The sequence below is a fragment of the Schistocerca nitens genome, chromosome 9, assembly GCF_023898315.1.
Source record: "Schistocerca nitens isolate TAMUIC-IGC-003100 chromosome 9, iqSchNite1.1, whole genome shotgun sequence".
Taxonomy (NCBI): Eukaryota; Metazoa; Arthropoda; class Insecta; order Orthoptera; family Acrididae; genus Schistocerca; species Schistocerca nitens.
This window is the reverse complement of record NC_064622.1, coordinates 323,927,030-324,173,969: the sequence shown is the minus strand read 5'-3', so window position 1 is coordinate 324,173,969 and position 246,940 is coordinate 323,927,030. Positions and strand designations below refer to the sequence as shown.

At 41.3% G+C, this 246,940-nt stretch overlaps 1 protein-coding gene across 1 annotated transcript; it reads right to left on the bottom strand.

The window, feature by feature from the left end:
- Nucleotides 1-42,129: 42,129 nt before the first annotated feature.
- Nucleotides 42,130-217,820, bottom strand: LOC126203111 (uncharacterized). Its single transcript, XM_049937355.1, has 13 exons — nt 217,644-217,820; nt 185,893-186,162; nt 177,884-178,126; nt 155,581-155,783; nt 151,368-151,647; nt 136,741-136,872; nt 124,196-124,461; nt 115,378-115,585; nt 110,364-110,501; nt 81,006-81,152; nt 74,802-75,012; nt 73,303-73,418; nt 42,130-42,762 (listed from the first exon to the last, which is right to left on the bottom strand). Exons 1-13 carry the CDS (start codon nt 217,743-217,745, stop codon nt 42,604-42,606), a joined length of 2,475 nt encoding a protein of 824 aa, XP_049793312.1. The 5' UTR covers nt 217,746-217,820; the 3' UTR covers nt 42,130-42,603.
- Nucleotides 217,821-246,940: the final 29,120 nt, after the last annotated feature.

The following is a 246,940-nucleotide window of genomic DNA, read 5'->3' as shown; positions in this document are numbered from 1 at the left end:
AACTTTTAGAGGAAAACAGTTTTCAAATATGGTACTGACATTGTTCATGAATGTGTTATATTTTTCTTTCATGTCATGAGCACTATAAACATCTTTCCAGTTCATATCTTTGAGCAGTTTTCTAAAACACTCAATTTTTGGTTGATTGACTACTCTCTTGTACTCAGTTTTAGCAGTCTTGATAATCTGCATAGAATTTACATCTAAAACAAGGAGCTGCATGTCATGATCTGATAGTCCATTTATAACAGGTTTTATGATATGATTTTGTTCCTTTGATTTGTCTATAAAAATGTTATCAGTGGCTGTCCTTGAGGATTTAGTGATCCTAGTTGGAAAGTTTACAGTGTGAGTTAGATTGAAAGACAACATTACTAACTGCAGTGAATGTTTACTGGAAGATTGCATTAGAAAATCTGTATTAAAGTCACCAGCAATCAAAATTTCTTTGTTTCTTCCTGTTAAATAACCCAAAAGAGCTTCTAGATGATCTAAGAATAGATTATAATTTCCTGCAGGTGCTCGGTAAATAGTTATTATTATATAGGATCTGTTATGGAACTCTACTTCTGTTCCACATGCTTCTAGATGCTGCTCTAAACAGAATTTATTAATGTCAATGTTCTTGAATTTATGGCAGTTTTTGATAAATGTGGCAACTCCTCCTCCATCCATATCTCCTCTGCAGAAGTAGGAAGCTAGCTTAAATCCTGAAATGTCTTACATATCTATATCAGTGGTCACTTGATGTTCAGAGAGGCAGATTATGTCAATTTGGTTAGATGAATTCATTTCATCGATACAAATGAGTAGTTCACAGTCTACAGACAACTGAACAGACATGGTTTATTCGTCTGGAGACCGGCAAAGTGCATTCCACTGACCCCTGATCACATTCCACTGACCCCTGGTCACAGGAGAGCCCGTAAAGCCTGGTGTCAAGAACACAGTACATGGTCATTGGAACAGTGGTCCCAGGTTATCTTCATGGACGAGTTCAGGTATAGTCTGAACAGTGATTCTCGCTGAGTTTCCATCTGGCATGAACCAGGAACCAGATACCAACCCTTTAATGTCCTTGAATGGGCCTGTGTGGAGGTTGTGGTTTGATGATGTGGGGTGGGATTATGATTGGTGCACGTACACCCCTGCATGTTTTTGACAGAGGAACTGTGAAAGGGCAGGTGTATTGGGACATCATTTTGCACCAGTATGTCCGCCTTTTCAGTGGTGCAGTGAGTCCCACCTTCCTCCTGATTGATGATAACACATGGCCCCACCGAGCTGCTATCGTGGTGGAGTACCTTGAAACAGAAGATATCAGGCGAATGGAGTGGCCTGCCTGTTTTCCAGACCTAAACCGCATCAAGCACATCTGGGATGCTCTCGGTCGACATATCGCTGCACATCTTCAAACCCCTACGACACTTCAGGAGCTCTGACAGGCACTGGTGCAAGAATGGGAGGGTATACCCCAGCAGCTGCTCGACCACCTGATCCAGAGTATGCCAACCCGTTGTGCGGTCTGTGTATGTGTGCATGGTGATCATATCCCATATTGATGTTGGGGTACGTGCGCAGGAAACAGTGGCGTTTTGTAGCACGTGTTTTGGGACAGTTTTCTCAACTTATCACCAATACTGTGGACTTACAGATCTGTGTCGTGTGTTCCCTATGTGTCTATGCTGTTAGCACCAGTTTTGTGTAGTGCCACGTTGTGTGGGACCACATTCTGTAATTATCCTTAATTTATGAGCATGAGTGTAGTAAGGAGTACAACCGGTAGATGAATGAGGTGATTGATTATACACTTCCTCGAATTTCTGCAGAAACTCTATCCAGCGATAGTGCTGACTGGACACGTACATTCTCATGAATCGATTTAATTCTCTGAAAATGCACACAATTGGACTACTTTTTGGGTTGAAATGAGAAATCTGGGTGTGACAAATGCCTCTTTCGCGCAGACACTTTTTCCAGGATCTACACGAAAAGTACGAAGCATTGTCTGTCAACAAGGCTCTCGTTTTCCCACTTGAACTACGTATTTCTCTGTAAGAATCTTCAACATTGGCTTTACCTTACTGATTTTAATGGATACACTTTTACTTATTTGCTAAACAGATCGTAAAATGCAAGCACATATTTAAAATTACCCTTTAATGCTGGTGAAGGATCCATTATGTCATACGAAACTCGATCAAGAACTTTGTCGACTACAATAGGTCGCAATTCTGTTTTCGTCGAGTAATTGATCGGTTTAGCTTTTTGGCAAATTACACAAGTTTTTAAAATCCTTTGTGCAATATGTTTTAAATTTGGATAATGTGCGAATGCCGTTATGAGTTTAACGCATGTATGCACACAATTGGACTACTTTTTGGGTTGAAATGAGAAATCTGGGTGTGACAAATGCCTCTTTCGCGCAGACACTTTTTCCAGGATCTACACGAAAAGTACGAAGCATGTCCCCAAGAGATATAAGTATGCCACAGAAATTTACAAATAATCTAAGGGAATGCAAAACTTCCAATGTCGGAAAAAGTCACTGTTTTTGTAGAGCAAAATATTGTCGCGCAGGCAATATTTCCTGTTATGACAGCTACTGTTGTTTCCTATTAGTGATTGTCTGATAATTTTCCGTTTAGAATCTTTTTCCTGAAGTTTAGTAATGTTTTTGCACATGAATTCGATGTCATTTTCAAACAAACAGTTCTGTATCAACATTACTCGAAAATTGTCACTTTTATTTACTACGGCATTTGTTCCAACGATACCACATGGTAACCTAGAGAGTGCATCAGCAATAACATTATCCTTGCCATGAATAAGTCGTATTTCCAACGAATATTCCTGCAACAGTAATGCCTATCTGGTTAGCTGTGCATGCAACAATCTAAACGTCATCAAAAAAGTGACAGCTTGGTGGTCGCAATACACTGTTATTTGTTTTCCATATACAAAATACCTAAATTTCTTTAATGACCAAACCAAAGCCAATACTTCTGATTCCATAGCGGTATAAACTCACAGTTTTTGAGGGTGTGACTGGCAAAACTTATAATTTTGATAGTACTCATGTCATCTGGAATATCCAATAGAAAAAGTGTTGCTCGCAGACCAGTGTCTGAATCATCTGTGGCTACGTAAAATTGCTTATTTCTGGGTGGTGTTATATCTGTGCATTCAGCAAAGCGTTTCGTATTCTGTCAAAAGCGACATTCAGCTGTCCAATCCCATGAAATGTTCTTTCTCAACAGGTTAAGTTAACAATCCTGGTTTAGCATCTGATCAGGCAGGAATTTCCTGAAGAAAGACACTAAACTGCGAAAGACTCCAGTTGTTTATGAGTACACGGGCACGTACAATCACTTATACCTTCCATCTTTTTAGGGTTAGGTGTAATACCCAAGGGAGAGATAATATGCCTGAGAAATTTAATTCTTTCTTTTCCAGATTTGGACTTAGAAAGGTTGATGGTTACTCCGCAATCTTGAAAACGACGGAACACTCGACGAACAGTTCTATATGACGCTCCCAGGTGTCGGTTGCCACGAGGTTGTCATCGGCGTTCAAGGTTACCTCGTTTTACAAGTCCTGGCCTAAAACCATGTCTAATGCAGAAATAAAAACTCCACCACTAATACTGAGACTGAACAGCATGACTGAAGTGAAAACTTCTTCCCATGAAAGTGAAAGCCGTATATTTCCGAGACACTTCATCCAACTTAACCTACCAATAGGAGGACAGAGGTCAATGGAGGTCAAATATTTTATGCCAAAGAACCACTGCAGTAGTTCGTCTAAGTTCTCTAGCCTCGTCCGAACAGGTATTGAAATTTTATTGATGTTTCTGCCGTCAAGCACAAGTCTTATATCACCGTTAGCTTTTGCAACTGCTAGGAGTGGGCTGCTATACTCAGAGTTCAACGGTTCTATTATGTCCCTTTCCAACATTCTCTGTATTTTTAGTCTTAACGATTCTTGTTTAGACCAGGGTATCGAGTAAGTTGTTTTGCAATAGGTTTCATGAGGCCGCACATGCATCTTATACTTAAACCCTTTGATGACACCAGGATTGTTGCCAAAAACTGGTACATATTCAGTTAGTAAATTTGACAGTTCCTGTCTCTGTACACTTGACAAATATTCAGACTCGGTTATTTTGTCTTTGATAACTTGCAAGAGATCTGAATTGGAATTGACTACAGGCAAACTAATTGTGTCGGTTGACATTACATTATTATAATTACATAACAACGGCAGATACCGACAGTATTTGTCAAGAATACTTGTTTCCCTTAACAAAGACTATCCAACAATCCCATTGATTGTATTTAAAACACATACCCCTTTCTATAAGTCAATGACTGCCCGGTTTTCGACTAAATAGTCCCATCCCCAAATGCACGGTATGGATAAATTCTTGACTACCAGGTACGTTCCCTGAAGTTTGTCCTCCTGTATGATTAATTCCACCAGCACTTGAGCTTTAATGGGTTGAATACCTGTGCCGAAAGCTCCGGAAACAGTACACCCTATTACAGGCAAAGTAAGTACTTTTTCTATTTTACTAATACATTCAAACAGGTCAAACGACATCACATTAGTGGTAGCTCCTGTGTCTATAAGGACATGTACAGGTATACCATTTATATCTCCAGCTATTACAGCTTGCACATATTCTTTGGATTCAGATTGGTGTGAAGTTGCCTCATTCAGTAATTCATCTATAATTTCCACAACAGAATTGTACCTTAGTAAACACAGATTGATTATGTTGACCTCCCTTAAGCCCACCAGCCGCTCCCAGAAGTCTAGGACTGGCTGGTCCTAGTTTGTTGCATTATTTGGTTCATGACGTGGTTCCTCTCCTATATCCATGACATGGACATTGTGACTCTGTGGGTCGTACATTGTATTCCGAACATCAGCTGCACCGTTTCCTAACAGAATCACAGCAGAAGTGTTTTGACGCGGAAAGTTCGTTATATTGGTTTGGTTCATCTTGTTGTTCCAATGAGAATTTGTTGGAACCCACTGATATGACTGATTTCGATTCTCTGGATTGTTTTGTTCCGGGTTAGAATATTGACTTGTGTCATTGAATTATTCTTTCGATTTTGAGCATTAGCCTTGCCAAAATGTGTCTTATTTACATCCAGTGAAGCCATTCCTGGTTGTATGCATTTCTGTTGTTTTGATTGTTGTAATTTAGGTTATGAAAATTTTGATTATTGAAGTTCTGTCTACTTTGTGAATCTCTGTTATTCGATTGCCGATGATTGCTGCCATTAGACTGAGAGTGGTTATTACTATTATTATGTCTGTTGCCATTGTTGTAACGCACATTTCTGCCATTTAACTGACGGAAATCCTCTTGAATGATATCTATCGAATCAATCGTGGGCCGAAATTGCTCAAAATCATTGTTGGGAACATGAACAAGCATTTCACAAAGGTTAATCGGAAGACTGGTTTTTAGGATCTGAATAACTTCGCGGTGGGATATAGGTACGGTCTAATATCGAGTTTTATTAATGTACTTTTCAAAGTAAGACCATAAGGTTCTTTTCTTCGTTTTATAAAACTTGGGATTGTACAGCTACTTTCTTAAACGCTCTTGTTTGCTCGTGGACCAGTACTTAGCAAAAAATAATTTCTAAAACTCATGACATGTCCTGCATGTTTCACTAACTTCACTCACCCAGAGCAATGCCTCGCTAACAGTCTTTGAAACTATAAATTGAATTTTATCATACTCGGTCCATACCTTTGGAAATATTCGTTTGAAACTGTTAATGAAAATTTTGGGGTGGGTTGTGTTCTTTTCGGATGAGAATACTGGAAACTGTATACTTTTAAATATGCTGTTTTCACTTTCAATGGATGACAAAAAAGTTTTCTGAGTGAATGGTTCAGACTCGGATAAAGAGCATTCATCACTATTGATTCCAACAGTTCTGTACTCATGATGTCTTTTCTTCTCTAGACTAGTGTCACGATGTTGATTTCTGACAGAAAATTCCCCTACATCTTGGTTACGATCCTTGATGCAATCATTCAGAATGCAGCAAAAACGACTCGAATTCTCCGTATCCTTAGGTATTTTGCTGTTTACTTTGTTTTTAATCATTCAAAATTCCTCTTTCAGTTGTTAATATCTTCTGTATTGGCTAAGTTTAATTTTGTCTCACTAGTTGAGTTTAATTTAAGTTCAACAGTGTCATTTACTTGCTTCTTTATCTCCTTTGATTTTAAGCTATCCATACAGACATTTCCTTTTCCCATTGATTAGATTTATCAAGTAGAAACAAATCGAATTTTGTTTAGTGTTTAACTCCAGTTGATTCATTTTGTCAGACAATTCCGAAACCTGCTGAACTACAGCATTTTGAGTTGATTTTACTACAGCGAGATTTTCTTCTAGTGTTTGTACAGCGCCAGATATGTCATTGATCTCAGTCTGTACTTTTCAATTTTCTGACTATATCTAAGATCACAAGCCTTCTGTAATTCTAACATTTCCTGTTTAAATTTCCTATTTTCCTCTTCCCTCTTTCTAAAATATTCCTCTCTTTCTAACTCTTTCTGTGCCAGACATTCTTCTCCTTCTTTATCACATTTCACCATTTCAAGTCTAAATCCCTTATCTTATTCTGCTTGACGTGAATTACGTTCTTCCATATGGGACATAAAATTGAACAACACGCTCATATCAAAGTGTGGCATGGAAGAAACATTCGTCAACCTAGAGGTTTCTCTTTGGTCATTAATTACTGTCACTTGAGCCTCCACGACATCCGAAATTTTTTCTATCTCATCTTCGGAAGTTGCGAACACTTTCGGGTCATCCATTCTTTCTCCTGTCTCATTATGTGTGTCAAGAGAATGAATGTTCTCTACAGTTTATTATTTCCTCTACCGATTCTTCTCTGATTTCAGATTCATCTTTTTCGTATTCTAATTTACCCTTTCTTGTCCTCTTTGACATTTTTAAGTGTTATACCAATTAACAATTTAATAAATCTCTCTGCACACACAGTATGAAGTTGTCTTTCTGGTTGCATACACAATGTTCTACATATACACAAATAAAGCTAAAAGGATTTTGGTGTTCGACCACGATGAAGAAAATGTAACTAGAACTCACTAACCTGAGTTGTTCAGTTTATTACTTACTAGTGTTTTGTTGAGTTGAGTTGGTGGATGCGCAGTCAACTTTGGCAGCAACAGTGCCCCCCAGTCTTCATAGCATCAGAAGTCGTCACTCTCAGCAGCAGATGGCCTCCGTGTTGTCGAAGTCGGTGCGCCATCGTAGCTCTGTCAGCACTGCGTCCCCAGGCATCGACTTGAATCTCTGGGTAGTCGTGTGTGTGTGTGTGTGTGTGTGTGTGTGTGTGTGTGTGTGTGTGTGTGGCGGCGGCGGCGGCGGCGGCGGCGCCTACTTGAAGTCCTAGTGGAAGCTGGCCCCGCTTTAAGAGCACTAGTTTTGTGACTTTGTGTCCTAAGCATGGTATCCTAGGTTTTCAATAGAATCGGCCCCCATGTTGGGCTGCTTTTCTTTGTAACTGCTCCTTCTATTGAGAATGATCGTTGATGAAGTTTGTGCTCCGACCAGCTAGCGGTAGAATGTCTGTATACTGTCTGATGAGGAACGTTACAAAAGAAGTCTGCCCTGCTGCACTATATTCACACCGAGTGCATATTAATTCTACCAGCCAGCTCAAATAACCATATGCTCCCAGACGTGTACGAGCACAGCTACACGTAGATGCATACAAACTGCTATTATTGCTCTAATCATGGTTACAGTCAATATACAACAATAGTTTCTCCACTAAAATTTTCAGTTTACATAAGCTAAATAGTCTGCATCAGTACGATAACTTTTTTAAAGCGACAAAGAATATATGTCTGCTTGTGAGATGTCTGCTTGTGTCTGTATATGTGTGGATGGATATGTGTGTGTGTGCGCGAGTGTATACCCGTCCTTTTTTCCCCTATGGTAAGTCTTTCCGCTCCCGGGATTGGAATGACTCCTTACCTTCTCCCTTAAAACCCACATCCTTTCGTCTTTCCCTCTCCTTCCCTCTTTCCTGATGAGGCAACAGTTTGTTGCGAAAGCTTGAATTTTGTGTGTAGTTTTGTGTTCGTTTGTGTGTCTGTCGACCTGCCAGCACTTTCATTTGGTAAGTCACATCATCTTTGTTTTATATATATATATATATATATATATATATATATATATATATATATGTCTGTATGTGTGGATGGATATGTGTGTGTGTGCGAGTGTATACCTGTCCTTTTTTCCCCCTAAGGTAAGTCTTTCCGCTCCCGGGATTGGAATGACTCCTTACCCTCTCCCTTAAAACCCACATCCTTTCGTCTTTCCCTCTCCTTCCCTCTTTCCTGATGAGGCAACAGTTTGTTGCGAAAGCTTGAATTTTGTGTGTATATTTGTGTTTGTTTGTGTGTCTATCGACCTGCCAGCGCTTTTGTTTGGTAAGTCTCATCATCTTCCTTTTTATATATATATATATATATATATATATATATATATATATATATATATAATTTGGTTTGAAATAAATGTCAAGCACGGTAAATTCACGTTATGCTGGTTTATTATAGTCTAAGCACATCCTATCATTGTCGTAAAGCAGTAACCCTTCCCTAAGCTGGGTGAAATTAGTTACGTAAATTTCAGTCAAAGGGTTTTTGCAATAAGATCCAATTTTCACCAGTTTCTTTAAAGAAATCTAAGTATTTTCCCACGATTCAATACTAATATTCAGTTCCTTTTTCGCTAAATTACTAACAGTCTATCACTTTGGGACAATGTTCAGTCTTCCATTGATAATAATCAATTTAAGACAAATTTCGGTTCTTTTCCTATCTTGACTTTACGTAATGATATACTCAAAGTTGCTGATCTACCTATTTCTAGCTTAATGCTTTTTAACAGATTGCAAATCTCCAAAATGTAAAAACAATCTTGTAGAGCCTACGTATGAGAGCACACGTTAAGTTACGACAAAATCAACCAAGTGTTAGAAGCACATTAACAATTTATAACTAACTTTATTTCCATATTTCGCAGTGTCCTCAGAGAGTACTCACAAGGAGTATGTGGGTATTCTTTGAGGTCACTTGTTCTACTCCGTGATCTATAAGTACACTACTTTGAGATCTACTTTTACTTTAATTTGATACAAAAGGGATTCTGTTTTACTTTCTTTTGCAAAAATACTAATTTTCTTTATACTGGATTTCTTTTTACATTGTTTCTCTTCAGTATACTTGCTACTATTCAAGTGATGCTATCACAGTGGGACTTTGTTTTCTTTTTTTTAATGAAATTTGGATCTTGGGTTTGGGGATTGTATTGGGTTTTGGGTACTATTTTTTTATTTTCATTTTTGTGGAAGTGGCGTTACACTAGGTACGTGTCTTAACACCCAGTAGGCACTAGTAAAATAGTATGAAATAACCAAACGTTTGTTGTTCAACAATACGTAGATGATGCAGTTGCACACAGCAGCAAAGCAGGAGCAATGTGTGCCCTACCAGGAAAATGCTGATACCAGTGTGTGACTTGTCTGGATGCAGTTGTGATGGCAGGGTCAGCATAAGGCTGCTGAGGTAACGAGACTGATATGGATGTCAGCTATGCAACCACTGGGAGCTGTGCATGCAATGCTTGGAGTGCTGAGTCACACTGCAGCCTCTCAACAGCAGAGTGGCCAGTTGTAGTGGAATACACCCATAGGAGCAGGAGGTGGGCAGCCGAGACTTCGTGGCCCATGATGGGAATCAGAGACTCCCAGGGTGGACGGCGGCAGCATTTGTAATGGGTACCCCAAGTGGACTGCTGTTCACAGCTGCCTATATCCTTCCCATCAGACTCAGCATGGATGGAGGCACTGCAGCAAACAGCATCTGAGTCCCCAGATTTGGCCATAGTGGTGTGCAGGTAGCTAGAGAAACAGATTGTGGACCGACATAGGTCCCTCTTTCAGGCTGGTCTTCTACAGACCTCCAAAAAATGAGCAGTATTTTTGAGACTCGCCCGTTCTTGTTATTCTACCATATTGGTTTCTTCACCCCAACTCATAACAATGGTGCAACTGGGAGATGGTGAAATCGGGCCATTGAAGTTGCAGCTACCCAGCTCGGTTGTGGCATGAGGTAATCGTCTTGTGGTGAGCCTGTAATACTGTGATATCAGCAATCTCCCCTTGTTGAAATTCCACTCCGCTGTTATGGCTTGACCCACTTCCCTATCCTTCTTGCATTGCCAAGGAAGGTGCCTGAAGTTTTATTTGGCAGCACCAAATACATTATTTCATAGTTCAGCACCTCCCTCTCCTTCAAAAAATCTGCTTCAGATTTTGTTGGATGCGTCTCTGGAAAAGTCTTGAGGCACACACACACACACACACACACACACACACACACAAATCAACAATTATACACAGAGCTCATAACTTCTTCCTATCTCTACTGCCGCCTGACCCACATGGCTCATCAGTGATGCTCTTAATCCAAAAACATTATTTTCTCCATTCAGACAACTGAATTCGCATTCTCAAGGAACATACAAGTATTTTCTCTAAGCAGGAAACATACCCCATTCAGGAAGACATTGCTGAGAAAATATGTGATAAACAACCAGAAATACATCACTACAGGCTCTTTACTAAATAAACTTAATAAAAGAAATGCAACAATACAGACTATCTACTAAGCTTGTGTCTGTATGTGTGCGGATGGATATGTGTGTGTGTGTGTGTGTGCGAGTGTATACCTGTCCTTTTTTCCCCCTAAGGTAAGTCTTTCCGCTCCCGGTATTGGAATGACTCCTTACCCTCTCACTTAAAACCCACATCCTTTCGTCTTTCCCTCTCCTTCCCTCTTTCCTGATGAAGCAACCATGGGTTGTGAAAGCTTAAATTTTGTGTGTGTGTTTGAGTTTGTTTGTTTGTCTATCAACATACCAACGCTTTCGTTTGGTAAGTTACATCATCTTTGTTTTTAGATAAACATAATAAAACAAATGACAAGATGTAAAACATTCCATTTGTACATGTAGCGATATTAAAACATAGTATGTGCTCTCTCTCTCTCTCTCTCTCTCTCTCTCTCTCTCTCACACACACACACACACACACACACACACACACACAGGCAGAGAGAGAGAGAATGTGTGTTCAAGTCCTAGCACTGTTAAGTGTGGAAACAAAATTTCAAATGGCAGTTATCAGAAGGAGAGTACTATAACAAAGGAACTAGAACACAACATGTAGGTCAACATCCACCAAAACTGTAAGTAGAACTTTAAATTATTGCTACATCATAGAAAAGCCAAAAGTGCCAGAACTTTTTATACCCTGTACATGTACATAACATTTTAAATATAAACTAAATAGTATAAAAAGTGTGTAGATTTTCCAGGCCCCTGAAGATGCCTTGCAAAGAATAAAGGTGAAACTCATATGGTACAAAAATTGTGTTTTATTCAGTTGTGATTGTTCAGTCACTAAGTGATAATTATCAACATACCGTAACAATGTGTGTTGTGTCAGATTTATGATACTTGTTCCTCTGACAGTAGCTGGGAGATGGAATGTTGTGCCTACTGTGCCACTGATCGTATCACTGATTAACATTCTGCTATCCCACAATTCCAACCTCACTATGTCCTTCGGCTTTCTTCTTCTTCTTCTTCTTCTTCTTCTTATTATTATTATTATTTCTTATAGGCCAACTAAGGACCACGACATTCAACTATTGCATTTGGAGTGGTCTTTGATGTTTGCCCAGTAGTTATGCATCTTCTGGCTGTATTGTTCCTTCCTCTCCTGTGTCCATGGGGCACCAGTCTTCTTTCTTGGTAGTCTGTCCTGGAACCTCTTTTGTGTAAGCTTCTTCCTGAGCATTGTCCGACCCGTCAAGTTTCCTGCTGCTATTCCCAGTTCCTGAAGATTTTTCTCCACTTTCATCAACCATGGTGACTTGGTCTTCCTCTTTTGCCAGTAACAGAGAAGCTGGTTCGTCAATCTGTCACGATGCATTCTGTAAACATGTCCATAAAATGCTAGACGTCATTTCTTAGCTACATCTGTGATTCTTTCAAAGTACTTGTAGAGCTTCGGTTGGGTCGCCTTTTATAATTGTCACCCTTACTTGACTGGCCGTAGTATCTTCCTCATTATCTTTCTCTTCTCGATTTCGAGCTTTTCAGTAAGTCCTTTCCTAATAAGTATTAAACATTCTGAAGCATATAAGGCTTCAGGATGGATGACTGTCTGGTAGTGTTTCAGTTTAGTGTTACGGGGGAGAAATTTTTTTTGCAAGTATTCTTGGTCAGCTGGTTTGCCAGCTCTAGCTTGTTGACTCGAGTTGATAGTGCTGTTCCTTCAGATGGATTAGGTTCCAGCCAATCTCCAAAGTACTTAAACCTGTTGGTTTTCTTGATCTCTCCCTGATCTAGATGCATTGTACTAGGAGATTCACCTGTTTGTGATGTACTGCATTTTCGCAAGTGATACATGAAGCTCAACTTTCCCCCCTAGGGGGTCCACAATTCTTTTGTGGTTACGTGTGTGACGAGCACGGGACCCCGAACTATTGCGGCCCTCTTTCCTTTCCGGGCTGCATACCTTCCTTTTCCACATCCTTCCCCATCCCCCCCCCCCCCCCTCACCACCACCGCTTCCCTTCCCCTTCTCTCCCTCTGGGAGTATGTTTTGTGCCTACGTCCAGAGACTGACGCTTGTAACTGTAAGACAGTCTCTCTTCTTCGCTTTCTATGCTGGAAAGTCCTTCCCTTGTCCTTCTCTTTTCCTTGCATCTTCTCTTTACCCTCTTCTATTTAGCCTCTTCTCCACTGCGGCGTTTGAGACCTCTCTTCCTTCTTTTCCTTTTCTTTGTTTCTCCCTATCTGTTTTTTCCTCCCTGTGGGTGTCTGAAGGCCAACCCACGCATTCCCATGCGAAGCCGGTGACGGGGTAATGCGTAATTCCCCACCCCGGGTAGACCGGCAGGACACGTATGTACCCCCTGGTAACGGCCAGGTCCAGGGAGGGGTGATTACCCGAGCTGGTACCTTCCGAAAGTGCCGATTGGTCCCTCCATCCATTTCTCGGGAGGTGTGAACAATCACCTAAGGTGGGAGTGCCCTCAGAGAGGGCCCCCACAAGGAAGGAGCGCGCCATCGGAGACGCCGGTAATCATGGGGGTTACTTCCGCAATCGCACTTTAAATTCATCACGCGGGGTAGTTTATACACTCTCCCTCGACAGATTGTCTGATGAGGAAATTCAAAACTACCTGTCTGACTAGGGTGTAATGGCTGTTCATCGAGTCATGAAAAGGGTTGATAAGGACTTGGTTCCAACCCGTACTATCTTCTTGACATTTGACAGAGTTCAACTTCCATCAAACATAAAAGTGGGCTATGAGAGAATTTCAGTTCGCCCTTACATCCCCAACCCTACGCGTTGCTATCGGTGTCAGCGGTTCAATCGTACCGGCCAGTTGTGTTCCAATCCGGCCAAATGCGTTACGTGTGGCAAGTATGCTCATGAGGGTTCTTGTCCACCTCCATCCCCTCGTTGCATCAACTGTATGGGTGACCACGCTGCTTCCTCTAGAGATTGCCCCATTTTCAAAGATGAACGGCTTATTCACGAAATCAGAGTGAAGGAAAAGGTGTCGACATTTGCTGCTTGTGAGTTATTCGCCAATTGAAAGCCCTCTGTGCCTCCCGCAGGTAAATATACCACTGTCCTTGCATCTCCTTGGCCTACTAAGGAGGTAGCCACGCAGACTTGTGTTCTCACCTTTAGTGCCATGGTCGTCAGATCGGCTAGCGCAAAGATCGCCTGTTCAGCCTCCCCACTATCACCTGCTCTCTCTATGGCTCACCCTCCATCGGCTTCTGCTAAATCACGAGCCCCAAAATCAGACACCTGGACTTCCAAAAAAGAGCCTACTCACGAAGATTTTTTACATACCCCGACTTCACAACCATCGATTCCTCCCTCATCTCAACGTCCTGTTTCCTAGAAGGCTCATAAGAAAACCAGTTCCTCTCATTCTCCGCCACGGCGTGTCTCATCTACAGCGCCACCTGGCGGTAACCGCCCTCGGCCGTCTTCCGTGTCGCCAAGGCTCACTGCTGGCGGCTGATCAACCAGCCAATCACTGGTGGCAGGAGCTGCTCCCGAACAACCTATGGATCAGGATCTTCTGCCTTCGGCTGAATATCATTCCACGCTTTCCGCCACTGGCTCTCAGCAGTCGTTGAGTTGAGAGCAACCGTGGTAAGATTCTTCCCTTTTCTGTCCACCCTATGTCCATTATCTGTTGGAATATCTGCAGCATTAGAGCCAATCGGGATCAATTGTAGATCCTCTTACGATCCTACTAACGGGTCATATTCTGTCTTCAGGAAACAAAGCTGCATCCCCACGATCGATTTGTTTCCCTCATTTTCAGTCAGTCTGGTTTGATCTCCCCTCTGTTGATGGCACTGCAGCACATGGAGGACTCATGATTCTTCTCCATGATACTGTCCATTATCACTCAATCCCTTTAAACAGTTCCTTCCAAGCTGTTGCTGTCCGTCTTTCCCTTTCCGGATATACTTTCTCTCTTTGTACTACACTCCTGGAAATTGAAATAAGAACACCGTGAATTCATTGTCCCAGGAAGGGGAAACTTTATTGACACATTCCTGGGGTCAGATACATCACATGATCACACTGACAGAACCACAGGCACATAGACACAGGCAACAGAGCATGCACAATGTCGGCACTAGTACAGTGTATATCCACCTTTCGCAGCAATGCAGGCTGCTATTCTCCCATGGAGACGATCGTAGAGATGCTGGATGTAGTCCTGTGGAACGGCTTGCCATGCCATTTCCACCTGGCGCCTCAGTTGGACCAGCGTTCGTGCTGGACGTGCAGACCGCGTGAGACGACGCTTCATCCAGTCCCAAACATGCTCAATGGGGGACAGATCCGGAGATCTTGCTGGCCAGGGTAGTTGACTTACACCTTCTAGAGCACGTTGGGTGGCACGGGATACATGCGGACGTGCATTGTCCTGTTGGAACAGCAAGTTCCCTTGCCGGTCTAGGAATGGTAGAACGATGGGTTCGATGACGGTTTGGATGTACCGTGCACTATTCAGTGTCCCCTCGACGATCACCAGTGGTGTACGGCCAGTGTAGGAGATCGCTCCCCACACCATGATGCCGGGTGTTGGCCCTGTGTGCCTCGGTCGTATGCAGTCCTGATTGTGGCGCTCACCTGCACGGCGCCAAACACGCATACGACCATCATTGGCACCAAGGCAGAAGCAACTCTCATCGCTGAAGACGACACGTCTCCATTCGTCCCTCCATTCACGCCTGTCGCGACACCACTGGAGGCGGGCTGAACGATGTTGGGGCGTGAGTGGAAGACGGCCTAACGGTGTGCGGGACCGTAGCCCAGCTTCATGGAGACGGTTGTGAATGGTCCTCGCCGATACCCCAGGAGCAACAGTGTCCCTAATTTGCTGGGAAGTGGCGGTGCGGTCCCCTACGGCACTGCGTAGGATCCTACGGTCTTGGCGTGCATCCGTGCGTCGCTGCGGTCCGGTCCCAGGTCGACGGGCACGTGCGCCTTCCGCCGACCACTGGCGACAACATCGATGTACTGTGGAGACCTCACGCCCCACGTGTTGAGCAATTCGGCGGTACGTCCACCCGGCCTCCCGCATGCCCACTATACGCCCTCGCTCAAAGTCCGTCAACTGCACATACGGTTCACGTCCACGCTGTCGCGGCATGCTACCAGTGTTAAAGACTGCGATGGAGCTCCGTATACCACGGCAAACTGGCTGACACTGACGGCGGCGGTGCACAAATGCTGCGCAGCTAGCGCCATTCGACGGCCAACACCGCGGTTCCTGGTGTGCCCGCTGTGCCGTGCGTGTGATCATTGCTTGTACAGCCCTCTCGCAGTGTCCAGAGCAAGTATGGTGGGTCTGACACACCGGTGTCAATGTGTTCTTTTTTCCATTTCCAGGAGTGTATATACAGTCAGCCGTCCACACCAATTGCAAGAGTTTATCTCCTTAATCTCCTTGGTCAGCTCCTGCCCCCCTATTTGCTAGTTGGGGACTTCAGTGCCCACCACCTGCTTTGGGGATCTCTGTATCCTTGTCCGCAAGGCTCCCTATTGATTGATGTCTTCCACCAAGCGGATCTTGTTTGCCTCAACACTGGGGACCCTACATTTTTGTCTGCCTCCACGACAAATTTCTCTCATTTGGACCTTTCGGTCGGTACTATTCAGCTAGCTCGGCGCTTTGAATGGTTCACTCTTGCTGATACACACTCGAGTGACCATTTTCCATGTGTCCTCAGATTGCAGCAAAACTGCCATCTATGTGCCCGAGATGCTGGAAGTTTGCCCAAGCCAATTGGACACTTTTTTCGTCTCTAGCAACATTCAATGACTGTCACTTTCCTATTGTTGATGATCAGGCCACTCATATTACAGAATTTATTCTTACAGCTGCAGAACGTTCAATACCTCGCACCTCCAATTTGCCCCAGCGCCCCCCAGTGCCTTGGTGGAACGAGGTGTGCCGTGACGCAATACATGAGTGGCGATGTGCTCTTCGCATTTTCCGCCACCATCCTACTTTGCCCAACTGTATCTGCTATAAGCAGTTACGTGTGCGATGCTGTCGCGTCATCCGCGATAGCAAGAAGGCAAGCTGGGACTTCTTTAGTAGCTCTATTAACACCTTCACTCCCTCCTCCGAAGTTTGGAGCCGAATTCGATGGTTAGCTGTCGCGCCTAGTTTCTCCCCGATCTCTGGGCTCACTGTCGTGCATGATATCTTAGTGGATCCCGTCACAATTTCTAACTCATTGGGTCAACACTTTGCTGAGATTTCGAGTTCTTCAAATTACCCGCCAGCCTTTCTCCTGAAGAAACGTGCAGCGGAAGTGCGACCTCTTGTTTTCTCCTCTCAAAATAGCGAAAGCTGTAATACTGTTTTCTCCATGCAGGAACTCCAACACGCACTATCTTCTTCCCACTCTTCCACCCCAGGACCAGATGGTATCCACATCCAAATGTCGCTGCATTTATCATACCATAGTCTGCGCTACCTCCTTCGCCTTTATAATCAAATTTGTCCGACAGTACTCTTCCCAGAAGATGGCGGAAAGCTATCTTCATTCCTGTTCCGAAACCTGGAAAGGACAAACATCTCCCATCTAGCTATCGCCCATTTCTCTCACGAGTAGTGTATGTAAGGTTTTGGAGTGTAAGGTGAATTGCCGTTTAGCCTGGTGGCTGAACCCTTTTAACACCTGCCCAATGTGGTTTCCGAAAGCATCATTCTGCAGTTGACCATCTTGTTACTCTCTGCACTTATATCATGAACAATTTTCTCAGGAAACACCAAATAGTAGCAATATTTTTTGATCTGGAGAGAGCATATGATACCCGTTGAAGGACAGGCATCCTTCGCACACTGTTCTTTTGGTTTTTCGAGGTCGGCAGCCCCTTTATATTTGTGAATTTATAGCAGAGTACGCATTTTAAGTGTGGGTGAACACTACTCTCTCCTGTACTTTCTCCCAAGAAAACGGGGTACCCCAGGGCTCCATGCTAAGTGTTGTACTGTTTGCCATTCCCCCCTGCGGGTTTGGGAGTAAGAATAGGTCTGTCATAAGAGGCGACTAAAAGGAGTCTCAAACGTTTCGGCCTTCATGTGATGGTCCCCTGTTGAGTTTGACCTCCATATCTCAAAATTCTTCCGAAGAGCGAACCGATTGGGGAAGGGCGCCTTAATTGGTGCATTGTGTCCATCTTGCATTGAGACCTTTCACCAACTTATTCGTCGTTGCATTGCAGTCCTGCCCGCTCTTCATCTCTTGGGCATAGATATGTTCCTGTGTGCATTTTCCGCCATGCAGTGTGCAATGCTGCTTTCTGCACTGACGACGAACATGGACTACCTGATACCTAATATCCAGCACGGTAGCCAGTCCGTTGTGGTGGGGCCGCCATGTACCCTGTTGGTTGTAACCCCCTGACAACACAGGGATCGCTCTGCTGATGCCTTCGCCGTTAACTCCCCGTGTATGCCAACGAGTACATGCCTATCTCCTTGGGGCATCGGGACTTCCGGCAATGGCCATCCTGCCACGTGGCCCTTGCTGAGGTTGGGTGGCACCCGCATGGAGGGCCCTTGATCGGAGTGGGTGGCATCAGGGAGGATGACCCGCAATGAAGCATGGTACATCATCTCTCGCTGGTGGCCAGCCGCCAGCGGTCTCTAAGCATTCTCGGGCTCAATTTAACACTCAGAAATACGATCCCAAAATGTTCTCCTCCCTGGCCACACCGTGGGAGGAGCGCAAGTCTCAGGATGGCAGTGATAGTTATTCGCCCCGGTTCCTAGTTTGTACAAGAGCTGATGGGGAGTCATTCGTGTCCACAAAGCCTCAGTTCTTTGTAGAGCATTTAGAGGACAAGGTTGGGGAGGTGGAGGGCTTGTCTAAAATGCGCTCTGGGTCAGTCTTGATAAAAATGGCATCCTCTGCCCAGTCCTGACGGTTACTTGCTTGTGACAAGTTGGGGGATGTTCTCCTTACCATCACACCCCATAAGAGTTTAAATATGGTCCAGGGTGTTATTTTCTATAGGAACCTACTTTTGCAGTCTGATGACGAGCTGCGAGCCAATTTAGTGTGTCGAGATGTTCATTTCGTCCGGCGCATTCATTGGGGTCCGAAGGATAACCAGGTTGCTACCTGTGCCTTCATCTTGGCCTTTGAGGGTGATACATTACCGGAGAAGAAGGTCAAGGTGATGGTCTACTGATGTGATGTCAAGCCCTATATCCCTCCCCCGATGCAGTGCTTTAAGTGCTGGAAGTTCGATCATATGTCTTCCCGCTGTACTTCCAGCCTCATATGTGGAGATTGTGAACGCCCATCACATCCCAATACTCCATGTGCCCCGCCTCCCATCTGTGTCAACTGTGGAGAGCATCATTCACCTTGCTCACCAGACTGCAGGATCTTACAGAAAGAGCGAAAAATCATGGAATATAAGACCCTGGACCAAGTGACCTATACTGAGGCTAAGAGGAAATGTGACCGACTGCATGCTGTGAGAATGACATCTTCATACGCCGCTCCTACAACAGCCGTGCTAGCCCCATCAGTTCAGCGAATTCCAGCCAGATCGCCGAGCTGTACAACTTCACATGCCCCCTTGCCCGTAGGGGGCACTACCCACCCTGTTGCTCCTGCACCACCGACCTCAGGAGCAACGCCCCCCACCCATCGGGGACGTCCATCCCCACTTCTAAGCCAGAAAAGCATCCAACTTCTTCAGCTACTCTCGCTTGCAAGGGTTCCCTTGGGTCCCTCCCTTCCCAGGTTTCCACAAGCGGGAAGGATGACGCCCGATAGTGGCATAAGTGCCCACAGGCAGCTGGTCGTAGGGCTTCGTGATCCTCCTCCATCCCGGGACTGAATCGGTGAAGCCCTCCCAGCTGGTGAAACCCAAGGAGCAGCGAGAGAAGTCCAAGAGGAAGACCTCTAAGGCCATGGAACTTGTGGTGGCACCCACCCCACCGCAACCTTCGAGCTCTGCGCCTGAGGATGAGGTGGAGATCCTGGCGTCCCCAGAGGACCTCAATCTCGCCGGTCCCTCAGACACAATGGATAGCACTTGCACAGGTGCTCAATCGGTGGCAGCAGGTGACCCAGCGGCGTAATCTGCCTCCCCAGTCCCTTCACGCCTTTCTCAGCCATGGACAATATCATCCTCCAGTGGAACTTCAGCGGTTTCTTCCACCATCTTGCTGAGCTCCGACAACTTCTCAGCCTTCACACTTTCTTCTGCATTGCTCTTCAAGAAACTTGGTTTCCGGCAATGCGAACCCCCGCCCTCTGTGGCTATCGGGGTTGTTATAGGAACCGGGCAGCTTATGGAAGGGTATCTGGAGGTGTATGCATCTACATCCTTCACTCTCCTCACAGCAAGTCTGTCCATCTACAAACACCTTTAGAGGCTGTCGCTGTTCGGGTGCAGGACGCCACAGGCTGTTACTGTCTGCAGTCTGTATCTTCCACCAGATGGTGATGTCCCACAGCATGTCCTGGCTGCGCTGATAGCCCAATTGCCGCCCCCTTTTCCTGTTACTGAGCGACTTCAATGCCTATAACCCTCTGTGGGGTGGATCAGTGGCAACAGGCCGAGGCGCCACCATTGAGCATGAATTGGCACGGCTCGACCTTTCCCTTTTAAATGATGGTGCCTTCACACATTTCAGTGTGGCGTATGGCACGTACTCAGCAATCGACCTTTCGATCTGCAGCCCTAGCCTCTTACCATCTATCCAATGGAGTGTGCACGATGACTTGAGTGGTAGTGACCACTTTCCGATCTTTCTGTCACTGCCACAGCGTCACTCTTCTAGGTGCCTCTGCAGATGGGCTATGAATAAGGCTGACTGGAACTTGTTCTCCTCCGTTGCCACTATTGAGCCATTGATGCAGTGGTTCACTCAGTCACCACCGGCATCGTTAGTGCCACAGAATCTGCGATTCCCTGTCCTTCTGGGTCCCCTCGGTGGAGGACTGTGCCTTGGTGGTCACCTGCGATCACTGAGGCGATTAAAGATCGCAGGCGGGCGCTCCAGCGTCACAAATGGCATCCCTCATTAGAACACCTCATCGCCTTTAAATGGCTCAGTGCGTGGGCATTCACCAACACAAGCGGGCGTGCTGGGAACGGTATGTCTCCAGCATTGGCCTCCGTACCTCTCCATCGCAGGTTTGGGCCAAGATTAGGTGCCTCTATGGCTATCTGACTCCTGTCGGTGTCCCTGCACTTTCACTGAATGGAGCAGTTTGTACTGACCCCGACACAATTGCCAACCGCTTACCAGAGCATTTTGCTCAGAGTTCTGCTTCTGCGAATTACCCACTGGCCTTCCACTCCATAGAATGGTTGGAATGTTGGAGCCTTTAATTTCACACGCACCACCCTGAATCCTACAATGTTCCATTCAGTGAGTGGAAATTCCAAAGTGCCCTAGCAGCTTGCCCTGATATGGCTCCTGGGCCAGATCACATCCACTGTCAGATGCTCAAACAGCTCTCGGCAGACTGCAGAAGACGCCTCCTAGACCTTTACAACCGTATCTGGGTTGGGGGTGAGTTCCCGTTGCAATGGCGGGAAAGCACTGTAATCCCCATTTTGAAACGAACGCATGGTGAGCTGGCGGTTGAGTTGGGTACTTGAGTCTCGGGGCCTTCTGGCTCCGTCTCAGGGTAAGTTCTGTAAGGGCCGCTCTGCCACCGATAATCTGGTGAGCCTGGAGTCTGCCATCTGTACGGCCTTTGCCTGCCGTCAGCACCTCGTTGCTGTCTTTTTTGACATGCGGAAGGCATACGATATGACATGGTGGCATCACATCCTCTCTATGCTTCATGGTTGGGGTCTTCGGGGTCCACTGCCGATTTTCATACGAAATATTCTATTGTATCGTATCTTCTGCGTGCAAGTTGTGGCGTCCCATAGTTCCCCCGATTTCAGGAGAACGGGGTACCGCAGGGATCTGTCTTAAGTGTCTGCCTGTTTTTAATTGCAATTAATGGGCTCGCTGCGGCGGTGGAAACATCTGTCTCAGCGTCCTTGTATGCTGATGACTTCTGCCTCTACTATATCTTGATTGGCATTGCAGCTGCTGAACGTCAGTGGCAGGGTGCTATCCGCAAGGCGCAGTCTTGGGCTGTAGCGCATGGCTTCCAGTTTTCGGCTGCCAAGACCTGCGTTATGCATTTCTGCCAGCGACGCACTGTTCACCCTGAGCCACGGCTTTATCTTGACGGCGAACCTCTCGCTGTGCAGGAGACACATCAGTTTTTGGGTGGGTCTTTTGATGCCCAGTTGACTTGGGTCCCTCATATTCAGCAGCTTAAACAGATGTGTTGGCGGCATCTTAATGCTCTGCGATGCTTGAGCCACACCAGATGGGGAGCCAACCAATCTACCCTCTTACAGCTCTACCAGGCATTAATTCAGTCCCGTCTGGATTATGGGAGCTTGGCTTACTGTTCAGCATTCCCATCTGCGTTGCGAGTGCTGGACCCCATCCTTCACAGAGGGATCCGACTTGCCACTGGAGCTTTCCGGACCAGCCCTGTGAACAGCATACTTGTGGAAGCAGGTGTCCCTCCACTGCGGTTACGGCACCAACATTTACTGGCCGCTTATGCCACACAAGTTTGTAGCTTGCTCAGGCATCCTAATTATCATCTCCTGTTCCCTCAGTCGGTCGTCCATCTCCCAGATTGTCGGCCCCGGTCGGGCTTGGGGTTTTCCCTCTTCCACCTCCTTTCCGGGCCCCTCTGCCTGCACCCCCATGGTGTGTGTGCCCCACCCTTGCCTTCGGCTCTAATTGGCACAGGGCCCAAAGGACTCAGTCCCTCCTGAGGCCTTCCACCGCCACTTTCTTTCCATCCTTGCCACGTATCAGGGCTCTGGCGTTGTCTACACTGACAGTTCGATGATTTCTGGTCGTGTCGGTTATGTTCTTACTCTAGGGGACCATTACGAACAACACTCATTGCCGGCTGGCTGCAGCGTTTTCACTGCTGAGCTGGTCGCCACCTTTTGTGCCCTAGAGTCTATCCGCTTCTGCTCAGGTGAGTCCTTCATTATCTGTAGCGACTTCCTGAGTGGTTTACAAGCTATTGACCAGTGTTTCCCTCGCTCTCGTCTGGTGATGGCTATCAAGGAGTCCCTCCATACTCTTCCCCTTTGCGGCCATTCTGTGGTCTTTGTGTGGACACCGTGTCATGTTGACATCCCAGGAAATGAACGTGTTGACATGCTGGCCAAGCAGGCTGTCGGTGCATCAGCCTTATCGATGGGCCTTTTGGAGAATGACCTCAGATCCGTTTTGTGGCAGAAGTTACTTCGCACCTGGGGTGAAGAATGGCGCTCCCTGCCTTCACCCAACAAACTTCAGGCCATCAAGGAGGCTACCGGTGCGTGGCACTCCTCCTTGCGGGTCTCTCGCAAGGAGTCTGTTGTCCTCTGCAGGCTGCGCATTTGGCACACCCGGATGACACATGGCCACTTATTGCGCCGTGAGGCTATGTCGCTGCGGATCCCCTTTGATGGTGGTCCACATTTTGTTGGCCTGTCCATTTTTAACTGCACTCAGGCAGACGTTTGTGCTGTCTGAGACACTCCCTGCACTTTTAACAGGTGACACTGCCATGGCAGGCTTAGTTTTGCGTTTTATTCGTGCAGGGGGCTTTTATCACTTGATTTAAGTGTTTGTCTTTATTTTGTGTTGAGTCTGGCCTTTGGCCTACGATTTTAGACCGAGTTTTTTAGTGTGTTTCTTGGTGGTTGGCTTTTCCTTTTTTGTCTCTATGGTCAGCCAACCACTGTCACACTCTGTGTGATAATAATTCCTTTTGTCTGGTCTCTGTTTGAGTCTTTCTTGTCCTGTGTCGTCTCCATTGTTTGTTTTTATTCTTTGTGGGTGTTTGAAGATTTTGGAAAAAGGGACTGATGGCCCTAGCGGTCTGGTCCCTTCAACCCCACAAACCAACCAACCGTTTGCCATTGCCATAAATCCAATTATGGATTGTCTCCTTCCCGATGTCTTGGACTCCCTCCCTGTGGACGATGTAGCTCTCAATGGAATAGCCTTCTTGAACAACGTCTTCAAGAATGTCTCGATCACCTCCACTCTTGGAGCATCGAAACTGGCTTCCGCTTTTCTCCCAGTAAGACCGTTTGTGTCAATTTTTGGCTTCGTACAGAGTTTCTTCCGCCTTCCCTACATCTAGGCCCTGTCAACCTTCCGTTCGCAGACGTCGCTAAATTCTTGGGTCTTATGTTTGACAGAAAACTGTGCTGGTCCTCCCAAATTTCCTATCTTTCGGCTCGCTGTCTGTGATCCCTCAACACCCTCTGTGTCCTGAATGGTACCTGCTGGGGAGCGGACCGAGTGGTCCTTCTCCGCCTCTATCGCACCTTAGTGCGCTCGAAATTGGACTATGGAAGCATAGTTTACTCCTCTGCTCGGCCATCTATTCTTCAGCGTCTCAACTCTGTCTACCACCATGGATTGTGTTTAGCATCTGGAGCTTTTTACACTAGCCCTGTGGAAAGCTTTTATGCTGAGACTGCTGAACCTCCACTGTCCAATCAGCGGGCTGTCTTTCTGAGTCGCTGTACTAGTCATCTGTCTTCCATGCCTGCTAATCTGACCCATGACCTTTTTTTCGACGCCTCCTTGGATTTAGGGTATGCAGGCTGCCCTTCCTCTCTACCTACTACCACCGGGAGTCTGCTTCCATCAACTGCTATGTTCTCTTTCCTTCCACTTTCCTAAAACTTTCCTGACAGCTTGGGGTACAGCACCGCCATGGCTCTGCCCCCGGACCTGACTGCTCCATAACCTTTGTCACTTTCCTGAGGATGGTACCCCCTCTCTCGTTTATCGTCGGGCATTTGCTGCTCTATGCGCACAAATGAAGGATGCCACATTTATTTACACTGATGGCGCAAAAACATCATTTGGTGTTGGGAGTGCCTATATTGTTGGCAACACCCCTAATCGATTTCGGCTTCCCAACCAGTGTTTGGTTTTTACTGCGGAGCTTTACGCTGCTCTCCAGGCTGTCCAATACATCCGTCGCCATCACCAGGTACAGTATATTATATCTCGAATTCATTCAGCTCTCTTCTCAGTCTCCTAGCTCTCTACCCCGTCCACCCTCTGGTCCACCGAATTCAGGACTGCCTCCACTTGGGGGGCGTCTCTGTGGGGATCCCAGGACACGTTGGTATCCGTGGAAACGAGGCGGCCGATATAGCAGCCAAGACTGCAGTCTCTCTTCTTCAGCCTGCTGTTCGCATGGTTCCCTTTGCTGATCTACAGAGCGTTTTATGTCGTCGTGTTGCTCTTTTATGGCATGCACATTGGTCTACACTTCCCAATAATAAATTGTGGGATGTGAAAGGTCTTCCCTGTGCTTGGACCTCTTCCTCCCAAACTCGTTGTCGGGTGGAGGTAATTTTAACTAGACTCCGGATAGGGCACTGTCTTTTTAGTCATCGACATCTTTTAAGTGGCTATCCTGCTCCACTTTGACCCCATTGCTCTCAGCTGTGGATGGTGAGACACCTTTTACTTGAGTGCCCCTATTTTACTCTGTTACGCGCCCGTCTACAGCTGTTGCCTGATATATCTTCCATTTTGGCAGATGACATGTGCTCAGCTGATTGTGATCTCAAGTTTATTATTGTCAGTGAGATGACGTCAGTCATCTGAAGCTCTTTTTGGTGACAAACAACCCCTCGCCCCCCCTTCTATAGCGGTTTTTTAAGTTTTCCTTCTGTTTTTGAGTTTTGCTCCCATTGCTGCTGATTTCCAATTTGGTTTTTCTTACCTTTTCCTAAGCCACAGACCGGGCGCTAATGTCTGTAGCAGTTTTGCGCTCTAATAAAAAATAAATAAATAAAAATAAAACAAAACCCAACCTTTGCCACTTGCTGTCTGAGAACATTGAGCTGTTTCACTGAAGTTTCTATTGAATCTGATAGAAGTGCTAGGTCATCGGCAAATGTCAGGCAATCAACAATGAGCCCACTGCACTTATGTCCCAGAGAGATACCATTTGGAACCCCCTCTTGAGCTAATTCCTTCTGCCACTCTCTTATTACTTTTTCCAGGGCACAGTTGAAGAAGAGAGGGGACAGACCGTATCTCTGTCTTACTCCCGATTTGATTTCAAAAGTTTCTGAGAGGGTTCCTCTGAATTTTACTCGTGACCTGGTGTTGTTTAAAGTCTGTTGGATAAGGCTGTGGGTCTTCTCATCTAACCCTAGTTCTTGCAGGATCTTCATGAGAGTAGGTCTACCAACTGAGTCATATGCCTTGTTGAAATCAACAAAGATGATGACATACTTCTTAACAGCCATTTTTACTTGTCATAGCACTGACTTCAGGTTCAGTATCTGTTCAGTACAAGTGCGTCCTTTTCTAAATCCTGCCTGGTATTCCCTAGCTGTGGGTCCAGTTGAGGTTTTCATTGTAACAATTTACTGTCACTGCTTTTGAAGAAAATACTGAGTAGACCCAGTGCATGCTCACTTTCTGGAAATAAGGGTATGGGGGCAGCATGTTCCTTTGATATTCAGCTTCTTCCATATTATGCGGAAACAGTTGTACTACACATGCTGCGCACAAGCTAAACCATCTCTTTTTCTTCCACAGCAGCATTTGTGGTGTCAAGTCCACTACTTGAGATACTTTTTGTTACGAAATCGCAAACCTTTAAATTCACCTTGCAGTTCTATTATCACATATCACAGGTCAACCTTAACATCACCAAGTGAGGTGGTGCTGTGGTTAGCACACTGGACTGGCATTTGGGAGGACAACAGTTCAAACTTGCATCTGGCCATCACGATTTAGGTTTTCTGTGATTTCCCTATATTGCTTCAGGCAAATGCTAGGATGGTTCCTTCAGAAGGGCAAGGCCAACTTCCTTCCCTCATCCAATGGGACAGATGACCTTGCTGTTTGATCCCGTGTCCCAAACCAACCAACTAATCAACCCTAACATCATCTGGTAACTACAGCATGTGTTTGTCTTGAAAACAACAGTCCTGCTTCAAATGGCTGATTTCAGAGTGTGTCCACTACTTCTCACCTGAAGAAGATTAGGAGCAGCAGAATTACAGTAGTTATTCTGGGTTCTGGGTGCTTATGGAGATATGCCACCTGGGAGAAAGGAATTTACATCACTTTCCCTCCACCTTTCAGAAAGTACATATACATAAGTTATTAATGCAGTCATATTTTTTGACAGTATCCGATATAATAGAAAAAATCCCAAAAAGCAACAATATTTAATAGCAAAAGCAAACTCTTTAACATACCCTGAATATACAAAAATAGTGAAAAACTACCAACACATCCTAAGATAATTGGTAAACCGTTTTATAAAACTGTTTACCAATGCGATCTAAGCACATAAGGCACTTCATGTATACCTCAGTCACCATCTTCTGCTCTCTTCCTTTTTCTGCTGCTTTCAACATCTCATACTGGTGATGACACTGGTACCTGCAGCAAAGTGTCTCTAGCCCCTCAAAATAACTTAACGCATCCCACAAATGCGATGGAAGTTTCATTGGTAATTGCAACTTGATGTTGGCAGGTGACATCATCTATATGATTTGATTCAGTTCTTGGTATCAAGTCACAAATGTCTATGTTTTACCCTTAGGTGTATAGGGATTCATCATCAAAACCCTTTGCCCAACGCTTTACTGATGTCACCAATAAGCCATTCCGTTTGTTCCTGTCCCTTGAGCACTTTTGTGTTTGCATTTTTCAGTTGCTGCTACACGCCCATTAGTATTTTTACAAATTTCTTTAGTGTTTCCCTGTTTTTCCCAAGTTTTGGGCTAACTACCACAAAAGGTGAAGGCACCTTTCTACCATATACTGCCTTGTATTGTGAGAACCTAACACTACTGTGTACTTTAGACATACAGAAAGTACATGTCCCAATCATTGTGATGTCTTTTTACTTAATAACTCAAAATTTTGGCAATCATGCAGTGAATGCATTCTGTTCTTCCATTCAGTGGAGGATAAAAAGGACTAATCCTAAGCTTCTGAAAGTGTAGCAAATGGCATAACTGTTTTACCAGATCAAACATAAAATTAGTGCCTTGGTTTGTGATTACCATGTTGGGGATGCCAAACTTCAGCAGCCAGTTGCCTACCATGGCCTGAGGCACTGTAAGTCGCTTGTTGATCCGGGATTACTGCTAGTGTGACAAAATGTGAAAAATGATTTAGCATGTTCATGGTTAACTGCTGGTGTTTGGTTTAACGGCCCTAGAATATCTATTCTCACCATTTCAAATGGTTTGGATGCTTCTGGCTGTAATAGTACCCATAGATGGATGAGGCTGCCCATAGATCAGTTGTTCTCCGACTCCATGACCAGCTGAAACATTATCATGTGCTTGCTGTAACACCTCATCCTTAAATGCTGCAGGTACCAACACACATGGTCTGCACTTCGTCATTCTACAAAACAAGCCCTCATGTGTTGTAAACTGTGGCTGGCCCTAAACACTTGGCAGTTGGTGTCAGCAGTCTGTGCTTCTTATCATTCAGCAGTGCACTACCCAGTGCTTGCAAGATTCCAACCATCCTACTCAAGCTATTGGCATCACCACACTTCTTGCCTGGTTTGTGCATCAGTTCATAATCAAATTCACTTAATTTCAGAGCCCATTTTGTCAACCTTCTAAAGGTATTGTGATGGAACTGCCATGTAATTCATAGACTCTTCTCTGTAGAGCACTTGCTCCAGCTCATCATGAAGCTGAAAATACATGTAAGTATGGAATGGTGGCATTCAAAAATGTACACAACACCAACAATTTAGCTGGCATTAACATGCACTTTATTCCCTGTGAAGTTCACTTCTTAATTATAGTGACAAATTTTTTACAGTGAAAATTAATTAGCACAAGTCTGTAGGCCAGTATGAGCAATTACTGTGGGAAGCAACTTGTTCTGTTTTGGCACAAGATTAACTGTTGACATTTATCCAAAAAACGACCAGTTCAAATTTATCACGGTCCATTATTAATTTGTAAAAAATGAATACACTTTGGTGTTTCATTTAAGACAGTTCCATACACAAATCATTGAATCCAATAATATCTCAGTCTGATAACAATGACAGTCCTCAGTACTTGTTGATCACATCACAGTTCAGTTAGGACGTTCATTAATTAGGTCACAAGGATCACTTGTAAGTAATTAAACATCAAAGTTATTGAGTTTTGCAGTGAAAGGAGTGTGTACTCTTGTGTGCAAAGTATACAGATTTGTGATTTGGGTCAAACAACGAGAGGGTTTCAAATGGGGATGTTAACTGTTCATTTTCAAACTGCGAACTGACTATTTTGGGTGACAGTTATAGACCAGCATAAGAACAAATTGTTGTTTTGAAAACTATGTAATGCTTTGAAATATGGCTAAGTTTGAATTTACAGTTTTTGATGAAGTATCAATAAAATTTCGGATTACAGAAAATGTTACCATTTACGAACTCATAAAAATATATGGACACAATTTTTCTTCTGCATTGTGATTCCCTTCATTTACATGAATAGATGTCATATCGTAAATCAAAGTGAATTATATGAAATTAGTAAGTTAATCAATGATTATTGTATGTCAAACTATACAGAACAATTAAGACGACAAAAGTATGTAGCCAGAATCCAACACTGAGTGTGAAAAAAATCTGTGATGAAAAAGGTAGTGGTACAGAACCTCCAAGTTTTAATTATTGTGGAAGATAATTAGTTTTAGGTAGTTTAAAATACTTCACAGGGAAGTCAGGGTGCTTAACTTTCAAGTGGTGTACGTCACTTTCTCCAGTTATAAGTGTTAGCTCATGGGTTTCTATATGTAGTGAACTTTTGTGTTAATTCAGTTATCTGTAACTTTTAATTAACAGTGTCCTAATGACAGTTAATTACACAAAAACAATCTTGTTATTTGGTACTACCCCCATGATTGGTGAACCTTGCGGTGATGTAACTCTTGCAGTGGTAGTTGTGAGCTGAAACAATGTCCCACTGAATTCAATAGTACGTTGTGATAGGCCAGTTTTTGTGTGATGTTTATCCCGAAAGTCAAGCCCAGGATTGCACAGTACTCCTTACAGACATGTGGCAGCACTTCGGTATGCTCCTGAAAATTTCTTGCTCCAACACTGAAACTGATGAGTGTTGACCCCAATGACACATCATCATTGTTTCCTACTTCGTGTAACCTACATCATGGAGACTTCAGGCTCTTCCTACTTAAGAGGTCCAGACTAACTACCAACATGAGTCCCTGTGTCCACCAGAAATCTATATTCTGTTCCATTTATTATGCCTGACAACCAGCATCCCACGTCTGCATATGTATTTGCAGTACTCAGTTTTACTAGGAACACTGCAGTTGAGGAATTCCTTTTAGTCTTTAATAGACACTTGTTCCAATGTTGTCCATTCTGCATCTTACCTCAACAGTCTCACGTCTGCTGCTTCACTACCCCACGTTCATACCAATGAGGTTGTTGGCACTGCTTCCTAATGTGGCTCATACACCCACACCTATAGCATTTCAGCTTGCAGGAAAATGCACTTCATTTATGTTGTTCTCGGGTCAAAATGTAAACTTTCTGTAGCAACCATAATAGCAGCGACTAAGTACCAGTTTTTTCATTCTTACCCATTTCGACATATATGTTCTTAAGTTCACTTAAAATTACATCCAGAAATCTGTTCTCTGACTCCTACAGACTTCCTTCCAGTCCACATTTTGCATTAACACAGGAAAATGCAAACGCAATTTAAATGCTAATTTTTGGAAGAAAGGCAGTGTTGTTCTTACAAAACCATAATGGATAAATTTAGAGAACTGTTATTTGAAGAAGACTGTAACAGTTCAGTTACCTTAATTTCATTTCAGTGAAGTGGCCTTGCGAAAAAGGTAAGAGATCTTTTGGCATCAGTAAATTCTTCAATTTTTTTCTTACTGTCCATGCTGTTAACAGCTGAGTCATTTTTAACTTCTAAAGATGACTGTTTGTTGTAACAAGTGAATGCAGTGCACATTTTATATAAACAGAGCGAGGATAACTGCTTTTGAACTCCATCAAATGAATTACGAAGATGACTGGAAATTGTATAATAAGTATTCAAATAATTTTTTTCAAAGACTGTTTTCCTTTAAAAGTTACCAGTTTAAAAGGGTGCACCAATGTCAGAAAATTTCATTGGTGGTAAGGCAATGTTAGCTGTGAGACAATTGCTCATGCAGCGTACAGCTTGATTAAATATACCTTTATTATTAAAATTTTTGTGTAACTACAAATAAATTACTTTGTTATGAAACATGCAGTAGGGACTTTGATACAAGCTGTGTTTACACATGGTCTTCCAGCATATACAAGTTGCATTTCAGAATGACCAAGGTAATGTGGAGATTAGAGCAGACACACAAAGAAATCCAATAGATACATTCTTTAGTTCCACACAGTAATGGATCAAACTGAGTCGAGAAGTATTCTTTCAGAGTCTAGTGCCCACTGTTTTTAAACTTTAGATGTTGTGCTGGATGGACCAAGACTCAAACCTGGAAACCTGCCTTTCATTGGCACTCCTCTTACTAACATGCGGTGCTTTCTTTAAGGGGTACTAGTCCAGCAAGGTATACAGGAGACCTTTAGGGAAGTAGGAAAGAAATACCGGCAGAATTAAAACACTCAGTGAATTGATCATAATTCATGCCTGGATACTTCAGTGGCTAAGCACAATGCCCGTGAATGGCAAAGTTCTGCATCACTAAAAACTGGCAAGAATTATTCGCAAACGTGACTAGGTCACAAAGACAGACAACAAATGCTGAGGATCCCTAAATGGGAAATCAAAATACGTAGCAGAAAAATACAGCTATAAATTACTTGTGTAATAAATCATGCATAGCCTCTGCTCTTTTAACACTGTTGCTCTTAACAAGTGGTGCGATGCACATCAGACAGAGCTTCCAGGATGTGTATTATGCTGGCTGGTCAAGGAATGCTATGGTGGTTGTTGTGATGTAAAAGAAGAAAGAGGCTCTGAACAGAGTTTACATATTCTTGGACTATGCAGAAACTATGCCTTTATTCACAGATATGATGGAGAAAGTGCCCCCAGTGGTAGGTTGCAAGTTGCTAGAATTGTTACAGGTGTGAAAGAGTGACAACTCGATTTTCAGTCTCAAGAAACAGAAAACATTCTCATAAATTAATGAGAGTTTCTAACAAAATTCTCAATACAGAAAAAGAAATTACGAGCCATTCATAACATGACCCATTCATAGATTAATGAGTTCTCCTCTCTCATGACATGAAATAACACACCGTATATCCACAGGCAGTGACTTTGTCAGCTATACAGTTATACTAAGCAATGACTTGACTGGAGCAGCTTTTGGTTCCAATAACAATAATTTTCAGATTTTTAAAAATTTCTTGCATAGCCTTTTTTTTTCACTAAGATTCTTACAGACTAATATCACTTCATGGCATTCTAGTTGTAGTAGATGGATTCATAGGTGTGTTCTAGTGCTATTTGACATTATTTATGAAGAAGCAATTACAGGCCTTAAAATAAACAAGGTGATTTTATGAAAGTTTTATTTATTAGTTACAAATATATTACCACAGATCACAACTATATCACAATTCGTAGTTAAGTTTTAGCACCAACAAGTGGATGAGCCTGGCCTGATGTTTACTGGCCAGAAGGAAGCAATGATAACAAGACATGAGATAAAACTTTAATTAAATGCCACTGAAGTCAAGCTGTCTTCATGCAGAATAGGACTCCAGAGCTCCCAACAATGTGGAACTCTAGAACATTTTTTGTGCCACTGATGAAGTCATATTCAGCAGAAAAGGAGCACTGCTTTACCTAACAGTGTGTGATTACTATAACATCTCAATAATTCCAGTAATAATATTCACACCTTCCAGAATATCAAGAAGAAATTAGGAACAAACTATAGAACAGTATTTACAAACTCTCTACTCTTAGTTCAGTTTAATAAAACTCCTGCTCCAACCATTTTGGTTATTTTTATGTTACATGAATTGCAAATTGAGTAGCTCCCTCACCAGATGATTTTCACTTTTAATGGAAATGTATAATCACTGTCATTCCGTAAACATAACTAAATAACCCTTTTTTTTATTAATATAGGGTTTATAAAAGACAAATAAATAATGGTTTTGATTATTGCAAGGTCAGTTATAATAATCAGTCACCGCTCTTCCTTGAATACTACGTCTCAAATTATAGATTTAAGAATAAACAATGAAAAGTCCAGATTGGAATATCAACAATTATGAAAATGATTGCTATTCACCATGATGACACGTTGTGTTCCAGATAGGCATAACAAAAAAAACTGTTACACACTAGCTTTTGACTGAAGCCTTCTTCAGGAAGGAAAGGAAAACACACAAACATTAACACACACACACACGACTACTATTGCCGCCTGCTCTGGCTTGTGCCTGCTCATATGAATGTGTGTGTGTGTGTGTGTTTTTCTTTCTTTCCTGAAGAAGGATTTGGCCAAAAGCTCAGTGTGTAACAGTCTTTTTGTTATGCCTGTCTGCAACTCAATGTGTCATGTTTACAGTGAGTTGCAATTTATCCTTTTTCACAACTGTTTATGTAAGAACATTGTTGTTTAAAAATGCTGTAATTGACACTACCTTTGGAACACAATAAAAGATATGAAAGAACAATAGCCCTTGTACTGAATAGTAAATATGAATCTCTACATAGAAATGCCAAAGGATACGTACATATAATATAAAGTTTCAAATCAAGAAAATAAATTATGCAACAAAATCACATACAATAACAAAAAAGTGAGTTTTATGAAGTTATTATGAAATGAAACCAGGAAATGAGTGCAGCGCAAGTTCAGTTCTAATTTTTGCTGACAATGAAAGGAGAAGTAATTTAACTGTGCTCCTGAACATTATTCCTTGCAGTGTTTTAGCCCCTGACCCTAATTATATAAAAGGGGAAATAAACTACTTTGTGATTTTGGAGAGGTAAGTTTCGCCATCTACGAAAATGTGAAACATGGTCATTATGAAAACATGAAACATGCAATCTCATTCCAAAACATTATTTTCTCGCATTGCAGTGTTCCATGCACACAAATAAAAATTACACATATAGTTTTCTCTTCTGGCAACTACATACTTTGACTTCCCCATTGATAGCTGTAATACACTTCCTTGTCAGTTGTATGCTTCACATGTTAGTATTTACGTAAGTCCCAATGCTTCTTTCAGGTAAAAGTTTTACATGTTGTATATGTCATACAATTAATATTACAAGTTGAGTGTAATGGTGAACACAAGAAATATCTACAAAATGACTACTCTCAAGGACACTTTCATTAAGTGAAGTCACAAGCAGGTGTTTTTAGTCATACAACTACTTCTTCAATCTGAGAAACTTCTTTCTCAGCACTTTCCAAGAGTTTTGTTTTCTTACTTTGTAGCGCTATTAGCTTTTTGCTACCCTTTTTCCTCTTTTCTTTTGAGGACTTCTCAACTGCCCTTTTCTCTGCTACTACTTCACTATACCTACTACGCACATTTTGAAAGTTGTGTGTTCCCTGCTTCATGATGAGTACAGACTAAACACTCCCAGCAACCTGACCACATCATGAACGGTATGAAGGGCTATGAGAGAGACTTCCATCAAATTTTCAACCAGAATAGAAGAGTGGTTAGTGACAACTCTTTCAAGGCTGGCACCGTGTGGAAGTAAATGTAAGCAAACTTGATAAATCTCTCCAAATTTTCATGTCCACTCAAAACACCATGACCATCATCCAGGAATGGTCACTGCAATCATGATCCCCATCAAGTTCTTCAAGGATTTCTTTTACTGACTTGATTTCTAAAATATTTTGCAACTCAGACAATTACCACCAAAGGGATTTATGAGAGTGAGATGTGTCAATGCTATGTCCAAGTGTCTTTTTACAAGGCCAGTGTAACTTATTGTGAATTGTAAATGCAAGGCATTCAGTCCAGAATGCCAAGATATCTTGGATACATCACACTGGCTCAGAAATTTTTAGGTTCTGTACCTGCAGTTCAATTTCTGAGTTCAAAAAAGTTCCAATAGAGATCTTATGTTTTGCTTGTACCTCCTTTTGCACCTTTTTTTTTTTTACCCTCTCTACTGTCATCAAGTGCTTTTCAGCAGCTGTTAATATTTGCTGAGCACTGACTGCCACAATTTTTATTTTGCACCAACTGAATAGCACAAAACGTATGCAGAAAAGCAGGTGTCAGTAATGCTAAACTACACACAGTTCTCAGAGACTGAACAAGATTCACTACAGTGCTAAAAAAACTGTCTGAAAGGCACCATGTACTGTATATAGGCGACATGTCCTTACGTCCAAAAGCATAAGATCCTCTGGATAACCCTCAACTTTGTTTGCTTTTCAGTTCTCTTAGGAATGCCTTACTGACATTGAGGCAGTTCATAAGACTGTACAACTTCCCTTTTCTGATTTAGCTTAGATTAGGGCACACCTGCCTCAAATCCTTCAACTAAATCTTTCGCAGCACTATTTCCCAAAAATGATAAAGTAAGGTACCTGCTCAAAAACTGGACTGATGTGTTAACCCGGAAACATACAAACAGTTTGGTCTGCTGTAGAACACAAATTCACAATCATCTGCCGAGTTGCAGTTTCTAACCCACCCCTTGCTCTGTCGATTACAATAATCATAATCATAGTAATAAAGAAATTAGCAAACTTTGCAAACCACTGAAATTACATGTGATTGCATAATAAATATATATTACTCTGAGCAAATGCAGACAGAATTATCAAAGTTTATTATGTATCTTTAAGTCTGCGCTAAATCAGGCATGGTCAGTCTGGATTCCAATGCCCACTAGGGGGCGTTCCAGCTGTCACAGTGAGTATTGGACAAAATTTTGACAAAGTATTTAATGAGAAAGTGTTATTATATTGTCATGAATATAATAGGGAAACATTCCACGTGGGAAAAATATATTTAAAAACAAAGATGATGTGACTTACCATACGAAAGCGCTGGCAGGTCGATAGAAACACAAACAGACACATACATACACACAAAATTCTAGCTTTCGCAACCAACGGTTGCTTCGTCAGAAAAGAGGGAAGGAGAGGGAAAGAAGAAAGGATGTGGGTTTTAAGGGAGAGGGTAAGGAGTCATTCCAATCCCGGGAGCGGTCTGCTTGTGTCTGTGTATGTGCGGATGGATATGTGTGTGTGTGTGTGTGTGTGTGTGTGTGCGTGTGTGTGCGTGTGTGTGTGTGTGTGTGTGTGTGTGCGCGCGCGCGAGTGTATACCTGTCCTTTTTCCCCCCCTAAGGTAAGTCTTTCCGCTCCCGGGATTGGAATGACTCCTTACCCTCTCCCTTAAAACCCACATCCTTTCTTCTTTCCCTCTCCTTCCCTCTTTTCTGACGAAGCAACCGTTGGTTGCGAAAGCTAGAATTTTGTGTGTATGTATGTGTCTGTGTGTGTTTCTATCGACCTGCCAGCTCTTTCGTATGGTAAGTCACATCATCTTTGTTTTTAAATGTATTATTATATTTTCATATATCTAAAAATAAAGATGATGTGACTTACCAAATGAAAGTGCTGGCAGGTCGACAGACACACAAACAAACACAAACATACACACAAAATTCAAGCTTTCGCAACAAACTGTTGCCTCACAGGAAAGAGGAAAGGAGAGGGAAAGACGAAAGGATGTGGGTTTTAAGGGAGAGGGTAAGGAGTCATTCCAATCCCGGGAGCGGAAAGACTTACCTTAGGGGGAAAAAAGGACGGGTATACACTCGCACACACACACATATCCATCCACACATATACAGACACAAGCAGACATATTTAAAGACAAAGAGTTTGGGCAGAGATGTCAGTCGAGGCAGAAGTGCAGAGGCAAAGATGTTGTTGAATGACAGGTGAGGTATGAGTGGCGGCAACTTGAAATTAGCGCAGATTGAGGCCAGGTGGATAACGGGAAGAGAGGATACATTGAAGAGCAAGTTCCCATCTCCGGAGTTCGGATAGGTTGGTGTTAGTGGGAAGTATCCAGATAACCCGGACGGTGTAACACTGTGCCAAGATGTGCTGGCCCTGCACCAAGGCATGTTTAGCCACAGGGTGATCCTCATTATCAACAAACACTGTCTGCCTGTGTCCATTCATGCGAATGGACAGTTTGTTGCTGGTCATTCCCACATAGAATGCGTCACAGTGTAGGCAGGTCAGTTGGTAGATCACGTGGGTGCTTTCACACGTGGCTCTGCCTTTGATCATGTACACCTTCCGGGTTACAGGACTGGAGTAGGTGGTGGTGGGAGGGTGCATGGGACAGGTTTTACACCGGGGGCGGTTACAAGGGTAGGAGCCAGAGGGTAGGGAAGGTGGTTTGGGGATTTCATAGGGATGAACTAACAGGTTACGAAGGTTAGGTGGACGGCGGAAAGACACTCTTGGTGGAGTGGGGAGGATTTCATGAAGGATGGATCTCATTTCAGGGCAGGATTTGAGGAAGTCGTATCCCTGCTGGAGAGCCACATTCAGAATCTGATCCAGTCCCGGAAAGTATCCTGTCACAAGTGGGGCACTTTTGTGGTTCGTCTGTGGGAGGTTCTGGGTTTGAGAGGATGAGGAAGTGGCTCTGGTAATTTGCTTCTGTACCAGGTCGGGAGGGTAGTTGCAGGATGCGAAAGCTGTTGTCAGGTTGTTGGTGTAATGCTTCAGGGATTCCGGACTGGAGCAGATTCGTTTGCCACGAAGACGTAGGCTGTTGCGAAAGCTTGAATTTTGTATGTATGTTTGTGTGTCTGTCGACCTGCCATCACTTTCATTTGGTAAGTCACATCATCTTTATTTTTAGATATATTTTTCCTACATGGAATGTTTCCCTCTATTATAACCATATTATTATATTTTCACATAGAAGAAGGTGTGATTAGATGAATGATGAACACTAACTTCACTTAACGAAGGTTAATTCAGCACTTGCACATACACTATAAAAACAAATATGTAAGTAACTCCACTTTCTTTCTGCAGTTGTGGACTGAGTAAATGTACCGCAAATAAGACCCACAATCCTTTCGGTGTTATAAGATTACAATTTGTACTTAGCATGTGGGGTAAAATCTTTTATCCTTTGGCACATCTAACATAACTAACTGTGATCTCACTGTTCTAGCATATTTTTTAAAATGAAGTTTCATCAGGTGTTTAAGGCATTTTTGTACTAAAAAAATCGCTGTACCATTCAAGCATACATCCAAACAGTTTTGTGGTTACCGAATTCAGTACGTAAATTTTCCAAAATCTTTCTCAACTAGAGTTTTTCCAATAAAGCACATCTTCATATATTATCCATTGTTCTAGTTGAGTGTTGAAGACCTTCCCACCCTTCAGTGTCTGGCTCACTTTAGCTGATTGGAGGTTGCTAACCTTCTTACTAAGTGCACCAACATTTAACAAATAAAATTGATATTTAGCACCTGGTCCCATAGTTGTTTCCAAATCATTCATTCCCACTTGTAGCATTACAATGCATTGGAAGTAAAGCTTTGTGAACCTTTTATGTATTGTATTTCAAATTCAAACTCTTGAAGAAAGAGCATGAGTCTATGGTGTAATTACCTGCTGTTCATAAAAAAGGCTAAAGCTTGATGATGTCTGTTAATAAACATCAAAACTGTTGGAAACCCCGCACTATCATAAGGGCTTCCTTCTCTGTCACATAATAATGCTTCTCATACCTATTTAAAACACAGCTTGGGCGAAGCAATAGCATGGTGTAACTGTTCCGTATTACGCAGCTCACCTTGGAAGTTTTACAAGCAATGCCATGATCTGGAGCAAGTGATATTATGATGAAATAAAATAGATGCATTTAATTAATCCCTTTTTACATTAATAAAAATATTTCTTCCTCCTGTCCCCAGCACCACGCAGATTTTAGTTTTCATAAATGAAGTAGTTTGGAATTGGTCAAATTAGTTCTTGATGAGTATCTTTGGGAGAACCCCACCACTCTGAGGAATGACTAATTGCTTTTAGACTAGGACACACAGAAATTGTTTCAATGTTGGAGGATCAGGCCTAGCTCTCTCATTATGTATAATGTGTTCTAGAAATTTTATTTCCTACTTTCCAAAAGAAGATTATTGTGATTACTTTTTCTTTTAGCTTCTGTAAGATCTCCCTTAACATCAAAATGCATTCTGTCCAAATTCAATTTATTATGGGAACATCATTTACATAAAGGATTTGTTTTTGTAGAAGTTGGTCCCCAAGAGCTAAATTTAACACACCGATAAAAATGGCAACTGAAATGTTCAGTGCAAAGAATAGCACTCTGAACTGGTAAGACCTTCCTTCAAAGAGGAAGAGTCTGGGTGTAAATGTACTTGCCAGTATCTTTCTATTTGACCCATACAGCTTATGTTCTTTGCCTCTTCAAATATGATTATCCATCAGAATGGGACAATCTCTTTCCATTTCTGTAACCTGGTTTAGTGCTCTAGCAATGAGAACTAAGTGAACCCCACCCCCAGATTTCCACACTACCAAAACAGTGTGTTAGACACACTTTGTGACTGTTCAATGATACCTTGATTGATGATCTTTGCAATTACTATTACAGCTGATTCCCTAAGAGTGATCAGTAGAGGAATGGTAGTTTAGAAAATGGGCCTGGATTCATTATTTTTAATTTACATTCACATTGCTGGGTAACTCCACATTTGTCATGAAACACCGTAATAAATTCACATGACAACCCTCTATGTTCTCAGTTTTAACTCATTGTTAATGAATTACTCTTGTAACACTTAGCCTCTACTTCCTATTCTAAACTTTGTATCAGATGGCCTTTGCCATGCATGTGAGCTACTAATGATCCACATTTAAATCAAGTTAGCTGAATGTCAATTTGAACTTCAGTCTTCATATAAGTCTCTCCTTCTGAATCAAAAAAGGAAATGAACATATACTAATTATCCAGCTGTAGACTTAAGGAAAGGTTCCTAAAATCTAATTGAGCCATGCTGGCTTGAGTGAAATCTTTGGCTTGCTTATTTGTCTGATTTGCTGGCATCTTTATAGGTGGTGTGATTGTAGTTAGTCTTTCTGGACTTATTGTTGCCCTCACAGTGTGGAAAAGAAGTCCTCCGTGCCTGCCGGGAGTTAGTAAGAGCTTACTCCTGGAGTACAATGCTACCTTACTGCGGCCAGCTGTTTGAAAAACAAGCCCTGTGTGCCAAGAGAGAGAGAGTGTGTGTGACTTGGAGGAATTGTCACCATTATTGGTCTTGGGCGTAACCTCCAATAGTATTGGATTACCGTAATTGTGGATTGGGCCATATATTCACTGACTGAGAATTTGTGTGTTTGGACTGGACAGCACTTCACGTGAAAAGGTCAGTATTATTTGTGTGTCTGTTCACTTGGTTCCTGCCTTGCATGGTTCTCTGAAATTTGCTGCAATTTAATTTGGTAGAACAATTACTTCTTCTGTGGTGCTGCAGTCCAGGATGAACCTTTGCCTTCCCAACGAGCTTCTGCCATCCATCACGGTCACATGCTATCCTCTTCAGTTTCTAAATCCGAGTTTCTGTAGGTCTTCTTCGACTCCATCCAGCCATCTTACGTGAGGTTGACATCATCCTCGTTGTCCTTCTGGATTACCAAAGAGAATCTTCTTTATTACCTCAGACTCCTATATTCTTGCCACATGAACTGCCCATCTTATCCTTCCTGTTGTTTCTTGTTAACAATAACAGCTTTTTCCCAAAAATAAGCAGCTGTCACTCAGTTAATACTCAGCAGAAATACAACCTGCATTTGGATCGGACTTCTTTAACTCTTGTGCAGAAAGGTGTGCAGTATACAGGTACATCCATATTCAATAAGCTACCACAAGAATTCAAAAATCTTACCAGTAATCGACGAGCTTTCGAATAAAAACTGAAGGGTTTCCTCAAAGGGTCATTACTTCTATTCTGTTAAGGATTTCCTTGAAAAATTAAGCTGATTCTTATGTTATATTGTCGATTGCGTTTACTTAAGCTTATGGCTTGACTTTTTTTTGGGTTCATACACATTTTATTTTTATGTGTTATTACTTTTATATTGTAATTTCATGTACTGACATGTTCCATGACATTGGAGATTTGCTCCTCAATTCGGTCCTACAGAACATGACGTATAAATGAAAATAAATAAATAAATAAAAAACCAACCAACAACAGACACTGATAGCTGTAGATGTCGGGGTCAACAATCTATTCATCCATTAATACAATGTTTCTTTTTCAGAATACACAGATCTTATCGTTAATTAGTACAATAGCATTTAGATTTTCTAATTTTAATAATGCAACTTAATAATCCTTTCTAGCTTCTAAAATTATAGCAATTAACATAAATTATGTGAAAGGTGATGCAATAATGTCTGCTGACAATCAATATTTTCCAAGAAGTAACGTAATGCTTGTGCCAGCAGCGTACTTCTTAGTAAAAAGGCGTTACTTACAACTAAAGAAGTAAATAAAAATTGAGCTTTCCAACATTTACTAAAAGAGTAGTCACTACAGAAGTAATTTACTGAAGTAGAATAAGAGTTACTACAGGAGTAATTTGTGCAAGTTTGGTGCTTGCCACCCTAACTGGTGCAGCAACCAGCCACTTTTATACGGATTCATAATTTATGTTTCAGACTTTCATCATCTTCAGTTGGTGTAGTAAATTTATATCTCTACAACTACAATGGTTTTGTTGACTGCATTTTGAATCCAGCAGCTGACTTTTATTTTGTAACTTGAAGTGACATTTTTTGTATTTTTATGCACAGCACACACATTTTTAACATCACTGACGTCAAGAAGCTGTTAAATTTAGTAGGCAATAGGAATGCACACAAGCATGTTATGATGCAATTCGATATGGTGTACTGGTTAATGCACAACAGTAAAATCTGTTCTTGACTGCAGTGTATTTAAAACACTACTGTCTTTCTACAGGTAAAGTTCACGGATGGGATTGAGTGATGGGACTATCTTCCTGAAATTTTTAAGAACAATATCTCTAGAAAGTGACTGACTGCATATTTCTGAAACCTGAAGATATGTCAACGTTTCTCTTTGGTTTGTGTGACCATGAGCACTACTTTGATCTTTACCATTTGAGTGTTTCACAAATAGGCACTCCTCTTCCTTGCTATATAATGCTATTATTCTCAGACGTTTTGATATGTAACTATTATACTACAGACCTGTATTTTGATTGTCAAGGTATTAACTGAAACACTGAAATCATGTGGAGACACAAAAAATAGAACTATACAAAATAAATAACACTTTAATACTGTTATTACCAACTGTACAAAATATTCAGGATTCAACATCATGCAAACACAATGGATAGAAGGAATTGGAAAATTGTTGACAGTGATGTTGGATGTCAAAGACACCCCAATAAAAACCCGTGGAGATATTTTTTTCTCCTAAGGTGCAAAGAGTGGCAAGAAGTATCATTCATAGTCTCACAGGCATATTTTAACACCTACTGTGCTCACACACATATAAGGCAAGTAAGAGAAACAACATTATGTTTCATATTAAGCAATAAACACTTATCTTGTCTCTTTAAAATAACTACAAAAGTAGCACTGGCAAAATGAAGTAAAAATAATTGTTGCTCTTATACAATATTTTAAAAACAGAACAACAAAGTATTTCCCATTAGCATGATATTTCTCATCATATTTCTCTTTCAATTCTGCCCAGAAGCAACTGTGAATTTTTCGTGGAAATCAAACTTCTGGTCTCATATTGCCTGCAGAAATATTATATATCATATCCCTTATCCTCTGCAGTTCAGTTAACTGTCTCTGCAGAACTTCCATTTCTGCATCCTTCTGTTGGAGTGTCTTCTCTTGTGCCCTGCATACCTCCTCCAAGTTTTGAGATTCCTGCAACAGATAATGAAAATGCAATCATTTCTAAAATCTTGTGATTGAGTTTTTCTGTTGAATAAAGAAGTATTTTGTTTATGGTATAGTAAGTACTTATTAGCACCCATACAGCAACAGTTTGTGCAATATCATCACACATTCTGTTTACTTCATTTCACAATTTGGGACAAAATCCGCAAAACTTTATTTACCAAACAAATAAATAAAGTTGTAAAAACAACTTACCACAACATTTAATGCCATTATTGTGCTTATTCATCAAGGAGTATGGTAAGAAGTGGGGTGACAAGATGGTGGTGGTGGTGGTTAGTGTTTAACGTCCCGTCGACAACGAGGTCATTAGAGACGGAGCGCAAGCTCAGGTTAGGGAAGGATTGGGAAGGAAATCGGCCGTGCCCTTTCACAGGAACCATCCCGGCATTTGCCTGAAACGATTTAGGGAAATCACGGAAAACCTAAATCAGGATGGCCGGAGACGGGATTGAACCGTCGTCCTCCCGAATGCGAGTCCAGTGTGCTAACCACTGCGCCACCTCGCTCGGGGTGACAAGAGTAACTTATTTTGCGTAATGTGCATTCTTAGATTTGAAATGGAGCCAACATCAAATATCATTGTACAGGATTATAACGTAATTGGATAGGTAAAAAATCTACTCACCAAGCAGTGACAGCAGAACACACATAAAAAAAAAGATTTTACGCATGCAAGCTTTCGGGGACAGTGGCTCCTTCTGGCTGAAGGGGAAGGAAGAGGGGTGAATGAAAAAGTTTAGGGAAAGGGGTAGAACAAACTGTTATCTGCTTTCTACCTTATGTGCTACCCATTTGTTTGCTTATCTTACCATGCAGATTAATCAACACGTTGGTCCTGCGTCTTTTCTAGTGCTGATTTCCATGCACGTGGTGGACCCTTTGTTATTTACAAATTTGCCTATAATAGTTTGTTTACAGTTCATTACACTGCAGGGTCCTCTCTCAACTGTCTTACACCGATCTATTTGCAAATTTGACATCTAATTTCTTTCCCAGTCTCCACTTACCTCGTTTATATGCAGTAGTTTCATGCTTTTTTGCATTTGTTTTTCGCCAAACCTCTTTGATCGACTTTTACTGCTGCCTCATACACTATCTTATTTGCCAAGAAAAATAGTTTACACTTTCACTGATGACTTTCTCTTTCTGCTTGTCCAGTTTTTAAAAGTTTGTCTTTTTCATGACTAACTATCGATTTTTTTTTCAATCTTTTTTTGTATGACGTAGGCCACCATTTTAGTGAGAAATTCTCGCCCACTCATTACCTCTTGTTAATAATTCTCTGTTCTCATGATTTTCGTAAGAATTTTTCTGATTTTTTCCAAATTTTTCCTAGCTTTTCTTCCGTTTTCTGTCTTTTTCCGCCCCTACTACTTCTAACACTCCCAACCATTCTCTCTTACCACAATGTATCCCATCACATATTACAGTCGCTCTTTTTGAAAACATGCTATGGCACTATCAAAACTAAGGCCCCATATTCTGTCTTTTGAAACCTGCTTGTCCCTTAGAGTTACTCCCAAAGGCCTAACATTGAACAACCCGGTTTCTGGATGCAACCGTACTCTACACAAGGTTCATTTCAAAAACAGCAATCTCTTGCTCGTACCAGGCTAATCTGTTACCTATATGCTTCATCAGCCAATTTCCATTCCACCAGACTTTTCTTCTACAAAATCCTGCCGTTATCTGCCCCTTATGTTTCCTGGGATGGTGTTATCCAGCAAGCCAACTGCTAACTGCAACAACATGCCAGACTTCACCTTGAAAAGCTACCCCACCTTCTCCTAAACTACCTCAACAGTGGTTGTTTCCCTTTCTGTCCCTCTGCAGCTCCCTAAACAGCCACACCATCAACCATCATTCCTCTCCTACAAATTGAGCTTGGCCAACCTCCTCAACATCCCCTTCACCACTGCCTCACAGACCAATAACAACTCAATCACATGAACCAATCAGAAAAATACAGTGTTCTCAGCCACTTGTTTCAATCCCTCCTCCCACCTGAACCAGTTGCACCAGTTGCATTATCTAAGTGTCTCACTTTCAGCCCTAAAGCTGCATTTAATCATGCTGCTTTGGTGAAGAACATACTTTCCTTCACATGTAATGTAACTGGAAATATCACTTTGCAACCCAATTCTAAAACCTTTCTAACAGCAAACCTGACATTGAACCCTGCTTTGAACAGTTCTGGCCACTATTTCAACATGATCCACCACCACTACCTCAAAATCCTTCCAAGAATCCCTCACATCTAGCACAGCTTCACAATCCATCCTCTGGTTTCTAAAATATGATCCTAACCTGTCCGCTGTAGGTCTCCAGGCTCAGTGTTCTCTAAAAGCTGAAGACTCCATTATCATCCTTCCAGCAGATGAAGTATCTACTACTGTGATACTTGACCAACATGGGTATGTTAGTAAAGGCCTGTGCCAACTGCCTGATACCTCTACCTACAGCTTCATTGGTCTTTCTTTCTCATCCTGTCTGGTAAGTTTCCCCTGACCTGGGGCTCTGGGCGACTTTCTGAACTCTACCCTTTTTCCTAAACCTCTCTAATCCTTTTCCTTCACCACTCTTCCTTCCCCTTCAAATCACCTGCCAGAAGAAGGAGCCACTGACTCTGAAAGCTTCCATACATGAAACTTTTTTTAAATGTGTGTGCTCCTGCCACCTTTTGGCAAGTAGATTTTTTATCCCTCCAATAACATTATACTGTCAAAAATTGATTATTTTAAAGATAATCAAAAATAATTAAACCTTAAACCCAAATAAGAAATAACCTTTATAACACAAATGGTATAGGAGATGACAGTGGCCATGTGCACATGAATGTGTGTGTGTTTTCAACTTCTGATGAAGGGCGTAGTCCGAGAGCTGAACATTTCTAGTATTCTTTTTCACTGTGCTTAGCTGTGACTTGGCATCTCCTGTACGCCATGAGTAGTAATCTGTCCTTTTCGTCAGCAACAATACACTGAAGAGTGAAAGCACATTTTTTCCATGTTAACTGTTGTAAAGCTTATCAATCGTTTAAATGGTAAAGGTTTTATACATCAGCGTAGAACTTCTTGGCACTTTAGGAAACAAAACCCAGCAAAGAACAATGTGCTCTGGAAAGGTCTTTGATGTGCAGCAACATGTACACTGAATATTTTCGTATTACAAATGTATACATATGAATTACACAAAACACCCCAAGTAGCTTCCTAAGCATATGATGCAGTCCTGTCAGCCAATCATGGCTCATGTCAAGTGATTCCACTAGGCTATGACAGCAGATATTCAAAGCATAGGTCATGATATGTAGTCAGCCAATAGCAACATCACTTAAGTAGCACAAACACACAAATAGGAAAAGTTAATGGTTGAAATTAATATACACATACTGTAACTACAATAAAGGTAAAGCTTTTACAGGGTGTTTCAAAAATGACCGGTATATTTGAAACGGCAATAAAAACTAAACGAGCAGCGATAGAAATACACCGTTTGTTGCAATATGCTTGGGACAACAGTACATTTTCAGGGGGACAAACTTTCGAAATTACAGTAATTACAATTTTCAACAACAGATGGCGCTGCAAGTGATGTGAAAGATATAGAAGACAACGCAGTCTGTGGGTGCGCCATTCTGTACGTCGTCTTTCTGCTGTGAGCGTGTGCTGTTCACAACGTGCAAGTGTGCTGTAGACAACATGGTTTATTCCTGAGAACAGAGGATTTTTCTGGTGTTGGAATTCCACCGCCTAGACCACAGTGTTGTTGCAACAAGACGAAGTTTTCAACGGAGGTTTAATGTAACCAAAGGACCGAAAAGCGATACAATAAAGGATCTGTTTGAAAAATTTCAACGGACTGGGAACGTGACGGATGAACGTGCTGGAAAGGTAGGGCGACCGCGTACGGCAACCACAGAGGGCAACGCGCAGCTAGTGCAGCAGGTGATCCAACAGCGGCCTCGGGTTTCCGTTCGCCGTGTTGCAGCTGCGGTCCAAATGATGCCAACGTCCACGTATCGTCTCATGCGCCAGAGTTTACACCTCTATCCATACAAAATTCAAACGCGGCAACCCCTCAGCGCCGCTACCATTGCTGCACGAGAGACATTCGCTAACGATATAGTGCACAGGATTGATGACGGCGATATGCATGTGGGCAGCATTTGGTTTACTGACGAAGCTTATTTTTACCTGGACGGCTTCGTCAATAAACAGAACTGGCGCATATGGGGAACCGAAAAGCCCCATGTTGCAGTCCCATCGTCCCTGCATCCTCAAAAAGTACTGGTCTGGGCCGCCATTTCTTCCAAAGGAATCATTGGGCCCATTTTTCAGATCCGAAACGATTACTGCATCACGCTATCTGGACATTCTTCGTGAATTTGTGGCGGTACAAACTGCCTTAGACGACACTGCGAACACCTCGTGGTTTATGCAAGATGGTGCCCGGCCACATCGCACGGCCGACGTCTTTAATTTCCTGAATGAATATTTCGATGATCGTGTGATTGCTTTGGGCTATCCGAAACATACAGGAGGCGGCGTGGATTGGCCTCCCTATTCGCCAGACATAAACCCCTGTGACTTCTTTCTGTGGGGACACTTGAAAGACCAGGTGTACCGCCAGAATCCAGAAACAATTGAACAGCTGAAGCAGTACATCTCATCTGCATGTGAAGCCATTCCGCCAGAAACGTTGTCAAAGGTTTCGGGTAATTTCATTCAGAGACTACGCCATATTATTGCTACGCATGGTGGATATGTGGAAAATATCGTACTATATACTTTCCCAGACCGCAGCGCCATCTGTTGTTGAAACTTGTAACTACTGTAATTTCGAAAGTTTGTCTGCCTGAAAATGTACTGTTGTCCCAAGCATATTGCAACAAACGGTGTATTTCTATCGCTGCTCGTTTAGTTTTTATTGTCGTTTCAAATATACCGGTCATTTTTGAAACACCCTGTAGATATACCGTATTTACTCGAATCTAAGACGCACTTTTTTCCGGTTTTTGTAATCCAAAAATCTGCCTGCGGCTTAGAATGTAGTGCAAAGTAAGCGGAAGTTCTGAAAAATGTTGGTAGGTGCCGCCACAACTAATTTCTGCCGTCGAATATACATAGCGCTGCACAGGCATGCTTTGCAGACGCAAAGATAAATACTGGCGCCAAAACCTCTGTGTCAGTAAATAAAAAAAAAAAAAAAAGTGGAAGACGAGCTTTTTTCACTGCCCCGAGTTTCGACCACTGTATTTTCATACATCATCCAACGAAGTAAATACAAATTCCGTATTGTTCATCTTCGAATGTAGCTGCATTTCATTGTACTACGAAAATCCGACTGGCATGACTGTTTGGGATGTTTGTCAATATGGCCAACTCTACGTTCTGAATTTTTTCCTACCTGTGAGGAGAGATGGTTGCTAATAGGAACTTTTATGAACAGTAAACGCGGAAGAATATGTTTATATTCGTATTACTCTTATGCCTAATAGTGACACAGTCAGAAATGAAGCACGGCAATTGACTAGATTTTTAAATCTAAGATGACTAATTTCTGTGCAGAATGTAATGTACTAAAGAGGCGTCTGCAAAGATTTTCAAACGGAGAAAAATGTTCGCTAAACTCTCGTTCAGAACATCATCTATCATACGCAGTCTATTATTTGGTTCTTGTTGATCATTATCAAAGAAAGCAGCAGTGTAAGTAACAACAAATAGCAGCCTCTTGCCATTGTTTCGATAATGAGACAATTCCTCTCTTTTTTTTTTTTTTTTTTTTTTTTTTAATTGTAAGCGGCGGTAGCGTGCACAAAAGCAAACCATGCCGCGAGCGGCGACAGGACGTAAACACTCATTATCGGAATGCGACAAACAATGCATGACACAGTACAGTGCTGCATTTTCAGCTTAGAGCGACGTAAACACACATAACAAAGAGAACGGCACTTATCAGGTCAAAGAAAAATAAGCAATTGATTCAAACCAGACGAAGCACGCGAAACAGGAAGGGTATCCGTATAAATACGGACGGAGCGCCTGACGCATAGCAATGGCTACCTGGTAAAGCTTAACTGCGAAGCTTACGACTCGAACCAAACTACTGTAGCTGTATCGTCATTCATTCGACCTAAATTGTGTCTCATATTACAATGAGACCAACTTTGTTTCGATTTGGAGATGCGGCCTAAAACTTTTCTCTCCCTTTGAATTTCGAGTCCCAGATTTCAGGTGCGGCTTAGATTCGAGTGCGGCTTAGATTCGAGTAAATACGGTAATATCGTTTGTCAAAAATTTTTTACCTTTTTCTTGAGGGTGCGGTTAAGCAGGATCCTAAGAGCACAGCTTAAATCACAGCAGCTGAATATTTCTGACAAGCAAGATTATAAATTTCGCTGCTGTGCATTGAACATTTTGTGGCTTACCTGGCTGAATACATGTCATTTCAAGCACTTTGACTTTTTCCCAAACTGCTCAAGAACTCATCTCTCACTTTTTTTGGAAGATAATTATACGTTTTGATGTCATTACTGCGTAATTTGTAATATATGAAAGAACTAAAATAAATACGAAAAACTAACTTTGAAGTTTGGCATGTTACTCTTTAAGATATATTACACAAAAATGCACCAGTATAATTTTCAATAATGACATAAATGTCCCATCTTCTGGGCCTGAAATGCTTCTAAGTGGCTGGTTCTCAAAATGTTAAGTTTGAATGAGAGTCAAATGATCTGATTTAAGAAATTCATTGCAGTCTCACAAGAAACATAATTCATCTTGTGTAAAAGGAAATTTACGTGGAAAGTAATGCTTCTCACAGCATCATAAACACTATTTTCCTGAGACCTTTTAGAAATGAAAACAGTCATAATGTGATGCTCACTGAAAGCAATTTGTTGTTATAAAGTACAGCATATTCTTTGGCACGTTTTGCTGTCAGCAGACGCTTCCGTGTGCAATGTGTTTTGCTGTTTTAAAGAGTGCATCATCTTTGGAACTTAAAGTTCTATTTCGGTATTGTTCTCTTATTTATGTATATTGCTGCAGATTTATTCTGCAGCAGTGGGCTAAAGTAAAATTCTTTGTTCGAGTAGCATCAGTTCTTGCCAGTCAAAATTACAAAAAATTTGATTGAAAACTAAAACAATGAAAAATTCTCAGAATTATAAAACATTCTAAGTTTTTTCCCAGATTTCTCCCAAATGAAAGAATTCCCGCATTTTCCCAGATATCCTGGGGCATATACATCCTGGAATACTATTATCCATAATCACAAGAGATTGATAGTGTAGATGGACAAAATCGGTCATGAGACATGGGAAGATATCAGCAGGATTGTATAACATTTAGATGCTTAGGTACAAATACTGCAATGTAAAACATAATCAGGTGTAGATATAGATTCAGATCATAGTAGTAGGTTAAAAATAAAGTTTCTACAGAAAATAATATACTGATAAGTAAAGAAATAATGAGACAGTTTAAAATTTTCTGGTGGTAGTGACCAATATGCTAACATAAGTGGAAGTGGTGGAGGGTAGATCAGCAGAAGAGTAGGAGATAATAAAGAAGAAAATAACAAAGAATATGGAGGTCATCAAAGTTCGAGGTAAAAAGCTCAGCGATAATTCCCGATATTTATCACATAATTACACAGTCTTGTAAAATTAGAAAAAAAATTTTAAAATGAAAATGCAATGCGATGCGATGTTCAAAACCCAGAAAAAATTGCAACAAATAACAGAGACAGGCAATGAACCAACAATATCCAGGTAAACCAAGTGGAAACAATAAAAATGCAAAATCAAGAATGACAAGACTGGCTTCAGAGTAACTGTCCACTGTTGTTGGACAAAGAAAGTAATTAATATTTTCAGAATGTCAGTGCTAATTTTAGGATAAATGTGAAGAAACACTACAAGAAATATTAAGATGACAGCCGACTTTGCACAGCACTAGGGTTTAGGATGGTGACCACCAAAATCAGTAAGAGTAATAGAAAGAATAATAAAGGCTTACGATACCAGCATTGCAGAATACAGTCAAGATAGTGAATGAATGTTACTGTCTAGAATAAAAGAGTAAACATGATGGACAAAACAAGGCAGACATCAGAAGCTGATTGAAAAAGATAAATAAAACTTTCTGTGGGGGGGAATTAAGCTTCTACTGGCATGGAGATGAGGAAGAAGTGTCTGAAACTATGCTTGCACAACTCATGCCATGAGAAAACTAGAGAAGAAACTGAAAATATTTGGAATTTAATGCTACAACAGAGGCTATACAGACTGCAAGAAAGTATTCCATATTTGGAGAGGTGCCAGTATAGACCAAAACAAGAAGAAAAAAGTCTAGTAAACATGGACTCTAAAATGCATGCCTTAAAGAGTTATAAGCACCTGTTCATTTATGCTACAATGAAACACATCTCTTCTACTGCAAACTCGGTGCTATTATAAACTACTACAGAATGCACTAAACAAATGAAGACACATTCCTTTGTCATTGTCCACGGATACAGCAAATATTTCTTAGTGTCGCCAGGCCATAACAGAAGATCACGTCTGTCATTTCCCATGTGGAATAGTAGGCTTCTATTATGCTGATAAGTGCAAACATAAAACTACAGTGTAAAAGCATTTCACAAACATGACGACACAAGATGGGCTCCATTAGAACTAACGTATGTGCTGCACTTACCCAGAACTGTGAATAAGGTTTACAGTAATAACACTAGCAGATATTTGCTGCATACTGTATCGGGGGACAATAACAAAGGAATGTATCCTCATTTGTTTATTTCAGTAGAAAAATGAACTCTTAAGGTGTTTTAGTGCTCATGTTTACTGCAAGATTCTTTGTTTTGTCTACACTACCAACCCTCAAAATATGGGCTGTAGCTACAAAGGGAAGGTAAGGAAAGAAGCCAATGAAAATCCCATACTTCATTTGTTGAAGTATTCAATTTGGATTTGCAGATACATAAGACAGATTGCGGAGGGGAGAGAGATGGTTTGGAGGGAGGAGATTGTAGGCGCAGAAAAATAGCAGAATATACAAAACAGATTATCGAGAAAGTTGGCATCACATTTATGATTTGGAACAAATTTTTATGGATTTCCTATATTACAAGGAAGTAACAGAAATAGTAGCTTGCGCTACTGATAAAGGTTTTGTCATCATAATGTAAACTCAGAAGTTACACAGATATTAAGCAAGAGTAAAAAGAGGCAAGTTGGGGGAACAGACGGAATTGTCAATACAGTGTACTTAAGAATTACATATAAGACTAGTTCAACTTTTTAATGAAGTTTCGAGCACGGAACAATACTGGAGAACTACAAGGATACCTACACATACAACACAGGAGAAAAGTATCTGCAAAGAAATTTACAACAGTGCTGTGTCATCTGAACAAGACAGAGCCAGGGCAAAAGCACCACAGGCACAAAAATGCAAGCTGGTGTCTGTGCCATAGAGACCTGCCACTTATGCAAGATCCACCAGTGCCAAAGGTGGTGCTGAGGATGAAGATATTGACTTTGCCTTGGCCAATTGCTGGAAGAATACAATCTGCCTATGACTGGACGACAATGGACAGAAGCCTACTCAGAAGATAGAAGAGCAGCTCTCACTCAGCTCTCGTTCACTTGGTTATATATCTATATTTGAAGGCAGTAACTGTTCTCGAAAGAACAGAATACTGTTGATGACCGTGCAGCTTTTTCCTTGGAATAAATGATGAATAAATGAAACCCTCGGCTGCTGACAGGTGTTGTTGATATACCTCGATGTGGACAGCTGAAAATGTGAGCTGTCCACATCGAGGTACATCAACAACACCTGTTGGCAGCTGAGGGTTTCAGTTAGTCATCATGGTTATATATCATCGTCCAGGGCTGACTTAGACAGGGAATATCATTTAATGAACTCTTATAAGTGAACAGCCAATTGTTGGAAATTGCGTTTGCTATGTGCTGTGAAGTTTACCTACAATTATTTGCACTTAGGGCCTTTGTTGGCGTTATATTACATGCAGTGTTGCACACTTCATTATTCAAAAAGTCAAAAAGATAAGTAAACCCTTTCAATTCATTTGTGTGACTTTGTAAGTAATTTGTTGGAATGTCGTAGAACCTTCATTCTCCTATCCTGTTAACTGACTCTGGGGCATAGCTGTGTAATAGTGACAGGAAGAAATCATCTTGGCAGTGTACTCACAAACTCGGCCTACCATAACAACAGCGGCAACTTGACCTCCACAAAACTGGCAATGAGGGTTTACAAAAAATAGTAAGTAAAATAAAAAACAGTCACGAGGGGGGAAAAACTGCAAAACATAATAGAATAATGTAGATTTAGGAAAGGATCTTTGTGTATTTATCCCGTACTTATAGGTACATAGTAGAAAAAACAAGGTAATTTAACTGTTCTCTATAATGTTTTTTTTTTTTTTTTAGGTTTCAAAGAGGCCTTTGACAGTCAATGGACAAACGTGGCAAATATTTATTACAAATGATATTTTATGTTTGGCACCGATAACCAAAAATATTATGACCACTGCGCAACACAAGATTGAATGCTGCCTGTGATGTTGCAGACAAATGATACAGTAAGGAAAGTACATAAGCAGAGTAGAGATGAATAGAGAACCATTATACAAAGATGTCAGACCCATGGTCTAGGGGTAGCGTCTTTGATTCATAATCAAAACGTCTTCGGTCCCGGGTTCGATCCCCGCCACTGCCTAAATTTTGATAAATAATCAGCATTGGCGGCCGAAGACTTCCGGCATAAGAAGTCAGCCTCATTCTGCCAACGGCCTTGTCAAAGAGGGCGGAGGAGCGGATAGAGGTTCAGGGCACTCTTGTCCTAGGGGTGGGAAATTGCCCCTAAAGGCGGAAGGATCAGCAATGATCAACGACATGAGGATGCAGAAGGCAATGGAAACCACTGCATTAAAGACACGTAACGTGTATCCACAGGACATGTGGCCTGTAATTGAAGAAGTGTCATGATGATCTCTCCATTGGCAAAAGATTCCGGAATAGTCCCCCATTCGGATCTCCGGGAGGGGACTGCCAAGGGGGTGGTTACCATGAGAAAAAGATTGAATAATCAACGAAAGGATAACGTTCTACGAGTCAGGGCATGGAATGTCAGAAGCTTGAACATGGTAGGGAAACTAGAAAATCTGAAAAGGGAAATGCAAAGGCTCAATCTAGATATAGTAGCGGTCAGTGAAGTGAAGTGGAAGGAAGACATGGATTTCTGGTCAGATGAGTAACGGGTAATATCAACAGCAGCAGAAAATGGTATAACAGGTGTAGGATTCGTTATGAATAGGAAGGTAGGGCAGAGGGTGTGTTACTGTGAACAGTTCAGTGACCGGGTGGTTCTAATCAGAATCGACAGCAGACCAACACCGACAACAATAGTTCAGGTGTACATGCCGACGTCGCAAGCTGAAGATGAACAGGTAGAGAAAGTGTATGAGGATATTGAAAGAGTAATGCAGTATGTAAAGGGGGACAAAAATCTAATAGTCATGGGTGACTGGAATGCAGTTGTAGGGGAAGGAGTACTTCAGTTGATTGATGAAAGGAGGAAGTACAAACATGTTCCGCGAAAATCAGGAATACAGAAATACAAGTCGCTGAGGAATGAAATAAATAGGAAGTGCAGGGAAGCTAAGACGAAATGGCTGCAGGAAAAATGTGAAGACATCAAAAAAGATATGACTGTCGGAAGGACAGACTCAGCATACAGGAAAGTCTAAACAACCTTTGGTGACATTAAAAGCAACGGTGGTAACATTAAGAGTGCAACGGGAATTCCACTGTTAAATGAAGAGGAGAGAGCAGATAGGTGGAAAGAATACATTGAAAGCCTCTATGAGGGTGAAGATTTGTCTGATGTTATAGAAGAAGAAACAGGAGCCGATTTAGAAGAGATAGGTGATCCAGTATTAGAATCGGAATTTAAAAGAGCTTTGGAGGACTTACGGTCAAATAAGGCAGAAGGGATAGATAACATTCCATCAGAAATTCTAAAATCATTGGGGGCAGTGGCAACAAAACGACTTTTCACGTTGGTGTGTAGAATATATGAGTGGCGACGTACCATCTGACTTTCGGAAAAGCATCATCCACATAATTCCGAAGACGGCAAGAGCTGACAAGTGCGAGAATTATCACACAATCAGCTTAACAGCTCATGCATCGAAGCTGCTTACAAGAATAATATACAGAAGAATGGAAAAGAAAATTGAGAATGCGCTAGGTGACGATCAGTTTGGCTTTAGGAAAAGTAAAGGGACGAGAGAGGCAATTCTGGCGTTACGGCTAATAATGGAAGCAAGGCTAAAGAAAAATCAAGACACTTTCATAGGATTTGTCGACCTGGAAAAAGCGTTCGACAATATAAAATGGTGCAAGCTGTTCGAGATTCTGAAAAAAAGGCAGGGGTAAGCTATAGGGAGAGACGGGTCATATACAATATGTACAACAACCAAGAGGGAATAATAAGAGTGGACAATCAAGAACGAAGTGCTCGTATTAAGAAGGGTGTAAGACAAGGCTGTAGCCTTTCGCCCCTACTCTTCAATCTGTACATCGAGGAAGCAATGATGGAAATAAAACAAAGATTCAGGAGTGGAATTAAAATACAAGGTGAAAGGATATCAATGATACGATTCGCTGATGACATTGCTATCCTGAGTGAAAGTGAAGAAGAATTAAATGATCTGCTGAACGGAATGAACAGTTTAATGAGTACACAGTATGGTTTGAGAGTAAATCTGAGAAAGACGAAGGTAATGAGAAGTAGTAGAAATAAGAACAGTGAGAAACTTAACATCAGGGTTGATGGTCACGACGTCAATGAAGTTAAGGAATTCTGCTATCTAGGTAGTAAAATAACCAATGACGGACGGAGCAAGGAGGACATCAAAAGCAGACTCGCTATGGCAAAAAAGGCATTTCTGGCCAAGAGAAGTCTACTAATATCAAATACCAGCCTTAATTTGAGGAAGAAATTTCTGAGGATGTACGTCTGGAGTACAGCATTGTATGGTAGTGAAACATGGACTGTGGGAAAACTGGAACAGAAGAGACTCGAAGCATTTGAGATGTGGTGCTATAGACGAATGTTGAAAATTAGGTGGACTGATAAGGTAAGGAATGAGGAGGTTCTATGCAGAATCGGAGAGGAAAGGAATATGTGGAAAACACTGATAAGGAGAAGGGACAGGATGATAGGACATCTGCTAAGACATGAGGGAATGACTTCCATGGTACTAGAGGGAGCTGTAGAGGGCAAAAACTGTAGAGGAAGACAGAGATTGGAATACGTCAAGCAAATAATTGAGGACGTAGGTTGCAAGTGCTACTCTGAGATGAAGAGGTTAGCACAGGAAAGGAATTCGTGGCGGGCCGCATCAAACCAGTCAGTAGACTGATGAAAAAAAAAAAGGGGGGGGGGTTACAGAACAAAATCAGGGAAAGCCACCAGCATTAGTGACTTTAACATAGGGCATATTTTTCTGGCTTGGTGCCTGGAATGACCACCTCAGAAATGGCAAAGCTGGTCAGATGTTTGCTGCTGCCTTGAACTCTTATGGAAAGTGCTTGAAGGATGGTGAAACAAGTATGTGACAAAGTGTCGGACATTTACATCTCATCATGGAACATGGTGGTCTGAGATTTGCCTGCTCTGTAAATTAGGATAAGTCATGTTCTGTGGCAAATCGAATGACAGAATACAATGCTGGTGCAAACACATAAGTGTGTCGAGGCACATCATTTGGCACAGCAGATGACCTCTGCATGTTTCCAAGTTGATCCTATGACATTGTCAAATGGACAGTGGATCAGGTGGAATTGCGTTGCCTGGTTGGATCAATCAAGTTTCTTGCGAGGTAAATGGGCATATCTGGATATGCTGTCATCCATGAAAACGACTGCTCAAAACATGAACACCGCCTCTGGATTTCCATGTGACCTTTGGTCATAATTGAAGGCATTGACAGAGTTGAATTATGTGAACTACGTGAACATTATTGTGGACCACTTGGATACCTTCATGCTTAATGCCTTCTCCAATGGCACTGGCATTTTCCAGCAGGATAACTGTCTGTATCATAAGGTCAGAATTGTGTTACAGTGGTTTGAGGACATGGCAGTGAACTGAAATTGATGTCTTGACCTCCAAATTCACGTGATCTGAATCCAATGGAACATATCTGGGGCATTATTGGGAACCAGCACTGCATCCACAAACCATCAGTACATAATTTACATAAATTTTATGACACATGCATAGACATTTGGTGCCACATGCCTCCGGATTACTATCAAGGACTTGTTCAATTAATGTCAAGCAGAGTTGCTGTTGTACTCTGCGTCCCACAGTGGATCAATGTGCTATCAAGCAGGTGATCATAATGTTTCGGCTGATCAGTGTGTATTTTATAGAGAACACAGTCAGAATTTCACACTGCCATAATCGTTCTTGACGAGCCAGTGATCATCTTCTTCAGATTGAAGCACATGCTGCACACAATTTTATAACATCCCCACTGTGTTATCTTCAATTGTGTACTGTTAACAATGCAACAGGAATGCTACTTCACTGCTTGCAGCATGTGCATTTAGTCTGAAGATGACCACAGGCAGGTAAAGATAGATTATTCATTTATCATTTTCAAAATTTAAGCAAATTTTTAAGTTATAACTAATTTAGTGAGTGCAATAAAAAACTTATACCAACAAAAAATTGCCCTTGGAAAATACACAGATACCATATAAATTTATTATGTTCTCAGACAAGAGTGCAGTTAATCACAACTTATTTGTCACATACATGTACCAAACAATCCAGCAACAGAAACAAACAAACCCAGCTGGTGACAAATACATTTTCGCAAACATTATTATTTATACACAGCCAGATATAAATGACTGAAAACTAAGATGATTTACAACAATCTGCATACTAACTACAAAATAGCCTCACAAAGTACAAAATGAAAGTTTTGAAAATTGCTGTAACTGAAGACAGAATCTATCAAGAGCAATAATTTAAATTGATTACAACACAATATAACACAGAGTAGACTTGATGCTTTTGGTTAGCCACATATCACAATTTACAAACCAAACAAACACAGGTAAGAATTTACCAAAGTATAATGAATTAAATTAGTCATGGGTAACCTTTGGTGACTTGTGGGCCTGATTCACATACTTAAGCTCGTGGACCACCACATCATGAGGTGACAGCAGCGGTCATAGCACATGAATCAAAACTATAGCATTTGGGACATTTCTGTTTGAGAGGTAAGGCACCAATATGAATGGCACCCATTTTACAGCACCCCATGCCAACAAATCATGCTTCAGAGCACACTGTCTTGAGAGTATGTTCATTTTATGTTCACCTTCTATTCAGAAGTAAACTTCGTTAAACAAATGGGTAAAGGAATACAAATCAGATCTGTAGTGTGATATCAGAACCAGCTATTTGCCAAAATGAATGGCGCAAAGATGGTTGGTTTAAAAGGAGGTGGGGGGGTTACCAAACTGCAAGGTCATCGATCCCTTGTTCCCGGTAAAATAATTAACCACAGGAAAGAAGAAAAAAAGGAGACAGAGCGCAATAACAGGTAGAACCAGAAGAACAGAAGGACAACAAATACTACGATGGACATAACAGGGAAAAACAACCACAGAGATAAGTAAGAAACAGATAGAAGGGGTAAAAACAAGAAAGCAGATGACCGTGACTGGCTGGCCATGAGAATAAAAAGGAAAAGCCAGCCACTCAGCGACAAATTAAAACATACACCCTATTAGCATTAGAGTGGAGAACACAAAGGGACAAAGAACGTGTGCTAAAACTTATACTGAATGATAAAACCCACTGTCACGTTGTTGTTGTTGTTGTTGTTGTTGTGGTCTTCAGTCCTGAGACTGGTTTGATGCAGCTCTCCATGCTACTCTATCCTGTGCAAGCTTCTTCATCTCCCAGTACCTACTGCAACCTACATCCTTCTGAATCTGCTTAGTGTATTCATCTCTTGGTCTCCCTCTACGATTTTTACCCTCCACGCTGCCCTCCAATGCTAAATTTGTGATCCCTCGATGCCTCAGAACATGTCCTACCAACCGATCCCTTCTTCTAGTCAAGTTGTGCCACAAACTTCTCTTCTCCCCAATCCTATTCAACACCTCCTCATTAGTTACGTGATCTACCCACCTTATCTTCAGCATTCTTCTGTAGCACCACATTTCGAAAGCTTCTATTCTCTTCTTGTCCAAACTAGTTATCGTCCATGTCTCACTTCCATACATGGCTACACTCCATACAAATACTTTCAGAAACGACTTCCTGACACACAAATCTATATTCGATGTTAACAAATTTCTCTTCTTGAGAAACGCTTTCCTTGCCATTGCCACTCTACATTTTATATCCTCTCTACTTCGACCATCATCGGTTATTTTACTCCCTAAATAGCAAAACTCCTTTACTACTTTAAGTGTCTCATTTCCTAATCTAATTCCCTCAGCATCACCCGACTTAATTTGACTTCATTCCATTATCCTCGTTTTGCTTTTGTTGATGTTCATCTTATATCCTCCTTTCAAGACACTGTCCATTCCGTTCAACTGCTTTTCCAAGTCCTTTGCTGTCTCTGACAGAATTACAATGTTATCGGCGAACCTCAAAGTTTTTACTTCTTCTCCATGAATTTTAATACCTACTCCGAATTTTTCTTTTGTTTCCTTTACTGCTTGCTCAATATACAGATTGAATAACATCGGGGAGAGGCTACAACCCTGTCTCACTCCTTTCCCAACCACTCCTTCCCTTACATGCCCCTCAACTCTTGTAACTGCCATCTGGTTTCTGTACAAATTGTAAATAGCCTTTCGCTCCCTGTATTTTACTCCTGCCACCTTCAGAATTTGAAAGAGAGTATTCCAGTCAACATTGTCAAAAGCTTTCTCTAAGCCTACAAATGCTAGAAACGTACGTTTGCCTTTCCTTAATCTTTCTTCTAAGATAAGTCGTAAGGTCAGTATTGCCTCACGTGTTCCAACATTTCTACGGAATCCAAACTGATCTTCCCCGAGGTCGGCTTCTACCAGTTTTTCCATTCGTCTGTAAAGAATTCGCGTTAGTATTTTGCAGCTGTGACTTATTAAACTGATAGTTCGGTAATTTTCACATCTGTCAACACCTGCTTTCTTTGGGATTGGAATTATTATATTCTTCTTGAAGTCTGAGGGTATTTCGCCTGTCTCATACATCGTGCTCACCAGATGGTAGAGTTTTGTCATGACTGGCTCTCCCGAGGCCATCAGTAGTTCTAATGGAATGTTGTCTACTCCCGGGGCCTTGTTTCGACTCAGGTCTTTCAGTGCTCTGTCAAACTCTCCACGCAGTATATTATCTCCCATTTCGTCTTCATCTACATCCTCTTCCATTTCCATAATATTGTCCTCAAGTACATCGCCCTTGTATAAACCCTCTATATACTCCTTCCACCTTTCTGCTTTCCCTTCTTTGCTTAGAACTGGGTTGCCATCTGAGCTCTTGATATTCATACAAGTGGTTCTCTTCTCTCCAAAGGTCTCTTTAATTTTCCTGTAGGCAATATCTATCTTACCCCTAGTGAGACAAGCCTCTACATCCTTACATTTGTCCTCTAGCCATCCCTGCTTAGCCATTTTGCACTTCCTGTCGATTTCATTTTTGAGACGTTTGTATTCCTTTTTGCCTGCTTCATTTAGTGCATTTTTATATTTTCTCCTTTCATCAATTAAATTCAATATTTCTTCCGATACCCAAGGATTTCTATTAGCCCTCGTCTTTTTACCTACTTGATCGTCTGCTGCCTTCACCACTTCATCCCTCAGAGCTACCCATTCTTCTTCTACTGTATTTCTTTCCCCCATTCCTGTCAATTGTTCCCTTATGCTCTCCCTCAAACTCTCTACAACCTCTGGTTCTTTCAGTTTATCCAAGTCCCATCTCCTTAAATTCCCACCTTTTTGCAGTTTCTTCAGTTTCAATCTGCAGTTCATAACCAATAGATTGTGGTCAGAATCCACATCTGCCCCAGGAAATTTCTTACAATTTAAAACCTGGTTCCTAAATCTCTGTCTTACCATTATATAATCTATCTGAAACCTGTCAGTATCTCCAGGCTTCTTCCATGTATACAGCCTCCTTTCATGATTCTTGAACCAAGTGTTAGCAATGATTAAGTTATGCTCTGTGCAAAATTCTACAAGGCGGCTTCCTCTTTCATTCCTTCCCCCCAATCCATATTCACCTACTATGTTTCCTTCTCTCCCTTTTCCTACTGACGAATTCCAGTCTCCCATGACTATTAAATTTTCGTCTCCCTTCACTACCTGAATAATTTCTTTTATCTCGTCATACATTTCATCTATTTCTTCATAATCTGCAGAGCTAGTTGGCATATAAACTTGTACTACTGTAGTAGGCATGGGCTTTGTGTCTATCTTGGCCACAATAATGCGTTCACTATGCTGTTTGTAGTAGTTAACCCGCACTCCTATTTTTTTATTCATTATTAAACCTACTCCTGCATTACCTCTATTTGATTTTGTATTTATAACCCTGTAATCACCTGACCAAAAGTCTTGTTCCTCCTGCCACCGAACTTCACTAATTCCCACTATATCTAACTTTAACCTATCCATCTCCCTTTTTAAATTTTCTAACCTACCTGCCCGATTAAGTGATCTGACATTCCACGCTCCGATCCGTAGAACGCCAGTTTTCTTTCTCCTGATAACGGCGTCCTCTTGAGTAGTCCCCGCCCGGAGATCCGAATGGGGGACTATTTTACCTCCGGAATATTTTACCCAAGAGGACGCCATCATCATTTAATCATACAGTAGAGCTGCATGTCCTCGGGAAAAATTACGGCTGTAGTTTCCCCTTGCTTTCAGCCGTTCGCAGTACCAGCACAGCAAGGCCGTTTTGGTTAATGTTACAAGGCCAGATCAGTCAATCATCCAGACTGGTGCCCCTGCAACTACTGAAAAGGCTGCTGCCCCTCTTCAGGAACCACATGTTTGTCTGGCCTCTCAACAGATACCCCTCCGTTGTGGTTGCACCTACGGTACGGCCATCTGTATCGCTGAGGCACGCAAGCCTCCCCACCAACGGCAAGGTCCATGGTTCATGGGGGGCACTGTCACGTATAAAATGTAAAACTAATTTAGCAGCTAATATTAATGGCAACGAGTCCGGTAACTGAAGTGTCCACTACAAAGGCAGGCAGAGAAGGACAGCTCACCGAGATATGGGCCACTGTCAGCCGGGCGCCACACCGACACTGAGGTGGGTCATCACAGCGCAGGAGGTAGCCGTTTGTCATCCAAGTGTGGACAATGCGGATCCGGCAGAGAACCACAGAGTCCCTGTGAGAGGCCCACATGGAGTACTGCCACACATTCGAAGTCTCCTTAATGGCACGCAGTTTGTTGTGCATGCTGAGGTTATGCCATTTCATCTTCCAAAGCCACAAAACCTTGTGACATAGCACTGAACACAGGTCAGTTGCAAGCCGATCTCCATAAGTGGTTTCTGCGTAGCCTGTTTGGCCAGCCCGTCAGCAAGTTTGTTGCCTGGGATTCCGACGTGATCTGGGGTCCAGACAAACATCACTGACCGATTGGACTGTTCCAGGGCATATATGGACTCCTGGATGGTCACTACCAAAGGATGATGAGGGTAGCGCTGGTCGATAGCTTGTAGGCTGCCGAAGGAGTCAGTACACAGGAGAAATGACTTGCCTGGACATGAGCGGGCATGCTCAAGAGCACGAGATATGGCCGCCAGCTCTGCAGTGAAAACACTGCAGCCATCTGGTAACGATTGTTGTTTTATATGTCCTCCATGAACATAAGCAAAGCCAATGTGACTATCAGTCATCGAGCCATCGGTGTAAACCACTTCGTGGCTTGGTACATATCAATAATCGAGAGGAAGTGGCAGTGGAGAGCCGCGGGGTTAACTGAGTGTGGTGTGCGTACTGTAAGACCTTCAGTACACACACCATCAGATTATTTGACTTGTCACTGTAACGAAGTAGGCGAATGTCAGCAATATGTCTCGTGGTCTTATCGTGGCGTGTTTATCTTCTGCCATTAGGTCAGACGATAGAAATGCCACTTGCACGTTTAGAGTAGCAGATTGATGGTGACCAACTTTAAACAGAACTTGATTAATTTTCACACACATTTATTAAAATAATAACAAGCATAAAAATTACTTAACTTGGTTCTGGATGCTATTTACAATTGACAATCTGAAGTTCCTTTGGTATTGGTACGTTAATCTTATTCTCACATATATCTCTGATACTTGACAAAAGTGTCTATACATTTATCTTCATGGCTATGTACAGGAATGAGGTAATCTTATTAGGCGCAGACTGAAACTTGACTATAGACTGGTACAGACAAATGTAGACTGGTGCAGACAAATGCAGACTGACTAATCGGGGGTCTGTACACTCGTTATAATACCTCGCGCATTCATGTATCACTGCGCGAGTTTGATCCGCGAGGAGAAAAGGTTCTACGTTAGCAGCAATCCTCATTGGCTGTGTTACATATAAATATGCGGATCGGTGGAAGCAGAATTTGGTCCGTCCCTATGGCAGCGCAATCTCATAGTGTGGAGACGGACGAGTGCTGCGCCTGCGCTGTTGTGCTTAGCGGGGCGTGCTCCAGTGGGAAAGTTATGAACGCGCTGACTACACGGAACTAAGTACACAACACTGAGTCCTTAGGGCTATGTGAAAGGTGCAGCCTAGGTGTACGTGAATGGACCTAAAGTATAGTTGGTAAAGGCAAGGACTCCAGTTCGGAAAGAAGGGATCAGATGCGAACTGCAACTGGAAGCCCTGGTGTGGGCTGCCGATGCGGGAGATGAACTGCCATGGGTGGGAAAAGGAGACGGTGATTTGGATGCGCAAGAGAACTACAAATGTGTGCAATGTAACTGGCAAGCAGTTGTGCATGCCTAACCTGCAATAGAGGGACTCCAACCTCCACTAGGACGTTGGTTACCAGACTCATCCTAAAGCTCCTGCCGCTAGGCGAACATCACAGTGGTGCACTGGGTCGAGTAAATGCAATGCTGAGGGCATCGCCGAACCATAAACCAGACTCCCATAGTCAAGGCAGGATTGAACAAGGGCTCTGTAGAGCTGCAGCAGAGTAGAGCAATCGGCACCCCAGTTGGTGTTGCTAAGGTTGCAGAGGGCATTATGGTGCTGCCAACACTTCCACTTAAGCTGATGAAGGTGAGGAAACCAAGTCAATCGGGCATTGAAAACCAGTCCTAAAAATCGATATGTCTCCGCTACAGTGAGTGGATCGTCATTAAGGCAAAGTTCTGGTTCCGGATGAACAGTATGATGCCGACAGAAGTGCATAACACATGACTTAAGACCAAAAACTGGAAACTTTGGGCTAGAGCTCATGACTGCACCTTGTGGATGGCTCTCTGCAGGCGCCGCTCAGCAGCACCGGTACAAGTGGAGCAGTACGAAATGCAGAATTCGTCTGCATACAGAGAAGGTGAGACGGATGGCCCTACAGCTGCTGCTACACCATTAATGGCCACTAAAAATACAGAGACCCTCAATACAGAGCCCTACAGGACCCCATTCTTCTGGATATGGGGGGGAACTATGAGAGGCACCAACTTGGACACGGAGAGTACGAAGGGACAGGAAATTTTGGATAAAAATTGGGTGTGGGCCTCGGAGACCTCACTTGTATAATGTGGCAAGGATATGATATCACCAGGTCATGTCATACACTTTTTGTAAATAAAAAAAAGATGGCAACCAGGTGTTGGCATCTGGAAAAGGCTGTTCGGATGGCAGAGTCGAGGGATACAAGATTATCAGTGGTAGAGGGCCCTGGCGGAAGCCGCCCTGACATGAAGCCAGTAAGCCACGTGACTCCAGGACCCAACCCAACCACCGACACACCATACGTTCCAGCAGCTTACAAGGAACGTTGGTGACGCTGACGGACCGATAGCTATCCACATTTAGCAGGTTTTTACCGGGTTTGAGTACCAGAATGATGGTGCTCTCCTGCCATTGCGATGGAAAGACGCCACCTCACCAGATCCGGTTGAAGATGGCGAGGAGATTTCGCCTGTAGTCAGATGAGAGATGTTTAATCATCTGACTGTGGATCCAATCTGGCCCAGGAGCAGGGTTGGGTAATGTGCAAGGGTACTGAGGAGTTTCATCTCTGTAAATGGGGCTTTATATGGTTCACTGTGGCATGTGGTGAACGAGAGGACTTTCCCTTCCAGCCACAGTTTGAGGGTGCGAAAGGTTGTGGGGTAATTCTCCAACACAGAGGCTTGAGCATACTGCTCAGCAAAGTGCTTGGCAGTCGCATTTGCATTGGTAGATAACATGCCATTCATTTTAACACCGGGAACACCAGCTGGGGTCTGGTACCTGAAAACACATTTGATCCTTGTCCAGACTTCGGAAGGTGACGTATGGCACCCAATGGTCGAGACATATCTCTCCCAACACTCCTGCTTGCATTGTTTGATAAGTTGGCAAACGCGGGTATGGAGCAGTTTAAAGGCTATGAGGTGCTCCAAGAAAGGGTGCCGCTGTAGAGCTCGCCGACGCTCCTTAATTGCTTCAGCAACTTTTGGCGACCACCAAGGGACTGCCTTTCGCCAGGGGCATCCTAAACAGTGCGGGATCATGTTTTGTGACACAGAAACGATTATTGTTGTCACCTGCTCAACCATAACATCGATGTTACCATGTGGGGGAGATTCAATGGTGACAGCTGAGGTGAAAGTTTCCCAATCCACCTTGTTCAAAGCCCATCTGGGCAGGCATCTGTGGGCCTGATGCCGGCACAGCGACAGGAAGATGGGGAAGTGATCACTACCACATAGGTAGTCATGTGCTCTCCAGTGGATAGATGGGAGAAGTCCTGGGTTTGAAATTGATAAATCAATGGCCTAGTAACTACCATGAGCCACACTGAAATGTGTGGCGGCCCCAGTATTTAAGAGGCAGATGTCGAACTGAGACAGTAAAGTTTCGACATGTTTGCCTTGGCCAGTAAGCATGGTCCACCGCACAAGGTGTTAAGGGCGTTTGAATCTCCCAAAAGTAGAAAAGTTTTAGGGAGTTGATCAATCAGTGCAGCCAATACGTTCAGGGGTACTGGAGGAAGATATAAATTGCAGACAGTTATTTCCTGCGTCATCCTTATTCTGACAGCCACAGCTTCAAGAGGGGTTTTGCAGGGGCACAGGTTCACTACAGACTGAGTTTAGGACATAAACACAAACTCTACCTGACACTCGATTATAGTCACTACGGTTCCTGTAGTATCCCTTATTGCCGTGGAGGGCAGAGGTCCGCACTGCCAGGAACCATGTTGCCTGGAGGGCAATGCAGAAAGCAGGTGTAAAGCATAACAGTTGCCGTAGCTCAGCCAGGTGGTAGGAAAAACTGCTGCAATTCCGCTGGTGGATTACGTCATCGTGAGACTGGGAAGGCATGGAACATTCATTCAATGAGGCAGTTTACGCCTCAGGGTCACCTGCTGCCACCAACGTTTTGCCTGAGCAGTCTATATCCATTGTGTGTGAGGGTCTGGCAACATCTAGGTCCTCAGTGGACACCTGAATCTCCACCTCATCAGCAGAGCTTGTAGGTAGCGGTGGTGTGGGTGCCACCACAATCCCCTTGGTCTTGGGAACCTTCTTTTTGGATTTCTCTTGCTGCTCCTTAGGTTTTTCTGGCTGGGAGGATTTCACTGATTCAGTCTCCAGGACTGAGGATGAGCGTGAAGCCCTACGACCAGCTACTTTTGGGCTCTTCAGCCACTGGCAGGTGTCATCTTTCCCACTAGCAGAAACCTAGGAAGGGAGTGACCTAAGGGACCACTTTGTAGCGAGAGGAGCTGAAGAAGACTTATGCTTCTCTGGCTCAGAAGTGGAGAATGATATCCCTGATGGTTGGGAGGGTGTTGCTCACTAAGTAGGTGGTGCGGGAGCAACAGAGAGGGAAGTGTCCCCCACCGTCAAGGGGGCAGGTGTAGTCTTCTGGTTCTGAGAGGCAACAGGAATGCGAGGAACTGATGGGGGCAACAATTGTTCTCGTTGCAATGGCTTAAGAGGAGGTCATAGCCACAGGATGTATGTGGTCAAATTTCCTCTTAGCCTTGGTGTAGGTCAGTCTGTCCATAGTCTTATATTACATGATTTTCCTCTCTTCCTGTAAAATTCTGGAGTCTGGCAAGCAAGGTGAATGATACTCTCCACAGTTGACACAGATGGGAGGTGGAACACATGGAGTACTGGGATGTGATGCCCTCCACAATCTCAACATGTGACGCTGGGAGTACAGCGGGAAGACGTGGCCGAACTTCCAGAACTTAAAGCACAGCATCGGGGGAGGGATATATGGCTTGACATCACATCGGTAGATCACCACCTTGACCTTCTCGAGCAACGTGTCACCATCAAAGGCCAAGATGAAGGCATTGCTGGAAACCTGATTATCCCTCGGATTCTGATGGACGAAACGAACACCTCGCCACTCTAAATTGGTGCGCAGCTCGTCGTCAGACTGCAAAAGAAGGTCCCTGTGGAATATAATACCCTGGACCACATTTAGGCTCTTATGGGGTGTGATGGTAACAGAAACATCCCCCAACTTGCCACAAGTGAGTAATGCCCATGACTGGGCAGAGGATGCTGTTTTTATCAAGACTGATCCACCTCCCCAAACTTGTCCTCCAAATGCTCCACAAATAACTGAGGTTTCATGGACATGAAAGATTCCCCATCAACTCTCATACATACAAAGTACTGGGGCAAATAAGCTTCACTGCCATCCTTAGCCTGGTGTTCCTCCCATGGTGTGACCAGGGAGGGGAACGATTTGGGGTCATATCTCTCAGCATTGAAGTTAGACTTTGCCCACTTAGGGAATGCTGGCAGCAGACCACCAGCAAGGGATGATGTACTATGCTTCATGGCACGTTGTATGCCCTGATGCCACCCACTCCGGAGCCCTGACACCGGCTTTGAGCGCTTTTTCGCTTGCTGTGTTACAAGACAAGTAATTTAGCTAGTACTTAATCATTTTTGTTGTCTATTCTATAGTATTTATGTGCATTAGTGTCAGATACACATGATAAATTAAAGGTTTCAGTTTTATTTGCATCTGAATAAGATAAGTGAAGTTTCTATTTAGGACAGTTCCGGGTGTACGCAAACGTTTGTTTACATTCTTAACTGACATTGAATATGCGGGATTATCAATTAATTCAGTGCACAATACTTAGTATTTGCAATTATTAATGTCATTTAGGCTTGATACATTGAAGGTAGCAGTTTTTATACGTTTTATTAGATTATTTTTCGCGTGAACGTAAATGTTTGTTTACATTATCAATACGAGGGTTAATCAGTTTAAGTTAGTGTACAATACTCAGTATTCACGTTTATTAGTGTCATTTAACCTCGATATATTGACGGTAGCAGTTTTTATACGTTTTATTAGGAATAGTGATACTGACAGTGATTTCTAACCTCACTTGTATACTAGCTCAACCTGCGATCGTTAACAGTTAAATGTATAATACGTGGTAAATTACACTACAATATCTGAGTAAATCAGTGTGACAATACAACTTCTGAGCCCTTATTACATACGGTTTAGTTAGCAGAAAGCTAAAACTCACCTCACCGTCTGCTTAAATTCCTTAGTTTGTTGTGGGCTTTAGTGATCATGTACTGTAAGCCCATCGGTTCCTATAAAGTAGAATTTGTATTTGTGCTTTACATTCTGAACTCTTGTTGTTAGCTAAAGGTTTTGTTTTGTACCTGCATCTGTCAGTGTACAATACCCAGTGTTTACGTTTATTAGTGTCATTTAGACTCCGTACATTTAAGGTAGCAGTTTTTATAGTTTTACTAGGTCACTGTCGCGTGTACGTAAACGCTTGTTTAAATTACAACTACAAGGGATAATCAGTAGGTGCAGCTTACCGTAGGTCACTGTTTAATTCGTTTATAATATTCACTAGATAGCCCCTAGCAGTTTACTGTATTATTTTTTAGTATTCACTAAATATCCCCTAGCAGGAAAATAAGCACCAGATCTTGCTTCTACCATAAATTTTTATTTTCATCATTGAGTGTCCTTTCTGCCAACTAGAGTGTAGCTGTTAACCTCGTGTGACAATAGGTTTCCTTAAGTTTTTTATAGTAAATCATTTATTAGCTAGATGGATAGGGACTGTGTATGTTGTGTGCGGATGCAGGAGGAGTTGGCCAAAGTCCAAACACAGCTGGAAGCTTTGTTGGCCACAGTCAACAAGCTCCAGAGTGCCACCTTGAGGTGCGGTGCGGATGCGGTGCCTGGGGGCAGCCTCTGCTGTACTAGATGTGCAGGGGGGGATGTCACAGCTCTCTGTCACTGAGCTGACCTCAGGTGCAACTGAGCCGGCTGGCCCACTCTCACCTCAGTGTGGGTGGTAGACTGTGTTGAGGTCTCAAGCCTCAAGGCGAAGGCTGCATGGGGGAAGCAGACTCCTGCCAAAACCCACGCACTTTGCTAATAGATTCAGTGTGCTATCTGGTGCTGGGGGTGGGGGGTGGGGGAGGCTGAGCTGGATCAGACTGCACCTTCTGCCAGGAAGGATAGTGGCTACTCCTTCAGTAAGGTCCGGACAGGCACGTGGGGGCAGGGGTTTGTTAGTTAATGGGAGCTCCAATGTTAGGCGGGTCACGGAGCCCCTCAGGAACATAACGGCTAGGGCGGGGAAGAAGTCCAACGTTCACTTGATGTGCTTGCCGGGGGGGCCTTGTCCAGGATGTGGAAGAGGCTCTTCCGGCGGCTATTGAGCGCGTGGTGTGCAGCCAGCTGCAGATTGTTGCGCATGTCGGCACCAACGATGCCTGTCGTCAGGGTTCTGAGGAAATCCTTGGGTCCTTCCGACGGCTGACCAAATTGGTGAAGGCGGCCTCCATCTCTCGAGTAGTGGAAGCCAAGCTGACGATCTGCTGCATCGTACCCAGGGTGGACCATGGTCCTCTGGTTTGCAGTCGAGTGGAGAATCTAAACCAGAGGCTAAGTCGACTCTGTGATGAAAATGGTTGCAGATTCCTCGACCTACGGCTACGGGATGGAAGGTTGTAGGACGCCCCTCGATAGATCAGGGGTGCACTACACACAGGAAGCAGCTACATGGGTAGCACAGTACTTGTGGCATGCACATGGGGGTTTTTTAGATTAGGTTCCTCCCCATGGGAAACGAACCGCTGGCCCGAAAAATTACCAGTTCATGATACTGATGTGGGTGTGCCAACTGTACAAATTGTTAGTTCGCCTAATCAGGTCATTCCAAAGGATTTAAATATGCTTAATCTCATGTTAGTAAATTGTTTAAGTGTCTGTAGCGAGATCCCCGAGTTAATCTCCGAAATAAACAGTAGCTATGCCAATATTGTATTAGGTACCAAAAGCTGGTTGAAACCAGACAAAAAGCAGTGAAATTTTGAACTCTGATTGGACAATGTTTAGGAAGGATAGGACTCATGCTATGGAAGGTGGTGTGTTAATTGCAGTTAAAAGCTGTTTAAATGCAGTTGAGATCGATACTGTGTCGGACTGTGAAATAGTCTGGATAAAGCTGTCAATCAGACAAGCATTGACCATTGTATTAGGATGCTTTTATAGACCACCAGCATCCACAACAAATGCTGCAGAACGTTTCAGGGAAAGTCTTGAGTCCATAGGAAGTAAATATACAAATTATCCATTAGTTATAGGTGGAGACTTCAATCTAGCATCCACTGACTGGGAAAATTACACGTTTATCACAGGGGGCAGAAGCAAAGATTCATGCGAAGTTATTCTAGGAGTGCTCTCTAAAAATAACCCTAAAAAATTTTGGCTGTATGTAAAATCTATGAACGCTACAAATAATTCAATACCTTCTCTTGCTGACAGTACGGGTAATGTAACTGATGATGATAAACAGAAGGCCGAAATTCTAAACCTAGCTTTCAAAAACTCATTTACGATAGAGGACTGCAGCACCATTCCCCCTTTCAATTATCGAACAAATGAAAGGATGGCTGACATAGTGTTTAGTGTGTCTGGGATTGTAAAACAGTTAAGATCCTAAGACGCCAGAAAGGCATCTGGCGCAGACGGTATCCCTGTAAGATTTTATGTTGACTATGCTACAAATATAGCACCATTCTTACCCGTCATCTATCAGAGGTCATTGGAACGGCGGAAAGTTCCACAGGACTGGAAGAAGGCCCAGGTCATAGCAATCTATAAAAAGGGTAGAAAATCGGATGCACATAATTACCGGCCAATTTCACTGACATCGATTTTTTGTAGAATCATGGAACATATTTTGTGTTCAGACATAATGACCTTTCTAGACTCTGAGAAGCTCATCTGCAGAAACCAGCACAGTTTTAGGAAGCAGCGGTCGTGTGAGACACAGCTGGCCCTCTTTGTGCATGATATACAACAGGCTCTAGATACCGGCTCCCAGGTTGATGCCATATTTCTCGACTTTCGAAAGGCATTCGACTCAGTTCCGCACTGTCGCTTGCTACAGAAAGTGCATGCTTACGGTCTATCCAATGACATATGCGGTTGGATAGAAAGTTTTCTAACATGCAGGGAGCAGTATGTCATCCTGAACGGGGTAACTTCAACAGAAACAAGAGTAACTTCAGGAGTGCCCAGGGCACCATAATACGTCCTCTGCTTTTTACGATTTACATAAACGATCTGGTTGATTGTATTGACAGCGGCCTTAGACTGTTTGCTGATGATGCCGTAGTCTACAGGAAAGTAGTATCACATGAAAATTGTGAACAAACTAATGAGGATTTGCAGAAAATAAATGCGTGATGTAATGACTGGCAGTTATCTCTCAATATTAGTAAGTGTAACCTACTGTGTATAACAAGGTGAAAATCCCCATTAATGTATGAGTAAAAAATAAATGATCAGTCTTTGGAAGCGGTAACATCAGTCAAGTATCTGGGTGTGACTACTCGAAATGATCTCAAATGGAATGATCAGATTACACATGTAACGAGTAAGGCGAACTCTAGATTGCGGTTTGTTGGTAGAATCCTGAAGCAATGCAGTCCTTCAACAAAGGAAATAGCTTACAATACGTTAGTTCGTCCAGTCTTAGAGTATTGTTCGTCTGTATGAGACCATTACCAGTTGGGTCTGATTCAAGAGATTGAGAAGGTCCAAAGAAGAGCGGCAAGATTCGTGACTGGTACATTTAGCCATCGCGGGAGTGTTACAAATCTCATAGAAAGTTTGAAGTGGGACACACTTGCAGATAGACGACGCGCTAAACAGAAGGGGCTGCTCACTAAATTCCGAAATCCAATCTTCGCTGAAGATGTAGAACATTTGTTATTACCATCAACTTTCAAATCACGTAATGATCATCATTCAAAGATAAGGGAAATAAGAGCTCCTACTGAGGTGTTCAGACAGTCGTTTTTCCCTCACGGGATCCGCGAGTGGAACAGAGGGGGCGAAATATGACTTTGGCGTGAATTGTGCCCTCCGCCACACACCACTTGGTGGCTAGCGGTGTATATATGTAGATGTAGACCAAGGGTACTCCCCACAGGTGCCACCCAGCCTCAGCAAGGGCCACCTGGCAGAACGGCCATTGCCAGGAATCCCGATGCCCCAGGGAGATGGGCATCTACTCCATAGCATGCATGGTGAGTTAACGGTGCAGGCATCAGCAGAGCGATGTCTGTGTTGTCAGGGGGCTACAACCAACAGGGTACATGGCGGCCCCACCACAACAGACTCGCTACTGTGCTGGATATGAGGTGCTAAGAAGTCCATGGTCATTGTCGCTGGAGAAAGTGACACTGCATAGTGCATAGTAGAAAACGCATCCAGGAAGGTTTCCTCGCCCAAGAGATGGAGAATGATCGGAACTGCAATGCGACGATGAGAAAGTGGGCTGAAGGTCTCAATGCAAGATGGACACCCAGAAAAATTTAGAAAGATGGAGATCAAACCTGACAGGGGACCATCACATAAAGGCTGAAACGTGTGAGACTCCTTTTAGTCGCCTCTTACAACAGGCAGGAACACCTCAGGCCTATTCTAACCACCAGACCCGCAGGGGGCAGGGGCGAAAGATGACATTATGTTTTGTATTTGGCACAGCTGTAAGGAGTTCTGACAATAGAAACATATAATAATAATAGCATATAGAAGAAGTCATACACGATTTACAATAGGAGGATATCTCCCACACTGCTAATGGATGACACACACACACACACACACACACACACACACACACACACACACACACACACACACACACACACACCACTCTACTCTACTCACCAACTGTAAAGCTTCAATCTTCTTGTTCTTCTTTTCATTTTCTCCCTGAAGTTCATGAATTACTCTGTCTCTCTTCTCTATCCGATTTTCCATTTTGGTGAGTGTTTGTGCATAGTCTAAAAATAATAATGTTTCTCTCTTCAATCTCCATTCTAATTATAATGTTCTACATTAAAAGATCATAATGACAACAAACATAAACTTAATTTAAATTATTTGAAGACATATTTCATAATTATATTCCGGCAAAGTATGAACATATTGTTTTATATACTCAATATTCACAACCATATGGCGTCAACAAAAAAATAAAAACAGATAATTGTTTCTTAACTACAAATATTTTGTGTGAGATATGTACCGTTTTCTAGCAATGAAACACAAAATCATAATGTGCAGTTGATTGAAAACTTATATTGTGGTTCATCTTGTGCTTATACAAGAGCAAATGGACATACATAAAGCATAGGACACACAAATTTAAGTGCAAAATCACAGTCCTGCACTTGTAAATAGCATAAATATAAAAGTAACCTAAATGTGCTGTCACAATGCACTATGTATCCTGTAAAATATGATTACTATTCATTCTTATCTGAAAGATAAACACCATACTGTTATTAATTTGTGGATACTGTTTCACTGCAAACAAACTCACTCTACTGAAAAGCAAGCCAGTAGCTTCACAACACTTTCCCAGTGCATACAGTTGATTGAAAACTCTTGGGTTTCCAGCTGGATTGCAGTATTCTAAAATTGCGATGTTTTGATGAGTGACATACTCATCACCTTCTGGAGAAGTGTCGAGATATTGCAGAAGCCATCCTACTTACAAGTGCAGCGTCAAGGAAGACCACATTTTTGACTTCGGAAACGCCAAGGCGCTCTGCCAAGCCCCCGACTATCACGACAGCATGATAAAAGAGTCCACTGAGATTCATATTTGCATGAATCTTGCAAACAGAGACAAAGGATTCCAACTGAGTACAGCATAGAATCCAGTTTTAGTGGCAATTCATCAAGGGCGCACCCACCACTGTTCTCCTTACAAGATGGCCGGAATGCTCCGACACAGATTCGAATTGTGTGCCACCTACCCCCACCTCCACGGCTTCACCTCCAGCACATTTGCCAGCCTTTCTGTACCCTGCCTGCCGGAGCCAGGAGGAGGTGGGCACAACACAGATATAAGCAGGACAGCCTCCGCAAAATGTCAACACTTCGCCAGAAGATAATAACTATGTCATCTGTTAAAATGTCGCAGTTTTTTTATAATACTGACACCCGGCTGGAAATCAGAGAGCTTTTCATTAGCTTCACAAATAACTTCTTGCTGTTACTGTCTTTTCAAAAATTGCTACCTTTGTTAATGCACTTTCTTAATCAGCAGGAACAGCTAGCTATTCATGCACACAGAATAGCATTAAAGTGGTATAGCAATAATTTTAATTGCACAACAGAGGTAGAAACGGCTAACATACTAGCTTGTTCAAACCTACCTGCATTTTTAGCTGTTGCCTCCTTTTCCAAATTTTTCATCTCTGCTATCTTGTCTGTTATTTCCTTATTAAGATTATTTATTTTCTTAAGTTGTTCATCGATCTTCTGCTTGCTTGCTTCAAGATCTTTTTCCTTCATTGACAATTTTGCTTTAAGTTCTTCCACATTGTTTGTCAAACCTAAGATTACTCTCTGCTTCTCTTTAAAGTCCTAAAACAATAGATATCAAAGTTGTCTGACACATTGTCTGACTCAACATCTCTAAGGAGAAGCATCCTCAAATATAAATAAAAATAGATACTATTGCTACTGACAGAAGCGTGAACGTTAGGTCTCAGTACCAGATGTCCTGCTTAACTGGCAGGAAGGAAAAGTTGTAGAGGGGGGGGGGGGGGGACACCTCAGGCTAAGGAAGATACAACATGACAGGACAGGACAAGAGGAAAATAATGACTGTTGGTTTTTGCCAAAGTGGAAAGTAATCAACTCAATAAATGGGACATACCTACCAGCTATTTAACGTCACTAGGTATATTATTAGATCACATGATGGAGTCATCTGATAATACATAATTAACTCATTTATTTTGTCTGTTTATCAATTACTCACTCTAAAAACATCACAGCTCGGTGGAATATTATGTAATCCCATCAAAAGCTAATCTCAGTATAATCTTGTTAATAGCTTCTCACACACTCATAAATGGAGTTTTATGAAACTATAATTTGACCCACATCCTCATTGGACCACATCCATAACTCACTCCTAAAATTTCATGGCCTGTCCTGACTTCTCTTGATTGCTTTGCCATAAAATATACCCAATATAGTAAAAATCCACTGTTAACCCGTTCTTCTTCTGCATAACTTCTCTTTGGGACCATATATTATGGAGTGATTCATTCTCTTATTGGTCAAACAGAATCTTAATAATTAATTTAATATAATCAAGTTTTAAGAGCAAGCTGGCCGAAGAATACGGTATTCTAATGTCAACAGGAATTTGAAGGAACACTAGAATTTTAACCAGGTATAATTAAGCATGCTATACTTGTGACTCATCTGCACTTCATGCAGCATTGCCAGATCATATATCGGTCATACACCAACTACACTGCACTTCCAGCACAACATCCTCTTCCTCTAGGTTTTCCTATCCTTGGACTGTTTGCATTCCTCCTTTGGAGATTATTTACAAACATCACAAGCGCACTGTGTGTTGTGGACATTGTAGCAATTCTAAACAATCTGTTGATACACCGATCAGTGTAAGTGCCATCAGGGGTGCCAGCCAAACTCACAATCTGCGGGCACATTAGCAACAGCGGTGCTGCTATTGAGGGATCATCTGCAGGTCACATGCCTGTCAAACACAACAGATATCCTTCTGCCTGCTGGCCATTCAAGTTGTCACTCGACCATCTGCACCTCGCAGCCCATCAGTCAGAGCTTCGCAGATACCAGCCCAGAGGCTCGCATCTACACCGCTGTGCCATCTCTGTGCTGTGATGTCATAACACCATGTAATTCACTGCATTTGCTTCACAACACAACACAACACACTGCACTGCACTACAAGCATTGCTTCCACAGCCACCTAGCATGGAATTTCAGAACAGGATTGGTGTTACTACAGTGGCCTTTGTTTCTGTTACTCTTATGTGAAGAAGGATGATCTTTCAGTTGTTACCCAGAACCGAACTTCACTGTGAACTCTGTGCTATAAATAAAAGTGTATTTAACTGCAACCTGGTAATCATCATTTGCTAATCAGCTATTACATGCTGCATTACCATTCAAGTCACTATATATTACTTAAATTTTTGCAAAATACTCTCTGCTATGGCTTTTACTTATTGTAAAACAACATAATTTTCAAAAATAAATACTGAACCAAGGTTTAACGCATTTGTGCCATCATATTTTATAACACAAAAATTAATTTTTAATCATGAAGTCTGACACGATACAACCATAAATTTGGAGTATATCACTGGGATTACTTGGCTACATTTGAAGAATCCATTTTTCTTTACATACTGTGTATATAAAGTACTTAACTGATCATCAATACAGCTTAAACACTAGTACACAATTTAGACTGTATCAAATGATCTTATGGTTGACGTTTCATGTTTTCAAATTACCTTTCCATCTTCCTCATTTATTTTCTGTTTTTAAGTTGTGACTTAATTTATGTAACAGCAGCAGTTGTCTGAAGCTACATATCCGTGATACTGATAATAAAAAATATGAATTTATGTTGTTTAGAAACTTTATGGAGACAATTAAAGGTTACTGTTCGAGGCTTTTCCTGTGCTACTCTCTTTATTTTGGTTTCTTGAGGTTGGATCACTGATCTTCATAGCTTTAACTCAGGATGTAAAGTTTTGGAAATATTTACTGCCTAAGTTGCTTCCAAGCTAATAAATGCACTGTCTTTTTCTTGTCTGATGTTCTATGACATTGTTTTGTAAGATTCACACATTTTTTTATGTTCTTATTTCTTTCCATAACATAACATAAAAAACAGCTAAATTAATTGCTGAAGATGAAAACATAAGGTTCCAAGACAAATCTACACGAAAGTCCAAACCCTTTATCTCGGAAGAAGAGAGGAAAAGATCAGAAAGAATGAAGAAATACTGGGCCCTAAGAAAAGAACAACGCACAAAGAAATGATTGATCCAGCGTACCCCAAAGAGGGTGAAACGAAAGAAGAAGAAGAAGAAGAAGAAGAAGAAGAAGAAGAAGAAGAACTAGAAGAAGAACTAGAAGAAGATTCACTGTCAAATAGATCTTTCATACCTGAAATAAGTGAGATGTAAAACAAGGTGGAAAGACTTTTGTAGGTGGTTAATAAACAATGAATACTGTTAACTCAGAAATGACTGTAGATAATGTGGTGAGCCAGCCATTCTGACATACGAAAAGTGTGTGGCTTAATAAAACCTGAAGCTCTTTAAAGTTCCAGCTGAGGAAGTTATTGTCTCTCGTATGATGACCTTTGTGATAGAGCTGTTGCTAAAGTTTATAAGTATAATAAAATGCTTTTGTCCTGCCTTTGTAATTGCTGGTAATGTAAAGTCTTTGGCAGTGGCTCGTCAGCTGCTACATGGTAAGTCAAAAGAAACAACTGATGACCAGTGGATTTCACAGTTGACATGTAGAACTGGCAAGTTTATGTGAACACCTCAGCTTATTTAGCTTCACCAGAAGGAGGTTACAAGTAAGTTGAAAAAAGCTAACCAAAATCTAACATCCTACTACAACAGGCAATGAAGCAGAAACCCTCTCCAGTTGCCACATATGCTTACATCGCTAACACTTGCTTTAAGAATCATGAAAGCTGGTTGTATAAGTGGAAGAAACCTGGGAACACTGGGAGATTTCAGATTCATTATGTAATGGTAAGACATACATTTTTGAACCAAATTCTGAAATGTTAAGACATTACCAGGGGCAGTTGTGTACTCTGACCACAATTTATTGGCTTTGAACTGTAAATTAAAACTGAAGAAATGGCGAAAAAGTACGCAGTTACGGAGATGGGACCCAGGTAAGTTGAAAGCATGAGAGTTGAGGAAAAAAGACCACATCTAGTAAAAATCTTTAGCTATCAAAATAGACGTGGAATTTAACTGATGAAAGGAGAACATTTAAAAATGCAGCAATTGAAGCAGGTGAAAGGGAATACAAACATCTAAAAAATGAGATTGGCAGGAAAATGCAGAATAGCTAAGCAGGAATGGCTAGAGGACAAATGTAAGGATTCAGAAGCATATTTTATGAAGGGAAAGGTAGACAAACAGTCCACATGATAATTAAAGAAGCCTTTGGAGGAAAGAGAAGCAGCTGTATATCAAGAGCTCTGGTGGAAAACCAGTCCTAAGCAAAGAAGTGAAAGCAGAAAGGTGGAAGGACTATATAGAGGGTCTATACAAGGGAGACATACTTGAGGGTAGTATTATGGAAATGGAAGAGCTTGCAGATGGAGATGAGATGGGTGATATGATACTGCGAGAAGAGTTTGACAGAACACTGAAAGACCTAAGTTAAAACAAGATGACAAGACAACTAGACAACACTCCATCACTTACTTTAGTTCAAAAAGGGGTCCACTACTCAGGAATACTCATCTTCAATAATTTTCCAGCAAACATAAAAAAGTTAGTTACAAATAAAGATCAGTTTAAAAGAAGCCCGAAAGTCTTACTAGTGGCCAACTCCTCCTACTCCATTGACGAATTTTTTAATAGAAACAAATGATGTATTGTATATATTCATACTATTAGTATTGTTATTTCAGCTTAAAAAAAAAAGACATGTTCCACATCCACAAGGATCTCCTCAGCACAGATCTATGGAACAAAAAACTAATCTAATCCAATCTAGAACTAATAATAGCCTCGGGAGAGCCAGCCATGAGAATACTACTGTGTCTTGTGTGCAAGATGTATGACACAGGCAAAATACCCTCAGACTTCAAGAAGAATATAATAATTTCAGTTCCAAAGACTGCATGTGTTGACAGGTGTGAATGTTACTAAAATATCTGTTTAATAAGTCATAGGTGGCAAATACTAATCTGAATTCCTTACAGAAGAAAAGAAAAACTGGTAGATGCCAATGTCGAGGAAGATCAGTTTGGATACTGAAGAAATGTAGAAACTTGTGAAGTAATACTACCCAATGACTTCTCTTAAAAGATAGGTTAAGGAAAAGCAAACTTACGTATGTAACATTTGAAAACTTTGAGAAAGTTTTTGACTGGAATGCACTCTTTGAAATTCTGAAGATAGCAGGGGAAAATACCAGGAGCAAAAGGCTTTTACAACTTGTACAAAAACCAGATGGCAGTTCTAAGAGTCAAGGGACAATGAAGGGAAGCAGTGTTGAGAAGGAAGTGAGATAGGGTTGTAGTCTATTGCCGATGTTATTCAGTCTGAATATTGAGGAAGCAGTAAAGGAAACCAAAGAATAATTTAGTGTAGGAATTAAAGTTCAGAGAGAAGATATAAAAACTTTGAGGTTTACCAGTGACATTGTAATTCTGTCAGAGATAGCAAAGGAGCTGGAAGAGCAGTTGAACAGAATAGACAGTATCTTGAAAGGAGGATATAAGATGAATTTCAGCAAAAGCAAAGCAAGGGTAATGAAATGTAGTCAAATTAAATTAGATAATGCTAAGGGAATTACATTAGGAAATGACACACATAAAGTAGTAGATGAGTTTTGCTATTTGAACAGCCAAATAACTGATAATGGCTCAAGTAGAAAAAAAAAATGTAGACTGGCAGTGGCAAGAAATGCACTTCCGAACAAGAGAAATTTGGTAACATTGAATTTAAATTTAAGTGTTAGGAAGTCTTTTTTTATGGTGTTTGTATGGAGTGTAGCCATGTATAAAAGTGAAACATGGACAATAAACAGTTTAGACAAGAAGAGAATAGAAGCTTTTGAGATGTGGGGCTTCAGAAGAATGCTGAAGATTAGATGGGTAGATCGTGTAATTAATGAGTAGTACTGAATAGATTTGAGGAGACAAGAAATTTTTGGCACAACTTGACTAAAAGAAGGGCTCAATGAATAGGGCACATTCTGAAAAGTCAAGGGATCACCAATTTAGTATTGGAGGGAAATGTGTGGGTTGAGAGGGGGAGGGTTAAAACTCATAGAGGGAGACCAAGTGATTAATACAGTACGCAGATTCAGAAGGATGTAGGTTGCAGTAGATGGAGAGGCTTGCAAAGGATAGAGTAGCTGGAGAGATGCATCTAAACAGTTTTGGACTGTAGACAACAACAACAGTCTTACTTGAATGATTCGTTAATTGAATTGACAGAAAGTTATCTACACACAGTAAATACTTACTTGAAAATAAATAAGAACATAAAAAAAACAGCTAAATTAATTGTTGAAGATGAAAACATAAGGTTCCAAGACAAATCTACACAATGCCACATTAACAGCTTACAAGTAACTTTGATTTCTTATTTAATCGAGCAACTTCTTATTTGGCCCCACAAAGCTGAGTGAGTTCCATAGCAGACCTATCCACATATGAAGATGGTTACCAGTAATCTACCCATGGCTTCCTTGCCTGTAGCCACCTATGAGGCTAACCACTAGACCACTGAGCTAGCCAAGTAACTAGACCACTGAGCTAGCCCAGTAACATCACTAAGACTATATCTACTAACCTGTACATGCTGAGCATGTGCAGATGCAGCAGTAGACTTTTCTTCCTCAAGCTTTTGTGCTAATAACCTCTTTTCTTGTTCAAGCCCTTCACAGCACTGCTGGCTACTGTAAAGAAGTTGGTGCAAGCAAGATGCCTCTGCCCGAGCCTATATAAAGCAAAACAAAAATTCTTGATATATGCAACATACAATGAAAAAATTACAACATAACATTATTTAGATTATTTAAGTAAAATGCATGATGCTTGCTTACTCACATCAGTTCCAATAGCATTTTTAAGACAAACTAAAGAATTTGATCATGGTTTTTGAAGGCCTACAAAAATAGGTAAATTTACTCATATGTATCACTTCTACTTGGTGTCTGGAATGATACATAGAAAGATGCTATGTGGATTATGAAAGCAAAGTCTATCACAACATCTAGCTACAAACTCTGCGGCCCTAAAGAAAATCTATAGCAAGTGAATTCTATTTCTTTCTTTATACCTAAGACATATTTATGATAACAGGAGAACACTAATGGTTCTACTGACACCATACAATCTGTCCAAACCTAATTTTAGTATTATTGTAAGAAATCATCCTTCAAATGGTAAATCAGTTTAATTCATCTATTTTGAATGAGGATCAACAACTCAAGGGCACAAGGATAAATAGGTTTCATAGGGGACCAACTCATTTGGCTAATTCCAAAATTGTATTACGTATTAACAAAGGAAGCCATTGTGCAACATTAACATTCAATTAAACAACAGTCAGGTCTGTGGAAAGGATAGTGGCTTAAGTATGGTAGGTACCATGTTAATGTACATTCAAAAGGATTTAATATGCAACACAAAAACTTCATTGAGTTAATCTATCTATATACATTTAAAAAATGGATGTATGCGCATATGTACCACATCTCCTCTTAAACAACTGGATTGGTATCAGTCAAATGTACTACGCATATACGAGGGTTGGGCAACTATTTATTTACAGTTTAGTATTGCCCGATGAATTCGTAGCAGTTCTGAAGTGAATGCTGTGAAGTGTTTCCTTCAATTTAGAAATCGAGTTGAACTCACGAGGGCTTAAGTCAGGGGAGTGCAGTAGGTGGTATAGCACTTAGCAGCCCCATCAGTCAAACAAATCAGTAACAGCTTGCACTGTACGTGCTTGAGCATTGTCCTGCAAAATGATGGTCAGATCCTGCAGGAAGTGTCATCACTTCTGTCTTTAAGCTGATTGTAGGTTCTGTTCCAAAAATGAACAGCATAGAGACAGGACTTGACCATCATTTTGCAGGCGAACGCTCAAGCATGTACAGTGCGAGCTGTTACTGATTTGTTTGACTGATGGGGCCGCTAAATGACACACCACCTACTGCACTCCCGCAATATACCACCTACTGCACTCCCCTGACTTAAGTCGTCGTAAGTTCAACTCTGTTTCTAAACTGAAGGAAACACTTCATGGCATTCGCCTCAGAACTGCTACAAATTCATTGGGCAATAGACCACACTGCTCGAACTGTCAACACAACTGGCACTGCTAAGAGTATCCTACGACTTCCAGATCACTGGCAACGGGTTATACACAATGCTGGTGACTACTTTGAAGGTCAGTAAAACTTTGAAACATGTACCTATTTTGTACGAGCTGTAAATAAACAGTTGCCACTATTAAAGTTTCAACCTTTGCAATTTAAAATATGGAAACAAGCACTGTAAGAGTAAACAATACATACCTTCCATAGGGATGGGGATGTAGTGGGGGAAAATGGGGAGAGAGAAGTTTAACACAGGGATATCTGGAGTAATTTTTACCACTCATTATTTGTATAAAAATACTGTGAGGGTAATATGCTCCTGTGACATTGATAACCACTAATATTAGTATCAAATCTATAGTCTCTGGGGTTGCTAGGCTTGAGGTGGGGAAAGAGGCAGGGGGAGGCAAAGACACTGACACCAGCATATCAGCCCCTTTCTGTAACACCCAAAGCAATTTCCATCAAACTTTACACATGGATCACTTGGAAAAACCCTGTGACAGTAGGACTAGTACCGCGATGACTGAGGGTTGACATAAAAGCATTACTGAAGGATGCCTGCACCAATTTCAACCCAAATTTAGTACGTACATGACTCATTATTTGCATAAGTGTACTGCTACGCCAAGCAATGGGGATGTTAAGGGCTTGATTCATAAAAATGCCCCACCATGAACCACGGATCTTGCCGTTGGTGGGGAGGTTTGTGTGCCTCAGCGATACAGATGGCCGTACCATAGGTGCAACCACAACGGAGGAGTATCTGTTGAGAGGCCAGACAAACATGTGGTTCCTGAATAGGGGCAGCAGCCTTTTCAGCAGTTGCACGGCAACAGTCTGGATGATTGACTGAGCTGGCCTTGTAACACTAACCAAAACGGCTTTGCTGTGCTGGTACTGCGACCGGCTGAAAGCAAGGGGAAACTGCAGCCGTGATTTTTCCCGAGGGCATGCAGCTTTACTGTATGGTTAAATGATGATGGCGTCCTCTTGGGTAAAATATTCCGGAGGTAAAGTAGTCCCCCATTCGGATCTCCGGGAGGGGACTACTCAAGAGGACGTTGTTATTAGGAGAAAGAAAACAGGTGTTCTACGCATCAGAGCGTGGAATGTCAGATCCCTTAATCGGGCAGGTAGGTTAGAAAATTTAAAAATGGAAATGGATAGGTTAAAGTTAGATATAATGGGAATTAGTGAAGTTCGGTGGCAGGAGGAACAAGACTTTTGGTCAGGTGAATACAGGGTTATAAATACAAAATCAAATAGGCGTAATGCAGGAGTAGGTTTAATAACAAATAAAAAAAACAGGAGTGCAGGTAAGCTACTACAAACAGCATAGTGAACGCATTAGTGTGGCCAAGATACACACGAAGCCCACACCTATTACAGTAGTACAAGTTTATATGCCAACTAGCTCTGCAGATGATGAAGAAATAGATGAAATGTATGATGAGATAAAAGAAATTATTCAGGCAGTGAAGGGAGACAAAAATTTAATAGTCATGGGCAACTGGGATTCGAGAGTAGGAAAAGGGAGAGAAGGAAACATAGTAGGTGAATACAGATTGGGGGTAAGAAATGAAAGAGGAAGTCGTCTGGTAGAATTTTGCACAGAGCACAACTTAATCATAGCTAACACTTGGTTCAAGAATCATAAAAGAAGGTTGTACACATGGAAGAATCTTGGAGATACTAGAAGGTATCAGATACATTATATAATAGTAAGACAGAGATTTAGGAACCAAGTTTTAAATTGTACGACATTTCCAGGGGCAGATGTGGACTCTGACCACTATCTATTGGTTATGACCTGTAGATTAAAACTGAAGAAACTGCAAAAAAGGTGGGAATTTAAGGAGATGGGACCTGAATAAACTGACTAAACCAGAGGTTTACAGAATTTCAGGGAGAGCATAAGGGAACAATTGTCACGAATGGGAGAAAGAAATAAAGCAGAAGAAGAATGGGTAGCTCTGAGGAATGAAGTAGTGAAGGCAGCAGAGGATCAAGTAGGTAAAAAGATGAGGGCTAGTAGAAATCCTTGGGTAACAAGAAATATTGAATTTAATTGATGAAAGGAGAAAATACAAAAATGCAGTAAATGAAGCAGGCAAAAAGGCATAGAAACGTCTCAAAAATTAGATCAAACAGGAAGTGCAAAATGGCTAAGCAGAGATGGCTAGAGGACAAATTTAAGGATGTAGAGGCTTATCTCACTAGGGGTAAGATAGATACTGCCTACAGGGAAATTAAAGAGACCTTTGGAGGAAAGAGAACCACTTGTATGAATATCAAGAGCTCAGTTGGAAAGCCAGTTCTAAGCAAAGAAGGGAAAGCAGAAAGGTGGAAAGAGTATATAGAGGGTCTATACAAGGGCAATGTACTTGAGGGCAATATTATGGAAATGGAAGAGGACGTAGATGAAGATGAAATGGGAGATACGATACTGCGCAAAGTGTTTGGCAGAGCACTGAAAAACCTACGCTGAAACAAGGCCCCGGGAGTAGACAACATTCCATTAGAACTACTGACGGCCTTAGGAGAGCCAGTCCTGACAAAAGTCTACCATCTGGTGAGCAAGATGTATGAGACAGGCGAAATACCCTCAAACTTCAAGAAGAATATAATAATTCCAATCCCAAAGAAAGCAGGTGTTGACAGATGTGAAAATTACCAAACCATCAGTTTAATGAGTCACAGCTGCAAAACACTAACGCGAATTCTTTACAGACGAATGGAAAAACTGGTAGAAGCCGACCTCGGGGAAGATCAGTTTGGATTCCGTAGAAATGTTGGAACACGTGAGGCAATACTGACCCTTTGACTTATCTTAGAAGCTAGATTAAGGAAAGGCAAACCCACGTTTCTAGCATTTGTAGACTTAGAGAAAGCTTTTGATAATGTTGACTGGAATACTCTCTTTCAAATTCTAAATGTGGCAGGGGTAAAATATAGGGAGCGAAAGGCTATTTACAATTTGTACAGAAACCAGATGGCAGTTATAAGAGTCGAGGGGCATGTAAGGGAAGGAGTGGTTGGGAAGGGAGGGAGTAGGTATTAAAATCCAGGGAGAAGAAATTAAAACTTTGAGGTTCGCCGATGACATTGTAATTCTATCAGAGACAGCAAAGGACTTGGAAGAGCAGTTGAACGGAATGGACAGTGTCTTGAAAGGAGGATATAAAATGAACATCAACAAAAGCAAAACGAGGATAATGGAATGTAGTCAAATTAAGTCGGGTATGCTGAGGGAATTAGATTAGGAAATGAGACACTTCAAGTAGTAAAGGAGCTATTTGCTATTTGGGGAGCAAAATAACTGATGATGGTCGTAGTAGAGAGGATATAAAATGTAGACTGGCAATGGCAAGGAAAGCGATTCAGAAGAAGAAGAATTTGTTAACATTGAGTATAGATTTAAGTGTCAGGAAGTCGTTTCTGGATATATTTGTATGGAGTGTAGCCATGTATGGAAGTGAAACATGGATGATACATTGTTTGGATAAGAAGAGAATAGAAGTTTTTGAAATGTGGTGCTACAGAAGAATGCTGAGTATTAGATGGGTAGATCACATAACTAATGAGGAGGTATTGAATAGAATTGGGGAGAAGATAAGTTTGTGGCACAACTTGACAAGAAGAAGGGACTGGTTGGTAGGACATGTTCTGACGTATCAAGGGATACCAAATTTGGCATTGGAGGGCAGCGAGAAGGGTAAAAATCGTAGAGGGAGACGAAGAGATGAATACACTAAGCAGATTCAGAAGGATGTAGGTTACAGTAAGTACTGGGAGATGAAAAAGCTTGCACACGATAGAGTAGCATGGAGAGCTGCATCAAACCAGTCTCAGGACTGAAGACCACAACAACAACATAAAAATGTTCTACAATCACCTGCTGGTATTTTGTTAATATAGATTACTTTAAAACAGGAATTGGCAAGCAATTTTAGAAGGGATCTGATACTTTTAAGAATGTGTATCGATGTCCTGAAGAAAAACCTCATATTCCTTACTAATTTTTTATTTTAATTTTCACTCTCAGACTAATATCAAATACAATATATAGGCATATTCGTATTAAAACTCCAGAAAAAATTATATGTTTCACTATTTTTTATTTTATTTTCACTCACAAAAAATATGAAATACAACAGATACGCCTGTTTGTACTGAAAAATCAAGAAAATATCTATATTCAATGCTATTTTTATTTTAATTTTCACTCAAAAATATAAAATCGAGGGATAATAATGCACGGAAAGTTCTGGTTGAGAATAAAGAATTATTTAGGAAATGCAAAACACACACACACACACACACACACACACACACACACACACACACGTCTCCTTACATTGTGCTCATTGAACTGCCAGTTCTTTCCTGGCCCACGGTGAGTGTACTGGGGTGAGGTGGGGGAGGGGGGGGGAGGGTGCAGGGTGGCGTGGGTTGGGGTGGGGTGGGGTATGAAGAGAGGTAGGAGGCAGGGACAGGGTTGGGGGAGGTGTCTAGCGGCTCATGGCAGGGTAGGGAAACATCCGTGGGCAAGCTAAGGGTGCAAATACAGAAGGCAGGTGGCAGACAGCTGAGTGCACTATTTCACAGATTAGGGCGTTGGATGGCATGACAGAAGTATCTGACACCTATTTGTGTGGGGGTGATGGGAAACGGGTGGTGTGCACACACGCAAGCAACAGCCCCTCCCCCCCACCCTTACACATACTAGTGGATGGGGGCTAGGGGGAAAGCGAGTTGCCTCAGGTTTAGGCCAGGAAGGTTACAGAAGTGAAGGATGTGCTGTACAGATAGCTCCCATCTGTGCAGCTCAGAAAAGCTGGTGGTGGTGGTGGGGAGGATTCAAATGGCGCAGGTTATGAAGAAGCCACTGAAATCTCTCCTGTCGCGCTATGTTGAATGTTGTGGCACTGGGTGGTCGGCCTTGTTTTTGGCGACAGTTTGATGGTGGCCATTGATTCTGGTTGACAGCTGGATGGTTGTCATATCTATGTAAAAAACTGTGCAGTGGTTGCAGCAGAGCTGGTGCATAATATGGCTGCTTTCACAGGTGGCCCAGTGTCTGATGAGGCAGGATAAGCCTGTGATGGGATGGGAGTAAGAGGTGCTGGGTGGGTGGATATGACAGGTCTTGCATCTGGATCTTCCACAAGAATATCATCCCCCTGGCACGAGACTGGGCGTGGGACTGACATAAAGATTGAATAACACGTTGTGAAGGTTGGGTGGGTGGTGGAACACTGCTTTGCGAGGGGATGGAAGTATCTTGAGTAGGATGTCCCTCATTTCAGAGCATGATGACAGATAATCAAAGCATTCCAGTCACAGGTGGTTTTGGGTGACAGAGGGGGCACTTCTTTGTGGTTCATTCATGGGATGGACATGAGAGTCAGATGTGTGGGGGACATGGCATGGGAGAGTTGTTTGTGAATAAGGTATGGAAGATATTGTTTGTCTGCGAAGGCCTATGTGAAGTCTCCAGCATACTGAGTCAGGGAGTTCTCATCACTGCAGATGTGTCTGTCATTGGTAGCCAGGCTGTATGGTAGGGAATTTTTTGTGTGGAAGGGGTGGCAGCTGTCAAAGTGCAGGTACTGTTGGTGATTGATGGGTTTGATGTGGACTGAGATGTGGATGGAGCCATCTGTGAGAAGGAGATTGACATCTAGGAAGGTGGCACGGCACAATAGGTGGAGTACCAGGTGAAGTGGATGGGGGAGAATGTGTTGACATTGTGGAGGAAGGATAATAGAGTATCCTGGCCTTGGGTCCAGATTATAAAGATATCATCAATAAACCTGGGAAGCTAGGAACATTTCCATTAGGTGGCACGTGAAGAGATTGACATAGGAGGGTGCCACGCAGATGCCCACGGTTGTGCCACTAATTTATTTGTATACCTTCCTTACAAAGGTGAAGTAGTTAAGGGTTAGGATGTGGTTGGTTAGGTGTATGAGGAATGAAGTAGTGGGTTTGGAATCTGCAGGGTAGTGTTCAGTTATGGCAAGACCACGGGCATGAGGTATGTTGGTGTATAACAAGGTTGCATCTACAGTGACGAGTAGGGGCCCAGAAGGTAAAAGTGTGGGAATGGTGCAGAGTTGATGCAGGAAGTGGTTGGTATCTTTGATGTGGGAGGCTAGGTTGAGGACAATTGGTTGCATGTGTTGGTCAACAAGGGCTGAGATTCTTTCGGTGGGAGCACTGTAACCAGTGATAATTAAGGGGCCCAGGATTTGTTAGGTTTGTGGATTTCAGGCAGCACAGGCTGCCATTGGGGTGAGCAAGGATATGGATTCACTCCATTTTGTCACAACAATGGTGGAACCTATGTCTGCCAGGAGGTTGATCAGGTCAGGATCCATTTTTAGGTTGTGTAGGGGAGACCTTTCTTCTACTGAAAGGTTGTTGTTCTTAGGGAAGGACATAGGGAAGGATAGCGTGCCCAGGTTGGAAGTTAGGAAATCCTGGTAGGTGGTTAGGGGAAGGTTAAGCAGAAGTATGGGAGGGTCACAATTGAATGGTACAAAGTGGGACATGCAATGTTCATTGTTAGGATTGGACTGGATTTGGTTGGAGGGTTTGGTGGCAATGAAGTGTTTCCACTGTAGGGAGCGAGATAAGGAGAGTAGTTATTTCACAAGTCCAACGTAGTTAAACCTGGGAGTAGGTCTGAATGTGAGGCCTTTGGATAGGACTGAAACTTCTGTGGGGCTGAGGATTTTGGTGGAGAGATTAGCAACAGTGCTCTGGTATTATTTCGGTTCTGGATTTAGTGGAGTGTTGGTAGGGGGTTTTGGAGGATGTAGTAAGTTGAAAATGTCAGCTATGCAGGTTCAGGTGCTGTGAGGGGTTGATGAGGAGGAATACTGGGAGTAGGGTGGGGTTGGATAGTAGTGCCCAAGGTGGGAATAGGATTTCAGTGGGCTGGCTAACTTGCGGAGGTGGTGTTTGTAATGTTCTTCTGGGTGTTGGATGGTCATGATATCAATTTAGGAAGAACATTTCAAACACCATCTCCACAAGTTATCCAGCCTGCTGAAATCCTACTCCCGTCTTGGGGCACTGCTATCCAACCCCCACCCTTCTCCCAGTGTAAACTCCCAAAACCCCCTACCAGCACTGCATGCAATCCAGAACTGAGACAATACCAAAACAATGTTGTTAACCTCTCCACCAAAATCCTCTGACCTACAGAAGTTTCAGTCCCATCCAAAGGCCTCACATTCAGCCCTATTCCTAGGTTTAACCATGTTGGACTTTTGAAAGTCCTACTCTTCTTCTCCTGCTCCCTTCCTGCTCCCTACAGTGGAAACACTTCTTTGCCACCAACTCCCCCAACCAAAACCAATGCAATCCTAACATCGAACACTGCCTGCCCCAATTTGTACCACCATCCAACTGTAACCCTCCCACACTTCCACCTAACCATCCCTATGTCACCTTCCAGGAATACCTAACTTCCAACTTGGACTCACTATCCTTCCCCAGGTCCCTCCCTAAAAACAGCAACCATTCAGCAGAAGAAAGGACTGACTGACACAACCTAAAAATGGATCCTGGCCTGATCATGCTCCAGGCAGACAAAAGTTCCTCCACTGTTGTGACAAACTGGAGTGACTAATTGACAGAGGACCTCCACCTGATGTCCTACACCTCTACCTACAAGTTCTTCCAAAGTGACCCCAACCCAGAAGTCCAATATAACTTCCAATTCCTGCTGAAGTCCTTAGGCCATTTCCAGAACCTCTCCCCTGAATCAGTTTCCCTGCTCACTCTAACAACAGCCCGCAATGCAACCGTCTATGTGCTGCCTGAAATCCACAAACCTAACAAATCCTGAGCACTCCATTGTTGCTGGTTGCAGGGCTCCCACCGTAAGAATCTCAGCCCTTGTTGACCAACACATGCAACCAATTGTCCTCAACCTAGCCTCCCACGTCAAAGATACCCACCACTTCCTGCACCAGCTCTGCACCATTCCCACACTGTTACCTCCTGGGTCCCTGCTCGTCACTGTAGATGCAACATTGTTATACACCAACATACCTCATGCCTATGGCCTTGCCATAACTGAACACTACCTCTTCCCCTACACCCTGCAGATTCCAAACCCACCACTTCATTCCTCATACACATAACCAACCACATCCTAACCCTTAACTACTGCACCTATGGAAGGAAGGTATACAAATAAATTAGTGGCACAACCATGGGCATCTGTGTGGCACCCTCCTATGTCAATCTCTTCACGTGCCACCTAAAGGAAATGTTCCTAGCTTCCCAGGTTTATTGATGATATCTTTATAATCTGGACCCAAGGCCAGGATACTCTATTATCCTTCCTCCACAATCTCAACACATTCTCCCCCATCCACTTCACCTGGTACTCCACCTATTGTGCCGTGCCACTTTCCTAGATGTCTATCTCCTTCTCACAGATGGCTCCATCCACATCTCAGTCCACATCAAACCCATCAATCACCAACAGTACCTGCATTTTGACAGCTGCCACCCCTTCCACACAAAAAATTCCCTACCATACAGCCTGACTACCAATGACAGACACACCTACAGTGATGAGAACGCCCTGACTCAGTATGCTGGAGGCTTCACATAGGCCTTCGCAGACGAACAATATCTTCCATACCTAATACACAAACAACTCTCCCGTGCCATGTCCTCCACACATCTGACCCTCACGTCCATCCCATGAATGAACCATAAAGAAGTGTCCCCTTTGTCATCCAAAACCACCTGTGACGAACGAGTGAACCACATCCTTCATCAGTGCTTTGATTATCTGTCATCATGCTCTGAAATGAGGGATATCCTACCCAAGATACTTCCATCCCCTCCCAAAGCAGTGTTCTGCTGTCCACCCAACCTTCACATCAACTTAGTCGATCTCGCTATCACTCCCGTCCCCAGTCCCCCGCCACAAGGACGATACCCTTGTGGAAGACTCAGATGCAAGACCTGCCATATCCACCCACCCAGCACCTCTTACTCCCATCCCATCACAGGCTTATCCTCCCCCATCAGACACTGGGCCACCTGTGAAAGCAGCCATGTTATGCACCATTTCTGCTGCAACCACTGTACATTTTTCCATAGATATGATAACCAAGTAGCTGTCAACCAGAATGAATGACCACCATCAAACTATTGCCAAAAACAAGACAGACGGCCCAGTGGCACAACATTCAGCAGAGCACAACATGCAAAATTTCAGTGGCTGCTTCATAATCTGTGCCATCTGGATTCTCCCCACCACCACCACCACCACCACCACCACCACCACCACCACCACCACCAGCTTTTCTGAGCTGCACAGATGGGAGCTATCCTTACAGCACATCCTTCACTCCTGTATCCTCCCTGGCTTAAACCTGAGGTAGCTTCATTCCGAAAGATAGCAAAGCTCTGTACCTTTCGTTTGTGTATCTGTCGACAGCGCGGCACTTCTGCCTTTTGGTGAGTCATCTCTTAGTTCTTAAATAATTCGCTAAGTACAAGAGTAGGCATATTTGTATTAAAAAGTCAATGAGAGAAATTACATTTGCTGTCTTGAGCCAGTTTCTTAAAGTTAGGTTCACATGGGGAGCAGCTTATGCAAACAGTGTCTTCAAGGTGGGCGGGTGTTAATCTTAAGTGAAATTTGTTCTCCAAAAATTCATTTTTGAAAATGAAATTTCACAAATTAGTGCAGAAGCAAATGTAATAGCATGGTATATGGCTCATTTTTTGCAATTTTCGTCTTTTTCTGGGACATATTTACTCCAAAATTCTTCAATGGATGCCGTTTTATAAGTTTGCAAGGAAATGTCTTCCTGCAAGTCATTTATCTTCATTTGGGGTGAAGGCTTTGAAAGGGAGCACAATTTCACAGCTACATCCATCCATTCTGCTGCTGGAGGAATTTCAATAGGAAGTTTTAAGAATCGTGACAGTTTTTCTATCTCTGAAAAGCCTTGGAATCTTGCTGCGAATTCCTTCTTAAGATCTGACATAAAACTTGAGAATACTGAAATGTCTATTTCAGAATTATCTTTATATTCAAAACTCATTGGAAAATGAAAAAATTCTTGAGTTGCAATGGATTTTTCAAAGACATCCAGCTTACAATGGAAAGAAGACACGTTTTGTATCAGATCACATATTAATTTCCCATTTCCTTGTAACTTGGTATTGCACACATTTCAATGTTTCAGAATGTCTTTCAAGAAAGCCACAGCTAGCATACTGCATTCGTTTGCTAGAAACTCCAAATGGTTTCTTGCTTCTTGTGAATTCAGGTTTTCTAGGAAGGATGTTACTACTTCTTTTATTTGCCCAAAACATTCAATCACTTGACCTTTAGTTAGCCAATGAACACTGTTGTAATGCAGTACATCAGGATGTGCCGAATCGCACTCTGAAGGCAAATCTTTGAACTGTCTGTGCTGAAGAGCACAACAAGGCCTCATAAAATTAATCAACGTTATCAACCTGTTCATTACTTCTTTCAGAGCCACAGTAAGTTTTCCACAAAGAGCTGAAAGATGGTAGCCCAGAATTCTTATCTTTGATTCTCTTTACTGGTCCTCCTCTTTTCACCGACCACCAGTACTCCTTCAGTTGAAAGAGAGCCAATTTTAACATAACTAATGTTTGATTTTGTAATGAAGCCATCAAAAGTCTTGAATAAATTGTTCTCCTCAAGTCTTGCCCTTCAACTACAATATTGTTAGCAATTCTTCCCTAAATTCTTTACTTTGAATATACAAAAATAGACATTTGTTGTTCATCAACATCACACGATTCATCTACTTCTATGGTGCACGAAGGTACCTTCTGCAGAAGCTCGATCAAACTACTTTTATCGTCAGCAGCCAAAGTTTTGGTTATCCTTGTATTACTACTTGTCAACAATGGAATACCTTGAATGGTGACAACAACATCCTTTCTCTCTTAAAAAAGTGCCAAAGTCACTTCCAACATTTTTTTTTAACTATCTCAGGTTCTGAAAATGGCTTCCGGTGTTTACTGTGTGACCAACATACACGCCTTGCTGCTTCTGTAGATTTTTCTTTCTCGCTCACAGAACTAACTAGGAAGGCCGTGATTCTTTTTTAAGAAGCTAGATAAGCCCAGAGTTTTTCCTTGACGAGTTTCACTACGCAGAGAAAATTTTTTATGGAATTGCTGATGAGTTGTTTCATAGTGTCACTTTACATTGGCACTTTTGAGAAGAGTGACAGTTCTGCTACATATGAGGCAAATGAAGAGCTCCAGGCCTATCAGACAGTGTAAAACAGTATTTTTCAGCCTACTAAGTCAAAAACTTCCTATTTTCACTATCAACTTTACACTTTTTAGGGTCCATGTCGATGCCAAAGAAATGTTATAAGCCACGACAATAACAAAATCCTCCATACGAGATCGCAACAACTACTGATGAGGTGGCGATAAAATTTTTGTATTTTATTTAGATTCGTTCTTTATAAAAATACGTTCTTGGCACACAGCAAGTGCCGATGCACTGCAAAAGGAGCTACTTCTGTGTCAAAGTGATTGCTGCTGTACACCAAAGGAGCTGCACCGCAAAGGAGTTGCTTCATTGTCAATCATCACTGGCGAATGAACTCGGCTGAAGTTTCATAAAATAGATATAAGATACTGTTTGAGTTACGAGCACAAAAAGATATTGTTTAAATGTATATGCTTTCTCCGATTTAATTGAGGTTTCAGAGGTTGCCAGAGTCTGAAATCAATTTATAAAATTTCCTTGTTCATTAAATACAATTTTTGGGTTGGATTCATGTGTCCAGAGCTTTTATGTGGATCGACGTAACATGGTGTGCCAGCTTGTTCCCTTCCACCCTCACTCTTCACCGCACTCTCCTGCGCTGCACAGCAAAACAATTATGTATTTAATACATCTACAACTAACCGTTAAGAATTCTAATTACTTAGCAGTTAATCACACACAACTAGAAAAAGTTATATGGGTGGAAATCAAATGAATTGTTATCAACAGAAAAATATTTTTTTAAAAATAATGTGAGTATGTAATTTATCATTTCAAAAAATTTTTGGCAGGTCAGTTTTTGACCTCCCACCATCCAGATCTGGACCGTGGTCTGCCATTTGCCGACTGCTGCTTTAGAAGTATGTAACGCTGTTTCCCTCTTATTTGTGCTGTTCAGTGTTTTAACAAGGTCACAAGGATTTTATCAACATGTTTTGGGACATATGATCATATCACATGGCTGAGTCTGTACCATATTGCGTATGTACGTACACGTGTGTGTGTGTGTGTGTGTGTGTGTGTGTGTGTGTGTGTGTGTGTGTGTGAGTGTCCTACACATCCTCCTGAACTGCTGACTCAATTTCAGCCTCCTTTGGTACACATACTACTGGGAAGAAGTACTGTGGGGGTAACTGGTAGACGGGGAGAGAGAGAGAGAGAGAGAGAGAGAGAGAGAGAGAGAGAGAGAGAGACGGGGGTGGGGGTGGGGGGGAGGGGGAGGGGAAGAGATGGACTGAGAGAGTTGTGAGGAGGAGATCGTCAAAGAAAGAAAAGATGAGGGCAGGGGGATGCGTAGGAGGCAGGTGGCAGAGGGAGAATGGTAATAGACAGGTGGAAAAGGAAGAGCATGCGATGAGATAGACGGAAGTATTGTGGGTGTAAGAAACTCCTACTACTCCTATTATCCATTTCATAATGACTGACTTCTGATTTTGAGCTTATATTCTGGTTACATTGCATGACAAACACCAATGAGCTGTACCTTGCCAGAATCAGGAAATGTCTACTTTTATTTAGTGATTACATTTTAATTGAAATGCAGCCAACATATGTGATAGTATTTAAGAGAAAACGCTTTTTGAAGCATTTTTTGGTGAAAGACAGTAGAAGACTAACTGTGTTTAAGAGAAAAATTTCCTTTGCATAGTTTAAAGATAAAAACTTGTTATATTTGCAGGAAGATTTTTGTTATTTTCTGACTAGTTGTTTCATTGCTATAACACCAAAAGCAAGATGCTGTGATTGAGCTTACTGTTGAAGCTAAAGTGGCACAGAAAACACAAGTGTAAAGCTTGAACTTTTGTTGGTTACATTGTATGTCATTACTAATTAACACTCCTCATGTTTGTCAGCTAAGAATTTGCAAAGCAAATGCATTAGTAGCTGCAATATATGTGCAACAATATGGGAAATTGCAAGTGAACACTCGATATACAAGCAGCTCTCAATTCATGAACCATGAAATGTATTGTACATTTTAATATAAATGAAAAACTGATTAGCTCAAATAAATTTTGCAGGAAAAAACGATGAATGAAATAAAACTTAACTTAATCACTTTCCTCGTTAGCTGAGGTCTCACTGGTGCTATTGCAGTCCTCTCCCTCAGGTCAGCAATGGTCTTGTTATTCAAGTCACTGAACTCTGTGTGCATAACAACTTTCACGTTTGTGTACATGACTCACTGAATTCCTGTAGAAACTTTGGGGAACACTTTCCACAGTGGTGCGACACAAGTATCGTGTCTTAAAATGCTTGTTCTCCTTTTTTACCTTGTCCTTGACAAAGGCCCAAATACTTCTAATGGCATTGAAATTGCAATGCACCACAGGCCATCATAGACGTTTTATATCCTTGTCCACTGAGCAGAATACACTTTCCAAAAGTATTCTTGTCACCTGAAGTGTGGTCATGGGCGTACCAGTGGGCTTCTAGTAAGTTCCTCATATGATACGTCATTAGATGGGAGCTCTGTATTGTTGCTCTCCACCCATTCAACAGTAGAATACTTTCTTCATTTTGTAGATGGCTATTGGATTTATCATTATTTGATAGGCAGCCTGACCTAAAACAAATACAAATCTGTCTGGTAATTTTGTCAAGAATGTTCCTAAGCCGCTTTGCTTAGTGTCTGGCATTCATCTCAGAATTATAATTTGCACATCATTTTTATGCAATAAAACATACAGCACCATCTTGCAAGAACCCATCTTCATTCCCAATTAGGCAGATTTTAATCCTTTTTCTAGAATTGGTCAGTGTTTAGATTCTTCCTTTCCAGACATTCCACTCTTACCATGATAATCACGTACATTTTCTGATGCACAAAGCATTTTCTTCTCATAACATGCAGGCTTTCTGGAATGATTTGCACTACATCAACTCTCATTAGTGTTTCTGCATGAAACAGTCTCTTTTTCTTGCTATTCTGTTTTTTTTCCATCCGCACAGGTTTTTTGTTGAACTTTTTGTATGTGTAGCCCAATTTTCAAACAATGCATCAAAGGGTTTTTTCACTTGTATTATGAAAGTCTCCCACCTCCCAGTATTCAACTTTTCCAATATGGCTGCTATTGTTATAAACTGACTTTCCACATAGAAAGCATGTATTTTCCTTCTTATGACTCTGTGTAAACTTGTCTAATGCAAACTTCTCTCACCCGCAACAATTCTTTTCTGGTGGTATAAGATATGAAGTTCTCTTTACTGGCTGTCATGTTGATCTGCTCATGCCCTGTTGTTTTTCAGCCTTAAAGTAAGTATGCGCTCTGTTCACCACAGACTTTTCACCACCCCATAAATGGATGCTTGGTTTCACAAAAGTACATGGCAACTAATCATGTTATAATGATTGTCTCACAGGAACGTACAACTACGAATGGGAGCATGACTGTTTCCTAACTGACGGGAAGCCTCAACGTGAACACTGCAAAAATGAAGTGGAAATACTTTCCAGAGGTCTGGGAATATAGCAATTGTAGGCACATGTGTAAATGTATGTATGTATGTGTGTATGTATATGTGCGTGTGTGCGTGCACGCGCAAAAATTTACTTGTTTAACAGTCTTTTTGTTGTGCCTGTCTATGACTCAACATCTGTACTATATGGTGAGTAGCAATCTATCCTTTTCACAATGTTGTCATTATTCCATCTTGAATTTTCCATTATTTGATACCAAAGGTCGTAGAACATTGTGAGAAAGAGCAACTCTGCAGCTACTTTGAAAACAGTAAGCTAATCTCTTCTTCGCAGTATGGCTTTAGGCTAGGTATATGTACCACTGAAGCTGTAAAATCTCGCGTTTCTAAATGTTTTGAAAGCCATTATTTTGTTCGTTCTATGCTCCTTGATCTAAGCAAAGCATCTGACACTGTATCATGTGATATCTAATAGTTGTCAATGTAAATAATTGTGGATTAAATGCCCTACCTGTTGCTAAAGGAGTGCCACAAGATTCTGTCCTGGGACTTTTCTGTTTCTAATCTACATGAATGACCTGCACAGTTCTTTGTCCTACATGACAGTAATATATGCTGATAATTCAACTGTCATAATGACCATTCCTTAAATAGATGAAGTGAAAATCAAACAATGATAATGTTGGGTATCTCTAGGCAGTGGCTACAAAAATTGAACTAATACTAAATAAAAGAAAAAGTGAAATAATACAATTTTATCTCCACAAATTAAATTAAATGGTAAATGAGTGTGAATCTGCCAGACTACTAGGAATACTTTTGGACCTACAACTAAAATGAGATGCACACACAGGCCAACTGTGCATAGAATTATCACACGATTTACTTATTATGCAAATTAAAACCCTGTCTCAGTAATGAATAGAGCCCTGATTTTAATGACAAGTCATTTTTTTAACTATAGGGTGAATTTTAGAACAATTTATACACAAATCTAGGCTTTTTAGTGTTGAAAAATGTATTTTGGTTGTGCATATAGAGTCATATTTCAACAAATATTGGTAATAGGTCATATTATGGCTAACTTTTAATATAGGTCATATTTCCGTCAACTTCTGCCAAAAATGCATATACCGTTTTTCTCGTATCTTACGGGACACACAAATAAGAAAATGAATATATCGCTCACGAGACAATATTTAACGTGCAATTGTGAACGATAAACAGATAAATTAGTACACAGCTTTATTTCTCAGGACTGTAGCAGAAAACTGATGTACCACAACAGTTGTTTCGCAAACATAAAACATTGTTGCGCACAATTGACAATACGCTCTTAGAGCCAACAAATGCGGCTTCTGCCATAATAATCATCGCAGTTGCACAGGTGTACTCAGTAACCAGTTTGAATACAGCCTTTGCCTTGTTCAACATGCCTAAACAAAGTGCTCCGACAGCGTGAAGTTGCGAGGATATGTTCGAGGATTTGGAGAAAAGTTCTTTAGTACCGATGGGGAAATATTATTTTGTAAACTGTGTGAAGTTCAAGTTAGTGCAGAAAAGTGCTTTAATGTGCAACAACACTGTAATACCACTAAACACAGCAGCTGTATGAAATGAAGTGCTGAAAATAACAGCAGGCAAACTCTGTTATTTGAACAGACAGGTCAATAGTCAACCGTGCAATCATTCTGCAAGGATTTGTGTGAGATGATAGTGTCCTGCAACATCCCATTGGAAAAGCTGAAGAATCTATGCTTCAGACTGTTCTTGGAGAAGTACACAACACATCCTGTTCCAGATGATCTACGCTGACAAAGAACTATTTATCCGTATGCTACAACGATGTGATCAACAAAATAAGAATTACCACTGCTGAGCAAAAGATCTGGCTGTTGATAGATGAAACTATAGATATTAGTGGGCGATATATTGCAAATGTTGTTGTTGGTGTTCTAGAAGTTGATGGCCCTGGAGATACGTTCCTACTAACGTGCGAAGCTCTCGATAGAGTAAACAATTTGATGATTGCTATTTTGTTTGACAACTCTCTGAAGCTACTGTGCCAGATGGTGTGAAAAGAGACAATGTCTTGCTGCTTGTAACAGATGGTGCTTCATATATGGCTAAAGCAGCCAAAGGGCTTCAGATTCTCTACCCCAGTATGGTGTACGCCACTTGCCTTGCGCATGTGTTGCTCTGAGTTGCCGAAGAGGTGCGATCAAATTACCCTGATGTTGACAAATTAATTTCCTGTGGCAAGAAAATCTATGTGAAGGCTCCGCTACGGGTGCAGAAATTCAAGGAACAAGCACCTTCAACGCCCCTCCCACCTAAACCTGTTCTTATACAATGCGGTTCTTGGCTTAATGCTGCTGAATATTACTGCACCAACTACATCCAAATAAAGACAATTTTCTGTGAGCTTGAGAGCGATGGATCAAGTGCTATCAAAATTGTGAAAGAAGTTTATACAGATACATTGTCTCAAAACTTGGCATACATCAACATCAATTTTTCAGTGATATCAAAAGCCATCAAATGACTGGAAGCTGTTGGCACTCAGCTATGTGAGGCCCTGAGTACTGTGCAACATGTGCAGAGTGAGTTGGGTCGAGCTCGTGGTCATGTGGCTGACAAAGTGAAAACCAAATGGTAAAGTGTTCTACAATGGAATCCTGGATATTCTACACTGTGCAAAATTAGTGACAGTCTTTCAGGGAATGACAACATTTGAAGATACTGAAACAAAGCCGAACTCTGTGAGCTGGCTGCCTTCAAATATGCTCCAGTGACGTCTTGTGAAGTGGAGAGGAGCTTTTCCAGGTACAAAACTAACCTCAGCAACAACCGTAGATCTTTGACAATGGAAAACCTGAAAATGCACTTTGTGATCCAGTGCAACTTTGCAGATACTGAAGTTTGACATACGGTATTAAATAATGTGAAACACTTTAAATACTATGTAGAAATAAAAACATTGTTTTACGGTTTCAATAGACGATCTTTTCACTGTACTTTGTGTTCTGAAAATAAAACATTCAGACATTCAAAAAATAGGTGCAAATTAGCCACAAACCCTACAGAAATAAAGAACTATACTTACAATATTTTGAGAAGTGAATTTTGTATTACTTTATGGTGAATAAAAAATTAAACAAACAAACAAGAATACTTTAAATAAACTTCTATTAAGTCATATTTTATTTTTTAAGGTCATATTTATGTAAGTTTTAGGTCATAAATGCTTGCATATTTCACTGTTTTTTAGGTAATTAAAATCCAGGTCCTAGTAATGAACAGCTTCAGTCATCCTATTATGCTTTCTTCCACTCTCATTTAACTTGTAGAAATAACATATGGGTCAATTCTTCTGGTGCAAAATAGTGTTTGTGTGGAGAACAATTACAAGCATTCCAAACAGAGCGTTACACCAGCCACATTTCAAAGAACAAACAATATTGACTCTATCTTTCCTTTATATTAAAGCCTAGCTATTCTCATAAAGACAGCAACCAGAGACTTTAACTTACAGAAGTTCTATCCACAGTTATGGCAAAAGAAACAGAAGTAATATAGACAGACTACACTATAGTAAGTCTCAAAATAGTTTCAAGTATGCTAGCCTAAAGATTTATACTAAATCATCCCTTGCAGTGAGAGAACTACCATACACACACTTTGAGAGTCATGTACAGACTGCGTTGATGAGGTAGAAGAGGTCTATGACAGTGTGGTATCCTAAATATAAATTTAAGGTCTAATTCTTAATTAAGATTTTATCAAAACTCTTTATCATGTACTCGCCCGAGGGTTGATGAATAAATGAATGCAGTGTTCTTTGGGACCTCCCATGATTAAAACACAGGAATATTGTCCTAACTTACTTCTTATACCACCAAAAACATGTGTGAAATATATATCAATGTCAGTGGCACTGAGAACAGATGAATCGCTAAAATTGAACAAAGCCCCAGGGCCAGATGGAATCCATACCAGATTCTATACCAAATTTGTGGTCGACTTAGCCTCTCTGGAAACTATAATATATTGTAGATTCATGGAACATAAGCCAGTCCCAAGTAGTTGGAAGAAAGCACAGCTCACATCTGTTTAAAGAAGAGCAGCAGAAGTGACCCCCAAAACTAGTGTCCAATATTCTTAACATCCATTTGTTGTAGAATCTTAGAACATATTCTGAGCTCAACATAATGAAATATCTTGAACAGAACGATCTCCTCCATGTCAACCAGTGTGGATTTCGTAAACACAGACCATGTGAATCGTAACTCGTACTTTTCTCACATGCATCAAGGCAGTCCAGGTAGAAGCAGTGTTTCTCGGTTTCTGAAAAGTATTTGACTGAATACCACACTTAAGCCTATCATCAAAAGTACGATCATGTGGGGTATCAGACGAAATATGTAAATGGATTGAGAATTTCTTTGTAGGGAGGATGCAGCACATTATTTTGGCTGGAGAGTCACTGACAGATGTAGAAATAACTTCGGGTCTACCTCAGGAAAGTAGCATTGGATCCCTTACTGTTCATGTTGTATATTAATGATCTTGCAGATAATATTAACTGTAACCTAAGACTTTTTGCAGACGCAATTACCTACAACAAATACAGCCTGAACAAAGCTGTTCAAAAATTCAGTAAACCTTGATAAGATTTCAAAGTGGTGCAATGACTGATAGCTTGCTTTAAATGTTCAAAAATATAAAACTGTGCACTTCTTAAAATGAAGAAACATTGTATCCTATGAATGTGATCCTAGTACGTCACAGTTGGAACCTGTTAACTCTCAGAAATTCTCGGGTGTCACACTTAGTAGAGACACGAAGGGGAACATTCATAAAGGCTCTGTCACGGGTAAAACAGGTAGCAGACATCAGTTTAGTGGGAGCACACTAGAGAAATGCAAACAATATACAAGGGAGATTGCTTGCAAATCATTCATGTGACCCATCCTATAATTTTGCTCAAGGGTGTGGGACCTGTACCAAATGGAGCTAACGGGGGATATTGAAAGTATAGAGAGAAGGGCAGCTTGAATGGTCACTGGTTTGTTTGACCTGTGCGAGAGTATCACTGAGATGTAGAAAGAATGGAACTGGCACAAACTCAAAGATAGATGGAAGCTATCCTGAGAAAGTCTGCTAACAAAGTTTTAAAAAGTGACTTCAAATGATGACTCTAGGAATATACAACACTTGCATATTGCTTCCAAGGGGGTATTGAGGATAAGATTAGATTAATTACACCATGCACAGAGGCGTTTAAATTATCATTTTTCCTATGTTACATTTGAACTGAATGGGAAAAAAGCCCCAATAACCAGTACAGTGAGATGTACCCTCTGCCATGTTCTTCACAGTGATTTGTAGAATATAGACATAGATGTACATTAAAATTATGTACATCAAATGCAACATGAAATACACACAGGTTACCATGACTTTCTGAGTATATTAAACTGATTTTCTTTTTCTTTTTGCAAGTTTTGAATGTGATTCAAACAATAGAGTGGTTTCATTTCAGTCAGTAAGACAGACAAGTATGCCTATTTACATTCATGTTTTACAAGTCTGATGTTTGGTCAAGGTGTCAATTTAATTCCATCAAAAGATTTCCTTGGGATTTCCAACTTAACATCTCTAAACCAAAACAACAATACGAAAAGGATAGATTGCTACTCACCACACAGAGGAGATATTGAAATGTAGACAGGCACAAGACTATTAACAATTTAACCCTTAGAACAAAAACATTGTCCACAAATACATCTCCCATGCTTTGTCTCCTGTCATCTACCATCTCCCACAGATTGATCACACAAGGACACTCTTCTGTCGTGACTCAGTAGCACCGAGGACTGCAGAAACTGAATCACGCTTCCAGCTCCTCCTAAAGTATTCTGTCGCTACCCACAAAACTTACACATTATCCTTGTCCCTCCCTACTCCATCCCTGCTCCCAACTCCTTGCCTCATGGCTCATATTCCTGCAATAGGCCAAGATGCAAGACCTGTCCCATACTTCCTCCCACTGCCACCTGTGATGGGAATCTCTTACTCCTTCGAAGGCAGAGCTGTGCAAGCAACTATGTGATCTACATGCCAAACTGCAGTCACTGTGCCACTTTATACATGGGCATGACATCTAACCAGCTTCCTGATGAGATGAATGGTCATGGACAAATGGTGGCCAAGAGACAACTTAACACCCACTTGCAGAACATTCTGCACAATACGATGTGCTTCACAGCCTGTGCCATATGGATTCTTCCTACCAAAACCAGTTTTTTTCCCCCTTTCCTTTCTGCACTAGTGAGAACACTTTCTACACAGGGTGTACACGCGGACAAGGAAAAAAAGTTCTGGATTTTTCTCTGATCTCCCGATTAAAAATACATGTTCCCCCGGGTGAAAATACACTTTTTTCGTGTTTAGTGACAGTATACTTTCTGTCTGAACTGTTAAACGTATCAACCCTTTGAATGGATATGGTTTTATTCAGCAGTGTAGAATTTCTCGGCACTTTAGAAAACGAAACTCAAGGGGAAAAAACACGTTTGGAAATATCTTTGATGTGCAGCAATATGTACGCTGCATATTTTCGTATTACGAAAGTATAAATTCGAAATCCACCAACAGGAAGTGTTAATGGTTTAAGTTAATATACATAGTGTTGCTACAAGAAAAGAAAAGCTTTCACACATAATATTTGTCTCTAAGATTAATAAGCTACAAGAGAAGCCAAGCTTTCACATATAATGTTGATCTGTTTAGCACACGTTACACTTTAAGATACATCACACAAATACACCGGTACCAGCAAAATTTTTAATACCAACATAAATCTCTGACCTTCTGGGCTCGAAATTCTTGTAAATGGCTCATCATCAAAGTGTTAATTTTTAAATGAGAGCAACCGCTCTGTGCTTTAAGAAATTCATCGTACATTCCCGCACATAGTTCATCTTGCGTAAAAGGAAATTTACTTTTACAATAATGCTTTTCGAACCCCAATTCGCAATATTTTCCCACGACCTGTTAGAAATAGATTCATATCAGCAGTTGCCAGAGAGCGCTAGATAAGAGGTGTCACTGCGCTTGTGAAGCTACGGTGACGTAGGAAGCCCTATGTTCGTACGTATAAAACATTAAAAGATCATTCTTACATTATGTCATAAAAGAAACAAGACATCAGAGGATACTCCACGAGCATCGGAATTTCGTGAACCACAATAAAATGCATAGTTCGCCTTAAAGTACACATTCTTATGTCCAGATTTCCAATGACGTAGGCCTCGACATGATATTAAGCTTTTTGGTGTGGTTTTCGGGACGTAGATTTTCTTCAAGTACCAATACTGTATTATCTAATGTTTGGTTCTTTATTATGGCAGAATGCCGTATGTGCTAGAAGATGAAAACGTGCACTTGAAATGCAGCAAACAGTTGAAATTAACCAATAGTGTGGAATTAAACAATTACCTCATCAAAGTTCGTCAAACGTTTTGCTACATGAAAAATCGAAATGTCATCGTCTAATACTGAAAAAGCTGTTAATACAATAGAACCCAAGACTGGTGTGGTTTCTCAATCTGATTACATCTATTTTGCCATTGTGTGCTGGATAAAACAAAAGAGGCCTTTCTAATATTGCAGCAATTGTAACACACCAAATAAGCAAGACTGTTTTGGCAATAATGACCATTTTTATAGTACGACACTATAACTCACGAAGCACCAATACGAAATACTTCTTTGGCCTACTACAGTCAAAAAGCTTTGTTAGGAAATAGTTTCACATTTCATTCATACGAGGTGCATTCAAGTTCTAAGGCCTCCGATTTTTTTTCTCCGGACTGGAAAGAGACAGAAACATGCGCATTGTTTCAAAATGAGGCCGCGTTCATTGACAATACGTCCCAGAGATGGCAGCACCGTACGGCAGATGGAATTTTACCGCCAGCGGCGAGAATGAGAACTGTTTTAAATACTTAAAATGGCGGCGTTTTCCTTACTTGAACAGCGTGTAATCATTCGTTTTCTGAATTTGCGTGGTGTGAAACCAATTGAAATTCATCGACAGTTGAAGGAGACATGTGGTGATGGAGTTATGGATGTGTCGAAAGTGCGTTCGTGGGTGCGACAGTTTAATGAAGGCAGAACATCGTGTGACAACAAACCGAAACAACCTCGGGCTCACACAGGCTGGTCTGACGACATGATCGAGAAAGTGGAGAGAATTGTTTTGGGGGATCGCCGAATGACTGTTGAACAGATCGCCTCCAGAGTTGGCATTTCTGTGGGTTCTGTGCACACAATCCTGCATGACAACCTGAAAATGCGAAAAGTGTCATCCAGGTGGATGCCACGAATGCTGACGGACGACCACATGGCTGCCCGTGTGGCATGTTGCCAAGCAATGTTGACGCGCAACGACAGCATGAATGGGACTTTCTTTTCGTCGGTTGTGACAATGGATGAGACGTGGATGCCATTTTTCAATCCAGAAACAAAGCACCAGTCAGCTCAATGGAAGCACACAGATCCACCACCACCAAAAAATTTCGGGTAACCGCCAGTGCTGAAAAAATTATGGTGTCCATGTTCTGGGACAGCGAGGGCGTAATCTTTACCCATTGCGTTCCAAAGGGCACTACGGTAGGTGCATCCTACAAAAATGTTTTGAAGAACAAATTCCTTCCTGCACTTCAACAAAAACGTCCGGGAAGGGCTGCGCGTGTGCTGTTTCACCAAGACAACGCACCCGCACATCGAGCTAACGTTACGCAACAGTTTCTTCGTGATAACAACTTTGAAGTGATTCCTCCTGCTCCCTACTCACCTGACGTGGCTCCTAGTGACTTTTGGCTTTTTCCAACAATGAAAGACACTCTCCGTGGCCGCACATTCACCAGCCGTGCTGCTATTGCCTCAGCGATTTTCCAGTGGTCAAAACAGACTCCTAAAGAAGCCTTTGCCGCTGCCATGGAATCATGGCGTCAGCGTTGTGAAAAATGTGTACGTCTGCAGTGCAATTACGTCGAGAAGTAACGCCAGTTTCATTGATTTCAGGTGAGTAGTTAATTAGAAAAAAAATCGGAGGCCTTAGAACTCTAATGCACCTCGTATGCTCCAGTTTCTCATGCACGAGACCGAAAAGAAGTAGAACGAAATTTTTGTATAAATTTGGAATCCTCATATTCTTCCATAATTTGTGATGTCCCCGTTTCTTCTCCTTCCTCATTCTAATAAACAATCTTATCACTAATTCTGTAACTATTCCTACCACTGTGAAATCTCATTCTTCAGTAACTCTACTAACCCTGCCACAATCACCAGTTTAATTATCTAGCAATTATTCTCCGATTAGGTGTTATTAAGTGTTCATACAAAGCATTTTCCATGCTACTCCAAAAATGGAACTTAAGCAGCTGCTACGTGGGGACTACAACTGGCCCTGTCTAGTGTAGCAATCTGGCCAAAAATTTTCCGTCAGAATTTCACTTTCTTGGATACACTAAGAAGATAATACATGATCTTTCTTACCTGTTATTCCTATTAGTCGTTTATTTCCACTCTGGTAGTCTGAATCTACGGCTTTTGCAAGTAATTATAATAACGCTGCACATTTGCAAATCTAATCAACCACATAAACAAGCAGCAGTTGGTATTCACCGGTTCGGCTTTATTCCGCTGAGCTCGTATAGTCCCATCCCGTTTTGTCTGCAGGAAAGTTCATTTCAAGATGCAACGAGGATTCCCCTGGCAGAGACATCACGTACACTATTCACGCATTCAAAAATCAACTTATAATTCATTCAGAAATCAACTTAGAATGTGTTCAAAAATGTCAAAAAACCAGCAGGGGTGCATTTCAAAATCATATGAATAATCGATAGACTGATGTGCGCTGGATAGCTGGATACTAGGTGCTTTGTGAAACAAGGTTTCTTTTTACCCTCAGGAATATTAAGTTCCCCCCCCCCCCTCCCCGAAATTTTCCACCTGGTTCAGATACCCTGGTTTGCCCCCTCCCAGATCCAGGCCTGTTGCGCATGTATGAATCTGGCAGCTTGAGCGTGCCAGTAAAAGTTTTCCGGGTTCCCCACGTGGCTGGTTGCTGCTACAGGTGCTTACACAGCCAACAGCGACATTTCTGTAGCCAGCAGCGGGAGAAGGTATTACTGATACGCGACTCGACTGCGTGTGTGCATGAGCACGCTCGTAACTGCTTAAATGAATTTAATGTAAACAGTTTTGATGTCATGCTCAACGGAGGCAATTTGTTGTTATGAAGCATTGCATAGCCTTCCTAAAGCCTTTGACACATTTTGCTTTTGGCAGTCGCTTGTACATGCACTGTCATTTTATGTGGCCCTTTGCAATTTAAGTTTTATTTTCATTTTTTTTTCTCTTGTTCATGTTTTAATGCTGCAGTATTATTCTGCAGTAGCGGGATACAGTAATATCCTTTGTTAGAGTATCAGTTCTTACCAGTCAAAATTACAAAAATTTGTCTGAAAACTAAAAAACAAAAAATTCTCGGGTTTTTCCATGTTTTCTGCTGGATGAAAAAATTCCCGGTTTTTTCCCGGATCTCCCAGTTGTCCCATGTCATATACACCCTGCTACAACATATCCTTCATTCCCGTAACCCGACTGGCCTCAACTTCATTAATCACTATCCTCCACCTGTCTATCGCCTTTCTCGTTTCCATTCCAGCACTACACACACCTTCTATCCCACTCTTTTCCACTTTTCATCCCCCCACAACAGCTTCTCAAGTACACCTAGCAGTCTATCCTGTCCCCACCTCAGTCTGCATGCTTCCACAGGCAGCACAGCATATTGCCCAACACCTACCCTTCTATCCCTCCCTCTCCCCATTCTATGCTGCCTCGTTACCCCCGCCACCAAACCCAGTAGATTACTGCTCATGTCAGATGCAGTTGCAGTCCAGCCCCAGTGCCCAGAAGCGGTAGCCATGTGTGTGTTCTATTTTGAAAGGAGGACATTTTTTTTCGAAAAGCATAAATGTATAGCAGTTTTTTCATTGTGTGTGTTGGTAACCCAATGTCGCCTCTATGTGGTGAGTACTGATCTATCTGTTTCATATTATTGTAATTCCATCGTGAACTCTCCACTGTTCCACTCAAAGTTTAAAAGTTCCCCAATCCATTCTTTGTTGCATGTGAACACATTTTATTTCACTAGTGCTTATGATTGAACATAAATTTTGTTGAGTTCTACCATCTCTTATTAACAACTATCTGGAGTTAAACTAATATAGACAATAAGATATACATAAAACTTTAAATAATGTTCAATTGTAAGTCTTTGCAGCACAGTTAAAACTTAAAAAATGGTTCAAATGGCTCTGAGCACTATGGGACTCAACTGCTGAGGTCATTAGTCCCCTAGAACTTAGAACTAGTTAAACCTAACTAACCTAAGGACATCACACACATCCATGCCCGAGGCAGGATTCGAACCTGCGACCGTAGCGGTCTCGCGGTTCCAGACTGCAACGCCAGAACCGCGCGGCCACTTCGGCCGGCAGTTAAAACTTAAATTAGATATACAATATGTTTTATTTTAGTATTCACACTATGTTAAGTTTTAACCAAAGTTAACAGAGATAAATACACAGAATGCCATGGTATTCATAAACACAGTCACATTAAAAAATTCTCATTTGCCATTTGCTAAAGACACTTGCAGTCAAACAGTGGAAAAGAGACACGGCAATCTGAGAACCTATGGACATTAATTCACACTACTCAGGTTGGAGATTGATGTCACTGAGCAATAACAACTGTGACAACTCAAAGCACATTGTCTTCACATACTATAATGTGAGAGTGCATAGTGGGTTCAAATTCACATAAAGTCTTTTGGTTTTTCTTGGATATTATTGATTTCCCTGAAATGTTTCAATAAAATCAATTTCCCTGAGGACTCTTGATTTTCCAAACAAATTGGCACCCTTGTAGCCTATATAACTTTCATTGGATTTAATAGGTACCTGAAAATCCTGAGTTAAGATTATCATCATTTATACATGGAAGAGTAAGGAGCGAAGTGAGTGCTGTTTGTCATACGTCAAATGTCATACATTCATTCGCACAATGACGAATTTGCATGCTTTTTTAACAATAAATAAATAGGTTATGTGTATACAGCAGCAGCACACTATCAATGCGAGATTCTTAGTATGCAGATTTCCAGTGAAGAGTCCACATGTTCACATGCTAGTTACATAAATTTCTACATACAATACTTAGTTTAAAATCAGCTCATTTGGAGAGGTGTAAGAACAACAGAAACTTCAACCGAGATCACAAAAGAGGGGGAAAAGTTATTAATAAAATAGCTCATTGTGGAAGCTCTACAAACAAGAGCATGCTGAAAAATAATGCCTCAAAATTTTTCATACGAACTCTTAAAGCTTTTAAATAAACTTCTTTATTCTTCATATCTACATATTAATTTCTCAACAGTCAGCCTGGTAACAAACACATTTCTCTCAATAAGAGTCCAGTTTGTTGATGCTGTCACTGTAGAAGGTTTGACTTTGTTGACAGAGGAACAACATCACCTCTGCTTACACTGCTTCATCATGATCAAAGTGAAGTCCTCGAAGTTTTCTTTAAGTTTTGGGAACAGATGCAAATTGGATGGGTCCAAGTTGGGACTGTACGGAGGATGACTGACAACAGTGAACCCAACGTGTCAAATTGTTGCAGATGTCGTAGAGCTTGTGTGTAGTTTGGAATTTTCATGCTGAAGGAGAGGGTGCTCCATGTGCGGACTAACTCTTCAAATTCGAAACTTGATTACAGTATGCTGTTTCTCACACAGCAACATTGTTACAGTACACACTGCCACGCTACATGCTACAATTCAGAGCCCTTTCGCAGCAGATGGCTGCAATTATGTAGACATGAAGAATAAAGGCAGAGAATGTTAATAGTATTTGTTTTATTTAAAACATTTTAAGAGTTTTCAAATAAAAAAAGTGGAGGCATTAATCTCTAGCATGCCCTTCTAATAACTGTTTATACTCACTTGCATAACCTGGTGTTGAAGCTGAGTGCAATGTGAAGAGGCTGCCGTAAGACTCATTTGGAGGGTTCGTTCTGACTGTGCAAGCATTGCCACTTTGTGCCCATATAGCTCCATTACTGCTGTTGCCATGTTGCCAACCTGAGTAAATCAGAAAATTAGAATATTATATTAAGATAACAAGTAGGAAGTATACAGTAGATAATGTGATACATCAACAACTAATATGTGTCATGTCAAAGTGTGGCCATGGAAGAATAAAAGTTGTGCCTTTCCTGTTTTCTGCATATGTGTGATCAAAATCTGAAGCACTCTTCAGTTCTTTGCTCTGTTGTAATTTTTCACTTTTCCATTTGATCTTGCCGCCGAAGGACAGTTTGTCACTCCAACAAATAAGAATGTTAAATAATCAAATTCACGGACTGGTTTGAGAGAGAAAGGGGGGGGGGGGGGCAGCAATTAATGAGGCGTTAAGGAGTTATGTTTCTGTTGGATGTAACATATCCTCAAGACTGTCTCTGGCTTATAAATTATCCTACCCATCTGGTTTCAGGAAATCATAATGTTTAGCATTAAATTCAAAGGTAGAAGTTGATGCTCAAGTGTGTGCAACACTCTGGGTATCCCTAAACAAATTCCAGGATCTTTAAGGAACTGAACTGAGTCACCCACCCACATTTTCTTGCAACTATTAATCAGAAAACAAATGTGACTCGACAACGACCACTCCCTGCCTTGTCCCATCCCAGGTCTTGACATATTTCTTTGCCATGGGGCCATTCAGACAGATCAATTATATCCAACTGCAGCGTACACATCATGAAGAGCAACAAAATCGTATAGATATCACATGGCGTACCAATAATATGTTGGTTACTTTTTCTTTCCAGTAATTACTCGTAAACCCTCACCATACTATATGAGGTGTGATCAAACAATAATGGGAGTTTGTTTTTCCCTTGAAGAATCTTTATCTATCCATGACCATCAACTTTGTCCCCTTCAAAGTAATCCCCCCTCAGATATAATTGTGCCAGCATTTTTTCCAATCTTGAAAGCATTTTCTGGAACTCACTTTTCACTATGGTGGTAAGCTCCTTCACCAATTCAGATTTACCTCATCGATGGTGACAAAACGATGTCCTTACATGGTTCTCTTCAGCCTGCAGAATAGAAAGAAGTTGCAGAGGGCCATGTCCAGTGAATATGATGGCTGAAACCACATAATAGTTTTGTCTTTTGCCAAAAAATTATGCACCAGCATTGAGGTGTGTGCAGCAGCATTATTGTGATACAATTAGCATGAGTGGTTTTACCACAACTCTGTTTTCTTCTGATTGCTTGACACAAATGGTGCATAACTTCAGGTAGTACATTGACTGTACAACCATAAGGAAGGAACCTACGATGCACTGTCCCATTGTAATTGAAGAAAACAGTGAGAAGAACATTCATGTGTGATCAAATTTGCTGAATTTTTTTCGGTCTCACCTCTTTAGGCACTGTCTGTTGAGCTGACTGGGCCTTGGTTTCGATGTCATACCCATATTTCGACACCATACCTGTATATCCATGTTTTGTCAAGTGTTCTAACCTTCTTTGGAAGTTCTGCATTATTGTTGGCTTCATTCAGCAGTTCCTGAGCGACATCTACACATCACGTTTGGTTAAAATTGAACATTTTCAGAACAAACTTTGCTGCTACACATTCCACACTCGAAACATCCAAAAAAATTGTTTGGCGTGAGCCAACGGATGTCCCAACATCATCAGCAACCTCTACAATTGTGATTTGGCAATTTTCCAGAACCATTTTCTTTACTTCTTCCACATTGTCATCAGTAAATGACGTGCTAGGGTGTCTAGGGTGGTCATAGGGCATCCACAGTGGCCATCATCTTCAATGTCTTCTCAAACCTCTTTGAAACATTTCTACCACTTGTGATCTCTTGTCTTACTCATAGTAGATTCACCAAAAGCCAGTCAACATTTCAAATGTGCTGTAGTTTATTCCATTTTTCAAGCAAAATTTATTACAAATTCTTTGGGCCACCTTTTTCAAAAGTAAATATTCGCTGAGCATTTGAAAACATTACAACCTTTTCGACTGTCAACAGTAAACTACACATTCAAAACAGCTGAAAATGCAAACATGCATCAGGAGCGGAGCAGTATCAATAGGATTTTTTAAAAAAAAGATGTAACAAGCCCCATTAATTTTTGATCACACCTCAATTTTATTGATACTCTTTCTTATTTCCCTTTCTTTATGCAGTGCCTTTCTTATTTTAAGTATTCACACTACAACATATTCCTGGCTGCTCTGCTATACACCACTGTACCTAATCCCTATTATTCTCAAAACGTAAACTGAAACAGTATCTCCTCAACTACTTTTAAACACTTCCCTAGCCATCTCCTGTATCATTTATTGTTCACTACTTTGATAAAGGCCCAAACATCATACATTGTAGAGTACAATTCTACACTAGAATTCTTCGATAATTTTTTTCCAGATATAAGAATGATTCAAATACTGTAACAACTACACTGTCAATATGAAAAATACAAGCATAAAACAGAGTAATCTTAGTTTAATGGTGAATCTTTCTGTAAATACTATTTTTAAGTGACAACTGATTTCTTTTAAATGGTTTGATCTACTCAGGACCACATGAAATAACTTATGTATTCTTTCTTTTCTCCTTTCTTTCCATCCTGTAGTTTTCTTTTCCTACACCTTTCTTCTGCCCATACTGCGTCTGTCTTTTTCTTTGTTTGCTCTTGAAAGCCTTTGAGACTTTTTACTTTTGCTCAGAACCTCTCTCTTTCTCCAGTTTATTCCTTTGCTACTTCAATTTCCCTCAGGTTTGTTTCAATTTCTTTGAGCCACATCACCTACCTTCTGAGGGGTCCATAAAATACATCTCATCTCTTCCTTATTGTGTCTAGCTTTCCTTCTATTTTTTCATGATCTACTTTTTCTTAATTTTCAGTTCCCATTGTAATATTTTAGTCCCAAGACATTTCTGATTATTTTGCTTCTTTTCTATTTCACCCAACTGTTTGGCTGTATTTAACAAAAGGCATTCTATTCTAATGATGGTGTTCTATTACTACAGTTTTGAATTTATGGAAATATATTTCTTGTTATATAAATTATAAATTGAAAAGTCACCTCTATTTTCCTTGCCCTTGCTAAGTTATCATCTAAATGTTGGTTCACAGTGCAACAAAAAGTTCACATTCTGAATTTCTGTGTTCTTGTACATGTAATGTACTTGATGAACATGGTCTACCAACTCTGCTGTACAGACTTTCTTGTGGGCATGACCAGTAACCAGCTGTCCACCCTTATGAAAGAGGCTGCCAAACTGTGGCCAGGGAATAGTTTGATCACCCAGTGACACACTGTCTCACTGATCACGACACAGTCTACATCAATGGGTGATTCATAACCCATGCCACCAGAATCATTGATCCCAACAACAGCTTTTCTGAACCAAGTTGATGAGAACTGTCCTTTTAACACATCCTCTGGTCACATAATCTCCCTAGTCTCTAACCCTTTATTCCCACCCTCATCAGTTTCTTAAGCCTCATTACTTTACTCTGGCTCATTTCAGAATGATTTTTAAGCTTTATCATTTAGACCCTTAATTCCCTTAACTCAGAGGATGTCAAATTACAACACTTTGACCACATACAACCTGAGCCTAGTATTCATGCAGTCCATGTTTCTCAGACATATTTTATAATAATATGCATCTAGCAACTAGCCGCCGGATCCAGTAACTTCAACTAACAATAAGAGCTTCTTAAGAGTCTAGTTTTCTGCTCAGTAACAAATAAAAATACTTACCGAGACAGTCATATTCTAAAATGTGCTCAATTTTAATTGAGCACAGGTGAAATCAGTTGTGACCTAAGCAAAGTTGGCTGCTTACCACAGGGGCTGAGAGGAAAGTAGCATGGCCACTGAGTGATTAGGAGATCGAGGGGGGGGGGGGGCAGCATATTTCATTGTTTGTCTTCCAGAACTGACAACTGATGGGCATGTATGACTCGCACTGCACAGCTGCTATGGCACAAATTTTGACAATTTAATATTGATTCATGAATGCACATTATAAAGACAGTCCTCTCCAACTGTGGTATGTACTTGCAGCACGGAATATGAAATTAAATTAAGGCTCTTGTAATACAGCACAATGAGTAGAAGAAAAATTACATTTAAAACAATTTGTAAATATTTGTGATTGTGCCTGATACTGCATTTAGTATAAGTACAATTACTGTTGTTAATCAGTTAGTCATATGCTAACAGAATAACACATCAACAGGCAATTAAAGTGTCACAACTTTGATGTTAATGAGGGTGGCAGCAGTCTGAAACAGAGAAAACTTGACACGACATATTCTGAATGGGCCAACTTTTAACAATCAGAACTTGAGGGCCAGTTATCACTAGTCTAATTGGGGCTCATAACATACTAATTTATGTAGTTTACAAATTTATAATAAGACTGGTACATATATGGCCTGGGGAGCTGCCCCACAATGACAGTGTTGGCTCTTGAGCAAAAACGTTTGATGACTACTGCCTTAATTTCATTCTCTACATGCATCACAGCCCCCATTTCCACTACCTTCCTCCCTTACCAGCATCAGCTTCTTCCCGTCATTCCTCTGCTCTTACTCCTCATATTAGTCTGATTTACAGGTGTATGAGCCTGTGACTCTTTATCCACTGTTCTCTCTTCCTCTATTCTAACCTGCTGCCATCCTTTTCACCCCAAGTGCAAAACATTTCTAACCCTACCTGTATGACAGCAAGTGCTCTTCTTGTCCCTTACTGACCTAGATCTCACTGCCCCTTCACTTCTCCCCTTCTTTCTCCTCACCTCCTCCTCGTTCATTTATCCATTAGACATGGGCTCAAATTGAATAGTTCACTGAAATTTATTTTAAATGTCACAATTAGTATTACTTAATATGCTGCATTTGTGTACTACACCTCTTTCCTTGCTGCTGCAGCTTCCAGCTTGTTCATAAGATCATCCAAACGTGCCTGCCTTTCAAGATTGTATGGAGGCAAGGTATTAAAGAAAGTGTTTGCTGAGATATTATACACATCCCCTCCTCCATTCAGACCACTACTTCCCAAAGACAGACCACTGGTAACAGGTTGGATTCTGCAAAGGGACTTTGCCAGTTGTGACAAACTGTAAAATAATAATAATAATAATAAGGCATATTCAGAATAGATATAACGTATTTTACAATGTTTTGAACACTAAATGCACAATGTAGGTAACAAGTTTCTGTGAATAAAACAATCTCCTCTTAGGATAAACTTATGAGGTGTGGAATGGGTAGGAGATGGGTGAGGGGGATGATGGAGAGGAGATAAAGAATAATGACACTTATCAAAATAATGGATCCAAATATCCCTCAAAACTTTAAACTCATGTCAAATTGTAACACTGATTATGTGCGTGCCGTTTGTTTTACTTGTTATGGAGGGGGGTCTTATGTTATAAAATGAATGTCATATTCACCCGTTTGTATCAAAAGGAAAATTCACATGAGGAAACTATAAGATTACAAATGGTTCAAATGGCTCTGAGCACTATGGGACTCAACTTCTGAGGCCATTAGTTCCCTAGAACTTATAACTAGTTAAACCTAACTAACCTAAGGACATCACACACATCCACGCCCGAGGCAGGATTCGAACCTGCGACCGTAGCGGTCTCGCGGTTCCAGACTGCAGCGCCTACAACCGCACGGCCACTTCGGCCGGCTATAAGATTACAAAGACAGATAATAACTGGCCATTTCTAACATTCAAGAGAGAAAATCCCAGTACTGCCAATTTATACATTTAGACAGTGGGCAGATCCAATCTCACTTGATGTTTCATCTTGATTTGACCATGAGGACACACTTCCTATACAAGAAAGAAAAGCAGTTGACTAGGCAACATTTCCATCTTGTTCCTGTGTTTGACCTTGTAATTATATTTGCAGAGATTTCTTGTTCTGATGTGGTACAGATCAGTTTTTATTGCAAGCAAATTTGAAGTGTACAAGCACATTCTAGAGGCTATTTGCATCGAACACAATGTATGCCAAGTAACCCAAGTTCTATGGACACTCATAGTCCCTGAATATCCTGTCATCAAACTAATAGATCTGTTCTTGTCCAATTGCTCAGTCGAATAAATCATCATAAAGACAGAGTAGAGATTCTGATAATGTCACCAAATTATTCTCATCATGAGGCTACAATAAGAATGTGTTGTCACATCTCCATCATACCATCAGTTTAAAACTGCAGAAACAATGGCTCTCTCTTCGAAATCTACTAGGGATGAAAGTAAGCTATCCATGCAAACACTGTAAATATGACAAACTGCCTATCTGCTTCTGTCTTGGGTTCTTTGGGTAACATTCATCTGATTATTTTACTGATTTTTCACCAGCATGAGTGGCTGGCATTGTCAAAGCTTCACCCTCCACTGCCGGTGGTGAACTGTCAATATGATCAAAATACTTATTGTTACAAAAAAATTAAGTTAGCTCATGTGCGAATAATGAAGGTAAGTCTGATCCACACTTGCTGCCAATCAGCAACGAGGAATCAACAAGCAGTACTTCAAAAATTACATTGTATGACTGTTAAAGAAGTAATAATTTTACAAGAATTACAATTCAGCGTTAAGAGCAGACAAAAGGCGCAGGCTCCTTTTTCAGCCAGTACTGATGGAGTTACATATTGTACCGCATGAAAAATGGTAGAAATTTTGAATCAAAACTGTAGCGTACGCTACATAATGTAAAAATGAACATCATAAAGTACCCAGTTCTGGGAGTTCTAGTCACGGAGCGATAGCTGTATAAGGTGTCAAGAACCTGCCCCAAGAATTTATCCACCTATGAGAAGCATAAAGAGAAAGTGGCAATAAGTACTTTCAAACTAATTTCACCATCCAGGAAAGTACTCAACAATAACAGCAACAAGGCTGTATCCTCACCAGTCTAAGGTTAAATACGGTCAGGATAAGGTGGATCATTAAGAGAAATGGAATTAAGATAGTGTTCAGGCTTTCATTAAAAATCTATCTTCTGAGGACAATGGTAAACAATGTGAGATCTGGAGCCACAGCAATATGTGAGTAGGACGGGTGCTCTGTACAGCAGTGCTAGAGGAAGTAATATGTTGTCCAATGCCTCTTTGAATGTACATCTTAGAATTTAACAGTAACCTTCTCTGTGATACACAGTACCTCTCTTGTAGCAGTAGCTATTGGAGTTTATTGAACACCTCATCTCTCACACTTACTAAACGATTCTGTGACAAAAGTGCCATTCTTCAATGGCTCTTCTCTATCTCTTCTGTTATGGGAGTTCGTAAGTGTCCCAGACTGGTGAACAGTACTCAAAAATTAGTTAAACAGGTGTTCATAAGCCATTTCTTTCATGGATGAACCCTTAAAATTCCTCCAATAACCCTCAGCCTAGCATCTGCTTTTGCTACAATTTGTTTTATGCAGTTATTCCATTTTAGAGTGGTTCCTCCAACGTATTTTACAGCTATTTGCAGTGGCTTTTCACCAATCGCATAATAAAACATTAATGGATCTCTTCACCTATTTATGTGGAGTAGGTTATATTTTTCTACAGCCAGGGTCAACTGTCAGTCCCTGCACTAATCTTCGGTACTCTGCAGGTCATTCTACACTTGCTACACTCTTGCAATAGACAACAGCATTGTCTACAAAAAACTTCATTCGGCTTCCAACATTATCCATCAGATCATTTACACAAATTGTAAATGATAATGGTCTTATAATCCCTTGGGGCACCTCCAGAAATTACCTCTATGTCACTTCATTCCATCCCATTAAGAATAATGTATTGAGTCCTCTCTCTTAGAAAGTTCTGTATTCAGTCACTAATCTGCTCCAACACTTGGTTAGCTCACATTCTGTTCACTAAATGGCAGTGTGGAGCTTTATCGAATGCCTTCTGGAAGCCAAGAGTAGGCACCTTTGTCTACACTGCTCTGGATTTCATGAACAAACCGACTGATCTGTGTTTTTTTCAAAATCTCTGTTTATGGAATATGTGTAAGATTCTACAGAATTAACTTTTTTCTACCGAAATATCATATGAATGAGCACAGAACAGGATCCCTAATTCTACAATGGAGTGACATCAGCAATATAGGCCTATAATGACATTCATCGGATTGATGATCCTTCTTCACAACAGGATTTTCCCACTCAATCAATCAATGCCCGTCATTGTTTTCAAATCATCTACTGCTAGAAGGGGAGCAAGTTCTTTTGCATAATCTCTGTACAATCTCAGAAATGTCTCACCTGTTCAAAATGTCTATCAAGCAGATTAGCTGATTTTCTACTCCTCTGCAACTCATCTCAATATCTGACATTTTAGTGTGTGTTTGATGGTTGAAAGGAGAAACCATATTATGATCTTCCACAATGAAACAATTTCAGATTACTGAATTCATTATTTCAGTCTCCTCTCTGACATCTTCAATTTTGGGGCCATTATGGTCACTGAGTGACAGAAGAGATAATTTCACATGCAAACGTATCACTGCTGCGAACGCTCCACAACAAAGCATAAACTTATTTACAGTTGCCGATAAGTGTGGAGCACACACTTAATCCAGTATCAAGCCTTGCTGGCAGCCCATTTAATTGTTGCTGGCCAAATCATACAAAAATGTGTTCTGCTGGGACTGGCAGCCTGCCTCCTGTTGCCAGAGTCTTAAAGAAAGGGAAGCTGGTAGTTGAAGTGGCAAACATAAAAGACCCAGTTGTTTTACTCAGACTGTAGACATTACTGATGTCATGAATAGCAGCATGTTTACACAAAGACAGTGTTCAGAACCATATAGCACTCAGCAATTACCACTTGAGAAAATTTAGATGAATGTTAAATCATGTTTCTTCGTATATATCGATCATGTAACTAATGAGGAGGTATTGAATAGGATTGGGGAGAAGAGAAGTTTGTGGCACAACTTGACTAGAAGAAGGGATCGGTTGGTAGGACATGTTTTGAGGCACCAAGGGATCACAAATTTAGCATTGGAGGGCAGTGTGGAGGGTAAAAATCGTAGAGGGAGACCAAGAGATGAATACACTAAGCAGATTCAGAAGGATGTAGGTTGTAGTAGGTACTGGGAGATGAAGAAGCTTGCACATGATAGAGTAGCATGGAGAGCTGCATCAAACCAGTCTCAGGACTGAAGACCACAACAACAACATCGATTTTTGCTGTACCTAATAAAGAATAAATTGTGTTGCAAATAATACTGAATGGAATAAAAATTTGCTAATTATTGGCAACATATAACATTCAAACAATGCTAAATGGTCACAACAGTGAATCATTGCAAAGAAGATAGTTACAGCAAGAAATTAAATACTTTTTCTTAGGTTTCATTAGCAGTATCTTTGTCTTGAGTTCTCTCTTTGACACAGTAAATAACTTCCAAAGCTTTTTTGGTCTGTTGAGACACCTTCACCTCTCTACTATATTTGAGCACTCACTGTTTCACCAGAATATGTCATTTATTCTATCTGTGACTACTAATTTCTGTCATGGTAAAACGATTTCAATGAGTAAATCTTTACAGAACATTCTCAACCAGAAAGTGTTGCTCCTGCAGTATTTGCCCTTTCCAACAGAGTATCACTAGATTTCTAGTATCAACTTTCAGTACACTCTTTTTAGCTTGAAAAACACTTGCAGCATACTCCAATGAAAGATTCCAGCAAGTTACGCATCTCCAAACATACAACGATTCCAGCAAGTTACGCATCTCCAAACATACAACGTAAAGTTCTGCCACCAGTCATCTCCTTTACAATATATTACTCCTGGCTTATCAGACGCAATTTGTTTGTTACTGGTTCTTGCCAAAATGATCGGATTGAATATCTCCATGTAGTAGTTACATGTTCTGGTATTTCATGTCCATGGCCAGAGTCAGTAATGAATAAACAAACACGAAGCACTCACTCAATCTGCAGATTACATTTCTGAACTCTTGAGACAATTTAGTCTTACGCTAGTGACAGAGAATTGCTTTTGTACTTCTGACAATTCTTACTCAATAAATTATTCACTCTAAAAAAATGGACACTCCAGGTGGGAATATCAACAGTGTAGGAAAACACAGATTGCTACTTTCCGTAAAAATGACAAGTTAAGTTGCAGACTTGCACAATTAAAAGACTCTTACACAAGGCTTCCAGTCACAGCCTCTGTCAGAAAAAGAGAAACATACCATTCATTCACACAAGCAAGTACACCTCATGCGCACGCACGACCTCCAACTCCGGCTGCTCAGCCATAAATACGTATCAACAACGCCTTCGCAAGCATCCCAAAGTGGTGTTCCACTGCCCACACAGTCTATAAAATAGCCAAGCTGCCAGAGTTGGTGGTCATGTGTGCTAGCTTGTGTGAATATATGGTATGTGTTCCTCTTTTTCTGATGAAGGTTGTGGCCGAAAGCTTTACGCAAGTGCCTTTCAATTGCGCCTGTCTGCAACTTAATGTGTCATTTTTACAGTAAGTAGCAATCTACATTTTCCTAAATTCTTCAATCTGTTTTATATCCATATTTACTTCTATGATGACATATATTACTCCAGACTGATCCCTATGTCTTTTTACCAATGAATGATACTTGTGAATGAAAACTATAAAATGAGATATCATACGTATGAGTACAGATATTGTGCAGAACTGTTAATTTATTTTCATTTGGTGAATGTAAGGAGACAAATGAAATATTCTTTTAATTTTTATTCTACGCTGAGAATCTGTGTTACAACATTATAGTTGACAGAAGCCACTGATAAGTTCGATGATTTGCACGTTTAATATCGATATCTGGTTTACTAATACGAATGGAATTCTGATCTCTATAAAGGTAGGTAGAACTATGGTATTGAGTTTATTAACAACCACAAAGTCAAGGAAGAAGTCCGGCACAGCCTTCCACAAATATAAAAAGGTAATGAAGAACTGCATTAAGGTGTACAACACCCAACAGAACACCTCACTTTGTTAGACTGTTCATTTATCTCATACTTAACCAAATCATATTGCTTAACTATCTCAGGTAATAACTCTCCTTTTAAATTTAGTATAGTGGATTTTAATTGTTGTATCTGTTTTATTTAATTAAGCCTTTTCCTGGTGTGAGCCAGCAATATGTTCCTCTAACGTATTGGCTTGTTGGTATATGTTACCATCAGTTGTATCTAATCCGGCAATTAGTTCAGTAGTTAGCTGTCCTGCAGTAGCTTTCATCACAGCAAGAACTTTTTCAAACTTGAGGCACGGTCTTTAAAATTTAATCCATTTTTGTTGTCAATATTGGCATACAGTTTAAATAGTAATACTTGGACATCACTTCCCTAATTAATAACAGTTACCAACACATGCTTCGGGAATTACTTAAAATCAACTCAATTCTCTCTCAACATGCAGTATCACAGAAGACAGAAAAAAAAAGAAATTAGAACTGTTTTTGAGTAAATACAGCTCACCTTGCCTTGCTATACAACACATTGGGTCATAATGTGGACTTCACCATGCAGGTTTAATGATGCTGTGAAGTTGTTGCGCAACTACCTCTCACAATGCAATGTCTCATAGTTACTGGACATCCACTGCATTTAGTCGCTGACTGGCATCAGCCATGTTGTGACTTAATTGCATGTCATCAGTAATAAAATTACTTGTAATGACTGCTTTTTAGTGCATAGATTAACATGCGCCCTTCCTTTATTGAATGACTCTTGTCTGGCTTCCTGGGCGAATGACATTATTTCACAGAAATTCTTCATATAAAAGAGGTTATTCCTCTTATATACTTTCTTATCATGTTTTGTTTAATATGTCTTGCTATTGTCACTCTTTGTGGTATACATTAGGCTAAATTACAAGGAGATCTTCCAACAATGCTCAAGATCAACCACAGAATTAAAGTCAAAAGAAGACATCATTTGTTTCTCACAGCTTATTTGTTGATTGATTGTTCATATTTATATAATATTAACAATTCAGCAGATCTTCAAGGCGGGCCAGTGATCGCAGGAACTTCTATATTTGCATCCGAGCAGATATTCCCTCTCAAAGATGCTGCTATCGCCATCCCATGATGAGTACGCACAATCCTCATTGCCCCTCAACATGGCTAGTTACATGCCTTCTTTATACAGAGTGTACATAAAGTCCGGGAACACTCAATTATTTATTGCACAAGAACCAAATATTGTATAGATATCATAAATATGTCATCTTGAAGAGAAACCCTGAAAGTTTTTTTTTTTTTTTTTTTTTCATGTATACCACCACAGCGTAGTTTGGTAATTTGCCAACAGTAAGCGCTAGTCGCAAACATGGTGAGTTCAGGTGTGAAGCGAGCTTTCTGTGTGTAGGAATTTGACAAAAACAAGTGTGATACAGCTGTTCAACGGATGTTTAGAACCAAGTATGGTAAGAAGACACCAACAAGGAAGACCATTTATCACTGGCACAACAAATTCGTAATGACTGGTTGCTTGTGCCCGGCAAAGAGAAACGGATGTCCCAGTGTGAGTGAAGTGAATGTGGAGCGTGTACGAGAGACATTCAGAAGGAGTGCAAAGAAATCAGTGCATCATGCATACTGTGAACTCGAAATGGCTCCAATGACAGTGTGGAAAATCCTGCGACAGAAGCTGTCTATGAAACCATTCAAATTGGAGCTAATGCAGAAGCTCAGCGATGACGACAAAGACAAGCGTTTTGAGTTTTGTTCACAGTTGCAACAATTGAATGAGGATGGGAAAGGCATTGTTGATTGCTTAATTTTTAGTGACGAAGCCACTTTTCACACTAATGGCAAAGTGAACAGGCATAATTGTTGAATCTGGGGTACAAAGGATCCACACAAATTCATTGAATTTGAGCAGGATTCCCCAAAAGTTTTTTTGTGCCCTGTCACGTCGAAAACTTTACAGGCCAACTCTTCTTTGTCGAGAGCATTATCACTGGATATTCCTACTTGGACATTTTGCAGCAATGGTTGATGCCTCAAATGCAATCGGACTCTCTGTTCATCTTTCAGCAGGATGGGGCTCCACCCCATTTTCAACATGAAGTTTGTGGATCGCATCGATGAATCAGCTGTGCTACAGAAGGAGACAGCTGTTTCAGGCAATGGCCTTCCTAATCACCAGATATCACTCCATGTGACTTTTTTCTGTGGGGAGGGGGAGACGCATCAAAGATCTGGTGTATGTACCGCCTCTACCAAGTGATGTGGCAGAGCTCCAGGAGAGAATACAGGAAGTGACTGCCACAGTCGACGATGCCATGCTGGGACGGGTATGGCAAGAATTCAATTACCGTATTGACGTCTGCTGGGTCACTCACGGTTTGCATATCGAATATTTGTTTGAAAAAAGAGCTGTCAGAGGTTCTCTTCAAAATGCAATATGTATGAGATCTATACAATGTTTAGTTCTTGTGCAATAAATAATTGAAAGTGTTCCAGGACTTTATGTACTCCCTGTATTTGGTACCTTACCTTCCAACATTTTAGCTGTATATTGATACGACATTAAAAATAGTGTGATGATAAAGAACATACAGCAAATTCATTTTGCACGAGTAAAAATAGAAACCAAACAAATTTCATTTCTGCAGTTAGAACTAAAACAAATAATTAAAATTTGAGGAAAATTTAATGAAAAGAAAGCAACTACATAAAGGATAAAGACAGTCACCAACCAGTCTCTTGTAAATGCAGGTGAAGCAACAAGGTTGAAAATTCTCCGACGAATATCTTCGGATGCAGAGGAAAGAGCCAGTGCCAATATCATATGTACAGATGTGGGCTCCAGCATACCTGAAGCAGCAGTGAGCCACCTGCCATCAAACTGTGCCAATCTTACTGTAAGCTCAAGCACAGACAGAACAGTTTTTGTCACACGTTCATCATAATAATAGTGAGGACGATCTTCAGGGGTGACTAAGGGACGAATCTGCTGCTGAACCTGAAAAACAATAATTGACAAAACGAAACAAAGCAAAAGGAGGGAACTAAATATTAAAATCATTTGATTATTATGTGCACTGGAGCACAAACAAAAAGAAGACTGAACTTCCATGAAGACATAAGGCAATACTGACGACATATTGTAGGAAGCAAGAAGTCATTACTGACAATATTATACAATATTATTTCATGCATGTCATTACCATAGACACATCTGACGCTGCACAATGAAGTAGAAAACAACGTAACACTCATCAACCTTCAGCAATGACCTAGTATTATTTATAAACATTATGATTAAACTCACACTGATATAATTAAAGATGAGCATCATAGTTTCAAAATATCTTGGTACATTAGCCAGCTCTTTAATACATATCAGAACTGACCAATTAGCTGAAAATCATTTTTCAAATAAAACAAATAGATAAGATTATGATTAGAAAGTTGAAATAAAACATCTCGTTCATGGAGCGAAAATTATCTACACCGAAAAGTCCGGTGCCTGCATTAGTTTTGGTTTTACTTCTTGACTGGAAGGGATGAGTCACTACAAAGTTATTGTATAGTATATAAAGACTTAATGGAAAATATTTAATGGGAGCTCTATACAGAAAGGATCTCAAGCCATAGTAAAAACATAGTTGAAGCTGCATAGAGATAATGCACAAAACCATGCCTACTTTTTAATCTGGAAACAAAGGACAGTCATTACGTTATGTCTATATTGACACACTCAAGAATTAGAAACAGCAGAATATTATTATTAAAATTCAGGCAGTCTCAAAAGAAAATCTAATGATGTGATACAAAAGCTTTTTACCATCATACAAAAACTATATTTATGAAATATTACAGAAAGAATGAAACACTGACACCTATAAAAACAGTTGCATATTGCACATAGGAACTCTGAATAAATGGCACGTCTACGAGGAAACGTTAGTGACAGCCCCGAACATTTGCACAAGCCCCGCCCATTTACCCCCCTCCACACCTACCCTCTGCCACACCAACCAAGAGCACATTAATATGATCTTTGCTAGTCCTCGTTGCTGTCGTGTTTTTGTTCGGCGTTTTTTGTTTTACCGCGGTTGTTCATACTAGCAGTGTTGTGCTGTTAGTAGTTCTTAGCAGTTTGTGTAATACTGTCAAAATTAAACATAGACATGCACTCTCAATAAAGTTATCATACACAAGGTACCTAATGTTGACTGTTGTGGCCAACTGCTGTCAAAACTGATATCTAACAGACATTAAAGTACGATAAGGTGTGTTGGAATGACACTGACAAAATTATGTACATATGTTTAACAATAGTCAGCTCTAAAGCTCTCAAACACTGATGAAGAAGAACTCAAAGTAATTTCGTGTCTGCTATAAGCAAGCAGTCTTAAGAGTTCACAAGTAAAAATTCACCCATTACACAGGCAAATATTAATGAAGAATGTCACTGTATAAATATCTTACTGCTTGCATTACATATTTCTACATTATCCCACTCTTATATTCTTTAGTCTTAATGACGTAATCAGAAACACACCAAGGCATCGACTTTGCCTTGTTTATGCACAACATTGACTTTAGACAATCGAGATAATGGACAGCATCCTTGGCGATACTACCAATTAATATTTCCCAACAGAATTTCTTACACTACACGAGGTGACGGAAATTTGCGCTCACTGCAGTTAACAAATATCAGATTTTTTTATATAGTGCAGATGAAAGCTCATGAAATAAAAAAGACAGTGATACCATTTTTATTTTTCTTTCTTATTGAGGATTTTTCAACTCACATATTCAATGAACATATTTCTAATTCTTTTCACAATGGTACCGGAAAAACTGTATTTCGTACTAACTACTGATTTTCTCCCTTGTCATGACTGGCATATCTGTGATACGAACAACTTTGATGTTGGAACATGCGGCAGATCATGGGCGGAGCTCAGGATATGGATTGGTGTGGAGGGGGGTGATTGGGCGGGACTTGTGCACCGTCCAGGGCTGTCGCTAACGTTACGTTGTCTGCGAAGCAAGTTTGCCGAATACGGCAACCAGGGTTATACCTTGTGGGTAATGTCCTACTGTTTTAAAAATGAATCACAATATATAGCTTTTTTAACGGTTACACGGTTTTAGACTTGCCATTTCCTTTTTCACAAAACCAGTCTCATTATTTTTTATCCACTACTGTTTCAAGAATTATTCAACTATGAATATTCCTCACATGAACTTCAGGAGCCTAAGCAAAAGCTCGCGTGACTAAACTCTTTGTGCTTATAATCCCATGACAGTAGCAATGCTGCTGTCCCGTTCCTGGTATTTGTAGTGTGTTTGTTGTCGAATGAATTAAAAAAGTTACTATCTACCGCAGACTTGTGTTTTAAAATTTCTGTTTGGTGGCTCTGATTTTCATGCTGTCTATATATACACCTACATCTTCACATTGCAATTCACACTTAAGGATTTGGCAGAGGGTTCATAGAATCACTTTCACACTGTTTCACTAGTATTTCTCTCATGACTAGTACATGGAAAAAATGGATCCTTAAATCTTTCTGTGAAAGCTCTAATTTCTTGTATTTTATAATAATTGTCATTTCTCCCTCTGTAGGTGGGTCTCTGCAACATATTTTGGCATTAGGAGGATAAAGCTGGTGACTGTAATTTCATGAAAAGTTCTAGCCAAAATGAGGGACATCTTTGTTTCAATGATTGCCATCCCAGTTTGCTTATCACACATGTGACACACACTCCCCCGTTTTTTGATTACACAAATACTGTTGTTCCTTTAACATTTTTGATGTCCTCTGTCAGTCCTCTCTGGTATGGATCCCTATCAAGTAGCAATATTATGGAACAGCAGAGGGCCTATAACCCTTCCTTGGGGAACCCAACATATAACTTTGGTTTCACTAGTTGATTTCCCATTAATTACTACAAATTGTGACTTTTCTGACAGGAAATCACCAGCTGGTCAGCTGAGACAACACTCTATAGGCATGCAGTCTGATTGAAAGCCACTTGCGAAGAATGGTGTCAATGGTGAAATCTACTAATATGTTATCAAAATGAGATCTCTTGTTGAGAGCACTCATCTACATCTACATCTACATCCATACTCCGCAAGCCACCTGACGGTGTGTGGCGGAGGGTACCCTGAGTACCTCTATCGGTTCTCCCTTCTATTCCAGTCTCGTATTGTTCGTGGAAAGAAGGATTGTCGGTATGCATCTGTGTGGGCTCTAATCTCTCTGATTTTATCCTCATGGTCTCTTCGCGAGATATACGTAGGAGGGAGCAATATACTGCTTGACTCTTCAGTGAAGGAATGTTCTCGAAACTTTAACAAAAGCCCGTACCGAGCTACTGAGCGTCTCTCCCACAGAGTCTTCCACTGGAGTTTACCTATCATCTCCGTAACGCTTTCGCGATTACTAAATGATACTGTAACAAAGCGCGCTGCTCTCCGTTGGATCTTCTCTATCTCTTCTATCAACCCTATCTGGTACGGATCCCACACTGCTGAGCAGTATTCAAGCAGTGGGCGAACAAGCGTACTGTAACCAACTTCCTTTGTTTTCGGATTGCACTTCCTTAGGATCCTTCCAATGAATCTCAGTCTGGCATCTGCTTTACCGACGATCAACTTTATATGATCATTCCATTTCAAATCACTCCTAATGCGTACTCCCAGATAATTTATGGAATTAACTGCTTCCAGTTGCTGACCTGCAATTTTGTAGCTAAATGACAAGGGATCTATCTTTGTATGTATTCGCAGCACATTACACTTGTCTACATTGAGATTCAATTGCCATTCCCTGCACCATGCTTCAATTCGCTGCAGATCCTCCTGCATTTCAGTACAATTTTCCATTGTTACAACCTCTCGATACACCACAGCATCATCTGCAAAAAGCCTCAGTGAACTTCCGATGTCATCCACCAAGTCATTTATGTATATTGTGAATAGCAACGGTCTTATGACACTCCCCTGCAGCACACCTGAAATCACTCTTACTTCGGAAGACTTCTCTCCATTGAGAATGACATGCTGCGTTCTGTTATCTAGGAAATCCTCAATCCAATCACACAATTGGTCTGACACTCCATATGCTCTTACTTTGTTCATTAAACGACTGTGGGGAACTGTATCAAACGCCTTGCGGAAGTCAAGAAACACGGCATCTACCTGTGAACCCGTGTCTATGGCCCTCTTGAGTTTCGTGGACGAATAGCACGAGCTGGGTTTCACATGACCGTCTTTTTCGAAACCCATGCTGATTCCTACAGAGTAGATTTCTAGTCTCCAGAAAAGTCATTATACTCTAACATAATACATGTTCCAAAATTCTACAACTGATCGACGTTAGAGACATCTGTTCGACGTCCCTTCTTGAAAACGGGGATGACCTGTGCCCTTTTCCAATCCTTTGGAACGCTACGCTCTTCTAGAGACGTACGGTACACCGCTGCAAGAAGCGGGGCAAGTTCCTTCACGTACTCTGTGTAAAATCGAACTGGTATCCCATCAGGTCCAGCGGCCTTTCCTCTTTTGAGCGATTTTAATTGTTTCTCTATCCCTCTGTCGTCTATTTCGATATCTACCATTTTGTCATCTGTGCGGCAATCTAGAGAAGGAACTACAGTGCAGTCTTCCTCTGTGAAACAGCTTTGGAAAAAGACATTTAGTATTTCGGCCTTTAGTCTGCCATCCTCTGTTTCAGTACCATTTTGGTCACAGAGTGTCTGGACATTTTGTTTTGATCCACCTACCGCTTTGACATAAGGCCAAAATTTCTTAGGATTTTCTGCCAAGTCAGTACATAGAACTTTACTTTTGAATTCATTGAACGCCTCTCGCATAGCCCTCCTCACACTACATTTCGCTTCGCGTAATTTTTGTTTGTCTGCAAGGCTTTGGCTATGTTTATGTTTGATGTGAAGTTCCCTTTGCTTCCGCAGCAGTTTTCTAACTCGGTTGTTGTACCACGGTGGCTCTTTTCCATCTCTTACGATCTTGCTTGGCACATACTCATCTAACGCATATTGTACGATGGTTTTGAACTTTGTCCACTGATCCTCAACACTATCTGTACTTGAGACAAAACTTTTGTGTTGAGCCGTCAGGTACTCTGTAATCTGCTTTTTGTCACTTTTGCTAAACAGAAAAATCTTCCTACCTTTTTTAATATTTCTATTTACGGCTGAAGTCATCCATGCCGTAACCGCTTTATGATCGCTGATTCCCTGTTCTGCGTTAACTGTTTCAAATAGTTCGGGTCTGTTTGTCACCAGAAGGTCTAATATGTTATCGCCACGAGTCGGTTCTCTGTTTAACTGCTCAAGGTAGTTTTCAGATAAAGCACTTAAAAAAATTTCACTGGATTCTTTGTCCCTGTCACCCGTTATGAACGTTTGAGTCTCCCAGTCTATATCCGGCAAATTAAAATCTCCACCCAGAACTATAACATGGTGGGGAAATCTACTCGAAATATTTTCCAAATTATCCTTCAGGTGCTCAGCCACAACAGCTGCTGAGCCAGGGGGCCTATAGAGACATCCAATTACCATATCTGAGCCTGCTTTAACCGTGACCTTCACCCAAATCATTTCACATTTCGGATCTCCGTCAATTTCCTTCGATACTATTGCACTTCTTATCGCTATAAACACGCCTCCCCCTTCACTGTCCAGCCTGTCTCTGTGGTATACATTCCAATCTGAGTTTAGGATTTCATTACTGTTTACGTCTGGTTTCAGCCAACTTTCTGTCCCTAGTACAATATGGGCGTTGTGACCGTTTATTAATGAGAGCAGTTATGGAACCTTCCTATAGACGCTCCTGCAGTTTACTATTAGCACATTAATATTGTTATCCCCTGTTGCATTTTGCCTACTCCTACCTTGCCACGTCTCAGGAGGCGTCTTGTCGGGCCTAGGGAGGGAATCATCTAACCTAAAAAAAAACCATGTGCACTCCACACGTACTCCACTACCCTTGTAGCCGCTTCCGGCATGTAGTGCACGCCTGACCTATTCAGGGGGACCCTACATTTCTCCACCCGATAGCGGAGGTCGAGAAATTTGCACCCCAGATCTCCGCAGAATCGTCTGAGCCTCTGGTTTAAGCCTTCCACTCGGCTCCAAACCAGAGGACCGCGATCGGTTCTGGGAACGATACTACAAATAGTTAGCTCTGATTCCACCCCGCGAGCGAGGCTTTCCGCCTTCACCAATTCCGCCAACCGCCTGAACTCATTAGTTCACGTGAATAAAGGGCTAGTTATGTTTCAAAAGAATGATCTTTTCTGAATCTGAGCTTGTTGTATAGATCAAACGGGGTTATGTCGAGTGAATAACGAGGTTGTGGTAATGGTGCAATGCTCTTCAACACCAAAACTGCCCAACAGGCAATGCAGTACGGGATATTGTGTTATTGTGATGCACCACCCAGTTCTTAGCAATGTGTGCATTTTGCCTTTGAATTCAATGTGTGTGCTTTCTTTGGTCTTGGCAACTCCTTTGTACCCCGTTCCAAACTGACATTTTGTCTTTGGATCATACTCGGAAAACAAACTTTTATCACCAGTGACAGCTCGGTTCAGTAATTCTGGGTTCAGTTCCATTTATTCCAACACTTCAGCAGCTGTAGTCCTCCACTGATCTTTTTGTCACTGTCCGAGATTTTAGGAAACCATTTTGGCAAAAAGTATTCTCATTCCCAGATCCTCAGTCAATATCAGGCACACTGTTTCCTAGTAAATGTTCAGTTCATCTGCACAATTTTCAGTGTTAATCTTGAATCAGCTCGCACAAATTCACTCAACCTGCCTGATTGTTATCTGTTCCTGTCATCGATGGCCGTCCACTAGTGTCCATGTTCTACATTAATTCTACCTTCAGAAAACATTTTGTGCCAACAAAACAAGTGTGCCCTTGATAAAACATTTCCAAAAGCCTGCTGAAGCTCACCAGTTTCACATGGAAAGAGATGGCACACCACTGTGCACTATTTCGAGGTCATTCTGTTGTGACCAGGAGAAAACACAGGACTTCACTCTTCAACCGGCTACTCCTGACTGACATGCTGTAGGTGCACACCACTTGTGTTCGTGGTGGGGAAGTATCACAGTCACACACTGCCTGTGGTAACAAGATGCAGGGTTGCCACCAGAAGCATATAAATAATCTGTTCATTACTTTATTGTTGCATCTCATTTATGATTGCTAAAAAAGGAGCTAAAATCATCAGTATGACCTGAAAGGCACCTAACTAGTATAGACCCTGAACTGGAAGACTTACTTTCAGTAACTGACATTAGGCGCCTTGATAAACATGGAGACCTGCTTCCAAATTATGTTGGTAGCTGTTCATCATTTGAGTTCTGGAATATTTATTGCATCTTCTTTGATCAAAAAATTATGGAGAACTGTCTTTAATAACTCTGGTTTAGTGGCATGGTTGTCGGTAACATTGCCATTGCCAATGCATAGTGAAGGTATTGATCATATCTTGCCATTGGTATAACCTTACAATTGCCTTTCATCAATCCTTGTCGCAGCATAGCAATGTTTGGATCCTCAAGTTCTTCGGCCGGTTGTAGGAGGTCATGAGCCTCCTTCATCCTACATTTATCGAACCAGGAAGTAGGCAAAAGGCAAATCTGGCGAAAACTGATTGGAAGCTAGATACAATAAGACAGAGATAAAAGCAAGGAAAAGTGGGAGGGGAGTGAAATGGGGTAAGGTGGGAGACCCACTCTGCCTAGAATGCAGTTGTAGGTCCCCGGAGCATGGTATGTGATGGGAGACGCACCATTCAAGGAAATACCAAGTACACTTGCAGAGGACTTGTATCCATACAGGTGTCTGATCTTCATCCAAACCCGTGAAGGATGTGTATGTGGTCCAGTCATTGAAACATACCAATTCCAATATTCTTGCTGCCGTCATTTTATTAAGTGGTGAGCCTGGGCACAGAGCTGTTTAAAGGCAATGAAGTGCTTGAGTGATGGATATCACTTAGTGTTGGAAAGTCTGATGCAATCTTCAATGGCCTCAGGGATTTCTGAGGACCACCAAGGTACTATCTTCTGATGTGAGGATCCCGAATAATGGGGGATCACAAAGTTGGCTGCTAATAGAATGGCGGCTGCTCCTTCACTCTGGACAGCTGCATCAGCGCCTTCACGTAGTGGGGAGTTCAGAACACAGCGGAGGTGAAAGCACCCCAGTTGGCATTGTGGAGAACCCATCTGGGTAGGCGCCCAGGGAAGTGGCGCTGAGGGTAGGACAGGAAGATCAGGGAGTGGTCACCGCTACACAGTCATCATGGACCCTCCAGTGGATGGATGGGAGAAGACAAGGGCTGCAAATAGGAAAATCAAGAGATGAATAAGTTCCATGTGCCACAATGAAGTGTGTGGAGGCACTAGTATTGAAAAGAGAAAGGTCTAGATTTGCCAATGAGTTTCAATACCTTTATTGCAGCCAGTGGTTCCACCACACCAAAGGTTAGGGTCATTGAAGTTGCCCAAGATTAGGAAAGGAGGGGGAGCTGATGAACCAATGTAGACAATATGTTCCGCGGCACTCCACCACCAGGAGGGAGATAAACATTACAGCTTGTTAAATCCTGAAATACCCTTACCTGAGCAGCCAGTGTCAAAAATTGTATCAACAGGCACAAGTTCGCTATATATAGAGTCCAGAACATATGTGCACCTGATACCCTATCATAATAGGGATGATTCTTAAAATAATCCCAGGAGCCATGAAGTGCAAGGTTCCGCGTTGCTGGAAACCAAGTTTCCTGAAGGGTAGGGCAGAAAGCAGGGGAGGACCCTACGGTATGCCACTGCTCAACGAGGTAGTGGAAAAAACCACTATACTTCCACTGGAGGATTGTGCTGCTGGTATACTGTGAGAGACTGATGGGACCAAGGTGGCAGGTTATGTCCCAGGATCACCTACTGCCACCAGTTGAGAGGTGATGCCATCAACACACAAACACTGCATAGGCAAAGTCAGTCTGTGGCAGTGAGCCCTGTGTGTCTCACCTTGTAGGACGCAAAGGGTTGGTAGCACATTCCTGTTGCTGTATAAGCTAGGAACTGGCATTCAAAGAGCACAATAAACATTTGTGTAATGGTCATCCAAAACCCTTACAGACCATGCTCGTATTGCAATGAGATGTGCCTGAATTTCATACATCTGAAGCAGCACATGGGGTCGGAGAAACATAGGGGTGGTGGGGAATGGGGCAACATGCAGTTTCACATCACATTGATATACCGTCACCTTGGCCTTTTCAGGCAACAAATTTCGCTCAAAGGCCAAGATGAAGGCCCCGGTGGCAACCCAACTGCCCTTTTGCACCCTATGGACACAATGGGCAAAGTGTACACTCCGACATTCCAACAGCAAGAGGTCACGATGGAACATGACCTTGAACAATGTTTAAACTATTATGTGGAGTGACAGTCACCCAGCTTGTCAAAAGCAACAAATTACTGTGACTGGGTAGGGGATGCTGTTTTAATCTAATTTGGTCCACTCTTTATTTTGGAGATGACTGCAACTTTCCCAAACTTTTCCTCTGTAGTCTCGGCAAAATCTATCTAACCCAAAGACTAAAGGCTATGTGGCCAAAAAAGATTTCCCATCTGTCTTTGTACAAACCAGGTATTGTAGAGAGTATTTCTCTGTTTTTCAGTCAGCCCTATGTTTCTCCCATGGTGTAGCCAGGGAAGGAAACATTCTGGGGTTGTATCTATCTGCACTGAACGAGTTCTTTCCTACTGAAGAGACTTGTCTGGCTGTATGGCCACCAGTGCGAGGAAGCTTTGTCCTTATGCAACTCATCCACCATACTGCCACCCCTCCCAAAAGGGGGCTCTTCCCATGGGTACCACCAAGTCTCAGCAATTGCTATCTGGCCAGTAATCCATTGCTTGAAGTCCCTGTGACCAGTCACAATGAGCACACAGTCCTTAGCACACATGGGGGAGCTGTTTCAGCTCAGGCCCCAACAGTGCAATCCCTGTGTGGTCTGGGAACTACTACCAAGCAGGTACTTGACGACGAAGATGAGGGGTAGTAGAAATCCTTGGGTAACACAAGAGGTATTGAATTTAATTGATGAAAGGAGAGAATATAAAAATGCAGTTAATGAAGCAAGCGAAAGAGTGATTGACGGGAACTGCAAAATGGCTAAGCAGGGATGGCTAGAGAACAAATGTAAGAATTTAAAAGCATATGTCACTAGGGTAAAGATAGCTGCCATCTACAGAAAAATTAAAGAGACCTTCGGAAGAAAGAGAACCACCTGTATGACTATCAAGAACTCAGATGGGAAACCAGTCCTAAGCAAAGAAGGGAAAGCAGAAAGGTGGAAGGAGTAGATAAAGGGTCTACACAAGGCAGATGTACTTGAAGGCAACATTATGGAAATGGAAGAGGTCATAGATGAAGATGAGATGGGAGATATGATACTGTGTGAAGAATTTGACAGAGCACTGAAAGATCTAAGTCGAAACAAGGCCCTGGGAGTAGACAACATTCCATTAGAACTACTGACAGCCTTTGGAGAGCCGGCCATTACAAAACTCTTCCACTTGGTGAGCAAAATGTGTAAGACATGCGAAATACTAACAGACTTCAAAAATAATATAATATTTCCGATTCCAAAGACAGCAGATGCCGACAGATGTGAAAATTACCAAACTATAAGCTTAATAAGCCATGGTTGCAAAATACTAACACAAATTCTTTACAAAAGAATGGAAAACTTGTAGAAGCTGACTTCAGGGAAGATCAGTTGGGATTCCAGAGAAATGTAGGAACACATGAGGAAATACTGACCAAACTACTAATCTTAAAGATAGATTAGGGAAAAGCAAACCTATGTTTATAATATTTGTTGACTTAGAGAAAGCTTTTGGCAATGTTAACTGGAACACTCTCTTTCAAATTCTGAAAGTGGCAGGGGTAAAATATAGGGAGCGAAAGGCTATTTACAACTTGTACAGAAACCAGATAGCAGTTATAAGAGTTGAGGGACATGAAAGGGAAGCAGTGACAGAAGGGAGTGAAACAAGGTTGTAGCCCATGTTGTTCAAATCTGTGTATTGACTAAGGAGTAAAGGAAACAAAAAGAAAATTTTGGAGTAGGTATTAAAGTTCAGGCAGAAGAAATAAAAACTTTGAGGTTTGCCGATGACATTGTAATTCTGTCAGAGAGCAAAAGACTTGGAAAAGCAGTTGAATGGAATGGACAGTGTCCTGAAAGGAGGATATAAGGTGAACATCAACAAAAGCAAAACACGAATAATGGAATGTATTTGAATTAAATCAGATGATGCTGAGGGAATTAGATTAGGAAATGAAACACTTAAAGTAGTAGATGGGTTTTGCTATTTAAGCAGCAAAATAATTGATGATGGTTAAAACCGAGAGTATATAAAATGTAGACTGGCAATGGAAAGAAAAACATTTCTGAAGAAGAGAAATTTTCTTAACGTCGAATATTGATTTAAGTGTTAGACAAGGAGAGAATAGAAGCTTCTGAAATGTAGTGCTAAAGATTAGATGGATAGATCACATAACTAATGAGGTGGTACTGAATAGAATAGGGAAGAAAAGAAATTTGTGGCACAACCTGACTAGGAGAAGGGATCAGTTGGTAGGACACATTCTGAGACACCAAGGGATTATTAATTTAGTACTGGAGGGAAGTGTGGGAGGTAAAAATCATAGAGAGAGACCAAGAGAGAAATACAGTAAGCAGAATCAGAAGGATGTAGGGTGCAGTAGTTACTCAGAGATGAAGAGGCTTGCACAGTATAGAGTAGCATGGAGTGCTGCATCAAACCAGTCTTTGTATTGAAGACCACATCACACACCATGGTTAATCAAACAGCTGCAGTTTTATTTCTCTTAGAACTAATACAATTTTCTGCTGTATGTGGCGAATGAATTTCTCATGACCTTTTTCTTACTATTATTTTGTAAGAGATTTCTTAAAACTGGTAACCTTCCATGGTCCTTAGAAAACCTAAAAATACCTATCAAATGCCTTCTTATTGTTCCTACAATTTATGATGGATCGTTTAGAATCCATCTTCACCAGATGCCATGGTCAACATATCACTTTTCTGCCCATTTGGCATGCTGTAGCCATGATACAGAACAAAAACAAGCTGAAGTGCCACAACTACATGTATTCGACCATGACAAAATTCTGACTGCTAAATTATTGACTTACCAGCTCAACATCAAGAACCTGAAGCAGTTTTTCTCTTAGTTGAGCCACATCACACATATCCCTCATGAGTTCACACAATTGCTGTTGTACATCTGGTGTTCCATTTTCATCACAAAAAACTGTTAACAGGGTCTGTAAAATATGCAAGAAATATATCAGAAATGCAGGAAACCTGTGCAGAAGAAGCAAAAAGTGATCATGTAGGAATTATTTTATCTTATTCATAATGGAATTTTCTGTGAGATGATTCCACACTAAATAAAATATGCCTTCTGTCATACATTTTTTTTTTCGTAATATACAATGCATTTCAAAACTTGGTGCTGTTTACACTCACAGCAAACACTTATATCAGTTTCTGATCATTTATTTGTCACTTATAAATTATTCTAAAGTTTCAGTATTTTATTTCGACTTCAACTTAAAATATACTTAAACTATGCAAACATCCGTTACCCCCCTGGCCTCAACCTTCACTAATCCCCATCATCCCCCTGTTTCTATCCCCTTCTGTAGTCCTTTTGCAGCCTCACACATGCCTTCTGTCACCACAGCTCACCTGCATGGTCCTAGCCATATCTCTACCCCCCCCCCCCCCCCCACACACACACACACAAAAACCACATTTCTCCAGATTCTGTACCTAACAGCCCATCATCCTATCTATGACATGTCCCTGCACACTTCCACTCTACCACAGGCAGCACTACAACATCTTCCCCACCCCTGCACCTCTATCTCTCAACCTCCACATTAGGGCTGTTGATAAAATAGCGATATTTATTCCAAAAAATATTGACACCACCTCTCCTTCTCCCAGTCCATACAGTGGAAACACTTTTGCCACCAACCCTACCAATCAGACTCAACCAAAGACCAATACTGAACCTTGTCCAACTAAGTTCACTCTTCCATCCGGCTGTGATCCACCCCCACTGCCCCCAAGCCACCCCCTGTTAACATTCCAGAATTTCTTAACCTCAAACCTTGCCTCACCATCATTCCCAAAATCCCTCAACATGTAGAACAACCTTACATCTGCAGAAAGAACTGCAGACCACCATCTGATCTGAAAACTGTTCCCGACATTATAATACTACCTGCGGGCAAAGGCTCCACCACTGTCATTCTGAACTGCAAGGATTACACGGCGGAAGGACTCTGCCAGCTGTCAGATACTTCCACCTACAAACCTTGCTACAGTGACCCCACATTCCAGTAATCCAGCAGGATCTCCAGTCACTACTCAAATCCTTAGGCCCATCCCAGAACCTATCCCCGGAGTCCATCTCTCTACTCTCCCCTACCACTCCCCGCACTCCAACCTTCTACATGCTTCTTAAGTGCATACACCTAACCAACCAGGATGCCCCATTGTGGCTGGTTACTGTGCCCCCACTGAGAGAATCTCTGCTCTCGTAGACCAACACCTTCAACGTATTACCCGGAACCTACCCTCCTATATAAAAGATACCAACCATTTCCTCCACCGACTCTCCACAGCTCCTGTCCCTTTACCACATGGTGCCCTGCTCATCACTATTGATGCCACCTCCCTTTACACTAATATTCCTAATGTCTATGGCCTTGATGCTATTGAACACTACCTTTCCCAACGCCTGATGGATTCCAAACAAATAACCTCCTTCCTAGTCGCCATGACCAACTATATCCTCACCCACAATTTCTTCTCCTTTGAAGGCATCACCTACAGATAAATCCGGGGTATGGCTATGGGCACCCGCATGGCACCATCCTATGCCAACGTATTCATGGGCCATCTAGAGGAATCCTTCTTAAACACCGAGAATACTAAACCCCTCACCCGGTTCAGATTCACTGATGACATCTTTGCTATCCACATTCCTCCAGAATCTCAACAACTTCTCCCCCGTTTGTTTCACCTGGTCCTACTCAACCCAACAAGCCACCTTCCTAGATGTTGACCTCCACCTTGAAGATGGCTACATCAGTACTTCCGTCCATATCAATCCTACTAACCACCAGCAATACCTCCATTTCGACAGCTGCCACCCATTCCATACCAAGAAGTCCCTTCCGTACAGCCTAGCCACCCATGGTCATCACATCTGCAGTGACGAGCAGCCCCTCTCTAAATATACCGAGGATCTCCCTGAAGCCTTCACTGACAACAATTATCCTCCCAACCTTGTACAAAAACAAATCTCCCATGTCTTATCTTTCCAATGTTCCACCACATCCCAAAGAGCCACCGTTCTGCCCCTCGTAACTCAGTACCACCCAGGACTGCAGCAACTGAATTACTTTCTCCACCAGGGTTTTGATTATCTCTCGTTGTACCATGAAATGAGAAATGTCCTGCCCTTATCCTTGCCACCCCTCCCACAGTGGTATTGCACTGTCCACCGAACTTACAAAATATACTCATCCATCCTTACACAACCCCTGCTCCCAATCCCTTACCTCATGGCTCATACCCCTGTAATGGACCTAGATGCAAGGCCCATCCCATACATCCTCCGACCACCACATACTCCAGTCCAGTCCAGTCACTAATATCACCTATCCCATCAAAGGCAGGGCTACCTGTGAAACCAGTATGTGGTCTACAAGCTAAGCTGCAGCCACTGTGGTGCATTCTATGTAGGCATGACACCCAACAAGCTGTCTGTCCACATGAATGGCCACCGACAAACTGTGGCCAGGAAACAAGTGGACCACCATGTTGCCGAACACGCTGCCAAACATGACATCCTTCATTTCAATGACTGCTTCACAGCCTGTGCCATGTGGATCCTTCCAACCAACACCAGCTTTTATGATCTGCATAGGTGGGAACTTTCCCTGCAATACAGCCTATGTTCCCGTAACCCTCCAGGCCTCACCCATCCAGCCCCTTCCCTGCTCCCACTCCAGCACTACACAACTGTCATTCAACCACCACACCCAGTATTTTTTATTTATTTCTTTCCTTTTCCACTACTTCCCCCCCACCCTCCCCACCACACTCTTGCCTGCCGCCCAACCTGCAGCACTTCACTGCCTGCCATCCCTACCTACCATCCCACCCCCTCTCTGCTCCAGTCGCCTCCTTTCCCCCACTCAGTCACCACTCCCATCATGCACTGGTGCTGCTGTTCGCAGTGTGGTTTCAGTTGCCTGAGATTGCAGTCGTGTGTGTGAGTTGCATTTGTTGTTGTTGTTTTGTGTGTGTGTGTGTGTGTGTGTGTGTGTGTGTGTGTGTGTGTGTGTGTATGTGTGTGTGTGTGTGTGCGAGCGCGAATGCGTGTGCGCGCATGTGTGTGTGTGTGTGTGTGTGTGTGTGTGTGTGTGTGTGTGTGTGTCTATTGTTGACATAGGTCATTGGCTGAAAGCTTTTAGTGTGAAAATCTTTTTGCTGTGTCTATCTGTGACCCAGAATCTCCACTATATGAGTAGCAACTTTCCTTCTCACAATATTGTTACATTCCGTCCAGGATTTTCTATTGTTTGAAAAATAGTTATGCATTTTTAATAAATTTATCACATACAGATACTTAATCTTGACTGTCATGACCGAGTGCTGTCAAAACTGAAATCTAATAGACATTTTTACGTAAGCTGGTCTAACAGTCCCTGTTAGGATTTTCGTCTATGAAGCAGTAGTTGCCTATTGAAAAGTGTCTGAAACCATGATTAAACTTTGCCTTATCTGGAACCAAGTTTTTAATGGCTGCAGGCAATTTACTGCAAATGCGCGTTCCTGAATATCTGACACGTTTTTGGACCAAGGTAAGTGATTTTAGGTCTTTATGTAGATTGTTCTTATTCCTAATATTGATAATATGTACTGAATTGAGCTATTGGTTGGAAATAGAGGCCATGATTGTGACCGTGTGTGTGTGTGTGTGTGTGTGTGTGTGTGTGTGTGTGTGTGTGTGTGTGTGTGTGAGAGTGAGTGAGTGAGAGAGAGAGAGAGAGAGAGAGAGAGAGAGAGAGAGAATGTGTGTGTTCACCTGATTTTTTTTTTTTTAAACAAGTTGTCTCCTTTTATATGTGCCTGTCTGCTGTTCAACATCTCCTCCACTTCGATGAAACACATTTAGAAGACATCTGGATGCAGAGCTCAGAATACATTTACTGGCAATATTTACAGCTAAAATTTTGTCCCTACACTGTTCTGCGGCAAAGCAATGTTAAATGATCACAAAAGTCAGATACATATAAAAGTAAATTCCCCAGTATTATTGTATGAAAACGGGTGTGTTTTCTTCGTAAGAAATTGTGCATTAAAATTGTTGATATGCTTTACTATAAAAAGAGTTATATATTTTGAAATATTCAAATTTTAAATTTCATGCTTTACCAACGAAAAACTAAAAGTAGTAGTTTAGATTAAATGAAATTTTAAAATAGTTGCAGTGTATGGTGCATCAAGGTCAAGCTGAAAGTTACATTTTCTAGCGAGTGTGTGCAAAAGCTGAAACACAGGGAATGTATAGAACACTAGTGGTCTTGAATGCAATGAGGACTGCTTATAAGAACATGTTTACTAACATCTGAAAGTAGCTACAAATTTGTGAGGTGCTTTTAAATGAAGATCTCAATAACAGAGCAGCATACGTCCAACAAACTGGTATTATTAGTATGCTCTGTTTCATTTCCATAATCATTTAATGTTGCTTCACCAAACCACAATGTAAGCTACATTTTTCTTGTTCTTTTTCTGTACTTACACAATACATGAATAAATTCAGTTTTCTTGTCTTTTTGCATAAAGTATTTAAATATCCATTATAACTGACACTTGAAATGTCAGTTTTACATCCACTAGAAAATGGTTTAAATATACAATGCCTGACAAAAAAAAGTCAAGCACCCCAAACACTGTCAGATGTCAATGTAATTTTGTACATGTACACATCATTAGTGGGTATGTATAAATAATTATATTTGCAATTCACTGTGACACGTAGAACAGCTATCCGAGTACGTTGGCGTTACTTGTGTTTAGAATTGTTACCAGACCTGGTACAAAGGGTGGGAACTGCACCAGATGTTGAGTAATCACTGTGGGGGCATGGAATTACTGTAGTCCCACACGAGACAGCATTATCAGCACCTGAATTTAAACACTGGGTCTCCATTCACATTGCTGGTTGAGTTACACAGTATCCAGATTTGTAGCACATTTGGATGCGACAGTGGCCTGTTGTTGGACTGCATGGGAATGTAAGGGAAGGCATGACTTCAGGAGTAGGCTAGTGTGATTGAGGGAATTGTGATGTGACGACAATATGTCAGGCATCCTGTATCCTCCCGTGTTACATCCGACGCTAAGTATTGTGATGCAATTTCTCAACAGGATATTGTTTGTCCAAACATGACATGGACCTCTATTAACTGCCTGTGTAATGTTGAGGTACTCCTATGGCCAGACAAAACTCCCAGTTCTGTCCCCGACAGAACGTGTGGAACCAACTCAGCCAACTATATATTTTTTTGTGGTTTTAGGGCGCACAACGTCAACGGTCATTAGCGCCAAGACTACTTTAGGAATGCACCGCAAGTCACAAGTTTAAAACAGCAACGAAACGGAAAACACGATGAAAGACAGACTGACAGGCATAGGATTAAAAAAGAAAACAGCATAATCAAATGTCCTTTGAGAGGGTTGTCAAATTGATAAAATGAAGAACGCGAGCAGCTGCTCATGGGTCATCCGCTAAAATGGCTTCTACAGTACATGGCAGGCCAAGATCGAGACGCAGGGTGTTAAAATCCGGACACGACGTTAAAATGTGGCGGACCGTCAGCAATCGCCCACATGGGCAGAACGGCGCCGGAGCAGCCGTCAGCAGATGGCGATGGCTGAACCGGCAGTGGCCAATTCGCAACCGGGCCAAAACTACCTCCTCCCGCCGAGAAGGGCGTGAGGAGGATGTCCAAGCCACGGGAAGAGCTTTCAAGGCCCAAGCTTGTTGTCTGTAAGTGCAGCCCAATCGGCATGCCACAGCGATACAATGCGCCGACAAATTACCCTGCTACAATCTGACGAAGGGACACAACAAGAAGCTGTCCGAGGCTGGAGGACCGCAGCCTTGGCCGCAGTATCTGCAGCTTCGTACCCAGGGATACCGACATGGCCAGGAACCCACATAAAGCTAACCGGAGAACCAACATCCACCAGCTGCTGAAGAGAGCGTTGGATCCGGTGCACGAAAGGGTGAACCGGGTACGGATCACCGAGGCTCTGGATAGCGCTCAGGGAATCGGAGCAGATGACATATGCAGAATGTCGGTGGCGGCAGATGTAAAGGACAGCCTGGTAGAGGGCAAAGAGCTCAGCTGTGAAGACCGAACAATGGCCATGGAGCCGATATTGGAAACTTTGTGCCCCGACAATAAAAGAACACCCGACCCCGTCATTGGTCTTAGAGCCATCTGTATAAATGAAGGTCATATTAATGAACTTCGAACGAAGTTCGACAAAACGGGAGTGGTAGACTGAACCGGGGGTAACCTCCTTCGGGAGCGAGCAGAGGTCAAGGTGGACGCGAACCTGAGCCTGGAGCCAAGGTGGCGTGTGGCTCTCGCCCACTCGAAAGGTGGCAGGGAGTGAAAAATTAAGGTGTTGAAGGAGGCGACGAAAGCGAACTCCAGGGGGTAGCAGGGCGGAGACATACAACCCGTATTGACTGTCGAGAGAGTCATAAAAAAAGGAATGATAAGACGGGTGGTCGGGCATTGCCAGTAGCCGACAGGCATACCGACAAAGCAGTATATCGCGCCGGTAGGTGAGTGGCAACTCACCAGCGTCAGCATGAAGACTCTCGACGGGACTAGTATAAAACGCTCCGATCGCAAGTCGTAAACCCCGATGTTGTATGGAGTTGAGGCGGCGTAAGATGGATGGCCGTGCAGAGGAGTATACGAAGCTCCCATAATCCAGCTTGGAGCGGACGATCGACCGATATAGGCGAAGTAGGACGGTTCGATCCGCTCCCCACGACATACCACTGAGAACACGGAGGACATTGAGAGAACGGGTACAACGGGCAGCCAAATATGACACATGTGGAGACCAACTAAGTTTCCTGTCAAATGTAAGACCTTAAAATTTTGTTGTCTCCACGAATGGGAGAGCAAACGGGACCGAGTCGTAAGGACGGTGGGAGAAACTCTTTGTAGCGCCAGAAGTTAATACAGACCGTCTTCTCGGCAGAAAAACGGAAGCCATTGGCGACACTCCAGGAGTAAAGACGGTCAAGAGAACGCTGAAGACAGCGCTCCAGGAAACACGTACGCTGCGCGCTGCAATAGATGGTAAAATCGTCCACGAAAAGGGAGCCTGATACATCAGCTGGGAGGCAATCCATTATTGGATTGGTCGCTATGGCGAAGAGAGCGACGCTCAAAACTGAGCCCTGTGGCACCCCATTCTCCTGGCGAAAGGTGTCTGACAGGACAGAACCCACACGTACCCTGAACCGTCGATCCATTAAAAAGGAACGAATAAAAAGAGAGAGGCGACCGCGAAGGCCCCATGTATGCATGGTGTGGAGAATGCCCGCCCTCCAACAGGTGTCATAAGCCTTCTCCAAATCAAAGAACACAGCCGCAATCGGGCGCTTCCGCAAGAAGTTATTCATAATGAAGTTCGACAAGGTAACCAGATGGTCAACAGCAGAGCGGCGCCTACGAAATCCACATTGGACATTGGTAAGGAGGCGTCGAGACTCGATCAGCCAAACCAATCGAGAGTTAACCATTCGCTCCATCACTTTACAGACACAGCTGGTAAGCGAGATGGGTCGATAACTGGAAGGCAAGTGCGTGTCCTTCCCCGGCTTAGGAATCGGGACAACAATAGACTCGCACCAGCATGCGGGAACATGTCCCTCAATCCAGCTGCGATTGTAAGTACGAAGAAGAAAACCTTTACCCGCAGGAGAAAGGTTCTTCAGCATCTGAATATGAATAGAATCAGGCCCTGCAGCGGAGGACCGTGATCGGCCAAGTGCGTTTTCGAGTTCCCGCATGGTGAATGGGGCATTATAACTTTCACGATTCGAGGAGCGGAAGTTAGGTGGCCTAGCCTCCTCTGCCTGTTTGCGGGGGCGGAAGGCAGGGTGGTAATGAGCGGAGCTCGAAACCTCTGCGAAAAAGCGGCCGAAGGCATTGGAGACAGCCTCAGGTGCCACAAGGACGTCATTCGCGACCGTCAAGCCAGAAACTGGTGAGTGGACCTTAGTGCCAGATAGCCGGCGCAGGCTACCCCAGACAACAGAAGGAGTAAAACTGTTGAAGGTGCTTGTGAAAGCAGCCCAGCTGGCTTTCTTGCTTTCTTTAATAATACGACGACACTGTGCACGTAATCATTTATAATTGATACAATTCGCCACTGTAGGGTGGCGTTTAAAGGTGCGTAAAGCACGTCGACGAGCACGTAAAGCGTCTCTACATGCTGCGGTCCACCAGGGGACCGGTACGCGACGTGGAGAAGAAGTAGTGTGAGGGATGGAATATTCAGCAGCAGTGAGAATGACTTCCATGAGGTGTGCGACCTGACTATCGCAGCTTGTGAATGTTTGATCCTGAAAGGTCGCCCTGGAAGATAAGAGCCCCCAGTCTGATTTGGAGATGTTCCAACTAGATGAGCACGGAGAGGGGGTATGCTGCAGGAGATGGATAACACACGGGAAGTGGTCGCTCGAATATGTATCAGAAAGTGCATACCACTCGAACCGGCGTGCAAGTTGGGGAGTACATATAGAGAGATCTAAATGGGAATAGGTGTGAAATGTGTCCGAAAGAAAAGTAGGGGCGCCAGTATTGAGGCAGACAAGATTGTGCTGGTTGAAAAGGTCTGCTAACAGGGAGCCCCTCGGGCAGGATGCTGGAGAGCCCCAAAGGGGATGGTGGGCATTGAAGTCTCCAGTTAACAAAAATGGTGCAGGTAGCTGAGCAATAAGTTGCATCATGTCTGCCCTGGTAACGGCAGACGACGATGGAGTGTAAATGGTACAAATGGAAAATGTAAAAGTGGGGAGAGTAATGCAGATGGCAACTGCCTGCAGGCCGGTGTGCAACGTGATGGGATCGTAGTAAATATCATCCCGGACCAGCAACATAACCCCTCCATGAGCCGGGATACCTACCAAAGGGGGTAGGTCAAAATGCACAGAGGTGTAGTGTGCCAAGGCAATTTGATCGCATGGGCGTAGCTTCGTTTCCTGGAGGGCTACGACGAGCTGACGGTGCAAGCGGAGCAGCAACTTCAAGTCCTCTCGCTTGGAGCGAATGCTGCGAATATTCCAGTGAATAAGTGCCATCGTAAGAAAAAAAAAAAGGGAAGATGAAAGAAGGGGTCACCTCGAAGGCCGCTGAGGGCCTGGCTTCGAGCGAGCACTGCCGCCGCTATCAGTAGGCGGACAGTCATCGTCCATTGGGTCTATAGGTTCATCGGCCATCTTCGGAAGATGGCCGGGAGGGGGAGCTTCCTCCACCGGTGAATGGCCAGATGTTCGGCGACCAGCGGTGCGGCCAGGCGAAACGGATGACGGCCTGGGGCGGCAACCGCTGGGTGGCGCAGCAGAAGAAATACGCCGTGGCGGAGAAGGAGAACTGTGCTTCCTATGAGCCTTCTTGGAAGGTCGTTTGGTGGAAGTACCGGTCGAAGGCTGGGAGGTCGAGGTACGTAGGAAGTCTGCACGGGACGGTTCCTTCTTGAAGGCCCGTGCATCTGACTTCTGGGTCTTCGTCTTAGCAGAAGCTGATGAAGGGGCTGGTGTCTGTGGGGTGATGGGAGGAAGAGGAGACGTCGACCGCGCGATCTTAGCACTGGCCGAACGGACGACCGTGGTGCTGAAGGTCAGATCGCATGTCTGGGTTGCCACCTCCCTGGTAGTCCGAGGAGAGGCGAGGACAGTACTGTATTTCCCCGCGGGGAGCAGCGTGGGCTTCCTACTAGCCAATAGCTTGCGAGCAGCCGAGGTGGACACTTTCTCTTTGACCCGAATTTCTTGGATACAGCGTTCTTCCTTATAGACAGGACAGTCGCGGGAGGATGCGGCATGGTCACCCTGACAGTTCACACAACGAGGAGACAGAGGTGGACAGTCACCCTCATGGGCATCCCTGCCACAAGTGACACATTTAGCCGCATTGGAACAAGACTGGCGAGTGTGATTGAAACGCTGACACTGGTAGCAGCGCGTAGGTGTCGGGACATAGGGGTGAACAGAAATGACCTCGTAGCCCACTTTGATGCGCGATGGCAGCTGAACACTATCGAAGGTCAAGAAAAGCGTCCGGGTCGGTACAAGGTCATTGTTGACCTTTTTCATGAACGTATGGACAGCCGTCACGCCCTGCTCAGCGAGGAAAGATTGAATCTCCTCGTCAGTCAAGCCATTGAGGGATCTAGTATAGACCACACCACGAGATGAATTCGAAGTTCGGTGAGCCTCCACCCGGACAGGGAATGTGTACAGGAGTGTGACCCGAAGCAGTTTTTGTGCCTGAAAGGCGCTCTCAGTTTCGAGTAATAAGGTACCGTTACGCAACCTGGTACAAGATTTGACAGATCCGGCTATGGCATCGACGCCCTTTTGGATAACGAAAGGGTTGACAGAGGAAAAATCCTTTCCGTCCTCAGATCGAGAAACGACGAGGAACTGTGGGGCAGGCGGTAGTACTTTTGTCACTGGTAGCTGGTCAAGTTTCCGTTTTTGGGCAGAAGTCGAGAGAGATGGAGTGAAATCCATTGCGGAGGAATCCCCCATGATTGCCAGCGTCTCCGATGGCGCGCTCCTTCCTTGTGGGGACCCTCTCAGAGGGCACTCCCGCCTTAGGTGAATGTTTACACCTCAGGTCACACCTCCCGAGAAACAGACGGAGGGACCAATCGGCATGGTCAGAAGGTATCAGCTCAGGCAATCACCCCTCCCCGGGCCTGGCCTTTACCAGGGGGTACGCGCGTGCCTTACATGTCTACCCAGGGCGGGGAATTACGCGTTACCCCGTCACCGGCTACGCGTGGGTCGGCCTTCAGGCGCGCACAGGGAGGAAGGAAGAAGAGGAAAAAGGAGAGAGAGAGAGAGAGAGAGGGGGAGAGAGAGAGAGAGAGAGAGAGAGAGAGAGAGAGAGAGAGAGAGAGAGAGGACAGACTGTCTCAAACGCCGAGGCGGAGACCAGAGAAGGCAAGGAGAAAAAGGCAATGAGAAGGCAAGGAGAAGAAGGCAATGAGAAGGCAAGGAGAAGAAGGCAAGAAGGCAATGAGAAGGCAAGGAGATTATGCAGGGGAAAGAGTAAGGAAGACAGTGAGGTGGAGAAGAGCAAAGAAAGGAACCAACCAAAGGAAGGAAGAAACGAGAAGTGAAAAAGCAAAATGACCGCAAATAGAAGTCGTGGAACCGTCCGTCTCCGGACGCAGGCGCTAACTACCCCCTTGAGGGGGAGGGACTCCTCCTAGTCGCCTCTTACGACAGGCAGGAATACCTCGGGCCTATTCTAATCCCCGGACCCGCAGGGGGGAGCCAACAATTATGTCCCAGTGCCAGTATCCAAGACATCAAGAAACAGTTACAACAGCTGTGGGTCAGATTGCCTCAGGAAAAGATAGCTTTCTGACACCCTTCTTACCAGTGCACGAATCCAGGCCAGAGGTGGTGCAACGTCATACTGACAACTGGGCTGTGAATTTGATTCAATATTGTTATCACTGAAATAACGACACAAACCCTCTCAACCCATGCTGTTTCAGTTTTGCTTTTTCTGTCATGCACTGTGTGTGTGTGTGTGTGTGTGTGTGTGTGTGTGTGTGTGTGTGTGTGAACTTTTCTTAAAAAATTTTATTTGATATATGATTTCAGATTTTTTATTAACTTCTATGAAGTACATAAAGACAGCTGATATTACTTGTAACTTGTTATGGGTATTATATTATTACAAAAATATAGCATATTTCAAAAAGAATTTAACAATTTATATTTATTGGTAGGCACATGCTACAAAACAGGGATGATCTGATTTTTAGCAATTGATGTTCATTGATAAGCACCTGCTATTAAACAGGGACAGAATGCAAAACACATATAAAACATTAAAGTTTTTTGCTATGTTATTAACCGTTGCTCTAAGGTGCAATTACAAAACATTTTATATTATGATGTATTATGAGAATGAAATGTGTGTTGATAGAATAGGTGTGACAGGGTTTCAGAGAAATTCTGCTGGATGCCAGTCTTTCCATTGCTGATCTTTAGTTTGAAGCACAGTGGCATCTGGCAACAGAAGGAATTGTGTGAGCTGCAGTTGAAGAAGTGTAAGCTAGTAACTGTGGTCCCAAAATGATGTAAAAGTATGACAGATATTTTATGGCAATTACATTTACAACATTTTGTACTTTAATTCTGGTTATGTACAAAAGTGTTGGTGCTTTGGGTGTATTTTCTTTTTTGCTAATGGTGAAAAACAATTTTTTCAATATAAAAAGATAGAATATCTGTGCAAAGATAAGGAGCATGTCAACGTCATACTTCTGATCTAAGAGTGAAGAGCATTTTGCTAACTTTTGACCAGAGCCCACAGAAGCCTACTCAAAATTCAACCAGACATCTTTTAATCTCCTATATGACAGGCAAGTGTTAAGGTGACCTATGGACTGAAATGCACAGTGAGTAAAATTTTTGCAAGCTTTTGGATTTGATGAAAAAAGGAAATGTGTTGACATTAATAATACTCGCTTAGATAAAATATAAGACGTATTTTTATTACAATTAATTTTCGTGTCAGTGCTAAAGTTAACAGGTATAACATGGGTGTAGGGAGAACCAGAACACTCAGAAAATCATTGAGCAGGATTGTATTTTCATTATTTTTGTAATCGTCATTGGAAATAGTGGCATTGAGCAGGATTGTATTTTCATTATTTTTGTAATCGTCATTGGAAATAGTGGCAATCTTCAAACAATATTTGATAAATGTTAAAAGGCAGTCTTGATCACAAATACACATTTATATTAAAATGGTGATCAGTTTCATTCTATTTTAGACCATCATCAGACCACACTCCAAGGTGGCAAGCAGGGACCAAGTATGGTTTGATGATTATCTAGAGTACATGGAAACTGGTCACCATTTTTAAATAAATGTGTACATGCTCTTAATTTTTATTAAAAAATGATGTGCTCTGTTCCGCTTCCTACAAAACTGTTTATGAAGCATACTTTTCTGGGAATAACACAGTGCCAGGAATGAGTTATCCTGAAATACAGCAGATGACACTTTTTTTCTGAAAGGTTGCAACGATTTCTTATTCCAACAGGATGGAACTCCACCCCACTGGCTAAACAATTCATGAAAATTTCTCACTGAAAAACTGCCTCAGCACTGAATATGGCACATGGGACACAGACACTGCCCTACATTCGTGGCATCCAAGATCTTCAGACATGACCACATCTGATTTCTTTGTGAGGGTATGTACAACTCATGATGTAAATGAACTGAAATCAGAGTAACAGCAGCAGTGACTTCTGTCAATGAAAAAATCTAATATTAAGTGATATATTATTGCGTATACGGAGTCTGGTCAGCTGGTGGTGAAGACTGAGCTTTTGTAATAACATAGCAAAAAACCTTTAGAGTTTTGTGGGTATTTTACAATTTGTCCCAGTTCTGTAGCATGTTTTCATCAACAAACACAACCTGCTGTAATCAGATCATTCTCCACTAAACAACCTGCACTGAACATCAACAAAAACCTTAATTCTGGAAATAAGACTCAAACAGCAGTTACTTTGAAACAAAATGATAAAAAAGTAGGATGAATATTTTATAGAAGTTAAATAAGCAACAATTTGTAATTTAATTCCTGTTATGTACTCTAACGTCCCAAAGCAAATATGGTAAAAAGTTTTGTGATTGTTTACTTAGCACATTAATGTTGGCAGTATCACTTTTATGATATTTAACAATAAACTGCAACATATTCCATCATTTCAGAAACAGTGTGAATGAATTTGTTATTAGTAACTTACCTGACAATATTATGAAAAAGATAGATTACTACTCACCATATAGCGGAGATGCTGAGTTGCAGATAGACAACACAAAAAGACTGTCAAACAAGCAAGGTTTCGGCCAGAAAGGCCTTAATCAGAATTAGAGAACTTTCTCTCTCTCTCTCTCTCTCTCTCTCTCTCTCTCTCTCTCTCACACACACACACACACACACACACACACACACGCACACACACACACACACAGTCTGACTGCCAAGGCCAAATTGTGAGCAGCAGTGCATGATGGGAGAAGCCATCGATTTTTTCTTCTCTCTCTATCCCTTTTTTTTTTTTGGGGGGGGGGGGGGGGGAGAGCAGGTAAGGAGGAGGCTGGGGTGGGGAGGGAGAAGGATAGCAGGGCATGGGTACTGGATGGTGAAGTGTTGCTTCTCATTATTCCATCCTTGATTTTCCATTGTTTGAATGGTAACCTACTTGTTATACAGCAGTTTCTGTGACAATTCTTTCCATATATTCATATTCATTGTCTCTCTGACAGATTTTATGACAACTTCCTCCATACTAGATATACTGCTGCTTTTATCTGCCCCTTTTTCCAAAACTCTACAATTTTTTACAGGGGGAAATCAAACTTACAGAAAGACTCCCACTGAATTGTCCTATTAAACTTCCACTCTCTCCGGAGGTATTGGTGCTGGTACTGAGTATAGCTTGAGCAAGTGAGAGTGCTGGGGCTGCAACAGCAGAACATGGAATAGAGCACAGCGCCAACTGTAAAATGCGGCTATGCAGTGGCATGAGGTCTTCTACACGGATTAAGATTAAAGTCTGCAAGAACTCCAGCAGCATGCCAAGCTCTTCAGGTGGATCTGACTGGCAGTGCTGATCTAACAGCTTCTCCACGCCATCCTTAAAGCTGAAACAGTATACATGTTATAGTTTTCTTCCTACTTCATGCAATGTGTAAAGCTGTGGGTAAAACTTATCATAAACGAAAATTTTGATGGAATAATTTTGGCTTACAACAGTTATTTATCACAACAGCAGCTTTTTGAAGCTCACAACAAAAGGAGTTAGAGGTAATATGTTTTGTATGGTGTCATTTAGTGTGTTTACAAATGTGGTTTGTTAATCCTCTCAGCTACTAATTCAGGTGAAATTTTAATTACTTTTGATTTCAACTATGAACACATTCTTGGGAGATTGTACATAAATGAGCCCAAATCTGCACATACTTTGATTAATAGGAGTTATCAGTAAATAACTGTGAAATGCAATAATAACCAAAAGAAAGTACATCAAGGATAATGACAATGCAAGAGGGAGACCCCAGCAGCAGCAGCGGCGGCGACACTACTGTGAAATTTGTGCTGAAATGAACTAAATGCAGAGATGCCAAGTTTGAAAAGAAGCTATCAGTAATGGGGGCAAGAGAATTAGGGAGGGGGGGCATAGAAATATTTATAAAAAAAATTGACAGTAGAAATCTCTATTTGAAGCTTAATTATAATGCTTCGAAAGCAAGAATTTAGGCCTTTAACTCCCTTGGGAGAGCCAGTCCTGACAAAACTCTACCATCTGGTGAGCAAGATGTATGAAACAGGCGAAATACCCTCAGACTTCAAGAAGAATATAATAATTCCAATCCCAAAGAAAGCAGGTGTTGACAGATGTGAGAATTACCGAACAATCAGTTTAATAAGCCACAGCTGCAAAATACTAACACGAATTCTTTACAGACGAATGGAAAAACTAGTAGAAGCCGACCTCGGGGAAGATCAGTTTGGATTCCGTAGAAATACTGGAACACGTGAGGTAATACTGACCTTACGACTTATCTTAGAAGAAAGATTAAGGAAAAGCAAACCTACGTTTCTAGCATTTGTAGACTTCGAGAAAGCTTTTGACAATGTTGACTGGAATACTCTATTTCAAATTCTAAAGGTGGCAGGGGTAAAATACAGGGAGCGAAAGGCTATTTACAATTTGTACAGAAACCAGATTGCAGTTATAAGAGTCGAGGGACATGAAAGGGAAGCAGTGGTTGGGAAGGGAGTAAGACAGGGTTGTAGCCTCTCCCCGATGTTATTCAATCTGTATATTGAGCAAGCAGTAAAGGAAACAAAAGAAAAATTCGGAGTAGGTATTAAAATCCATGGAGAAGAAATAAAAACTTTGAGGTTCGCCGATGACATTGTAATTCTGTCAGAGACAGCAAAGGACTTGACAGAGCAGTTGAACGGAATGGATTGTGTCTTGAAGGGAGGATACAAGATGAACATCAACAAAAGCAAACGAGGATAATGGAATGTAGTCGAATTAAGTCGGGTGATGTTGAGGGTATTAGATTAGGAAATGAGACACTTAAAGTAGTAAAGGAGTTTTGCTATTTGGGGAGCAAAATAACTGATGATGGTCGAAGTAGAGAAGCTATAAAATGTAGACTGGCAATGGCAAGGGAAGCGTTTCTGAAGAAGAGAAATTTGTTAACATCGAGTATAGATTTAAGTGTCAGGAAGTCATTTCTGAAAGTATTTGTATGGAGTGTAGCCATGTATGGAAGTGAAACATGGACAATAAATAGTTTGGACAAGAAGAGAATAGAAGCTTTCGAAATGTGGTGCTACAGAAGAATGCTGAAGATTAGATGGGTAGATCACATAACTAATGAGGTGGTACTGAATAGGATTGGGGAGAAGAGGAGTTTGTGGCACAACTTGACCAGAAGAAGGGATCGGTTGGTAGGACATGTTCTGAGGCATCAAGGGATCACCAATTTAGTATTGGAGGGCAGCGTGGAGGGTAAAAATCGTAGGGGGAGACCAAGAGATGAATACACTAAGCAGATTCAGAAGGATGTAGGTTGCAGTAGGTACTGGGAGATGAAGAAGCTTGCACAGGATAGAGTAGCATGGAGAGCTGCATCAAACCAGTCTCAGGACTGAAGACCACAACAACAACAACAACAACAACAACAACAACTCCCTAGTAAGAAAGACAAGAAAGGGTACTCGCTGTTTAAAAATTAGATCTCGAAGTTACGTTTTTCAAAATACAAAACAGTTAAGGACATTGTACAATTGGTAAGCACAGTGAAAGGAATTTTCACAGCAATAAAAACTGAACTTTGTGGGTTCACAAAATGATGCAACGAAAAACATGGTGATGTCAAACTACTAAAATAAATTAAATAGCAAATTCCGTAATTTTGGCAAGGGTTATCTTACCACCGTAATTTTAGTCCAGAAATCATTATAACTATGGACAAATCATAATACCTGACACATCTGCAAATGTGATGAGTGGTGAGTGATGAGTGGTTGGTGTTTTAAGAGTGAAAAGATAAATGCATTTTCACAGACAGATGGAGTGACAAGGCTTTCATTGCCTACCATTACAATATGACATCTTCACTACTAGAGTCATGTTTCTGCACAACATGTGTTTGACCTCAATCTGCCCAGCAAACACAAAAATTGTTGTATCAGTTCAAAATTCCCAGTTTTTAACATTCGCCCTACAGTCCAGTCTTGGCTTCAAGCGATTTTGACCTCATAATGGACATGAAAAAATTTCAAGATACTGTCACAAACTGGCTAGAATCTCAGATGGCACAATTTTATGCAGAGTGAACAGGTCAACTTGATATGATGTATGATAAATGCTTAAATCTGCGTTATAATTATACAGAGAAGTAATGTAAAAGTGTAGAATTTATATAAAAAACTGCTTTAAGTATTACAATATCTTATTTTCAGCCTAATGGAGATTAGTTTCCAGACAGACCTTGTATACAGGAGATCAGCCTTACACTACACACACTTGGCTGACATTCTCTTTCTTTTAATCACACATTCATCATCAGAAGCACATTAGATGAGCTACATTTAACTTAACCTCTCATGCTAACGTCAAACAGCATGTTTCCATATTCAACACTTCATGTTCCGTAGCCCTTTGTTATTTTGTATGGAAAAAACACCACCAAGCACAGGAAAAATTTGGCAGGGACTGGATGGTTACCCAAAGGAACATAAGGAGATTTTTTGTTCATGTTCAACACGAACTGTCAAGAAAACTGTCATTTAACAGAGCCAGAATGAGCAAATGGGACTCGAGCTCCATTATAAGAAACTGGTTAGGACACGGATGTTACTCCAATCACCTTTATAACAAAACTGTTGATTCCCCAATGTGCCGTCAAGACAGTGAAGATGAAACTGAGTTAAATCATGTCATTTTAGTACGAACTAAATACCAGACACGGCAAACGAAATTATATGAAAAGTTGAACCAGCTGAATTTTCCGATGCTGACATCCATCAATGCTATAAGGATTTATATTACTGGTAATTTTTCAAAGATACAGACATCAATATTAAGTTACATTTGATGATGATAGTTAAATATGTATATCTATTTGTATGTTGCATTAATGTATAGTTTCAGTTTAGTTATAGATGACTACAATAAAATATGCAATTGTTGATTAGTACGTGGATATCACCTCAAACCAACTAAGTACAACAATAACCTAGTGTCCTCAATCCAGCTACCATAAAAGAGACAAAACAAGAGCAAGAGTTAATAAGAGCGGAAAGCAACGTGCATTGTATGTGGTAAAAGTGGAGGGATAGAATAAGGAGCCTCTGAACACTTGCACATTTGCTAAACCTTAATACACGATTTCTCTTGCTGCAGCTTAGTGAGTAGATATTTTTATTTTCACTGATAAAACAAATTATTTTCATACTCATTTAGACAGGTACAAAGAAGATTAACAGATAATTTATTCATGCAATCTTTGCCATTGTCAAATTTACAACTCAAAGAAAACCAATAAAATCACCTTGTATATGAAAGAAGAACTTGCCGTGTGTGGGTAATGGAGTTAACATCAGCGAAGAAATCTAATATCAGTCTCAGTAGAAATGTGTCTCTGGTTCTGAGAACTTCTTCTATACTCATGAATGCCACTGTCACAAAATAAAGTATATCTCCATCAGGTATTCCTCCTGATACACTGTCACATTCTGTTAGCAGCTTCAGTACCTGTGCCAATAAGGAAAGAGATAGTGATAAAACTTGTAGCTTTACTATTTCTGTAAAAGTTCATGACAACACATTGTTCTATTAGCATTCATTGAATAATAATAATAATAATTTAATAATAATAATAACAATAACAATAATAATAATAATAATAATTATTATTATTATTATTATCATCATCATCATCTTTACTTTCTCAGACGTTAAGTCTGGTTAGGAATGGAGTGACGCGGACCTTTATCAAGCGTCACTTCCTTTTTGCTATACGGTACATGTTATATTGCATTTAGGAACTTTCGGGTAATTGAACATGTATCAATAATTACGGATTTCTGTAATTGTATATATATATTTGGATGCAGCTGTATTGCATTGATGTATCGGTGGATATTGTGTGGTATGACTCCTGTAGTTGATAGTATAATTGGTATGATGTCAACTTTATCCTGATGCCACATGTCTTTGACTTCCTCAGCCAGTTGGATGTATTTTTCAATTTTTTCTCCTGTTTTCTTTTGTATATTTGTTGTATTGGGTATGGATATTTCGATTAGTTGTGTTAATTTCTTCTTTTTATTGGTGAGTATGATGTCAGGTTTGTTATGTGGCGTTGTTTTATCCATTATAATGGTTCTGTTCCAGTATAATTTGTATTCATCATTCTCCAGTACATTTTGTGGTGCATACTTGTATGTAGGAACGTGTTGTTTTATAAGTTTACGTTGTAAGGCAAGCTGTTGATGTATTATTTTTGTGACATTGTCATGTCTTCTGGGGTATTCTGTATTTGCTAGTATTGTACATCCGCTTGTGATGTGATCTACTGTTTCTATTTGTTGTTTACAAAGTCTGCATTTATCTGTTGTGGTATTGGGATCTTTAATAATATGCTTGCTGAAATACCTGGTGTTTATTGTTTGATCCTGTATTGCAATCATGAATCCTTCTGTCTCACTGTATATATTGCCTTTTCTTAGCCATGTGTTGGATGCGTCTTGATCGATGTGTGGCTGTGTTAGATGATACGGGTGCTTGCCATGAAGTGTTTTCTTTTTCCAATTTGCTTCCTTCGTATCTGTTGATGTTATGTGATCTAAAGGGTTGTAGAAGTGGTTATGAAATTGCAGTGGTGTAGCCGATGTATTTATATGAGTGATTGCCTTGTGTATTTTGCTAGTTTCTGCTCGTTCTATAAAGAATTTTCTTAAATTGTCTACCTGTCCATAATGTAGGTTTTTTATGTCGATAAATCCCCTTCCTCCTTCCTTTCTGCTTAATGTGAATCTTTCTGTTGCTGAATGTATGTGATGTATTCTATATTTGTGGCACTGTGATCGTGTAAGTGTATTGAGTGCTTCTAGGTCTGTGTTACTCCATTTCACTACTCCAAATGAGTAGGTCAATATTGGTATGGCATAAGTATTTATAGCTTTTGTCTTGTTTCTTGCTGTCAGTTCTGTTTTCAGTATTTTTGTTAGTCTTTGTCTATATTTTTCCTTTAGTTCTTCTTTAATATTTGTATTATCTATTCCTATTTTTTGCATGTATCCTAGATATTTATAGGCATCCGTTTTTTCCATCGCTTCTATGCAGTCGCTGTGGTTATCCAATATGTAATCTTCTTGTTTAGTGTGTTTTCCCTTGACTATGCTATTTTTCTTACATTTGTCTGTTCCAAAAGCCATACTTATATCATTGCTGAATCCTTCTGTTATCTTTAGTAATTGGTTGAGTTGTTGATTGGTTGCTGCCAGTAGTTTTAGATCATCCATGTATAGCAAATGTGTGATTTTGTGTGGGTATGTTCCAGTAATATTGTATCCATAATTTGTATTGTTTAGCATGTTGGATAGTGGGTTCAGAGCAAGGCAGAACCAGAAAGGACTTAATGAGTCTCCTTGGTATATTCCACGCTTAATCTGTATTGGCTGTGATGTGATATTATTAGAGTTTGTTTGGATATTAAGTGTGGTTTTCCAGTTTTTCATAACTATGTTTAGGAACTGCATCAATTTAGGATCTACTTTGTATATTTCCAATATCTGTAGTAACCATGAGTGGGGTACACTATCAAAAGTTTTTTGGTAATCAATGTATGCGTAGTGTAGCGACCTTTGTTTAGTTTTAGCTTAGTATGTCACCTCTGCATCTATATTAGTTGCTCTTTTGCTCTTTACATCCTTGTGCTCCTTTGCAACAGGCTTTTTGTTCTTCATTTATAATTTTGTTCTGGGTTGTATGTGTCATTAATTTCTGTGTAATGACTGCAGTTAATAATTTGTATATTGTTGGTAGGCATGTTATGGGGCAATATTTAGCTGGGTTTGCTGTGTCTGCTTGATCTTTAGGTTTCAGATAAGTTATTCCATGTGTAAGTGTATCAGGGAATGTGTATGGATCTGCAATGTAACTGTTAAATAATTTAGTTAGATGTGAATGTGTTGAGGTGAACTACTTTAGCCAGAAATTTGCTATTTTATCTTTTCCAGGGGCTTTCCAATTGTGAGCAGAATTAATTGCTCGGGTGACTTCATGTCACAAAATTATCACTTCAGGCATTTGTGGTATCATCTTGTATGTGTCTGTTTCTGCTTGTATCCACCGTGCATGACTGTTATGTTGTACCGGGTTTGACCATATGTTGCTCCAGAAGTGTTCCATGTCTGTTATGTTTGGTGGATTGTCTATTTTAATGTGTGTGTTATCTATTGTCTGGTAAAATTTCTTTTGGTTTGTGTTGAATGTTTGGTTTTGTTTCCTTCTATTTTCACTTTTTTTGTATCTTCTAAGTCGTTTGGCCAATGCTTGTAATTTCTCTATCTTTTCATCGAATTGCTCTATCGCTTCTAGTTGTGAGATTTTACCTAACCTTTTTCGTTTTTTGTCTGATATTTCATTTCTTATAAATTGTGTTAGCTGTCCGATGTCTTTTCTCAGTTTTTCTATTCTGATCTGTAGCCTGTGTTGCCATGCTGGTTTTGTGGGTTTCTTCTGTGTGTTGGTTGGTTCTGATCTCTGCCTAGTGTGTATATTTAGTGTAGTGAGTGCTCCTACATAAACCAGCAGTTGTAACTCTTCCATTGTTGTATTTTCATTTATTTTGTTGTGTATGATTGTGTTGATAGTTGTTATTGTTGTTTCGACTTGTGGGTTATTTGGTGGTCTATGCAAGAATGGTCTAATGTCTGTATTTGTGTCTCTGTATTCTATATATGTCAGCTGAAATTTCTCTTCTATATCTAACATGTGTGTCACTTCGTGTTCTATTTGTGCTTGTTCTGGTGGCTGTCTTAAGATGTCGTTTTCCTCTGATTGTTTAATTGATGTGTGTTGTTCTTTGTTCGCTCTGGGATGTTTAAGTCCATTACTGTATTTTCTTCTTCTTCTTCTTCTTCTGATTGCACATTATTTTGTTCTAGTATTTGTTGTACTTGTTGTTTGATGTTTTCTAATTCTGACTGGGGTATCCTGTTATTTTTTATTATTACACGGATCTGATCAGCTAGTCGTTGTTCTGTTAAAAATTTTAATTCTGGGTATCTGGTAATAAATGTTGTGTGTACTTGTGATCTGTATCCAGTTGTGTTGGTTCCTAGGTTTGTTGCTTGGTAATAACAGAACATGAGGTGTCGATTAACTTCATCTGACCATCTCATCCTCTGTCTTTGTTTTCCTTCTAGGGTGGTTGCAGGAAGCATATCCTGCAAAACACCTCTATTTGGATTTAAATCATTTTCCAGTTGGCTAGCAGTGTCATTACCATTGTGGGCGGGCATAGGGTTCAAGCGTCGTCCCCGACCATGACGGCGCTTGTCCGCGGCTTCTTTAGTTCTGTCCTGAACCAAGTAATCACACTAAAAGGGGGGTTAGCCCTATTAGTGGTTTGTTCTTTTCGTCGCCTTTTACGACTGGCAGAGCATACCGGAGGCCTATTCTTTTCCCGGGCCTCCACGGGGGTTATTATTATTATTTCTTTCCTTTCTCAGACCTTAGGTCTGGTTCGAAATGAAAGTGACGCGGACCTTGATCAAGCGTGACTTCCTTTTAACTGTACGGTATATGTTATATTGCGTTTAGGAACTTTCGGGTAATTGAACATGTATCAATAATTACGGATTTCTGTAGTTGTATATATGTGTTTGGATGTAGCTGTATTGCATTGATGTACTGGTGGATATTGTGTGGTATGACTCCTGTAGTTGATACTATAATTGGTATGATGTCAACTTTATCCTGATGCCACATGTCTTTGACTTCCTCAGCCAGTTGGATGTATTTTTCGATTTTTTCTCCTGTTTTCTTTTGTATATTTGTTGTATTGGGTATGGATATTTCGATTAGTTGTGTTAATTTCTTCTTTTTATTGGTGAGTATGATGTCAGGTTTGTTATGTGGCGTTGTTTTATCTGTTATAATGGTTCTGTTCCAGTATAATTTGTATTCATCATTCTCCAGTACATTTTGTGGTGCATACTTGTATGTAGGAACTTGTTGTTTTAAAAGTTTATGTTGTAAGGCAAGCTGTTGATGTATTATTTTTGCTACATTGTCATGTCTTCTGGGGTATTCTGTATTTGCTAGTATTGTACATCCGCTTGTGATGTGATCTACTGTTTCTATTTGTTGTTTACAAAGTCTGCATTTATCTGTTGTGGTATTGGGATCTTTAATAATATGCTTGCTGTAATACCTGGTGTTTATTGTTTGATCCTGTATTGCAATCATGAATCCTTCTGTCTCACTGTATATATTGCCTTTTCTTAGCCATGTGTTGGATGCGTCTTGATCGATGTGTGGCTGTGTTAGATGATACGGGTGCTTGCCATGAAGTGTTTTCTTTTTCCAATTCACTTTCTTCGTATCTGTTGATGTTATGTGGTCTAAAGGGTTGTAGAGGTGGTTATGAAATTGTAGTGGTGTAGCCGATGTATTTATATGAGTGATTGCTTTGTGTATTTTGCTAGTTTCTGCTCGTTCTATAAAGAATTTTCTTAAATTGTCTACCTGTCCATAATGTAGGTTTTTTATATCGATAAATCCCCTTCCTCCTTCCTTTCTGCTTAAGGTGAATCTTTCTGTTGCTGAATGTATGTGATGTATTCTATATTTATGGCATTGTGATCGTGTAAGTGTATTGAGTGCTTCCAGGTCTGTGTTACTCCATTTCACTACTCCAAATGAGTAGGTCAATATTGGTATGGCATAAGTATTTATAGCTTTGGTCTTGTTTCTTGCTGTCAATTCTGTTTTCAGTATTTTTGTTAGTCTTTGTCTATATTTTTCTTTTAGTTCTTCTTTAATATTTGTATTATCTATTCCTATTTTTTGTCTGTATCCTAGATATTTATAGGCATCCGTTTTTTCCATCGCTTCTATGCAGTCGCTGTGGTTATCCAATATGTAATCTTCTTGTTTAGTGTGTTTTCCCTTGACTATGCTATTTTTCTTACATTTGTCTGTTCCAAAAGCCATACTTATATCATTGCTGAATACTTCTGTTATCTTTAGTAATTGGTTGAGTTGTTGATTTGTTGCTGCCAGTAGTTTTAGATCATCCATGTATAGCAAATGTGTGATTTTGTGTGGGTATGTTCCAGTAATATTGTATCCATAATTTGTATTATTTAGCATGTTGGATAGTGGGTTCAGAGCAAGGCAGAACCAGAAAGGACTTAATGAGTCTCCTTGGTATATTCCACGCTTAATCTGTATTGGCTGTGATGTGATATTATTTGAATTTGTTTGGATATTAAGTGTGGTTTTCCAATTTTTCATTACTATGTTTAGGAACTGTATCAATTTAGGATCTACTTTGTATATTTCCAATATCTGTAGTAACCATGAGTGGGGTACACTATGAAAAGCTTTTTGGTAATCAATGTATGCGTAGTGTAGCGACCTTTGTTTAGTTTTAGCTTGATATGTCACCTCTGCATCTATTATCAGTTGCTCTTTACATCCTCGTGCTCCTTTGCAGCAGCCTTTTTGTTCTTCATTTATAATTTTGTTCTGTGTTGTATGTGTCATTAATTTCTGTTTAATGATTGAAGTTAATATTTTGTATATTGTTGGTAGGCATGTTATGGGGCGATATTTAGCTGGGTTCGCTGTGTCTGCTTGATCTTTAGGTTTCAGATAAGTTATTCCATGTGTAAGTGTATCAGGGAATGTGTATGGGTCTGCAATGTAACTGTTAAATAATTTAGTTAGATGTGAATGTGTTGAGGTGAACTTCTTTAACCAGAAATTTGCTATTTTATCATTTCCAGGGGCTTTCCAATTGTGAGTAGAATTAATTGCTTGGGTGACTTCATGTTGCAAAATTATCACTTCAGGCATTTGTGGTATCATCTTGTATGTGTCTGTTTCTGCTTGTATCCACCGTGCATGCCTGTTATGTTGTACCGGGTTTAACCATATGTTGCTCCAGAAGTGTTCCATGTCTGTTATGTTTGGTGGATTGTTTATTTTAATGTGTGTGTTATCTATTGTCTGGTAAAATTTCTTTTGGTTTGTGTTGAATGTTTGGTTTTGTTTCCTTCTATTTTCACTTTTTTTGTATCTTCTGAGTCGTTTGGCTAATGCTTGTAATTTCTGCTTCTTTTCGTCTAATTGCTCTGTCGCTTCTTGTTGTGAGATTTTACCTAACCTTTTTCGTTTTTTTTCCGAGATTTCATTTCTTATAAATTGTGTTAGCTGTCCGATGTCTTTTCTCAGTTTTTCTATTCTGATCTGTAGCCTGTGTTGCCATGCTGGTTTTGTGGGTTTCTTCTGTGTGTTGGTTGGTTCTGATCTCTGTCTAGTGTGTATATTTAGTGTAGTGAGTGCTCCTATATAAACCAGTAGTTGTAACTCTTCCATAGTTGTGTTTTCATTTATTTTGTTGTGTATGATTGTGTTGATAGTTTTTATTGTTGTTTCGACTTGTGGGTTATTTGGTGGTCTATGCAAGAATGGTCTAATGTCTGTATTTGTGTCTTTGTATTCTATATATGTTAGCTGAAATTTTTCTTCTATATCTAGCATCTGTGTCACTTCGTGTTCAATTTGTGCTTGTTCTGGTGGCTGTCTTAAGATTTCGTTTTCCTCTGATTGTTTAATTGGTGTGTGTTGTTCTTTGTTTGTTTGCTCTGGGATGTTTGAGTCCATTACTGTATTTTCTTCTTCTTCTGATTGCACATTATTTTGTTCCAGTATTTGTTGTACTTCTTGTTTGATGTTTTCTAATTCTGACTGGGGTATCCTGTTATTTTTGATTATTACACGGATCTGATCAGCTAGTCGTTGTTCTGTTAAAAATTTTAATTCTGGGTATCTGGTAATAAATGTTGTGTATACTTGTGATCTGTATCCAGTTGTGTTGGTTCCTAGGTTTGTTGCTTGGTAATAACAGAACATGAGGTGTCGATTAACTTCATCTGACCATCTCATCCTCTGTCTTTGTTTTCCTTCTAGGGTGGTTGCAGGAAGCATATCCTGCAAAACACCTCTATTTGGATTTAAATCATTTTCCAGTTGGCTAGCAGTGTCGTTACCATTGTGGGCGGGCATAGGGTTCAAGCGTCGTCCCCGACCATGACGGCGCTTGTCCGAGGCTTCTTTAGTTCTGTCCTGAACCAACTAATCACACTAAAAGGGGGGTTAGCCCTATTAGTGGTTTGTTCTTTTCGTCGCCTTTTACGACTGGCAGAACATACCGGAGGCCTATTCTTTTCCCGGGCCTCCATTATTATTATTATTATTATTATTATTATTATTATTATTTCTTTCTTTTCTCAGACATTATGCCTGGTCAAAAATGGAAAGTGACACGGACCTTGATCAAGCATGACTTCCTTTTAACTGTACGGTATATGTTATATTGCATTTAGGAACTTTCGGGTAATTGAACATGTATCAATAATTACGGATTTCTGTAGTTGTATATATAAGTTTGGATGTAGCTGTATTGCATTGATGTACAGGTGGATATTGTGTGGTATGACTCGTGTAGTTGATAGTATAATTGGTATAATGCCAACTTTATCCTGATGCCACATGTCCTTGACTTCCCCAGCCAGTTGGATGTGTTTTTCAATTTTTTCTCCTGTTTTCTTCTGTTTATTTGTTGTATTGGATATGGATATTTCGATTAGTTGTGTTAATTTCTTCTTTTTATTGGTGAGTATGATGTCAGGTTTGTTATGTGGTGGTGTTTTATCTGTTATAATGGTTCTGTTCCAGTATAATTTGTATTCATCATTCTCCAGTACATTTTGTGGTGCATACTTGTATGTAGGAACTTGTTGTTTTAAAAGTTTATGTTGTAAGGCAAGCTGTTGATGTATTATTTTTGCTACATTGTCATGTCTTCTGGGGTATTCTGTATTTGCTAGTATTGTACATCTGCTTGTGATGTGATCTACTGTTTCTATTTGTTGTTTACAAAGTCTGCATTTATCTGTTGTGGTATTGGGATCTTTAATAATATGCTTGCTGTAATATCTGGTGTTTATTGTTTGATCCTGTATTGCAATCATGAATCCTTCCGTCTCACTGTATATATTGCCTTTTCTTAGCCATGTGTTGGATGCGTCTTGATCGATGTGTGGCTGTGATAGATGATACGGGTGCTTGCCATGAAGTGTTTTCTTTTTCCAATTTACTTTCTTCGTATCTGTTGATGTTATGTGATCTAAAGGGTTGTAGAAGTGGTTATGAAATTGCAGTGGTGTAGCCGATGTATTTATATGAGTGACTGCCTTGTGTATTTTGCTAGTTTCTGCTCGTTCTATAAAGAATTTTCTTAAATTGTCTACCTGTCCATAATGTAGGTTTTTTATGTCGATAAATCCCCTTCCTCCTTCCTTTCTGCTTAATGTGAATCTTTCTGTTGCTGAATGTATGTGATGTATTCTATATTTGTGGCATTGTGATTGTGTAAGTGTATTGAGTGCTTCTAGGTCTGTGTTACTCCATTTCACTACTCCAAATGAGTAGCTAAATATTGGTATAGCATAAGTATTTATAGCTTTTGTCTTGTTTCATGCTGTCAATTCTGTTTTCAGTATTTTTGTTAGTCTTTGTCTATATTTTTCTTTTAGTTCTTCTTTAATATTTGTATTATCTATTCCTATTTTTTGTATGTATCCTAGATATTTGTAGGCATCTGTTTTTTCCATCGCTTCTATGCAGTCGCTGTGGTTATCCAATATGTAATCTTCTTGTTTAGTGTGTTTTCCCTTGACAATGCTATTTTTCTTACATTTGTCTGTTCCAAAAGCCATATTTATATCATTGCTGAATACTTCTGTTATCTTTAGTAAGTGGTTGAGTTGTTGATTTGTGCTGCCAGTAGTTTTAGATCATTCATGTATAGCAAATGTGTGATTTTGTGTTGGTATGTTCCAGTAATATTATATCCATAATTTGTATTATTTAGCATGTTGGATAGTGAGTTCAGAGCAAGGCAGAACCAGAAAGGTCTTAATGAATCTCCTTGGTATATTCCACGCTTAATGTGTATTGGCTGTGATGTGATATTATTTGAATTTGTTTGGATATTAAGTGTGGTTTTCCAATTTTTCATTACTATGTTTAGGAACTGTATCAATTTAGGATCTACTTTATATATTTCCAATATTTGTAGTAACCATGAGTGGGGTACACTATCAAAAGTTTTTTGGTAATCAATGTATGCGTAGTGTAGCGACCTTTGTTTAGTTTTAGCTTAGTATGTCACCTCTGCATCTATATTAGTTGCTCTTTTGCTCTTTACATCCTTGTGCTCCTTTGCAACAGGCTTTTTGTTCTTCATTTATAATTTTGTTCTGGGTTGTATGTGTCATTAATTTCTGTGTAATGACTGCAGTTAATAATTTGTATATTGTTGGTAGGCATGTTATGGGGCAATATTTAGCTGGGTTTGCTGTGTCTGCTTGATCTTTAGGTTTCAGATAAGTTATTCCATGTGTAAGTGTATCAGGGAATGTGTATGGATCTGCAATGTAACTGTTAAATAATTTAGTTAGATGTGAATGTGTTGAGGTGAACTACTTTAGCCAGAAATTTGCTATTTTATCTTTTCCAGGGGCTTTCCAATTGTGAGCAGAATTAATTGCTCGGGTGACTTCATGTCACAAAATTATCACTTCAGGCATTTGTGGTATCATCTTGTATGTGTCTGTTTCTGCTTGTATCCACCGTGCATGACTGTTATGTTGTACCGGGTTTGACCATATGTTGCTCCAGAAGTGTTCCATGTCTGTTATGTTTAGTAGATTGTCTATTTTAATGTGTGTGTTATCTATTGTCTGGTAAAATTTCTTTTGGTTTGTGTTGAATGTTTGGTTTTGTTTCCTTCTATTTTCACTTTTTTTGTATCTTCTATGTCATTTGGCCAATGCTTGTAACTTCTGCTTCTTTTCATCTAATTGCTCCATTGCTTCTTGTTGTGAGATTTTACCTAACCTTTTTCGTTTTTTGTCTGATATTTCATTTCTTATAAATTGTGTTAGCTGTCCGATGTCTTTTCTCAGTTTTTCTATTCTGATCTGTAGCCTGTGTTGCCATGCTGGTTTTGTGGGTTTCTTCTGTGTGTTGGTTGGTTCTGATCTCTGCCTAGTGTGTATATTTAGTGTAGTGAGTGCTCCTACATAAACCAGTAGTTGTAACTCTTCCATAGTTGTATTTTCATTTATTTTGTTGTGTATGATTGTGTTGATAGTTGTTATCGTTGTTTCGACTTGTGGGTTATTTGGGGGTCTATGCAAGAATGGTCTAATGTCTGTATTTGTGTCTTTGTATTCTCTATATGTCTGCTGAAATTTTTCTTCTATATCTAACATGTGTGTCACTTCGTGTTCTATTTGTGCTTGTATCTTCTAAGTCGTTTGGCCAATGCTTGTAATTTCTGCTTCTTTTCATCTAATTGCTCTATCCCTTCTTGTTGTGAGATTTTACCTAACCTTACCTGTCTTAAGATTTCGTTTTCCTCTGACTGTTTAATTGATGTGTGTTGGTCTTTGTTTGCTCTGGGATGATTGTGTCCATTACTGTATTTTCTTCTTCTGATTGCACATTATTTTGTTCCAGTATTTGTTGTACTTGTTGTTTGATGTTTTCTAATTCTGACTGGGGTATCCTGTTATTTTTTATTATTACACGGATCTGATCAGCCAGTCGTTGTTCTGTTAAAAATTTTAATTCTGGGTATCTGGTAATAAATGTTGTGTATACTTGTGATCTGTATCCAGTTGTGATGGTTCCCAAGTTTGTTGCTTGGTAATAACAGAATATGAAGTGTCAGTTAACTTCATCTGACTATCTCATCCTCTGTCTTTGTTTTCCTTCTAGGGTGGTTGCAGGAAGCATATCCTGCAAAACACCTCTATTTGGATTTAAACCATTTTCCGTGTGACTAGCAGTGTTGTTACCATAGTGGACGGACATAGGGTTCAAGCGTAGTCCCCGACCATGACAGCGCTTGTCCGAGGCTTCATTAGTTCTGTCCTGAACCAACTAATCACACTAAAAGGGGGGTTAGCCCTATTAGTGGTTTGTTCTTTTCATCGCCTTTTATGACTGGCAGCACATACCGGAGGCCTATTCTTTTCCCGGGCCTCCACGGGGTTTATTATTATTATTATTTCTTTCCTTTCTCAGACATTATGTCTGGTTAAAAATGGAAAGTGACGCGGACCTTGATCAAGCGTGACTTCCTTTTATTTGTACAGTGTATGTTACATTGCATTTAGGAACTTTCGGGTAATTGAACATGTAACAATAATTACAGATTTCTGTAGTTGTATATATACGTTTGGATGTAGCTGTATTGCATTGATGTGCTGGTGGATATTGTGTGGTATGACTCCTGTAGTTATTATTATTATTATTATTATTATTATTATTATTATTATTATTATCATCACCACCACTCATGCAAAGATATTTCATGATTACCCGCTAATGATTTTTTTTGACTCAGGATAGTTTTGAATGTCCCAGATTCATATTATGTTGCATGAGAAAGAGAGAGTAGAAAGTGGGAGAGAGATCACTCTATTGACCTTTCCATTTTGTTTATGCAAGTTGCAAACCCCTGCCCCTAGAGGGCTCAGAATGGTGGTGTGTAATGAAACTATGTTGGTGTATGATGAAACTAAAAACATGAATTTTGCTACGTGAGAAATAGCATACTGAAATCGAGTTTCAAATTCAAAGAGTTCGTCCACACATGGAGCACCCTCTCCTTCAGCATGACAATGTCAGATCACTCCGACATATGCAACTATCTGACACCTTTTGTTCACCAACATTGACCGTCCTCCATACAGTACTGACTTGGCCCCATCAAATTTTCATCTGTTCCTAAATCTTAAAGAACACCTCGATGACTTTAGACTGATACCAGCGAAGAGGTGTGAGCAACGGTGAGTTTGTGGCTCCATCAACAATGTCAAACAGTCTACAGTGACAGTAACAAACTGGTCTCTTGTTGGGAAAAATGTGTTCGCCACCAGGGTAACTACGTTGAGAAATAAGTATGTAGACATGAGGAACAAAGATGTAGAATGTTAATGAAGTTTGTTTTATCTAAACAGCTTCAAGGGTTTTCACATAAAAAATTCGGAGCCATAACTTTTCAAAATGCCCTCATATCTCTGCTTCACAGAAAAAAGGAAATGTTTTTTTGCAATTCCATGAAAGCTGTCCTAATTGAGCAAGAGAGTTGGGAAAGGTGCCATTCTGCAGCATTTTTATGCTCTTTCTGGTGATATACAACACAAGACAGGTTTTAATTAAGAAATTTTTTGCAAAATATAAACTGAAATTTTGATTAAAATTACACAATTTATAATCTTTAAAATATTTCCACAAATACTTAGCACTGTTTTAAATCACATGGCAAAATATAAATATGGGATCATGAAATGTTCAGTGTTAAAAAAATTATTCCTGACTTGTTTCTCTACTACAGTCCCATTTTGACCAAACTTACCTTTAACAAATAGGAATTTAATTAAAATATACAGAAACATAACTAAAAAAATCAGAAATATCACAATATCATCATCTTGGCACTTTCACTGCCATGTGCATTATATATGATGTACATCAGTTTTTCTGTTTGCACTGTGTGCATCATATTTGATCACACAAGGAGTTGTATTTGCCTGTGGCACATATACGATCACAGCTGCATTGAAAACAAAGGGTCACCACATTCTACTGGCCAGTGGTAAAAGTTCTGTAATGTTGGTTTTGTAGTGGCAGCACTGGATGACAGACAGTATTTACCTTCATCAGTACGTGTTCTTTGTTTACAAACGTAGCATTGCGTAGTGCTTATTTCAATAAGACTTTGTGGCTGTTTGATGAAAAATGGATTCACAAGGGGAGAGAATCTGAAAATGGTTGGAGGAATGGAGTTTATCTGATGAATCGCTGTTCAAAAGTGGCAGTAATTCCAAGCCAGACTATCATGCTGCTCCTCCAAACGAGACTAGTAGTGAGAATAAAGTAATTCCACTGAAGAAAGAAAAGGTACACATGCAATTTGATACATCTGCAAATGGGACAAATGAACTTTCATCTTCCATTGATGAAGACGGTGAAAGTGAGCTGTCACCTGAATGGGTATCTTGTATTGATGGGCTCCCAACTTAATGAATAACGTGGTCTGATGTGCAGGGAAATGCAAACAATTTTGTTTTTTCTGATAACTGTTCAGTACACAACATACTTTTGGACAGTCTACCTGCAAATATTCGTCCCATTGATATTTACAACTTTTTTTTTTTTTCGTGAGGGAGAAATGTGCAATTTCATAGTGAAGGAAACAAACCATTACTCTGAACAATAGATTATTAGTGGAATAACTGCAGAGACATTATTACCACCATCAGGACTGATTTATGAATTGATATCAGCATTGATGATTTGAGGAAATTTATGGAACTTATGTTGTGGATGGAGCTTGATTATAACCCAAGAATGGAGGTTTATTGGGGCCAGACTCTGCTATACAAAAGCAGGTGTCTTCTACTATGTCTCGAAACATGTTTGATTCATTTCTCTGTTGCATGTATTTTTTTACAACAACAAAAACAAAGATGAACATCACAAGGTTTTCAAAATTAGCAAGCTTGTGAATCATCTGAACACAAAATTCCATGAAGCTTTCACTCCAGGTGAAACTGTTTGAAATTATACAAAATGTCTGAAGATGGATATACTTGGAATGTTGCAGTGTATCATGGAAAACAAGTTAATGCTATGGATGTAACAGCAACAACTGTTTTGGAGTTAATGAAATCAATTTTTAATTCTGAAAAGACACTCTTTGTAGATGACTTCTACACTTTTATGAACTTGGCATATGTTCTTCTAGAAAAACAAACTCATCTGGTGGGAACACTCCATGAAAAAGAAAGAGAAATCCATAAACTATTATCACAAAAGCATTGAAGGAGGGGGAAATGGTGGTTGTCGGACTGTGGTGTGATAAGAGGGACATCTCTTTTTTGAAAACCAAACACGAACCTGAGCTTGTGGCAGCGAGAACAAGAAGAGATGAAGTGAAGAAACCAAATGCAACTGTGGATTACAATGCATCCAAACCCTTCAGTGATCTTTCAGATCAAAAGAAAACCTATCACTCACACTTGAGGAAATGAGTGAAGTGGAACTGCAAAGAAGCCTTTGAATTACTATTCAATACTACTATTGTAAATGCATGTACTTTGTGTGTTCAAATCACAAAACAAAAATAGGTGTCACTGCTTTTCCCAAGGCTACTGCAAATGAGTTACTCAGGGCTGCGACGTTCAGAAGACACCAATGAATGGGGAATCACAAATTGGGTGACACAGCAGTGAGGCGATGTAACCTGTTACCAGAAACTCTCCAAAGCAAGCGGGCGAAAGCATGCTTTCAAACATAGCAAGAAAGTGTCATTGAAATGTTAAATTTGTCCTTAGAGTTTCATGTGCATGGACTTTTCTTCTTCTTTTTTGCAATGTACAAATGTATAAAAATGTAAGTTTTTTATTCTGATAAAGCAATTACATAAAAGCTAGTTGGAATTTATTTATCAATAATAATGTCTTCCTCAGATATATGAGTCTGCATCAAGAATTATGCACTTCTCCACATAAAGCTTCTAGTTGCATCTCAAGTTTAAAACTGGCCATGTGCATCATGTCTGACCACACCATATTTATCAGGATAAAAACAATTTTTTTTACTATATATATACCAGCTTCAATTTTTTACAATAATATGAAGGAAAGAAGTCAAGGCCAAAATGAAAAATTCACCAAAATGCTGCTGGCCATCAAAGTGTTAAAACAAAACTAATCAGCATATTCTATAATTAAATTAAGTCAATTGCTTACTTGAATTTTATACAATTTGAACTAACAGTCTATTCATTGGTAAAACAAAAATACTGAACATGGGGCTTAAAACTAAAAATTTAAAGAAGGTGCGCAAAAAGTAGTGGATTGAGAGCAGTCACTAGACCAACATCACAGTGCAAATTATCCCTGCGCACTGTAAGAAAGATTGCAACATGAAATGTGCGTAGGCTAATTCAGACAGGAAAACTTGCTATAGTAGAAAGAGAAATAGAACTGCATGGCCCGAATATTCTTCAGCTTAGCGAGACTCACTGGAGAGGAAGTGGCCATTTGATGACTCAAGGAAGGAACACTGTACTTTTCAGGGAGTAGTGGCCAAAGTAAGAACAGTGTTGCGATAGTTGTTCTCAGAAATCTGGCCAACTGTGTAGTAGGTTACGAACCAATTAATGACAGGATCATCTCTATCAAAATGAATGCTTCCCCATGCAGACTCAACATAATTCAGATCCATGTTCCTACAGCTACAGCGTCAGATGAGGAGATGGAGAAGTTCTTTGACCAACTGGAGCAAGTCCTTAGTAAGATCCCTATCAAAAACGGACAATAATCCAAGTCGACTTCAATGCTAAAGTTGGAGATACTACCCAAGACTCGCATTTACAATCCAGCATTGGACTTTATGGTCTTGATGAGAGAAATGAACGAGGCAGGAATTTACTGGATTTCTGTGTGAGTTACGACATGTCCATCTGTAACACAATGTTCCAACATCACCCAACACGACTGTACACTTGGATATCACCTGGTGACAGATTTTGAAACCAAATTGACTTCATTCTAGTGCGAAGGCGTTGGAAGACTTCAGTCTTAGATTGCAAAACCTTTCCTGGAGCTGACTGTGGTGGTGATCACATTCTGCTATCAATGAAAATGCACATGAAGCTTAAATCTACCAAGAAGAATGAAGAAAGACAGCTAAAACTCACAAACGAGGAATCTATTGAAAAATTTGGTGAACTTTTAAGACCAAAACTTCACAATATCAGTTTTGATAAGGAAGCACCAGCAGTACAAATATGGGACAGAATGAAGAATGTTGTTTCCTCGTCACTTCCAACTTCAGAACAATTGCCAGAGTGCAAAACATCCCTGTACATCGCAGTACGCACTATAGTTTATTGAAGAGAGAAGCCATCTGAAGAAAACTGGTAACCACACTGCCCAGGATCAAGATAAAATACAAGAAGCTGTGCAGAGTAATACAACGGAATTGTAGAAACGATAACGCATATTTCATTGATCGCATCTGTAATGAAATAGAACAGCATCATAATCGCAATCAGGTACATGGTCTCTTCAAGAAAATCAGCAGCATCACCAATGAATTTAATCCTTGTATGTGGGTGGTAGATGACGAGAAGGGTAACTTTGTCAGAAACAAGGAAGACGTAGTTGCAATGTGGAAACAGTACTGTGAAAAGCTGTACTCTGGAATTAACAACAGTACACAATCAAGCAGATGAGCACCTTCCATGAAAGCTACAATTTTACACAGTGAAATAGAGAATGTGATTCAACATCTGAAGAATTATTAAGTCCCTGGTATATACGGAATATCTGGAGAAATGATCAAAGAAATGGGACAGAAAGGCACTGATGAGCTGCATTCGTTGTGTAAAAGAATATGGGAAACTGGGGAGTGGCCAGATGACTGGCCAAAGTCTCTCATCATCCCCATACACAAGAAATGGTCTATCTGGAAATGCTCCAAATACTGAACTATTGCCCTCATATCTCACGCGAGTGAAATTTTGCTCTACACCCTGAGCCAACATTTGAAGCCATACATTCATTCAGCCTCACATACCCACAGAACAAGCAGGTTTTGTTGAAGGGAAAGGAGCTCATGAACAGATCCTCAACATAAGACAAATAACAGAAAAAACATGAGAGTTCCGTGTTCCTGTTTTCATCTGCTTCCTTGACTATAGGAAAGCTTTTGACTGTGTTGTCTGGGAAAAGTTGTGGCAGGTGCTTGCATTGATCAAAAGTCTATACAATAATCACTTTGCAGTTGTAAAGACAAGTACGGCACATTTGATTCCTTGAGAGTTTCAAAAGGTGTGAGACAGGGTTGTGTCCTATCCCCACAATTGTACAACATCTATGCAGAACATGTCATCAGGAAAGCTCTTGATGGTTGGACCAAAGCATCTCAATTGGTGGGAGAACTATCAACAACCTCCATTTTTCTGATGACACTGTGCTTTTTGCCAACAGCGAAGATGAACTTGCTGAGCTACTAACAGGAATAAAGGACATTAGTCTAGCATATGGATTAGACATCAACCTCAGCATGTCCAAACTCGTGATAATTGATCAAGAGGAACAGATCCAGCTCACAGGTTGATTAAAGGAACTGGAATTCATGCATTCATTCATCTATCTAGGGTCAACCATCTGCAGCATGGGAAGTTGTGAAGATGAAACAAGAAGAAGGATCGCACTAGGGCGAATGGCTATGAAGAAGCTCACATGATCTGGCAAAGCAGAGTAATAACAAATAGCACAAAAATCCGGCTAGTTGAAACACTTGTGTTTTCTCTCTTCTTTTATGGTTGCAAAACAAGGTCGCTCAAGGCCAGAGACACACAGCGTATTGATGCATTTGGGCTTTGGTGCTGGGATGCTACGTATAAAATGGACTGAAAGAAAAACAAATGTGTCCATTATTGAACAACTCGATATCTCCAGACGCTTTTCTGTTCGAGTCACCGGAAAAATTCTCCAGTTCTCTGGCCATATTGTAAGAGATGGAAAAAATAATCTTGCAACGAACGATCAAGGGCACGAGACCAAGAGGAAGAGCAGCAAGCAGATTGATAGATCAAATCCAGAAGATCTCCGGTCTACCTCTTCAGCAGGCACTACGAGAAGCTGGCAACCGTCGGGGATGAAGACGCTTGGTTCATAGGGTCACGACGTTCAGCAATGAGCACAATGACTTATGATGATGATGATGATGATGATGAATAAAATGATTTGATTTCTTCAATGGATTACAAAACTGCACACTTACAGCACTGCACTTGTTACTAGATTCCATATATTATTGTTGTTGCTGTTGTGGTCTTCAGTCCAGATACTGGTTTGATGCAGCTCTCCATGCTACTCTATCCTGTGCAAGCTGCTTCATCTGCCAGTACCTACAGAAACCTACATCCTTCTGAATCTGTTTAGTGTATTCTTCTCTTGGTCTCCCTCTATGATTTTTACCCTCCATGCTGCCCTCCAATACTAAACTGGTGATCCCTTGATGCCTCAGAATATGTCCTGCCAACCGATCCCTTCTTCTTGTCAAGTTGTGCCACGAATTTCTCTTCTCTCCAATTCTATTCCATACCTCCTCATTAGTTATGTGATCTACCCATCTAATCTTCAGCATTCTTCTGTAGCACCACATTTCGAAAGCTCCTATTCTCTTCTTGTCCAAACTATTTATCGTCCATGTTTCACTTACAAATATGGCTACACTCCATACAAATACTTTCAGAAACGACTTCCTGACACTTAAATCTATACTCGATGTTAACAAATTTCTCCTTTTCAGAAACACTTTCCTTGCCATTGCCATTCTACATTTTATATCCCCTCTACTTCAACCATCATCAGTTATTTTGCTCCCCAAATAGCAAAACTCCTTTACTACTTCCAGTGTCTCATTTTCTAATCTAATTCCCTCAGCATCACCCGACTTAATTCAACTACATTCCATTATCCTCGTTTTGCTTTTGTTGATGTTCATCTTTTATCCTCCTTTAAAGACACTGTCCATTCCATTCAGCTGCTCTTCCAGGTCCTTTGCAGTGGTTGGGAAGGGAGTGAGACAAGGTTGTAGCCTCTTCCCGATGTTATTCAATCTGTATATTGAGCAAGCAGTAAAGGAAACAAAAGAAAAATTCAGAGTAGGTATTAAAATACATGGAGAAGAAATAAAAACTTTGAGGTTCGCCGATGACATTGTAATTCTATCAGAGACAGCAAAGGACTTGACAGAGCAGTTGAACGGAATGGACAGTGTCTTGAAAGGAGGATATAAGATGAACATCAACAAAAGCAAAACGAGGATAATGGAATGTAGTCAAATTAAGTCGTGTGATGCTGAGGGAATTAGATTAGGAAATGAGACACTGGAAGTAGTAAAGGAGTTTTGCTATTTGGGGAGCAAAATAACTGATGATGGTCGAAGTAGAGAAGCTATAAAATGTAGACTGGCAATGGCAAGGGAAGCGTTTCTGAAGAAGAGAAATTTGTTAACATCGAGTATAGATTTAAGTGTCAGGAAGTCGTTTCTGAAAGTATTTGTATGGAGTGTAGCCATGTATGGAAGTGAAACATAGACGATAAATAGTTTGGACAAGAAGAGAATAGGAGCTTTCAAAATGTGGTGCTACAGAAGAATGCTGAAGATTAGATGGGTAGATCACATAACTAATGAGGAGGTATTGAATAGAATTGGGGAGAAGAGGAGTTTGTAACACAACTTGACAAGAAGAAGGGACCGGTTGGTAGGACATGTTCTGAGGCATCAGGGGATCACAAATTTAGCATTGGAGGGCAGCGTGGAGAGTAAAAATCGTAGAGGGAGACCAAGAGATGAATACACTAAGCAGATTCAGAAGGATGTAGGTTGCAGTAAGTACTGGGAGATGATGAAGCTTGCACAGGATAGAGTAGCATGGAGAACTGCATCAAACCAGTCTCAGGACTGACAACACGGTGCCTTATACTGGCATAGGAATACTAATCTAGGAAGTTCTATTATCCAACTCAGAAGGAAACAACAGAGAACACCTCCTCTCAGAAAAATCGCTGATCATTGTACAGACAGTGATTGCATGGCTGGAGGCAGACTGCTTATTTCATCTTGTTCACAGCCTACATGCATAGAAAGCTACCAACTTTCTCAGTGTTCAGCCTGCATACAAAGTCTCAAGTCTGTGGAAATAGAATGTACATTTGGATTAATCTGTTTGGACCCAAGCTGTTACATCAATACTTTTTCAAGCCTTATTTAAATTTGTTGTTATAGGTCCTATATTCAATATTTTTGTTTAAGCAATTAACAGGCTAATAGCTGAAGTTGTATAAAATGAAAGTAAGCAATCAACTGAATTTAATTATATAATATACTGACTGGTTTTGTTTTAATAAGATGACATTTTTATTGATTTTGTTTTAAAAAAGTGATGTTTGATATTTCTGATACTTTTAGTTACCTTTCTGTATATTTTAATTAAATGCCTACTTGTTAAAGATAGGTTTGGTTAAAATGGGGCTATTAGTGAAAAAAAAGGTCAGGAATAATTTACTTTTAATAATGAACCCATCATCATCCCATATTTTGCTGTGTGATTTACAACAGTACTATGTATTTATGGAAATATGAAATTTTCAGATTATGTACTTCATGGAAAAAAAAACTTAATTAGAACCTATGTTGTGTTGTATATCACTGGAAAGAAGACATAAAATAATGCAAAATATGATACCTTTTCCGTATCTCTAGCTCTATTGGGAGGCTGGTAGAGCAATTGTTGGCTAGTTTTTGAAAATTTTACATAGCCATATTGACATAAAAAATTGAAATTTGATATTTTTGTTAGTCTCAACACCCACTACGAGTACACAAAATTTTAGCAAAATTTAAAATGGGGAGGTAAAATCTTTATTTAACGAGTGTTGGTTTGACATGGAATGTGACAAGAGTCCGAAATATCAAGAGAAGTCCAGTGGCAACAAAGATATTTCAGAGATAGAGATTGTGGTGTAACATAGCACTTTTAGTAAAGTGATGTGTTACTCAACATCTACCTGGCTGAAGAATGATGACTGGCTCAGTGAAAGCATTTGTTATTAGTTAGTTTAAGAAGTTGGGAATTATCGGTCTGAATACAGAGAGCAATGCTAGCTGCAATGCAACAGTATTTGGTATCTTTGCTGTACATAACATGGTGTCCCTGGAGGAATGGTCAGCATTCAGGGATTTGACAGGAATGATCATCTGAAGCAAAAAAGTCTAGTAAAAGTTATGAATTTTAGAGCCCATGTTTAATTGACAATTTTTTCTTCCTTTGGTCCATACTATCTCCTTAGAAACATGGAAAACAAAGAGCTTGTAGTACAAGAGATTTGTTTCACAGTGTCAAAGATGAAGAAGTGCCTGTAACTCTTAAGGTATCCATCTTAGAGACCATGTTTACTCGACTGTTTTGCTTCAAGTGATTGTTCTTGTCATATCTCTGAATATTGACGATTCCTCCTGGGACACCCTGTATAGTGACACAAATAAATAGGATTCTGAAGCTATTTATCTTATGTTGCCTAAATGAAAAAACTATCTGGATAATAACTATAAAACATTCTGGAAAAGAACTTGCATACAAAGTGAATCATGACAATCTGCAACTATGTAATTAATCATATACACAGAAGAAACATGATGTTTGAGGTGCATTAGCCCATTGTCACATAAAATGAGGAGTATCAGGAAAACTTTTCCATTAAGGAAACAAAGAAAAGACAAAGTGGTACTGGAATTTGAAATCTAGAGGACAATATGAATGAGTGTAACAGACGACACTCATAAAAATAGGATATGCGACATGTGTGACAGGGAATGAAATTGGTCTGCCTAATCATATTCAAGAGCTTTGTAAAACATATCGTACAAAGAGAAAGAACGAAATCACAAACCTGTACTGTTGTGTAGATATTTTCTGTTTTGAGTTCAAGCAATGTCTTTAGGAAACTTTTGTGATCTACACAACGTAGGAGTGTGTAAATGGCTGGGACATTCTTATAGCATAAGTTCACAAGCACTCCAAGTGAAAGAGTACCAACTGTATTTTTCTCATTTATTATCCATGACGACAGTATTGACACTAGTTTTGTTAAATGTGCTTCTTGCCATGGGATTACTGCTCCGTAAGTCACATCCTGTAAAATATAGACATTTCAAATTATTACTGCACAGCCTTGGTACATAATACCATGTTGACACAATCACATTACCTTATACATAGCATTTTATCAATGGACAATATATGCAGGAACAAGAAATACTAAAGAGAACTAGTGTGTGTTTAATTTTTCTTGGGTCAAATGCTGCAGTTTGCAAACAACTTAAGGTTTTAATTTAAATTCACAGTCTAGCTAAAATGATCATTTCAGCTGTCATTCAATTATTACCCTTGTACCAAACCATATGGATGCTTTAGATAAGGGCTGATAACGGAATATTAGTACCTTATTCCATTAAAATGCTAGTGTAATTAAATTACGCTAATTATAGCTGTTGCTGTGTTATTGTTAGAAATCATGCCTACATCTACATAACTACTCTGTAATTCACACTTAAGTGCTTGGCAGAGGGTTTATCAAACCACCTTCAGACTATTTTTCTATCCTTCCACACTCTAAAGCGTGCAGCAAAAATGAACACTTAAATCTTTCTGCATGAGCTCTGATTTCTCTTATTTTATTACAACGATCATCTCTCTCTATATAGGTTGGGCGTCAACAAAATATTGTTGATTGAAATTTCGTGAAAAGATCTAGCTACAATGAAAATGTCTGTTTCAATGATTATCATCCCCAACTCACACATCACTTCCAAGACACATTCTTCCCTATTGCGTGATAATACAAAACAAGCTGTCATTCTCTGAACTTTTCTGATGTCCTCAGTCAATCGCATCTTGTAAGGATTCCACATCGGACAGGAATACTCCAGAACAGGATGGAGATATATAATAAAGGGAACCTCTTTAGTAGCTCTGTTCCATCTCTTAAGTGTTCTGGCAATAAAACACAGTTCCCCACAACATTTTTCTATGTGACTGTTCCAGTTTAAGCTGTTTGCAATTATAATCCGTATGTATTTACTTGAAATGACAGCCTTTAGATTTGTATGATTTTCTGGGGAACAGAAATTTAACCAATTCCTTTTAGCACTCATGCAGATGAAGTCACATTTTTTACTGTTTGGAGTCAAATGCAACTTTCTGCACCACACAGACATATTGTCTAAATCATTTTGCAATGGGCCTTGATCTTCTGATGACTTCCTAGATGGTAAATGACGGCATCATCTGCGAATAGTCTAAGATGGCTGTTGTGTGTGGGTGTTTGCAGCTCATGGGTGCTCAACATTGAGGTTACCAGTAGCCTTACCCATATTAAGATAAAGAAATTTGGGTAAAATGACAAATTGCTTGCACACAGTGAGGAGGAAACTTATAAAATGGCATTAATTCACTCACTCCTACCTCACTTGCATTAACCTACACAATCACTGTATCTTCAAGGCCGTAATACAATGGAGAAGGGTGATAGGGGCTATACATCGGAGTAAAAGTCACAAAGAGCTAAAAGAGGCAGAGGGAACTGACTGGCTGACACCTTACAAAAAATGTTGATGAGCCAGTAACCCTGTTAACACATTAAGACCATCTACCTAAATTTTGAGGAAATAGGTTGGGCAGATAACAAATCCTTAAAACTCTCACCATATCCATTTCAATGTCACTTAAAATAAAGTGCAAGAATGTCACTGTCCTCTGGATCCAAAATAAAACACAATCTAGTAAAATGTGGCGCATAGTGATCTGAACACCACACATTGGCGGGCTGTCACGCAGGAGCATGAAGCCGTGCATCATAGGGCTGTGTCCTATGCAAAGACGAGTGGAGGACCTCATCCCATTGACGTGGCTGGAAGGAGGTACGCCACAGCCAGGTTGTGGGCTTTACTAGATAGATCTTATTGTCTAGTTTCTTCCAGCTACTCATCCTCCCATTGACGCAAGACTCTGTACTTAAATATCAAGGCTATAGCACACAGGGGGCTGGTGCACTGAAGTAACTGAGGATCACGACATGCCTCCTTGGCTGCCAAATCTGCCCTTTCATTCTCCATCACATCCATGTAACCTGGTAACCAGAAGAAAGATGCCTCCTTCCACAGCCACTGTAGTTGAAGAAGGGCATCCTGGATATTTCAGACTACTTTATCTGGTGAGTACATACATTGTTGAGAGTGAAGAACACTCAGAGAATCAGAAAAGACAAGGAATTCAGCACTCCAAGAACGTCTCAAGTGCTCCAGTGCCCATAAGACCGCATATAACTACGAATCGAAGACAGTAAAGTCTCGAAGTTGGTTGGCTGGTTTGTTTGGGAGAGGGGACCAAACAACCAGGTCATCAGTCAAAGTCTCGAGACAGTCAGGCCTTCAGGACAGGACCCGAGAAAAAAAACAGAGCAACCAACAGATTCCCCCCACCCCCCATTTAGAGCCATCCGTAAAGACAGCTACATTGTTGTGGTGCTCATTTAAAATGTCAGAAAATATTGGATTAAAATCAGAAGCAGAAGTGTAATCTCTTCTGTACTGCATCAAATTGAAAATTTCACTGGACCTCTGCAGGAACCATGGTGACAGGCAGTTGAAACCCTGGATTTGGGGTTGTACATGCTCCACATCAAATGCCTCCAGCACATGCTGGACGCAGATTCCAAACTGCATTGTTGCTCATGAAAGATTGGAGGAAAGGCATTCCAGAGGCAGACAAGCAGAAGTATGTTATGCAGGGGATGTCGGAGCTACCACCATATGACGAGTGATGGTCAGCATAGAAACTGAGTAAACTGAATATGGGACTAGTCCCATAAACACCTGTGGCCAGGCTACTCACAGGGTGGATAGTGTCAATAATCTGAAGGTAAGAAGGCCATGCTGACCCATACACAGTGCATTCCATAGTCTAGCCTCGAATGCAAGAAAGTCCTACAAAACTGGAACAGATGCACCCTGTCTGCTATTCAAGACCTGTGGCTAGGGCACTTTATGATATTCAGTGCCTTCTGGGATCTGACCCATGTTTCTCAGGTGAGGTAACCATTACAGTTTGGACACCAAAATCATCCACAAATAAGGCACACTGTAAAGGACTCCTTACTGTGGACGTGGTACTGTTTATGGCTATAGCACAAAGAGTAACATTTAAAACATTGCCCTGAACAGCACAATTCTCCACTGCAAAACAATCTGATAGCATGTTACCAAGCCAAAACTTAAAAAAGCTCTTGAACAGGAAGGACTGTGTGAAATCAGGGAGCTGGTCACAAAAGCCCCATTGATGGAGTTGCACAAGAATATTGTGTCTCTAAGTAGTGTCATAAGCTCTACTGATATCAAAGAATATATGGAGACAGTGACGTTTACATAGAAGAGCCTGCTGAATAGCTGCCTCTAGTAAGTTCAGATTCTCGACAGTGGACTGAAATCTCCAGAATCGACACAGAGTGGCTAAGGAGTTGTCTGGTCTCTAACAACCAGATCAGGCGATGGTTGACCACGCACTCCTGTGTCTTCCCTACACAGCGCATTAAGGCTCCGGTAGCCAGTGAGACACGTGCAGCCCTTTCCTGGTTTGAGGAGTGGTATCAGAATTTTCTCTCCACTTGTGGGACAGTCATGTAAGGTTTCCTTTGAATCTGCTGGCAAATGTCAGTGCATACAGTACCAGGTTTGGTCATGATTGCGTGCAGTATCATGAGTCACAGGCAGTGCCAATTCAAGCTCCTACATGGAGAAAGAGTACTTTTAAGACTCAGAATTGTGGTATCTGAAGCCCAACTTCCCCTCTCTGCAGCTGCACGGCAGCAGGGATACACCGAATCCTGGCTGGCATTGGCTGTAGTTGCTGCAAAATGCTCTACCATCGTCTGTGAGATGTCTCTGGGCGTTGTTTGGAGACACTACCATTTCAATATTGCTACTGTTTGTAAATGACTGTGTTTACTGGAGATCCTCCAGATGGTTTCCCATACTTTTGTAGAACAAGTGTAATGATTGATAGAGTCCAGGAATGCTTGATGACCTTTTCTTGCTCTCCTTAATGCGGTGTCAAGCCTTGGCTCTTGCGACTCTAAAGATTGTGGAGTTGTCTGCCGTCAGATGACATTTAAACTGTTGGAGGGCCAAACATCTCTCCCAGATGGCTGAACGGCACTCATCTTTCCAATAACGTACAGTTCGCCTACCACAATGGCATGAGGACTTCGGGATCGACAGGTCAGTGACAGGAAGGACCACACATGTGATGTGTCCACCCATTCCTGGACACTGTTGTGGTGTTCAAACGCAGCCATCTGGTTGAACAGCACCCAGGTAGCTCTACTGATTATTTATTTTGGTGGCTTCTGCTCAAGCAATGCTCCATTTCCATGATGAAAAGTGGTCACTGGAATAATGGACATCAATTGCTTCCCACTGTCCTGAGTCTGCAAAGGCTGGAGAGCAGAAAGAGAGGTCAATGGCTGAGGATGACTCAGTAGAAGCCAAGAAACAAGTGGGACTGCCCGTGCTGAGGACCCACGGCTCCCGAGACATCTTGAGGCTCTCCAACACTTGACCCCTGGAACAAGTATAGTTTGAGCCCCATGGGCATCGAAAAACCCAGCAGGAGAAACAGGCACGGGGGTTGTGCAATAAGGCCTACAAGAGCCTCAAAGTCTATCGCATCCTGCAGAGGTAAATACAGGGGATAAACAGTGATATTTTGACTCACATAAAATAAAAGGACAGGAGTTGTGCCTGTGTGATGTGTTTCAGTTCCTCTACAAGAGTCCCAAACCTATTTATGTACCACTCTAGTATGGGAGCCATTTATCACAGCAGTTGCACTTTCACTCTGTCTTTCCACTGGGTTGGGGAGCCCACAATGGGTGGAAGGTCAGCCTTGAAGCAAGATGTTTGTCCTGGGATGACTTTGAATTCCATTGGCTCACTCTAAAGCAGAAGCAGCAGAACTGTCATGTTGAATAACATCAACAGGGTCAGATGGTCTACTGCCTGTTTTCGCCTGTGGTGGAAGCTTCCCATTTGCTTTCTTGGCCTGGCCAGGCTTTGAGAGAATTACTGCAGCTGCAGCAGAAGCAGTGTTGCATTTTTTACAAGACTCTGCCTTTGGATGTACTGGGACCTCACAATGCTGGCACCTGTCTTTCTCTGATGTTATCCGGGGAGGAGGGGGGACTATGGGCTCTGAAACAATTACAGCTTGACGAACACATGTACTAGCGCTGACACTGGCAACCTCCATTTGCATAGAATAGGCTTCTTAAAGGCCGAAGCAATAGATGTAGTGAATGTGGGAGGCTGCATGGTCTTAGAGATGTTATTGCCCTCATCAAACGGGATGTGTTTCAATGTTTTAACTTCCTGTGCCTTCCTTTCTTCAAGGAAGACATTGCAATCTCTATTTCAGACAGGGTGATCCCCAACACAATTTACACACTTCAGAGGTGAAGAGAAACCAATTCAGTCACAGCGGTCTTGCCACATTTGTCACAAGTGGCTTCAACCTTACACCCACCTAAGGTGATGTTCCCAAAGTGCTGGCATTTAAAACGGTGCTTGGGGTTGGTGCCAGAGCCATACACGTAAGTGAAGGAAACATGCCTTGATATGCTCTGAGTTTTGTGCTACTGAAGGTAGGAATGAAGGAATCAGATTTTACTAGATCCCCAAGCACCCTTTTCAACATATTTTGCACATCAGCAACCCCTTATTGATCCCACTCATCTTTCAAATCCTCCTCCAGAAAGTCTACCAGATTTAAACATTACACAACAACCAAGATGTTGTGGAGCTCCGTCTCTATGGAATATTCTTCAAGGGATTTAGCTTTTCAGAGATTTGTATCTTGGGAACTAGCAGTTTCAACGAACAGTGTGCCATTACACAACTGTTTAATAGATTTCAGTGTACCTGCGATGACTTACAAACCTTTTTGAACATAAAAAGTGAAAATTTTGTCAAAACTGCCCTCTTTCCATTTCACAATTAAAAACATTCTGGCCAGTAGCAGGGGAAATAAGGATTCACCCAGACAGAGCCACTTCTGCCCAAGTAAGCGTTATACAACTGAGGCACAGCAGGTTCCACAGAAGTTGTCCATTAATGACTGTTCCACCTCAACAGCCATGCAGCTCGTCAGCGTACAGCACACCTCGAGATTGAGGTCCTTCTTTATAGAGGTTTACCATCCTTGCAATTTGGGCAGTTAAGTGAAGATCCCCATTCTCTGCGACACACAAAATTCCACCACCATGCCCAACATTGGTCGCTCAAGCATACCCACAGCATACGGTGACAGGAATGGCTGTGTTTACCAGCCTCCAGCTCATGAACGCACAAACCCCAGGGTTTCCAAGCCCGTATCCAGCAAACAAATGCTGAGCCCCAGAGGACAACAGATTGTCTCCTAAATCTTTTATATAGATTAATGACAATACTATGGAAAGGGCAGATTGCTACGCACCGTATAGTCTGTCCGCACAAGTGACCACCAACAAACTGTGGCCACGAAACAGCTGGACCAAACAATCGCTGAGCATATTGCCCAACACAACGTCCTTCATTTCAATGACTGCTTCACAGCCTGTGCCATCTGGATCCTTTCCACTAAGCCAGTTTTTCTGAATTGCACAGCTGGGAAGTCTCTCTGCAATATATCCCATATTTCCGTAACCCTCCAGGCCCCAAACTTCATTGCTAGTCACTGTCCTTCACCCACCTATCCTTCCCTTCACTCTTCCCACTCAGCAAGTCTTTTTATGTCTCTCCTTTCCCTCCCTCCCTCCCCAGTTAGCCTTCTGATTGTACCTAGCTGCCCTACCCTCTCCTTACCTTGTCCCTGTATGCTCCCGCAAGCAGCATTTTACTGTCTTCCCCCCCCCCCCCCCCCCCCCGCCTCCTTATGCCCACCGTCCAGACTGCTGTTTCCATCACGTGCTGTAGCTCACAGTCTGGCCTCAACAGCCAGAGAAAGTTCTCGTGTGTGTGAGTTGTGTTTGCATGAATGTGTACAAGTATGTTGTCTAATTCACAAGAAGGTCTTTTGGCTGAAAGCTTACTTGCTTAGCAGTCTTCTTGTTGTGCCTGTCTGTGAATCAACATCCTCACTATATGGTGAGTAGCAATCTACCCTTTTCATAATACTGTAACTATTACATCTTGGATTTTCAGATGTTTTAGGAACAACAGAGTGCCTAAGACACTTCCTTGGAGAAAGCCAGATATCACTTCTGTTTTACTCTATGACCTCCCATCAGTTTCAGTGAGGAAATCATGAAACCAGTCACACAACCAAGACGATACCACTGTCTCTCTCTTGTACTTGTTATCACCACTTTTTGTACATCTTTTACAAGCAAAAAAAAAAGAGACATGGGTAAATATTCTAGAAATAACACCTTGCATATTTAATTTTAATGGACGGCAGGAATCTGTCACCATATTCATCCTATTCCATAAAAGCAGGTGTAAAACTGCCAAACTGTGACATCATCTCTTGCATTTTCTTTGACGTTACTTAAATCTGGCAGCAGTGGATAGTAGAGTTCTTTGATCCAACATCATTTTGTTTCTGTGAGCAAATGTCACTGTTGTCATTAGTAGCATTCATCATCTATTTTCATACTGTGTGAGTGCGATATTGTTTGTTTTAGAGTTTTAGTAGATTTTAACATACAATAATCAACAAATTCACACATCATGTGTAGACCAAACTATGATGTAGTTGATAACTCACCCATTCCTTCATGAGCCATGTACTTTTGGCTTTGTTTACAAACAACACAATATTTCCCTTTCTTTTGTGTACTACATCACAGACTGTTTGAAACATACATACCTGCAACAGCTTCAGTACATTTACTTTCTTTTCACGAGTAAGATTGTTTCCCAAAATCTTGGCTAAAACAGGAACAAATTTAAAAGTATTTGTCAGGGCGGCTCTTGCAGATTTGTTCTTGCAAGCCTGTTGCAGAACTGTAACAGCTGACCATATTAGCGGACAACTAGGTTCCAAACTGGTCATCAATTCATGCAAACATGTATAAAACTCTACTGATATTCCATTGTTGGGCTCAAATACTGTGATATCCGTTGTGACACTCAGCACCTATAACAAGATGACAGATATAAGCAACATATCTCTGTAAAGAAACTAGCCTTCCAACAACTATGTTAAGACATTTTCAAAACTGCAAAGTAACATGATAATTGCAGCAGTGACAGTGATACAGAAATTTCCAGTGCAATAACTACATTTTATGGTAAAGTTAAAACATAAAACTGGCACAAATGTCAACTAAAGCAATACAGCATTAAAAAATAGCAGCCAGTAACAAAATAACATCAATTACAATTTTAATAAATCACAAATTAGGCAACTTCTTGCTTTCCAAACCAAAAAGTGTATCTGTAATATGCTACAGATTCCTAATACGAGCATTACTGATAAGACCATCTTCTAAAAGATGGAGCAAGAAACACATAAGAAGAGCGACTACTGTCAACTGCAAAAATAACAGCTTAAGTAGAAGGTCAACTTTTATAAATACCAGAGTGTAACAATTAAAACAATCAATTATTGACAAAATTATTTATTTGGACAGCTACAAAAATCCACTCACCAAGCGTTAGGAGGACACACGCATAAAAGACGGTTGCAATTGACAAGCTTTCAGAGCCAGTGGCTCCTCCTTCAGGCAGAAGGGTTGAAGGGAAAGAAAGAGGGGTGCAGGAAAAGGAGGAGAGAGGTCTAGGAAAAGGGGTAGATTTCAAGAAAGTCACCCAGAACCGCAGGTCCTGGAAGACTTACCGTATGCGATGAGAAGGGAAGACTGTTGGGGACTGCATCGGATGAGATTTGAAAACCTGAGAGCTTAAAGGTGGAAGACAAGGGAATATGCAGACAGAGATTACCACTTAAACATCATTCAGGAGTTAATAAGAGTTAAAAGCCAAGTGCATTGTACGTAACAGAGGATGAATGGGCATAGGCAGAGGGCGTATACTGACAACTCACAATATCCTGTTGCAGAGCATGCTCTACAACATGACATTCGTGACCTCAATGCCTGTTTCACCACATGCACCGTCTGGATTCTTTCCTCAGACACCAATTTCTCAGAACTCCGCAGGTGGTAACTAGCACATGTCCTTGGTTCTCATCACCCACCTGGCCTTAATTTACGTTAATTTCTTCCGTCTCAGCATTTCTTCACTGTACATACTCTTTGTTTCACTCCGTTTTAGTTTTCTACATCTTTCATTGTCTTTCCCATCTATTATTCACTGCCTCCTCCCACCTCTGTTCCATACAATGCACTCAGCTTTTCACTCTTATTAACTATGCACGATGTTTAAGCAGTAATCTCTCTCTGTCTGCCTATTACCCTGTCTTCCACCTTTAAGCTCTCAGATTCTCAAATCTCGTCCGATGCAGTCCCCAACAATCTGTCTTTCCTTCTCATCCCGTATGTTAAGTCTTCCCTGACCTGCAGTTTTGGGTGACTTTCCCGAAATCTACCCCTTTTCCTAGACCTCTCTAGTCCTTTTTCTTCGCCCCTCTTCCTTCTCCTTCAATCCTTCTGCCTGAAGAAGGAGCCACTGGGTGGAGGGGGGAGGGGGAGAAGGACGGAAAGCTCTGAGGCATAACATAAGTAAAAAATTCACGGTAAATGATAACAGCCAAATGGTTGCATGATAAAGATTTATTGAAATCCTTGACCTAAATATACCTTCATCAGAAGCAAAAATACACCTGAACAGGGAGATACCTTCATTAGCAAAAAACTTAGCAAAACAGCTGAAATAAAAGAAAAAACAAACACTATTATAGCTTCAAATACCATGAAAATTACCGAAGTATTACAAGCACAGAAACTTTTAGTCACTTACTAAAATCACATCCTGCAGTGGAGGTGCATAAAACAATCATGCCAAAGGTGTCGTCAGTAGTTAAAATTAAAATATCACCTCCATCAGTACAACAAATTTATGAAGAGATGGTCGATGCGAACACGGTATACTATCAGTATTCAGCCTACGAACTAGTGTAAGAGGGTGTGGAAACACTAGGGCAGAGAGTTTCAACGAGAGAGGGCACTTGTGGTATGCGCGAGACATTCGGTACAATAAAACGCGGGATACATACTCATGCGTGCCAAAATTTTAAAGGTTATGCTACTTCAAACCCTCTGTCTTAATAAATAAAACATATCAGAACCAGCCACATTTAAAATTTTTATGAGTAAATAATGGAAAGCCAACATGACACATTTTGAGTCATCAAGTAACAGTTAATTCTGAAATGGAGGTAAGTATGAGGGTAAACATTATAGAAGTAGACCAAGAATCATCTACAGTAAGCAGGTTCAAGTGGATGGTTGCAGCAGTCAGACAGCGATGAACAGAGTTGCACATGACGTAAAAGCAGGAGAGCTGCGCCAAAACAGTCTTGTAACTAAAGTTTAACCATCTGTTGGCTCTTCACAGCACACAGCGTGCTAATTGCTCCTTTGTATAGTGGCAAGGAAGTGACAGGATACTCGGAAAGTGGTCATTGTCACTAAGATTGTCATGTAACAATCACTGTAGTAAAGCGATGACATTGGAGAAAGATATTGTAAGGGCAATAGCTGAAAAGATGATGTGAGCAGCACTGAAGTGGGTAGGAGTATTGGCATTGAGGAGGAACAGACTGACGTTGGAAAGAAGATGGCCAATCGGAAGGCCCCTACCAGAGAAAGTGTTACTTCCCCAGAGAGCATGGTATGCATTGATATCCTGAAATAAGAAAAAAAGGAGGGCACTGTTAGATTATGATGGATATCTCAAAGCAAATAAGTGACCTGCATGCAGCTAAATAAATGTAGCAAATAACGATCACTGGTCATTTGCCCTTACATCACTCTTAACTTGAATGTAGTAGTGTTACTAACGACATCTGTGTGAACCAATGTACAGGCTCATCCAGATGCCACACCATCAAATTTCGATTGGAGTACCATGATGAGGATGTCCTGATTAGGTGTGAAGGGCCAGGAGGACCAGTTATGTTCCAGGATCACAGTCAATCTCCAGTAGGGATGGACCCACATCAAAAAACTTTGGTTCATAATCTAAGAGTGTGGGGAGATGTGGTGCCTCTGGGGTCGCTAGAGTAGCATACTCTTTCACTTTTGGTGGTCGACATTCTTCAGGAGGCTTGTCTGCTGTGAGTGTAGGAACAGATGAAGAGTGGGAAACACTTGGACCCACAATCTGTGGCGCCTACAGCCACTGGTTTGTATCAGGACTCAATATGTGAATTTCCGGGGAAAGGGACCCAGAGAGGAAGCCCTGCGACCAGTAGATGCCAAAGGAGGGAGATGATTCTCCAGTTGACTGGGGAAAGGGGTTCCCAAAGATGGTTCTGCAGAAACCACAAGAGGGGAGGGTGGTGGTGTTCATATTCTTTCTGTGGTGTCACAGCCAGACACCACACTTGCTAGGTGGTAACTTAAATCGGCCGCGGTCCTGTAGTACATGTCGGACCCGCGTGTCGCCACTGTGTGATCGCAAACCTAGCGCCACCACAAGGCAGGTCTCGAGACACTGAGGAGAACTCGCCCCACTTGTACGGACGACATAGCTAGCGACTAGAAGTACGAAGCCTTTCTCTCTCATTAGCCGAGAGACAGTAAAATAGCCTTCTGCTAAGTTAATGGCTACGACCTAGCAAGGCGCCATTTGTATCAGTGCATGTATCTTATGAATATCATTTGTATAATCAGAAGAGATGTACCCCAATGATTGAGTAAAGATAAGTATTTTTCCAGCTACGTACTTTTCTTCATAGCATTAATTACGTATCCTGTTCCAGTACTTCACGCCCGTCTGCGTTAGTCTTGCGTGCCTTAAGCCACCTCTCTCTACAAAGTGTTGGCCCAGCTGCCGACACATCACTTTCCTTGCCTCAGTACGTGGGAGGTGGTCAACCGATTTATATCCTTGTATTTTCTTTTCTTTTTTCAATATTGGGCAAGCTGATGAACATGGAGTATGGTATGTTATACACTTTATGTGCAAAGACAATTGTTTGCAAAAACAACCTTCATGAAGTGATCTTCTGCAGTTACCACATTTTGGGTCTGCCATGCAGCATTATGATAGATGTCTCTATTGTAAGGATTGGAAACATCTCAAGGACAGTGGGTTTCACATCAAATCTGTAGACCATAACTTTAACTTTTTCTGGGAAGACATTTCCTTCAAAAGCTAAGATGCAAGTGCCTGTATTTATTCAGTTAACTTTTGGACTTTTTTTTGCATGTGGCAGACAAAATGTACACTTCACCATTCTAAATTAGCTCATAGCTCATAACCTGTTTGGAGTCTCTGAGAAAGGTACAGGGTGTGGCAGAACCGACTAAGCAGTTTCTATCGATTACCGCTGGGGCTGTGGTGGGGATAGGCAGTTGCACTTGGTTTGCCTTTGTTCAGTCGTTGACGCCATTTGAGTAACCAACATGGTCTGGACTGGTGCACATCATGGTTTTGCTGTTCACGCTCATTATGAAAACAACAGACCTGTGATCGCTACACAACAAGCTTTTTGGCGACAGTTGAGCATTTCACGTAACAATGCCGTTTCTAATGCAAACACAATTTGGTCCTGGGTTCAGCAGTTGGAGGAAACTGGTAGCACACTAAGAATAGATACACATGGCCGATGCAGATCCATCAGAACGCCAGAAAATGTGCAGCAGGTGAGAACAGCAGTTCAACAATCGCTGCAACATTCTGCTCTACGACATGCTGTTGCATTGGGGATTTCAGACCGCTGTTTGAGAAGGATTCTGCAATGTGATTTGAAGTTCCACCCTTTCAAAATAATGATCGCTCAAGAATTACGTCCAGCAGGCTACGCCAACTGTGAAAAATCTATGCGAGCAAATGCTTGCTCGGATCCCTACGAATGCAGCTTTCTTCAGCAGTGGCGAGGCACATTTTCATCTTAGTGGGTGCGTGAATAAGCAAAACTTTCGTTACTGGGCTGAAAATAACCCTTGAATTATTCATGGAAGACCACAACATTCTCCTAAAGTGACAATGTGGTGTGCCCCATCACAATTTGGCGTGGTAGGCCCTTACATTTTTGAGGAGGAAGGAGTGACCGTGACAGTGAATTCCACATGTTATGTTTCAATGTTGCAAAATTTTCTGCTGCAACCCAGAATGGATGAGATTGTTGAAGAACATGGGCAGGGATCTTGTGGTTCCAACAGGATGGACCTACTGCTCACACAGCTTGAATTTCACTTGATGTTATGAGGGAAATGTTTCCGGGATGCTCGCCTCGCCTCTGAGGGCTGATGTCAGGTGGCCTGCGTGGTCACCAGATTTGAGCCTTTGTGACTACTTTCTTTGGAGCAAAGTGCACTTCCGTCTCGACTGACATCTCTGCCCAAACTCTTTGCCTTTGAATATGTCTGCTTGTGTCTGTATATGTGTGGATGGATGTGTGTGTGTGTGTGCGCGCGCGAGTGTATACCCGTCCTTTTTTCCCCCTATGGTAAGTCTTTCCGCTCCCGGGATTGGAATGACTCCTTACCCTCTCCCTTAAAACCCAAATCCTTTCGTCTTTCCCTCTCCTTCCCTCTTTCCTGACGAAGCAACCGTTGGTTGCGAAAGCTTGAATTTTGTGTGTATGTTTGTGTGTCTATCGACCTGCCAGCACTTTCGTTTGGTAAGTCACATCATCTTTGTTTCAGAGATTAATTTAACACATGCCATAAAAATAAATAGAATACACAACACAGCAAGTCTGCAAAATAAAAATCTTGAGTCAGTTCCATTTCTGGTCAAACAGTTCTACAATTTTGTCAAGGACATATCATGGATAACTGTATTGTCTCCCTGATGATGATGATGCTGGTGCTTCTAAAGTCATGAAAATGTGTTGCTCAGGAAATCAGCAGGTGTCTTTAGCAGCTGGCCAGTGGAGGGAACGAGCAGAACCGTGATGGTGCTTAATGCTGACGAGGACATGTTGCTTTCACGTGAAAACTTCACACACTTGAAATTGAAATTGCTGACATTTCTTCATCTGCTTCAAAGGTATTAAATGTTAATGTTGTAGCATCATTGGAAACTCTGCTTACTCTCAGTTGATTACAATTAATTGGCTTAAACTGATGATTTTCTCTTAATCCAGATATTTGATGTCCCATGGCAAACCGTGTTTCTTGATCAGGTTGATTTTTTTCAATTTCTTCTTTTGGTACTAAAAAAAACTTTATCCCTGGAATACTATCATTTCAGAATTCGAACAAATCACATGGAGTCAATATTTGGTTATCTAAGGGCTTTTGCAGACTAGCACAGACTGCTAGTCTTTTTGCTGTTCCCCCAATGCCATCACAAAGTAGTGATTTACCGAGGCTTGTCCCAAAAGACTTCCATTCGGCAGTGACGACTAAATTCTTTTCATGTAGACATAAACCGAGGAAATATTTGAAATTCATATATTGAGCAGCTGAACCATCATAAAGTAATAAATGTTCTTAATGTTTTCAGTCATTGTCTTTAAATATGCTGTTAACTTTATTTAAAAGGCATTGACGGTAGTTTTACCATAATGGAGACAGTTGCTAATACACTCACATTCTTTGCCACCAAAATAGACAACAAATGGATGTAATGTGGCCTGACTATTCCCCTAATGAAATCCTTGAACAGCATCTTTAACAACAGATGAATAATTCTCAGCAAAATCAATCAATATAATTAATTTATCTTCTGCAAGATTTTGTTAGATGCTTAAGGTATAAACTTTGGTGTTTTGACACAAAGTTATGGCTTCATAAACAAGTAATTTTCAAAATCAGTGCCTCCTTGAAATCTTCAACAGTTCTCTGACATGTCACTAATGTGTGTCTGTCAGTATGGACCCATTGCTTGAATTCCATTGTTTCTTCAGGGTCATAGTCTTTAAAAGCATCTTCAAGAAAAGGCTCCAGTTGCATTTTTCCTGGACTTTCCTCACCACATTGCAGCATGCAATATTTTGATTCCAAACTGCATAGAGTTTTTTTCATCAAATCCTTGTAGTCATATTGGAGATTTGTTGCTGAAGCCAACATTAAGTTGACACTTCAGTGAATTGCACATAGCCTACACATATCGAACGTGATCCAGAAGCACCAACTGTAGTACACCATTTTGGCCTGAGCTCACGAAGTTTTAAGAAGCACAGTTGATTTCCATATTGCTTACAAGAAGCAATGACTATTTCTTCCAGGTTACAAAGGAGTAGGCATTTCTGTTTGTGAATCTCTTCCCCATTTATTTTTACTGCAACACAATCCTTTTTGCTGGGACAAACAAGAAAATTCGTCATCTTCAACAAAAGTGAGAACATTTTGTTTTACTTCGTCATTTAGTTTTTTTCCTCTTTCGGTTTGCAGGTGTTACCAAAATCTCATCTTTCATCTTTAGTTTCCCAGCCTTCTCCACCATTTTAGTTGAAACAGCAAATTCTTTAGCCCCCCCCCAATCATCCAGCTATTTGGGGCCCGGGTCAAAATTTGAACTTTACTGCAATTGCTTGAAGTCTGAAGCTTAACCTTACATTCTTCAATTAAGATGTCCATAATGATAAGATCCCATACTCTGAGGAGCGTAGGGAATGATACAGGAAACCCGCACCGCCGTACTTGGCAAGGTCCTAGTGGAGATGGTTAGCCATTGCCTTCCTCCGAACTTAATAAGGATGAATGACAATGATGAAGATGATACAACACCCAGTCATCTCGAGGCAGGAAAAATCCCTAACCCCGATGGGAATTGAACTCGGGACCCCGTGCGCGAGAATCGAGAACACTACCGCAAGACCATGAGCTGTCCATATCTTTACATTTTTGGCAATCTTCCATTTGTATTTGAGCAATATCCACTTGGATCACACCAACAGCTGTGGCAATTTTATTATCTTAGTAATGCCGCCTTGGGCTTTCAGTACTTTGCACTTTATGTATCCCATTGAATTCCTTTTGCTGATCCGATGAAGCTTCAATGGTGACTCTCCAAGTGGTGATAAGTATTAGCAATAAAGCAAGCATAAACAACATCCATGTCTTCAGTGTATGGTGATTCTTGCTTATCCTAGTGGTATGATTCTTTTTCAGCCATTTCATGTCTACATTTGATACAAATTTTCTGACCAGGTATAAAAACTTCATTAGTCAATAACTTCAACCTATCAGACACTGCAATGTTTACTGGTGTTAAAGGCTTCTTGATAACATTTTTTTCTTTACCAAATGGACTGCAGCAAGTCTTCTGAAGGAATTGGAATTTTGTCATCAACAAAGCATTATGGTATGTACAAATTTGGACATCTTCAGTAAAATCAAGCCCAGACCTACACTGTAGAAGCTCTTTGTCCACTGGTGACATTTCATCAACTGATTGTAGTTGATTTCTACCATAAGAGAATGCGGATGACTTATGACAAACAGCTTCATCTGATTCACCAAAGTAACAGGATGAAAGGGTCTCTTGGTTCATTTTATACAATCATTTGTTAACCTATAACAAGCAATTTTGAAAACTCATGAATATCCTAGTTTGAAGCATAAGAGACTCAGATTGGTTTGTATATTTTATATACAAATTAGTGTATCAAAACATATTGTTTTAGTGCTTACCTTTGGCTAAAACCATGATTATTGATTATTCAAACACTCAGAACTCAACACTAAGATTGTACAATGTCAACACCAAAGATAAGTGGTACAGAAGATGGACACTGTATATACTGCCAATAATAAAAGCAACAATTGAAAGTGGTGGTTCAGCAATGTACATTGCTGTGAGGATAGGGCTTTAAATAACTACTGCTGCTTTATAGTGCTGATGGAAACTGAGTGACAATGCATATATGCACCACCATGCACTGTAGGGTTACAGCACTCTAAAGCAACACAGTATTCCATTATGATCATCTTGATTTCATAATCTTAAGAGCATTTTGTGAGGTTTTATTATATTTAAATTCTAGACTGTAAAATAATGGAAAAACAATTATTATTAGCATAGTTTTATTCCTTAAATCACAAGCAAATTTTATACAATTAAAAGGCACTAAAATTACACATATTTTGCTTTACAGCTTCAAATTCTATTAATTTTTTGTAGTTCCCAATAATCCATTTTCCCTACTTTTGATAGGCATTCTTCCTTATCAACATGAAGATCCAGAAATTAAACAATACAGCTCTGAAAGCTTAAAGCATGCTCTTTCCAGCTGTGGCGAGAAATAAATGATCAACCAAGACACAGTTAGGTCCTTCTCCCCAAAAATACACTAAAACTTGCACGTAGAAAATTTCAGCCAATTTTGCAGATGCATTTCTTTTCATCTAGGCATCCAGTGTTAATTAAATTTGATCCACATAAAGACATCGTAAGTAGGAATAACCCTCTGAAGTTTTAGTGTGATTGGTTCACATGAAAAGTGGTAGTAATCGGTCAAACCTTAGCTCTCAGAATAGCACGAGTTTTTTAGCCACTTTAGAGGCACGTATCTATATTTAGGTGCTGCTAAATCCCTAATTTCGCCATGGTGTATATATATATATATATATATATATATATATATATATATATATATATATATATATATATATATATAAAAAGAAAGATGATGAGACTTACCAAACAAAAGCGCTGGCAGGTCGATAGACACACAAACAACCACCAACATACACACAAAATTCTAGCTTTCGCAACAAACGGTTGCTTCGTCAGGAAAGAGGGGAAGATGAAAGGAAGTGGGTTTTAAGGGAGAGGGTTGGAGTCATTCCATCCCGGGAGCGGAAAGACTTACCTTAGGGGGAAAAAAGGACGGGTATACACTCGCACACACACACATATCCATCCGCATATATTTTTTCCACGTGGAATGTTTCCCTCTGTTATATATATATATATATATATATATATATATATATATATATATATATATATATATATATATATAGAGAAGGAAACATTCCACGTGGGAAAAAATATATCTAAAAACAAAGATGATGTGACTTACCAAACGAAAGCGCTGGCACGTCGATAGACACACAAACAAACACAAACATACACACGAAATTCTAGCTTTCACAACCAACGGTTGCCTCGTCAGGAAAGAGGGAAGGAGAGGGAAAGACGAAAGGATTTGGGTTTTAAGGGAGAGGGTAAGGAGTCATTCCAATCCTGGGAGCGGAAAGACTTACCTTGGGGGGAAAAAAGGATGGGTATACACTCGCGCGCACACACACACATATATCCATCCACACATATACAGACACAAGGTAAGTCTTTCCGCTCCCGGGATTGGAATGACTCCTTACCCTCTCCCTTAAAACCCAAATCTTTTCGTCTTTCCCTCTCCTTCCCTCTTTCCTGACGAGGCAACCGTTGGTTGCGAAAGCTAGAATTTCGTGTGTATGTTTGTGTGTCTATATATATATAAGATGATGTGACTTACCAAATGAAGCGCTGGCAGGTCGATAGACACACAAACTAACACACAAAATTCAAGCTTTCGCAACAAACTGTTGCCTCATCAGGAAAGAGGGAAGGAGAGGGAAAGACGAAAGGATGTGGGTTTTAAGGGAGAGGGTAAGGAGTCATTCCAATCCCGGGAGCGGAAAGACTTAAAAGATACTGGACTGAAATTTGGTATACAACTATCACAGACCATGCAGAACCTTCACATCAAATTTCATTAGATACGGAGATGGTTGAGTAAAGACACTTTTTAATATTGGTCCCTTTGACATGGAATGACGCTATTTATGAAAAGGAAAGGTGCTATCATATACAGCGAAGATGCCGAGGCACAAAAAAATGACTGTCATAAATAAGCTTTCACACACACACACACGCACGCACGCACGCACGCACGCACGCACGCACGCACTGCAGTCTCTGGCAACACTGTGAGCAGCAGCAGCACCAGTGCATGATGAGAGTGGCAACTGGGTGGGGGTAAGGAGGAGGCAGGGGCAGGGAGGGGGAGGGATAGTAGGATGGGGGGGACGGGACGGGACAGTGAAGTGCTGCTGGGGAGCACACAGGGACAAGGTGGAGAGAGGATAGGGTAGCTATGTGCAATCGGGAGGTTAGACAGACGGCAGGGGAAAGGTTGGGAAAGGGGGGGGGGGGGGGACGATAGTGGAAAACGAGAGAAGTAAAAAGACTGGGTGCAATGGTGAAGGAGGGCTGTCTAGTGCTGGAATAGGAACAGGTAAGCGGCTGGATGGGTGAGGACAGTGACTGACTAAGGTCGAGGCCAGGAGGGTTACAGTAACATGGGATATATTGTAGAGAAACTTCTCACCCATGCAATTCAGAAAAGCCAATTCTGGTGGGGAGGATCCACACGGCACAGTCTGTGAAGCAGTGGTTGAAGCGATGGATGTCATGTTGGGCAGTGTGCTCAGCAACAGGGTGGTCCACTTATTTATTGGCCACAGTTTGTCAGTGGCCATTCATGAGGACAGACAGCTTGTTCGTTGTCATCCTCACATAGAATGCAGCACAGTGGTTGCGGCTTAGCTTGTAGATCACATGACTGGTTTCACAAGTAGCCCTGCCTTCTTTGATGGGATAGGTGATGTTTGTGACTGGACTGGAGTAGGTGGTGGTGAGAGGAGGTATAGGGCAGGTCTTGCATCTAGGTCTATTGCAGGGATACAAGCCAGTTGCTCCAGTCCTAGTAATATTGAGTTACGAGGGGAATGCTCCTCTGTGGCCAGATGGTGAGACTTTGGGAGGTGGTGGGAAACTGGGAAGATAAGGCACAGGATATTTGTTTTTTTTTTTACACGGTGAGGAGGATAATTATGGTCTGTCAAGGCTTTAGTGAGATACTCGGTATATTTAGAGAGGGACCGCCCATCACTGCAGGTGCAACAACCACAGGTGGCTAGGCTGTATGGAAGGGACTTTGTGGTATGGAACGCATGGCAGCTGTCTAAGTAGGAGTGTTTCTGGTGGTTAATAGGTTCGATATGGACAGAGATACTGATATAGTCATCTTTGAGGTGGAGGTCAACATCTAGGAAGGTGGCTGATTGGGTTGAGTAAGACCAAGTGAAGCAAATGTGGGAGAAGCTGTTGAGGTTCTGGAGGAATGTGGGTAGGGTGTCCTCTTCCTCGATCCAGATCGCAAATGTGTCATCACTGAATCAGAACTGGGTGAGGGATTTAGGATTCCGATTGTTTAGGAAGGCTCATGAATAGGTTGGCATAGGATGGTGCCATGCGGGTGCCCATAGCTATACCCCAGATTTGTTTGTAAGTAATGCCTCCAAAGGAGATGTAATTGCGAGTGAGGATACAGTAGGTCATGGTGACTAGGAAGGAAGTTGTTGGTTTGAAATCCATCGGGTGATGGGAAAGGTAGCGTTCAATAGCGGAAAGGCCATGGGCATTAAGGATATTAGTGTAAAGGGATGTGGCATCAATAGTGACAAGCAAGGCAATGTGTAGTAAAGCGACAGGAACTATAAAGTGTCAGTGGAGGAAATGACTGGTATATATTTTATGTAGGAGGGTAGGTTCTGAGTAATAGGTTTAAGGTTGTCACCAGAGATTCTCCCAGTTGGGGCACAGTAACCAGTGACACTGGGGAGTCCAGGGTGGTTGGATTTATGGACTTTGAGAAGCACGTAGAAGGTCGGAGTGGTAGGTGTGAGCAGAGACGTAGACTATGGGGAGAGGTTCTGGGATGAGCCTAAAGATTCGAGGAGTGACTGGAGATCCTGCTAGATTTCTGAACTGAGGTCACTGTGGTAAGATTTGTAGGTGGATGTATCTGACAGCTGGCGGAGTCCTTCTGCCAGGTAATTCTTGCAGTTCAAAACAACAACGGTGAAGCCTTTGTCCGCAGGTAGGATATAAGATCAGGATCAGTTTAGAGGTAGCGGACTGAGATTCTTTCTGCGGATGTAAGGTTAGTTTGCACATTGAGGGATTTGGAGAATGACGAGGAGGCAAGGTTCGAGGTTACGAAATTCTGGAAAGTTAACAGGATGTTATTTTGGGAGCAGTGGGGGTGGATTGTGGTTGGATGGAGGAGTGAACTGAGTTAGGCAGGGTGCAATATTCATCTTTGGCAGAGTCTGACTGGTAGAGTTGGTGGCGAAAATGTGTTTCCTCTGTATGTACTGGGAGAAGGAGAGAAGGTCTTTAACAAGTCTTGCATGACTGAATTTGGGAGTGGTGCAAAAGGCGAGGCCTTTGAAAAGGACGGATATTTCTGTTTCTGACACATTTTATATGTTTTGGCAAACTTATTGGCATTTGAACTTTTTTCTTTTCTTAAGAAATCAGTTATGTCATTTAGAGCCTGAGAATTTTGATTTCCAAAAGTCTTCAAATTCAGTTTTGATGAAAACCACCACTCCAGAGGTAGACAGGCTGAAGAGCAAGGGTTATTACAATATATTGAAGTTTGAGATGAAACTAATTATAATGAATGGAAAATTATGAGACTATACCAAGTGTGCATGTGCTGCTGCAAATGCAGAGAAGGATACACATGTATGAATACTTGTACTTTTGCATGTGGATAAACATATGAAGTTCACATGGAAGATACAACAAAGACAAAGGATGCTTGGGATATCCTGGAAGACCTGCTTGCTGGTAAGAATAAAAATAGGTGGATATTCTCAGGGGGTGCTCTGTTGGACATCACATTACCCAAATTTGAAGGAAATTTTCAGAAATACAAAACCCACATTCTGGATGTGACCAACAAACTGTAGAGCATGGACAAACCAGTTTATGATATTCAGCTTCCTCAGGGGCAACAACTGTCAAAGGATTCCAAGTCAGCAGACAAGTCATTATTTTGTGCACTTGGTATATCAGATTTGAACCAGAATGCATAGATCATTAATTCCAGAGCATCACCTCACATGATGTGAGAACTGCAACCCAAAAATTGTCAAGTGTGCTGATAATGTTGAATTACTAAGTGAATAAAGGAATAATTATTATCAATTCATCTGTATATCTTCAATATTGTTCCTGGCTTAGCCACTAATTTGTTGTCGATTTCCGCTTTTTGATAAAGACATATGGTCAATGTTAAAAAAGAGTGGGCTACTTTGTTCTGAACAAAGGTAAATGGCATTTACAAACTAAAAACTTTGAACCTGTGTCAGCTGAGCATGTCCTAGCTGTTAGTAAAATTGGTAACATAGGAGACATATGATGTCATAGGCTCTGTCATATTAAGAGTTGACAATGGACTTAAAATCAAGTTTATAGAGTGGAAACATAAAGTTGGAGTGTGCGACTCTGAACCTGCTGACATGTGTAAATCATGTGTGTTTAGTAAGATGTCTAAGTTTCCATTTACTAAGACTGGAGGAGAGTACGCATCTGAGATGCTCCACTTGATGCATGTGCATTTATGTGGCCCTACAGAGAAAATGTCACATGGTATGGCTATGAACATGAATGTACTTGCAGATGATTATTTCAGGGATTCATGCAGTTCTTTTCTCAAGTGTACAGATGAAGCATTTGATTTTTCTGTGAGTTTAAAACGTGGGCAGGAAACATTCTGGGTGCAAACATCAAAGCTATTAGATCAGACAATGGCACAAAATTGAGTCACCTCTTGGAGAGAATAGGATTGAGCATCAGATTAGTGTGCCCTCAGTCCATAACAGAATGATGATGTGGAAAAGAACTAATTTGTGAGTTTGCAACTGCATATTATTTGATTCTGGTCTACCTAAGCAATATTGGGCAGAGGCATGAAATACAACGGTATAAATAAAGGACAGTGCTCCTCAAAGAGTGCTTAGGGCAAGAATCCACAGGAGTTGTGGAAGGGTAAAATAACTTATTTGAACCATTGAAAGCGCTTGGCTGCCAAGCCCTCCGTCATACACTAGATCAGAAGAGAACAAAGTGGGATGCTAAGGCTAAGGAATTTATTTTTGCAGGTTACAATAAAATGCCAAAAGCTTGCAAAGTTTCTGATCCACAGAACCCCAAGAAAATTATGAAAGGCATGAATGTTGCATTCTGGAGGACGAACATGTGCAGGACTGATGACTGCAGGGCACCAGCTGTAAGTGAAGATTACTGTGTGTTCCGGCCAAGAGAACAGACTGCTGTACAGGGCAAGGCAGAGGAAGTAATGAGAGTCAGCAGTACTGCTGGTGAAAGTGCCGACATCGACAAAAATCTGAACTACACCCCAGATGCGCAGTCAATGGTAGACAGAGGAGACTGAGAATCTGTTGATGGATACTGATTCACCAGAAGACAATCAACAGTCAGAAAGTCAGCCTGTGAACCCAAACCCAAGAAGTACACAGATTATGTTACCTACTTGATAAGTGATTTTTCCAGTTTTGGAGAAGATCCTATGAACCTGGAGGATGCTATGTCATGGAGTGACGAAGAAGATTGGATGAAGGTGATGAAAAAGGAAATAGTCTAAAGTGTTTGCAGAAGAATGGTTTTTGGGAACTTGTGGACCCACCCAAGAGTGAAAGTATCATATGTTACAAATTGATTGGATAGGTAAAAAATCTACTCTACCAAGTGACGGCACACAAACACACATAATAGAAAGGTATTACATATGCAAGCTTTCAAGGCCAGTGGCTCCTTCTTATGACAGAAGGGTTGAAGGGGTGGGAAGAGGGGTCAAAGAAAAGGAGTGGTAAAGTTTAGGAAAAGGGATAGAGTTCGCAAAAGTCACCCAGAACACTGGGTCAAGGGAGACTTACCAGATGGGATGAGAAGGAAAGAAATCTTTCTGGCAGAAGAAAAAACCATAAGCTCCAAAAGCTTGCTTACATAATACCTTTTTTACATGTGCGTTTTCCTGTCACCGCTTGATGAGTAGATTTTCTATCTATCCAATTACATGTTTTCAAAAATTGATTATTTTCATTGATAGGTTAAAAAATCAGTATTTAAGTTGAAACAGAATGCAGAAGATGCAGCACATTATCATGCTGGATTTGTTGCTATGGGATTTGGTCAAAAATTTGATACAGATTATGATGAAACCTACATAGTACATAGTACTCTCACAGCTCTCATAAGTTATCTGTAAATCTTGATCTTAAGATTAATAATATTGACATTAAAACAGCTTTTCTACATAGGGGCTTGTAGGAAACAATTTTCATATAGCAATCACACTGCTTTGTATCAAAATGTGATGAGGGTTAATTCAATAAAGTACTCAAGACCATTTGTGTTTTAAAAATCAGGTACACAGTGGGATGAAAGAGCAAAAAGTGTACTTTTTGAACTTGGTACAGTTGTGAATACTGATGAACACTGCATGTACATTAAAAAGTCTGGTAAAAACCACACACTTTTTGCTTTATAAGTTGTTGATTTTGATGTGTTTTGTAATAACAGTTGCTGAAAGATAAGTTGTACCCAAGTAATTTGCAATTTAGGAGAAGCAAAGTTCTGTCCGAGCATGTGAATAACTAGAAACTGGGAGGAAGGAAATTTGAAACTTGACCAGGAGTGCTACACTGCAGATGTGGTGAAACACTGTAATATGTTCGAATGTATTCCCATAGAAACACCAATGTGGGATGTTTGGTGCATAATTGTAAGTTTACTAGTGAGCATTTGAGGGCAGTAAAAACAGTCCTTTGTTATCCCAAGAGAACTATGGCATTGTGTTTAACAAGAATGATTTTAAATATGTTTGCAACTGATTTTGTTGACTAAAATTTTGTAAGCGATTTAAAAACTGGGTTGCTACAATATTTTATGTTGCAGAAAATAATTTTATGGGACTACAAGAAAATGAATAATGTTGAAATGAATCTGAACACACAGCTTTAAATTATGCAGCCAGAGAAACAGTGCATAGGAGACAACTGACAGAAGAATTGTTAAATAACGAACATCAAAATCATATAATAATTTTCCATGACAACTAAAGTTCTATTAGACCCTCACAAAATCCTGTGCTGCATTTCAGATCAAAACATGTTTGTCGTTTATCAGACAATGTGTGAAGAGAAGTGAGATTGTTATTAAGTACTTTTAGTAAAAGGAAATGCCTATTGATGTATTAACTGAATCACTTGCTAGGGAGCAACACTTGCGTCTTATTTATAAGTCAAAACTGTTAATAGAGCAAGTGGTATTGATGTTCTGTTGGTAATCTGGCATCGTATTTCATCTTTGCTGCAACAGTCTATAAAGTGATTGACTTTCTTTGCATTGTTGTTCCTATGTCATCATGTGTAAACAACGTAATGCAGATGTGTGAATACAAGTACCCTACTGGCCATTAAAATTGCTACACCTAGGATAAATGCAGATGATAAATGGGTATTCATTGGACAAATATATTATACTAGAACTGACATGTGATTACATTTTCACACAATTTGGGTGCATCGATCCTGAGAAATCAGTACCCAGAACAACCACCTCTGGGAGTAATAACGGCCTTGATACACCTGGGCATTGAGTCAAACAGAGCTTGGATGGTGTGTACAGGTACAGCTACCAATGCAGCTTTGACACTATACCACTGTTCATCAATAGTAGTGACTGGCGTATTGTGACGAGCCAGTTGCTCAGCCACCATTGACCAGACGTTTCCAACTGGTTAGAGATCTGGAAAATGTGCTGGTCAGGGCAGCAGTTGAACATTTTCTGTATCCAGAAAGGCCCATACAGGACCTGCAACATGCGGTTGTGCATTATCCTGCTGAAATGTAGGGCTTCGCAGGGATCGAATGAAGGGTAGAGCCACGGGTCTTAACACATCTGAAATGTAACGTCCACTGTTCAAAGTGCCGTCAATACAAACAAGAGGTGACCGAGACGTGTAACCAATGGCACCCAATACCATCGCATCCGGGTGATACATGAGTATGGCGATGACGAATACACGCTTCCAATGTGCGTTCACCGCCAAACACAGATGCGACCACCATGATGCTGTAAACAGAACCTGGATTCATCCGGGGGGGGGGGGGGGGGGGGGAAATGACGTTTTGCCATTCGTGCACCCAGGTTCGTCCTTGAGTACACCATCGCAGGCGCTCCTGTCTGTGATGCTGCGTCAACGGTAACCGCAGCCATGGTCTCCGAACTGACAGTCCATGCTGCAGCAAACGTCGTCGAACTGTTCGTGCAGATGGTTGTTGTCTTGCAAACGTCCCCATCTGCTGACTCAGGGATCGAGATGTGGCTGCACGATCCGTTACAGTGATGCGGATAAGATACCTGTCTCTCGACTACTAGTTATACGAGGTTGGGATCCAGCACGGCATTCCGTATTACCCTCCTGAACCCACCGATTCCATGTTCTGCTAACAGTCATTGGATCTCGGCAAATGCAAGAAACAATGTCGCGATATGATAAACCGCAATCGCGATAGGCTACAATCCGACCTTTATGAAAGCCAGTAACATGATGGTACTCATTTCTCCTCCTTACACGAGGCATCGCAACAACATTTCACCAGCCAACACCGGTCAACTGCTGTTTGTGTATGAGAAATCTGTTAGAAACTTTCCTCACGTCAGCACGCTGTAGGTGTCGCCACCGGCGCCAACCTAGTGTGAATGCTCTGAAAAGCTAATCATTTACATATCACAGCATCTTCTTCTTGTCAGTTAAATTTTGCATCTGTAGCATGTCATCTTCGCGGTGTAGCAATTTTAATGACCAGTAGTATATTATGAACGACATAATTGTCATTTCTACATCCCATCATAAATGCCACATTCTTACACAGAAATATAAATGTTTCTGGAAATGAAAGACACAAGAGGAATAAGGAAAGCATATGAAGCAGCACAAGCCATGACTCAGGGAACAAGGAACAGGGGCATGGGAAAGTATAGGTAATGGAAGGAATTTCCTCAGTCATTCATGACAGCGAGCCTGGAAAAAAATCTTTGATTTTCAAGCTGCATCATTTAAAAAGAAAAGAAAAAATCGAGCTTGCAACAGCTAACTGTAAGTTTGTACGCGACAACATCTAAGCAGTGTTACAAATCCGACCACTTACCTTATGATAAGGTCAGTAGAACAGTTATTCTCCCCTACCTAGAATTGGATGACAGTTCCATAACAGTGCTGACTGAAGGCCTTAATTTTTCTCCAGCCAGACGTCTGGCAATATTCGATATTGGTAGTGGAGCAAAATAGTGCTTTCAGTATCCTTCGCACAACGCAGCTAAGGCTTAGCAAAAGCTAAGCCACTGAAATCTAATATTAGCCAGAGAAATGACGTGGCTTCCATTTATTACATGAGAACAAGGACTTGGTTGCCGACAAAGGAAATGACACCACGGACCTGAACAATGAAGACTACTACCTAAAGATGCTACATTTATTAGGTGATGACACACACACACACACACACACACACACACACACACACACCAGAAGCTTAGTTGCGATCTGACACAGGCCACTATCAGAATAAAAGAAACATTACTAAGGAACTATAGTTTAACAGACAAAATGGTGAAGAGATTAAAGCATCGTGCTGTCAGACATCACAGGCTTTCAGAAAAATGTCCCTCTTAGGCACATTGTTAGTGCGATCAGTTCACCTATCTACAGAATGACAAAACATCTGCTGTCTAATTAGCACCCATACTGGGAGACTGAACACCATGTTGTAAATTCCCAAATGTTTGTTAGGACACTCAAGAAAACGAGAATACAACGAAACAACGTAATGATTAGTCTGGACATTGTGTCACTTTTTACGAGGATGCTCAGAGAGAATGCTTACGGCAAGGGAGACATTGCAAACACTATCAGGTGCCACTGAAGGACGCCGCCTTGAGAATCGGTAGTAGAGGCCAAGCCAGCTGCTTTCCTGCCATACTGTGGTGCAACAAGTAGCAAGTTAGGACGTGTACTGCAGAGACATTTACTCAGGTCAGTGTTCCGGCCTGTCCCCAAGATATGAGATATGCTGAGGCCTATTAAATATGAAGTAGTTCTGTGTGTCTCCAGTGTGTACAGTGTACCACCCAGGAAATAAAGTGAAAAATAGTAAATTCAACAGGCATAATCTGTATCACTTCAGGCAGGGGTGTTACTTTCACAGTCTTGGATGTTACTTTATTTAGCATATGTTAAAATTGAGGAGTAGGTAAGAAATATGTATTTTTTTGTTTCTTCCAAAAAAATTCCTGCCCCAAGACAAAGGCCTCCAAAGATGACACTGCAAACACCATTTTGAAGATGTAAATTTCAGAAAAAAAATTTAAATGCTGTATCTCTGTAACAGTTCTAGATATTTTGTTAGAGTTTTTTTATTTGAAAGATAATTGCTTTATGATTACAATGGTAACCTCCGTTTGGACACATCTGTCACAGTTCTATTACTGCAGACTTTTGAATTTTTTTTATAATTTACAAAAAAAATTTTTTCAGAAACACCAATCCAGAAAAGTTAGCTTTTTTCTGTTGATTAGTACCATGTAGTACTATATTCTCCGTAAAGAAGAGCTTCCACTTTTAAGCTGGAAAGGTTTTATTTCAAACTTTCATGGGTAATGTATGTCTTCACTGAAGTCGTTTCTCACTAATTACTTTGTTACTATGTTTATTTGTATTGTCTCTGTTGCAGGGGGGGGGGGGGGGGGAGGGAAATACACTCTTTGTTCAGATTGGGAATAAGTGTTCTCATATGAAGACTCTGTTTCAAAGTGAAGATGTTTCCAGTGATTACTTTTTGTGTTCTTTTTCTGACAGAATAACAACAATGATAGTATCTGAACAAGGTGAAGCCTCCAATGGTACAGATGATGCAGATTTTGCACCAATAGAGGAAGAATTAAATACCCTGAATCAATCAGCTACAGAGGTAGGTGTTAATGCTGTTAAGAAACTGTAGTCAGTAAAGTTGACTCATAAGCTCTATGCACCAAGAAAACGCAAAGAAATTACTAAAGCTGTGGATGAATGCACTATAGCAAAACTGACCACACTCTTCAGAGTAGAAATTCCATCTTCAAAAGAAAATGAACCAAACCACTCTTGCACCTCTTACCAGGAATTTTTCACAAATATCAATTCAGCTGTTGAATATTGTGCATCCTACAGTGAAATGGTGCAAGTTTTAACTATTATTCCAGAGACATTTTCAAAGAAGTTTGAGGTCTGTAAAAGGAATCTTTGGAAGGCTAGATCCCTATTATGGCCATCCTGTAGAAGCAGCTCAAGTTCAAATAGTGCAGTCATTTTATCTGGAAGACAGATGAGACTGTTCTCACCAGAGTGCCAACAAAAAGGACACTATAACTGTAACAGTTGAAGATCAAAAAGTTGTGAAAGTGAAGAGGTACATGACTCACAGCATTAAAGAAACCTTTGCAATTTATAAGAGCAACTATACAACTTCACATATTGGAAGATCAAAATTTTATGCACTACGACCTAAGTGGGTAGTTCCACACCCACCTAGAGATGTCTGTCTGTGTGTGTACTGCGCAAATTTTGAACTATGTGCGGTAACTTTGAAGGACTTATTGGAGCACGTGACATACGACACCATGGTTGGGCGTGTGGAGTCATTAGTAGTCTGTAACGAAAAGTGAGACACTTTTTTGTTTCAAGAATGTGGTGACTGCCCTGTAAAGGGAGGACTGTCTTTAGAGACACTTGGCATGGAAGATGTAGCAGATACCTCTGCAGAAATTACATATGCAACATGGGAGGTAAATAAACTAATTAAGAAAACGGTTGCCTTTGACAGTTTCATTGATGAACTTGGTAAATGGTCAGTGAAAGCAGTAACACACCAGCATCTGAAGAAATAGCAACAACATATATTGCAGAAGTGAAAGGGTGTGTACAGGCTGAAGAACTGTGTCTAGTGCTTCACTGTGATTTTGCTGAGAACTGGTCTGTCATTCTCCCACAAGAAGTACAAGGGTATTATTGGAGTAATGACCAGGTTTCAATTTTTACAGCAGTGACACATTTTCAAAACAAACCACAAGTGTTGCAGTTGTTAAGTGGTGACACAGGACATGGTTCAGCACATGCTTCGCTAGCAGTATGCAAAATTCTTCAACTGCATACAGGGGCAGAGAAGATCATCATCATTTCTGATGGTGCTCCTAGTCATTTTAAAAATTGTTACCAGCTGTTTGAATTACGTCACTTGTGCCAACTGACTGGGTATACAGTGCTACTGGTCACGGGAAAGGCCTTGAGATCGTGTAGGAGGCCTGCTGAAGCACCATTCTACAAAGCATGGTCTTTTAAGACCAAATATGGCTGTGATTCAGAATGCTGAGGATTTTACAGGAGTCATGAAATCTTGCACATCCACAGCCCTCATTCTTTTGTCCAAAGAGGAAATCAAAGAATTCTGTGAGTAGAAAAAAGAAGAATGGTCCAAACAAACTACTCCTTTGAAAGTAATTCAGAAGTCACATTTTTGGGCTCAAAGTGATGGGCGAAGTCACATTGCACCCACTTTAAAAGAGCAAGAAAGAAGAAATTTCGTTTGTTCAGCCTAAACCTCAGAAACAGCAGGATAATATTCAGATTCACAACCTGAGAAGGGGGATGTTTGTGGCATGTGTATATGACTAAATGGTGGATTGCAGAGATTATAGACACCAGTTATGAATTAAACGAAATTGTAATGAACTTTATGCTACCATATGATGGATCAGCTGCTGGATATAGGTTTCCAGCTGAAGGACAGCAACAACACTATCAGTGCTCACTTCCTGTTCACAATGTTTTGGAGATTGTAAGTGCTCCAGGTCCTATTGGTTCAACAGGAAGGCATCACTCTATATCAAAGGAAGATACTGAAGCAGTGGAACACATTTTTTTACTGGCTAATTTCAGTACAAAACAGAGTGCACAGAATATGTCTAAATTGAAACTCTTAAGTCTTTGGACCTTTCACATACATTCTGGAACCATTTAAAATGTTTGTAAAATGAGTCTCTTACTCATCTTTCAAAACTAAAATTATGTAAGGCTAGGTTTTGATTTTTATGAGCCTATTATGTAATAATGTGGTAATAAAACAAGTGTTATGCATGGCAATTGTTTATAAAACCTTTTTCAACCTAGAAGTCGAAACTCTCCTTTTCAGAGAATGTAGAACTATATGGTACTAATCGACTGAAAACAAAATTTTATGGATTGGCATTTTTGAAAAAAAATTTTTTCATAAATTATAAGAAAAGTTCAGAATGCTATAGTTGGTGGGTTGGTTTAAAAAAGGCGGAGGGCGGACCAAACTGCATGGTCATTGGTCCCTTGTTCCTGGTAAAATAATTACACAAGGGAAAGAAGAAAAGAAAGGAGACCTACAGCACAGTAACATGAGAAAGGAAGAACCAGAAGACTGACAGGACAACCAAAACTACTAGGGACAAAACAGGAAAAGAGAACCAGAGAGAGAAGCAAGAAACAGGTAGAAGGGGTAAAAACAAGAGAGCAGATGACCGTGGCTGGCCGACCACGAGAATAAAAAGGAAAAGCCAGCCACTCTGAGACACATTAAAACATCCACCCTAAAAGCATCAGAGTGGAGAACACAAAGGGACAAAGGACATGCGCTATAACTTACATAGAACGATAAAACCCACCATGTATAAAATGTAAAACTAAATTAGCTGATGAGGTGTTGTCGGCTAAAATTAGTGGCAATGAGTCAGATAACTGAAGAGTCTGTCGCAGGGCAGCCAAAGAAGGACAGCTCACCAAGATACAGGCCACTGTCCCCGGACGCTGCACCAACACTGAGGTGAGCCATCATGGAGCAGAAGGTAGCAGTGTGTCACCCAAGCGGGGCCAATGCGGAGCCAGCAGAGAACCACAGAGTCCCCGTGAGAGGCCACACATTCGTAGTCTCCTTAACGGCATGCAGTTTGTTTTGCGTGCTGAGGTTATGCCATTTTGTCTCCCAAAGCCGCAAAACCTTGCAGCGTAGTACTGAACCAAGATCAGTTGCAGAGAAGCCGATTTCCGTAAGTGGTTTCCACATAGCCTGTTTGGGCAGCCTGTCGGCAAGTTCGTTGCCTGGGATTCCGACGTGACCTGGGTTCCAGACAAACACCACTGGACGACCCGATGGTTCCAGGGACGTTTCCAGAACATATATGGACTCCTGGATGGTAGGTACCAAAGGATGACAAAGGTAGCACTTGTTGATAGCTTGTAGGTTGCTCAAGGAGTCAGTACACAGAAGAAACGACTCTCCAGGGCATGAACAGATGTGCTCAAGATCATGAGATACAGCCACCAGCTCGGCAGTGAAAACACTGCAGCCGTCGGGCAAGGAATGCTGTTCAATATGTCCTCCAAGGACATACGTGAAGCTGATGTAACCATCAGCCATTGAGTCATTGGTGTAAGTTACTTTGTGGCCTCAGTACATGTCAAGAATCAAGAGAAAGTGGCAGCAGAGAGTCGCCGGGTGAACTGAGTCCTTATGGCCATGTGAAAGGTCCAGGCGAAGCCGTGGCCTAGATGTACATCATGGAGGTGTATGTGAATGGATCTCAAGTATAGGCGGTAAAAGCAAGGACTCCAGTTCAAAAAGAAGGGATTGGAACCAAACTGCAATTGGAAGCCCTAATGTGGGCCGCTGAAGCAGGAGATGAACCACCATGGGTGGGAAAAGGAGATCGTGATTCGCATGTGCAGGAGAATTACGAACGTATGCAACATAACTGGCGAGCAGTTGTGCACGCCTAACCTGCAATGAAGGGACTCCGGTCTCCACTAGGATACTGGTCACCAGACTCATCTTAAGAGCTCCTGTTGCTAGTCAAACGCCACAGTGGTGAACTTGGTCGAGTAAACGCAATGCTGAGGGCATCGCCAAACCATAAACCAGACTCCCATAGTCAAGGCAGGACTGAACAAGGGCTCTGTAGAGCTGCAGCAGCTTAGAGCGATCTGCACCCCAACTGGTGTTGCTCAGGCAGCGGAGGGCATCAAGGTGCTGCCAGCATTTCCACTTAAGCTGACGAAAGTGAGGAAACCAAGTCAATCGGGCATCGAAAACCAGTCCTAAGAATCGATATGTCTCCACTACAATGAGTGGATCGTCATCAAGCTAGAGTTCTGGTTCTGGATGGACCTACAGCTGCTGCTAGACCATTAATGGCCACTAAAAACACAGAGACACTCAATACAGAGCCCTGTGGGACCCCATTCTCCTGGATATGGGGGGAACTATGGGAGGCACTAACTTGGACATGGAAAGTATGAAGCGACAGGAAATTTTGGATAAAAATCGGGAGCAAGCCTTGAAGACCTAACTCGTATAATGTGGCAAGGATATGATGTCACCAGGTCATGTCATACGCTTCTCGTAAATAAAAAAAAACGGCAAGCAGGTGTTGGCATCTGGAAATACCTGTTCAGATGGTAGACTCAAGGGACACAAGATTATCAGTGGTAGAGCGACCCTGGTGGAAGCTGCCCTGACATGGGGCCAGTAGGCCACGTGACTAGAGGACGCAACCCAACCGCTGACACGCCATACGTTTCAGCTGCTTACAAAGAACATTAGTGAGGCTGAGGGGCCAATAGCTATCCACATCAAGCGGGTTTTTACCAGGTTTGAGCAACAGAATGATGGTGCTCTCCCACCACTGCGATGGAAAGACGCCATCGCACCGGATCCGGTTGAAGATGACGAGGAGATGTTGCTTGTAGTCAGATGAGAGATGCTTAATCATCTGACTGTGGATTCAATATGGCCCAGGAGCTGCGTTGAGGCAATGTGCAGGGGCACTGAGGAGCTTCTGTAAATGGGGCGTTATAGGATTCACTGTGGCATATAGTGAATAAGAGGACTTTCCCTTCCGGCCACAGTTTGAGAACACGAACGGCTGGGGGGTAATTCTCCGACGCAGAGGCACAATCTTAGTGCTCAGCAAAGTGCTGAGCAATCGCCTTTTCGTCAGTAGATAACACATCATTTATTTTAACACCGGAAACACCTGTTGGCGTCTGGTAACCGAAAACACGTTTGATCTTTGTCCAGACTTGGGAAGGTGACATATGGTACCCAATGGTCAAGGTATATCTTGACCAACACACCTGTTTCCACCATTTGATAAATGGGTGAACGCAGGCACAGAGACGTTTAAAGGCTATGAGGTGCTCCAGGGAAGGATGCCGCTGTAAAGCTCGCCGATGATCCTTAATCGCATCAGCGAGTTACGGCGACCAACAAGGGACTGCCTTTCACCGGGAGCACCCTAAAGAGCGAGGGATCGTGTTTTCTGCCACAGGAATGATTGTTGTAGTCACCTGTTCAACCATCATATCGATGTTACTGTGTGGGGGAGATTCAATGGTGACAGTAGAGATGAAAGTTTCCCAGCCCACCTTGTTTAAGGCCCATCTGGGAAGGCATCCATGGGCCTGATGCCGGGGCAGTGACAAGACAATGGGGAAGTGGTTACTACCACACAGGTCATCATGTACTCTCCATTGAATAGATGGGCGAAGTTTTGGGCTGCAAACTGATAAATCAATGGCCGAGTAACTGTCATGAGCCACACTGAAATGTGTGGCGGCCCCAGTATTTAAGAGGCAGAGGTCGAACTGAGAGAGTAAAGTTTCAATATCTTTGCCTCGTCCAGGAAGCACGGTGCCACCCAACAAGGGGTTATGGGCGTCAAAATCTCCCAAAAGTAGGAAAGGTTTAGGGAGTTGATCAGTCAGTGCAGCCAATAGGTTCAGGAGTACTGCAGCATCTGGAGAAAGATATACATTGCAGACAGTTATTTCCTGCATCGTCCTTATTCTGACAGCCACAGCTTCAAGAGGTGTTTGAAGGGGCACAAGGTTCACTACAGACTGAGTGTAGGACATAAACGTAAACTCCGCCTGAAAATCGATTATAGTTGCTACGGTTCCTGCAGTATCACTTATAGCTGCAGAGGGCAGGGGTCCACACTGCTGGGAACCAGGTCTCCTGGAGGGCAAAGCAGAAAGCAGGTGTAAAGCTTAATAGTTGCCATAGCTCAGCCACACTGTGGAAACAACCGCCTCAAGTCCACTGGAGGATGACGTCATCGTGAGACTGGGAAGGCATGGAACATTCAATGAGGCAGTTTACACCTCAGGGTCACCTGCTGCCACAGACTTTTTGCCCGAGCACTCTATATCCATTGTGTCTGAGGATCCGGCGAGATCTAGGTCCGCAGCGGATGCCAGAATCTCCACCTCCTCCGCAGAGCTTGTAGGTAGCGGGGGTGTGGGTGCCACTGCAATTCCCTTGGTCTTGGGAACCTTCTTTTTGGATTTCTCTCACTGCTCCTTGGGTCTCCCTGGCTGGGAGGACTTCACTGATTCAGCCCCCGAAACTGAGAACGAGTGTGAAGCCCTACAACCAGCTGCTTTTGCTCTCTTCAGGCACTGGTGGGTGTCATCTTTCCCACTAGCAGAAACCTGGAAAGGGAGTGACCCAAGGGACCCTTTCCTAGAGAGAGGAGCCGAAGAAGGCTTACACTTCTCTGGCTCAGAAGTGGGGACTGATAGCCCCGATGGTTGGAGGCTGTTGCTCCTAATGTAGGAGATGCGGGAGCAACAGAGAGTGAAGCGCCCCCCACTGTTAAGGGGCGGGTGTAGTCTTATGGTTCTGAGAGGCAATAGGAATGCGAGGAACTGATGGGGTCAACAACTGTTCTCGTAGCAGCGGCGTAAGAGGAGGTCATAGCCACAGGATGTAGGCATTCAAATTTCCTCTTAGCCTCAGTGTAGGTCAGTCAGTCCAGGGTCTTATATTACATGATTTTCCTCTCTTTCTGTAAAATCCTGCAGTCTGGCAAGCAAGTTGAAAGATGCTCTCTGCAGTTGACACAGATGGGAGGCAGGGAACATGGAGTATTGGGGTGTGATGGACGTCCACAATCTTGACATGCGACACCTGAAGTACAGCAGGAAGACATAAGGCCGAACTTCCAGCACTTATAGCATCACATCGGGGAAGGAATATGTGGCTTGACATCACAGCGGTAGACCATCAACTTGACCTTCTCAGGCAATGTGTCACCCTCGAAGGCCAAGATGAAGGCACTGGTGGCTACCTGATTATCCCTCGGACCCCGATGGACACACCTGACGAAATTAACACCTCGCCGCTCTAAACTGGTGCGCAGCTCGTCGCCAGATTGCAAAAGAAGGTCCCTGTGGAATATAATACCCTGGACCGTATTTAAGCTCTTATGGGGCATGATGGTAACAGAAACATCGCCAAACTTGTCACAAGCGAGTAATGCCCATGACTAGGCATTGGATGCTGTTTTTATCAAGACTCACCCAGAGCGCATTTTGGACAAGCCCTCCACCTTCCGAAAGCTTATCCTCTACATGTTCCACAGAAAACTGAGGCTTCATGGACATGAAAGATTCCCCATCAACTCTCGTACATATGAGGTACTGGGGCGAATAAGCTTCACTGCTATCCTTAGCCGGGCGTTCCTCCCATGGTGTGGCCAGGGAGAGGAATGATTTGGGGTCATATTTCTCAGCATTGAAGTTAAGACTTTGCATGCTTAGAGACTGCTGGCAGCGAACCACCAGCAAGAGATGACATACTATGCTTCATGGCGTGTCATCTGCCCCGATGCCACCCACTCTGATAAGGAGCCCTGCCCACGAGTGCCACCCAGCCTCAGCAAGGGCCACCTGGCAGAAAACAAAAAAATACATGTTCCTTCCTTAGATCTTCATTTTAAAATATGCTAAATTCAATAACATCCGAGACTGTGAGGGTTGTATTTTCTCCTAGCCTGCCTAAATTGATATGGACTATGCCAACAGACAAATGCAACAGCGAGCTACAAGAGGGGGACCATACAAATCATATAACTGAAGAAGCAGACAGTCATCCCACTGGAAGTCTAGGTTTGAATGAGTAAGGCTATGAATATAGGATAGACAATGAGAAATGTGAAAACAGGTAAGAGCCAGTCCTGAAATGAAGAAATGTTCTTTGTGGATAACATTTTGCAAGAACAGAAAGATTTGACATGACTTTTATTATAATCAAAGGAGAAATCACAATAAAAATGTGACATAGGAAAAGTAGGTGAGTATTTGCCGTTATTACAAAATGTAGATGGATGTGAAATATTTAAAGTAACGGTGGCCGAGTTGCATGTTGACGCAGATCAAAGTTCTACAATTTCATGAGAAGAAAATAATTTTTATGATACTGCTGCTCATTTAAGTAATGTTGTTGTTAATGAGCTACTGATATACTCATTTTTAGTATGCCTGAAGGTAGTTACAGTGAAGCTGTTACTGCTGGAGGCAATTATGATATGTAGAAAGAGGTGTAGCTACTGATGACATAGTTAATTATCTTTTTATAATGTAGAAAATGTTGGTGAGGCCTATGCAAAAAAAAGACAATAAATAAAATAAATGTCTTCCTAATGATGAAAGCCTATGCAATACATGAGAAATGGAATTTGAAGCTAAATATATAGTACAGACAGAGATGAGTTTTAAAATATGATGTAATGATTACAAGGATTCCTCTGAAGTGAACAATTTTGACAGATCGATAACCACCCGCGTCCATATTGCTTGATCTCCACTTTCTGGAATGGATCAAAATCTTTAAGTATTACATACACTACATCAAGGAAAGAAATTGGACTCACTGGAAGAACTAGAAATATTTATGCAAAATAACAAGGGCACAATTGTTTTAACTGATGAAGTAATGAGTGGCTTGAGGTTTTTTGTTAGAAGCTTTGCAAGTATGCTAGCTATAACACATTCCCTCATGCCTCAGGACGATGCAATAAGTGTCAGAAAGCCAATCATCGTTTCCCAGTAGGCACAATATGAGGTGGTTGTGCCAGCCAATGGAAGAAGACAGTGTGAAGAACCAAACGAGTGTGTGGGTTCTATTGTCTTCAGTGCTGAGATAATTTATTTAGTTTGTTCATTGGAGGGAAGTATAGGGAAAGGAGAGGAAGAAGCGTAGCAGCCTTTTGACTGCTAAGATGACAGACTGAGGAAAGAGTTAAGGATGCCACAATTTGAACAGGGAACAAGAAAATGTTATTAATAATATATTAAACTGACAGAACTTTGCAATGGGGCACAGATGATGTAATGATAATGACACTAGCTGGAGACTGGGACTTATGGAGGGTAGAGCCTAAGCAAGATTGTGGCAAGACTGAAGGATTTGTTGTGGGGAATACACATATTTGAGATAACCTAGTGGTGTGGTAAAGATGGGGGATAACAAGGTAGCACAAAAAGTAACAGTGACAGTAAAACAGCTCTTGAAATTGACCATTTTGAGTCGCATTTTCTGTAACTTGGTAGTTAAGCTAACATAAATCACACTCTGGTGGTGACCGCCCATGAGGTTGGGCAGTTCATTTATGTTAGGACCTAATGTTCAGACAGAAAGATGTGAAATGGTTGCAGCAAAGTCAGTATAACATAGCTGCTCTCACATGTTGACAGTTAATGCATAATCAGAATTTTTTGCGATGCTGGACCATGAACAACGGTAACTTCGTACAGTTCAACTGCAGCACGAAATGGAAGAGCCTGGTACATCGTAACTGCTCTTTTACCTATGTCTTTACAGCCGCTACTTGCTGTTGCATTATTCTGAAGTCAATCGCCACAATAAGTTCATTGTTACCACGATTAGGAGGAGGAGATTAGTGGTTAACGTCCCGTCGACAACGAGGTCATTAGAGACGGAGCGCAAGCGCGGGTGAGGGAAGTATGGGGAAGGAAATCGGCCGTGCCCTTTCGAAGGAACCATCCCGGCATTTGCCTGAAGCGATTTAGGGAAATCATGGAAAACCTAAATCAGGATGGCCGGAGACGGGATTGAACCGTCGTCCTCCCGAATGCGAGTCCAGTGTGCTAACCACTGCTCCACCCCGCTCGGTATTACCACGATTAAATAAGTGCTAACACGTTCTTGTTTCTTGAACTTTGGCCTGCATTTCAATACGATAATCAGATCCGGCGGAGCACATCAGGCAACACATTACATTTTTCTGACGTCAGTCGATCCAGTTATTTCACAAATATATTCAAGACTGGTTGTCGTCTCTCAATGTCTCTTGACAAACTTCAATACAGTTTGAGCCTGATGGCATTTTCAACGAACACCTTCAATCTGAGTTTGATTGTGACTTGCATCATTTATTAGCTTCCATTAAACGTAGGCCTTTACTTAATGATGGATTACGAACTTTCTTCGAAGTTCTACAACTATTATATCGAGAAGAGAATACTTCCATACAGACCATTCTCCCTCTTGCGATCATAAACAAGATCGGAATGGCTGATACTTCATTTTACGACCAGTAAACACCTGTTCAATATGGTGTTTTCATTCATAGCTAAAATTATACAAACGCGAAATTCGCTTAGGTACACACAAAAAAATTAGGATACGAGCTACCAACAGCTAAGGCATGAATGTCATGTTATCGACACAGATTGGCAAATATCTCAAATACTATACAATAGGAGTACAGGCACAACAGTTCATGACAAGCAGATCGCCTTACCTGTAAGTGTCTTTGAAGTAAACTTATTTTCCCGTCATTTTGAAACCTAAGATAGTGAATTGCATTAGACACAAATGCCTTCATGTGTTGACATTTATCCATTTTCGTCTCACGCAAACAATAAACCTCTTAACATGAAACGACCAGTAGGAGTAAACACATTCAAAATTGACACCAAATGTGACGCACATCAAAGAACACCGAAAGATGTTCAACTAACGCCCGTATCGATCAGCAGAAGATGGCGACAAGCTACATTACAAGAAAAAAATTATGTGAACCGAATTCTGGGTTAACTTCAAGCAAAAACCGAGCTTAAATACGTTTGCTTTTCCTTTTATAAACGACGTGGTGATATCATTAAGCCTCTTCGTCACAATTAGTGAGCGAACTCATCACAGACTACACAGGAGTATCTTTGCCGCAGTCGGCACATGATTATTACCAATGGGTTTTTGTCACCTGCTTCCTTCGCCGAGATCACTCACGCACGCTTGTGTGATGGCGTTCGACCCCGGGATAAGCCTCGTATCCTGGTAGTGGGAAAATTTTTACTGCCAGTATTTGGTCGGCAAGGGGAGGAGAGGTAACAGCATAAAGTTCATAACCACCAGACTTTGCATCAATGACCTGTTTTTAATACCATACCTCTCCGCGCTGAGATTTCACCGTTTCCCTTCTTTCATTATCATAAGACAAACATGAACAGTACACTACACACAATAATGCATACAAAAAGGTTTTCTGGAGCATGTTACAATGAAGAAACAAACAAAAGTTGTTTATCCTCGTTCCTGTTTACCTTATGTGTGTACAAATAAATGTTATTTGTTAAATAACTGAACAGTTATTTTATATGGATGTTGTTGTTGTTGTGGTCTTCAGTCCTGAGACCGGTTTGATGCAGCTCTCCATGCTACTCTATCCTGTGCAAGCTTCTTCATCTCCCAGTACCTACTGCAACCTACATAATTTTGAATCTGCTTAGTGTATTGATCTCTTGGTCTCCCTCTACGATTTTTACCCTCCACGTTGCCCTTCAATGCTAAATTTGTGATCCCTTGATGCCTCAAAACATGTCCTACCAACCGATCCCTTCTTCTAGTCAAGTTGTGCCACAAACTTCTCTTCTCCCCAATCCTATTCAATACCTCCTCATTAGTTACGTGATCTACCCACCTTATCTTCAGCATTCTTCTGTAGCACCACATTTCGAAAGCTTCTATTCTCTTCTTGTCCAAACTGGTTATCGTCCATGTTTCACTTCCATACATGGCTACACTCCATACAAATACTTTCAGAAACGACTTCCTGACACTTAAATCTATACTCGATGTTAACAAATTTCTCTTCTTCAGAAACGATTTTCTTGCCATTACCAGTCTACATTTTATAGCTTCTCTACTTCGACCATCATCAGTTATTTTACTCCCCAAATAGCAAAACTACTTTAAGTGTCTCATTTCCTAATCTAATCCCCTCAGCATCACCCGATTTAATTTGACTACCTTCCATTATCCTCGTTTTGCTTTTGTTGATGTTCCTCCTTTCAAGACACTGTCCATTCCGTTCAACTGCTCTTCCAAGTCCTTTGCTGTCTCTGACAGAATTACAATGTCATCGGCGAACCTCAAAGTTTTTACTTCTTCTCCATGAATTTTAATACCTACTCCGAATTTTTCTTTTGTTTTCTTTACTGCTTGCTCAATATACAAATTGAATAACATAGGGGAGAGGCTACAACCCTGTCTCACTCCTTTCCCTACCACTGCTTCCCTTTCATGCCCCTCGACTCTTATAACTGCCATCTGGTTTCTGTACAAATTGTAAATAGCCTTTCGCTCCCTGTATTTTGCCCCTGCCACCTTCAGAATTTGAAAGGCTATTTCAGTCAACATTGTCAAACACTTTCTCTAAGTCTACAAATGCTAGAAACGTAGGTTTGCCTTTCCTTAATCTAGCTTCTAAGGTAAGTCGTAGGGTCAGTATTGCCTCACGTTTTCCAATATTTCTACGGAATCCAAACTGATCTTTCCCGAGGTCAGCTTCTACTAGTTTTGACATTCGTCTATAAAGAATTCGCGTTAGTATTTTGCAGCTGTGGCTTATTAAAACTGATTGTTCGGTAATTTTCACATCTGTCAACACCTGCTTTCTTTGGGATTGGAATTTATATATTCTTCTTGAAGTCAGAGTATTTCGCCTGTCTCATACATCTTGCTCACCAGATGGTAGAGTTTGGTCAGGACTGGCTCTCCCAAGGCTGTCAGTAGTTCTAATGGAATGTTGTCTACTCCCGGGGCCTTGTTTCGACTCAGGTCTTTCGGTGCTCTGTCGAACTCTTTATGTAGAATCATGTCTCCCATTTCATCTTCATCTACATCCTCTTCCATTTCTATAATATTGTCCTCAAGAACATCACCCTTGTATAGACCCTCTATATACTCCTTCCACCTCTCTGCTTTCCCTTCTTTGCTTAGAACTGGGTTTCCATCTGAGCTCTTGATATTCATACAAGTGGTTCTCTTCTCTCCAAAGGTCTCTTTAATTTTCCTGTAGGCAGTATCTATCTTACCCCTAGTGAGACAAGCCTCTACATCCTTACATTTGTGCTCTAGCCATCCCTGCTTAGCCATTTTGCACTTCCTGTCGATCTCATTTTTGAGACGTTTGTATTCCTTTTTGCCTGCTTCATTTACTGCATTTTTATATTTTCTCCTTTCATCAATTAAATTCAATATTTCTTGTGTTACCTAAGGATTTCTATTAGCCCTCGTCTTTTTACCTACTTGATCCTCTGATGCCTTCACTACTTCATCCCTCAGAGCTACCCATTCTTCTTCTACTGTATTTCTTTCCCCCATTCCTGTCAATTGTTCCCTTATGCTCTCCCTGAAACTCTCTACAACCTCTGGTTCTTTCAGTTTATCCAGGTCCCATCTCCTTAAATTCCCACCTTTTTGCAGTTTCTTCAGTTTCAATCTGCAGTTCATAACCAATAGATTGTGGTCAGAATCCACATCTGCCCCTGGAAATGTCTTACAATTTAAAACCTGGTTCCTAAATCTCTGTCTTACCATTATATAATGTATCTGATACCTTTTAGTATCTCCAGGATTCTTCCAGGTATACAACCTTCTTTTATGATTCTTGAACCAAGTGTTAGCTATGATTAAGTTATGCTCTGTGCAAAATTCTACCAGACGGCTTCCTCTTTCATTTCTTCCCCCCAATCCATATTCACCTACTATGTTTCCTTCTCTCCCTTTTCCTACTCTCGAATTCCAGTCACCCATGACTATTAAATTTTCGTCTCCCTTCACTACCTGAATAATTTCTTTTATCTCATCATACATTTCATCAATTTCTTCATCATCTGCAGAGCTAGTTGGCATATAAACTTGTACTACTGTAGTAGGCATGGGCTTTGTGTCTATCTTTATATGGATAAAATATAATATACGAGTTCCCACAGTGATGACCCTGAGAGAGAGAAATAAAGAGTAACAGTGTGAACAAATCATTGTGAGGAGTGGATTCGTCGACACAATCACCCCAAACTGAAAGCAAGAGGGAACAATACTTACTGCTCGATCTAGGATCACGACCCACAATTATTCATCCGCTGCAAAACGGAAAGGTAGATGAAAATGTATATGATGGGAGTGCATACGTACAGCGTAGTCTTCCTGTGTTCTGGCTGAAGTGACCTCAGCTCTGGTGCACACATGCTGAACACATATTTTAATAGCGCGAGATCCCAAAAATTGATAGACTTAATCTAATGGATTCGTATCTTCATTTAGGAATGACAGAAAAAATAAAATAAAGGTGTCACAACAAAGTTACGCTGGGCTAAAGGAAACTTTCATACAGTGTTACACATTGTTGCCAGAGCTGTGATTACAAAAATTTTTCGCAGGTGAATATATTGGTGGTAAGACTCTGCCACAATTACTCAACGCTCTTGGTACATAAGCAGGCCCTGAAATTCTAACTGAATAATCGTTATGTATATTACCATTTCATAAACCTCCATTCAACATCAGCGCCATCACTGCAGCACAAACGTTAAACGTACTTTTTTTTTTTGAAAGTCCTACTTAGCAAAGAAGACAGACAACATTGCAAACAGCTTAAGTGAAGTTTCCTCATGTGCAAGAATCAACAAGAGCCAAGACAGGGATCCCAAATCGTGCTTAGTTCTGTAAACTGACGTCACTGATCCTGGAACATACATAAATACTTCACACCAGCAACATGGATCGACCACGGAGCAACTAGTGGCACAAGTGGCAAAACTCAGCGTGCAAACGACTACACACAAACAACAGTTTCAAAGTCACAGTTGGAAAAAACGGAAAAATGGCATCCCACGAAACTCATCAGAACAATGGTGCTGGAGCCATAAGAATATCAGTAACTCTGCTCATCAATACACCCAGCCCTGCAACTACCCATAATTTCGAAGACCAGAGTTAAAGAGTGCTGATGTCTGTCAGCAACAGTACAGATGCTCGGATCAGAGCATGGTGCGAAGCTGTCCAAATGCCACGCTATCTGCAATTAAGCAAACACGCTGATTGATCTTGCAGGGCCAGTCATCAGTCCAAGAGTTTTTTTATTAACATGGGTTTAGAAATCAGCGTCTATCCAAGAAGAACCAGTGATTCAGTGACAGCAACATTGCAACATGTACTTACTGTGGCCAACAACTCCAGAATTCCTGGGTTCAAACTTTCATACAACATGGACCTTTGTTCTTGCAGACGTACCTGGTGTTATAATTGGAGCAAACTTTTTACATAACAATCCACTTTTGCCCGACCTGGTCAACTGACGATTGGTACCAGTAGCCAGAAGACATTGCCTACCACATCTTCTGAATCAGGTCCAGTGCAGTGTGATGTCCTATGGCTTTTCACACGAAAATTTCCAGCACCTCTAAAGCATTGTATATTGATATGATTCTGTACCTGTGACCATGCAGGGTGCACACATCTGCAACGGGCAAGAAGAGCCCCATGAGTCATAATTATTCGTGTGCTGTAGGGAATGTCGTAGCACTGCCCGAGGAGTCAGTTTTTCGTAACCTGCTTTAAAACTTTCCAGCACTCACCAACACCATAAAATGCTCACACAGTAGTCACCAGCACATCCATATGACACAGAGTCATTCCGTCGCATTGAGGCCATGGCATTTTCTTCCAGAGAAGCTGCTCCCTGCAGAAGAAGAGTTTGACTAACTTCTGAATGCAGGTATTGTGACCCGATCTGATAGCCCATGGGCCTCCCCAGTCTACATGGTTTTTAAGAAAGATAATTATTGGAGAGTATGTAGAGACTATAAGGCACTCAATGCATCCACAATTCCAGGATGCTGCCTTGCACCTGACATGAACGATTTTTACAGTGTGATTAGCAATGCCAAAATATTCAGTTTGATGGGCTGCACCAAGGCGTTTTCCCAAACTTCCATAGTTCCATTTGATATAATAGAAACAGTAGTGGTCACACCATTCAGCTTGCCTGAGTACAGTTATATGGCATTTGGCCTTGGTAATGCCATTCAAACTTGGCAACGTTCATGCATGAGGTGCTTCGAGAATTACCATTCACATCTTGCTATATGGATGACATTCTAGTATTCTCTACTTCATTAGAACAGCATGTCGAACACCTGCAGCAGCTTTACTATTGCCTACGAGAGTACTGTATAATAATTGTTAACGAAACAAAGTGCATATTGGAAAACCATGAGGTTCTTGGTATATTTGGCCTTCCCAGCGGTCTTGTCACCTTTTCTCTAATGAGTCAAAGCAATGCAACATATGCCCCTTTGCACAACTTACAACAGGCTTCACGTTGTCCTAGATATGATCAACTATTACCAGCATCACTTTCCTATACTAGCTGCCATCCAAGAGCCACTCACAGCATTGCTTGCTGGCAAAAGTACTATAGAAAATCGTAAAATATCGTGGACTCCAGATGACAAAGCAGCTTCCATGATCTAAAGGACCATCTATCTCTGGCGATGCCGCTGAAACAACCATGAATTGAGCGCCCCTTTGGCGTTAGTGATACATGCCAGATAAACAGCAGTGGGATCAGCTCCGCAGTAAAAAGTTGACGGGAATGGCAGTCATTCGCATTTTGCTCTGAGAACTTGACTCAACAGCAGCAACAGCAGAGTGCTATTGACCACAAGTGGCTTGTTATTCCATTTTCTAAAAAGTATTTCCACTCATCTATCGATGGCAAACACTTTGCAGTTTTTCTGGCGGTAAGTCACTAGTAGCTATCTTTCAACGAAACAGACCTCATGCACCATGTCAGTGCAGGAAGGTGGAGTCCATTACACCATTCACAGTGGTGTGCATCATATTGTAGGAAAAGACAACATCGTCACGGATTGCCTATCTTGGAACTGAGCCAGTTTAAACTTTATTCATGGGGCAAGTTACCATAGAAGCAACAAGAAGATCCCTCTTGCGTTGTCCCTTACAAGAGCACTGAAAGGCAACACAGCTCAGATATGTGGCAGACATCCATGTGCTGGACGTAATTTGATGTGACATGGTGATAGGAAAGCAGCGACCCTACTTACCAGAGCAATTTCTTCATGCGGTTTACAACACACTGCATAACGAGCACACCCAGGGATCTGAAGCACAGCCCAATTAGTCTCCACCAAAGTTCTGTGGCCCAGACTGCTAAAAGATTCTAGCACATTGGCATGCGGGTGCTTGATATGCCAACATAATAAGACAGTAATAATAAGGCATGTCTTCGTGCCTATTTCTCGCTTCCCGACGCCACTGGCAAGGTTTTTGCACATACATGTGGACATCATAGGGCTATTACAACGTTATTTGTTCACGATTATTAGTCGTTTTACTGGCTCCAGAAGTCATCACAGTACAAATGATATCTATTGAATCTGTCCTGAGACTGCTACTGCATGCATGGTTCTCCAAGTGTGGTGTTTCAGAAGACATAACTACAGATAGGGGAGGAAATCTGAGAACTGTATTTTACTACTGCACAGCTGCAACCATCTCCACATTACAAGCTACCATCTAGCTATCAGCAAAATGGTAGAATGGTTTCGCCACATGCTAGAAACTGACCTAATATGCAGCTCAACATCGTTGTCCCAAGCACTGCCCCTAGTCCTACTCGGAATAAGAACAACAGTGAAGGAGATCACACAATGCTCTCTCACATAATTGAGCTACTGTGAGTAGCTGAGGAATCCACGAAAATTAATTATGTCAGCACCCACACCGTCAGTTATGTACACAGTTTGTGCAACAGGTCAGCATCAGATGAGGAACACTGAGCCTACTATCCCTGTCAGAAAACGTCCTGTCAGAAAACGTCCCACATGTGGCTCAGGGATGATACAGTGCGCCCTCGTTTTGCCGAACTTTGGACCCTACAAGGTAATCGAAAGACGAAGTCATAATTTCAGAACTGGTCAGAGCAGCAAACAAGATACAGCCTAAATAGAGCAGCTGAAACCCATGTACACCAATGAGGGTGCATTCCTTACTCATCCCACAATATCGAACTCCAGAATGGAGGCTGTTTCTGCAGATAATTTCGCTGAACCCTTGGCACCAAACGAAGACACCAAAGTAACAGCTGCATGACAGAAGCAACACTTGACAAATCAAGTTCAAGTTCCCCCATATACTGGAGGGAACCTTTTCAAAAAGAAGGGGATTTATGTGGCGACATCACTAATCCACTTCGCCACAATGTGTGAGAGAACCCATCACTAACTGTACAAAGGTATCTTTGGCACAACAAGCATGGTTACATTGTTTACAATTTATGAGTCTCATTTTTCTTTTACCTTATGCTAGTATAAATAAATGTTATTTGTTAAATAACTGAAAAGCTTTTGATATAGATAAAATATGATACATGACTTCCCACAAGAAGATTCTTAGGGCCTGTTCACCTGATCAGTTAATTTGTTTTCCAAAGCACCAAATAACGTTATAAAGAACTGTATTATTCTCCTTCAATTGAGCTGACTTTTTCACTTACAAGGACAGGCCTCCAGCGATGAGATCGACTTTTTGAAAACAAATATACAGTGATTTATGTTAAGAAACCAGGTATCGCAAGGTGCCTCCATTCACCCTGGTGGATCATCATTTGCGAATATTTGATGAAAAAAGTTCGGAATTTTGCGTAATGCTCAATAACTTTAAAAAATATGAGCTACCTAGTCTAGCTGCGTGGTCTAATGGAGAGGGTAGTGGTTTCGAATCTTGTTACATGCAGTAAATTTCTTTTATTTTCATATCTTTATTGAAACGACTTTGACCATTATTTTAGATAGAAACAAAAGAAATAATGTAAATGAATTAGTATAACTGTGGAAGGTCTTCCGCAACGATATGAAAGTGAAAAGAAATACTTTGCTTCAGTTTCAGCGAATAATTCCACAACACTTCCTTAACTTCTCGGGAGACTTCTCGAACGTTCCCTCCTCTGAATGTTGTGATCGTTTCTGCTTTGAGACGGTATCCACAGTACCATGTCCCCAAACACCGACATAAGTGCGAATTACGGCGTCGGACACAACTTATCTTCGCAGCGGGATTTTTTATTACCCTGTAACAGCTACGATAGTCGGTTGTCTCCAATTGAGGTGGAAACAATTGGTTGTCAGTGAGGACAACAAGTTCAGTTAACACAAGAATAAAATCTACCTTATAGTAGGATAACGTTATTAATGATACCGTAAAGTTATTTTAAATCAGCTGACTAGATCGTACAGTCAGCTGGTTTACCCAGTAACATTTCCACTCGAAAGCTGCGGAAAACCTCTGAAGCATGAGGCCATGCAGGTCAGTCAGTGAGATAAATCGATTTGTGTCCTAACACATCAAACATTCCTCGACATAACAGGAAGGCCTGATGATTCGAGATGTCGTACACTCAACATGATACGAATCATGATTACAGCAATATTTGCTACATTGATTACAAACAATTGCTTCAGATCATTACCAGCCATTTAAAATTTACTGCTTAATACAGGTCACCTCGAAACGTTAGCTCCAGCAATCCCGATTCATAGTTCGTGTGCATGTTAAGTACATCCTCCACACCTGTACAATATGCTTCCTGATACATTTGTTACTTTTCGTGTCATTGCTATTAAACCCCTACACGCACCTCTTCGTTACTTACTGTTCGTACTTCAGTTTTATGACGGTTTTCGCATTAAAAGTTCATACCGTACGCCCATATATTGTAGAGGACAAGGGGTTATTTTTAGGAAATATGGTGCGAAATTGTGATTTAGTGTTTCAGTGCGCGATGCGCCAGCCTCACGGCAGACGGCGGATGAAGGCTGGCTGGGGCGTTATGCAGGTGACACAGTTTTGCAACGAGCGTCGGTACGTGTGAACGTGCGCAGCAGCCATCAACAGCCAGAACGCAGCATTAGCAGAATTACGCAGGCGCGGGCCGCGTGTGGCGCGGTTGCGTTAGCCAACTCATCGAGAACATTCTGATAAACACGGCGCCGCGTAACCGGCGGATTCGGCAGCAGTCTGCACTATTTAAGCACTTCAGATGTGAGCGTCGGCATCGGTTCGATCGATTGGACGTTCGGTCGCTGTTACGTCGTCGTCATCAGTGACACTGTCCCCGAGGACCAGCCGGCGGAGGGTGTTGCCTGCTGCTGCACCGGCGACTGCAGGCGTCGTCACGAGCCGCAGCGTCTGCAGAAGGCGAACTAGGCCGGGCCTCGTGCTGCTAACCTCCTACTGTCTGCGCACCTGCTGACCGAGCATGGCGTCGCGTTCCCCGTGCTGCGCGCGTCAGCACGTCTCCACCACGACACGGGCGGTGGGACTGGGCTACCGGAAAATGTATTGGAAGAACCAACAATAAAGAGGAAGGTTGCTAAAAACAGTCACTTTCTTCTAACCAGCCACGCCCAACAACCCTGACCATGTCACCCACTCCGGTCATCCTATTACAATATCTATGCTAATGATACTTCCAAATAGTAAATTTTTCTTCATTTAGATACTCTACTCATTTCATGAAAAGCATACAGGCCCTTTTTATTGATTCAGAAATGAAGAAATAAAATTTGTGTAGGCTATCTCCCAAAATATGCATTACTAGAATACCGTCTTTGGATAACGTAGGGAGAGTATTTTATCAGCCACATATACCAGACTCAAGTATGGAAAGACGACGACCTCATCGAAAACTGCCAAATCATTGGAGTTTAATGAGAGCTTCGCAGGCGGTAATTCTGTCACGATCTTATAATAAGCACATAAAGGGAACTCCGAGTATCAGATCACCTCGTAAGAAAAGAAACTCGCTATGTACTTTGCGATATAGGCAGGGAGACCCAGGTGATGACTCGGACGCTAGCAGAGATGTTCATCAATAATAACTGGAAAATATATTAACTAACTCGCAGACCGAGTACTGTTCGAAGACTTGACAGCTGTCCATGTGTCAAAATCTAATTAGAGTCCATTCTTGATACAACACTTGCTACAACGGAAGTCCTGTGTGTAAGGAACAGTTTCCTGGTCAGATTTCCACTCTACTTGTACATGCTCTGGTGGCCACTCCGACCGCCTCATCCAGTTTATAAATGGAACTGTACCCACATATGTCACAACAGTTAAACAGTCTGAGCACAGTGAACTGTGACGGTGACGTCATTATTCCGATGGCTAAGGCATCGGCAGGCTCCAGCTGGGGAGGGATATGGTATTGTTTATCCGCGAACATAACACCAAATGTCAGACGTCGGTTCCTTAGGTATTCTCAGCTAGATTAACAAGATTCAGGTACTTATGATAGATGCTATTGTTACAATCTGCAGGCAATAGAAGCACAGACACGTGGCCTTGTCTGTCTCACCATTACGCTTCTTATCGGAAATCATACCATGGCACTGTCACTCAGCTTGTCTGTTAGAGCTGTCTTGTGATAATGGGGATCACTGAACAGATAGCGCAAATTCTAAAATATGCTATAGCTGCTACCTTAACTGCCGAGACTATAATGTGCGTGAAAATTAAGTTTAAATGACTGTTTATTACAAACTAATTTAGTGGATTCGTTTGATGATACCAACTGGATTATGTAATTAACCCAATGACACTCGGTTAAGGGGCTCCGGAACGCCCTATACTTGCAATGTTAAAATAACGCTTATAAATTACATCTTTCCTCACAAAGTATTTGAGGTAGGAAGTTGAACTTTTTACAGATTATTTATTGGAATATGGGCTACAACTTAACACAGGGATTTTACAAAATTTTAGTTCAGTTATTAAAGATGATTTTTTTCAATTGTAATGAAAATTCACAACATTTTTTTGCAATTGTAATGAAAATTCACAACATTTTTTTGCAATTTTTTATTTATATATTCGAAAATATACATTTTTTTGGAAAAAGGCTGTGTTAAATTATGCAGAAGGTACTGTGTAACATTTACTGAAAGTTTGAAACAAATATGTTTGGAAGATCCTTAGAAAACATGTAATAAGTATGAGAAAATAAAAGTTTTGGGAATCGAGCGACAAAGATTGGATTAACTTTTTAGTGCATTCCAGGTCCATAGGATGGATTATCTTCATCCTCTGCAAACTCCTCCTCCAGCTTCCTCTTGTTCCTCCTCCTGTTTACTCTTGCTTGTATTTCTAGACTCTTTACAGCCCTGTCTGCAGCCCGAAGGCGTTCCTTGTCTAAAGCAAGCATCGCTCGTTGTTGTGTTCGTAGATTTTGCTACCATTTTCTTCAGTTGCAGTTACTGCAACACTGTTCCAAAAGGTGGTCATGTATGAACACTTATCACATTTCAGTTGTATTTCACTAGCAAGTACTACGTGCTTTATTATGGAGAGTTCCAGACCAACTTCACTACAATGAATACATCTTACACAGTTTGAAAAAATTCCTTTGAGAACCGACATATCAAATATTTCATTCACATCCGATTCGCCCATAAAACATTCATAGTTTTCACTCATTGAACCAAGCTTCTTCTGTGAAGTATTTTCTTTCCCACTTTGGCTGCTATGGGCAGGTGTACTTGAGAGGTTAGGTTCACTCACTTGGTTATCGTCTTTATTGTTTACAGTAATAACACATACCTTTGGCTTTCCAACATTTCTCCTTTTCTTAAAAGCCTTCAGAGGATTTCTAATAACTTTACTTTTACTCATTATTATACTTCAACAAAACAGAGACTCAAGAAACAGAATTAATTACGAATATTTTTAAGATAACGACAGAGTAAATAAACATGAAACAATCGACAATCACACCAGCGATATATATCGAACCATCACAGGTTAGCCACAACACATACTTTATCTCACATCACTAAAATGTACCTGATGAACACGGACGTTAATAATAACACCATTTGACAGCAGTTTAACAGCGCCACAGTGGGTCACGCCCATGTAGAACACATTTCAAAAAAAATTTAAAAATAGTTGTAGTCTTTGGAATTGAATAAATTATATATCTATTAAAAGGTAATAGTCTGCAGATTCAGAAAACGCAAAAAAGTAAAAATTGAACTTTTCATGATGTTGAGCCTTTTCGGAGCCCCTTAAAACGCGAAATAGATACAAGATCATATCAAAGGTAATAATGACGTGAGGATAACGGCGGACGCTAACTGCAAAGGTTAATTACAACACAATGATACTGTTATCGTTACTGAATCAACAAACTGGTACGGCCTTTTAAAAGCTAAATTGTGTAAACTTCAATGCTATGACAAAGCTGGTGTCGGAAGATAACCCACGTAAACAATCGCTCCCAGGTAAATGTCTCAGGTTCGACGCAATTCTGCCTTCTGGACACTCTTGCTAGACAACTCCTGGCTCGCATCGGCTCATGGACATGCCTTACATCGCACTAACTGTTTTACTCCATGACCCGTCATGAACTCAGCCACAAGTCTCGAATTTCTCTGGTGTCCTCTTCCATGTATGTTAGTCTGTCCACTGATACTGAGAACCCGTGCCTGCCCGCAAACGCCCCATCACCAAATTCCACATTCAACCACAGCTTATTCCCTCAATTGACTTTAAAATATACTGTCCTCTTGAGATAAGCACTGGATTAGACTCGGAAGAAATATTTCCTATTTAATTTTCAACTGGGTTTACGTGAAATTGAGTTGTTTAGACATAAACACTCCCGTGTGCCACATACAACATACGGTTCAAAGAATTCTCAAGTGTGTCAGTGCCTGCTATAAGTTCTTGCAGAATTTTCCATTAGCTGGGGAGTAGTCTTCCCAGTTCTCAGCTCGAACATGGAGCGACAACCGTCCCAACTTAGTCTCCTAACTACTTCCCTCACTGCTAGGCGCTGTTTATGAGACCAGTGGTCTTCAATGTTGACAGCTGCAGCCTAAGTGTCTATATGTAATAATTAAAACATTTCGACGAATAAATGGACAGTCTATGTTTGATCTGTATTACCATCTGAAGTAAGATAAACTTGGTACTATTAACGCAGATTCCTTAAATAATTTCTAGAGCATTTGTCTGTACTTTCGCTTGATGCTAGTGGGTCATACGTCAGTGTACAGGTGAACAGTTGATGCACGCATATTACGAGTAGTTTAATATTTTTTCTGTTTTGCATAGCGATTAGGAGTTAAAGGCTGTTCGATATACACAGCATCACCATGGTTTTTTTCATATCTAAGAGCCAACTATGTCAAAATAGCTTTGGAAATTATGTGAATTATTTATTACGAACAATAAAATCAGGAAGTTTCATTGTGGTACTGCACACGACGGTCAGTGCCATTGTGTTTGTATCCCGAATCACTATATTCGCTGGATAAGTTTCTCCATATAACTAACATACAGCGTCTTATAAGCTCTCACTTATTCTAATACGGTATCAAAGTAATGTGGCTGAACCAGATGCTGGCTTAAGAGCAAAACTCTGCGAATCCTAAAAAATTACATAATTACTGATCACACCAACAATTCAGTGAAATAACTACCTCTTGTTAACGTTCCACATCAGAACATTGTTCTAGCAGATACCAAACCAGTATCCGTTTGGCGTTGTTCTCGTTGAATCAGATGCACATAGCACCCACGTTATGCCTCGGTGCACGCGACAGTGGAAGACAGTTGACGATCGGTAAGTTCATTTCCGAGGAAACGATCTCTGTCAGTTGGTTCATGATGGCCAATGCGATATCGTTCGATCCGAGTGCGCTTCGACTGCGAACACTGCAGAAGTACTTCTTCCGCTGGAGAAAGTACTCTAAGGTAAGCCAAATATCCATTTGAGCTCAGAATTATGTGCATAGTAGCTACTTATGTCTGTACGTCGAGTTATGTGAGTACGACATTTGATACTGTCATGAATAGCAAGACAACATCGCTAGAGCAGGTGTCCAGCAGCTGCTTAGCATTTAGCAGATCCAGACACAATACGGCGCACGTTTTTCGCTTATCATCCAACGATACTACACTTATCCCAGAGACATACAGCGATTCATCACCTTTTTTTTTATTTGGCACTAGTTTCATGTGATGTCGTTGTTGTACTTCATTTACGTGAGTCTGTGGCACCTAAAAGGAAGATGCTAGTGATCTACATTTGCGTCTCATGAAGCAAAGTAACAACGCCGATAACAATTTAATGAGATGTAGATATTTTCAGTTAGTTCTGTTACGATGATATTACCTTGTATTTACATGGACGTGAACGCTCATGAAGACGATTAGTTTATTAGAATAGCTGCACTGGATATGAATTAGCAACACATATAGGGGGTCTTCGGTGAGCAATTGCGTCGTTATGCATCTAAAGTCATGCAGAGAAATATGAGTGAACATAAATGTATATATGTAGCATATGAATTTCGCACCCACACCCAGCTAGCACTCAAGCTTGTTTCAAGGTGGATATTGAGTTTAGGTTCAGTTGAAAATTCAAGATTGAAAAATCAACCTGTTACACAGCTTATTTCAAGGTGGATATTGAGTTTAGGTTCAGTTGAAAATTCAAGATTGAAAAATCAACCTGTTACACAGTTTACATCAAGCTGTAAAAATTTAGCTTGAATTAAAATAATTTTCCCAAGCTTGAAATAAACTGTAATTTCCCTGGAAGGCTGTACAGCAGATGCGCGCGCAGCATATCTTCCATAGACGTCCACGGGAAGCGCCACAAGCGTTTATAAGCCTTGCAGTTGCACTGACTCTGCTAGGTTTACGGCCATTTTATTTTTGTGACGTGCGTTAATGATTGTTAACTGTTGTGAAGTTTGTTTTATACTGGAAAATATTTCGGAAAGTGTGTGGCGTCCCCTGCCTTATTGCTACACTGGGTCTGAAGAAGATATATAGTGTATTACAGGTACGCTGGTGCATTTTTTTCTCTAGTGGTACGTTAATATTACAAATGTTAAATATTATTACGTAACGTAAAGAAATATCATATTCTTTTACGTAGAAAAATTGAACCTGGATGAAAGTGAAATGGATTACCAGCTAAGAAAACATATTACAAGTTGTTCAGCAAAAAGAGGTCATTTTAAACTAGGTCTCTAGTACGTGGCACCAATAAATTAAAATTTAATGTTATTTTACCTTTTTAAAATCTCGCCTTTTTATATATATCGCCCTATGAAATTTGTTTACTTGTAAATACTTGTGTGTGTCACACCATGAATGAATAATCATGAAGTGTGAAAAGTTTCTTTGCTAATACAAATAGTAATGACATGGTGAACAGGAAAAGTGCATTAAGAACCAGTCACTACATAGGTGTCAGTCTTTTTTATTTATGTAGCTTTGACTGGTCTTCAATTGCTCTTAATTTTGTTGTTCCCTAGGTGAAATAATACTGCAAGGCCTACTGGTACTTCTTACTTTTATTGTTATTTGTAATGTGGCTGAAATCTAATAAAAGGCAATATTAAAATATGACAAGGAGAACATTTTTTGTTCTTATACATTTCAGTTCCACTGAACTGGTAATTTCTTAAATTCATTTCGATTTCATCTTTTATTTCATTTTGATTCAGTTTTACTCACCAAAATATAATTGTGGATAGAATAAAACCTCTACGTTTTTCCAAACAGTAGTTTCCTTATAAGCATACAGTATGAGGTGTATATGATTTCAAGTAATTGTTTCTTTATAATTCAGATTAAATGGTCCTGAAACTGTTAGAAATAGTGATGTGTGGCTTCTTCATGAAGTCATCGCAAAATTACCCAAATGTCATCTTTACTTTCACAATTTCAAACACAAAGTTATTTCAAATTACTTTAAAAACTGTTTGGAATGAAGTCACCAAAAGCAGCTGCTTACTCAGTGACGTTTATACTAGTTAATGATTCTTACTACATCAGTGAGTTTGAAGTTATTTTGCTAATATGGGGCATAAATTATATTTAGGTTGATCAGTTTCAACTGTTTACATTTGTTATGTTTAGGTATGGCTAACATTCTCTTTTACCTGTTACAGGATCATTATACCAGCAGAAGTCAGCGATAGTTGATCCTGCTCTGGTCTGTGTGCTGGGGCCGGAGGGGCTTCAGAATAATTAAATTTTAAATTAAAACAATTTTAAACACTTTGAAAATAAATTTTTTTAAACATACATGTCTTGATAATTTTTTTCACACCATTTCCATTCTGATATTTATTTAATTAATTCGGTTCAATAAATTCAGATTAATAATTATGTAGCTTAAAACAAGCTGTAAATACCAGGCTGTATTCCACGTGTGTAGATACAGCTGGAGCCAAACTTGATAAGTCAAGCTTGAAATATAGCTTGAACTCTGCCAACTTTGATGTTTGTTTCAAGCTTAAATCCAACTAACAGGCCTGAATATTCCAGCTTTGATCAAGCTTATAAACTTGAACTTTACATCTGGAAACAAGTTTGATACCGGCTTACTGTGCTATCTGGGACATTGTACCTCTCTGCCTTTCTTGAAGTCCCTCTATTGCCTGTCTATCCATGTTCACATCCTTTATTTCTTGCGTTTCTGACTATTCTTGATTCAATTGAGGTGTATTTTTTTTTATTTTCTACAGTTTCGGTAACAGTGTTTGGCAAAATTACGATTTTTTGATTCACGTTACAGTGGCCTGTACACAGATATGACAGTTGCTGGGTTGTTAGTTCCAAGTTTACTATCTTCGAAACTATGTGTATAATCAGCTTGAAAGTGTGAGTGTCGTCTTTAACATTCATTCATCTTTGTCTGGGTTGTCGTCTGAGTAATGTTCTGCGTGCATTCGCATTAGAAATAGTGCTTCAGGGGAATATGTCTAGTCCTAGACATAATCTTACAGTTTTACACACGCCACTGAAGTGTGCTTATAAACAACTTATTGTTTTGAATCTGACATATTATTTTAATGTTTGTTAACAGGAGGAGGCCCAGAGGAATTTCGCTCTGTACCACTGATACACTGTTACTCCAGGGATGATCTGGAGGGATTTCTAAGCTCAACTCACTGCTCCAATGGAGTCATGTATCCTGTGGAAAAGAACGAGGATCCATGGGATGGCGACTGGTCAGGTTTGCCAGAATGTTACTGTAAGTACCCGCAACTCGACAGGAGTACAACTTTATCGTATAATGAATTCTAGTGGTACTAAATAATTTTAGACTGCAGAAAATTATCTAACATTTCGTGCATCGTGAAGATTTTAGAATTTCTTTGTTTCATTGTGAACAGCAAGCTCAAATTGTGACGTATTATAGACATTTTTGAATTGTGGAAGTGAGTGATGCCATTACGAAATTTGTGGGGGGATACCGTCTCTACACTACCTAGACGATTTTGAAGGAGGGCAAATAATGAGTTTTTTGAACAAGACCGGGAAGTTGTTGTTCGTAATTGTGGTGTATCCCAACGCTTTGTTTCTCTGTCTCCATTCTCAGGATAGTACCAATACCACTATTTCTTCATTTCTTCGTTAATGGGTTACATATGTTGTTTAATGTCAGTTAAATGGTTAAAACCGAAATGGAAGCAGCTATACATGGTCATCAGGACATTAATTTGCATACTGACATCAGACAACTACAAAACAGACCTATCGTTAGTGATATACCAGATAAAGAGCTAATGGACACCTAGGTACTTGTTGTGATACTGTAATGAGACGACTGACATGAAAACGGATATTAACACCATGGTCGAATTGATCTAGTTAACTATTGTGGTGTGGGGGGTTGATCTGAGATTCTGTTATTCTGCGCAACGGATTAATCTGAGATGTGCACTTTACCCTGTGGCTCGAGCAAGATGCAATTTCCACCCTCACACTACTACAGAAGTCAGACAGACGCTCCTAACGTTCTAAAGAAAAACATTCAGCAATAAATATCTTCTGGAGTCGTCCGCTGTAAGGAAATGACACAAAAATTCACAAAATTTCTTACGTAACTAGTGGGATACTAGTTATACCCCATACTAGTTATATCCCTGTTCTTTTCAGAATGTGAAGTTACCTCTCAAGGATAGGATTCGCTAATGAAATTTCTATACAAAGTTTAAGATGGTTGTTGACTTGGTAGAATGGCTAAGAGGCGCGCCTACTCAACTTGAATAATTAGCCTTTAGAATGTTGCTAGACACGGTTGAGGCTGTCACGTGTGACATGCAGTGAAGTGTACTGTTGTGGAGGAAATATGAGGCTCACAATAACTGTAGCGCACAATACTGTAAGCTGTGATGACTGCTGTCTGCACCGCTTGCTGCTGACAAATAAGATTACTCTCGTTCTATCTGGATTGACTTTCGCCAATCAAACTTTCCGTACGCCTTGATGAAGTCAAGGTTTCCTATTCACCCCTAGTCTAACTAGTGGCGTGGTAAACCGGTCAGATAACCAGTCCACTGCGATGTCACTCAAAAATTCGCTCGCAGGCGTTTAGCTATAACTCTGTCCGTTCACACTGCACAATAAGTGTGTTGGCCAACAATCGCAAGGACTCAATAGAGAGAGTCGCACTTCGATTCGCTCTCGACATAGGTGCTCTCCCAGTGAAGTACTGAGGAGAGACTTGTTCCTCGCTCCAAGAGCGACAATGGAACGGCCCCTCTCCATGCGAGACGTGAAGGGGTATATCTTTCGGTCTCTTCCATTACTCCTCCAGCTCAAGGCATCAGAAATATCGTCTGCCAGTCAGCATTGCTCTTCTAAAATGGGAGAATGACGTTTCGTTTAAGGCGACTAATCCGGAAATCTGTAGTATTGGCAGGAGTAGGAATATTACGAATAGCGTCTATCTTCTTCTCGTCTGGCGTTATACCTTTTGCAAATATGTTATGTCCTAAAAATTTAATTTCTGATTTTCCAAAATGCGATTTAGTATTGTTGACGGTGGCCCCATGTTTTTTTCATAATTTGTAGGAAATTATCCAGTATATAATTATGTTCTGCCCAAGTTGCCTCCGCCACAAGAACGTCGTCCACATAGCAAGTAATTTTCTGAAGTATGTTGAGATTCAGTATAGAATTCAGACTGCGAATAAAGGCAGCTTACGAAATTTTGAGGCCAAACGCTAAATGTTTGAATTGGTAGCAACGACCAAAGACAATAAAGACTGTGTATTTTCGACATGAAGGCTCCAATTCTATTTGCCAAAAACTAGAACGCAAATCGTTGGATGAAAAAATCTGTACTACATGAAACTTCTGAATCAACTCTTCCAATTTCTCTGGTCTATCTGTTTCTGAAATTATAATTGTATTTGTTTGTCTTGAATCGAGTACCAAAAGTATCCTCCCCTACTTCTTACTTACAACATGTAAGGGTGAATTATATGGTGACTTGGCGGGTTCAATTATGTCATCATCCAACATTTTTCTGATTTGAAGAAATACTTGCTCTCAATAATTATATGGTATGGAATAAGGTGGAACACAAAAGGGTTTATGATATTTGACCTCAAATTTTTATTGAAAATCTTTAATGCTACCTGTCTTTGGTAAAATTCCTCCGCATGTGATCTCAATATGCCTTCTAAATTTTTTTTATCGTGGAGCGAAATATCATCTATTTCCTCTATCTTCTCACTAATTTCTCGATGAATTTCTTCTATTATTTCGGATGGGAGTGGGCCGAGGTTTTCCTCAAACTTATATCTAGGGTGTCTCTCCTCCTCTATTTCATTCCCTTCTTAACTTAAATCAAATTGCTTTACTTTTCCCTGTTCTTTTTCATCGTTCAAAGTTTGAATAAAATATAGTATTACATCATCTACTGTTACGAACCTTGTGGTATGCAAATGTGAACCTTGCGCTCATTAACGAAATGTACATCGATTATCATATCAGCCGTAAGTTTTGGTACGATTATAAAATTGTTTTCAAATTCGTAACCTTGGAAATTGAATGAAAGACGTGCTTCGTATTTCACCTCTGTTGCATTTTTTCCTAAGGCTCCAAAAACTCTTATCCTTTTTGTCCTTAAAATCAGTACTTCTTTCTCTCTATTGCACCTTTCAAATAGGCTTTCTGATATAGCCGTCACTTGACTCCCACTATCTATGATTGCTTGTGTCGTGATTTCACCAATGTTTATCTTTAATATGGGTTGTATAACTGTGGATGTTACGATTTCCTTTTTTTGCATCAAATCCTCTGCTATAGATTCATAGCTTAACCTGTGGATAATTGTAGCTTACCCTTGTGTTTGTGTTTGCTTTGGTGTTAACTCCGTGATCAAAACTGTTTTCAACCTATCTACCTCTTTTCGTCTGTTTTCGAGCTCCTGTCTCTCCTTTTCCTTCATTTCTAAACATTCCCGAATGTACGCTCTCTGTCTATCTCCTCATAGTCACCCATGTTGTGTACATTATAGGTCTTTTGTGTTCGTGGCGTCTGTGTTTTGTTTTTATCTAGGATACTCTGCTCTGTTTTATCGCATTCATTTACTTGCTTCTCGTCAAATATATTGCTAAGTCCGGTTAACAATTCTTCATCGCGTGGTTCTTTAATACACGGAAGTGGTGGCAGTTCATCCTCGCTTTCAGAATTTTCCCATTCTATGCTGTTTTCCCAGGCTATGTAGCGTAATTCAAGTGTATCTGGTGCTGACTCTTTATCGGAAATTTTTGTAAGTCTCCGTTTGTCTGAATTTTGGCTATTTTCAGTTTGTTCTATTTTTGATCTAGCTACTTCCAAAACATGAATGTCCTTTTTGGATTGTCTTAATGAATGGACGTCAGTTTGCCTAACCTCTTCCGGATTTTCCCGTCAATGTTTACGTTTTACAGGATTTGGTGGCCTAACTTCTACCTCTGGTTTCCCTTTGCTGTGTTGTTCTTGTCTCTGTGGACCATAATTCCCTCGGTAATTATACGCGCCTTGGTCTCGCCAGTTGCTGTTTCTAACATCGTGACCTCTTTCAAAGTATCCTTGACCGTTGGCATTTTGATTCCTAAACCCATATCCGCCACTGTATGAGTGTCCATTACCGTTCTTATTTCGGTACCAATTATTCTGGTTATCGTTTCTATGCCAATTGTCTCCAGTGTGCCACTGTCCTTGTCTGTTAAATTGCCTGAAATTAATGGTGTTAGGATTACGATTATTATTATTATTGAATATTCGTTCCTAGTCCTCTCCTTTTGCTGTTCCCTTACCTTTCTTTTTTTCTTTCACCTCGTCTTCTTTAAACATAACTTCAAATTCCCTTAAAACCTCTTTGAATTCTTCAGTATTTTCATTTTTTCCTACTGTCGCCTGTTGATACTTTACCGGTAATTTAATTCTACACAGACGTATCAGCTCTCCGTTACTGTATGGTTTGCCTAGGCATTGATTCTTTTTGTCCATTGTATCAAAGAATTTCACCATGCTTTTCACTTCTGAGTTTTCATATCGTGTCATCTGAAGTAACTCGTATTTAATTTTGTTTTGTGCCTCCTTGGACCAATATCTTTCGAGAAATGCTGTTCTGAACTGTAGGTGAGACGTACAGGTAGCCGCGATCTTTTGCATCACCTCTGCTACTGTCCCTGACATGTGTGCACAAATGAAGTCAAGTTTGTGAGCTACGCTCCAGTGGTTTGGTAAGCCTACTTGAAACTGGTCGATGAATGTGCGTGCATGCAAGCTACCGCCTTCTTCCTTGAAATGTTGAAATTTTCTAACTGTAAGGAAGTGGTCTGTATCATATTTACTCATAAATCCGATTTGTGGCTGATTCATGGACTCAAATAATCTGCCACTGCTTGTGTCGTCGTGTTTATTCTCTGGTAATCTACTGCCTGTCTGCCTATTCTCAATTTCCTGACTCATATCCGCGTCATATCGCACCATTGGTGAACAAAAGTGTTGTTCGTGTGTTACTACTCTCGTCGTTCGTGGTATAGTACCTGTGCTGCTATTATGTTGTGTCATTGGATTTACTGGTTCAGTTGCCTGTCTTTCGATTGGTATCGGCTGAATGTATGTGTTCCGTTTTTCTAGGTCATGGTCCTGTGGCATGTCGTGTATTATTTTAATCGGGGTTTTCTGTTTCATTTCTGCGCGATTGTTACGTCTAGCCTTGTTTCTACTTGAAATTTCTTAGACGGCGCGTGTTCGTGTACTGAATTAATGCTTGACGCGTCAGTTGTTTCAAAAATGGCTCTGAGCACTATGGGACTCAACATCTTAGGTCATAAGTCCCCTAGAACTTAGAACTACTTAAACCTAACTAACCTAAGGACATCACACACACCCATGCCCGAGGCAGGATTCGAACCTGCGACCGTAGCAGTCCCGCGGTTCCGGACTGCAGCGCCAGAACCGCTAGACCACCGCGGCCGGCTCAGTTGTTTCGCTACAGATGTAATCGGTCTCGATTTTTTCTTCGATACTTTGTATCAACTCTGTTCGAAGCTTTTCAAACTGATCTTTGTTTTTAAGTTCTATTTTACTGATCCGCTGATCATTTTTTTTCTTCAGTGCAACCTTTGCGACCTTGCTTTGATTGCTTGTTCTTCCGAAATTTGTATTGCTGTTCGAGTGGCTTTTTTCGTAAAACGTTCCACCTTTTTGTCAACGTTTACGATGTCCAATTGGACCTTGTCCACGTCAGTGCGTAATTGCTGCTGACTTTGTGTTAGTACCTGAATTCTTTCTCTAGATTCTTTCGCGTCTTTGTTTACTTGAGTGATATGACTATCAATTCTAGCGATCCCTTCTTCCATCTGAATTTTGACCTGTTGAATCTGTGTCTTTATCTCTTGTCTCAAGTTCTGATTATCCTGTTTCAGTTCCTGATACTGTTTTGTCATCTGTGTATTCATATCCTGATTCTGTTTCGTCATACTAGCGTTCATTTTTTGTAACATCTCCATGATCGCGTCCTGTCCTGTAACACTACCTTCTGCTGAACTATGTATTCTCGATCTATTGTTTTCCACTCGGCCAGTTACGTCGTTTACTGGGCTATGCAGTGGCGTTTCTAAGTTTGATAACTGCAATAACCCGTAGTGTCTGTGTTGAGGACTATTTGCGTTTGTCATTGAACCATTACGTGGCGCAAACAACTCCGCATTCTGCCCTCTCTGTTGTGTATGTCTTATGTTTGCAGGTAAAGTTGCGTCTGTTACGGAACCTTTTCGTGGCGCTCGTAACTCCGCAAAATTCTGAGTCTGCTGTTGGGGCATATTTAGAATGTGTACGATAGGTTCGACGTATTCTAAATGGTCCCCCTCTTCCTCACTGTCTACTTCTCTTTGAACGTTAGCTAACTGTCGGTTCATTGACTGTATTGACGCGTATTCTGTCCCTGCATATGCGGCAAACAAACGCGTTTCCTGTGCTCGTGTCGCTTCTAATCTTTGCCATTTCCTACGTGGGCTGTCTATTTCTGGTTCAGAATGTGCCCTACCTGTAATTTCATATTCTGGAAATTCGATGTTCTCATCCCTTCGATTCCCATCTGTCTGATCTGTCTCAATTTTATCCCAGTCTAACTGAGCCTGCTGATTCTGCAGCTCCCCGACTGTCCTATTCTCTGATTCACCGTCTATCCTATTTTCAGGTTCACCTTCTGTCCTATTCTCAATAAGCTCGTTTATTTGCTGTCTATCTGGTTGATTCTCCCCCATCTTGTCTCTCACGTAACCTTTTGGGTTGTGCTCTCGTTAACATGGAAATTCTTTCAACACACCACAACCCTATCTACAAAACTGTACGCCCACTTACCAGTTGGTTGAACCAACGACAACAACAACGTCGTGACTTCTCGGCTAATGTTCTGTCTGCTCTGCTACAGTCTCCAATCTCTACCTGTGCACTTGCAAAGGGACGAAAATGTTATTTCTTAATTCTAATTTATATGATGCTGCGTCACACTGCGTCTCTGCGTCACTCTGCGTCTGTGCCTATCACCTGAAAATTCTATGCACTAACAGCTACACAAAAATAGTAAAAAAATGCAAAATTTTCCAATACAATAACACACACTCTTTTCCCTACAATTCTGCTTTCTTCACGACCTGTATCCATTCTGATCCCAATCTTTGGAATTAGCTATTTAATACATGAAAGAAAGTTCTTCAAAGTGCGACTGTTGCGACCTGCCGTACCTAACTATCCTGACACTTTCCTATCCTGGTAGCTTACCTATTTTACCTATCCTGGCAGGGTCGCCATTTTCTGTGAGCGGCGGAGGGGTTAATCTAAGATACTTTTATTCTGCGCAACGGATTAATCTGAGATGTGCCCTTTACCCTGTGGCTCATCAAGGTGCAATTTCCACCCCCACACTACTACAGAAGGCAGACAGACGCTCCTAATGTTCTAAAGAGAAAAGCCTGAAAAACTTTCAGCAATAAATATCTTCTGGAGTCGTCCGCTGTAAGGAAATGACACAAAAATTCACAAAATTTCTTACGTAACTAGTGGGATACTTGGGTACTGGAGTAGTGCTAGTTAGTGTAAGAAAAACATGAAAGTAACGAAAGTTATTATTTATTTAGCAAAAATTCTGAGAAATCACAATGACACTTTTAGTTATGAATTGAACAAGTTATATCCTCGTTCTTTTCGGAATGTCAAGTTACCTCTCAAGGATAGGATTCGCTAATGAAATTTCTATACAAAGTTTAAGATGGTTGTTGACTTGGCAGAATGGCTAAGAGGCGTGCCTACTCAACTTGAATGATTATCCTTTAGAATGTTGCTAGCTACGGTCGAGGCTGTCACGTGTGAAATGCAGTGAAGTGTACTGTTGTGGAGGAAGTATGGGGCTCGCAATAGCCGTAGCACACAATACTGTAAGCTGCGATGACTGCTGTCTGCGCCGCTCGCTGCTGACAAATAAGATAACTCTCGTTCTATCTGGATTGACCTTCGCCAATCAAACTCTCCCTATGCCTTTATGAAGTAAAGGATTCCTATTCACCCCTAGTCTAACTACTGGCGTGGTACACTGGTCAGACAACCAGTCCACCGCGATGCCACTCAAAAATTCGCTCACAGGCGTTTAGCTATAACTCTGTCTGCTGACACTGCACAATAAGTGTGTCGGCCAACACAGTGAACAGCACTTAATCGCAAGGACTCAATATAGAGAGTCACACTTCGATTCGCTCTCGACAGAGGTGCTCTCCCAGTGAAGTACTGTGGAGAGACTTGTTCCTCGCTCCAAGAGCGACAACGGAACGGCCCCTCTCCACACCAGACGTGAAGGGGTATATCTTTCGGTCTCTTCCATTACTCCTCTAGCTCAAGGCGTCAGAAATATCATCTGCCAATCGGCATTGCTCTTCTAAAATGGGAGAATGATGTTTCATGTAAGGCGTCCAATCCAGAAATCTGTAGTATCGGCGTTTGCCGTTCGCTGTCTCCCTGTGAAAATCACTGAAACTGCGTGCTATGTGTAAAGAATGTGTAGGCTGGCCGCTCCCACACAATGTAGCGGAATTTGCTTTTAAGCCGAACATGGGGTCGTTCCTCCTTGACCTCGGGCGGACGCTGTCTGATCCACGGGCGGCCACCGGCCAACGTAGATGGGTTGGGACTGGCCTCCTGGCATGCGGTTGCCTCTCTCGAACTAAAAGCTCCTGTGACTGTCGTGTCTGAAATGTATGTGTGTATGCCAGCCTCGAGTATTTCAACCACGATGCGCACTTGCGATTTATTAGTTATTTGCATATCATTTACATGAATTCATACAACATTGACTTTATCTAATCGAGTTTGGGTTCGAATGAAGCGTCTTGATGTGCGGAATGTGATTGTGAGGGCGGAATATGTAAGCAATGTAGGTCAGGAGACGACGATGTCTTACACTATAGTCTGCAGCTCGTGGTCGTGCGGTAGCGTTCTCGCTTCCCGCGCCCGGGTTCCCGGGTTCGATTCCCGGCGGGGTCAGGGATTTTCTCTGCCTCGTGATGACTGAGTGTTGTGTGATGGCCTTAGGTTAGTTAGGTTTAAGTAGTTCTAAGTTCTAGGGGACTGATGACCATAGATGTTAAGTCCCATAGTGCTCAGAGCCATTTTCTTACACTATATCACAAATATCTATAATTGAAAGAGAAATAAATTGTCATGTATCTGTGTAAATTTTGTTCTTGTGTTTGAGGAAGATTATAGTATATGACATGCACTGTGTGGGAAAAAGTAAGTGAGAGTGATATACAGGGTGTGCACAATGAGACTCCAACATTTGAACTCATAAAATCTGAGAGGAAACACAGTTTACTAACGAACAAATACAGGGAAATCATACAGCAGCTCATCAAGTTTTCATACACAGATGGACGGTTCAGTACACTTGCACATGGGCGCCACAGGTAGCGCGAAGAATATCAAGTCTATAATCGATTTCGTGCCATGTGTTGCGGAGCATCTGTTCTGTGACAAAGCTGATGACAATTCTTATGCACTGTTTCAAGTCTTGCAGGTCCTTTACTGGTGTAGCGTATACCTGGTCTTTCACATAACCCCACAGGAATAAATCGAGGGGTGATATGCTGGGCGAACGTGGCGGCCAAGGAATTGGACATCCACGGCCAGTCCATTGTTGCGGGAATGTGTCATTTAAAAATTTTCGGACATCAAGGCTCCAATGGGGTGGTACACCGTCCTGTTGAAACATTACATTTGGCTGCAGGTCTGTTACATGTGGCACGGCAAATTGTTCCAACATGTCTAGGTAGATGGCTCCATCCACAGTTGCCTCCTGAAAGAAAAACGACCCAACAATGCGATTTATCATCAAACCAGAACCACACATTAACTTCCGGACTGTCGCGCATGTGTTCCCTAGGTGCATGTGGATTTTTGGACCCCCAGATGCGCACATTGTGCCGATTGACAGCCCTTGACACGTGAAAGGTTGCCTCGTCAGTAAAATGTCTCGTCCTCGGCAATGCGATCTAACATGACACAAGCAAATTCTTCTCGCTTTGGTCGATAATCAGGCTTGATTTCTTGCACAACCTGCACTTTATATGCATACAAACGTAATCGCTGATGAAACACTTTGTGCACTGTTGAACGCTTCATACGAAGTTCTCGTGCTGCCTACCGCACTGACTTCTGTGGACTTTGTTCGAATGACCACCGCACTTGTTCCACATGATGTTCGCTGATCCCAGGCTTACCACCACCGTGCCCTTTCGCAACACTCCCAGTAGCCAAAAACTGATCACACCACTTCTTTATAGTCTTGAACGATGGGGGCGCTTTGTTGTAAACTCAACGAAAGTTTCTTTGCACTTGGGTTGCCGATTTTGTCTCTGCATACCGCCAGACCACTTGTGCACGCTCCTTCATATCCCCTATTTTGTTAAAACAGTTGATTGCAGCTCTACTACGGCCACTTGGCGTATCAAATTTGCACGCCACAAACTTGTTGAGGTGCTTTGTCTGCCCCTTCAGGGTTCACAGGTCCACCATCTGAAATGAGAAAGATATAGGATATTAAAATGTTGGTGTCTCATTGTGGACACCCTGTAAAAGCGGTAAGTCAGCGTCATAGTGGCAGAAACGGATTGGTTTAAGACATTGTGCAAAGTGGACAGAGCGATACAGAGGATAGCGGATCAGTTTAAAGAGGATCTCGCGCATATCCTTCGTATCTGCTCAGGGTACCAGACCAATAAGATGTGCATATACACTCCTGGAAATGGAAAAAAGAACACATTGACACCGGTGTGTCAGACCCACCATACTTGCTCCGGACACTGCGAGAGGGCTGTACAAGCAATGATCACACGCACGGCACAGCGGACACACCAGGAACCGCGGAGTTGGCCGTCGAATGGCGCTAGCTGCGCAGCATTTGTGCACCGCCGCCGTCAGTGTCAGCCAGTTTGCCGTGGCATACGGAGCTCCATCGCAGTCTTTAACACTGGTAGCATGCCGCGACAGCGTGGACGTGAACCGTATGTGCAGTTGACGGACTTTGAGCGAGGGCGTATAGTGGGCATGCGGGAGGCCGGGTGGACGTACCGCCGAATTGCTCAACACGTGGGGCGTGAGGTCTCCACAGTACATCGATGTTGTCGCCAGTGGTCGGCGGAAGGTGCACGTGCCCGTCGACCTGGGACCGGACCGCAGCGACGCACGGATGCACGCCAAGACCGTAGGATCCTACGCAGTGCCGTAGGGGACCGCACCGCCACTTCCCAGCAAATTATGGACACTGTTGCTCCTGGGGTATCGGCGAGGACCATTCGCAACCGTCTCCATGAAGCTGGGCTACGGTCCCGCACACCGTTAGGCCGTCTTCCGCTCACGCCCCAACATCGTGCAGCCCGCCTCCAGTGGTGTCGCGACAGGCGTGAATGGAGGGACGAATGGAGACGTGTCGTCTTCACCGATGAGAGTCGCTTCTGCCTTGGTGCCAATGATGGTCGTATGCTTGTTTGGCGCCGTGCAGGTGAGCGCCACAATCAGGACTGCATACGACCGAGGCACACAGGGCCAACACCCGGCATCATGGTGTGGGGAGCGATCTCCTACACTGGCCGTACACCACTGGTGATCGTCGAGGGGACACTGAATAGTGCACGGTACATCCAAACCGTCATCGAACCCATCGTTCTACCATTCCTAGACCGGCAAGGGAACTTGCTGTTCCAACAGGACAATGCACGTCCGCATGTATCCCGTGCCACCCAACGTGCTCTAGAAGGTGTAAGTCAACTACCCTGGCCAGCAAGATCTCCGGATCTGTCCCCCATTGAGCATGTTTGGGACTGGATGAAGCGTCATCTCACGTGGTCTGCACGTCCAGCACGAACG

Excerpts from the sequence above, each read along its gene's own strand:
- LOC126203111 (XM_049937355.1), bottom strand. The coding sequence starts at position 217,745 with ATGGATAAATGTCAACACATGAAGGCATTTGTGTCTAATGCAATTCAC. Across the intron at positions 136,873-151,367 it reads AATTCAGTGGGAGTCTTTCT|ACCCTGTTAACAGTTTTTTG; the intron begins GTAAGTTTGATT and ends CATATTTTACAG. Across the intron at positions 73,419-74,801 it reads GGCAACAGCTAAAAATGCAG|ACTATGCACAAACACTCACC; the intron begins GTAGGTTTGAAC and ends TATTATTTTTAG.